The sequence below is a fragment of the Anomaloglossus baeobatrachus genome, chromosome 2 (assembly GCF_048569485.1).
Source record: "Anomaloglossus baeobatrachus isolate aAnoBae1 chromosome 2, aAnoBae1.hap1, whole genome shotgun sequence".
Classification (NCBI taxonomy): domain Eukaryota; kingdom Metazoa; phylum Chordata; class Amphibia; order Anura; family Aromobatidae; genus Anomaloglossus; species Anomaloglossus baeobatrachus.
Genome location: NC_134354.1, coordinates 452932992 through 453171106, shown reverse-complemented (window position 1 = coordinate 453171106; position 238115 = coordinate 452932992). Strand labels below are relative to the sequence as shown.

Here is a 238115-nt window from a genome sequence, read left to right as displayed (position 1 = left end):
GGCTCTTCCGGCTCCTGCTCAGGACAGAGTGGCCCCCCGGATCCCGCTCAGGACAGAGTGGCCCCCTTATCTCCCGCTCAGGACAGAGTGGCCCCCTTATCTCCCGCTCAGGACAGAGTGGCCCCCCCGGCTCCCGCTCAGGACAGAGTGGCCCCCCCGGCTCCTGCTCAGGACAGAGTGTCTCCCGCTCAGGACAGAGTGGCCCCCCCAACTCCCGCTCAGGACAGAGTGGGCCCCCCCGGCTTCTGCTCAGGACAGAGTGGCCCCCCGACTCCCGCTCAGGACAGAGTGGCCCCCTTATCTCCCGCTAAGGACAGAGTGGCCCCCCCGGCTCCCGCTCAGGACAGAGTGGCCCCCCTGATTCCTGCTCAGGACAGAGTGGCCCCCAGGCATCCGCTCAGGACAGAGTGGCTCCTGCTCAGGAGAGAGTGGTCCCCCCGACTCCCGCTCAGGACAGAGTGGCCCCCCGGCTCCCGCTCAGGACAGAGTGGCATCCCCCGGCTCCCGCTCAGGACAGAGTGGCCCCCCCGACTCCCGCTCAGGACCGAGTGGCCCCCCCGGCTCCCGCTCAGGACAGAGTGACTCCCGCTCAAGACAGAGTGGCCCCCCGGCTCCCGCTCAGGACAGAGTCGCCCCCCTGACTCCCGCTCAGGCAGAGTGGCCCCCCCGGCTCCCGCTCCGGACAGAGTTGCCCCCCTGGCTCCCGCTCAGGACCGAGTGGGCCCCCGGGCTCCTCGCTCAGGACAGAGTTGCTCCCGCTCAGGACAGAGTGGCCCCCCCGGCTCCCCGCTCAGGACAGAGTGGCCCCCCGACTCCCGCTCAGGACAGAGTGGCCTCCCTCGGCTCCCGCTCAGGACAGAGTGGCCTCCCCCGGCTCCCGCTCAGGACAGAGTGGCCTCCCCCCAGCTCCCGCTCAGGACAGAGTGGCCTCCCTGGCTCCCGCTCAGGACAGAGTGGCCCCCCCGGGTCCGCTCAGGACAAAGTGGCCCCCCGCCTACCGCTCAGGACAGAGTGGCCCCCCCGGCTCCTGCTCATGACTTAGTGGCCCCCGGCTCCTGCTTAGGACAGAGTGGCCCACCGGCTCCCGCTCAGGACAGAGTGGCTCCCGCTCAGGACAGAATGGCCCCCCCGCCTCCCGCTCAGGACAGAGTGGCCCCCGGCTCCGCTCAGGACAGAGTGGCCCTCCGGCTCCCGCTCAGGGACAGAGTGGCCCCCCGGCTCCCGCTCAGGACAGAGTGGCCCTCCCGGATCCCGATCAGGACAGAATGGCCTTCCCCGGCTCCCGCTCAGGACAGAGTTGCCCCCCCGGCTCCCGCTCAGGACAGAGTGGCTCTTCCGGCTCCTGCTCAGGACAGAGTGGTCCCCCCGGATCCTGCTCAGGACAAGAGTGGCCCCCCCGGCTCCCGCTCAGGACAGAGTGGCCCCCTTATCTCCCCGCTCAGGACAGAGTGGCCCCCTTATCTCCCACTCAGGACAGAGTGGCCCCCCCCCGGCTCCCGCTCAGGACAGAGTGGCCTCCCCCGACTCCTGCTCAGGACAGAGAGGCCTCCCCGGCTCCCGCTCAGGACAGAGTGCCCCCCCCGGCTCCCGCTCAGGACAGAGTGGTCCCCCTGGCACACGCTCAGAACAAAGTGGTTCCCCCGACTCCCGCTCAGGACAGAGTGGCCACCCCGACTCCCGCTCAGGACAGAGTGGCTCCCTCTCAGGACAGAGTGGCCCCCCCCGGCTCCCGCTCAGGACAGAGTGGCCCCCCCGGCTCCCACTCAGGACAGAGTGGCCCCTCTGCCTCCCGCTCAGGACAGAGGGGCCCCCCCGGCTCCTGCTCAGGACAGAGTTGCCCCCCCGGCTCCCGCTCAGGACAGAGTGGAGCCCCCCCGGCTCCCGCTCAGGACAGAGTGGCCCCGCCCGACTCCCGCTCAGGACAGAGTGGCCTCACCGACTCCCGCTCAGGACAGAGTGGCCCTCCCGCCTCCCGCTCAGGACCGAAAGGCCCCCCCCGGCTCCTGCTCAGGACAGAATGCCTCCGGCTCAGGACAGAGTGGCCCCCCCAACTCCCGCTCAGGACAGAGTGCCCCCCCCGGCTTCTGCTCAGGACAGAGTGGCCCCTCCTGACTCCCGCTCAGGACAGAGTGGCCCCCTTATCTCCCCGCTCAGGATAGAGTGGCCCCCTTATCTCCCGCTCAGGACAGAGTGGCCCCCCCGGCTCCCGCTCAGGACAGAGTGGCCCCCCCGATTCCTGCTCAGGACAGAATGGCCCCCAGGCATCCGCTCAGGACAGAGTGGCTCCAGCTCAGGGCAGAGTGGTCCCCCCGGCTCCCACTCAGGACAGAGTGGCCCCCCTCGGCTCCCGCTCAGTACAGAGTGGCTCCCCCGGCTCCCGCTCAGGACAGAGTGGCCCCCCCCGACTCCTGCTCAGGACCGAGTGGCCCCCCCCGGCTCCCGCTCAGGACAGAGTGACTCCCGCTCAAGACAGAGTGGCCCCCCCCCAGCTCCCGCTCAGGACAGAGTGGCCCCCCCGGCTCACGCTCAGGACAGAGTGGCCCCCCCAGCTCCCGCTCAGGACAGAGTGGCCGTCCCCAGACTTCCGCTCAGGGACAGAGTGGCCTCCCCCGGCTCCCGCTCAGGACAGAGTGGCCTCCCCCGCCTCCTGCTCAGGACAGAGTGGCCTTCCCCGGCTCCCCGCTCAGGAAAGGGTGCCCCCCCCCGGCTCCCGCTCAGGACAGATTGGCCCCCCCCAGCACCCGCTCAGGACAGAGTGGCCCCCTTATCTCCCGCTCAGGATAGAGTGGCCCCCTTATCTCCCCGCTCAGGACAGAGTGGCCCCCTTATCTCCCGCTCAGGACAGAGTGGCCCCCTTATCTCCCCGCTCAGGACAGAGTGGCCCCCCCCGGCTCCCGCTCAGGACAGAGTGGCCACCCCGACTCCCGCTCAGGACAGAGTTGCTCCCGCTCAGGACAGAGTGGCCCCCCCGGCTCCCGCTCAGGACAGAGTGGCCCCCTCGGCTCCCGCTCAGGACAGAGTGGCCCCCCCGACTCCCGCTCAGGACAGAGTGGCCTCACCGGCTCCCGCTCAGGACAGAGTGGCCTCACCGGCTCCCACTCAGGACAGAGTGGCCCTCCCGGCTCCCGCTCAGGACCGAGTGGCCCCCCCGGCTCCTGCTCAGGACAGAGTGGCTCCCGCTCAGGACAGAGTGGCTCCCCAAACTCCTGCTCAGGACAGAGTGGCCTTCCCGGCTTCTGCTCAGGACAGAGTGGCCCCCCCGACTCCCGCTCAGGACAGAGTCGCTCCCCCGACTCCCGCTCAGGACAGAGTGGCCCCCCCGACTCCCGCTTAGGAAAGAGTGGCCCCCTCGGCTCCCGCTCAAGACAGAGTGGCCCCCCGGCTCCTGCTCAAGACAGAGTGGCCCCTCCGACTCCCGCTCAGGACAGAGTGGTTCCCCCGACTCCTGCTCAGGACAGAGTGGCTCCCGCTCAGGACAGAGTGGCCCCCCCAGCTCCCGCTCAGGACAGAGTGGTCCCCCCGGCACCCGCTCAGAACAAAGTGGCCCCCCCGGCTCCCGATCAGGACAGAGTGGCTCCCTCTCAGGACAGAATGGCCCCCCCGGCTCCCGCTCAGGACAGAGTGGCCCCCCCGGCTCCCACTCAGGACAGAGTGGCCCCTCTGCCTCCCGCTCAGGACAGAGGGGCCCCCCCGGCTCCTGCTCAGGACAGAGTGGCCCCCCCTGCTCCCGCTCAGGACAGAGTGGCCCCCCCGGCTCCCGCTCAGGACAGAGTGGCCCCCCCGACTCCCGCTCAGGACAGAGTGGCCTCACCGACTCCCGCTCAGGACAGAGTGGCCCTCCCGCCTCCCGCTCAGGACAGAGTGGCCCCCCCGGCTTCTGCTCAGGACAGAGTGGCCCCCCCCGACTCCTGCTCAGGACAGAGTGGCTCCCGCTCAGGACAGAGTGGCCCCCCCAACTCCCGCTCAGGACAGAGTGGCCCCACCCGGCTTCTGCTCAGGACAGAGTGGCCCCCCCGACTCCCGCTCAGGACAGAGTGGCCTCCCCTTGCTCCCGCTCAGGACAGAGTGGCCTCCCCGGCTCCCACTTAGGACAAAATGACCCCCCGCCTACCGCTCAGGACAGAGTGGCCCCCCCGGCTCCCGATCATGACTTAGTGGCCCCTGGCTCCTGCTTAGGACAGCGTGGCCCACCGGCTCCCGCTCAGGACAGAGTGGCTTCCGCTCAGGACAGAATGGTCCCCCCGCCTCCCGCTCAGGACAGAGTGGCCCCCCAGCTCCCGCTCAGGACAGAGTGGCCCTCCGGCTCCCGCTCAGGACAGAGTGGCCCTCCGGCTCCCGCTCAGGACAGAGTGGCCCTCCCGGATCCAGCTCAGGACTGAGTGGCCCGTCCGTCTCCCACTCAGAACAGACTGGCCCCCCCGACTCCTGCTCAGGGCAGAGTGGCCCCCCCGGCTTCTGCTCAGGGCAGAGTGGCCCCCCCGACTCCCGCTCAGTACAGAGTGGCACCCCCGAATCCCGCTCAGGACAGAGTGGCTCCTGCTCAGGACAGAGTGTCTCCCCCGGCTCCCGCTCAGGACAGAGTGGCCCCCCCGGCTCCCGCTCAGGACAAAGTGCCCTCCCCGGCTCCCGCTCAGGACAGAATGGCCCCCCCGACTCCCGCTCAGGACAGAGTGGACCCCCCGGCTCCCCCTCAGGACACAGTGGCCCCCCGAATCCCGCTCAGGACAGAGTGGCCCCCCCGACTCCCGCTCAGGACAGAGTGGCCCCCCTGACTCCCACTCAGGACAGTGTGGCCCCCCCGACTCCCGCTCAGGGCAGAGTGGCCCCCCCGACTCCCGGTCAGGACAGAGTGGCCCCCCCCCGACTCCCGGTCAGGACAGAGTGGCCCCCCCGACTCCCACTCAGGACAGAGTGGCTCCCGCTCAGGACAGAGTGGCCCCCCGACTCCCGCTCAGGACAGAGTGGCCCCCCCGGCTCCCGCTCAGGACAGAGTGGCCCCCCCGGATCCCGCTCAGGACAGAGTGGCCCCCCCCACCTCCCGCTCAGGACAGAGTGGCCCCCCCCCGGCTCCCCCTCAGAACACAGTGGCCCCCCACCTCACGCTCAGGACAGAGTGGCCCCCCCGCCTCCCACTCAGGACAGAGTGGCCCCCCCGACTCCCGCTCAGGACAGAATGGCCCCCCCGACTCCCGCTCAGGACAGAGTGGCCCGCCCGACTCCCGCTCAGGACAGAGTGGCCCCCCCGACTCCCGCTCAGGACAGAGTCGCCCCCCTGACTCCCGCTCAGGACAGAGTGGCCCCCCCCCGGCTCCCGCTCCGGACAGAGTGGCCCCCCTGGCTCCCGCTCAGGACCGAGTGGACCCCCGGCTCCCGCTCAGGACAGAGTTGCTCCCGCTCAGGACAGAGTGGCCCCCCCGGCTCCCGCTCAGCACAGAATGGCCCCCCCGACTCCCGCTCAGGACAGAGTGTCCTCCCTCGGCTCCCGCTCAGGACAGAGTGGCCTCCCCCGGCTCCCGCTCAAGACAGAGTGGCCTCCCCCAGCTCCCGCTCAGGACAGAGTGGCCTCCCCTGGCTCCCGCTCAGGACAGAGTGGCCCCCCCGTCTCCCACTCAGGACAAAATGACCCCCCGCCTACCGCTCAGGACAGAGTGGCCCTCCCGGCTCCCGCTCATGACTTAGTGGCCCCCGGCTCCCGCTTAGGACAGAGTGGCCCACCGGCTCCCGCTCAGGACAGAGTGGCTCCCGCTCAGGACAGAATGGCCCCCCCGCCTCCCGCTCAGGACAGAGTGGCCCCCCAGCTCCCGCTCAGGACAGAGTGGCCCTCCGGCTCTCGCTCAGGACAGAGTGGCCCCCCGGCTCCCGCTCAGGACAGAGTGACCCTCCTGGATCCAGCTCAGGACAGAGTGGCCTTCTTGGCTCCCGCTCAGGACAGAGTTGCACCCCCGGCTCCCGCTCAGGACAGAGTGGCTCTTCCGGCTCCTGCTCAGGACAGAGTGGCCCCCCCCGGATCCCGCTCAGGACAGAGTGGCCCCCCCGGCTCCCGCTCAGGACAGAGTGGCCCCCTTATCTCCCGCTCAGGACCGAGTGGACCCCCGGCTCCCGCTCAGGACAGAGTCGCCCCCCTGACTCCCGCTCAGGACAGAGTGGCCCCCCCCGGCTCCCGCTCCGGACAGAGTGGCCCCCCTGGCTCCCGCTCAGGACCGAGTGGACCCCCGGCTCCCGCTCAGGACAGAGTTGCTCCCGCTCAGGACAGAGTGGCCCCCCCCAGCTCCCGCTCAGGAAAGAATGGCCCCCCGACTCCCGCTCAGGACAGAGTGGCCTCCCTCGGCTTCCGCTCAGGACAGAGTGGCCTCCCCCGGCTCCCGCTCAGGACAGAGTGGCCTGCCCCAGCTCCCGCTCAGGACAGAGTGGCCTCCCCTGGCTCCCGCTCAGGACAGAGTGGCCCCCCCGGCTCCCACTTAGGACAAAATGACCCCCCCGCCTACCGCTCAGGACAGAGTGGCCCCCCCGGCTCCCGATCATGACTTAGTGGCCCCTGGCTCCTGCTTAGGACAGCGTGGCCCACCGGCTCCCGCTCAGGACAGAGTGGCTCCAGCTCAGGACAGAATGGTCCCCCCGCCTCCCGCTCAGGACAGAGTGGCCCCCCAGCTCCCGCTCAGGACAGAGTGGCCCTCCGGCTCCCGCTCAGGACAGAGTGGCCCTCCGGCTCCCGCTCAGGACAGAGTGGCCCTCCCGGATCCAGCTCAGGACAGAGTGGCCCGTCCGTCTCCCACTCAGAACAGAGTGGCCCCCCCGACTCCTGCTCAGGGCAGAGTGGCCCCCCCGGCTTCTGCTCAGGGCAGAGTGGCCCCGCCCGACTCCCGCTCAGGACAGAGTGGCACCCCCGAATCCCGCTCAGGACAGAGTGGCTCCCGCTCAGGACAGAGTGTCTCCCCCGGCTCCCGCTCAGGACAGAGTGGCCCCCCCGGCTCCCGCTCAGGACAAAGTGCCCTCCCCGGCTCCCGCTCAGGACAGAATGGCCCCCCCGACTCCCGCTCAGGACAGAGTGGACCCCCCGGCTCCCCCTCAGGACACAGTGGCCCCCCGAATCCCGCTCAGGACAGAGTGGCCCTCCGACTCCCGCTCAGGACAGAGTGGCCCCCCTGACTCCCACTCAGGACATTGTGGCCCCCCGACTCCCGCTCAGGGCAGAGTGGCCCCCCCCGACTCCCGGTCAGGACAGAGTGGCCCCCCCCGACTCCCGGTCAGGACAGAGTGGCCCCCCCGACTCCCACTCAGGACAGAGTGGCTCCCGCTCAGGACAGAGTGGCCCCCCGACTCCCGCTCAGGACAGAGTGGCCCCCCCGGCTCCCGCTCAGGACAGAGTGGCCCCCCCGGATCCCGCTCAGGACAGAGTGGCCCCCCCCCACCTCCCGCTCAGGACAGAGTGGCCCCCCCCGGCTCCCCCTCAGAACACAGTGGCCCCCCACCTCACGCTCAGGACAGAGTGGCCCCCCCGCCTCCCACTCAGGACAGAGTGGCCCCCCCGACTCCCGCTCAGGACAGAATGGCCCCCCCGACTCCCGCTCAGGACAGAGTGGCCCGCCCGACTCCCGCTCAGGACAGAGTGGCCCCCCCGACTCCCGCTCAGGACAGAGTCGCCCCCCTGACTCCCGCTCAGGACAGAGTGGCCCCCCCGGCTCCCGCTCCGGACAGAGTGGCCCCCCTGGCTCCCGCTCAGGACCGAGTGGACCCCCGGCTCCCGCTCAGGACAGAGTTGCTCCCGCTCAGGACAGAGTGGCCCCCCCCGGCTCCCGCTCAGCACAGAATGGCCCCCCCGACTCCCGCTCAGGACAGAGTGTCCTCCCTCGGCTCCCGCTCAGGACAGAGTGGCCTCCCCCGGCTCCCGCTCAAGACAGAGTGGCCTCCCCCAGCTCCCGCTCAGGACAGAGTGGCCTCCCCTGGCTCCCGCTCAGGACAGAGTGGCCCCCCCCGTCTCCCACTCAGGACGAAATGACCCCCCGCCTACCGCTCAGGACAGAGTGGCCCTCCCGGCTCCCGCTCATGACTTAGTGGCCCCCGGCTCCCGCTTAGGACAGAGTGGCCCACCGGCTCCCGCTCAGGACAGAGTGGCTCCCGCTCAGGACAGAATGGCCCCCCCCGCCTCCCGCTCAGGACAGAGTGGCCCCCCAGCTCCCGCTCAGGACAGAGTGGCCCTCCGGCTCTCGCTCAGGACAGAGTGGCCCCCCGGCTCCCGCTCAGGACAGAGTGACCCTCCTGGATCCAGCTCAGGACAGAGTGGCCTTCTTGGCTCCCGCTCAGGACAGAGTTGAACCCCTGGCTCCCGCTCAGGACAGAGTGGCTCTTCCGGCTCCTGCTCAGGACAGAGTGGCCCCCCCGGATCCCGCTCAGGACAGAGTGGCCCCCCCCGGCTCCCGCTCAGGACAGAGTGGCCCCCTTATCTCCCGCTCAGGACAGAGTGGCCCCCTTATCTCCCGCTCAGGACAGAGTGGCCCCCCCGGCTCCCGCTCAGGATAGAGTGGCCCACCCGGCTCCTGCTCAGGACAGAGTGGCTCCCGCTCAGGACAGAGTGGCCCCCCCAACTCCCGCTCAGGACAGAGTGGCCCCCCCCGGCTTCTGCTCAGGACAGAGTGGCCCCCCCGACTCCCGCTCAGGACAGAGTGGCCCCCTTATCTCCCGCTAAGGAAAGAATGGCCCCCCCGGCTCCCGCTCAGGACCGAGTGGCCCCCCCGACTCCCGCTCAGGACAGAGTGGCTCCCGCTCAGGACAGAGTGTCCCCCCCGGCTCCCGCTCAGGACCGAGTGGCCCCCCCGGCTCCCGCTCAGGACCGAGTGGCCCCCCCGGCTCCCGCTCAGGACAGAGTGGCCCCCCCGGCTCCTGTTCATGACAAAGTGCCCTCCCCGGCTCCCGCTCAGGACAGAGTGGCCCCCCCGGCTTCCGCTCAGGACAGAGTGGACCCCCCGGCTCCCCCTCAGGACCGATTGGCCCCCCCGACTCATGCTTAGGACAGAGTGGCCCCCCTGACTCCCGCTCAGGACAGTGTGGCCCCCCGACTCCCGCTCAGGGCAGAGTGGCCCCCCCGACTCCCGGTCAGGACAGAGTGGCCCCCCCCGGCTCCCGGTCAGGACAGAGTGGCCCCCCCTGACTCCCGCTCAGGACAGAGTGGCCCCCCCGACTCCCGCTCAGGACAGAGTGGCTCCCGCTCAGGACAGAGTGGCCCCCCGACTCCCGCTCAGGACAGAGTGGCCCCCCCGGCTCCCGCTCCGGACAGAGTGGCTCCCCTGGCTCCCGCTCAGGACCGAGTGGACCCCCGGCTCCCGCTCAGGACAGAGTTGCTCCCGCTCAGGACAGAGTGGCCCTCCCGGCTCCCGCTCAGGACAGAATGGCCCCCCCGACTCCCGCTCAGGACAGAGTGGCCTCCCTCGGCTCCCGCTCAGGACAGAGTGGCCTCCCCCGGCTCCCGCTCAGGACAGAGTGGCCTCCCCCAGCTCCCGCTCAGGACAGAGTGGCCTCCCCTGGCTCCCGCTCAGGACAGAGTGGCCCCCCCGGCTCCCGCTCAGGACAAAATGACCCCCCGCCTACCGCTCAGGACAGAGTGGCCCTCCCGGCTCCCGCTCATGACTTAGTGGCCCCCGGCTCCCGCTTAGGACAGAGTGGCCCACCGGCTCCCGCTCAGGACAGAGTGGCTCCCGCTCAGGACAGAATGGCCCCCCCGCCTCCCGCTCAGGACAGAGTGGCCCCCCAGCTCCCGCTCAGGACAGAGTGGCCCTCCGGCTCCCGCTCAGGACAGAGTGGCCCCCCGGCTCCCGCTCAGGACAGAGTGGCCCTCCTGGATCCAGCTCAGGACAGAGTGGCCTTCCCGGCTCCCGCTCAGGACAGAGTTGCACCCCCCTGCTCCCGCTCAGGACAGAGTGGCTCTTCCGGCTCCTGCTCAGGACAGAGTGGCCCCCCCGGATCCCGCTCAGGACAGAGTGGCCCCCTTATCTCCCGCTCAGGACAGAGTGGCCCCCCCGGCTCCCGTTCAGGACAGAGTGGCCCCCCCGGCTCCTGCTCAGGACAGAGTGTCTCCCGCTCAGGACAGAGTGGCCCCCCAACTCCCGCTCAGGACAGAGTGGCCCCCCCGGCTTCTGCTCAGGACAGAGTGGCCCCCCCGACTCCCGCTCAGGACAGAGTGGCCCCCCTTATCTCCCGCTAAGGACAGAGTGGCCCCCCCGACTCCCGCTCAGGACAGAGTGGCCCCCTTGATTCCTGCTCAGGACAGAGTGGCCCCCAGGCATCCGCTCAGGACAGAGTGGCTCCTGCTCAGGAGAGAGTGGTCCCCCCGGCTCCCGCTCAGGACAGAGTGGCCCCCCCGGCTCCCGCTCAGGACAGAGTGGCTCCCCCGGCTCCCGCTCAGGACCGAGTGGACCCCCGGCTCCCGCTCAGGACAGAGTTGCTCCCGCTCAGGACAGAGTGGCCCTCCCGGCTCCCGCTCAGGACAGAATGGCCCCCCCGACTCCCGCTCAGGACAGAGTGGCCTCCCTCGGCTCCCGCTCAGGACAGAGTGGCCTCCCCCGGCTCCCGCTCAGGACAGAGTGGCCTCCCCCAGCTCCCGCTCAGGACAGAGTGGCCTCCCCTGGCTCCCGCTCAGGACAGAGTGGCCCCCCCCGGCTCCCGCTGAGGACAAAATGACCCCCCGCCTACCGCTCAGGACAGAGTGGCCCTCCCGGCTCCCGCTCATGACTTAGTGGCCCCCGGCTCCCGCTTAGGACAGAGTGGCCCACCGGCTCCCGCTCAGGACAGAGTGGCTCCCGCTCAGGACAGAATGGCCCCCCCGCCTCCCGCTCAGGACAGAGTGGCCCCCCAGCTCCCGCTCAGGACAGAGTGGCCCTCCGGCTCCCGCTCAGGACAGAGTGGCCCCCCGGCTCCCGCTCAGGACAGAGTGGCCCTCCTGGATCCAGCTCAGGACAGAGTGGCCTTCCCGGCTCCCGCTCAGGACAGAGTTGCACCCCCCTGCTCCCGCTCAGGACAGAGTGGCTCTTCCGGCTCCTGCTCAGGACAGAGTGGCCCCCCCCGGATCCCGCTCAGGACAGAGTGGCCCCCTTATCTCCCGCTCAGGACAGAGTGGCCCCCTTATCTCCCGCTCAGGACAGAGTGGCCCCCCCGGCTCCCGTTCAGGACAGAGTGGCCCCCCCGGCTCCTGCTCAGGACAGAGTGTCTCCCGCTCAGGACAGAGTGGCCCCCCCAACTCCCGCTCAGGACAGAGTGGCCCCCCCGGCTTCTGCTCAGGACAGAGTGGCCCCCCCGACTCCCGCTCAGGACAGAGTGGCCCCCTTATCTCCCGCTAAGGACAGAGTGGCCCCCCCGGCTCCCGCTCAGGACAGAGTGGCCCCCCTGATTCCTGCTCAGGACAGAGTGGCCCCCAGGCATCCGCTCAGGACAGAGTGGCTCCTGCTCAGGAGAGAGTGGTCCCCCCGGCTCCCGCTCAGGACAGAGTGGCCCCCCCGGCTCCCGCTCAGGACAGAGTGGCTCCCCCGGCTCCCGCTCAGGACCGAGTGGACCCCCGGCTCCCGCTCAGGACAGAGTTGCTCCCGCTCAGGACAGAGTGGCCCTCCCGGCTCCCGCTCAGGACAGAATGGCCCCCCCGACTCCCGCTCAGGACAGAGTGGCCTCCCTCGGCTCCCGCTCAGGACAGAGTGGCCTCCCCCGGCTCCCGCTCAGGACAGAGTGGCCTCCCCCAGCTCCCGCTCAGGACAGAATGGCCTCCCCTGGCTCCCGCTCAGGACAGAGTGGCCCCCCCGGCTCCCGCTCAGGACAAAATGACCCCCCGCCTACCGCTCAGGACAGAGTGGCCCTCCCGGCTCCCGCTCATGACTTAGTGGCCCCCGGCTCCCGCTTAGGACAGAGTGGCCCACCGGCTCCCGCTCAGGACAGAGTGGCTCCCGCTCAGGACAGAATGGCCCCCCCGCCTCCCGCTCAGGACAGAGTTGCACCCCCTGCTCCCGCTCAGGACAGAGTGGCTCTTCCGGCTCCTGCTCAGGACAGAGTGGCCCCCCCGGATCCCGCTCAGGACAGAGTGGCCCCCTTATCTCCCGCTCAGGACAGAGTGGCCCCCTTATCTCCCGCTCAGGACAGAGTGGCCCCCCCGGCTCCCGCTCAGGACAGAGTGGCCCCCCCGGCTCCTGCTCAGGACAGAGTGTCTCCCGCTCAGGACAGAGTGGCCCCCCCAACTCCCGCTCAGGACAGAGTGGCCCCCCCGGCTTCTGCTCAGGACAGAGTGGCCCCCCCGACTCCCGCTCAGGACAGAGTGGCCCCCTTATCTCCCGCTAAGGACAGAGTGGCCCCCCCCGGCTCCCGCTCAGGACAGAGTGGCCCCCCTGATTCCTGCTCAGGACAGAGTGGCCCCCAGGCATCCGCTCAGGACAGAGTGGCTCCTGCTCAGGAGAGAGTGGTCCCCCCGACTCCCGCTCAGGACAGAGTGGCCCCCCCGGCTCCCGCTCAGGACAGAGTGGCTCCCCCGGCTCCCGCTCAGGACAGAGTGGCCCCCCCGACTCCCGCTCAGGACCGAGTGGCCCCCCCGGCTCCCGCTCAGGACAGAGTGACTCCCGCTCAAGACAGAGTGGCCCCCCGGCTCCCGCTCAGGACAGAGTCGCCCCCCTGACTCCCGCTCAGGCAGAGTGGCCCCCCCGGCTCCCGCTCCGGACAGAGTTGCCCCCCTGGCTCCCGCTCAGGACCGAGTGGGCCCCCGGCTCCCGCTCAGGACAGAGTTGCTCCCGCTCAGGACAGAGTGGCCCCCCCGGCTCCCGCTCAGGACAGAGTGGCCCCCCGACTCCCGCTCAGGACAGAGTGGCCTCCCTCGGCTCCCGCTCAGGACAGAGTGGCCTCCCCCGGCTCCCGCTCAGGACAGAGTGGCCTCCCCCAGCTCCCGCTCAGGACAGAGTGGCCTCCCCTGGCTCCCGCTCAGGACAGAGTGGCCCCCCCCGGGTCCCGCTCAGGACAAAGTGGCCCCCCGCCTACCGCTCAGGACAGAGTGGCCCCCCCGGCTCCTGCTCATGACTTAGTGGCCCCCGGCTCCTGCTTAGGACAGAGTGGCCCACCGGCTCCCGCTCAGGACAGAGTGGCTCCCGCTCAGGACAGAATGGCCCCCCCGCCTCCCGCTCAGGACAGAGTGGCCCCCCCGGCTCCCGCTCAGGACAGAGTGGCCCTCCGGCTCCCGCTCAGGACAGAGTGGCCCCCCGGCTCCCGCTCAGGACAGAGTGGCCCTCCCGGATCCCGATCAGGACAGAATGGCCTTCCCGGCTCCCGCTCAGGACAGAGTTGCCCCCCCCGGCTCCCGCTCAGGACAGAGTGGCTCTTCCGGCTCCTGCTCAGGACAGAGTGGTCCCCCCGGATCCTGCTCAGGACAGAGTGGCCCCCCCGGCTCCCGCTCAGGACAGAGTGGCCCCCTTATCTCCCGCTCAGGACAGAGTGGCCCCCTTATCTCCCACTCAGGACAGAGTGGCCCCCCCCGGCTCCCGCTCAGGACAGAGTGGCCTCCCCCGACTCCTGCTCAGGACAGAGAGGCCTTCCCCGGCTCCCGCTCAGGACAGAGTGCCCCCCCCGGCTCCCGCTCAGGACAGAGTGGTCCCCCTGGCACACGCTCAGAACAAAGTGGTTCCCCCGACTCCCGCTCAGGACAGAGTGGCCACCCCGACTCCCGCTCAGGACAGAGTGGCTCCCTCTCAGGACAGAGTGGCCCCCCCGGCTCCCGCTCAGGACAGAGTGGCCCCCCCGGCTCCCACTCAGGACAGAGTGGCCCCTCTGCCTCCCGCTCAGGACAGAGGGGCCCCCCGGCTCCTGCTCAGGACAGAGTTGCCCCCCCGGCTCCCGCTCAGGACAGAGTGGCCCCCCCCGGCTCCCGCTCAGGACAGAGTGGCCCCGCCCGACTCCCGCTCAGGACAGAGTGGCCTCACCGGCTCCCGCTCAGGACAGAGTGGCCCTCCCGCCTCCTGCTCAGGACCGAAAGGCCCCCCCGGCTCCTGCTCAGGACAGAATGCCTCCCGCTCAGGACAGAGTGGCCCCCCCAACTCCCGCTCAGGACAGAGTGCCCCCCCCGGCTTCTGCTCAGGACAGAGTGGCCCCTCCTGACTCCCGCTCAGGACAGAGTGGCCCCCTTATCTCCCGCTCAGGATAGAGTGGCCCCCTTATCTCCCGCTCAGGACAGAGTGGCCCCCCCGGCTCCCGCTCAGGACAGAGTGGCCCCCCCGATTCCTGCTCAGGACAGAATGGCCCCCAGGCATCCGCTCAGGACAGAGTGGCTCCAGCTCAGGGCAGAGTGGTCCCCCCGGCTCCCACTCAGGACAGAGTGGCCCCCTCGGCTCCCGCTCAGTACAGAGTGGCTCCCCCGGCTCCCGCTCAGGACAGAGTGGCCCCCCCCGACTCCTGCTCAGGACCGAGTGGCCCCCCCGGCTCCCGCTCAGGACAGAGTGACTCCCGCTCAAGACAGAGTGGCCCCCCCCAGCTCCCGCTCAGGACAGAGTGGCCCCCCCGGCTCACGCTCAGGACAGAGTGGCCCCCCCAGCTCCCGCTCAGGACAGAGTGGCCTCCCCAGACTTCCGCTCAGGACAGAGTGGCCTCCCCCGGCTCCCGCTCAGGACAGAGTGGCCTCCCCCGCCTCCTGCTCAGGACAGAGTGGCCTTCCCCGGCTCCCGCTCAGGAAAGGGTGCCCCCCCCGGCTCCCGCTCAGGACAGATTGGCCCCCCCCAGCACCCGCTCAGGACAGAGTGGCCCCCTTATCTCCCGCTCAGGATAGAGTGGCCCCCTTATCTCCCGCTCAGGACAGAGTGGCCCCCTTATCTCCCGCTCAGGACAGAGTGGCCCCCTTATCTCCCGCTCAGGACAGAGTGGCCCCCCCCGGCTCCCGCTCAGGACAGAGTGGCCACCCCGACTCCCGCTCAGGACAGAGTTGCTCCCGCTCAGGACAGAGTGGCCCCCCCGGCTCCCGCTCAGGACAGAGTGGCCCCCTCGGCTCCCGCTCAGGACAGAGTGGCCCCCCCGACTCCCGCTCAGGACAGAGTGGCCTCACCGGCTCCCGCTCAGGACAGAGTGGCCTCACCGGCTCCCACTCAGGACAGAGTGGCCCTCCCGGCTCCCGCTCAGGACCGAGTGGCCCCCCCGGCTCCTGCTCAGGACAGAGTGGCTCCCGCTCAGGACAGAGTGGCTCCCCAAACTCCTGCTCAGGACAGAGTGGCCTTCCCGGCTTCTGCTCAGGACAGAGTGGCCCCCCCGACTCCCGCTCAGGACAGAGTCGCTCCCCCGACTCCCGCTCAGGACAGAGTGGCCCCCCCGACTCCCGCTTAGGAAAGAGTGACCCCTCGGCTCCCGCTCAAGACAGAGTGGCCCCCCGGCTCCTGCTCAAGACAGAGTGGCCCCTCCGACTCCCGCTCAGGACAGAGTGGTTCCCCCGACTCCTGCTCAGGACAGAGTGGCTCCCGCTCAGGACAGAGTGGCCCCCCCAGCTCCCGCTCAGGACAGAGTGGTCCCCCCGGCACCCGCTCAGAACAAAGTGGCCCCCCCGGCTCCCGATCAGGACAGAGTGGCTCCCTCTCAGGACAGAATGGCCCCCCCGGCTCCCGCTCAGGACAGAGTGGCCCCCCCGGCTCCCACTCAGGACAGAGTGGCCCCTCTGCCTCCCGCTCAGGACAGAGGGGCCCCCCCGGCTCCTGCTCAGGACAGAGTGGCCCCCCCCTGCTCCCGCTCAGGACAGAGTGGCCCCCCCGGCTCCCGCTCAGGACAGAGTGGCCCCCCCGACTCCCGCTCAGGACAGAGTGGCCTCACCGACTCCCGCTCAGGACAGAGTGGCCCTCCCGCCTCCCGCTCAGGACAGAGTGGCCCCCCCGGCTTCTGCTCAGGACAGAGTGGCCCCCCCGACTCCTGCTCAGGACAGAGTGGCTCCCGCTCAGGACAGAGTGGCCCCCCCAACTCCCGCTCAGGACAGAGTGGCCCCCCCGGCTTCTGCTCAGGACAGAGTGGCCCCCCCGACTCCCGCTCAGGACAGAGTGGCCCCCTTATCTCCTGCTCAGGACAGAGTGGCCCCCTTATCTCCCGCTCAGGACAGAGTGGCCCACCCGGCTCCCGCTCAGGACAGAGTGGCCCCCCTGATTCCTGCTCAGGACAGAATGGCCCCCAGGCATTCGCTCAGGACAGAGTGGCTCCTCCTCAGGACAGAGTGGTCCCCCTGGCTCCCGCTCAGTACAGAGTGGCCCCCCCGGCTCCCGCTCAGTACAGAGTGGCTCCCCCGGCTCCCGCTCAGGACAGAGTGGCCCCCCCGACTCCCGCTAAGGACCGAGTGGCCCCCCCCGGCTCCAGCTCAGGACAGAGTGACTCCCGCTCAAGACAGAGTGGCCCCCCCCGGCTCCAGCTCAGGACAGAGTGACTCCCGCTCAAGACAGAGTGGCCCCCCCGGCTCCCGCTCAGGACAGAGTGGCCCCCCCGGCTCCCGCTCAGAACAGGGTGGCCTCCCCCGACTCCCGCTCAGGACAGAGTGGCCTTTCCCGGCTCCCGCTCAGGACAGAGTGGCCTCCCCCGGCTCCTGCTCAGGACAGAGTGGCCTTCCCCGGCTCCCGCTCAGGACAGAGTGCCCCCCTGGCTCCCGCTCAGGACAGATTGGCCCCCCCAGCACCCGCTCAGGACAGAGTGGCCCCCTTATCTCCCGCTCAGGACAGAGTGGCCCCCTTATCTCCCGCTCAGGACAGAGTGGCCCCCTTATCTCCCGCTGAGGACAGAGTGGCCCCCTTATTTCCCGCTCAGGACAGAGTGGCCCCCCCGGCTCCCGCTCAGGAGAGAGTGGCCACCCCGACTCCCGCTCAGGACAGAGTGGCTCCCGCTCAGGACAGAGTGGCCCCCCCGGCTCCCGCTCAGGACAGAGTGGCCCCCCCGGCTCCCACTCAGGACAGAGTGGCCCCTCTGCCTCCTGCTCAGGACAGAGTGGCCCCCCCGGCTCCTGCTCAGGACAGAGTGGCCCCCCCCGGCTCCCGCTCAGGACAGAGTTGCCCCCCCGGCTCCCGCTCAGGACAGAGTGCCCCCCCGACTCCCGCTCAGGACAGAGTGGCCTCACCTGCTCCCGCTCAGGACAGAGTGGCCCTCCCGGCTCCCGGTCAGGACCGAGTGGCCCCCCCGGCTCCTTCTCAGGACAGAGTGGCTCCCGCTCAGGACAGAGTGGCTCCCCAAACTCCCGCTCAGGACAGAGTGGCCCCCCCGGCTTCTGCTCAGGACAGAGTGGCCCCCCCGACTCCCGCTCAGGACAGAGTGTCCCCCCCGACTCCCGCTTAGGAAAGAGTGGCCCCCTCGGCTCCCGCTCAAGACAGAGTGGCCCCCCGGCTCCCGCTCAAGACAGAGTGGCCCCTCCGACTCCCGCTCAGGACAGAGTGGTTCCCCCGACTCCTGCTCAGGACAGAGTGGCTCCCGCTCAGGACAGAGTAGCCCCCCCAGCTCCTGCTCAGGACAGAGTGGCCCCCCCGGCTCCCGATCAGGACAGAGTGGCCCCCGGAATCCCGCTCAGGACAGAGTGGCCCCCCCGGCTCCCGCTCAGGACAGAGTGGCTCCCCCGGCTCCCGCTCAGGACAGATTGGAACCCCGGCTCCTGCTCAGGGCAGAGTGGCCCCCCCGACTCCCGCTCAGGACAGAGTGGCACCCCCGACTCCCGCTCAGGACAGAGTGGCTCCCGCTCAGGACAGAGTGTCCCCCCCGACTCCCGCTCAGGACCGAGTGGCCCCCCCGGCTCCCGCTCAGGACAGAGTGGCCCCCCCGGCTTCCGCTCAGGACAGAGTGGACCCCCCGGCTCCCCCTCAGGACAGAGTGGCCCCCCCGACTCCCGCTCAGGACAGAGTGGCCCCCCTGACTCCCGCTCAGGACAGTGTGGCCCCCCGACTCCCGCTCAGGGCAGAGTGGCCCCCCCGACTCCCGGTCAGGACAGAGTGGCCCCCCCCGGCTCCTTCTCAGGACAGAGTGGCTCCCGCTCAGGACAGAGTGGCTCCCCAAACTCCCGCTCAGGACAGAGTGGCCCCCCCGGCTTCTGCTCAGGACAGAGTGGCCCCCCCGACTCCCGCTCAGGACAGAGTGTCCCCCCCGACTCCCGCTTAGGTAAGAGTGGCCCCCTCGGCTCCCGCTCAAGACAGAGTGGCCCCCCGGCTCCCGCTCAAGACAGAGTGGCCCCTCCGACTCCCGCTCAGGACAGAGTGGTTCCCCCGACTCCTGCTCAGGACAGAGTGGCTCCCGCTCAGGACAGAGTAGCCCCCCCAGCTCCTGCTCAGGACAGAGTGGCCCCCCCGGCTCCCGATCAGGACAGAGTGGCCCCCGGAATCCCGCTCAGGACAGAGTGGCCCCCCCGGCTCCCGCTCAGGACAGAGTGGCTCCCCCGGCTCCCGCTCAGGACAGATTGGAACCCCGGCTCCTGCTCAGGGCAGAGTGGCCCCCCCGACTCCCGCTCAGGACAGAGTGGCACCCCCGACTCCCGCTCAGGACAGAGTGGCTCCCGCTCAGGACAGAGTGTCCCCCCCGACTCCCGCTCAGGACCGAGTGGCCCCCCCGGCTCCCGCTCAGGACAGAGTGGCCCCCCCGGCTTCCGCTCAGGACAGAGTGGACCCCCCGGCTCCCCCTCAGGACAGAGTGGCCCCCCCGACTCCCGCTCAGGACAGAGTGGCCCCCCTGACTCCCGCTCAGGACAGTGTGGCCCCCCGACTCCCGCTCAGGGCAGAGTGGCCCCCCCGACTCCCGGTCAGGACAGAGTGGCCCCCCCCCGACTCCCGGTCAGGACAGAGTGGCCCCCCCTGACTCCCGCTCAGGACAGAGTGGCCCCCCCCGACTCCTGCTCAGGACAGAGTGGCTCCCGCTCGGGACAGAGTGGCCCCCCGACTCCTGCTCAGGACAGAGTGGCCCCCCGGCTCCCGCTCAGGACAGAGTGGCCCCCCCGGATCCCGCTCAGGACAGAGTGGCCCCCCCACCTCCCGCTCAGGACAGAGTGGCCCCCCCGGCTCCCACTCAGGACAGAGTGGCCCCCCGACTCCCGCTCAGGATAGAGTGGCCCCCCCGACTCCCGCTCAGAACAGAGTGGCCCCCCCGGCTCCCGCTCAGGACAGAGTGGCCCCCTCGGCTCCCGCTCAGGACAGAGTGGCCCCCCCCGACTCCCGCTCAGGACAGAGTGGCCTCACCGGCTCCCACTCAGGACAGAGTGGCCCTCCCGGCTCCCGCTCAGGACCGAGTGGCCCCCCCCGGCTCCTGCTCAGGACAGAGTGTCTCCCGCTCAGGACAGAGTGGCTCCCCAAACTCCTGCTCAGGACAGAGTGGCCTTCCCGGCTTCTGCTCAGGACAGAGTGGCCCCCCCGACTCCCGCTCAGGACAGAGTGGCCCCCCCGACTCCCGCTTAGGAAAGAGTGGCCCCCTCGGCTCCCGCTCAAGACAGAGTGGCCCCCCGGCTCCTGCTCAAGACAGAGTGGCCCCTCCGACTCCCGCTCAGGACAGAGTGGTTCCCCCGACTCCTGCTCAGGACAGAGTGGCTCCCGCTCAGGACAGAGTGGCCCCCCCAGCTCCCGCTCAGGACAGAGTGGTCCCCCCGGCACCCGCTCAGAACAAAGTGGCCCCCCCGGCTCCCGCTCAGGACAGAGTGGCCACCCCGACTCCCGCTCAGGACAGAGTGGCTCCCTCTCAGGACAGAGTGGCCCCCCCGGCTCCCGCTCAGGACAGAGTGGCCCCCCCGGCTCCCACTCAGGACAGAGTGGCCCCTCTGCCTCCCGCTCAGGACAGAGGGGCCCCCCCGGCTCCTGCTCAGGACAGAGTGCCCCCCCGACTCCCGCTCAGGACAGAGTGGCCCCCCGGCTCCCGCTCAGGACAGAGTGGCCCCCCCCGACTCCCGCTCAGGACAGAGTGGCCTCACCGACTCCCGCTCAGGACAGAGTGGCCCTCCCGCCTCCCGCTCAGGACCGAAAGGCCCCCCCCGACTCCTGCTCAGGACAGAGTGGCTCCCGCTCAGGACAGAGTGGCCCCCCCAACTCCCGCTCAGGACAGAGTGGCCCCCTCGGCTTTTGCTCAGGACAGAGTGGCCCCCCCGACTCCCGCTCAGGACAGAGTGGCCCCCTTATCTCCCGCTCAGGACAGAGTGGCCCCCTTATCTCCCGCTCAGAACAGAGTGGCCCACCCGGCTCCCGCTCAGGACAGAGTGGCCCCCCTGATTCCTGCTCAGGACAGAATGGCCCCCAGGCATTCGCTCAGGACAGAGTTGCTCCTGCTCAGGACAGAGTGGTCCCCCTGGCTCCCGCTCAGGACAGAGTGGCCCCCCCGGCTCCCGCTCAGTACAGAGTGGCTCCCCCGGCTCCCGCTCAGGACAGAGTGGCCCCCCCGACTCCTGCTCAGGACCGAGTGGCCCCCCCCGGCTCCAGCTCAGGACAGAGTGACTCCCGCTCAAGACAGAGTGGCCCCCCCCGGCTCCCGCTCAGGACAGAGTGGACCCCCCCGACTCCCGCTCAGGACAGAGTGGCCCCCCCGGCTCCCGCTCAGGACAGGGTGGCCTCCCCCGACTCCCGCTCAGGACAGAGTGGCCTCCCCCGGCTCCCGCTCAGGACAGAGTGGCCTCCCCCGGCTTCTGCTCAAGACAGAGTGGCCTTCCCCGGCTCCCGCTCAGGACAGAGTGCCCCCCCGACTCCCGCTCAGGACAGATTGGCCCCCCCAGCACCCGCTCAGGACAGAGTGGCCCCCTTATCTCCCGCTCAGGACAGAGTGGCCCCCTTATCTCCCGCTCAGGACAGAGTGGCCCCCTTATCTCCCGCTGAGGACAGAGTGGCCCCCTTATCTCCTGCTCAGGACAGAGTGGCCCCCCCGGCTCCCGCTCAGGAGAGAGTGGCCACCCCGACTCTCGCTCAGGACAGAGTGGCTCCCGCTCAGGACAGAGTGGCCCCCCGGCTCCCGCTCAGGACAGAGTGGCCCCCCCGGCTCCCACTCAGGACAGAGTGGCCCCTCTGCCTCCCGCTCAGGACAGAGTGGCCCCCCCCGGCTCCTGCTAAGGACAGAGTGGCCCCCCCGGCTCCCGTTTAGGACAGAGTGACCCCCCCGGCTCCCGCTCAGGACAGAGTGCCCCCCCGACTCCCGCTCAGGACAGAGTGGCCTCACCGGCTCACGCTCAGGACAGAGTGGCCCTCCCGGCTCCCGGTCAGGACCGAGTGGCCCCCCCGGCTCCTGCTCAGGACAGAGTGGCTCCCGCTCAGGACAGAGTGGCTCCCCAAACTCCCGCTCAGGACAGAGTGGCCCCCCCGGCTTCTGCTCAGGACAGAGTGGCCCCCCCGACTCCCGCTCAGGACAGAGTCGCTCCCCCGACTCCCGCTCAGGACAGAGTGTCCCCCCCGACTCCCGCTTAGGAAAGAGTGGCCCCCTCGGCTCCCGCTCAAGACAGAGTGGCCCCCCGGCTCCCGCTCAAGACAGAGTGGCCCCTCCGACTCCCGCTCAGGACAGAGTGGTTCCCCCGACTCCTGCTCAGGACAGAGTGGCTCCCGCTCATGACAGAGTAGCCCCCCCAGCTCCTGCTCAGGACAGAGTGGCCCCCCCGGCTCCCGATCAGGACAGAGTGGCCCCCGGAATCCCGCTCAGGACAGAGTGGCCCCCCCGGCTCCCGCTCAGGACAGAGTGGCTCCCGCTCAGGACAGAGTGTCCCCCCCGGCTCCCGCTCAGGACCGAGTGGCCCCCCCGGCTCCCGCTCAGGACAGAGTGGCCTCCCCGGCTCCCGCTCAGGACAAAGTGCCCTCCCCGGCTCCCGCTCAGGACAGAGTGGCCCCCCCGGCTTCCGCTCAGGACAGAGTGGCCCCCCCGGCTTCTGCTCAGGACAGAGTGGACCCCATCGGCTCCCCCTCAGGACAGAGTGGCCCCCCCGACTCCCGCTCAGGACAGAGTGGCCCCCCTTACTCCCGCTCAGGACAGTGTGGCCCCCCTACTCCCGCTCAGGGCAGAGTGGCCCCCCCGACTCCCGGTCAGGACAGAGTGGCCCCCCCTGAGTCCCGCTCAGGACAGAGTGGCCCCCCCGACTCTTGCTCAGGACAGAGTGGCTCCCGCTCAGGACAGAGTGGCCCCCCGACTCCCGCTCAGGACAGAGTGGCCCCCCCGGCTCCCGCTCAGGACAGAGTGGCCCCCCCGGATCCCGCTCAGGACAGAGTGGCCCCCCCACCTCACGCTCAGGACAGAGTGGCCCCCCCGGCTCCCCCTCAGAACACAGTTGCCCCCCACCTCATGCTCAGGACAGAGTGGCCCCCCCGACTCCCACTCAGGACAGAGTGGCCCCCCGACACCCGCTCAGGACAGAGTGGCCCCCCCGACTCCCGCTCAGGACAGAGTGGCCCGCCCGACTCCCGCTCAGGACAGAGTGGCCCCCCCGACTCCCGCTCAGGACAGAGTCGCCCCCCTGACTCCCGCTCAGGACAGAGTGGCCCCCCCTCGGCTCCCACTCCGGACAGAGTGGCTCCCCTGGCTCCCGCTCAGGACCGAGTGGACCCCCCGGCTCCCGCTCAGGACAGAGTTGCTCCCACTCAGGACATAGTGGCCCCCCCGGCTCCCGCTCAGGACAGAATGGCCCCCCCGACTCCCGCTCAGGACAGAGTGGCCTCCCTCGGCTCCCGCTCAGGACAGAGTGGCCTCCCCCGGCTCCCGCTCAGGACAGAGTGGCCTCCCCCAGCTCCCGCTCAGGACAGAGTGGCCTCCCCTGGCTCCCGCTCAGGACAGAGTGGCCCCCCCGGCTCCCGCTCAGGACAAAATGACCCCCCGCCTACCGCTCAGGACAGAGTGGCCCTCCCGGCTCCCGCTCATGACTTAGTGGCCCCCGGCTCCCGCTTAGGACAGAGTGGCCCACCGGCTCCCGCTCAGGACAGAGTGGCTCCCGCTCAGGACAGAATGGCCCCCCCCCGCCTCCCGCTCAGGACAGAGTGGCCCCCCAGCTCCCGCTCAGGACAGAGTGGCCCTACGGCTCCCACTCAGGACAGAGTGGCCCCCCGGCTCCCGCTCAGGACAGAGTGGCCCTCCTAGATCCAGCTCAGGACAGAGTGGCCTTCCCGGCTCCCGCTCAGGACAGAGTTGCACCCCCGGCTCCCGCTCAGGACAGAGTGGCTCTTCCGGCTCCTGCTCAGGACAGAGTGGCCCCCCCGGATCCCGCTCAGGACAGAGTGGCCCCCCCGGCTCCCGCTCAGGACAGAGTGGCCCCCTTATCTCCCGCTCAGGACAGAGTGGCCCCCTTATCTCCCGCTCAGGACAGAGTGGCCCCCCCGGCTCCCGCTCAGGACAGAGTGGCCCCCCCGGCTCCTGCTCAGGACAGAGTGGCTCCCGCTCAGGACAGAGTGGCCCCCCCAACTCCCGCTCAGGACAGAGTGGCCCCCCGGCTTCTGCTCAGGACAGAGTGGCCCCCCGACTCCCGCTCAGGACAGAGTGGCCCCCTTATCTCCGGCTAAGGACAGAGTGGCCCCCCCGGCTCCCGCTCAGGACAGAGTGGCCCCCCTTATTCCTGCTCAGGACAGAGTGGCCCCCAGGCATCCGCTCAGGACAGAGTGGCTCCTGCTCAGGACAGAGTGGTCCCCCCGGCTCCCGCTCAGGACAGAGTGGCCCCCCCGGCTCCCGCTTAGGACAGAGTGGCTCACCCGGCTCCCGCTCAGGACAGAGTGGCCCCCCCGACTCCCGCTCAGGACCGAGTGGCCCCCCCGGCTCCCGCTCAGGACAGAGTGACTCCCGCTAAAGACAGAGTGGCCCCCCGGCTCCCGCTCAGGACAGAGTCGCCCCCCCTGACTCCCGCTCAGGACAGAGTGGCCCCCCCGGCTCCCGCTCCGGACAGAGTGGCCCCCCTGGCTCCCGCTCAGGACCGAGTGGGCCCCCGGCTCCCGCTCAGGACAGAGTTGCTCCCGCTCAGGACAGAGTGGCCCCCCCGGCTCCCGCTCAGGACAGAGTGGCCCCCCCGACTCCCGCTCAGGACAGAGTGGCCTCCCTCGGCTCCCGCTCAGGACAGAGTGGCCTCCCCCGGCTCCCGCTCAGGACAGAGTGGCCTCCCCCAGCTCCCGCTCAGGACAGAGTGGCCTCCCCTGGCTCCCGCTCAGGACAGAGTGGCCCCCCCGGCTCCCGCTCAGGACAAAGTGGTCCCCCGCCTACCGCTCAGGACAGAGTGGCCCCCCCGGCTCCCGCTCAGGACAGAGTGGCCCCCTTATCTCCCGCTCAGGACAGAGTGGCCCCCCCGGCTCCCGCTCAGGACAGAGTGGCCACCCCGACTCCCGCTCAGGACACAGTGGCTCCCGCTCAGGACAGAGTGGCCCCCCCGGCTCCTGCTCAGGACAGAGTGGCCCCCCCCCCGGCTCCCGCTCAGGACAGAGTGGCCCCCTCGGCTCCCGCTCAGGACAGAGTGGCCCCCCCCGACTCCCGCTCAGGACAGAGTGGCCTCACCGGCTCCCACTCAGGACAGAGTGGCCCTCCCGGCTCCCGCTCAGGACCGAGTGGCCCCCCCGGCTCCTGCTCAGGACAGAGTGGCTCCCGCTCAGGACAGTGTGGCTCCCCAAACTCCTGCTCAGGACAGAGTGGCCTTCCCGGCTTCTGCTCAGGACAGAGTGGCCCCCCCGACTCCCGCTCAGGACAGAGTCGCTCCCCCGACTCCCGCTTAGGACAGAGTGGCCCCCCCGACTCCCGCTTAGGAAAGAGTGGCCCCCTCGGCTCCCGCTCAAGACAGAGTGGCCCCCCGGCTCCTGCTCAAGACAGAGTGGCCCCTCCGACTCCTGCTCAGGACAGAGTGGCTCCCGCTCAGGACAGAGTGGCTCACCCAGCTCCCGCTCAGGACAGAGTGGTCCCCCCGGCACCCGCTCAGAACAAAGTGGCCCCCCCGGCTCCCGCTCAGGACAGAGTGGCCACCCCGACTCCCGCTCAGGACAGAGTGGCTCCCTCTCAGGACAGAGTGGCCCCCCCCGGCTCCCGCTCAGGACAGAGTGGCCCCCCCGGCTCCCACTCAGGACAGAGTGGCCCCTCTGCCTCCCGCTCAGGATAGAGGGGCCCCCCGGCTCCTGCTCAGGACAGAGTGGCCCCCCCGGCTCCCGCTCAGGACAGAGTGGCCCCCCCGGCTCCCGCTCAGGACAGAGTGGCCCCCCCGACTCCCGGTCAGGACAGAGTGGCCTCACCGACTCCCGCTCAGGACAGAGTGGCCCTCCCGCCTCCCGCTCAGGACCGAAAGGCCCCCCCCGGCTCCTGCTCAGGACAGAGTGGCTCCCGCTCAGGACAGAGTGGCCCCCCAACTCCCGCTCAGGACAGAGTGGCCCCCCCGACTCCCGCTCAGGACAGAGTGGCCCCCTTATCTCCCGCTCAGGACAGATTGGCCCCCTTATCTCCCGCTCAGGACAGAGTGGCCCACCCGGCTCCCGCTCAGGACAGAGTGGCCCCCCTGATTCCTGCTCAGGACAGAATGGCCCCCAGGCATTCGCTCAGGACAGAGTGGCTCCTGCTCAGGACAGAGTGGTCCCCCTGGCTCCCGCTCAGGACATAGTGGCCCCCCCGGCTCCCGCTCAGTACAGAGTGGCTCCCCCGGCTCCCGCTCAGGACAGAGTGGCCCCCCCGACTCCCGCTCAGGACCGAGTGGCCCCCCCGGCTCCAGCTCAGGACAGAGTGACTCCCGCTCAAGACAGAGTGGCCCCCCCGGCTCCCGCTCAGGACAGAGTGGCCCCCCCGGCTCCCGCTCAGGACAGGGTGGCCTCCCCCGACTTCCGCTCAGGACAGAGTGGCCTCCCCCAGCTCCCGCTCAGGACAGAGTGGCCTTCCCCGGCTCCCGCTCAGGACAGAGTGCCCCCCCCGGCTCCCGCTCAGGAAAGATTGGCCCCCCCAGCACCCGCTCAGGACAGAGTGGCCCCCTTATCTCCCGCTCAGGACAGAGTGGCCCCCTTATCTCCCGCTCAGGACAGAGTGGCCCCCTTATCTCCCGCTGAGGACAGAGTGGCCCCCTTATCTCCCGCTCAGGACAGAGTGGCCCCCCCGGCTCCCGCTCAGGAGAGAGTGGCCACCCCGACTCCCGCTCAGCACAGAGTGGCTCCCGCTCAGGACAGAGTGGCCCCCCCGGCTCCCACTCAGGACAGAGTGGCCCCTCTGCCTCCCGCTCAGGACAGAGTGGCCCCCTCCCGGCTCCTGCTCAGGACAGAGTGGCCCTCCCGGCTCCCGCTCAGGACAGAGTGGCCCCCCCGGCTCCCGCTCAGGACAGAGTGCCCCCCCGACTCTCGCTCAGGACAGAGTGGCCTCACCGGCTCCCGCTCAGGGCAGAGTGGCCCTCCCGGCTCCCGGTCAGGACCGAGTGGCCCCCCTGGCTCCTGCTCAGGACAGAGTGGCTCCCGCTCAGGACAGAGTGGCTCCCCAAACTCCCGCTCAGGACAGAGAGGCCCCCCGGCTTCTGCTCAGGACAGAGTGGCCCCCCCGACTCCCGCTCAGGACAGAGTCGCTCCCCCGACTCCCGCTCAGGACAGAGTGGCCTCCCCCGGCTCCCGCTCAGGACAGAGTGGCCTCCCCCGCCTCCTGCTCAGGACAGAGTGGCTTTCCCCGGCTCCCGCTCAGGACAGAGTGGCTTTCCCCGGCTCCCGCTCAGGACAGATTGGCCCCCCCAGCACCCGCTCAGGACAGAGTGGCCCCCTTATCTCCCGCTCAGGATAGAGTGGCCCCCTTATCTCCCACTCAGGACAGAGTGGCCCCCTTATCTCCCGCTCAGGACAGAGTGGCCCCCTTATCTCCCGCTCAGGACAGAGTGGCCCCCCCGGCTCCCGCTCAGGACAGAGTGGCCACCCCGACTCCCGCTCAGGACAGAGTGGCTCCCGCTCAGGACAGAGTGGCCCCCCGGCTCCTGCTCAGGACAGAGTGGCCCCCCCCGGCTCCCGCTCAGGACAGAGTGGCCCCCTCGGCTCCCGCTCAGGACAGAGTGCCCCCCCCCCGACTCCCGCTCAGGACAGAGTGGCCTCACCGGCTCCCACTCAGGACACAGTGGCCCTCCCAGCTCCCGCTCAGGACCGATTGGCCCCCCCGGCTCCTGCTCAGGACAGAGTGGCTCCCGCTCAGGACAGAGTGGCTCCCCAAACTCCTGCTCAGGACAGAGTGGCCTTCCCGGCTTCTGCTCAGGACAGAGTGGCCCCCCCGACTCCCGCTCAGGACAGAGTCGCTCCCCCGACTCCCGCTTAGGACAGAGTGGCCCCCCCGACTCCCGCTTAGGAAAGAGTGGCCCCCTCGGCTCCCGCTCAAGACAGAGTGGCCCCCCGGCTCCTACTCAAGACAAAGTGGCCCCTCCGACTCCCGCTCAGGACAGAGTGGTTCCCCCGACTCCTGCTCAGGACAGAGTGGCTCCCGCTCAGGACAGAGTGGCTCACCCAGCTCCCGCTCAGGACAGAGTGGTCCCCCGGCACCCGCTCAGAACAAAGTGGCCCCCCGGCTCCCGCTCAGGACAGAGTGGCCACCCCGACTCCCGCTCAGGACAGAGTGGCTCCCGCTCAGGACAGAGTGGCCCCCCCGGCTCCCACTCAGGACAGAGTGGCCCCTCTGCCTCCCGCTCAGGACAGAGGGGCCCCCCGGCTCCTGCTCAGGACAGAGTGGCCCCCCCGGCTCCCGCTCAGGACAGAGTGGCCCCCCCGGCTCCCGCTCAGGACAGAGTGGCCCCCCCGACTCCCGCTCAGGACAGAGTGGCCTCACCGACTCCCGCTCAGGACAGAGTGGCCCTCCCGCCTCCCGCTCAGGACCGAAAGGCCCCCCCCCGGCTCCTGCTCAGGACAGAGTGGCTCCCGCTCAGGACAGAGTGGCCCCCCAACTCCCGCTCAGGACAGAGTGGCTCCCCCGGCTTCTGCTCAGGACAGAGTGGCCCCCCCCGACTCCCGCTCAGGACAGAGTGGCCCCCTTATCTCCCGCTCAGGACAGATTGGCCCCCTTATCTCCCGCTCAGGACAGAGTGGCCCACCCGGCTCCCGCTCAGGACAGAGTGGCCCCCCTGATTCCTGCTCAGGACAGAATGGCCCCCAGGCATTCGCTCAGGACAGAGTGGCTCCTGCTCAGGACAGAGTGGTCCCCCTGGCTCCCGCTCAGGACAGAGTGGCCCCCCCGGCTCCCGCTCAGTACAGAGTGGCTCCCCCGGCTCCCGCTCAGGACAGAGTGGCCCCCCCGACTCCCGCTCAGGACCGAGTGGCCCCCCACCGGCTCCAGCTCAGGACAGAGTGACTCCCGCTCAAGACAGAGTGGCCCCCCCCCGGCACCCGCTCAGGACAGAGTGGCCCCCCCGGCTCCCGCTCAGGACAGAGTGGCCCCCCCGACTCCCGCTCAGGACAGAGTGGCCTCCCTCGGCTCCCGCTCAGGACAGAGTGGCCTCCCCCGGCTCCCGCTCAGGACAGAGTGGCCTCCCCCAGCTCCCGCTCAGGACAGAGTGGCCTCCCCTGGCTCCCGCTCAGGACAGAGTGGCCCCCCCGGCTCCCGCTCAGGACAAAGTGGTCCCCCGCCTACCGCTCAGGACAGAGTGGCCCCCCCGGCTCCCGCTCAGGACAGAGTGGCCCCCTTATCTCCCGCTCAGGACAGAGTGGCCCCCCCGGCTCCCGCTCAGGACAGAGTGGCCACCCCGACTCCCGCTCAGGACACAGTGGCTCCCGCTCAGGACAGAGTGGCCCCCCCGGCTCCTGCTCAGGACAGAGTGGCCCCCCCCGGCTCCCGCTCAGGACAGAGTGGCCCCCTCGGCTCCCGCTCAGGACAGAGTGGCCCCCCCCGACTCCCGCTCAGGACAGAGTGGCCTCACCGGCTCCCACTCAGGACAGAGTGGCCCTCCCGGCTCCCGCTCAGGACCGAGTGGCCCCCCCGGCTCCTGCTCAGGACAGAGTGGCTCCCGCTCAGGACAGTGTGGCTCCCCAAACTCCTGCTCAGGACAGAGTGGCCTTCCCGGCTTCTGCTCAGGACAGAGTGGCCCCCCCGACTCCCGCTCAGGACAGAGTCGCTCCCCCGACTCCCGCTTAGGACAGAGTGGCCCCCCCGACTCCCGCTTAGGAAAGAGTGGCCCCCTCGGCTCCCGCTCAAGACAGAGTGGCCCCCCGGCTCCTGCTCAAGACAGAGTGGCCCCTCCGACTCCTGCTCAGGACAGAGTGGCTCCCGCTCAGGACAGAGTGGCTCACCCAGCTCCCGCTCAGGACAGAGTGGTCCCCCCGGCACCCGCTCAGAACAAAGTGGCCCCCCCGGCTCCCGCTCAGGACAGAGTGGCCACCCCGACTCCCGCTCAGGACAGAGTGGCTCCCTCTCAGGACAGAGTGGCCCCCCCGGCTCCCGCTCAGGACAGAGTGGCCCCCCCGGCTCCCACTCAGGACAGAGTGGCCCCTCTGCCTCCCGCTCAGGATAGAGGGGCCCCCCGGCTCCTGCTCAGGACAGAGTGGCCCCCCCGGCTCCCGCTCAGGACAGAGTGGCCCCCCCGGCTCCCGCTCAGGACAGAGTGGCCCCCCCGACTCCCGGTCAGGACAGAGTGGCCTCACCGACTCCCGCTCAGGACAGAGTGGCCCTCCCGCCTCCCGCTCAGGACCGAAAGGCCCCCCCCGGCTCCTGCTCAGGACAGAGTGGCTCCCGCTCAGGACAGAGTGGCCCCCCAACTCCCGCTCAGGACAGAGTGGCCCCCCCGACTCCCGCTCAGGACAGAGTGGCCCCCTTATCTCCCGCTCAGGACAGATTGGCCCCCTTATCTCCCGCTCAGGACAGAGTGGCCCACCCGGCTCCCGCTCAGGACAGAGTGGCCCCCCTGATTCCTGCTCAGGACAGAATGGCCCCCAGGCATTCGCTCAGGACAGAGTGGCTCCTGCTCAGGACAGAGTGGTCCCCCTGGCTCCCGCTCAGGACATAGTGGCCCCCCCGGCTCCCGCTCAGTACAGAGTGGCTCCCCCGGCTCCCGCTCAGGACAGAGTGGCCCCCCCGACTCCCGCTCAGGACCGAGTGGCCCCCCCGGCTCCAGCTCAGGACAGAGTGACTCCCGCTCAAGACAGAGTGGCCCCCCCGGCTCCCGCTCAGGACAGAGTGGCCCCCCCGGCTCCCGCTCAGGACAGGGTGGCCTCCCCCGACTTCCGCTCAGGACAGAGTGGCCTCCCCCAGCTCCCGCTCAGGACAGAGTGGCCTTCCCCGGCTCCCGCTCAGGACAGAGTGCCCCCCCCGGCTCCCGCTCAGGAAAGATTGGCCCCCCCAGCACCCGCTCAGGACAGAGTGGCCCCCTTATCTCCCGCTCAGGACAGAGTGGCCCCCTTATCTCCCGCTCAGGACAGAGTGGCCCTCTTATCTCCCGCTGAGGACAGAGTGGCCCCCTTATCTCCCGCTCAGGACAGAGTGGCCCCCCCGGCTCCCGCTCAGGAGAGAGTGGCCACCCCGACTCCCGCTCAGCACAGAGTGGCTCCCGCTCAGGACAGAGTGGCCCCCCCGGCTCCCACTCAGGACAGAGTGGCCCCTCTGCCTCCCGCTCAGGACAGAGTGGCCCCCTCCCGGCTCCTGCTCAGGACAGAGTGGCCCTCCCGGCTCCCGCTCAGGACAGAGTGGCCCCCCCGGCTCCCGCTCAGGACAGAGTGCCCCCCCGACTCTCGCTCAGGACAGAGTGGCCTCACCGGCTCCCGCTCAGGGCAGAGTGGCCCTCCCGGCTCCCGGTCAGGACCGAGTGGCCCCCCTGGCTCCTGCTCAGGACAGAGTGGCTCCCGCTCAGGACAGAGTGGCTCCCCAAACTCCCGCTCAGGACAGAGAGGCCCCCCCGGCTTCTGCTCAGGACAGAGTGGCCCCCCCGACTCCCGCTCAGGACAGAGTCGCTCCCCCGACTCCCGCTCAGGACAGAGTGGCCTCCCCCGGCTCCCGCTCAGGACAGAGTGGCCTCCCCCGCCTCCTGCTCAGGACAGAGTGGCTTTCCCCGGCTCCCGCTCAGGACAGAGTGGCTTTCCCCGGCTCCCGCTCAGGACAGATTGGCCCCCCCAGCACCCGCTCAGGACAGAGTGGCCCCCTTATCTCCCGCTCAGGATAGAGTGGCCCCCTTATCTCCCACTCAGGACAGAGTGGCCCCCTTATCTCCCGCTCAGGACAGAGTGGCCCCCTTATCTCCCGCTCAGGACAGAGTGGCCCCCCCGGCTCCCGCTCAGGACAGAGTGGCCACCCCGACTCCCGCTCAGGACAGAGTGGCTCCCGCTCAGGACAGAGTGGCCCCCCGGCTCCTGCTCAGGACAGAGTGGCCCCCCCCGGCTCCCGCTCAGGACAGAGTGGCCCCCTCGGCTCCCGCTCAGGACAGAGTGCCCCCCCCCCGACTCCCGCTCAGGACAGAGTGGCCTCACCGGCTCCCACTCAGGACACAGTGGCCCTCCCAGCTCCCGCTCAGGACCGATTGGCCCCCCCGGCTCCTGCTCAGGACAGAGTGGCTCCCGCTCAGGACAGAGTGGCTCCCCAAACTCCTGCTCAGGACAGAGTGGCCTTCCCGGCTTCTGCTCAGGACAGAGTGGCCCCCCCGACTCCCGCTCAGGACAGAGTCGCTCCCCCGACTCCCGCTTAGGACAGAGTGGCCCCCCCGACTCCCGCTTAGGAAAGAGTGGCCCCCTCGGCTCCCGCTCAAGACAGAGTGGCCCCCCGGCTCCTACTCAAGACAAAGTGGCCCCTCCGACTCCCGCTCAGGACAGAGTGGTTCCCCCGACTCCTGCTCAGGACAGAGTGGCTCCCGCTCAGGACAGAGTGGCTCACCCAGCTCCCGCTCAGGACAGAGTGGTCCCCCGGCACCCGCTCAGAACAAAGTGGCCCCCCGGCTCCCGCTCAGGACAGAGTGGCCACCCCGACTCCCGCTCAGGACAGAGTGGCTCCCGCTCAGGACAGAGTGGCCCCCCCGGCTCCCACTCAGGACAGAGTGGCCCCTCTGCCTCCCGCTCAGGACAGAGGGGCCCCCCGGCTCCTGCTCAGGACAGAGTGGCCCCCCCGGCTCCCGCTCAGGACAGAGTGGCCCCCCCGGCTCCCGCTCAGGACAGAGTGGCCCCCCCGACTCCCGCTCAGGACAGAGTGGCCTCACCGACTCCCGCTCAGGACAGAGTGGCCCTCCCGCCTCCCGCTCAGGACCGAAAGGCCCCCCCCGGCTCCTGCTCAGGACAGAGTGGCTCCCGCTCAGGACAGAGTGGCCCCCCAACTCCCGCTCAGGACAGAGTGGCTCCCCCGGCTTCTGCTCAGGACAGAGTGGCCCCCCCCGACTCCCGCTCAGGACAGAGTGGCCCCCTTATCTCCCGCTCAGGACAGATTGGCCCCCTTATCTCCCGCTCAGGACAGAGTGGCCCACCCGGCTCCCGCTCAGGACAGAGTGGCCCCCCTGATTCCTGCTCAGGACAGAATGGCCCCCAGGCATTCGCTCAGGACAGAGTGGCTCCTGCTCAGGACAGAGTGGTCCCCCTGGCTCCCGCTCAGGACAGAGTGGCCCCCCCGGCTCCCGCTCAGTACAGAGTGGCTCCCCCGGCTCCCGCTCAGGACAGAGTGGCCCCCCCGACTCCCGCTCAGGACCGAGTGGCCCCCCCCCCGGCTCCAGCTCAGGACAGAGTGACTCCCGCTCAAGACAGAGTGGCCCCCCCCCCGGCACCCGCTCAGGACAGAGTGGCCCCCCCGGCTCCCGCTCAGGACAGAGTGGCCCCCCCGGCTCCCGCTCAGGACAGGGTGGCCTCCCCCCGACTTCCGCTCAGGACAGAGTGGCCTCCCCCGGCTCCCGCTCAGGACAGAGTGGCCTCCCCCGGCTCTTGCTCAGGACAGAGTGGCCTTCCCCGGCTCCCGCTCAGGACAGAGTGCCCCCCCCGGCTCCCGCTCAGGAAAGATTGGCCCCCCCAGCACCCGCTCAGGACAGAGTGGCCCCCTTATCTCCCGCTCAGGACAGAGTGGCCCCCTTATCTCCCGCTCAGGACAGAGTGGCCCCCTTATCTCCCGCTGAGGACAGAGTGGCCCCCTTATCTCCCGCTCAGGACAGAGTGGCCCCCCCGGCTCCCGCTCAGGAGAGAGTGGCCCCCCGACTCCCGCTCAGGACAGAGTCGCTCCCCCGACTCCCGCTTAGGACAGAGTGGCCTCCCCGACTCCCGCTTAGGAAAGAGTGGCCCCCTCGGCTCCCGCTCAAGACAGAGTGCCCCACCGGCTCCTGCTCAAGACAGAGTGGCCCCTCCGACTCCCGCTCAGGACAGAGTGGTTCCCCCGACTCCTGCTCAGGACAGAGTGGCTCCCGCTCAGGACAGAGTGGCTCACCCAGCTCCCGCTCAGGACAGAGTGGTCCCCCCGGCACCCGCTCAGAACAAAGTGGCCCCCCCGGCTCCCGCTCAGGACAGAGTGGCCACCCCGACTCCCGTTCAGGACAGAGTGGCTCCCGCTCAGGACAGAGTGGCCCCCCCGGCTCCCACTCAGGACAGAGTGGCCCCTCTGCCTCCCGCTCAGGACAGAGGGGCCCCCCGGCTCCTGCTCAGGACAGAGTGGCCCCCCCGGCTCCCGCTCAGGACAGAGTTGCCCCCCCGGCTCCCGCTCGGGACAGAGTGGCCCCCCCCCGACTCCCGCTCAGGACAGAGTGGCCTCACCGACTCCCGCTCAGGACAGAGTGGCCCTCCCGCCTCCCGCTCAGGACCGAAAGGCCCCCCCGGCTCCTGCTCAGGACAGAGTGGCTCCCGCTCAGGACAGAGTGGCCCCCCAACTCCCGCTCAGGACAGAGTGGCCCCCCCGGCTTCTGCTCAGGACAGAGTGGCCCCCCCCGACTCCCGCTCAGGACAGAGTGGCCCCCTTATCTCCCGCTCAGGACAGATTGGCCCCCTTATCTCCCGCTCAGGACAGAGTGGCCCACCCGGCTCCCGCTCAGGACAGAGTGGCCCCCCTGATTCCTGCTCAGGACAGAATGGCCCCCAGGCATTCGCTCAGGACAGAGTGGCTCCTGCTCAGGACAGAGTGGTCCCCCTGGCTCCCGCTCAGGACAGAGTGGCCCCCCCGGCTCCCGCTCAGTACAGAGTGGCTCCCCCGGCTCCCGCTCAGGACAGAGTGGCCCCCCCGACTCCCGCTCAGGACCGAGTGGCCCCCCCCGGCTCCAGCTCAGGACAGAGTGACTCCCGCTCAAGACAGAGTGGCCCCCCCCGGCACCCGCTCAGGACAGAGTGGCCCCCCGGCTCCCGCTCAGGACAGAGTGGCCCCCCCGGCTCCCGCTCATGACAGGGTGGCCTCCCCCCGACTTCTGCTCAGGACAGAGTGGCCTCCCCCGGCTCCCGCTCAGGACAGAGTGGCCTCCCCCGGCTCCTGCTCAGGACAGAGTGGCCTTCTTGGCTCCCCGCTCAGGACAGAGTGCCCCCCCCGGCTCCCGCTCAGGAAAGATTGGCCCCCCCAGCACCCGCTCAGGACAGAGTGGCCCCCTTATCTCCCGCTCAGGACAGAGTGGCCCCCTTATCTCCCGCTTAGGACAGAGTGGCCCCCTTATCTCCCGCTGAGGACAGAGTGGCCCCCTTATCTCCCGCTCAGGACAGAGTGGCCCCCCTGGCTCCCGCTCAGGAGAGAGTGGCCACCCCGACTCCCGCTCAGGACAGAGTGGCTCCCGCTCAGGACAGAGTGGCCCCCCCGGCTCCCACTCAGGACAGAGTGGCCCCTCTGCCTCCCGCTCAGGACAAAGTGGCCCCCCCGGCTCCTGCTCAGGACAGAGTGGCCCTCCCGGCTCCCGCTCAGGACAGAGTGGCCCCCCCGGCTCCCGCTCAGGACAGAGTGCCCCCACGACTCCCGCTCAGGACAGAGTGGCCTCACCGGCTCCCGCTCAGGACAGAGTGGCCCTCCCGGCTCCCGGTCAGGACCGAGTGGCCCCCCTGGCTCCTGCTCAGGACAGAGTGGCTCCCGCTCAGGACAGAGTGGCTCCCCAAACTCCCGCTCAGGACAGAGAGGCCCCCCCGGCTTCTGCTCAGGACAGAGTGGCCCCCCCGACTCCCGCTCAGGACAGAGTCGCTCCCCCGACTCCTGCTCAGGACAGAGTGTCCCCCCCGACTCCCGCTTAGGAAAGAGTGGCCCCCTCGGCTCCCGCTCAAGACAGAGTGGCCCCCCGGCTCCCGCTCAAGACAGAGTGGCCCCTCCGACTCCCGCTCAGGACAGAGTGGTTCCCCCGACTCCTGCTCAGGACAGAGTGGCTCCCGCTCAGGACAGAGTAGCCCCCCCAGCTCCTGCTCAGGACAGAGTGGCCCCCCCGGCTCCCGATCAGGACAGAGTGTCCCCCGGAATCCCGCTCAGGACAGAGTGGCCCTCCCTGGCTCCCGCTCAGGACAGAGTGGCCCCCCCGGCTCCCGCTCAGGACAGAGTGGCCCCCCCCCCCCGACTCTTGCTCAGGACAGAGTGGCCCCCCGACTCTTACTCAGGACAGAGCGGCCCCCCCGACTCCCGCTCAGGACAGAGTGGCCCCCCCAACTCCCGCTCAGGACAGAGTGGCCCCCCCAGCTCCCGCTCAGGACAGAGTGGCCCCCACGGCTCCCGCTCAGGACAGAGAGGCCCCCCCGACTCCCGCTCAGGACAGAGTGGCCCCCCCAAATCCCACTCAGGACAGAGTGGCCCCTCCGACTCCCGCTCAGGACAGAGTGGCCCCTCAGGCTCTCGCTCAGGACAGAGTTGCCCTCCCGACTCCCGCTCAGGATCGAGTGGCCCCCCCGGCTCCCGCTCAAGACAGAGTGGCTCCCGCTCAGGACAAAGTGGCCCCCCGCCTCCCGCTCAGGACAGAGTGGCCCCTCCGGCTCCCGCTCAGGACAGAGTGGCCACACCGACTCCCGCTCAGGACAGAGTAACTCCCGCTCAGGACAGAGTGGCCCCCCCGGCTCCCGCTCAGGATAGAGTGGCCCCCCCAGCTCCCGCTCAGGACAGAGTGGCCCCCGGGCTCCCACTCAGGACAGAGTGGCCCCCTGCCTCCCGCTCAGGACAGAGTGGCCCCCCCCGGCTCCCGCTCAGGACAGAGTGGCCCCACCAGCTCCCGTTCAGGACAGAGTGGCCCCCCTGACTCCCGCTCAGGACAGAGAGGCCCCCCCGACTCCCACTCAGCACAGAGTGGCCCCCCAGACTCCCGCTCAGGACAGAGTGGCCCCCCAACTCCCACTCAGGACAGAGTCGCCCCCCGACTCCCGCTCAGGACAGAGTGGCCCCCCCCTGCTCCTGCTCAGGACAGAGTGGCCCCCCCGCTCCCGACAGAGTGGCCACCTCGCTCCCGCTCAAGACACTCTGTCGGGAGCAGGGGGGCCACTCTGTCCTCAGCGGGAGCGGGGGGAGCCACTCTGTCCTGAGCGGGAGCGGGGCGGCCACTCTGTCCTGAACGGGAGCGGGAGGGGCCACTCTGTCCTGAGCGGGAGCGGGGGGGGCCACTCTGTCCTGCTGACCGGGAGCGGGGGGGCCACTCTGTCCTGAGCGGGAGCAGTGGGGGCCATTCTTTCCTGCTGACCAGGAGCGGGGGGGGGCCACTCTGTCCTGAGCGTGAGAGTGAGGAAGCCACTCTGTCCTGAGCGGGAGGCGGGGGGGCACTCTGTCCTGAGGGGGGCACTCTGTCATGAGCGGGATCCACTCTGTCCTGAGCGGGAGCCGGGGGGCCACTCTGTCCTGAGCGGGAGCCGGGGGGGCACTCTGTCCTGAGCAGGAGCCGGGGGGGCCACTCTGTCCTGAGAGGGAGCCGGCGGGGCAACTCTGTCCTGAGCGGGAGCTGTGGGGACCACTCTGTCCTGAGCAGGAGCCGGGGGGGGGCACTCTGTCCTGAGCGGGAGCGGGGGGGCCACTCTGTCCTGAGCGGGAGCGAGGGGGGCCACTCTGTCCTGCTGACTGGTGGGAGCGGAGGGGGGGCACTCTGTCCTGAGCGGGAGCCGGGAAGGCTTCTCTGTCCTGAGCGGGAGCCGGGGGGGCCACTCTGTCCTGAGCTGGAGCCGAATGTGGGCCATTCTGTCCTGAGCGGGAGCGGAAGGGGCCACTCTGTCCTGAGCGGGAGCGGAAGGGGCCACTCTGTCCTGAGCGGTAGCAGGGGGGCCACTCTGTCCTGAGCGGGAGCGGGGTGGGAACTCTGTCCTGAGCAGGAGGCGGGGGGGCCACTCTGTTCTGAGCGGGAGGCGGGGGGGCCCACTCTGTTCTGAGCGGGAGTGGGGGGCGCCACTCTGTCCTGACCGGGAGCGGGGGGGCACTCTGTCCTGATCGGGAGCGGGGGGGGCCCACTCTGTTCTGAGGGGTAGCGGGGGGGCCACTCTGTCCTGAGGGGGGGGGGGCACCCTGTCCCGTTTAGGACAGAGTGGCCCCCCCCGCCTCCCGCTCAGGACAGTGTGCCCCCCCTCCAGGACAGAGTGCCCCCCCTCAGGACAGAGTGGCTCCCCCGCTCCCGCTCAGGACAGAGTGGCCCCCCCCACACCCGCTCAGGACAGAGTGGCCCCCCGCTCAGGACAGAGTGGCCCCCCCGGTCAGGACAGAGTGGCTTCCCCACACCCGCTCAGGACAGAGTCCCCCTTCCCCCCCCGCTCAGGACAGAGTGGCCCCCCTTCACAGGACAGAGTGGCCCCCCGCTCAAGACAGAGTGCCCCCCCGCTCAGGACAGAGTTGCCCCCCCCGCTGCCACTCAGGACAGAGTGGCTCCCCCCCGCTGCCGCTCAGGACAGAGTGGCCCCCCCGGCTCCCGCTCAGGACAGAGTGGCCCCCCCGACTCTCGCTCAGGGCAGAGTGGCCCCCCCGACTCCCGCTCAGGACAGTGTGGCCCCCCCGTCTCCCGCTCAGGACAGAGTGGCCCCCCCGGCTCCCGCTCAGGACAGAGAAGCCCCCCCGCTCCCCGCTCAGGACAGAGTGGCCCCCCCGACTCCCGCTCAGGACAGAGTGGCCCCCCCCGCTACCGCTCAGGACAGAATGGCCCCCCCCCGGCTCCCGCACAGGACAGAGTGCCCCCCTCCGCTCCCGCCTCAGGACAGAGTAACCCCCCCGCTCCCGCTCAGGACAGAGTGGCCCCTTCCACTCCCGCTCAGGACAGAATGGCCCCCCCCGCTCAGGATAGAGTGTCCCCCCCCGACTCCCGCTCAGGACTTAGTGGTTCCCCCGGAGTGGCCCCCCCGGCTCCCGCTCAGGACAGAGTGGCCCCCCCGGCTCCCGTTCAGGACAGAGTGGTCCCCCCGGCTCCCGCTCAGGACAGAGTGGCCCTCCAGACTATCGCTCAGGACAGAGTGGCCCCCCGGCTCCCGCTCAGGACAGAGTGGGCCCCCCGGCTCCCGTTTAGGACAGAGTGGCTCCCGCTTAGGACCGAGTGGCCCCCCCCGAACCCCGTTTAGGACAGAGTGGCCCCCCCGACTCCCGCTCAGGACAGAGTGGACTCCCGCCTCCCGCTCAGGAAAGAGTGCCCCCCCCCGACTCCCCCTCAGGACCGAGTGCCCCCCCTTGGCTCCCGCTCAGGACAGAGTGGCTCCCGCTCAGGACAGAGTGGCCCCCCTGGCTCCCCGCTCAGGACAGAGTGGCCCTCCTGTTCCCGCTCACGACAGAGTGACCCCCCCCGGCTCCCGCTCAGGACAGAGTTGCCCCCCCCGGTTCCCGCTCAGGACATAGTGCCCCCTCCCGGCTCCCGCTCAGGACAGAGTTGCCTCCCCCGCCTCCCGCTCCGGACAGAGATGCCTCCCCCGCCTCCCGCTCAGGACAGAGTGGGCCCCCCGACTCCCGCTCAGGACAGAGTGGCCCCCCCCGGCACCCGCTCAGGGACAGAGTGGCCCCCCCGGCTCCCGCTCAGGACAGAGTGCCCCCCCGGCTCCCGCTCAGGTCAGAGTGGCCCCCCGGCTCCCGCTCAGGACAGAGTGGCCCCCCCGACTCCCACTCAGGACAGAGTGGCCCCCCTGGCTCCCGCTCAGGACAGAGTGGCCCCCCCGGCTCCCGCTCAGGACAGAGTGGCCCCCCCGGCTCCCGCTCAGGACAGAGTGGCCCCCCGGCTCCCGCTCAGGACAAAGTGGCCCCCCGACTCACGCTCAGGACAGAGTGGCCCCCCCCGGCTCCTGCTCAGGACAGAGTGGCTCCCGCTCAGGACAGAGTGGCCCCCCTCGGCTCCCGCTCAGGACAGAGTGGCTCCCCTCGGCTCCCGCTCAGGAGAGAGTGGCCCCCCTCGGCTCCCGCTCAGGACAGAGTGGCCCCCCTCGGCTCCCGCTCAGGACAGAGTGGCCCCCCGGCTCCCCGCTCAGGACAGAATGGCCCCCCCGACGCCCAGTCAGGACAGAGTGGCCCGCCCGGCGCCCACTCAGGACAGAGTGGCCCCCCCCGGCGCCCGATCAGTACAGAGTGGCCCCCCCGGCTCCCGCTCAGGACAGAGTGGCCCCCCCGGCTCCCGCTCAGGACAGAGTGGCCCCCCCCGGCTCCCGCTCAGGATAGAGTGGCCCCCCCGGCTCCCGCTCAGGACAGTGTGGCCCCCCTGGCTCCCGCTCAGGACAGAGTGTCCCCCCCTAGCTCCCGCTCAGGACAGAGTGGCCCCACCCGACTCCCGCACAGAACAGAGTGGCCCCCCCGACTCCCCACTCAGGACAGAGTGGCGCCCCCGGCTCCCGCTCAGGACAGAGTGGCCCCCCCGCCTCCCGCTCAGTACAGAGTGGCCCCCCGCCTCCCGATCAGGACAGAGTGGCCCCCCCGGCTCCCGCTCAGGACAGAGTGGCCCCCCCGGCTCCCGCTCAGGATAGAGTGGCCCCCCCCGGCTCCCGCTCAGGACAGTGTGGCCCCCCTGGCTCCCGCTCAGGACAGAGTGTCCCCCCCTAGCTCCCGCTCAGGACAGAGTGGCCCCACCCGACTCCCGCACAGAACAGAGTGGCCCCCCCGACTCCCACTCAGGACAGAGTGGCGCCCCCGGCTCCCGCTCAGGACAGAGTGCCCCCCCGCCTCCCGCTCAGTACAGAGTGGCCCCCCGCCTCCCGATCAGGACAGAGTGGCCACCCCCGGCTCCCGCTCAGGACAGAGTGGCCCAGCCGGCTCCCCGCTCAGGAAAGAGTGGCCCCCCCAGCTCCCGCTCAGGACAGAGTGGCCCCCCCAGATCCTGCTCAGGACAGAGTGGCCCCCCTGGCTCCCGCTCAGGATGAAGTGGCCCACCCGGCTCCCTCTCAGGACAGAGTGGCCCTCTCGCCCTCTCGGCTCCCGCTCAGGACAGAGTGGCCCCCCCGGCTCCCGCTGAGGACAGAGTGGCCCCCCTGGCTCACGCTCAGGACAGAGTGCCCCCCCGGCTCCCGCTCAGGACAGCGTGGGTTCCCCGGGAGTGGCCCCCCTGCTCCCTCAAAGCTCCAGCTCAGGACAGAGTGGCCCCTCCGGCTCCCGCTCAGGACAGAGTGGCCCCCCGGATCCCGCTCAGGACAGAGTGGCCCCCCCGCCTCCCGCTCAGTACAGAGTGGCCCCCCGCCTCCCGATCAGGACAGAGTGGCCCCCCCGGCTCCCGCTCAGGACAGAGTGGCCCAGCCGGCTCCCGCTCAGGAAAGAGTGGCCCCCCCAGCTCCCGCTCAGGACAGAGTGGCCCCCCCAGATCCTGCTCAGGACAGAGTGGCCCCCCTGGCTCCCGCTCAGGACAGAGTGGCCCCCCCGGCTCCCGCTCAGGACAGAGTGGCCCTCCTGGCTCCCGCTCAGGACAGAGTGGCCCCCTCCGGCTCCCGCTCAGGACAGAGTGGCCCCCGCCCGGCTGCCGCTCAGGACGGAGTGGCCCCCCCAGCACCCGCTCAGGATAGAGTGGCCCTCCCGGCTCCCGCTCAGGATGGAGTGGCCCACCCGGCTCCCTCTCAGGACAGAGTGGCCCTCTCGCCCTCTCGGCTCCCGCTCAGGACAGAGTGGCCCCCCTGGCTCCCGCTTAGGACAGAGTGGCCCCCCTGGCTCACGCTCAGGACAGAGTGCCCCCCCGGCTCCCGCTCAGGACAGCGTGGGTTCCCCGGGAGTGGCCCCCCTGCTCCCGTTTAGGACAGTGTGGCCCCCCCGGCTCCCGCTCAGGACAGAGTTGCCCCCCCGGCTCCCGCTCAGGACAGAGTGGCCCTCCCGGCTCCCGCTCAGGACAGAGTGGTTCCCCCGGCTCCCGCTCAGGGCAGAGTGGCCCCCCCCGGCTCCCGCTCAGGACAGCGTGGGTTCCCCGGGAGTGGCCCCCCTGCTCCCGTTTAGGACAGTGTGGCCCCCCGGCTCCCGCTCAGGACAGAGTTGCCCCCCCCGGCTCCCGCTCAGGACAGAGTGGCCCTCCCGGCTCCCGCTCAGGACAGAGTGGTTCCCCCGGCTCCCGCTCAGGACAGAGTGGCCCCCCTGACTCCCGCTCAGGACAGAGTGGTTCCCCCGGGAGTGGCCCCCCCGTCTCCTGTTCGAGACATAGTGGCCCCCCGGCTCCCGTTCAGGACGGAGTGGCCCACCCGGCTCCCTCTCAGGACAGAGTGGCCCTCTCGCCCTCTCGGCTCCCGCTCAGGACAGAGTGGCTCCCCCGGCTCCCGCTCAGGACAGAGTGGCCCCCCCGGCTCCCGCTTAGGACAGAGTTCCCCCCCCGGCTCCCGCTCAGGTCAGCGTGGCCCCCCGGCTCCCGCTCAGGACAGAGTTGCCCCCCGACTCCCGCTCAGGACAGAGTGGCCCCCCTGGCTCCCGCTCAGGACAGAGTGGCCCCCCCGGCTCCCGCTCAGGACAGAGTGGCCCCCCTGGTTCCCGCTTAGGACAGAGTGTCCCCCCCAGCTTCCGCTCAAGACAGAGTGGCCCCCCCGGCATCCACTCAGGAGAAAGTGGCCCCCACTGCTCTCGCTCAGGACAGAGTGGCCCTCCCGGCTCCCGCTCAGGACAGTGACCCCCCCGACTCCCGCTCAGGACAGAGTGGCCCCCCGGCTCCCGCTCAGGACAGAGTGGCCCCCCGGCTCACGCTCAGGACAGAGTGGCCCCCCCGGCTCACGCTCAGGACAGAGTGGCCCCCCCGGCTCCCTCTCAGGACAGAGTAGCTCCTGCTCAGGACATTGTGGCCCCATCGGCTCCCGCTCAGGACAGAGTGGCCCCCCCGGCTCCCGCTCAGGACAGAGTGGCCCCCCCCGGGTCCCGCTAAGGAAAGAGTGGCCCCCCCAGGTCCCACTCCGGACAGAGTGGCTCCCGCTCAGGACAGAGTGGCCCCCCCGGCTCCCGCTCAGGATAGAGTGGCCCCTCCGGCTCCCGCTCAGGACAGAGTGGTTCCCCCGGCTCCCGTTCAGGACAGAGTGGTTCCCCCGGCTCCCGTTCAGGACAGAGGGCCCCCCCCGGCTCCCGCTCAGGACAGAGTGGCCCCCCGGCTCCCGCAAAGGTCAGAGTGGCCCCACCGGCTCCCGCTCAGGACAGAGTGGCCCCCCTGGCTCCCGCTCAGGACAGAGTGGCCCCCCCCGGCTCCCGCTCAGGACAGAGTGGCCCCCCTGGTTCCCGATTAGGACAGAGTGTCCCCCCCAGCTCCCGCTCAAGACAGAGTGGCCCCCCCGGCATCCGCTCAGGAGAAAGTGGCCCCCCACTGCTCTCGCTCAGGACAGAGTGGCCCTCCCGGCTCCCGCTCAGGACAGTGACCCCCCCGACTCCCGCTCAGGACAGAGTGGCCCCCCGGCTCCCGCTCAGGACAGAGTGGCCCCCCGGCTCACGATCAGGACAGAGTGGCCCCCCCCGGCTCCCGCTCAGGACAGAGTGGCCCCCCCCGGCTCCCTCTCAGGACAGAGTGGCTCCCGCTCAGAACATTTTTGCCCTATCGGCTCCCGCTCAGGACAGAGTGGCCCCCCCGGCTCCCGCTCAGGACAGCGTGGCCCCCCCCCGGGTCCCGCTAAGGAAAGAGTGGCCCCCCCGGGTCCCGCTCCGGACAGAGTGGCTCCCGCTCAGGACAGAGTGGCCCCCCCGGCTCCCGCTCAGGATAGAGTGGCCCCTCCGGCTCCCGCTCAGGACAGAGTGGTTCCCCCGGCTCCCGTTCAGGACAGAGTGGTTCCCCCGGCTCCCGTTCAGGACAGAGGGGCCCCCCCGGCTCCCGCTCAGGACAGAGTGGCCCCCCGGCTCCCGCAAAGGTCAGAGTGGCCCCACCGGCTCCCGCTCAGGACAGAGTGGCCCACCCGACTCCCGCTCAGTACAGAGTGGCTGCCCGGGCTCCCGCTCAGGACAGAGTGGCCCCCCCGGCTCCCGCGCAGGATAGAGTGGCCCCCCCGGCTCCCGCTCAGGACAGAGTGGCCCCCCCGGCTCCCGCTCAGGACAGAGTGCCCCCCCCCGGCTCCCACTCAAAACAGAGTAGTCCCCCCGGCTCCCGTTAAGGACAGAGTGGCCCCCCCCGCCTACCGTTTAGGGTAGAGTGGCTCCCCGGCTCCCGCTCAGGACAGAGTTGCCCCCCCGGCTCCAGCTCAAGACAGAGTGCCCCCCCGGCTCTCGCTCAGGACAGAGTGGCCCCCCCCGGCTCCCGCTCAGGACAGAGTGGCCCCCCCGGAGCCCGCTCAGGACAAAGTGGCCCCCCGCCTTTCGCTCAGGACAGAGTGGCCCCCCCGGGTCCCGCTCAGGACAGAGTGGCCCCCCTGGCTCCCGCTAAGGACAGAGTGACCTTCCCAGCTCCTGCTCAGAACAGAGTGGCCCCCCCGGCTCCCGCTCAGGACAGAGTGGTTCCCCTGGGAGTGGCCCCCCCATCTCCCGCTCAGGACAGAGTGGCCCCCGCCGGCTCCCACTCAGGACAGAATGGCCCCCCCGTCTCCCGCTCAGGACAGAGTGGCCCCCCCCATTCTCCCGCTCATGACAGAGTGGCCCCCCTGGCTCCCGCTCAGGACAGAGTGGCCCCCCCAGCTCCCGCTCAGGACAGAGTGGCCCCCCCGGCTCGCGCTCAGGACAGAGTGGCCCCCCAGCTCCCGCTCAGGATAGAGTGGCCCTCTTAGCTCCCGCTCAGGATAGAGTGGCCCTCCCGGCTCCTGCTCAGGACAGAGTGGCCCCCCCGGCTCCCGCTTAGGACAGAGTGGCCCCCCTGGCTCACGCTCAGGACAGAGTGCCCCCCCGGCTCCCGCTCAGGACAGCGTGGGTTCCCCGGGAGTGGCCCCCCTGCTCCCGTTTAGGACAGTGTGGCCCCCCCGGCTCCCGCTCAGGACAGAGTTGCCCCCCTGGCTCCCGCTCAGGACAGAGTGGCCCTCCCGGCTCCCGCTCAGGACAGAGTGGTTCCCCCGGCTCCCGCTCAGGGCAGAGTGGCCCCCCCGCCTCCCGCTCAGGACAGCGTGGGTTCCCCGGGAGTGGCCCCCCTGCTCCCGTTTAGGACAGTGTGGCCCCCCCGGCTCCCGCTCAGGACAGAGTTGCCCCCCCGGCTCCCGCTCAGGACAGAGTGGCCCTCCCGGCTCCCGCTCAGGACAGAGTGGTTCCCCCGGCTCCCGCTCAGGACAGAGTGGCCCCCCTGACTCCCGCTCAGGACAGAGTGGTTCCCCCGGGAGTGGCCCCCCCGTCTCCTGTTCGAGACATAGTGGCCCCCCGGCTCCCGTTCAGGACGGAGTGGCCCACCCGGCTCCCTCTCAGGACAGAGTGGCCCTCTCGCCCTCTCGGCTCCCGCTCAGGACAGAGTGGCTCCCCCGGCTCCCGCTTAGGACAGAGTGCCCCCCCCGGCTCCCGCTCAGGTCAGCGTGGCCCCCCGGCTCCCGCTCAGGACAGAGTGGCCCCCCGACTCCCGCTCAGGACAGAGTGGCCCCCCTGGCTCCCGCTCAGGACAGAGTGGCCCCCCCCGGCTCCCGCTCATGACAGAGTGGCCCCCCTGGTTCCCGCTTAGGACAGAGTGTCCCCCCCAGCTTCCGCTCAAGACAGAGTGGCCCCCCCGGCATCCACTCAGGAGAAAGTGGCCCCCACTGCTCTCGCTCAGGACAGAGTGGCCCTCCCGGCTCCCGCTCAGGACAGTGACCCCCCCGACTCCCGCTCAGGACAGAGTGGCCCCCCGGCTCCCGCTCAGGACAGAGTGGCCCCCCGGCTCACGCTCAGGACAGAGTGGCCCCCCCGGCTCTCGCTCAGGACAGAGTGGCCCCCCCGGCTCCCTCTCAGGACAGAGTGGCTCCTGCTCAGGACATTGTGGCCCCATCGGCTCCCGCTCAGGACAGAGTGGCCCCCCCGGCTCCCGCTCAGGACAGAGTGGCCCCCCCCGGGTCCCGCTAAGGAAAGAGTGGCCCCCCCCGGGTCCCACTCCGGACAGAGTGGCTCCCGCTCAGGACAGAGTGGCCCCCCCGGCTCCCGCTCAGGATAGAGTGGCCCCTCCGGCTCCCGCTCAGGACAGAGTGGTTCCCCCGGCTCCCGTTCAGGACAGAGTGGTTCCCCCGGCTCCCGTTCAGGACAGAGGGGCCCCCCCGGCTCCCGCTCAGGACAGAGTGGCCCCCCGGCTCCCGCAAAGGTCAGAGTGGCCCCACCGGCTCCCGCTCAGGACAGAGTGGCCCACCCGGCTCCCGCTCAGGACAGAGTGGCCCCCCTGGCTCCCGCTCAGGACAGAGTGGCCCCCCCGGCTCCTGCTCAGGACAGAGTGGCCCCCCTGGTTCCCGATTAGGACAGTGTCCCCCCCAGCTCCCGCTCAAGACAGAGTGGCCCCCCCGGCATCCGCTCAGGAGAAAGTGGCCCCCACTGCTCTCGCTCAGGACAGAGTGGCCCTCCCGGCTCCCGCTCAGGACAGTGACCCCCCCGACTCCCGCTCAGGACAGAGTGGCCCCCCGGCTCCCGCTCAGGACAGAGTGGCCCCCCGGCTCACGCTCAGGACAGAGTGGCCCCCCCGGCTCCCGCTCAGGACAGAGTGGCCCCCCCGGCTCCCTCTCAGGACAGAGTGGCTCCCGCTCAGGACATTTTTGCCCCATCGGCTCCCGCTCAGGACAGAGTGGCCCCCCCGGCTCCCGCTCAGGACAGCGTGGCCCCCCCCCCGGGTCCCGCTAAGGAAAGAGTGGCCCCCCCGGGTCCCGCTCCGGACAGAGTGGCTCCCGCTCAGGACAGAGTGGCCCCCCCGGCTCCCGCTCAGGATAGAGTGGCCCCTCCGGCTCCTGCTCAGGACAGAGTGGTTCCCCCGGCTCCCGTTCAGGACAGAGTGGTTCCCCCGGCTCCCGTTCAGGACAGAGGGGCCCCCCCGGCTCCCGCTCAGGACAGAGTGGCCCCCCGGCTCCCGCAAAGGTCAGAGTGGCCCCACCGGCTCCCGCTCAGGACAGAGTGGCCCACCCGACTCCCGCTCAGTACAGAGTGGCCGCCCGGGCTCCCGCTCAGGACAGAGTGGCCCCCCCGGCTCCCGCGCAGGATAGAGTGGCCCCCCCGGCTCCCGCTCAGGACAGAGTGGCCCCCCCGGCTCCCGCTCAGGACAGAGTGCCCCCACCCGGCTCCCGCTCAAAACAGAGTAGTCACCCCGGCTCCCGTTCAGGACAGAGTGGCCCCCCCGCCTACCGTTTAGGGTAGAGTGGCTCCCCGGCTCCCGCTCAGGACAGAGTTGCCCCCCCGGCTCCAGCTCAAGACAGAGTGCCCCCCCGGCTCTCGCTCAGGACAGAGTGGCCCCCCCGGCTCCCGCTCAGGACAGAGTGGCCCCCCCGGAGCCCGCTCAGGACAAAGTGGCCCCCCGCCTTTCGCTCAGGACAGAGTGGCCCCCCCGGGTCCCGCTCAGGACAGAGTGGCCCCCCTGGCTCCCGCTAAGGACAGATTGACCTTCCCAGCTCCTGCTCAGAACAGATTGGCCCCCCCGGCTCCCGCTCAGGACAGAGGGGTTCCCCTGGGAGTGGCCCCCCCATCTCCCGCTCAGGACAGAGTGGCCCCCGCCGGCTCCCACTCAGGACAGAATGGCCCCCCCGTCTCCCGCTCAGGACAGAGTGGCCCCCCCCATTCTCCCGCTCATGACAGAGTGGCCCCCCTGGCTCCCGCTCAGGACAGAGTGGCCCCCCCAGCTCCCGCTCAGGACAGAGTGGCCCCCCCGGCTCGCGCTCAGGACAGAGTGGCCCCCCAGCTCCCGCTCAGGATAGAGTGGCCCTCTTAGCTCCCGCTCAGGATAGAGTGGCCCTCCCGGCTCCTGCTCAGGACAGAGTGGCTCCCTCTGGCTCCCGTTCAGGACAGAGTGGCCCCCCCGCCTCCCTCTCAGGACATAGTGGCCCCCCCGGCTCCCACTCAGGACAGAGTGGCCCCCCCCCCCGGCTCCCGCTCAGGACAAAGTGGCCCCCCCGGCTCCCGCTCAGGACAGAGTGGCCCCCCGGCTCCCGCTCAGGACAGAGTGGTTCCCCCGGCTCCCGCTCAGGACAGAGTGCCCCCCCCCGGCTCCCGCTCTGGATAGAGTGGCTCCCCCGGCCCCCATTCAGGACAGAGTGGCCCCCCGACTCCCGCTCAGGACAGAGTGGCCCCCCCATCTCCCGCTCAGGACAGAGTGGCCCCCCCGTCTCCCGCTCAGGACAGAGTGGCCCCCCGTCTCCCACTCAGGACAGAGTGGCTCCCCCGGCTCCCGCTCAGGACAGAGTGGCCCCCCCGTCTCCCGCTCAGGATAGAGTGGCTCCCCCGGCTCCCGCTCAGGACAGAGTGGCCCCCCCCCGGCTCCCGCTCAGGACAGAGTGGCCCCCCCGGCTCCCGCTCAGGACAGAGTGCCCCCCCCGACTCCCCCTCAGGACCGAGTGCCCCCCCTTGGCTCCCGCTCAGGACAGAGTGGCTCCCGCTCAGGACAGAGTGGCCCCCCTGGCTCCCGCTCAGGACAGAGTGGCCCTCCTGTTCCCGCTCACGACAGAGTGACCCCCCCGGCTCCCGCTCAGGACAGAGTTGCCCCCCCCCGGTTCCCGCTCAGGACATAGTGCCCCCTCCCGGCTCCCGCTCAGGACAGAGTTGCCTCCCCCGCCTCCCGCTCCGGACAGAGATGCCTCCCCCGCCTCCCGCTCAGGACAGAGTGGGCCCCCCGGCTCCCGCTCAGGACAGAGTGGCCCCCCCGGCACCCGCTCAGGACAGAGTGGCCCCCCCGGCTCCCGCTCAGGACAGAGTGCCCCCCCGGCTCCCGCTCAGGTCAGAGTGGCCCCCCGGCTCCCGCTCAGGACAGAGTGGCCCCCCCGACTCCCACTCAGGACAGAGTGGCCCCCCTGGCTCCCGCTCAGGACAGAGTGGCCCCCCCGGCTCCCGCTCAGGACAGAGTGGCCCCCCCGGCTCCCGCTCAGGACAGAGTGGCCCCCCGGCTCCCGCTCAGGACAAAGTGGCCCCCCGACTCACGCTCAGGACAGAGTGGCCCCCCCCGGCTCCTGCTCAGGACAGAGTGGCTCCCGCTCAGGACAGAGTGGCCCCCCTCGGCTCCCGCTCAGGACAGAGTGGCTCCCCTCGGCTCCCGCTCAGGAGAGAGTGGCCCCCCTCGGCTCCCGCTCAGGACAGAGTGGCCCCCCTCGGCTCCCGCTCAGGACAGAGTGGCCCCCCGGCTCCCGCTCAGGACAGAATGGCCCCCCCGACGCCCAGTCAGGACAGAGTGGCCCGCCCGGCGCCCACTCAGGACAGAGTGGCCCCCCCCGGCGCCCGATCAGTACAGAGTGGCCCCCCCGGCTCCCGCTCAGGACAGAGTGGCCCCCCCGGCTCCCGCTCAGGACAGAGTGGCCCCCCCCGGCTCCCGCTCAGGATAGAGTGGCCCCCCCGGCTCCCGCTCAGGACAGTGTGGCCCCCCTGGCTCCCGCTCAGGACAGAGTGTCCCCCCCTAGCTCCCGCTCAGGACAGAGTGGCCCCACCCGACTCCCGCACAGAACAGAGTGGCCCCCCCGACTCCCACTCAGGACAGAGTGGCGCCCCCGGCTCCCGCTCAGGACAGAGTGGCCCCCCCGCCTCCCGCTCAGTACAGAGTGGCCCCCCGCCTCCCGATCAGGACAGAGTGGCCCCCCCGGCTCCCGCTCAGGACAGAGTGGCCCCCCCGGCTCCCGCTCAGGATAGAGTGGCCCCCCCGGCTCCCGCTCAGGACAGTGTGGCCCCCCTGGCTCCCGCTCAGGACAGAGTGTCCCCCCCTAGCTCCCGCTCAGGACAGAGTGGCCCCACCCGACTCCCGCACAGAACAGAGTGGCCCCCCCGACTCCCACTCAGGACAGAGTGGCGCCCCCGGCTCCCGCTCAGGACAGAGTGGCCCCCCCGCCTCCCGCTCAGTACAGAGTGGCCCCCCGCCTCCCGATCAGGACAGAGTGGCCCCCCCGGCTCCCGCTCAGGACAGAGTGGCCCAGCCGGCTCCCGCTCAGGAAAGAGTGGCCCCCCCAGCTCCCGCTCAGGACAGAGTGGCCCCCCCAGATCCTGCTCAGGACAGAGTGGCCCCCCTGGCTCCCGCTCAGGATGAAGTGGCCCACCCGGCTCCCTCTCAGGACAGAGTGGCCCTCTCGCCCTCTCGGCTCCCGCTCAGGACAGAGTGGCCCCCCCGGCTCCCGCTGAGGACAGAGTGGCCCCCCTGGCTCACGCTCAGGACAGAGTGCCCCCCCGGCTCCCGCTCAGGACAGCGTGGGTTCCCCGGGAGTGGCCCCCCTGCTCCCTCAAAGCTCCAGCTCAGGACAGAGTGGCCCCTCCGGCTCCCGCTCAGGACAGAGTGGCCCCCCGGATCCCGCTCAGGACAGAGTGGCCCCCCCGCCTCCCGCTCAGTACAGAGTGGCCCCCCGCCTCCCGATCAGGACAGAGTGGCCCCCCCGGCTCCCGCTCAGGACAGAGTGGCCCAGCCGGCTCCCGCTCAGGAAAGAGTGGCCCCCCCAGCTCCCGCTCAGGACAGAGTGGCCCCCCCAGATCCTGCTCAGGACAGAGTGGCCCCCCTGGCTCCCGCTCAGGACAGAGTGGCCCCCCCGGCTCCCGCTCAGGACAGAGTGGCCCTCCTGGCTCCCGCTCAGGACAGAGTGGCCCCCTCCGGCTCCCGCTCAGGACAGAGTGGCCCCCGCCCGGCTGCCGCTCAGGACGGAGTGGCCCCCCCAGCACCCGCTCAGGATAGAGTGGCCCTCCCGGCTCCCGCTCAGGATGGAGTGGCCCACCCGGCTCCCTCTCAGGACAGAGTGGCCCTCTCGCCCTCTCGGCTCCCGCTCAGGACAGAGTGGCCCCCCTGGCTCCCGCTTAGGACAGAGTGGCCCCCCTGGCTCACGCTCAGGACAGAGTGCCCCCCCGGCTCCCGCTCAGGACAGCGTGGGTTCCCCGGGAGTGGCCCCCCTGCTCCCGTTTAGGACAGTGTGGCCCCCCCGGCTCCCGCTCAGGACAGAGTTGCCCCCCCGGCTCCCGCTCAGGACAGAGTGGCCCTCCCGGCTCCCGCTCAGGACAGAGTGGTTCCCCCGGCTCCCGCTCAGGGCAGAGTGGCCCCCCCGGCTCCCGCTCAGGACAGCGTGGGTTCCCCGGGAGTGGCCCCCCTGCTCCCGTTTAGGACAGTGTGGCCCCCCGGCTCCCGCTCAGGACAGAGTTGCCCCCCCGGCTCCCGCTCAGGACAGAGTGGCCCTCCCGGCTCCCGCTCAGGACAGAGTGGTTCCCCCGGCTCCCGCTCAGGACAGAGTGGCCCCCCTGACTCCCGCTCAGGACAGAGTGGTTCCCCCGGGAGTGGCCCCCCCGTCTCCTGTTCGAGACATAGTGGCCCCCCGGCTCCCGTTCAGGACGGAGTGGCCCACCCGGCTCCCTCTCAGGACAGAGTGGCCCTCTCGCCCTCTCGGCTCCCGCTCAGGACAGAGTGGCTCCCCCGGCTCCCGCTCAGGACAGAGTGGCCCCCCCGGCTCCCGCTTAGGACAGAGTGCCCCCCCCGGCTCCCGCTCAGGTCAGCGTGGCCCCCCGGCTCCCGCTCAGGACAGAGTTGCCCCCCGACTCCCGCTCAGGACAGAGTGGCCCCCCTGGCTCCCGCTCAGGACAGAGTGGCCCCCCCGGCTCCCGCTCAGGACAGAGTGGCCCCCCTGGTTCCCGCTTAGGACAGAGTGTCCCCCCCAGCTTCCGCTCAAGACAGAGTGGCCCCCCGGCATCCACTCAGGAGAAAGTGGCCCCCACTGCTCTCGCTCAGGACAGAGTGGCCCTCCCGCCTCCCGCTCAGGACAGTGACCCCCCCGACTCCCGCTCAGGACAGAGTGGCCCCCCGGCTCCCGCTCAGGACAGAGTGGCCCCCCGGCTCACGCTCAGGACAGAGTGGCCCCCCCGGCTCACGCTCAGGACAGAGTGGCCCCCCCGGCTCCCTCTCAGGACAGAGTAGCTCCTGCTCAGGACATTGTGGCCCCATCGGCTCCCGCTCAGGACAGAGTGGCCCCCCCGGCTCCCGCTCAGGACAGAGTGGCCCCCCCCGGGTCCCGCTAAGGAAAGAGTGGCCCCCCCAGGTCCCACTCCGGACAGAGTGGCTCCCGCTCAGGACAGAGTGGCCCCCCCGGCTCCCGCTCAGGATAGAGTGGCCCCTCCGGCTCCCGCTCAGGACAGAGTGGTTCCCCCGGCTCCCGTTCAGGACAGAGTGGTTCCCCCGGCTCCCGTTCAGGACAGAGGGCCCCCCCCCGGCTCCCGCTCAGGACAGAGTGGCCCCCCGGCTCCCGCAAAGGTCAGAGTGGCCCCACCGGCTCCCGCTCAGGACAGAGTGGCCCCCCTGGCTCCCGCTCAGGACAGAGTGGCCCCCCCCGGCTCCCGCTCAGGACAGAGTGGCCCCCCTGGTTCCCGATTAGGACAGAGTGTCCCCCCCAGCTCCCGCTCAAGACAGAGTGGCCCCCCCGGCATCCGCTCAGGAGAAAGTGGCCCCCACTGCTCTCGCTCAGGACAGAGTGGCCCTCCCGGCTCCCGCTCAGGACAGTGACCCCCCCGACTCCCGCTCAGGACAGAGTGGCCCCCCGGCTCCCGCTCAGGACAGAGTGGCCCCCCGGCTCACGATCAGGACAGAGTGGCCCCCCCGGCTCCCGCTCAGGACAGAGTGGCCCCCCCGGCTCCCTCTCAGGACAGAGTGGCTCCCGCTCAGAACATTTTTGCCCTATCGGCTCCCGCTCAGGACAGAGTGGCCCCCCCGGCTCCCGCTCAGGACAGCGTGGCCCCCCCCCGGGTCCCGCTAAGGAAAGAGTGGCCCCCCCGGGTCCCGCTCCGGACAGAGTGGCTCCCGCTCAGGACAGAGTGGCCCCCCCGGCTCCCGCTCAGGATAGAGTGGCCCCTCCGGCTCCCGCTCAGGACAGAGTGGTTCCCCCGGCTCCCGTTCAGGACAGAGTGGTTCCCCCGGCTCCCGTTCAGGACAGAGGGGCCCCCCCGGCTCCCGCTCAGGACAGAGTGGCCCCCCGGCTCCCGCAAAGGTCAGAGTGGCCCCACCGGCTCCCGCTCAGGACAGAGTGGCCCACCCGACTCCCGCTCAGTACAGAGTGGCTGCCCGGGCTCCCGCTCAGGACAGAGTGGCCCCCCCGGCTCCCGCGCAGGATAGAGTGGCCCCCCCGGCTCCCGCTCAGGACAGAGTGGCCCCCCCGGCTCCCGCTCAGGACAGAGTGCCCCCCCCCGGCTCCCACTCAAAACAGAGTAGTCCCCCCGGCTCCCGTTAAGGACAGAGTGGCCCCCCCCCGCCTACCGTTTAGGGTAGAGTGGCTCCCCGGCTCCCGCTCAGGACAGAGTTGCCCCCCCGGCTCCAGCTCAAGACAGAGTGCCCCCCCGGCTCTCGCTCAGGACAGAGTGGCCCCCCCCGGCTCCCGCTCAGGACAGAGTGGCCCCCCCGGAGCCCGCTCAGGACAAAGTGGCCCCCCGCCTTTCGCTCAGGACAGAGTGGCCCCCCCCGGGTCCCGCTCAGGACAGAGTGGCCCCCCTGGCTCCCGCTAAGGACAGAGTGACCTTCCCAGCTCCTGCTCAGAACAGAGTGGCCCCCCCGGCTCCCGCTCAGGACAGAGTGGTTCCCCTGGGAGTGGCCCCCCCATCTCCCGCTCAGGACAGAGTGGCCCCCGCCGGCTCCCACTCAGGACAGAATGGCCCCCCCGTCTCCCGCTCAGGACAGAGTGGCCCCCCCCATTCTCCCGCTCATGACAGAGTGGCCCCCCTGGCTCCCGCTCAGGACAGAGTGGCCCCCCCAGCTCCCGCTCAGGACAGAGTGGCCCCCCCGGCTCGCGCTCAGGACAGAGTGGCCCCCCAGCTCCCGCTCAGGATAGAGTGGCCCTCTTAGCTCCCGCTCAGGATAGAGTGGCCCTCCCGGCTCCTGCTCAGGACAGAGTGGCCCCCCCGGCTCCCGCTTAGGACAGAGTGGCCCCCCTGGCTCACGCTCAGGACAGAGTGCCCCCCCGGCTCCCGCTCAGGACAGCGTGGGTTCCCCGGGAGTGGCCCCCCTGCTCCCGTTTAGGACAGTGTGGCCCCCCCGGCTCCCGCTCAGGACAGAGTTGCCCCCCCGGCTCCCGCTCAGGACAGAGTGGCCCTCCCGGCTCCCGCTCAGGACAGAGTGGTTCCCCCGGCTCCCGCTCAGGGCAGAGTGGCCCCCCCGCCTCCCGCTCAGGACAGCGTGGGTTCCCCGGGAGTGGCCCCCCTGCTCCCGTTTAGGACAGTGTGGCCCCCCCGGCTCCCGCTCAGGACAGAGTTGCCCCCCCGGCTCCCGCTCAGGACAGAGTGGCCCTCCCGGCTCCCGCTCAGGACAGAGTGGTTCCCCCGGCTCCCGCTCAGGACAGAGTGGCCCCCCTGACTCCCGCTCAGGACAGAGTGGTTCCCCCGGGAGTGGCCCCCCCGTCTCCTGTTCGAGACATAGTGGCCCCCCGGCTCCCGTTCAGGACGGAGTGGCCCACCCGGCTCCCTCTCAGGACAGAGTGGCCCTCTCGCCCTCTCGGCTCCCGCTCAGGACAGAGTGGCTCCCCCGGCTCCCGCTTAGGACAGAGTGCCCCCCCCGGCTCCCGCTCAGGTCAGCGTGGCCCCCCGGCTCCCGCTCAGGACAGAGTGGCCCCCCGACTCCCGCTCAGGACAGAGTGGCCCCCCTGGCTCCCGCTCAGGACAGAGTGGCCCCCCCCGGCTCCCGCTCATGACAGAGTGGCCCCCCTGGTTCCCGCTTAGGACAGAGTGTCCCCCCCAGCTTCCGCTCAAGACAGAGTGGCCCCCCCGGCATCCACTCAGGAGAAAGTGGCCCCCACTGCTCTCGCTCAGGACAGAGTGGCCCTCCCGGCTCCCGCTCAGGACAGTGACCCCCCCGACTCCCGCTCAGGACAGAGTGGCCCCCCGGCTCCCGCTCAGGACAGAGTGGCCCCCCGGCTCACGCTCAGGACAGAGTGGCCCCCCCGGCTCTCGCTCAGGACAGAGTGGCCCCCCCGGCTCCCTCTCAGGACAGAGTGGCTCCTGCTCAGGACATTGTGGCCCCATCGGCTCCCGCTCAGGACAGAGTGGCCCCCCCGGCTCCCGCTCAGGACAGAGTGGCCCCCCCCGGGTCCCGCTAAGGAAAGAGTGGCCCCCCCCGGGTCCCACTCCGGACAGAGTGGCTCCCGCTCAGGACAGAGTGGCCCCCCCGGCTCCCGCTCAGGATAGAGTGGCCCCTCCGGCTCCCGCTCAGGACAGAGTGGTTCCCCCGGCTCCCGTTCAGGACAGAGTGGTTCCCCCGGCTCCCGTTCAGGACAGAGGGGCCCCCCCGGCTCCCGCTCAGGACAGAGTGGCCCCCCGGCTCCCGCAAAGGTCAGAGTGGCCCCACCGGCTCCCGCTCAGGACAGAGTGGCCCACCCGGCTCCCGCTCAGGACAGAGTGGCCCCCCTGGCTCCCGCTCAGGACAGAGTGGCCCCCCCGGCTCCTGCTCAGGACAGAGTGGCCCCCCTGGTTCCCGATTAGGACAGAGTGTCCCCCCCAGCTCCCGCTCAAGACAGAGTGGCCCCCCCGGCATCCGCTCAGGAGAAAGTGGCCCCCACTGCTCTCGCTCAGGACAGAGTGGCCCTCCCGGCTCCCGCTCAGGACAGTGACCCCCCCGACTCCCGCTCAGGACAGAGTGGCCCCCCGGCTCCCGCTCAGGACAGAGTGGCCCCCCGGCTCACGCTCAGGACAGAGTGGCCCCCCCGGCTCCCGCTCAGGACAGAGTGGCCCCCCCGGCTCCCTCTCAGGACAGAGTGGCTCCCGCTCAGGACATTTTTGCCCCATCGGCTCCCGCTCAGGACAGAGTGGCCCCCCCGGCTCCCGCTCAGGACAGCGTGGCCCCCCCCCGGGTCCCGCTAAGGAAAGAGTGGCCCCCCCGGGTCCCGCTCCGGACAGAGTGGCTCCCGCTCAGGACAGAGTGGCCCCCCCGGCTCCCGCTCAGGATAGAGTGGCCCCTCCGGCTCCCGCTCAGGACAGAGTGGTTCCCCCGGCTCCCGTTCAGGACAGAGTGGTTCCCCCGGCTCCCGTTCAGGACAGAGGGGCCCCCCCGGCTCCCGCTCAGGACAGAGTGGCCCCCCGGCTCCCGCAAAGGTCAGAGTGGCCCCACCGGCTCCCGCTCAGGACAGAGTGGCCCACCCGACTCCCGCTCAGTACAGAGTGGCCGCCCGGGCTCCCGCTCAGGACAGAGTGGCCCCCCCGGCTCCCGCGCAGGATAGAGTGGCCCCCCCGGCTCCCGCTCAGGACAGAGTGGCCCCCCCGGCTCCCGCTCAGGACAGAGTGCCCCCACCCGGCTCCCGCTCAAAACAGAGTAGTCACCCCGGCTCCCGTTCAGGACAGAGTGGCCCCCCCGCCTACCGTTTAGGGTAGAGTGGCTCCCCGGCTCCCGCTCAGGACAGAGTTGCCCCCCCGGCTCCAGCTCAAGACAGAGTGCCCCCCCGGCTCTCGCTCAGGACAGAGTGGCCCCCCCGGCTCCCGCTCAGGACAGAGTGGCCCCCCCGGAGCCCGCTCAGGACAAAGTGGCCCCCCGCCTTTCGCTCAGGACAGAGTGGCCCCCCCGGGTCCCGCTCAGGACAGAGTGGCCCCCCTGGCTCCCGCTAAGGACAGATTGACCTTCCCAGCTCCTGCTCAGAACAGATTGGCCCCCCCGGCTCCCGCTCAGGACAGAGGGGTTCCCCTGGGAGTGGCCCCCCCATCTCCCGCTCAGGACAGAGTGGCCCCCGCCGGCTCCCACTCAGGACAGAATGGCCCCCCCATCTCCCGCTCAGGACAGAGTGGCCCCCCCCATTCTCCCGCTCATGACAGAGTGGCCCCCCTGGCTCCCGCTCAGGACAGAGTGGCCCCCCCAGCTCCCGCTCAGGACAGAGTGGCCCCCCCGGCTCGCGCTCAGGACAGAGTGGCCCCCCAGCTCCCGCTCAGGATAGAGTGGCCCTCTTAGCTCCCGCTCAGGATAGAGTGGCCCTCCCGGCTCCTGCTCAGGACAGAGTGGCTCCCTCTGGCTCCCGTTCAGGACAGAGTGGCCCCCCCGCCTCCCTCTCAGGACATAGTGGCCCCCCCGGCTCCCACTCAGGACAGAGTGGCCCCCCCCCGGCTCCCGCTCAGGACAAAGTGGCCCCCCCGGCTCCCGCTCAGGACAGAGTGGCCCCCCGGCTCCCGCTCAGGACAGAGTGGTTCCCCCGGCTCCCGCTCAGGACAGAGTGCCCCCCCCCGGCTCCCGCTCTGGATAGAGTGGCTCCCCCGGCCCCCATTCAGGACAGAGTGGCCCCCCGACTCCCGCTCAGGACAGAGTGGCCCCCCCATCTCCCGCTCAGGACAGAGTGGCCCCCCCGTCTCCCGCTCAGGACAGAGTGGCCCCCCGTCTCCCACTCAGGACAGAGTGGCTCCCCCGGCTCCCGCTCAGGACAGAGTGGCCCCCCCGTCTCCCGCTCAGGATAGAGTGGCTCCCCCGGCTCCCGCTCAGGACAGAGTGCCCCCCCCCCGGCTCCCGCTCAGGACAGAGTGGCCCCCCCGGCTCCCGCTCAGGACAGAGTGGCCCCCCCAGCTCCCGCTCAGGATAGAGTGGCCTTCCCGACTCCCGCTCAGGACAGAGTGGCCCCTCCTGCTCCCGCTCAGGACAGAGTGGCCCCCCTCGGCTCCCGCTCAGGACAGAGTGGCCCTCCCGGCTCCCGCTCAGGACAGAGTGGCCCTTCCCGGCTCCCGCTTAGGACAGAGTGGCCCCCCCGGCTCCCGCTCAGGACAGAGTGGCCCCCCCGGCTCCCGCTCAGGACAGAGTGGCCCCCCGGCTCCCGCTCAGGACAGAGTGGCCCCCCCGGCTCCTGCTCAGGACAGAGTTGCCCCCCCCGGCTCCCGCTCAGGACAGAGTGGCCCCCCCCCGCCTCCCGCTCAGGACAGAGTGGCCCCCCTGGCTCCCGCTCAGGTCCGAGTGGCCCCCCCGGCTCCCGCTCAGGACAGAGTGGCCCCCCCGGCTCCCGCTCAGAACAGAGTGGCCCCCCCGGCTCCCGCTCAGAACAGAGTGGCCCCCCCGGCTCCCGCTCAGGACAGAGTGGCCCCCCTGCCTCCCTCTCAGGACATAGTGGCCCCCCCGGCTCCCACTCAGGACAGAGTTGCCCCCCCCCGGCTCCCGCTCAGGACAAAGTGGCCCCCCCGACTCCCGCTCAGGACAGAGTGGCCCCCCCAGCTCCCACTCAGGACACAGTGGCCCCCCGCCCACTCATTACTGCAAGGGGACACTATGGGCACATGTCCCCATAATGTGGCAATTACTAAGGACCAGGATGGAAATATTATCACAAAATGTTGGCCAAAATTACTATATGGTGGTAATTGTAAAATATTATTACTTACAAGAAGTGGATAAAATGGAAAAAAATCAAAATAAATTAGTTTTTTCCCATTAAAAATACTCTTAAATATAAACTGAAATAGAAAGTGCAAATTTGTTATAATAAACAAGTGAAAAATGTTCAAAAAACGTGATCCAAAAGTTTATAGAATAAAATATGCAATCACTAAAAATGTCATTGGGTACAGCAAAGAATGTGGCCCCGCAAATATTTTTTTTTCTATATGCGACTCATATTCAGCCAAGTTTGAGACCCCTGCCCTAGCCTATTAGGCTCCTGTGCAGATGAACTGCATTAATGGTATGTGCGCCCTAGAGTGAAGCGACACAATGTGAGGCCTTCCAGACTGACGCAGCCTTTTTTGGATGTTGATTTTTTTCCGCTTAGTCTAGTGAATCTTCTCCTCATTTATCAAAGCTTTGTAACTATAAAAAAAAACCTTTCCTAGTTAGCCATAGAAACCAGTCAGGATTAATAAAAGCTGAGGCCTGACTGGTTGCTATGGGTAACAAGAACAGCTGTAATACTGTTATATAATCTCCAAAATTTCTCACCTTTCTCGCCCTCCAGGCCGATATGACGGGGTCCTGGGTCTCTGGAAGATTTGCTGTAATTGCTCGTCCTCCATTTACATCTGGTGAGTCTGGTCATTGCTCTGTGAAGGTGTGCTAAGAAGCAGTTATCCTTTATTTTTTTATTGTCTTTACCCTCTTTTCAGTGTCCATATTCTCTATTCGGTTTCTCTCACCACACTTTCTTTCTCATTCTTTGGTTTCCAAATGCTTTGTCTTCTTCGCTTTCCCCACTCTGAGCGCTCACATGCCTCTCCTCTCTCATGCAGTGAGTGAGTGCAAAGCACCTTAGCTGTGCGCCTGGGCTGCCACATTCTGGAACCTGCCATTGTGATGTCATAATGCTGCCACATTCTAGCACCCGCCATTGTGATGTAATCGCTATGTCAATATGTCTAGCTCCCAGCCATCATGGATCCTGCCGGACTGTTCTGATTTTGTTGAGGGAAATATCTTTGTAGATAAAGACATTCTGCCACCATATGATATGTATTTAATGCTGCAGATATCTTAAAAATAAAACTTTTTTCAATGTAAATGTATTAATTATGCAAGTTTCAAAAGATCCAAATAAAATGCAAAGCTTCACCATGTAAGCAATAATCTTCAGACAGAGTTCTTATAGTATGGGATTCCAGCCTAAAGCCGTGACCACCGGCTACGTGGATACAAGAAAGATAAAGTGAATCCCATTGATAAATTAAAATCCTCCAGCTTTTATAACTAAATGTATAATTTAAAAACTCCATGAAGTAAGTTGCTCAATGCATTTCTGGCATTATATGCTCTTAGTAACATGGTTTGGAAATTGCATCATGGGATATTTGTGTAACCCCTTAACAACCGCGGGCAGAAAAATTACGTACTAAGCAGTCAGTGTAATCCATGCTGGCTGCTGTTGGCAGCCGGTGGGAATCTGTGCACATGTCAGCTGATTTGAACAACTGACATGTGTACCTCGCAGGCATGAGGGGACAATATGGGTACGTTACTACAAGCGGACAATATGGGTACATGACTACGAGGGAACAATATGAGCACATGACTACAAGGGAATAATATGAGCACATTACTACAAGGGAACAATATGGGCACATTACTACAAGGGGACAATATGGGAACATTACTACAAGGGAACAATATGGGCACATTACTGCAGGGGATCAATATGGGCACATTACTACAAGGGGACAATATGGGCACATTACTACAAAGGGATAATATGGGCACATTACAAGGAAACAATATGGGTACATTATTACAAGGGGACAATATGGGAACATTTCCACAAGAGGACAATATGGGCACATTGCTACAAGAGGACAATATGGGTACATTACCACAGGATGGGGACATTACTAAAAGATGAGGACCAGGATGGAAATATTCCTACAAAATGTTGGCAAAATTACTATATCACTTTAATTTTTAAACGATATTGCTTACAAGAAGTGGGTAAAATGTAAAAAAAATCAAAATCAATTATTTCTTCTCATTAAAAATACTCTTTTATATATAAACTGAAATAAAAAAGTGGACATTTGTTATAATAAACGAGTGGAAAATGTTAAAAAAAAATTGATCCAAAGGTTTATAGAATAAAATATACAATCACTAAAATGTCACTGGGTCCAACAAAGAATGTGGCCCCGCAAATATTTTTTTTTCTATATGCAACTCTTATATTCAGCCAAGTTTGAGACCCCTGCCCTAAACTATTAGGCTCCTGTGCAGATGAACTGCATTAATGGTATGTGCGACCCTAGAGTGAAGCGACACAATGGGATGCCTTCCAGACTGACGCAACCTTTTTTGGATGTTGATTTTTTTCCGCTTAGTCTAGTGAAACTTCTCCTCATTTATCAAAGCTTTGTAACTATAAAAAAAAACCCTCTCCTAGTTAGCCATAGAAACCAGTCAGGATTAATAAAAGCTGAGGCCTGACTGGTTGCTATGGGTAACAAGAACAGTTTTAATACTGTTATATAATCTCCATAATTTCTCACCTTTCTCGCCCTCCAGGCCGATATGACGGGGTCCTGGGTCTCTGGAAGATTTGCTGTAATTGCTCGTCCTCCATTTACATCTGGTGAGTCTGGTCATTGCTCTGTGAAGGTGTGCTAAGAAGCAGTTATCCTTTATTTTTTTTCTTGTCTTTACCCTCCTTTCAGTGTCCATATTCTCCATTCGGGTTCTCTCACCACACTTTCCTTCTCATCCTTTGGTTTCCAAATGCTTTGTCTTCTCGCTTTCCCCACTCTGAGCGCTCACATGCCTCTCCTCTCTCATGCAGTGAGTGAGTGCAAAGCACCTTAGCTGTGCGCCTGGGCTGCCACATTCTGGAACCTGCCATTGTGATGTCATAATGCTGCCACATTCTACCACCCGCCATTGTGATGTAATCGCTATGTCAATATGTTTAGCTCCCAGCCATCATGGACCCTGCTGGCCTGTCCTGATTTTGAGGGAAATTTTTTGGTAAAGACATTCTGCCACCATATGATATGTATTTAATGCTGCAGATATCTTAAAATTAAAACTTTTTTCAATTTAAATGTATTAATTATGCAAGTTCCAAATAAAACGCAAAGTTCGCCATGTAAGCAATAATCTTCAGACCGAGTTCTTATAGTAAGGGATTCCAGCCTAAAGCCGTGACCACCGGCTACATGGATACAAGAAAGATAAAGTGAATCCCATGGATAAATGAAAATCCGTCAGCTTTTTTAACTAAATGCATAATATAAAAACTCCATGATGGCGGAGATAAGTCAGTCAACGCATTTCTGGCATTATACGGTCTTAAGGTGGTGTCACACACAGCGACGACGACAACGACGTCGCTGCTACGTCACCATTTTCTGTGACGTTGTAGCGACGTCCCGTCGCTGTCGCTTTGTGTGACATCCAGCAACGAGCTGGCCCCTGCTGTGAGGTCGTTGCTCGTTGCTGAATGTCCTGCTTCATTTTTTCGTCGTCGCTCTCCCGCTGTGAAGCACACATCGCTGTGTGTGACAGCGAGAGAGCGACAAAATGAAGCGAGCAGGGAGCAGGAGCCGGCGTCTGGCAGCTGCGGAAAGCTGTAACCACTGTAAACATCGGGTAACATCGCAGGGAGCCAGCGCTAAGCAGTGTGCGCGCCTCCCTGCTCTCTGCACTGTGACATGTAGCTGCAGTACACATCGGGTTAATTAACCCGATGTGTACTGTAGCTAGGAGAGCAAGGAGCCAGCGCTAAGCAGTGTGTGCGGCTCCCTGCTCTCTGCACTGTGACATGTAGCTGCAGTACACATCGGGTTAATTAACCCGATGTGTACTGTAGCTAGGAGAGCAAGGAGCCAGCGCTAAGCAGTGTGCGCGGCTCCCAGCTCTCTGCACATGTAGCGACGTTATGATCGCTGCTGCGTCGCTGTGTTTGACAGCTAAGCAGCGATCATAGCAGCGACTTACAAGGTCGCTGTTACGTCACAGAAAATGGTGACGTAACAGCGATGTCGTTGTCGCTGTCGCTATGTGTGACACCAGCTTTAGTCACAGAGTTTGGAAATTGCATCATGGGACTTTCTTTAACTCCTTAACAAGCCCGGGCAGTAAAATGACATCATCTGTAGTCATAGTGTAATCCTCACCAGCTACTGCCGGCAGTCGGCGGGGATCCGCATTCTACCCGTGCCTGTTAACCCCTAAATCTTCACTTAATCGGCTTTATCAGCGTCGCAGTGACATGATCACTGTGAGCCAATGGTTGTCATGGTAGCACAAGGTCATGTGATAACTCCTGTAGTTAGCATTAGTCACTTCCTGTTTCACTCGGCCGGCTGCTGCCAGTGACAAGAGGTGTTTCTGGCAATCACGGCAGTATAGCTGTGATCAACAGAATTAAATTAGCGATCAGACTGCTGATCCTTATAGTCCCCATAGGGGGACTATTAAATTAAAAAAAAAAAGTTTTTAAAAAAATAAAAAAAATAAACCTAAAAGTTCCAATCAACCCCCTTTCGCTCCATTAAAATATAAAGGGCTTAAAAATAAAAACAATACACATTTAGTATCACCGTGTTCAGAAATGCCCGATCGATCAAAATATAAAATCACTTAATCTGATCGGTAAACGGCGTAGCGGCAAAAAGAATCCAAATGCCAAAATTACATTTTTTTAGTCGCCACAAATTTTGCGCAAAATGCAATAACAGGCGATTAAAACATAGCATCTGTGCAAATATGGCACCATTCAAAATGTCACCTTTAGATGCAAAAAATAAGCTGTCACTGAGCCATAGATCCCGAAAAATGAGAACACTACGGGTCATGGAAAATGGCGCAAAAAATGTGCCATTTTTTTTTTGGACAAACTTCTGATTTTTTTTTTAACCCCTTAGATAAAAGTAAACATATACATGTTTGGTGTCTATGAACTCGTACCAAACTAAGGGTGGCTTTACACGCTACGATATCGCTAAAGCGATCTCGTTGGGGTCACGGAATTTGTGACGCACATCCGGCCGCTTTAGCGATGTCGTTGCGTGTATAAGCGATTTTGAATCGTCGCAAAAACATTCAAAATCGCTCATTAGTGACATGTCCCCTATTCCCAATTATCGTTGCTGCTGCCTCTACGATGTTGTTCCTCGTTCCTGCGGCAGCACACATCGCTTCGTGCGACACCGTAGAAACAAGAAACCTCACCTTACCTGCGGCCGCCGGCAATGAGCAAGGAAGGAGGTGGGCGGGATGTTACGTCCCGCTCATCTCCGCCCCTCCGCTTTGATTGGGCGGCCGCTTAGTGACGTCGCTGTGACGCCGAACGAACCGCCCCCTTAGAAAGGAGGCAGTTCGTCGGTCACAGCGACGTCGCTAGGCAGGTAAGTAGTGTGACGGGTCCGCGCGAGTTTGTGCGCCACGGGCAGCGATTTGCCCGTGTCGCACAACCGATGGGGGCGGGTACCCACGCTAGCGATATCGCTAGCGATATCACAGCGTGTAAAGCGGGCCTAAGGCATCACACTGATACATCAGTTTTACCATATAGTGAAGACGGTGAATAAAATATCTCAAACACAATCATGCAATCGCAGTTTTTTTGCAATTTTTCCGCACTTGAATTTTATGTGCTGTTTTCCAGTACACTATATGGTAAAACTTATGGTTTAATTTAAAAGTAATTCTCATACCGCAAAAAACAAGTCCTAATATGGCAAAATGGAGGGAAAAATAAAGTTACGTCTCTCAGAAGGAGAGTAAAACAAACAAACAAAAAAAAAAAAAACAGAAAATCAGCCGGAGTGAAGGGGTTAAAAACAAATATCAGCCAATCATGGTTAATATATACGGTACAATTAATCATTACTTTATACATCATATTACAACAAGATTATACCAGAACTAAACCATTAATATATAAACCATGTACCACTCAGTTCATTCATTTTGGATATTTTGTGTCTAGTTTACCAGTCCAGTATGCTTCCCTTAGCAGCACTCTCTTCTGTCAATCTCCTCCTTATGGCAGATTTTTAACTCTTTCTATACCAAAAAATACTTAATTATCTACTTTGCCATCACGTTTCTCCACAAAACGTTTTGTTGCACCAAAGTAGGATGCATTTTTTTTAATATATTAGAACCACATTATCTACCCCACTATCTGAAATGTTTTCTGATATCTCTATCTGTTGAGACTAAAGCTGGGTTCACACTAAGCGACAGCGACAACAACGTCGCTGTTACGTCACCATTTTCTGTGACGCAACAGAGACCTTGTAAGTTGCTGTTATGATCGCTGCTTAGCTGTCAAACACAGCAGCCGAAGCAGCGATCATAACGACATGCGTCGCTTTGCTACATGTGCAGAGAGCAAGGAGCCGCGCACAATGCTTAGCGCTGGCTCCCTGCTCTCCTAGCTACAGTACACATCGAGTTAATTACCTGATGTGTACTGCAGCTACAGGTGCAGAGAGCTGGGAGCCGGCACTGGTAGCATAAGAGAGCGGCGGAGGCTGGTAACGAAGGTAAATATCGGGTAACCACCTTGGTTACCCGATGTTTACCTTGGTTACAGCTTACCGCAGCCGCCAGATGCCTGCTCCTGCTCCTTGCTCGCTTCATTTCATCGCTCTCCCGCTGTCATACACAGCAAGGTGCGCGTCACAGCGGGAGAGCGACGACCAAAAAATGAAGCAGGACATTCAGCAACGAGCGGCGACCTCACAGCAGGGGCCAGCTCGTTGCTGGATGTCACACACAGCGACAGCGACGGGACGTCGCTGGTACGTCACAGAAAATGGTGACGTAGCAGCGGCGTCGTTGTCGCTGTGTGTGACACCACCTTAAGTCTCTATTAGAGATTACAGATAGTGTAATCTATATACTAAACCAGGGGCGGACAGTGAGAGCAAAGGGCTTCTGTGTATGGGCCCACACTCCTCCTCAAGGCAAAAAGTCACCTCTGGGAGAGTCTGTAGTGCAGCAATGTCACTGAGAAGAGACCGGCGCTGGACACCAGAGAGAGCAGCGGTAGGTGAGTATAATATCACACATCCCTTGTGTGGCACCCTGGACAAGCCAGGTCGTCACAGAACTACACCAACACACCCCACACCCCGGTTAGGCACACCGAAGCCAAACACAAAATCCTTGTTGCCTTCCTCCAGGGGCTGATGTCCACACCAGGGTATGGGCCAGGCGGTTGGTCCCACCCACCGAGGAGTTCACAGTCCTGGAGGCGGGAAAAGGAGGGAGATCAGATTAGAGTTTTGAAAGTGAGAGGAAGTAAAGTGGTAGAGGAGCAGTCTGAAGGCGTCCGGGTGTGTGGCCCGGACGGTACAGCAAGGTTGGCAGACGGTGGTGACCGTCTGCAGGAGAGGCTAATTGGAGCAAACCGTATGGACCATGGACGGGCGGTGGCCCGGCGGTACCGGAATCTGAGAGTGAAGAGAAGCCAGCACCATCCGGCAGGGCTTACAGACCCTGACAAGGCTAGGAGTCGCCGTTAAATTTGTCAAATCCGTTAGCGAAGGGAACCTCCGGGGTTTCCCAGCAGTCAAGACCCGATTGAAGGCAACCGCTCAAACCGTAGAGGAAAACAGTCACCGCCAAGGCTACAGTTCCCAGGGCCAGAGCCTGCGGGCAAAAAGGGGCTCCCTCAGCCTCCATCCAAAGCTGGGGAGCGGGTTACCGGTGGGAAGCCATTGGAACCGTAACACAACACAGGTGCAGGGAAAGGCAGTCACCATCAACCTGCTGGGAGGAGAAACACCGCAGCTGTCTGTGGGACCCGTCCATCCAGCCGTTTGTTTTACCGGAGACTTTGCATTCGTCATTGGCTGAGTGAGTACCACCGTGCCGTGCGGCACAGCGTTGCCCCCGCGACCCTGCACCTCACCAGGCCCCATAACCCGCCTGTCATACATCCCTACCTCCCTCACCGGGCCCCGGGACAATCAACCCCCTACCCACAGAGGGGAGAACCAACATCCAAGCTGCTCCCCGTCATCGCTCCCGGGATCCCTGTCCAGAGCAGCGGTGGTGTCACCAATCTCACCACAACCGTGGGGCGTCACGGACAATATCCCTAAACCCAAACCACCCCCTCTCACTCACGGGCGAGGAACGCCGCTCGAGTCCCCGGGATCTGGCCCACCGCTCGAGCCACCACCGAGCAGCAGCAGCAGCCGGACCCGAGCAGTGGGTGAGCGCAGCGTCCCCTCCTCCGCCCGCGACAACTTGGCGTCATGAACAGGATCTTACTGCTCTGCCGTCTGGTAGAGGTGCGTCTTGTGACCGCCAGAGGTGTCTGGCCGAAAATTTGGAGAAGCCGCCATTTTGGGCGTGAAAAGTCCCCACTCGAGCGTCTTCCCGAGTAGTGGAGGCGCGAAAATAAAAACCCCGCCCCTGTAGAGGAGGAGCCGGAAAAAGACTAAGGGGGACGGAAACAAGATGTCTGCGCCCGATGAAGCCGCTGGAGGAGCGGTGGTCACAGCCACATGTAACTAGTGCTGCAGCGTGCAGGGACGCCAGGACTCTGCTGAAACACGTTCCTGGGTCCAGAAGCAAGATGTGTCAGGAGCTCCCGGCCCAAGTCCACTTCATGCTGGCGAAGTGGACGTCGGAGAGGAAGGGCCTGGCCGCAACCGTTTGGGCATCCGAAGTGGAGGTGGTCTCAGAGGAGCGGGTAAGCGACCCACGCCCCTATGTCCCCGAAGGATCGGTTGATACGGCTGAGGGGCCCGGCCTGCTGCCGTCCACCACGCTACCTCCCTCACTGCCCATGCCCGCGGCCGACGCCCCGACCGACCCGTTACCCCTGCCACCGGTAGCAGAGCTCGCAGCGTCTGTGGGAGAGGGCCCAGACCTGCGGCCCCTGGGCCCTACCTTTACCACCGCCTTGGCACCCATCCCGGCTTCCATCCCAGCCACGACGGAAAGGACGACGGCCCTGGCAGCCTGCCCGGCCGCAACGGAGGCGACCCTCGCCCAGAAGCCAGCACCGCTGACCGCTCCCAGACACCCAGCTTCGGCTGAGGCACGGCGGGGATGCAGCTGCCAGGAGGCAGAGCAGGCCAAGTCACAGCGGGGTCCCTCATTACCGAAGGTACCGGACGTAGCCGGCATGGGGGGACTCCGGCTGGGCCTATCCCCCACCCCGCATGAACCGGAGCAAGCAGAAAGTGCTCCGCACCGGGAGCGCCAGCAAAGGCAGCTGCACCGCGGGATTGCTGATTAAGAAAGAAAAGTTAGAGCATGGTAGCGGTTCCCGGTTACCTTGCTGTCGGTCCCCATTGGGACTCTGCTGACGTTCCAGACGGCCCTCAAGGCTAGGAGTCCGGTTGAAGGAGCAGTCGTACCTGCATCATCGGCAGCTGAAAATGGAGTCCTGTGGGACAGTGTCACCCCTATGTGAGGGTGGCGTAGGGGGCTCGTGCTGTTCAATGGTGGACTGTGGGAAAGCTGCAGGAGGAAGCTGTACCAGAGCCAGGTGTTGTGGATGGCCCCTGGGACCCAGCTGACAGTCCCCGTTGGGACCCTACGGCAAGTCTCCGTTGGGACCCCACAGTTTTGTTTGTGGTAGCTCGTTGGCTACGAAGCACTGTTGTCCCCATAGGGACTGTTTTTGATCCTTGCGTAAGGAACTGCTTACGGACAAGCCCGAGAACTTGCAGGGCAACCACGAACTTGTGGAATGTAAATAAAAATGTTGGCTTGAAACCATAACCGTCTCCGGAGAGGCTGATTTGGAGGATGGGCCTGGAGGAAAGACATGGCCCAGGCCCGCCACCACCGTAACCGGTGGCGATCCTCCGGGGGGTTCAGGGGTCCCCATGGACGTGGGTCCCCTGAAAGGGACAGAACCCGCTCGGGCAACTTGGTGCTGGACTAGGGTCAAGGGGTGCTGCCCATTTGCTTAGGGGCAGCATCAGGGCCAGGTTGCTTGGGTGGGAGAAGAGCGGAAGCCGTACCGTTAATAAAGACAACCGTTTAGTAACGTTTAAGAAATGTGCCTCCCGATGTGGGAAGATTGAAAAAAAATGCTTGTTTACATGTTTACCGTTTTTTATCTTTTTACAATTAAAATAAAACCGGTGATGGACGGGCAGCCCGCGGACGGTCTGCATTTTACTAAGGGGGAATGTGGCGCCCTGGACAAGCCAGGTCGTCACAGAAGTACACCAACACACCCCACACCCCAGTTAGGCACAGCGAAGCCAAACACAAAATCCTTGTTGCCTTCCTCCAGGGGCTGATGTCCACACCAGGGGGTGGGCCAGGCAGTTGGTCCCGCCCACCGAGGAGTTCACAGTCCTGGAGGCGGGAAAAGGAGGGAGATAAGATTAGAGTTTTGAAAGTGAGAGGAAGTAAAGTGGTAGAGGAGCAGTCTGACGGCGTCCGGGTGTGTGGCCCGGACGGTACAGCAAGGTTGGACGGTGGTGACCGTCTGCAGGAGAGGCTAATTGGAGCAAACCGTATGGACCGTGGACGGGCGGTGGCCCGGCGGTACCGGAACGGAGAGTAAAGAGAAGCCAGCACCATCCGGCAGGGCTTACGGACCCCGACAAGGCTAGGAGTCGCCATTAAATTTCTCAAATCCGTTAGCGAAGGGAACCTCCGGGGTTTCCCAGCAGTCAAGACCCGATTGAAGGCAACCGCTCAAACCGTAGAGGGAAACACAGTCACCGCCAAGGCTACAGTTCCCAGGGCCAGAGCCTGCGGGCAAAAGGAGCTCCCTCAGCCTCCATCCAAGCTGGGGAGCGGGTTACCGGTGGGAAGCCATTGGAACCGTAACACAACACAGGTGCAGGGAAAGGCAGTCACCATCAACCTTCCGGGAGGAGAAACACCGCAGCCGTCTGTGGGACCCGTCCATCCAGCCGTTTGTTTTACCGGAGACTTTGCATTCGTCATTGGCTGAGTGAGTACCACCATGCCGTGCGGCACAGCGCTGCCCCCGCGATCCTGCACCTCACTAGGCCCCGTAACCCGCCTGCCATACATCCCTACCTCTCTCACCGGGCCCCAGGACAATCAACCCCCTACCCACAGAGGGGAGAACCAACATCCAAGCTGCTCCCCGTCATCGCTCCCGGGATCCCCGTCCAGAGCAGCGGTGGTGTCACCAATCTCACCACAACCGTGGGTGGCGTCACGGACAATATCCCTAAACCCAAACCACCCCCTTTCACTCACGGGCGAGGAATGCTGCTCGAGTCACCGGGATCCGGCCCACCGCTCGAGCCACCACCGAGCAGCAGCAGCCGGACCCGAGCAGTGGGTGAGCGCAGCGTCCCCTCCTCCGCCCGCGACACTTGCACATACACTCATTTTGTGAATGCAAAATTTAATGGGATGCTTCTTTAACAATGGTGAGGTTTTTACCAGAAAACAGATCTACCTCTCCATACAGCCCCCCCATGCTCCCACTTCAACATATAGTTTCCCTACGTCTCTATACTATTATTATTATTATTATTATTCTTATTTATTATTATAGCTCCATCAATTCCATGGCGCTTTACATGTGAAAGGGGTATACATAATAGGGACAAGTACAATATTCATAAACAAGACAAGACAGGTACAGGATAGAGGTCCCTTCCCGCGTAGGCTCACAGTCTACAAGGGATAGGTGAGGATACAGTAGGTTAGGGTACTATCCCCCTATCCTCCCACTTATCCACACTGTTCCCTCTATGCGCCCACTTATCCCTACAATCCCAATGCTCCAACCTATCCATATTGTCTTCCTATACTTCCACTTCTCTATACGATCCTCCTATGCTCCTACTTATCTATACTGATCCCCCCTTTACTCCCACTTATCCATACTGACCCCCCTATGCTCCCACTTATCCATACTGATCCTCCCTATGCTCCCACTTATCCATACTGATTCCCCCTATGCCCCCACCTATCCATACTGATCCCCCCCCCCTATGCTCCCACTTATCTATATTGATCCCCCTATGTTCTCACTTATCCATACTGATTCCCCTACTCCCACTTATCTATACTGATCCCCCCCTATGTTCCCACTCATCCATACTGATCCCCCCCTATGCTCCCACTTATCTATACTGATCACCCCCATGTTCTCACTTATCCATACTGATCCCCCTATGCTCCCACTTATCTATACTGATCCCCCTATGTTCTCACTTATCCCTACTGATCCCCCTATGCTCCCACTTATCCATACTGATCCCCCCTATGCTCCCACTTATCCATACTGTGCCCCCAAGTTCGTTTTACATCCTGCCCTATTTATATACTGCCCCCTCCTTTTACTTAACCCCTTACTTCCTAGAGGTGTCAGGAAATGAGAAACTGGCTTACCTTGCCACCTAGTGGCTATTTACCAAATTACACAGTACAGACTAATGTATTTAATAAACCTTCACGCTTGCAGGGGTAGTGTAGCCTTGACCACCATTACAGTTGCACGATGATCCCTCATTTGCATACAAAATAAAAGTTATTTCTTAATTTAATATTAAGCCGTACTTGTCTAGTATGATATAAATAGGGGCTAGGTGCTCTATATAAATGTTTAGGCATCTTTATTGCTATTTTGGTGGTGAAAGACTCCATTTAAAGGGAATCTAGTACCAGAAAATTTGCTAGAGCATGATGTAGGGTCAAAGACCCTGATTTCATTGATGTATCCCATACTGGGCTGCTTTTTGCAGGTTTGATAAAATCACAGTTTTATCTGCTGCAAATCTAACAGTTCTCTGAATGCTGAGCTCTGTATAACCCAGGGCACACCACTGATTGGCAGCTTTCTGCCTATGCACAGTGCATACAGTAAGCTGCTAATCAGTGGTGGAGGCAGGATTATACAGAGATCATGAATATGGAGGACTACATGGCAGTAGCGCACATTTCCGCAAGTCATCTCCCTCTTTTGCTAGCCTGGCAGTGCTGCAGCAGCGCTTACACTTGCCTCGTAACAGACTAATATGTGACCTCTCTACGAGATGGAATTCAACCTATCATATGTTGGCCAGGATCCATGAGCAGCAGAGTGCAGTATCCCAATTCCAGCTGGAACATGTCCGTCAGATGCAGCTGCCAGACATAAGTACTGCCGAGTGGGTGTGGATTGCAGACATTTGTCAGGTCTTGGAGAATTTTGATTACTGTACCAACATTGTGAGCAGTGATGATGCTGTTATCAGCATTACCATTCCACTGATTTCTTTATTGAAACGCTCTCTGGATGGTCTGACTGACCAAAGTGTTCATGCACCTGAGTTGTCTGTGGATCCAGACTTCACAATGGTTGCTAGTAATCCGCATAACCTCGGCCAACAAGCTCAGACCACCTTTGCTCAGCATCATGAGGATGAGGAGGATGATGAAGAACAGGAATGCTTTGAAGTTGGTAACCAAGGGATTGACAGCCCAAGCTTCAGGGCTGTCCAGCATGGATGGCCTGAGGAGGAGAGAGAGACTGAGAAGGAGAGGAGGTTTAGGGAGATAGAAAGTAATCTTAGCAACGACACACAAAGGTTTCCAGTTCGGAGTCTGGGACACAAGGCACAGTTCATGTCACACTTCCTTTCTCATGACTGTCGGCTAGTCCACATTTTGGCAGACAACAAATACTGGTTATGTACCTTCCTTGAGCTACGCTACAAAGACAAATTCACTTCGCTACTTGTGGAGGCAAATAAGGATTTTACTACGGAAACATTCAAGAGGGCTGTAGTGGAGCAGTTGATGAAACGATTACCCTCAGATCATGCTGGCGTCAGAGGTAGCATGTCATCTCACGCAACAGGATTACAAAAGAGGGCTACGCATAGTAGGAGCAACACAGGCGGGGGAATAATGGGCCAAAACTGGTCCATTTTCCACAAACCGTCAACTGCGAATCAGATAACGGTTGGGGGAACGATGACAAGGAGGGAACAGTTAAGTAAGATGGTAAGGGACTATGTTGGTGACCGTATCAGCGTGCTTTCAGAGTCTACTCTTCCCTTTAACTATTGGGTTTCCAAGCTGAACACTTGGCCAGACCTTGCGTTATACACTTTGGAAGTGCTAGCTTGCCCTGCTGCGAGTGTGTTGTCTGTGCGTGTTTTCAGCCCAGTGGGGTCAATAATAACAGATAGTCGCACATGACTATCCATGGAAAGTGCAGACAGTTTGACGATGATCAAAATGAACCATAGATGGATTGACCCAGAGTATCTCAGGCTGCCTGTTAACAATACCCAATAATAAGTGTAGCCCCAAAATTTAGATTTCTTAAGTTCAAATAAGTTCCATTGTTTCTCATTCAAGACTATTTTGTCTTCTATCATCTGATGAGACCACATGACTAATCTAACTAGTTATGCTGCTGCGATGTAATTGTTTTAACCACAAACGTAGGGCAAAAATGGGACCTCATTCTTTAATCATCAGGTCACTCCCACATAAGACACTGAAAACCATAACTCAAACCTTCTGGGAGTTTTCAGACCCATAAATAATTATCACCATTGTATTCCAGTAAATTCAGAAACTGTTTTATATTTAATTAATTTTTATTATCAAAAAAGGTACGAAAAAGAGTTTATTACATTAAAATTTGATATTTATGACGATTATACAGTAAATCCAAAACATATCAAGCACATAATTCCAAAAAGGAGGGGCAGGATAGAGTGGGGACACCAGTAAAAAGCCCAAAAGAGGGAGGGAAAACAGACATCAGAGCCTACACCTGACCCAATCAATTTATGGGCAATAATGCACGTAAGATATCGTGTCTGGAGTAAATGCACAATGATTTGAAAATCTAGATAGAAATATCCCTGCTGTTCCACAAACGGACACTAGATGGCAATCAAACAGTGAAAAACAGTCAAAATGTGCCCGTTCGTTACAGCGATGGATTAAATGCAGCAGACTCCAGACTTACCCATGTTAGTGAATTGTGAGGCTCGGATGTCAGGTCCCAACCCACGCCCGACGCACGTTTCAAGGTAATCTTCTTCGGGGGCCATGAGGGGAATGGAAAGATGTGTGTTTAAATAGGGTGGGTGCTAATACAGTGAGCGCATGTGGGGGGCGGTACTATGCACACATGACAAACGCTCTCCGGCCATTCCCGGGGAAGTATGGGTGGGAGGGAATCTCCCTGACATCATTTACCCATGATTCCCCTATCCGGAAGCATCTTTGAGCGGTGTCAGCATGCACACGCCCACCACATGCGCTCAGAAGCACCATGTTGGTTGTGGGCAGGTAGAAGGGCAAACGTAGATGGGGAAGAGGATTAAATGTGGGGCCAGATCAGATAGGCGTCACAAAAGGACGAAATATGTATAAAAACCTGCATAGAGTGACAATATATACCACTCCCAAATTCTACTATACAAGTATATCGATCTAAAATCCCACATGAAGCACATCGGGTAAATAAGCGACATATCAAATCCCCATGTACCCAAGATACACCTCAAAATATCCTCCCATAGATATACTACATCAATAGAGGATATAATCAATTACATATTTATTCTCTAATCCCATCACAGTATTAGGCGAGCACCACGGATGGCAATCCAACAAAATACCCTAGAGATAAGGGAAAAAAGAAAAGAATGGGAAAAAAAATGGGAAAACAGTAATTAAAAACAAGATAAAAAACACACACATAAAAGTCAATTGACGGATTAACGGAGGATCTGTCAAGATCACAGAAAAGGAGAGAAAGATAATTTTTCGTTCAGGCCATGTGGGGACATTGTCCCCAAACGTACGATCCAGCGACACTCCAGCTGCGCCAAGATGCGTTTTTTATTTCCTCCTCTTGACCCCAGTTGAACCTGGTCGATCCCTCTAATTTTGAGGTTGGTAGAATCACAATTATGGCACAGCTTTAAGTGGCGCGGGATCGTCCTGAGGGATTCTAGATCCTTCACCTCCCGTGCCGCAATTATGTTTCTGACGTGCTCCCTAGTGCGGACGCGGAGTTCTCGCGAGGTCAGCCCTATATATATCAAATTGCAGTCACACACGGCATAATAAATGACGTATGTCGTACTACATGATATAAAACTCCTGATTTTATACTCCCTCGAACCGTCCGCAGTAGAGAACACACCTGCACGTACCAAATTACGGCACGCTAAACAGGATCCGCATGGGAAACATCCCACCCTGGGGCTACCACTGCCAAAAAGGGGAGGAATACTTGGCACATAATGGCTCTTTACCAAGTGATCTTTTAAATTCCTTCCTCTTCTGGCAGTCAACATCGGTCGATCAGACAGGGCATCTCTCAGGGACTGGTCGGTCTGTAAGACCGGCCAGTGCTTGTTGAGAATTTGTCTAATCGCACCCCACTGATTATTGTATGTCGAGATGAACCGTATCTGAGGTGGTCCCGATTCATCCCTCCGTACCCTAGGTAGCAATTCCGCGCGTGGGGTGTTCCTAGCTCTCTGGTAACCCGCCTTAACACACCTACGGCTGTATCCCCTATCAAGAAATCTATCACGCAGACTACCAGCCTGATTTTCAAAAAAATCATCACTAGAGCAGATCCTCTTTAGTCTTAAAAATTGACCTGCTAGGATGGCTCTAATGGTTGAGTCTGCGTGAGAGGATGAAGCGTGAAGCAGGGCATTCACTGCAGTCTTTTTTCTGTAGAGGTCAGTTTGTATAAACCCCCCACCAGCATTTAGCACCCTGATGTCCAGAAAATCGACCACGTCCCTATCTGTCCTATAAGTAAGCTTGATGTTATATGGGTTGTCATTCAGGTCCGCCATGAAGCTGTGCAGCTCAGAATCGGTACCCCTCCAGATCATAAAGATGTCGTCTATATATCTATACCAGCATTGCGCATGGGCTGCGGCCGGCACGCCGTCGCCGAAAACCCCCCTCTCCCAAAAGCGGAGAAAGAGGTTTGTGTACGACGGCGCACAAGCCACGCCCATCGCAGTACCCCGTTCCTGGAGGAAGTACCGGTCCTTAAATAAAAAGAAATTGTGTGTCAATATGAACCGCAGCAGCTCCAGGACCAGACCCTGAATAGATTTATCCCAATTGCTCATGGACAGATAGAACTCAGTCGCCACCAGACCATCAGAGTGCCTTATGCAGGTGTAGAGGGTCTCAACATCCGCCGTTACCAATAAAGTTCCTTCATCCACAGGGAGACAATCCAGTCTCCGTAGGATGTCCGAGGTGTCCCTGACATAGGAGGGCAGAGTTTCCACAAGTGGATGGAGATAATATTCAATAAATTTACAAATAGGATCACTCAGCCCTCCAATGCCAGAGACAATCGGACGCCCCGGTGGACATTCCAGATTTTTATGGACTTTCCGTAGTAAATAAAAAGTTGGCACGACCGGATGTTGAGAAAAAAGCCCCTCAAAGACTTTTTTAGTTATAATGCCCTGTGTCACAGCCCCATCTAAAATCTTGAAGAGTTCAGCCGAGTATTTCTCCAGTGGGCTACCAGAGAGCCTAGAATAGGAGTCTTTATCCCTTAGTTGCCTGAACGCTTCGCGCTCATACATAGATACTGGCCAAATTACAACGTTTCCCCCTTTGTCAGCGGGTTTGAAAACTACCCCCTCCATGTTTTTCAGTTCCTCCATGGCTTTCCTCTGTTTAAATGTGAGGTTATGTTTAGCCCCATGTTTATTAAGGGACATAAGATCTTTTGTCACCAACTTATTAAAAATTTCCACCTGGGGGGAGGCTGAGAACGGGGGAAACGTGGTAGATTTGGGATAGACAGATTTAGGGAACCTATCTCTCTCCGTACCTGCAGATTCAGCTTGTAGTTCTTCCAGAATTCTAATGGCCTCAATCTCTTCCCTCGAGAAGGAGTTTGTGTCCAAATTTCTCCCAGCATGTAATTTATGCAGAATCAGCTTGCAGGAGAACAAATTCAGGTCCTTGACGACTGTAAAAAAGTCAAAGTTAGAATCTGGGGCAAAAGTTAAGCCTAATTTAAGGACCTCCATCTGTGCCCCCGACACGGTATAATCAGATAAATTAATTACCTCCATATTACTGGAGGTGATATCAATTTTCTTTTGGACCAATTTGGTCCTCCAGCCTTATACTTATTTTTGGTCTGTCTCGGACCACCCAGTCTTTCACCAAGTTTTTCATCTTAGCAACGACACACAAAGGTTTCCAGTTCGGAGTCTGGGACACAAGGCACAGTTCATGTCACACTGTCTTTCTCATGACTGTCGGCTAGTCCACATTTTGGCAGACAACAAATACTGGTTATGTACCTTCCTTGAGCTACGCTATAAAGACAAATTCACTTCGCTACTTGTGGAGGCAAATAAGGATTGTACTACGGAAACATTCAAGAGGGCTGTAGTGGAGCAGTTGATGAAACGATTACCCTCAGATCATGCTGGCGTCAGAGGTAGCATGTCATCTCACGCAACAGGATTACAAAAGAGGGCTACGCATAGTAGGAGCAACACAGGCGGGGGAATAATGGGCCAAAACTGGTCCATTTTCCACAAACCGTCAACTGCGAATCAGATAACGGTTGGGGGAACGATGACAAGGAGGGAACAGTTAAGTAAGATGGTAAGGGACTATGTTGGTGACCGTATCAGCGTGCTTTTAGAGTCTACTCTTCCCTATTGGGTTTCCAAGCTCAACACTTGGCCAGACCTTGCGTTATACACTTTGGAAGTGCTAGCTTGCCCTGCTGCGAGTGTGTTGTCTGAGCGTGTTTTCAGCCCAGTGGGGTCAATAATAACAGATAGTCGCACATGACTATCCATGGAAAGTGCAGACAGTTTGACGATGATCAAAATGAACCATAGATGGATTGGCCCAGAGTATCTCAGGCCGCCTGTTAACAATACCCAATAATAAGTGTAGCCCCAAACTTTGGATTTCTTAAGTTCAAATAAGTTCCATTGTTTCTCATTCAAGACTATTTTGTCTTCTATCATCTAATGAGACCGCATGACTAATCTAACTAGTTATGCTGCTGCGATGTAATTGTTTTGCCCAATCACCCATGGTAATATTTTTCAAGCGTTTGTACATTATGCACTGGCACAAGCACTGTCAAGGCTACACTGTCTAGAACAATTGGTCAGGCAGTCTCTATTTGTGTTCTTTATTGATGCTCTGCTCCACGGTGTGTTACACATGGCCCCCTGCAAAATCAGAATTTATTTTTAGCTCCTTGGCATGTTATGCCCTATTGCTTATCCTACCAATTTTTTTAAAAACAGCTGTAGGGCGTACCTTATGATGTTTTGCTACATGGTGTCTGAACCATTACACCCTAGGGGAACTGAATTTATTAAACTTCTTGGCATGTTATGCCCTGTTGCAAATTCTACCAATTAAAAAAAAAAAAAAAAAAAGCTGTTGGGAGTACCTACTGATACAGTGCTCCATAGTGTCTGAACCATTATCCCCTGGGGAAACTGAATTTTTTTTAATCCTCGGTGTTAGCTAGTGGAATAAAGCCTGAGTTCCAGAGTGAAACAACAGCCACTTCCACGGTGATGATGCCTCCTGCTCCCAACCTGCTTTTAGTCAGATGCAATCATCATCAACGACATCAGCTTCGATGTCCCAGCATACTGTTCAGTTGTCTATACCACAGACCTTCGAAAAGAAGCGAAAATAACCCGTTACGCACCCAAGGGCAGGAACCATAACTTCACACATTGCATGATTGATAGCCCTTGAGATTTTGCCATATCAGCTTGTGGGAACAGAGGCTTACCACGACCTTTTGGCGGTGTTAGAAACTGAATTTATTAAACTCCTTGGCATGTTATGCCCTGTTGCTTATCCTACCAATTGTTTTAAAATAAACTGTTGGGAGTACCTTGTGATGCTGTGCTCCTTGGTGTCTGAACCATCATCCCCTGGGGGAACTGAATTTATTAAACTCCCTGGCATGTTATGCCCTGTTGCTTATCCTACCAATTTTTTTTTAAAAAAAAAGCTCTAGGGAGTACATTCTGATGCTTTGCTACATGGTGTCTGAACCATTGCATCCTAGGGGAACTGAATGTATTAAACTCCTTGGCATGTTATGCCCTGTTGCAAATCCTACCAATTTTTTCAAAAAAGCTGTTGGGAGTACCTTCTGATGCTGTACTACATGGTGTTTGAACCATTTCCCCCTGAGGAAACTGATTTTTTTTTTTTTAAATCCTCGGTGTTAGCTAGTGGAATAAAGCCTGAGTTCCAGAGTGAAACAACTGCCACTTCAACGGTGCTGCATGCTTCACAAACTGCGGTCTAGGAAGCAGGCGATGATGCCTCCTGCTCCCAACCTGCTTTTGGTCAGATGCAATCATCATCAACGACATCAGCTTCGATGTCCCAGCGTGGTGTTCATTTGTCCATAAAACACACATTTCTGAATCATTTTTATAGAATTTGAATAGAGGGCCACTGGAGCCGGTGGTGGTGGAGGAGGAGGAGGGTAAGGCCAACACCCAAATGGCCACTTTGGCAATAGCACTGTAAAGTGTTATGGAGTACATATTCCAACTTTCACACTAATGATACAGGGGACACAGAAAACTACAAATTGCCATCCCCCCCCCCCCCAATGTATGTTACAGGGCCCACCTGAGAGCCCTAAGAAATCTGAGATTTGAGGACAGCTAGTGGCCCTTCCTACATTTGAATAAAGGGCCACTGAAGCCAGTGGTGCTGGTGGAGGAGGAGGGCAAGGTTAACATCCTAACGGTACATTGTAGTTGACCTTTTAAAGTGCTGTCAAAAATGTCCCAAAAATCGAGGTCTGAGACAGACACCAATATAATGTATTAGTTACAGCCCTTTCTAATCGAAAAAGAAGGAAAAATATAAAAAACCAAACGTGTGAACATAGGCTAAAGTTTTTTTTGGGAGGTCGGGGCTTGATTTGACGTTTTATTACAGTGATTAGGCACTAGAAACTGTTTCTTAGCAATTTCCCCTCTTTTACTTTGGTTTGAGAGCTGTTCTGGCGACTACGTAAACGCCGCATGCTGCTCTGACCACGTTATTCAGACACCAGAAATGCAGTCAGGCACCTTCTACAGGCTGTGCCCACACTGTTTAAGCCTTTTCCCTTCCATTTCAGCCCTTTCCTCAGTCACCACAGGTCACCGACAGGTCCGACGTAAAATTATTCTGGTTTCTCATAGACTTACATTGGGGGTTGAAAATTCGCGAATACTCGAATAGCGGCGAGGTATTCGCCGGATATCCGTCAAAGTGAATAATAGGGTAGTCGATCATCCCTAATATTCAACAGTGTTCGTAATGTTGACCACAACTGTACATACATATATGTATTTCCACATCAGCACAGTTACTGTACATACATGATGCACATTGAAATCCGCATTGAAAATTTGCACCATTATGGATTTCATTACAAATTTGCCCAAAGATTTCACCTTTTCCAATGTCAATTGTGAAACCTGCCAACTTTCTGCAGAAGAATAGGGCACATATGATTTTTACACAACTCTGCCTGGATCATGGAGTGGGGAAGGAATAGAACTAAACCTGTAAAAGGAATGGAGGAGGGTCAAAGGGAATAGAAACTCTGAGCAGTCGCTGGAGACCCCATAGCAGTAGATCCTACAATGGCACTGCCTCCATTGAGGTACATCAGTGGTAAAAAAAGCTCTGTTAGAGCATATAAGAGTGTAAAAAATTAAATCCTCTATGTGCGTGGAGAAGTGGGTCAAGTAGTAGATAAAAGGTTATTAAAATACGTCTTTTAATAGATGAAAGATTTTTGTTAATGAGTGCATGTACAGTTTCCTAGTGAAGAAATAAGTGAACTCTTTACTTTGGTTGGCTATAGACAACAGATGGAGCATGATAATGTCATGAAGGATCAACTAAATGGAGTAACTTCAAGATTATCTCTATTACAGAAACATTCCAGTGCTCTTCTGCAAAGAATACACCAGGCTATCCCGAGTAATCCGACAACTGAAATTAAGCAGCTATGTGCATTAGCAGGTCCTTTGGTAAGTCATTGCTGACATTTTATTTCTCTGGTAAGGCTTGTAGATTTTGGAACCTTTTTTGGACATTTATGAAATTAAAATTGGTTTAAACTAAGGTCGGAATCAGACAAATTGGTCTGTGTGCCGTCAGTTTGCTACCCATTTTGCATATGGACAGCACACAGCTCTCATCTAAATGAGCCTTAAAGGTAAGGTGGCGAGGATTTATATAATCCAAACAATGATTACTTGTAAGATAGCATGCAGTTATAATGTTATCTTGCTTTAAATAAAAATGTCGTTCAGTTTTTATAATCCTGGAAAGCTGGCAATGGGGGCTGCCATTTTACATTTCAAGTTTTAGCACGACAGTGCAGGCTCAATTTACAGCACCTCATGGACATAAGCGATAGTAGTCGGATTCCGACCCCATTAGTTCTATTACAACTGAAATGGTAACGCCTATGTGGGCTGCACAATTCACAGCCATGGGTGTGTTCAGCCGCCATTTTTCCATAGACCACGCTTTGGTTGTAAAATTTCTCCTGAGTACAGGGATACTACATATGCCGTGGAAAACTTCTGTTTGGGTGCACACCAGGGCTCAGAAGGGTAGGAGCACAATTTGACTTTTGGATTGCAAAATTGGAGTAGATAGTAGATGCATGTCACGTTTTCTGAACCCCTGAGAAGTTAAAACAACAGAAACCCCCACAAGGAACCCCATTTTAGAAGCTACACCTTTTGTGGAATTCATCCTGGGGTGTAGTGAACATTTTTTTTTGTGGTATTAAACTGGCCTGAATCAATGACAATTTTTTAAAAAATTCCAATAAAATGTTGTTTTGGCCTCATGTTTTTAATTTTCAAAAGAGCTAATAGGAGTAAACAAACAATTTGTTATGCAATCTCTCCTGGGTAAACCAATACCCGATATGTGGTCTAAAACTACTTTTGAGGCACAGTGCAAAGCTCAGAAGGAAAGGAGTGCCCCAGTGTGGTTCATATTTTGCTTTAATTGTATGCAAGTGCCATGTCACATTGACATAACCCCAAAGGTGCCAGAACAGCAGAGCACTCCATAAGTCACTTCTAGTCACATGGGTGTGACCTCCGCACAGGTTCTGCTAGTCAAAAAGTTAATTGATTCTAAAATAGAATTAGCATAAATAACAGATGGAGGGGATAACTATGAATACCCACCCCAGATATTATCTGATCCGCAGCTGCTGTCACTCAACAAGCTGCTAATTTTACAAACTTTACTTGCTTGGATTTTAAAACCTATACGCCTTAGCTGACACCTAAAGGTATGTATAGAATCAGCACGGTAGTGCCAGTATAGCACTGGCTTTAGGTAATATAGGAAAATCCTAGTGATTGGTGCACTTTAAACTGCCAGGGGTAGTGGAGTAGTCATAGGCCCTGGCTGTGACAACTGGAGCTTGGCCATCACTTAAGCTGAGTTCCCAGCGGCGATCAAGCATGCACAGCTCCTGTAGTCACGTAATCACCTGGACGTGCTGGTATGTCCATTTGTGGAAATAGGACAGATACGCTCAATATTGAAAGCGGGTTATCGTTTGATGGAAATTTTGGCTTTTTCTGTGCATGTAATTTTTATCCCTTTTTCTAAGTGTACGATTTTGTTGGACTTATTTATTGTTTGGTTAAATAAACACAGATTTGAGAAAAAGAAAGTGTAGTTCAGTCATTGATTGGAGTATATTTCTAGTGGTGGCACATGGTTGCTGTAATATGTACCAAAATTCATTGAGAGGCTCACGATTAGCGATGGGCCAATCCAAACTGTGAAGTTCGGGGTCCGTACCGAACACATAGTGTTCGTGCACAGGATCCCGAACACGAGCTTTCCTGGGAAGCTCGTGTTACAGTTTGGGTCCAGTTCGGGACCAGGGTCTGTAAAAACAAGCACATTATTAAAAAACATTATGATTATACTTACAGGTCCCGCGACACGTCCTGCAGACGCACTCAGCTGCTGTCTCCTGGCCGCTTCTGCTTCCGGGTCCGGTCACTAACTTCCAGGGAAACTCACTGCACTGCTCATCACTCAGCAGTCTTCGGCTGTTTTCGCCTGTGTTTGCGCTGTCGTCAGAGCTCACCCGAGTCAATGGCTCATGGACTCGATTGAACTTTGACTGTCACTATGCAAGTCTCGCATCGGTATCACCCAGCACACCGCACAGGAGCAGGTCGGCTGCATGTATTTCCATGCAGCTGAGGCCCTCCTGTCAGGAGAGTGTGCGCCGTGCGCGGTGATGCAATGCGAGACTCGCAGGAGTGATACGCAAGTGGAATCAAACCCTCAATGTCAGCCTGCTTCTCGTTCTGTAGAGACACTTGTCTGTACAGTGATGAAGCAGAGCTGACATTGCTCTCCTTGCTTCTTGCTGTGTAGAGACACTTGTCTGTACTGAGGGATGAAGCAGAGCTCGCATTGCTCTCCCTGCTTCTCGCTCTGTAGAGACACTTCTCTGTACAGAGTGATGAAGCAGAACTGACATTGCTCTCTCTGCTTCTTGCTCTGTATAGACACTTGTCTGCACAGGAGCGATGAAGCAGAGCTGACATGGCTCTCCAATGGACTACATTGGACTAAGGAGTTTTTTATAATAAATATGGAGTCTCTATTTTTTTTTCTGTTTTATTTCTAATAAAAAAAATTCTATGTATTATTTTTTTTTACTGTTTACTAGAAATTCATGGTGGCCATGTGTTATGATTCAGTGACCGAGGAGGATCAAAAAGGGACAAAAACTAGGAAACCCAGAGAATCACCAGAGGAAACTCAGCTGACTGCAGACCTGTAACTGACAACACAACTAGAAGTAGCTGTGGGATGTGCCTACGATGACCTAGTCGCCTCGACACAGTCGGAGAGCTAATTATTCCTAAAGAGAGAAAAACAAGGAAAGCTATTCTGCCTCGGAGCAGTCCCCCAAAGATATAGATAGCCCTTAAACATGTAAAGTCGGTGAGACAAGATGAAACACAGTACAGAGGTAGAAAACAGATTCAACAAAGATGAGGCCCAAACTATCTATATAGGAACGGACCGAAAAGAGCACTGTCTGCAGGCGCGCAATACCCTAAAAAAACCAACACACCTGATATGAAAAAAGCTGAGACCACACTGCCTCTCCCCCACTATATCAGTACTTTGGTGTTACTGGAATCCAAGTGAAACACTTATATAGAGGAAAGACTGACATTATTATCAAGCATGACAAAACAAAAATACATTGCAAAATATGGAGCAAGGTACACAGACATTCCCAGCAAGGAATGATCCAACTCCACTCAGAACTCCACACAAGCAAAACCAGGAGACAAGCCTTAGTACCACAAAAATAAAACAACAAGAACATGGAAACAAACCAGCAAGAGATACAAAGACAAAACTTATCTGCAAGGAGTTCAGGTAGAAACAAGCTAGGGCAGGCTCCAGAATGTCCACAGCACCACAGGAGACAACATTGATCACTGGCCCAGACCGAGAGAACACTACACAGTTATATAAGCCCAGTCTAAGCAGCCTGATTTCCAATCATCATCAGTAGTGTTGAGCCACCCCCTAGTGTTCAAGTTCGGTTCGTCAAACGGTGGGTTAGTTTGGCGAACATTCGACGAACACCTTCGAACCCCACTGAAAACAAAGGCAGGCAAACACAAACAAACACATTATACATATACACATACAGTTAATAAACATTGCCATTATACTTACAGGTCCCCGCGACGCGTCCTGCACTCTGTCTCCCGGCGCTTTTCCTTACGATCATCGCTGCGCCATCCCGGTAACCAGCACTGATGATAGGACCTTCCGTGATGTCGTCATAGCATGTGACCAGTCACGTGTCTATTATCTCATTGGCTACAGACTGGTCACATGGCTAGACGTCATGCTAGATCCTGTCAGTGCATCTCTCCGGTACGCGGTGCTCGTTTGAGCATCTCTGTGTACCGGCGAGATGCTTGGGCACATGCTTGGCTCCTCGTTCCTGCATGTCGGCGCTCTTTACAGAGTCAGCCCACATGCAAGGACTGGATGCCACAGCCGGTGAATAGCGGCACCAGTAATCAGGTGATCGGAGATCACCGTTACTATAGTAACCCGCCTGTCAGATTACTATAGCAACGGTGGCAGCGGTGACGTCACCGCTTACAGCCTGCAGCCTCTCCTCACTCACTGTGTCATTAGACTGCACGGGAGCAGCAGCGTCTTCCTCCCATGCAGTGCTGTCTGATGTAGCAGAGCTGCATGGGTTGAAGGAGAAAGAAGATAGAAGACCAGGATCGTGGAGGGGTGAGAGGGAGTAATAAACATGGAGTTTCTAAGTGTGTCTGTGTATTTATTTCTATTAAAGTATTTTTTCTCTGTGTGGTGTCTTTTTTTTAACCCTTTATTGGAGGTTCTTAACCCCTTCACGACCGCGGGCCGTAAAATTACGTCCTATTTTAACGTGACTTAACGACCAGGGACGTAATTTTACGGCCTAAACTTCATTTGATTGCCGTGGCCATAGCAACGGCTTTCAAATGATGTCCCCTGCTGTTTCTTACAGCAGGGGACCTTTGCTTGACCCCAGGGGGGGTGGCATCGCCACCCCCTATCGACGATCGATGTGATTGGCTGTTCAAATCTGAACCGCCAACCACATCGATCGCACTAATTTCGGCAAAAATAATGCCCGAATTAGTGCGATCCTGTGAGATCCAGCTATGAGATGCCGCAGCTGCTGCAGCATATCATAGGTGGACCTCAAACATGCCGCCCCCAGCCCCTGCAGCACTGATTGGAGCGATCGTGCTATGACGCGCAATCGCTCCAATCAGTGTGCAGTGGGGCGGTCTGATCTGCCGGTGGCCGCCCTCCCCAGGCCTGTGCTGCTCTGGGGACCCTCCCCCAGCATGGCTGCAGCGTGGAGTGGCTGGTACTTTTGGTACCACGCCACCGCTGCTGCCGCCGCAGACGCCGCCTCAGCTGCTCGTCTCCGCGCCAGCTCCAAAGGTAAGTATTGCGCTCCGGCGATGGCCCCTGCGCGCTCCCGTGAAGGCCCCTGCGCGCTCCCGTGAAGGCCCCTGCCCGTGCCCCCCCCCCCCGATCTGCCCCCCTACGCCCCGATCTGCCCCCCTACGCCCCGATCTGCCCCCCCCCCGGCATCCCGATCTGCTACCACCGCTGCTGCTGCAAAGTGAGTACTGTGCTCACTTTGCAGCCCGTGCGCGCTCCCGTGGTGCCCCTGCGCGCTGCCTGTGATAGCCCCTGCCGTGCCCCCCCCCGCGATCTGCTCCCCCCAACCACCCCACCCCCCCCCCGACATCCCGATCCGCTCCCCCTGCGATCTGACTGCCTCCCCCATTATTTCTATTCTGCTTCTGCAGCTCCCTCTCCGGTCTCCCCCTCTGCTCTCCCCCCCTCTCCCTCTGCTCTCCCCCCCCTCCCCCTCTGCTCTCCCCCTCTGCTCTCCCCCCTCCCCCTCTGCTCTCACCCCCCCCTCTCCCCCTCTGCTCTCACCCCCCCCTCTCCCCCTCTGCTCTCCCCCGACGTCCTCTTACCTGTCTTCACCGGCCTGATCACATCTGCGTCCATCGCTGGGTCCTTCCTGGGCATTCTGCTGATCTGCCTGCTGCTCCTGTAAAGCTGTCCATCTCTCTGCCATCTGTTCCTCTGCAGCTCTTCTGGTCAGTGATCCTCCTGCTAGTCCTCTGGGTACTGTGAGTATAACTTTTTTTTTTTTTTCCGTATCCCCTGTCCATTTTTACACCTCATCCGTCCGTGCGTCCCGCCAAGCGCTGATCAGGGATGCAGATAACGGATCGGCATCCCTGCTCAATTTTTGGCGTGACTTTTTTTTCCGTATCCCCGACGCTTTTTGTATCGCATCCGTCCGTGCGTCCCGCCGAGCGCTGATCAGGGATGCAGATAACGGATCGGCATCCCTGCTCAATTTTTGGCGTGACTTTTTTCCGTATTCGCGACGCTTTTTGTATCGCATCCGTCCGTGCGTCCCGCCGAGCGCTGATTAGGGATGCAGATAACGGATCGGCATCCCTGCTCAATTTTTGGCGTGACTTTTTTCCGTATTCGCGACGCTTTTTGTATCGCATCCGTCCGTGCGTCCCGCCGAGCGCAGATCAGGGATGCAGATAACGGATCGGCATCCCTGCTCAATTTTTGGCGTGACTTTTTTTTCCGTATCCCCGACGCTTTTTGTATCGCATCCGTCCGTGCGTCCCGCCGAGCGCTGATTAGGGATGCAGATAACGGATCGGCATCCCTGCTCAATTTTTGGCGTGACTTTTTTCCGTATCCCCGACGCTTTTTGTATCGCGTCCGTCCGTGCGTCCCGCCGAGCGCTGATCAGGGATGCAGATAACGGATCGGCATCCCTGCTCAATTTTTGGCGTGACTTTTTTCCGTATTCGCGACGCTTTTTGTATCGCATCCGTCCGTGCGTCCCGCCGAGCGCTGATCAGGGATGCAGATAACGGATCGGCATCCCTGCTCAATTTTTGGCGTGACTTTTTTCCGTATTCGCGACGCTTTTTGTATCGCATCCGTCCGTGCGTCCCGCCAAGCGCTGATCAGGGATGCACATAACGTATCTGCATCCATGGTCAATTTTTGGCGTGACTTTTTTTTTTTACGTATCCCCGACGCTTTTTTTTATCGCATCCGACCGTGCGTCCTGCAGCGGCCGATCAGTGCACTGCGTTTGAAAAGTCAAATGGCGCTCCTTCTCTTCTGAGCCCCGCCATGCGCTCAAACAATTACTTTCCACCACATATGAGGTATCTGCGTACTCAGGAGAAAATGCACAATACATTTTATGGTGCATTTTTTCCTGTTACCCTTGTGAAAAAAAAAGCTACCTAGTTGAAGCAACCATTTTGTGGTAAAAAAAAAAAAAAATTCTTTTCACGGCTCAACGCTATAAACTTCTGTGAAGCCCCCAGGTGTTCAAAGTGCTCACCAAACATCTAGAAAAAATATTTGAGGGCTCTAGTTTCCAAAATGGTGTCACTTGTGGGGGAGCTCCACTGTTTAGGCACCATAGGGGGTCTCCAAACGTGACATGGCGTCCGCTAATGATTCCAACCAATTTTGCTGTCAAATGGCGCTCCTTCTCTTCTTAGCCCCGCCATGCGCCCAAACAATTACTTTCCACCACATATGAGGTATCTGCGTACTCAGGAGAAAATGCACAATACATTTTATGGTGCATTTTTTCCTGATAGCCTTGTGAAAAAAAAAGCTACCTAGTTGAAGCAACCGTTTTGTGGTAAAAAATTTTTTTTTTCTTTTCACGGCTCAACGCTATAAACTTCTGTGAAGCCCCCAGGTGTTCAAAGTGCTCACCAAACATCTAGAAAAATTATTTGAGGGCTCTAGTTTCCAAAATGGTGTCACTTGTGGGGGAGCTCCACTGTTTAGGCACCATAGGGGGTCTCCAAACGTGACATGGTGTCCGCTAATGATTCCAACCAATTTTGCTGTCAAATGGCGCTCCTTCTCTTCTGAGCCCCGCCATGCGCCGAAACAATTACTTTCCACCACATATGAGGTATCTGCGTACTCAGGAGAAAATGCACAATACATTTTATGGTGCATTTTTTCCTGTTACCCTTGTGAAAAAAAAAGCTACCTAGTTGAAGCAACCGTTTTGTGGTAAAAAAAATTTTTTTTCTTTTCACGGCTCAACGCTATAAACTTTTGTGAAGCCCCCAGGGGTTCAAAGTGCTCACCAAACATCTAGAAAAATTATTTGAGGCCTCTAGTTTCCAAAATGGGGTCACTTGTGGGGGAGCTCCATTGTTTAGGCACCTCAGGGGGTCTTCAAACCCGACATGGCGTCCGCTAACAGGTGCAGCTAATTTTGCACTCAAAAATTCAAATGGCGCTCCTTGCCTTCCGAGCACTGCTGTGTGTCCAAACATTTGATTTCCACCACATATGAGGTATCTGCGTACTCAGGAGAAAATGCACAATACATTTTATGGTGCATTTTTTCCTGTTACCCTTGTGAAAAAAAAAGCTACCTAGTTGAAGCAACCGTTTTGTGGTAAAAAATTTTTTTTTTCTTTTCACGGCTCAACGCTATAAACTTTTGTGAAGCCCCCAGGGGTTCAAAGTGCTCACCAAACATCTAGAAAAATTATTTGAGGCCTCTAGTTTCCAAAATGGGGTCACTTATGGGGGAGCTCCATTGTTTAGGCACCTCAGGGGGTCTTCAAACCCGACATGGCGTCCGCTAATGAGTGCAGCTAATTTTGCGTTCAAAAATTCAAATGGCGCTCCTTCCCTTCCGAGCTCTGCCGTGCGCCCAAACAATTGATTTTTACCACATATGGAGTATCTGCGTACTCAGGAGAACATGCACAATAAATTGTATTGTGTACTTTCTCTTTTCTCCCTTGTAAAAATGAAAATTTTATGGCTAAAGTAACATTTTTGTGTTAAAAAGTAAAATTTTCATTTTTTCCTTCCACATTGCTTTGGTTCCTGTGAAGCACCTAAAGGGTTAATAATCTTATTGGATGTGGTTTTGAGCAGTGTGAGGGGTGTAGTTTTTAGAATGGGGTCACTTTTGGGTATTTTCTGTCACCTCGGCCTCTCAAAGTCACTTCAAATGTGATGTGGTCCCTAAAAAAATTATTTTGTAAATTTTGTTGGAAAAATGAGAATTTGCTGATGACCTTTGACCCCTTCTAACTTCCTAACGGAAAAAAAATTTGTTTCGAAAATTGCGCTGATGTAAAGTAGACAAGTGGGAAATGTTATTTAGTAACTATTTTGTGTGACATATCTCTCAGATTTATGGGCATAAATTTTCAAAGTTTGAAATTTGCGAAATTTTCAAAATTTTCGCCAAATTTCCTAAATTTTCACAAATAAACGCAAAAAATATCGGCCTAAATTTACCACTGACATGAAGTACAATATGTCACGAAAAAACAATGTCAGAATCGCCAGGATCCGTTGAAGCGTTCCAGAGTTATAACCTGTCAAAGTGACACTGGTCAGAATTGCAAAAAATGGCCCGGTCATTAGGGTGTTTTAGTGGCCGGGGGTGAAGGGGTTAATGGCCGCGTCAAACTTTCCTGACATTAAGAATCTCTGGCTAAATACTAGCTAGTAAAACAAAGCTAGTATTAACCCATTATTACCCAGCGAGCCACCCGTGACCAGGGCTGCTGGAAGAGTTGGATACAGCACCAGATGATGGCGCTTCTATGAAAGCGCCATTTTCTGGGGCGGCTGTGGACTGCAATTCGCAGCAGAGGGGCCAACCTGTGCTGCGGATTCCAATCCCCAGCTGCCTAGTTGTAGCTGGCTGGACACAAAAATGGGGCGAAGCCCATGTCGTTTGTTTTTTTTTTTAAATTATTTCATGAAATTCATGAAATAATTAAAAAAATGACTTCCCTATATTTTTAGTTCCCAGCTGGGTACAAATAGGCAGCTGGGGGTTGGGGGCAGCCATACCTGCCTGCTGTACCTGGCTAGCATACAAAAATATGGCGAAGCCCACATCATTTTTTTGGTGGGCAAAAAACTCTTGAATACAGTCCTGAATGGAGTATGTTGAGCCTTGTAGTTCTGCTCCCCCTGTCTCTCTCTCCAGCATACAGTCCTGGATGCAACATGCTGAGCCTTGTAGTTCTGCAGCTGCTATCTGCTCTCCTGCATACACTAGTGAATGGAGCATGCTGAGCCTTGTAGTTCTGCTCCCCCTGTCTCTCTCTCCAGCATACAGTCCTGGATACAACATGCTGAGCCTTGTAGTTCTGCAGCTGCTGTCTGCTCTCCTGCATACAGTAGTGGATGAAGTATGCTGAGCCTTGCAGTTCTGCTCCCTCTGCCTCTCCCTCCAGCATACAGTCCTGGATGGAGGATGCTGAGCCTTGTAGTTCTGCAGCTGCTGTCTGCTCTCCTCAATACAGACAGACAGCAGACAGCAGCTGCAGAACTACAAGGCTCAGCATACTCCATCCAGGACTGTATGCAGGAGTTTTTTGCCCCCCAAAAATTTACACGGGCTTCGCCATGTTTTTGTATGCTAGCCAGGTACAGCAGGCAGCTACGGGCTGCCCCAAACGCCAGCTGCCTATTTGTACCCGGCTGGGAACCAAGAATATAGGGAAGCCCTTTATTTTTTTAATTATTTCAAGAATTTCATGAAATAATTAAAAAAATAATGACGTGGGCTTCGCCCAATTTTTGTGTCCAGCCAGGTACAACTAGGCAGCTGGGGATTGGAATCTGCAGCGCAGGGTGCCCAAGCTTTCTGGGCACCCCTGCTGTGAATTGCAGTCCGCAGCTGCCCCAGAAAATGATGCTTTCATAGAAGCGCCATCTTCTGGCGCTGTATCCAACTCTTCAGCTGCCCTAGTGATGGGTGGCTCGCTGGGTAATAATGGGGTTAGGGCTAGTTGTATATTATCAACTGGCCCTAAGCCCGAAATTCATGGTGTTATGCTAATATTAGACATGGCCACCATGAATTTCTGGTAGGGTAGGGTAGGGTCATTCCATGTCAAGTGGACCAGTGGTCCCCACTCGACGTTCTCCGATTTTGCTGAAAATTTATAAGGATGTCCATGTATGTTTGAAAAGAGGTTCTGTAAATTTTTAGGGCCAGATCTCAAATATTTTGGGCACTGTTGACCTTTCACTGGAGGCCCCCCCCCAAGGCTGCGGCTTCAGCTAAGAGGATTTTGCAAACTTTGGCACATAGCCATTAGAGTTCTATACTGGCTATGATGCTGAAATTTGGCATACTAGCTCAACTTTTGCTGCTAAACGCGATAAAAGTATTACCGGCTATGGCAAAACAATATTTCGGCCGCAATTTTGTGTCAAAGTAGCTTGCAAAACGCCTCGCATAAAATTTATGCCAAACTTTGCCCATATATAACTCAAGACCAAAAACCAATAGGAACTGGTGCTTTACCCTGTACAACAAACATCTTCATGACTTTGCGTTGCTGCAATATCACGGTCAAAGCATATGTATTTGTGGAAATATTCACACCCACATATGATGAAAAACTTAAAAAAAACGAATTTTACCTATTTTTAGGTCAAATTTCCCCAAAAGGGTACCCCTAAAATATATTAATTCTGTTATCATTTGAAAGAGCACATTTTTCTCTACAAGGATCATTGGGGTTTTTTTTGGAGTCTCTCCATTTAAGAAAAGAAAAATGCCACTGAACATGGTGTTATGTATGCACGTAATGCATTGATTTTGTGTTTGATTTTCAGATTCTTATCACATGTTACAGAGTTGTATTGTTGCTAGCAATGTCTATTATAATCAAAAACCTATAAACCTATTGACTATTGTTACATTTTAATGCATATATTATTTATTTTTTAGTGATGGAGAATGAAATTGATGACAAAAAGATTCGCATTTCAAGGGTGTCAAATGACCCTTCATCTTTCATTGCCCATGTAGATGGATCTGTCAGATCAGAAATGCCTTTTGTGCCAATTGCAAACCTCCAGGCAGGGCAATACATTGCCTGCATTTACGATAGGAACTGGTGGATTGGAAATATTTCTGAAATTTCAGTCGACGACCATGATGCATTAATACATTTTATGCATCCTCATGGACCAGCTAGCTTCTTTCACTGGCCTGTGAGAAATGATACATGCTGGATTCCCGAGCAGTCGATCATTGCAATAATTCCAGCACCAGCTGCAACAGCAATGGGCCGACAATACAGCTTCTCTGAACCCATTATGTTGCAAATTCAGCAACAATTCCAGACCACTTACTTAGACTGAACATTATGGCTTGGGAACCAACAAAAGATACCCAATATTAGGCTTGGATCCTAGGCAAAGACACCCACCCTCAGGCTTTGGAACCTGCGATAAAGAGACCACCCGCGACTTGCCTTGCACGGCTATCGGCCATGGCTCCTAGACGATGGGGCTGCCAATTCTCGAAAGACAGCATTATTACAATTCTTAATAGGATTATAATACCAATTCTTAGGGAATTGGTTGTGGTATAACCACCATGGACCAACGCAAGGGTTTGAATAGTGCAGTTAGCATTCATTGCGTATTAATAAATAACACCATGTTCAGTGGCATTTTTCTTTTCTTAAATGGAGAGACTCCAAAAAAAACCCCAATGATCCTTGTAGAGAAAAATGTGCTCTTTCAAATGATAACAGAATTAATATATTTTAGAGGTACCCTTTTTGGGAAATTTGACCTAAAAATAGGTAAAATTCGGGTTTTTTTAAGTTTTTCATCATATGTGGGTGTGAATATTTCCACAAATACATATGCTTTGACCGTGATATTGCAGCAATGCAAAGTCATGAAGATGTTTGTTGTACAGGGTAAAGCACCAGTTCCTATTGGTTTTTGGTCTTGAGTTATATATGGGCAAAGTTTGGCATAAATTTTATGCGAGGCGTTTTGCAAGCTACTTTGACACAAAATTGCGGCCGAAATATTGTTTTGTCATAGCCGGTAATAATTTTATCGCGTTTAGCAGCAAAAGTTGAGCTAGTATGCCAAATTTCAGCATCATAGCCAGTATAGAACTCTAATGGCTATGTGCCAAAGTCTGCAAAATCCTCTTAGCTGAAGCTGCAGGCTTGGGGGGGGCCTCCAGTGAAAGGTCAACAGTGCCCAATATATTTGAGATCTGGCCCTAAAAATTTACAGAACCTCTTTTCAAACATACATGTACATCCTTATAAATTTTCAGCAAAATCGGAGAACGTCGAGTGGGGACGATTTTTAAAACTGGTCCACTTGACACGGAATGACCCAGTACAGATAAAAAAAAACACAACACACAGAAAAATATTATTATTAGAAATAAAACACAACACAATTAGTGACTCCATCTTTATTGAAATAAAGAACCCCCCTCCGCAGTAATCCTGGGTCAAGTGTCCCGCGCCGTCCAATCCGGATCCAATATCATCTGATCAGTTTGCTGGAAGGCAAAGCGATCAAATGATGTGTCAGGTTCAAGGGCCTGAATCACATGACACAGCAGCTGATTGTATAAACTGCTTTTATACTATCAGCTGATGCATCAGTGCAAAAAATAAACAAACAAACTACACACTTCTGTGCAGACTCCTGTTCGACAGCAGCACCTGATAGTTTAGCCGGCCGGGCGGTAAAAAGCCGGCCTCACCGCTCACCTTATAGTGTCAGCTGATTCCGTCAGGTGACCGCATCAGCTGTTCATCGCCAGGTCTGAGAGAGAGAAAAGAGAGAGAAAAGAGAGAGAAGAGAGAGGGAGATAGAGAGATAAGAGAGGAGAGAGAAGAGGAGAGAAGAGAAAAAGGGAGAAGAGAGAGAGAAGAGGAGAGAAGAGAGAGGGAAGAGAGAGGGAAGAGAGAGAGAAGAGAGAGAGGAGAGAGAGGAGAGAAGAGAAAGAGGAGAGAGAGGAGGGAGCAATGCAGCCTCATTCCGGCTCACAGCTCATTTATGGATCCTCCCCTCAGTGCATAATTAAATTAAATTATAATTATAAATAAATAATAATTATAACTTAAAATTAAATTCTTTACCGGGATGGCCGGGACTTGAACTCGTGAACTAATTCTCCTAAGGCAGGAGCTCTACCCATTGAGCCACTGCTTGTAATGAAAAGCATAGGAAGATTTGGCCTCTCTATTGCAGTAGAGAAACCAGAAGTAGATTTTTCAGCTACAAAGATGAGAGAGAAAGAGATGAGACAGAGTGAGAGAGGTGAGTGAGAGCGCTACAAAGAGGAGAGAGGGAAAAAGAGAGAGAGAGAAAGAGAGAAAAAGAGAGAGAGAGAAAAAGATAGAGAGAGAAAGAGAGAGGGGGAGAGAGAGAAAAAGAGAGGGAGAGAGAGAGAAAAAGAGAGAACAAGAGAGAAAAGGGGAGAGAAAGAAAAAGAAAAAGAGAGAGAGAGAGAGAGGAGAGAGAGAGAGACGAGAGAGGAGAGAGCAATGCAGTCTCATTCCGTGAACTGCTCCGATTTTAGAGGTGTGTCCCGCGGCTCACAGCTGATGTCTGGCTCCTCCCCTCAGTGCATAATTAAGTTAAATTATAATTATAAATAAATAATAATTTAAAATTAAATTCTTAAACCGGAACAGCCAGGACTCCAACTCGTAAACCGATTCTCCTTAGGCAGTAGCTCAACCCATTAAGCCACTGCCTGTAATGAAAAGCATAGGAAGATTTGGTAATCTTGACCTCTGTATTGCAGTAGAGATATATCACACGCAGGCACTACCTGAGTGAAGTCTCCGGTGACAGCGCGGCTCATTTCAGTTGCTAGGTGGAGCTGACACAGAGCGCTCGTGTTCTACGGTGCTTCATGTAGCAGAGCTGAAAGCATCGTGTGGATTACGTGGAGCTGACACAGAGCACTCGTGTTCTATTGCGCTCCCTGTCAGCTTCATGTAGCAGAGCTGAAAGCGTCGTGTGGATTACTTCGGACCTGGATTGTTGTTTGGGGATTATTAAAGAGGTAAATGAGTGTTTTTTTGTCTTTTGTTCCAAATAAAGGATTTTTCGTTGTGTGTGTTTACTTGCTTTCACTTACATGTTAATCATGGAAGGTATCTCGGGAGACACCTGTCATGATTAAGCTAACCTTATGACCCCGATTGCCACCGCACCAGGGCAATTCGGGATGAGCCGAGTAGAGTCCCTTGACTGTCGCATCTAATGGATGCGGCAATTCCGGGCGGCTGCTGGTTGATATTGTTAGGGTGGTGGGCTCCCCATAACGTGGCGCTCCCCATCCTGACAATACCAGCCTCCAGCCGTGTGGCTTTATCTTGGATGGTATCAAAATTGGGGGGAACCGCAGGTTTGTTTTTTTTTAAATTATTTATTTATTTATTTTACTGCACGATATAGACCCGCCCGCTGGTGGATGTGATTGGTTGCAGTGAGACAGCTGTCACTCAGCATGGGAGCGTGTCTGACTGCAACCAATCATGGGCGCCGGTGGGCGGGGAAAACAGAGAATACCAGATTGAATAATGATCAGAACAGAGAACAAAGAGTAGAAATGCTTCAGATTCATAATTTATTTGTACAAAAATTCATACACATAGAAAATACAAGGTCAAAAGACCAGGATAAATAAGGCACAAGGGGTGACAAGAGATGAGATAGGCAAAAAAACCCGGAAATCTGCACTTCCATGAAGCTCTGACACAATCAAATACCCAGTAGGCCACATGGGAGTAAGACAGTGAGGTGTATCAGCTGGACATTGGGCTATTTATAGTAGCCCTGCTGTGCTTTCTAATCACTCCCTGATGAAGCGAACATAACATCCACGTGAAACGTACGTTGGAGTTTTATCTTGGGGGTTTACCCCTCTCGTCACCTCCGGACTTATCTGCATATCCATGTGCAGTACTTCATTTGTATAGAGCTGCAGGTTGGTGTTTTGTTAAGTACGCATGCATTGGCTTCCTATCCTTTAAATTGTTTAATCTATTGAACATTTGGTTCAGGTCGTACCCATATTATACAGGAACATGATGCATGTGTCTTGACATTACTGCCTGTTTATTCTGTTACTCTTTCTGGCATGATCCACATGGTTCTGATAAATTTTATATGCTGATTTCAGATACGCTATTGTATTGTCTTACTCCCATGTGGCCTACTGGGTATTTGATTGTGTCAGAGCTTCATGGAAGTGCAGATTTCCGGGTTTTTTTGCCTATCTCATCTCTTGTCACCCCTTGTGCCTTATTTATCCTGGTCTTTTGACCTTGTATTTTCTATGTGTATGAATTTTTGTACAAATAAATTATGAATCTGAAGCATTTCTACTCTTTGTTCTCTGTTCTGATCATGCTATTGGAGTAGCTCTACAGTGGTGTGGCGATTTATATATGACCCACCTCACTGTATTTCTATGTACATGGACATTTTGAATTTAATCTTGTTTTCTGTGGTTTCCACAGCTTTTGTCTTGTTTAATATGGATTTTAGGGCCCGTGACGATGCCTGGCTCTCCCAACTTAACACGGCACTGGAGGCGGCTGGCAATCTCGGTGACGAGACTCCTGGTGACATTGATACGAAAGAGGCAGTGTCCCGTTACAGGGACTTATTGAGACGCCGAACCAAGACGTGGTGGAACAGGGCGTTTCTGGACAAGTATATAGCTAAACACCTAATCCCAAGGGGTCTCCGTATACAGGTGTTCCCCTCTTTTCCTGTTGAGAGTGATTCCTTTAGGGCTAAGTGGGAGGAGTTGTCGAATGCCTGCTCTAGGGGTTACCTGCAGCTCCTAAGTGAACATAATAGTTCCTCTATTGGAGAGATGGAAAGGGAAATGGAGGATCTCCTCCAACTGATTAAGTCAAAATTGACTGTTGAGGCTTTAGCCAAATTTAATAATGACATTGATGTCGAGCTCAGCAAAATGGAGAAAGAACTGCAAACATTTAAATTAAAAAAATTTCAAAGAGATTTACGAGACCAGCAATCTAATCTGGTGTATAGATGGCAACAGCCCTCTTATAGATCACGATCAAGATATCGATCCAAGTCTGGATCTCGCTCTCGGTCTACCTCCATAGTGTCCGGCCTCTCCGCTGATGAATTTGGGCCCTCTGGACGTTCTAACTCCAATTCAAAATCTGACCCTATACCACCTGGGATGACAACAAGATTGAAGTCTACCATGCAGGCTCCACAAAAGACATCTAAAAAGGTTAGCAGAGCACTGCAGATAATTAATCTATCTGCACATACATTGTCGGAGGCTCAGGTTGAGGTTCTTTCTATGGGTCTCTCTTTCTCCCCGACTAATCCTTTTGATTTTTTTACAGCCATGAAGGACTTGTTTTTGTTTTCTCGCAAGTTGGTGCTTAAAAAACTCCACACTCGTGAGGCGCCAACGTTTGGCTTGGACAGTCGTGCAGAGAGAGAGGCCTTAGCAATCCTGGAGGAACTCCAATCTGAGCAACAACAAATTCCCGATAGTGCTGGTATGTTTCCATCTTGTATCATGCCCAGATCAACTAGGTTTCCCCCCTTGTCGTTATGTCCGTCTGTAGACATTTTTACTAAGTTGGTTGTTGACGACTTTACACAACTGTCGTCAAGAAAACATAATGACAACCTCTCGTTTAGACAGAGGACTGCCCTCAAACAACTAGAGGGTTGGAAGGATGTGATTTTTAAACCTGCCGACAAGGGGGGAAACATTGTAATTTGGCCCATTGTGAAATATGAAAAAGAGGTTTTCCGTCAGCTGAGGGACAAGAACACCTATAAAAAGCTCGATTTCAATCCCATTAATTCCTTTTCCAGAGAGCTTCGGCTGATCCTCGAGCAGGCATTCGATAACGGTCTCATTACAAAGAAGGTCCTGGAGGGACTTTTAGTCACTTGCCCGAAGGTACCCACGCTTTACCTGCTTCCTAAGATCCATAAAGATGCCACTGATCCGCCGGGCCGTCCGATTGTGTCTGGGTTGGAGGGAATGTGTGACCCGATATGTAAATTCATTGATTTCTACCTAAAACCGTTGGTTGAAACACTTCCCTCCTACCTAAAAGACACAACAGACGTGCTCAATAGGATCGATGGCATCTATATGGAAGCGGACATGATAATCGTCACGGCGGATATTGAGTCACTCTATACTTGTATCCGCCACGAAGACGGTTTGGCAGCGGTCCAATTCTTCCTTGGGACCTCCGGCCGGGACAGCGCGACGTGTGATCTAATACTCCAGCTGCTCCGCTTTATTCTAACCCACAATTTTTTTACTTTCAAAAACTCATTTTACCTGCAGCAGCGTGGCACTGCGATGGGTGCGGCCTGTGCGCCCTCGTACGCTAATCTCTTCCTAGGTTTTTGGGAGAGATTCATTTTTGGCGACGAGGGCGACCAGGCCGTATCCCATGTGCAGTGCTGGCTCAGGTACATTGACGACCTTTTGATTTTGTGGAGGGGTACGGCGGAGCAGCTGGACCTATTTATGGGTAGACTTGGCGTGAATTCCTTCAACATCAAGTTGACTTACAAGTATAACACCAAATGCATCGATTTTTTAGATGTCCTTATTGAGGTTGATGAGAACAATTTGATTCAAACGGATGTGTTTCGTAAGTCCACATCCGTGAATTCACTTATTCACGCCTCGTCTGCCCATCACATATCTACCATTCGCGCTGTCCCTACCGGACAGTTCCTGAGGATGAGGAGGATCTGCTCCTCGGATGCCAAATTCGAGGAGCAAGCTGCCGACCTCATGTCGCGCTTCCGGGAAAGAGGTTACAGCAACCGCAGTATAAAGCGTGGGTACCTGAGGGCAAAACATACTTCTCGATCCCAGCTCCTTCTTTCTAGACAGAAAAATTCCTCTGATGAGCATAGTGTCAGATTCATTACCACCTACAATAGTGAATGGCACAATATGAGAGCCATTCTTAATCAACACTGGCCCATTCTTAAGACCGACCCATCCCTTAGGGAATCACTCTCTGATCATCCATTGATGACTGCAAGAAGATCATCAAATTTGAGGGATAAACTTGTCCGGAGCCATTATGTTCCTCCTACGTCTGGTTTTCTGGGCTCTACGTTACCTCGTGTTGGTTTCTTCCCATGTGGCCACTGCCTGGCCTGCCGCAATATGTCACGTAGCTTTGTGTTCTCATCTGCTAATGGGAAACGTGAATTCCAAATTAGAGACTACATTTCTTGTGGTACGTCCAACGTTGTATATTACGCGGTTTGCGGATGCTCACTTATTTACATCGGCCTAACATCTCGTGAGCTACGCATCCGCGTGAGAGAGCACGTGCGTGACATTGCGGCGGCCCGGACGGTGGATGATGTTGCCACCTTAAAAACATTGCCACGCCATTTTAAAATACATCAAGGATGCGACCCTAAATCCTTAATGGTTCGGGGTATTGAAGTCGTCCACAGTGGCATTAGAGGTGGCAACATCAAGAAGAAATTAGCCCAACGTGAGACCAGATGGATGGTGACTCTTGGCACAGTCGCCCCATCCGGTCTCAACGAGGCTTTGAGTTTTGCCTCTTTTCTTTGAGGTCATCAGCTTAATGGGGGTCCCCCCCTCTTGTTTTTAGGGGTTTGATGTATCTATTTTATATACAATTTTTTAACTTTTGTTTTGATTCTTATTTCTATTATCTTTTTTTCCCCTATATCTTATGTGGCTCAGCTATGATTCCAGCTGTCATCCCCATTCCTTGGTCCAGAAATCTGATCGTTTTCTACACATCTCTACTTTCAAGCCACACACAGAACTCAGGATCCGGCGTTATGCTCCACGATTGTCCTCTATATATATATATGTTTTTACTGTGGTATATGACTGATATACATTGTTCATGAACACTTCGCAGTATATGAGGCTGTTGTGCTTGTCACTTCCGGATCCTGGGCGCTTACTGATGTGCGCGTGCCTGCATCTTACCGCCGCCTCTGCTCTCCCCGGCTGTCTCTGGTCTGACCTTTGCGCATGCGCGGGAGCTATGGAGACGCGTCCCTGCTCCCGCGCATGCGCTGGGTCATGACGGCCGGTGGGAGGTGCCGGGTTGTGTGGTGCGATGTGCGCACGCGCCGTGATCGATCAGTGAGGTGTATCAGCTGGACATTGGGCTATTTATAGTAGCCCTGCTGTGCTTTCTAATCACTCCCTGATGAAGCGAACATAACATCCACGTGAAACGTACGTTGGAGTTTTATCTTGGGGGTTTACCCCTCTCGTCACCTCCGGACTTATCTGCATATCCATGTGCAGTACTTCATTTGTATAGAGCTGCAGGTTGGTGTTTTGTTAAGTACGCATGCATTGGCTTCCTATCCTTTAAATTGTTTAATCTATTGAACATTTGGTTCAGGTCGTACCCATATTATACAGGAACATGATGCATGTGTCTTGACATTACTGCCTGTTTATTCTGTTACTCTTTCTGGCATGATCCACATGGTTCTGATAAATTTTATATGCTGATTTCAGATACGCTATTGTATTGTCTTACTCCCATGTGGCCTACTGGGTATTTGATTGTGTCAGAGCTTCATGGAAGTGCAGATTTCCGGGTTTTTTTGCCTATCTCATCTCTTGTCACCCCTTGTGCCTTATTTATCCTGGTCTTTTGACCTTGTATTTTCTATGTGTATGAATTTTTGTACAAATAAATTATGAATCTGAAGCATTTCTACTCTTTGTTCTCTGTTCTGATCATGCTATTGGAGTAGCTCTACAGTGGTGTGGCGATTTATATATGACCCACCTCACTGTATTTCTATGTACATGGACATTTTGAATTTATTCAGATTGAATAATGAGCAGCAGACATTTTCAAAAGAGGAAAAGCCGCCGGAGCTTTGTGACAGTCGTGCAGTGCCGCGCTCGTGATCGGTGAGTAGGAAAGAGAGAGGGTTTGTGCTGGAGATGCAGGACGCATGCAAATACACAATATGCGCACATAGCCTTACTGTGAAAAGCCACGCTTTTGGTGATCGAACCATTATCGAACGGTAACTCGAACTGCCGAACTATAAGCAAATCGTTCGAGTTCGTCGAACGACTCGAACATCGCCCAAAATCACTCGAATTGGAAATTGGCGAACGGTTCGAATCAAACATCGCTCATCTCTAATCATCAGCTGTCTGGCTTCTGTTAAGCAGACCAACTCTACTACCAGCATTGGCCACAAGAGGGAGCCCCAAACCGGAACCCAGTCCAAATGTGTTCACAACAGCCATGTCTAATTTGGCATGACACCATTTCTGGCTTTGTACCAGCTGAGAATACAAATCTGATATTAACCCCTTTATTACCAGTGTGCCATCGCCATCAAGGCCGCTGGATGAGCTGGGTAAAGCGCCTGGAAATGGCGCTAAGAAACAATGCGCCATTTTCAGGAGGGGCTGCGGGCTGCGGTTTTTAGCATTGGGGGGCCCAGAACGCTTGGGCCTTACCACTCTGAGAATCCCAGCCCCTAACTGCCTGGTTTTACTTGACTGGCAATCAAAATATGGCAGGAGCCACCACATTTTTTTTTAATTATTTGTTTAAATAATTAAAAAAATGAATGGGCTATCTGTATTTTGATTGACAGCCAAGGTAAAGAAAAGCAAATAGGGGTGGCAGCCTGTAGCTATCCGCTTAATCTGCGCGGAGAATCAAAAATACTGCGAAGCGCTGCGTCATTTTTTAAAATTATTTAGTTTTATACTACTATATATACATTTTCTCTTTTTCCCTGAAGAAGGAGACGGCTTATGTCTCTGAAACGCGTTGGAATACTGTAATAAAAGAGATCTTTAATTAATAACAGTGGTTTTTAGCGCGGCTAAAACCCGTTTCTCATATATGTATACGCATATATACAGTTTTTTCAATACTACTATATGTGTGAGGGACCCAACAGCCAATCACAGATGCTGTAACGCAGAATGGGTGTCTGTGATTGGCTGTTGAAGTGACCTTGAATCTTCCCATATATTCCAGATGCTAGAATGTATGGGCTGGTTTCCTGTTACTCCAGCATTCAATCACAGTCGCTCATTCTGTGACAGCGTCTGTGATTGTCTGTTATTTTAACAGTAAAATAATACAGCAATACAAAGAAAAAAATATTTTATTAGAAGTAAAACAGAAGACATTTAGAACTTCATCTTTATTACCCCCAAAAAACCCCTCTCACATAGTCCAAAGATGGGCCAGCAACTTCAGTTCTGCTACATCTGTGTGAGAAGACAAACACAAATCTGCTCACACAGACTCAGATGAAAGCTGTCAGAGACTTCACCCGAGTGCACACACTCTCACATTTTACATTGTAAACAAAGCCCTTTTCCACAAAGTCACGCAAAATAATAAATGTAGTGCAAGGCATGTACTTAATTTTTGTAGCCCGAATTTGGGACAGGGTTTGTCCGGTCTTAAAATGTAACTATCGTTTTAATATTTTAATTGTTATTGATGAGATTCTATGTTGCTGAGATGAAGGAAGAGCTAGAGGCAGTGGGAGGAGTTAGAGGCAAAGGGAGGAGCTAGAGGCAAAGGGAGGAGCTAGAGACAGAGGGAGAAGCTACATGTATAGCTCCGTCCGCTCCTCTCTCTTCTATCTACATAGAATCTCATCGGTAGTAACTGCCTTCTTCTCAGTAATAGGAAAGTCTTCATGGAATACAGATTTTACACCAGAATTGAGAATTTTAATAATGACTGATCAATTCTGGCAGAGAAGGAAGCAGAATTGTCTGATAAGGTATATTACACAGTTGCTTATTTGTATGTGTACTATTGATTCATGTAATAAAAATTAAATTGTCGCTTATACTTTTAGCTATAAGTCTGCTATCACTCTTACTCTGACTGAAGACTTCTGAGTACTCACATCGTGCTCATTGAGTGCTGAGAGGGCCCTCCAGCCGGCACTGGGAGCAGTGGGCCTGTGACCGCAAGTATGTGATTTGTATACATGCGCTCACGTGTCAACTTGAATGTATCTGGCCTTCCTCAGTGCATGCATATTGAGCGAGGCTGGATATAGTCTAGTCGGAAGTATGCACTTTGTATACTTGCGGTCACACACCTACCTCTCCTGTTGCTGGTATCAGAATACCTGCAGGCTTGCTTAAAGGGAATCTGTCAGCGGGTTTTGCTATGTAATTTTAAAACAGCATGATGTACGGGTTAACATACTGATTTCAGTGATTTTTCTGTTTTCACTGTGTATCCTGTTGTTTACCTGCAATGTTTGTTCTAGTCCAGCACGCACCCTGCTGTGTTTAGCAGTTCACTGTTTATCAAAATGTAATGTACATACAGAGCCTGGTGTGGCTTTCTGAGCTCTGCTGCATACTAAAAACTCTGATTTTGTCAGAACCGCTGCACTAAGTGATATATTGCTCAATTCAGAGTCTCTTTGCCTACATCATGCTGCTCTAAGATGAAGTAGCAAAAACCTGCTGACAGATTCCCTTCAAGACCGAACAACACCTTTAACCTCTTTCAGACCAAGGATGTACTGCTTCGTCCTATTTTAATATGTGTTAAAAAATACGGTTGACGTGACATATGCTAAGCCAGTATATTAATGATTGGAGCAAAATAGGTGCAAAAACATATGTGGATTTATTCAGTAGAAGTTAGAGTCATTACAGAAAAGTAACTGTCTTGGCTTGAGTTAATGAAAAGAAATATATAAGTAGAGAAAAAGAGTTCATTTATCTTACATAGCTGGGATGTTGTGATAAGCCGTCCCTCTCTGGATCGTCTGGTTGAATGGTCCCATTCTACCTCTGAGTGAGTTCGTCCGTCTTCTTTGAAGTGTGGTCTGCTTATATAATTCAAACCCCACCCCCTGATTCTCCTCATCTCTTTACATGGTCTTACAATCATTTTTAGATATAGCTTATGTCATATCACGTGATTCATAATTTTGCAGAATAAGTGTCCTGCGCAGTGGAGACTTGTAAAACTAAACCACTTTGACATAGAATGTAAAATATATAGAACTCTTTGAAGCTCGCTGACCTTTGACCTTAGTGTAACAGTAAGAAGATTCTCAATGCTAATTTCAGATCTTTGCACAAATTCCAGTTAGAATATAGCACTACATTGTCAGCTACTTGATGAACAATGGCAGATGGCTTTGGTTCTACAATGTCAAACCTTGGCTAGTAATTTCAACTCACAGGCTCTCTTAAAGGCATGGGCGAAATACACACATTATATGAATGTATGTATTCAAGTTTATGAATCAAATCTCCATAAACTCACTATTTTACAGTCCCCCCTTTTTTGAAGATTTGATGAATCCCCGGGAAACCCTAACTCATTCATCATCATTCGTATCACATACATTCTAGTTGAAAATTCTAGACCAATATCTGACTTGATAAACCAATCTGAAACTTTCTGTCAAAAAGTCATCTTACGATTTAACATTCCTCTAAGAATGTTATCTTCCTTTTTCATTTCTATTTTTATATTCTTATATATCTTCTGAATTCTACACATCACAAAAACTTGATAAATAATACACATCAAAACTAATAAAAATATGATTATGATGGGATTAAATAAAACATTTCCAACCGCTGACTGAAAAGATGACTGAGACCAGGAATGTACCGATTTCCCAAAACTTTTCCACAAAGTTTTACCTGACATTCCATTCCATTCGTGTTCAATATCATTTAATTCACCTTGTTCATGCCTGAATATAATTTCTGCTTCCTTTAACTGTTTCGTTAATAAATCTAACAAACCCTTATCTTTCTTTATTTCACTTGTCCACATATCCCAAGGAAAATCATTTATTTGTGATAAATTGAATTGTATGGAAAATGCCGTTAGGTTTCTCTTTCCTATAGAAGTGATATTAAAACTTCCTTCCTTCTTTGAAAGAGATCTCACATTTCCTTCTATACAATACAAACCCATAGGTAGGTTTTCCTTATGTACACAAGTAGAATAGAAAACAGAAATCATCTCTGTCTCAGACATGACCTGGAAACAAATCTTATTTGGACTTACTGGAGTCACCAGATCATGTAGTGTCTGTACAGTCTCTATTCTCGCATGACAAGAGGAATGATTATGAAAACATGAATGATAGATCACCTTATCCTGTCCAGGTAAACACATCACCTTAGAAACAAAATGTAAACATGAAGAAATGTCTAATTGTTCAGTGTTCACTCCATCAAATGCAAAATCTGTGTACTGCAGTTGATAGAACACTTCTTGTGTGTTACTCACAGGTATACCCAAAACTGTCACAGAAACAATAGTTCCTTCTCTTCCGATCACCGGGATTAGCGATGTGCCAACACAAATGTTTCGTTCACATCCTAACCACTTATTTACCCACAAATCCGTATGATTCAATGCAAAATCATACTCTACAGGTAAATTTCGCAGTATTCCCAGTGGAGTAATTCCACTCTGTAAAGCTTGAGCAATCAACTTCAGATTAGAGGAATACTCTACCTGTATCTCCAGGCACGCTTTAGCTACTTGTGTTTCGTGTGTGCTTTCCACGAGAGCTAATGTAGCATCCTGTAGATGTGATACGGAAGACCCTAGTACAGCAGCTGTATTCATTACCATCTTTTCAAGAAGTTGATTCAAACTCTTCTGAATCTTTACACCTTTTCCTCCAATAAAACCAAAATTATCCAAATCTGACTTAAGTGTCTGTATATTCATGATACAAGTAAAATATATCTTTGTACCGTGTTAGCCAGTAGAGATAAAAATGTATATTCATGGCATTAGTCAGACTTCCCACTGTCCCAATTCCTCCCAGAATTCCTTCTAACACTCCTCTCTTACTCCTAGTCTGAGTTGTTCTTCTCCCAAACCATTGTTCTATCCCCATCTCCATGTTTATGAGATGTGATTGACACTGAGGAAACCTGGTAGAGATCTTCCAATGAGACATATTGAAAGTCCATACCATTGTCATAAATTCTCCATCCCTTAATAAGGACTTAGACTGAAATTGATTAATTTGGAAAGGAGTAGATGGCATGAATCTTGTGTTTGTGCATGCACTATCTGCTGCTGACCAAATATTCACACTAACGTCTTTACAATGTCTGTAATGTGTCTTTGTTTCAACGCAACACTGGTAAATTCCAGAGTCCCTGGAAGATGGATTTTCTATGGAAAAAATGAAATTATCATCCATCCATCTGATATTACCAATCTGACCTCTGTGAATGACATTAGTTGGACTGTTTAAAAAACTTCCCAAAAATGATGAATTCTTGGTTCATGTCATCAGAGACTCAGAAGGCAATTTCAATCTTGTGTTACATTTTAACATTATGGGAAATGTATTTTCTTTATTATGTACTGTCTGTGGTGAAACCCTTATTTCCGGAACTATAGTGTTAGTAACGGTAAACACTACACATACCTGAACTTGTACAGGTTCCCGTGTTATCTGGAAATTCCATGTTTTGACCCAATCTTTATCTCCTTCTATAATGGAGAGTAAAGAAGGATCCAGAATTTTCCCAAAAACCTGAGTTTTTAAGAAAATTTCTGTTTTGGATCTTCCAAACTTTCCCCTAGCAATCATGTCATTTGTAATATCACCGGACTATACAGCAGGTTCATCACCTCTGATCTCTATGTTCCAGTATAGTACATCTGTAGGAGAACATTCCCATGTACCCGTTTTATTATTGTGTACATATTCTCCTTGTAATTGTGTGAATCTAGTTTTAGGTCCTGCAATCGCATGTAATATTATGTCTGTGTCGTGTACGAAATGTAATTCAATGCAACATTTTGTTCCATATCCCATGCAGATATTCCCTGTTATCTCCACAGAATCATCCGTGATGTTCTCTGTCAGTAAGTTCAGTGTCTCTGATCCTCTTGGTCTTCGTGAATGTTGAATCTCTCTAGTCCGCTCATTCACATCATTGGTGATTGTTCCTTGATGTAACTTGTAAACAATGACGGAAATAAAGCAAAGCAGCAGGAAAGTAGTTCCCATCACATAGAAGCTTGTCTTGAGCTTGGGAAAATGTTCTTTTTCCAGAAGGCTTGATGTCATCTTTCCTTCAAAGTCTTTCGGTTTCTTATTCCAGTTCTTATAGGAATCCATTTCTTCCTGGAAAAAAATGCAGTATCATTATTTTGCCACAAATATTTTGCACTGGTCAACGTGAACCCACACTTTTTGTGTTTTCCGGGTCTTTTTTACCACATTTGATGCTCGGTGCACGAGAATCATGACTTGTCCCATAGTCTCAAGGACTTCAAATGGACCTTCCCAATTACACTCCCATGGACCACTCTTGCGAAAGGTTTTGATCATCACTAGAGCACCTTTCTTGAATTTGGACTCATAGGGTAGCTCCATTTTCTGCATTCTCGATGCCGCATATGGCAGAATCGCTTTCAGGTTCTCCTGTAGCGATCTCAACCATTGGGACCTTGAGATAGCATCTTTTTGTGGAGTGGATAAAAATGGCTCATGTGGAAACCACAATGGCATTTTCCTTCCCGTCATCAACTCAAACGGAGTGAATTGAGTTGTAGAAGAGATTGAACCTCTTATACTCATGAGTATGAAGGGTACCTTGTCAACCCAAGTGTTACCTTTGTCCAAAAGCATCTTTGCAATTCTGGATTTGATTGTTCTATTCATTCTTTCCACAATTCCCGCAGATTGTGGATGATAGGGGACATGAAATTGCTGTCGTGCCCCTAGAATAGCACAAGCAGTTTGCATGATTTTACCTGTGAAATGGCTACCTCGATCGGAGGTAATCATCCTTGGGATCCCCCAAGTGCAAAAGACATGTTGTACCAATTCCCTTGCTGTGGGCAAAGCATCATCTTTCCTAACAGGTAATATTTCTACCCATTTTGAGAACACATCTACCACAATCAATGCATACCTGAGACCATGTTTACCTGAGGGTAAAGGACCAATATAGTCTATTTGCAGTGTAGACCATGGACCATCTGCAGGTGCGATTCATAGAAGCGGTGGCTTCTGTCCTTTAGGTCTTGGATTTATTTGGGCACAAATGAGACATGATAGTACAACACTTTGAACTGTTTCGTCCATTTTTTCCCAATACAATTTCTCCTTGAGAATGACTAACAATTTCTGTTGACCCAAGTGACCTAAACTCTCATGGTTGTATCGAGTGAATTCTACCTGTAGATGTTTTGGTACAACGGGACGCAATTCTCCATTTGAATTGTGACACAAAACCCCATTTTCACAGATAAAAGGAGGCTTTGGATCATCCTGAGAAGTAACAAGAGAAGGATCTTTTCTCTGTTCTTCTGCAAATGAAGGTATGTACGTGTCTGCTCTTTGAACCGCTGAAATCTCAGAAGGTTCAGAGTCAAACACTTCCTCTCCTGTCAGGGCAGCTTCTTTGGCTAGAGCATCTGCGGTTGCATTTCCTACAGATAACTCATCATCAGATCTTTTATGTGCAGCGACTTTTACTATAGCAAATCTATTTGGGGCCCTAGATGCCATCTCAAAAATTGATTTTAGAGTTTCGCGGTGCACCAAGGCTTTGTTGGAGGAATCTACATAGCCTCTCCTTTCCCAAACAGGCAGATAATCGGTTAGGGATCTGACAACATAAGAGCTATCACTGTAGATTACCATTGGAGTTTGATCATCAGCTTCATTCAGCTGTAGGACCATTCTTACCGCTTCTATCTCTGCCCTTTGAGCTGAGAAATGACTCGGTAACTTGTGTTTTACCACTTGTCCTCGCTTGGAATAGAAAATTCCATATCCTGTGTGATAGTGTCCTTCCAGAAAAAATCTAGAACCGTCTACACACACAGGTTCATCTGCGTCTTCCGACTGTCGTCTGAAGAGAGATGGACTTGGTTCTTGGAACGTTTGCAGACAATCATGGGTTTGTCCTTCATACTGCATCAATTGAGGAAGAACATATTTGGCCTTATAATCTACCTCAATTTGATTTGGAGACAATGAGAGCAACCAATGGGCAAATCTCTGATGTGACACCCCTGGGATGTTTTTCTCAAAGAGAAGTTTCAGTGTGGAATGTGGCGTTTGGAGAATAACCTTTTGGAACCCGATGATGTGTTGAGTGATTTTTATCGCAAAATACACTCCCACCAGGTGTCTTGCGCACACCTCAAACCCCCTCTCAACAGGTGAGAGAAGCTTAGAGAAGTAACCCAAGATTCTCCATTCCCCCCCTTGCAGCTGCAGCAAAACCACAGAGATACTTGTCTCTGAAGTGTGTGCTTGAAGCGCAAAAGGTGCGTTCTTTTCCACAATAATTAACGCAGGTGCGTGTTGTAGATCATGTTTCAATTGTGTGAAGGCTTTTTCCTGTTCGACACCCCAGCGACCAAAATAATCATCATTATCACCTTTTAAAAGATCATACAAAGGTCTGGCTTTGTCAGCAAAATTTTCAATGAAATCCCTTGAGTAATTTACAAGTCCTAAAAAATGTCTTAGTGCCTTGTGTGATGTTGGAATTGGAAGGGATGCGATTGCCTCAATTTTGTCCTGTAGGGGTCGCCGTGTACCTGGACTTAGCAGAACTCCTAAAAACCTGACCTCAGTCTGCATCAGCTTGACCTTTTTGGTATTCAGTTTCAAACCTGCATCATGCAGCAGCTCAAACAATTCTGCAAGTAGAGTGACGTGCAACTCCTTGTCCTCTGTACTCAGCAATATATCGTCCACATATTGCAATAAACATTCTGGACGAGAACATTTCGACAAAACGTTAGCTAGCGCCTGATGAAAAATGCTTGGCGACATACTAGCCCCTTGAGGAAGACGACAACATACGAATTGTTGATCCAGGTGGTTGAATGCAAGCCTATATTGACAACTTTTCTCAATCGGTATACTGAAGAAACCATTACTGATATCCAATACTGAGAAATACTTTGCCTTTGCATCCAATCTCGACATCATGTCATGTGTATCAGCTACAATCGGTGCAACATTGGGAGTAAACTTATTGAACATCCTCAAGTCCAATAACATCCGATAGCTACCATCGTTTTTCAGAACACACCACAATGGATTGTTACAAACAGAATTTGCCTTACGTATCAAACCTTGAGCCAACAATTCCTGAATAATTTTAGACATCGGAGCAACTGACTCTGGAGGCAACTTATACTGACACTGTGGAGGCGGATCTCGGCCTTCAATTTTAACAACATCCTTCATCGCTCCAACCTCATTTCTGTACTGAGCCTATAAAGAAGGAAACCGCTGTACTATCTCAGTCAATACTTCATCACCACCAGTTTCAGGCCACAAATGATCTGCTGACACTACATCGGTCAAACAAATGGTCCCAACATGACTATATTCATTTGGATCAATAACTACCGCCTTACAACCGTTAGAGTCTTTCCAAACTGTTTTGTTACAAAATCAGTGCCAATTATATTCTCAGTATCCTGACAACACCAGATATCCATTTTCGTTTTCAAAAAACCAGGTTTTTCCAAAGAAACATCCTGCGCTAATGTCACCTTTGTTCCATTTTTACCACTGAAACCAACAATTGTACATACAGGGGAATCTGGCTTTAAATGTAAATCAACATTTGTGACACTCAATTGCGCACCTGTATCAAGGAGAAATGGTACTTCCTGACCTTCAAGATTTACCTTTAAAAATGGTCGACCGCAGCTATCCATTGAAACTCGAGTAACAAATTCCAGTGGATGAAGCCTGGGCACCGACTTTGCTAGTCAGGAGGATGGAGAAGGGAGAAGAGCAGCAGGTGTCTTGCTCCTTCCATCCAATCCCTGTATGGTCATTTCCCTAATTTGTCTGGTCAGAGGTGCATATGGTGATTGGTTATTTCTGTTGTCAGTATGAGTGGGCGTGTATGAAGGTGGAGGTGCTGAAGATGGGGGAGGTGCACTGGATGTGTTTGGCATCAGTCCATTTTCTTTACCCAGCCTTTCCTCAGCTCCCGCCCTCAGGAATTTCTTGCATTCCCACTTCAGATGTCCGGGTAGGCCACAGAAAAAGCAGTGTATATTGCTCTTTCTGTTCCCCCCCCCTGAATTCTTGTTTTTAGAATTCAACACCAGTCTTTTGTGTTTGGTCTGTTTTTCCTGGGATACTAATGTGTCAGTGGTCCCCTCTATCATGGCTATTTTTGACTTTACCTGATTTTGCTTCATTCGTCTACGTATTCTATCAATAAATGACGTGGCCTCTTGTAGATTTTCCATCCTAGAAGCAATTTCGAATGAAGCAGGGTCCAAATATTTAAACTTTTTAACAAAGGCCTTGACCATGGAAGTCGGTTCTTGATCAGGTCCGATTTCCATTATCAAACGATATCCTTGTTCGAATTTCACTAAGAATATGTATGGATCCTCCTGTATGTGTGTCTTAAGGTTTTCTAACAATTCGACTGTTGGGGTAGACTCTCCTGTGGTAAAAAGAATTAACTGTCTCAGCCTATCTTCCTTTGTGTCATGAATCAGGTCATCGTGTTCGTTTGGCCTAGGTGTTGCTTGTAACCTTTTTGCCATGTGGGAGGGAAGCCATACCCTGAATATCTTGTTTCTCTGATCATTCGTCAGATTATATTTATTCGAATGTGACTCAAAAATGTCCGCATTATGGAAGGCGTCCATTTTATCATCATATTTGGGGTATGTCTTTAATGATTTTCATTAATTGGTCATGGATTTTAATGTTAAGACGGGCTGCCTTATCATGTAACTTCTTTTTCCGCAGTTCCTCCTCATTTAGACTCTCGTCCTCAGCTGTATCCAGCCGGTCCGGGATGTCGGAACCTGAGGCAGGTGCTGCTGAGGCATCTTTCGTGTTCTGTCTTGTAATAACAGATACATATTTAATATCTTTCCGTAATTTTGATATTAAATCTGCTCTTGTTTCCAACTGATCTTCCAGATGTTCGATATGTTCTGCTAATATCGAACAATTTGGACAATCTGTTGTTTCTGCATCTGTGATGTGTGTATCTGTTGTATTGGGTGTATCTGTTGTATTGGGTGTATCTGTCACCATGCAGATGGTGTGTGCATATGGCTGTGCCCCACCCACCATGGAGTTGTAAGTGTATACCATACCCAATACATTCTGTATCTTTTTCTGTAACCGTTTCACAGTAAAAAACTTCTTATCTAACTTAGCATTCTCAAGTTCACATTGCCGGTACAGATTTGACCATAACTGTGTGTCACTATGTGTATGGTCAAATAAATACTCCACATGACTTTGTCTAGAATAATCATGAATAAAATCCATATCTCACCAATATGTGATGCGTTGTCCTGGAATGGCTCCAATCGTCTATGGGTCGATCGTCCTGGAATGGCTCCAATCGTCTATGGGTCGATCGTCCTGGAATGGAAGTCCTCAGATGTCCGTCAAGGCTTGACACATACGACCTCCGTGCAGCTTGTCACGTTAAACCTCTCCAAAGTTCCGTGATGTAGACACAGTGTATCGTCTTTGCCTGCAGTCTTTGGACAGAGATGTTACTCCACTGACCCCCCTTCTCGGACAAAAGGCAGGGAATGACGTAAGAAAAAAAAGTTCCCGCAGCAAAAGGCAGTGTGAAAAAAATCACCCCGCACAGAAAACAGCTGTGCCTCTTAATCATTCAGGCTGATACTCGCCAAATATGTTAAAAAATACGGTTGACGTGACATATGCTAAGCCAGTATATTAATGATTGGAGCAAAATAGGTGCAAAAACATATGTGGATTTATTCAGTAGAAGTTAGAGTCATTACAGAACAGTAACTGTCTTGGCTTGAGTTAATGAAAAGAAATATATAAGTAGAGAAAAAGAGTTCATTTATCTTACATAGCTGTGATGTTGTGATAAGCCGTCCCTCTCTGGATCGTCTGGTTGAATAGTCCCATTCTACCTCTGAGTGAGTTCGTCCGTCTTCTTTGAAGTGTGGTCCGCTTATATAATTCAAACCCCACCCCCTGATTCTCCTCATCTCTTTACATGGTCTTACAATCATTTTTAGATATAGCTTATGTCATATCACGTGATTCATAATTTTGCAGAATAAGTGTCCTGCGCAGCGGAGACTTGTAAAACTAAACCACTTTGACATAGAATGTAAAATATATAGAACTCTTTGAAGCTCGCTGACCTTTGACCTTAGTGTAACAGTAAGAAGATTCTCAATGCTAATTTCAGATCTTTGCACAAATTCCAGTTAGAATATAGCACTACGTTGTCAGCTACTTGATGAACAATGGCAGATGGCTTTGGTTCTACAATGTCAAACCTTGGCTAGTAATTTCAACTCACAGGCTCTCTTAAAGGCATGGGCGAAATACACACATTATATGAATGTATGTATTCAAGTTTCTGAATCAAATCTCCATAAACTCACTATTTTACAATATGATTTAACAACCAAGGACATACCAATATGTCCTAGTAATCACGGAGGCACAGGGGGCTGTGCACTCGCGATCGCTGCCGGGGACTCAGCTTACCCGACAGCCATGGCCAGCCCTCACAGCCAGGGACTGTGTCCATGCCATCTCTGACTGTTTAACCCCTTAAATGCTATGATCTATTCCAATCGCAGCACTTAGGGGATTGGGACAGTGATAACGCTCCCTCTCCACCCTGATCAGGATTCTCGTGATTAGCAAGAGCTCACTCGTTGCCATGGTGACTCAAGGTAGTCATGACTACCTCCGAGTCACCTGAATACGGAAAGCCTGTGTGATCATGCCTGCAGCATGATCACACAAGCTTTCACAGTGCATCTCTGACATCTGCAATGTTCTGCAGTGATTGAGCACTGCAGATGATCAGAGTATTGTGGGCTGATGTCCTATATAGGGACTAAGTGAAAAAGTAAGAAAAAAAAGTAGCAAAAACTGTCTTCTCATCATAAGCTGACAAAAAAAGTGGGATAAAACGCGATCAAAAAGTCATAAGTAAAAATGGTACTGCTGAAAACGTCATCTTGTTCAGCAAAAACAAGCTGCCACACAGCTCCAACAGCCAAAATGTAAAAATGTTATAGCTCTCAGAATACTATAACAGACTAAATCATTAAATATTAGCGCCCTAAATAATTAAATTTCAATTACAAGGAAAGCTACAAAAAGCTCAGAGACACACCCGTCCAATTGTGTCAGTGAATAGCAGAGTTTGAAATTAAACAAATGGTTCTTGTGCTAATCCCATTCACGAAAAAATAAAAAATAAAACCAGAACTAAACATCAATAAACAAAGTGAGGTTGATGGTGGTTATATCTCAATGTTAACAGCTGTACCGCAGGTCAGTAGAAGGAAGATGGTAATGCTTATATCTCAATGCTGACACCTGCAGATAGCTGGAATCTACACCACAAACTATTAGCTATTAATTATCCATAATACAATTTCCACAGGTTTTTTTTTTATAAAAATAGTAACCCATAAGATTATGGCAGATATTTAAAAACAATCTGCACCAAGTCAGCTGGTGCACCAAAATGTAGGGGAGATCATAACCAATAATGTTATAACATGGAACTAACCATACATGAAGTGAGCAAATAATTATAAACACTTCTAATGGGAAAACATGTAAGTGAACATACAATATGTATTAGACGGGCTTTGCACGCTGCGACATCAGTAACAATGTGTTACCGATGCTGCAGCGATAGTCCCGCCCCCATCGCACGTTCGATATATAGTGAAAGCTGCCGTAGCGATTATTATCGCTACGGCAGCTTTACACGCACATACCTGCCGTGCGACGTCCCTCTGGCCGGCGACCCGTCTCCTTCCTTAGGGGGCGGGTCGTGCGGCGTCACAGTGACGTCACACGGCAGGCGGCCAATTGAAGCGGAGGGGAGGAGATGAGCAGGATGTAAACATCCCGCCCACCTCCGTCCTTCTCATTGCAGCCGGCGGCAGGTAAGGAGATGTTCCTCGCAACTGCGGCTTCACACACAGCGATGTGTGCTGCCGCAGGAGCGAGGAACAACATCGCACCTGTCGCTGCACCGGCATTATGGAAATGTCGGAGGCTGCAGCGATGATACGATAACGACGCTTTTGCACTCATTCATCGTATCAAAAAGGATTTGCACGTTGCGATATCGACTGCGACGCCGGATGTGCGTCACTTTCGATTTGACCCCACCGACATCGCACGTGTAATGTCGCAACGTGCAAAGCCGCCCTTAGATACCACTGCGATTTCCAATTGAATATGCTAAACCTTAAAGGGGTTGTCCGACATAACAAAAAGTTTTCAGTTTAAGCTAATCTGTGCTATATTGTCATATAAAACACCCCTACATTGTTATTTTTTGTTTTCTAACTTTTGTTTCTCTTGAATTATCCCTTTATTCTCTGCAGCTCCTTGTTTACATTCAGCACAAGCAAACTGACCACTTCCTGTGCTAAACCTTAGTCAGAGCTGGCACCGCCCAGCCTCACTGTCCAGCCCCTCCCCAGTGTCCAGCCCCGCCCTCTGCCCGCCCCCTGCACACACATTCCCTGTCAGTATATTCTGCCCCAGCACTGACCTCTCATCACTACAGCATTGCAAATAACAGCCCCAGATCGGGCTCTGCACCGCATACACACACACACACACACATCAGGCTGTGCACCGCATACACACACACACACACACACACAGATCAGGCTGTGCACCGCATAAACACACACACACACATCGGGCTGTGCACCGCATATATACACACACACACACACACATCGGGCTGTGCACCGACCCCCCCATAGTGAGTACATATTCACCCGCCCTCGGTCCCCGCCGCTCCTGCACGTTCGCACGCTGTCTGTGCTCTGGCCATATCAGCACAGTAGTGACGTCACCGCTGTGCTGAAGAGAGCACAGACAGCCGGGCAGTGATGAGAAGCTGCGCTCCTTCTCATCAGCGTTTTCAAATATATCGGAATCTGTGATGCCGGTATATTTGAATGTGCGATCCTGAGCAGGGGGCCCGGTGCTGGCGCTGACACCACGGCAGGTCACGGGTCCCACAGAAGTGCAGGGGGAGGTTGTGGGCAGAGTACGGGGTGCGGGGGAATGTGTGGGAGGGTGCAGGGAAGGGGGCGGGGCTCATCACACTGTACCCGCCCAGCAGGGAGGCGACATGCTGTTTCCAGATTTGCATGTCAACATGGCCCTGCCCATGTTGACATGAAATGACCGGAAGCAGCAAAATCGCGGCAGGAGCGGTCACATGACCACTCTGAGCCGGGGGAGAGGGGCTGACAGCAGGGCAGGTAAGTGGTCACTATCTACTTACCTGCCCCAATGTAGGCCAATAGGGTAATAATGAAAAAAACTCAAAATAAGCCGGATAAATCCTTTAATAAAAACAAATGTGACCTGAGCTACAGCTGTTAACATTGGGATATAACCACCATCATCCTCAATTTGTTTATCAATTTTGACTTCTGGTTCTATTTTTTTGTGAATGGGATTAGTGCAGGAACCCTTTGTTTAATTTCAAACTCAGCTCTCAGAATACAGCAATGGAAAAACTGTTTTTTTCCTGTAAAATACTTTTTATGGTGTAAAAGAGGCAAAAAAACTACATAAATATGCTATCACTTTAATTGTACTGACCTGAACAATTAAACTGTGTTATCAATTTTATTCCTGAGTTGCAGGTTTTTTTTATTCTTCCTCACAAAAAGTGCAATAGAAAGCGATCAAAAATTATTATGTGGCCAAAAAAGTTACCAACAAAAACTTTAACACGTCCCACAAAAAACAAGCCCTCACATGAGTCTGTCAGCCGAAAAATAAAAACTATGATGCAATATCAATGATGCAAAAAAACCATATAAACCTGGTATCGCTGTAATCATACTGACTCGGGGATTAAAACTGCGCAATCACTTATATAGCAAGGTGAACGGTGTAAAAAATAAATAAAGCCAATTTTTCTACTGCTATTGATTTGTTTATTCTGCCTCTAAAAGATCGGCGTATGGCGGAGCCCCAATTTATCCTGCGCTTTACACTGAGCGCTTGCACCGGGATTACGTGTAAGGGCCCGTGCTCACAATCGTGAATAGTAGTGTTTTAGACACAGCATGTTTTCACTTCATCCAACTCGCTGCTTTGTGCAGTTTAAATTCAGTGGATAGATTTATAGAAATCCCATGCCCTCTGTGCTTTTTTTCTCAGCAGTGTAAACTGACATATGGGGTGGCTTCCCAATCCGCAGCATGTCAATTTATACTGCGGAGACGCTAGAGTTTTCAGGTGAGAAAACAGAACAAAAGTCCACAGCGCCACAAACCCTAATAGTGGGCATGGGCAGCTGCGGTATTCTGCGGAGAATATTTGCGTCTCCACAGGGGAAAACACGCTGCAACCAGGACACAGTATGTGTGGATTGTGAGCACGTTCCCTAAATCTCTGAAAACCATGATTCAGACAAGATTCCCAATGTAAAATTCATGTAATGAAGCTGATAGAGTCACTTTGACCTCATATCTGGCCTGTTGTCTGGCGGTGTCCATCTTTTTATGCGAGCACACAAGTGCCGTCATCAACAGTTTTGTTCACCTTTGAAAAGACAGACTCCGCTGAACAGAATTTCGGAAATGTAGATGGAAACCCTGATGTGAGTGCTCACTGAGCACTGCTCAGGATTGACCACAGAATAAATGTGAACTGATCCAAAATATTCTGTACCAAAATTGGCACAAAATAGCATTCAACTCAACCCACAAAAACACAGGTCCGTCATCAGTTAATGGAAATATAGGGGGTTTCTACATTAGTGGTAGCAAAAAGACTCTGGAAAAACACTATGGCTATATACAATATACTGGGCACACCAAGGGCTTATTTGCAATTTTTTATTTTGCAAGATTCACTGTGTTTGACACCATGGATGTTTTCTAGAGACTAAATTGTCACTACACACATAGATGAATTCCCAGAGGGGGTAATTTCCTAAATGTGGTGACTTGAGGGTGATCTATTCTGTTCTTGCCCTTATGGGCTCTGCAAATCGAGTCTGCAAACTATTCTACAAAAATCTGTGCTCTAAAAATCAAATGGCGCTCCTTCTCTCCCGAGCCCTGTAATGCATAAAACAGTACTGTACAGTCACATGTGGAGTATTGCCATGTTCAGGCGAAATTGTGTAATACATTAGAGGGCCTTTTTTAACTATTCCCTTTGTGAAAGTTGGAAATCTGGAGTTAAAACAACATTTTAGTGGTAAAAATATAATTATTTTTTGTTCACCACCCAATAGTATAAAGCCTGTAGTGTCAATATGCTCACTGCACCCCTGGATGAATTCATTGAAAGATTCATTTTGTAAAATGGGGTCACTTGTTGGGGTTTCTGCTGTTCTGGCACCTCAGGGGCTCTGCCAATGTGACGTGGACCTGCAAACCATTCCAACTAAATCTGTCTTCAATATGGTGCTTCTTCCCTTCTTCACTTTGTACTTTGCCTCAAAAGTAGTTTTCTACCACACATAGGGTATTGGTGTACTCAAAAGAAATCGGACAACAAATGGCATGATTCATTATCTACTGTTACCCTAGTAAATTTGAAAAATTTGGCATTAACGCAACATTTTTGAGGTTAAAAATGTATTTTTTTTAATTTTCACGGCTCAATGTTATAAAATTCTGTGAAGCCCCCGGGGTTCCAAGTGCTCACCAACCATCTAAATAAATTTATTGAGGGGTCTAGTTTCCAAAATGGGGTCACTGGTTGGGGAGCTCCACTATTTAGGCACCTCACGGGATCTCCATACGCGACATGGCATCCACTAATAATTCCATACAATTTTGTAATCAAATGGCGCTCCTTCCATTTCGAGCCTAGCCATGCACCCAAACAGTTGATTTCCACCACATATAAGGTATGAGTGTACTCAGGAGAAATTGCTAAATAAATTGTATGGTGGATTTTTCTTGATACCCTTGTGAAAAAAAGCTATCTGGTTGAAGTAACAATTTTGTGGTAAAAATCTATTTTTTTATTTTCACGCACAACGTTATAATAAACTTCTGTGAAGCCCCCATGGGTTCGAGGTGCTCACCAAACATCCAGATAAATTCTTTGAGGGGTCTAGTTTGCAACATGGTGTCACTTGTGGGAGAGCTCAACTGTTTAGGCACCTCAGGGGGTCTCCAAACACGACATGGCGTCCGCTGATGATTCCAACTAATTTTGCTTTCATAAACTGAAATGGCGATGCTTCCCTTCCCGAGTGCTGCCGTGCGTCCAAACAGTTGATTTCCATCACATATGAGGTATCAGCATACTCATAAGAAATTGCACAATACATTTTATGGTGCACTTTTTCCTGATACCCTTGTGAACATGCAAAATTTTATGGCTAAAGTAACATTTTTGTGGAAAAAAGTAACATTTTCATTTTTTCCTTCCACATTGCTTTGGTTCTTGTGAGGCACCTAAAAGGTTAATAATCTTCTTGAATGTGGTTTTGAGCACTTTGAGGGGTGCAGTTTTTAGAATGCTGTCACTTTTGGGTATTTTTCATCATCTATGCCACTCAAAGTCACCTCCAGTGTGATGTGGTTCCTAGCAAAATGGTTTAATACATTTTGTTGGAAAAATGAGAAATTACTGGTTAACTTTAAACTCTTCTAACTTCCTAACAAAAAAAAAATGTTTAAAAAATTGTGCTGATGTAAAGTAGACGTTGGAAATGTTGTTTAGTTAGTATTTTCTATGACATAACTCTTGGTTTTATGGGCATAAAATGTAAAAGTTTGAAAATTGCAAAATTTTCAAAATTATCTTCAAATTTCCGATATTTTTACAAATAAATGCAAAACATATCATCCTAAATATACAACTATCATTAAGTACAACATATTGTTCACAAAAAAACAATGTCAGAATCACCAGGCTCCGTTAAAGTATTCCAGAGTTATAACCTGTCAAAGTGACACTGGTCAGAATTGCAAAAAAATGGCCTGATCATTAAGGTAAAAACGGGCTCTGTGATGAAGGGGTTAATAAATCTTCCCTAATGTATTTATTACTCGGAATAGTAAGTCAAGCAAATACCATGGGGTCTAATTCTTGCGCCTCAGAACAGTCAAATAGTGGTTAACTTATACAATGTTGCTAAAACATTTTTCCGGCTATTTAAATGGGCTTTCATCACACCATTAAATAAGTCTTTAGGCTACATAAAGATTGCCTAAAATGTATTGTGTAAAGGTTGCAGTCATGCATTATTCGTTATCCCTTTTCAAAAAATTGGCAGAACTGGCAGAACCTGGCATAAAAACGCCAAAAGTCACCACATTTTTGCAACATTTTAAACAGTTTTCCAATAAAAACAGCTTATTAAGCTTTTGCTTATGATTAAGAAGTGTTTTTAACCCCCCCTTTGTCCGAAATGCGTCAAGCTGCATGGCGTCTAATCCGGAGCTTTCTGCATAATGATTTTTTAAAAGGATGAAATAAAGTTTCTACATTTTACTCTGTGGCATTGGTGCTGAGTCCCCCCTTCTCCTTTCGATTTTTGCCTTGGATTACGGACCTGCCTGTCCGGTGGACTACGAGCATCCATTTGAACCCTGGAGAGCACAATACGGGTGAGCCGAAAATTCCTTTTTTTCACATCAAGAGAGCAGCACTTTCTCTTTCTGGTTGCTCTATCAATGGGTTGTGATTGAAGATGTCATGCTGACTGATAGCCATCTCCCTGCAACTAAACATCGGGGACTTAGCTGTCAATTAGCATGACATCGGCAGTCATGCCCCATCAACAGAGCAGAGCAGAAGAGAAGCAGCTGTCAACATAACATCAGCAGAAACCATAGATCCTCCGCCAGGAGCTGCCTGTGACCGCTCTGTGCCAGCAGAAATCTGAGCCAAGCAGAAAAGGCAGGTAGTTAGCAACTACCTGCCTGTTAGTTGATAGGTCCATCATAAAAAAAAATGAAAAATTCCCGGACAAGCCCTTCATTCAATATATGAATTCATGTTTCAATTTAGCATTAATTTAGTTTATTTTTTTCTTTAAACAGATTGTCTCCCAGGTTCTGTGTTTTATGATCAATATTGTCAGCTCTATATTCTGCGGTCATCTGGGCAAAGAAGAGCTCGATGCAGTGACACTTGCCAATGCAGTAAGTTAAAACTATAAAATCCCAGTAGTAAATCTGTTGCAATCCTCCTAACATAGAACCCTTTTTTTCCCCTTTTAATGGAGGTTGTCTTTCAGATATCTGTTTACGCTGTACAATTATTGTGCTGGTTAGACAGATTTTTAACCATGATGCATCAATATTCTGACAGATGAGATATTTCCATCAGGATTAAAAAGGCTTTTTGCTGACACCATTTGAAGCTCATTGGACAGAAATTGAAGGGGTTGTCCACTAATTGGACAACCGGTACTCATTCCCCTTGTTCGCCCCCATAAAAATAAATAAGTCTATTCTCCTCTCCAATGCGGCCGTTGTCCAAGCGATGTCTAAAACTGCATTCCCGGGGTCCATGTGGCATTGTTAAGTAGCACCCGGCGTCTGTCTCCCTGTTTTCGGAAATTTGAGCAGGATGTGAGCGCTGTGCGGATTTGTTACTCAAATGTCCGAATGCAGGAAGAAGGAAGATGGCGCTGATTGGTCGCGGGGCCCGAGTTTCATAAAAATGTCATTTGGGCCCCAGGAACATGGCTTTAGATATTGTTGGAAGTACGTCCTCATTGGAGTAGAGTATAGGCTTATTTATTTTTATTGGGCAAACGGGGAATGAGAAGGGGTTGGCCAAGTACTGGACAACCCTTTTAACCAGTTATCTGTATGTGTATGCTTCCTAATAGCCTGCTTATTCAAGCAGACCGCAGTTAAGGATACGCACTGAATTATTTTTGCATACTCTTTTTGTTATTTTTTTTTAAACCCATTTTAGGCTATAAAGAAGTGAGAAAAGATTCCTTCAAGACATCTTTGTTGTTGGGCTTGAGGGCTTTAAGGGAATATGTCACCTGGATTTTGCAATGTAAGCTTAGGACAGCATGTTGTGAGAGTTAAAAAAAGTAAAAGCATCTGTGCTTTTCTTATCTGTATCTGAGCTATTGTTTACTCATCCTAAAGGGTTTATTGCTCTGTGATTAACATTGGTAGTAGTACAAGTCTGCCACGCCCCCTTGCTGTGATTGACGCCTAAAGCCCGCTTTACACGCTGCAATATATCTTACAATGTGTCGGCGGGGTCACGTCGTAAGTGACGCACATCCGGCATTGTAAGTTACATTGCAGTGTGTGACAGGTACGTGCGATTGCGATTGAATGTTAAAATGTTCATCGCATGCACATCGTTCATTTCTCTAGAATTGAACGTCAGATTATTCAATGTTCCAGGGGTAGCGCACATCGCAGTGTGTGACACCCCGGGAACAATGAACAGATCTTACCTGCGTCCTGCGGCTCCCAGCCCACAATGCGGAAGGAAGGAGGTGGGCGGGATGTTTACGTCCCGCTCAGCTCCGCCCCTCCGCTTTTATTGGCCGGCTGCCGCGTGACGTCGATGTGACGCCGAACGTCCCTCCCACTCCAGGAAGTGGACGTTCGCCGCCCACATTGAGGTCGTATGGAAGGTAAGTACGTGTGACGGGGTTAATCATTTGTGCGGCACATTCAACAAATTGAACGTGCTGCACATACGATGGGGGCGTTGCAAATCGCATACGATATCGTATGCAAAATTGCAACGTGTAAAGCAGGCTTTAGAGTCAATGCACAATCTCTATAGTCTGGTGTGGGCTGGGAAGCTCATTCAGCTCTGCTACACTTACCAAATTTTTCGGATTATAAGACGCACTTTTTCCCCCCAAATATTGGGGGAAAATGGAGGGTGCGTCTTATAGTCTGAATGTGGCTGTGGGGAATGAGGGTGCTGAGGTGGACTGGTCATCTGTGGCATGAGCAGGCTGTAGCAGCCTGCCGTGTCCACGTGGGCCCACTCATTTCATATGCACGCCCATCCTCCCGCCCATCATCCCTCAGCGTTGAAGGCGGCACTGACAGGTGGTCGGGATGATGGGCGGGGGGAGCGCGCATACTAAACAGCCGGCCCACTTGATCACCCCTGGCATCTACAGCCCGGAGTGATCATGTGTGGCTGTATTCACTGCTCCCCGCACATCATCATCAGCGCGGGGGGCAGTGAATAAGTATACTCACCCGTCACCATTCCCCTGCAGCATCGCAATTTCCTCCTGTCTGCGAGCCAGCTGATCTTTGTAGAAGCGGTGAGCACAGCGATGACATCATCCCTGTGTGCACCGCTAGTCTCCACACAGGTCAGCTGACAGGCAGAAAGGAGGAGATCGCGATGCTGCAGGGGAATGGGGATGGCTCCACTCTCCAGCGGCGCTGCTGCCGGTACTGACAGGAGGAGGAGCGATGCTGCATGGAGCAAGGAAAGGTGAGCATGAATGATTATTTTTTTTGTGTGCCACATGTAGCGGATCATATAGCAGGATGAGGGTATATAGCAGGATGGATGGGGGTATATAGCAGGATGGATGGGGGTATATAGAAGGATGGATGTGGTATATAGCAGGATGGATTGGGGTATATAGCAGGATGAATGGGGGTATATAGTAGGATGGATGGGAGTATATAGCAGGATGGGGGTATATAGCAGGATGGATGGGGTATATAGCAGGATGGATGGGGGTATATAGCAGGATGGGGGTATATAGCAGGATGGCAGTATATAGACGGATAAGAGCATATATCAGAATGGCGCTATGTAGCAGAATGGGGGCTATACCATGATGGCAGTATATAGCAGAATGGGAATATATACCAGGTTGAGGGACATATATACAAGGATGGGTATCATATACAAGGCAGGAGGATCATTACCAGGATGGGGTACCTTAGTAGAGAATTTGGGGACATTACCCCCATAACAGTGTCAGCAGCAGATCCTCGCCCCATAAGTGTGTCATGACCAAATTTTTTGCTTAAAATTTTATTTTCCTATTTTCCTCCTCTAAAAACAGGGTGCGTCTTATGGTCCGGTGCGTCTTATAGTCCGAAAAATATGATATTTCTGAGATAAAGTCAGAATGCTGCACAGCATGATCTAAGATAAACGTGGTTACTTTCAGAATCTCTTTTCCTACTACATGCTGTTCTCAGATGAAATTAGATTACAAAAATCCATGCAAACAAAGAAATGGGGTGGGTCATGCAAAATCACCACCTCACTTCAGAGCTACTCTTAGAGTTCATCAAAACCAGGAGAACAGAGTAAATATGCTTCAAAAGGTATCAAAAATGTATTAACAAGTTATTGAACAAATAGTATCAAATATAAAACAGGCACAAGAGGAGACAATGATGTAAAAGGCAATAGCACCTGGGGGGCTGCACGGCTAAAAAGGAGAAATCAAATCTCTATCACTCAGGCCATATGTGTCCAACAGAGCAAGAAAAGAAGCCCCAGTGGGCTCATTTATCAAAGGCACAGCCAGATTTATTAAGTGATCACACAGACCTGAGTAGAGGATGGACAACAGGCACGCAGTGAATATACTGAAGGAGCACATGCATCGGGCAATCCCCAGTATATGAAGAAGCCCATACAGGTTCAATGTGCAGAGTGAGGCTGGAAAAGCCAAATGCACGTGAACCAAATCCAACAGCACTGCTAACCTGTGATAGCCAAAAAATTGTGCAGCCGACCAGGGGTGACATGAAGGGGTTTGAACCCCTAATACCAACTCCAACGTACGTTTCACGAATGGTGAGGTGTTCGCTTCGTCAGGGAGTGAAGCATATTTACTCTGTTCTCCTGGTTTTGATGCTGTTCTCAGATGAAGTAGCAAAAACCTAGTAATAGATTCCCTTTAAGGAAGTCTGTCCCCCTCCCCAAAACTCAATTTCATCATCATGTAACAGGGGCTATGTCATATAGGGGGCATAGCCCATGTAAAATTCATACATACAGTATAGACTTCCCTTCTTTAATTGTACAGAATTACGGTTTTGTTGTATAAGCAAACAAGCTGCAGAAAAAAAAGAGGGAGCACTTTCTACCTCTCCTCTGCTGCTTGTCTCTGCGTACATCGCACTGCGGTCAGATGATACCGAGTGCGGTACGATGTTTCACATGCACCCATAGACTTGTATGGGTGTGTGTGAGCTGAGAGCTACTGCTAAACGCATCATGCTGCAATTAATTTCTCATGCCAATGTGGCATGAAAAAAGAATTGAAGATGGACACTGCCCAATAGTTTTGCACTGGTGTGAATTCAGTCTGATTGCACTTGTGGCGCCCCTGACCTGGTTAGGTACCACTGAGTACTGCACCCATGCTGGGTCAGTACAAACAGGTAATCCCAAGGCTGACTAGGGTGTGTACGCACAGACACAAAGTACCCAGGACACACACGCAGCTTAGAGGGGACCCCTGGGCAGACCCAGGAAGGGGGCGTAGTCCTCGCATCCCAGCTAGTGGTGGATTAGTGGGACTGGAGACAGGAGTGTGTAGTGGCAGTCAAAGGAGTAGGAGTGGGGCAGCCGAGTCTGAGGTGCAGACACAAGTGAGCGGACACTAGTCAGACCCTGCACCTGTAGTGGCTGCTGGCAGGGGGAGTTCAGTCACCAGAAGCTGGAAGGAAAGACGCTGGGGAAATCAGCTAGTCTGGAGGACACTGAGGGAACCAGCTGTTCGTATACAGAGACTTCTGGAGGACTAGGCATGCAGGGGAAACAGGTTCCTGAAGTAGGCTCAAGTTTAACTACCTACTAAACCTGCCAGTGGGGTGGACAATAAGTCCCACACCAACCATCACAGAACCCGCAGCATCAACAGCAACGAGGGGGCCCATAAGGAGGATCAAGCCTGGAGCTATCTTATCCTTGGTCCATGCTGTCAGCAAACGAGTCAGAAAGGGAGAAAGGCAGTCGAGACTTCCCTGGGTGAATCCCACAATACTTCAAGTTAGGGGTTATCCGAAACAAGAAGTGCTAGGAAGGCAAGTCAGCAGTCACCCCTATATGAGCCTGAGGGATACCTGGTTCATCATAGCATCGCCCGGGTTGTCTCACTCTACCAGCAAAAAATTAGTAAAAACCCTGAAAGACATTTCTGGACTGTGTGTGAGTTCTTCTGCAACCTGTGGTTCTACACGCACCTACACCCGAGTCCCTGGGGCCACCCTCACTCTCGGGAGGCCATAACACCAGACTGCAAACACCATCAGCCCCAGACGCTTGCTAAACTGCAGTGGCGATCACCCCCTGACCGTAAAACCGAGAATGGCGTCACGATTCCTATTGAAGTTAACCTGACATACCTGTTGCCAGAAGATTCCCAGCACGTGAAGACCCTGAGGCGACCTGCAGGTGAGGCGCTTCACACACTCGTCTGTGCAAAACGCAAGTGGAACCAAACCCTATTTGTGATACAATCCTCCCATCCTGATGTGGCCAATACCCAGGCTACCTAGAGCCTGCAAATGTTAGAGAAGTTTTCAGGTTATTAGGTAGGGTTTTGTCCTCATCATCAAATGGATTGTATAATTTCACCCCCTCAGTAAGAACCATTCAGAAACTGTAAGTGGCTCTCACTGTAGTGCTAGCTATCTTGGTTCACATAAAGGCAGGGCTGGTTTTAGAAAAAGTGGGACCCTGGACAAAAGTTTAAAGCGGGGCCCTAAATTCTGACATTTTGTACCATCACATTCAAACATTTAGGTTGCATTTATATGCACTGAGTTAAGACTGGTAAATGAGCGCAATCGGTAACATTCAAGTCCTTTGCTCAACCCTGACTCTACCAAAATGTTAGTGCATGCCCTTATCATCTCCCGCCTCGACTTTTACAACATCCTTCTCTGTAATCTCCCTGCTAACAACCTCGCACCTCTCTAATCAGCCCTTAACTTTGCTGCCCAACTAATCCATCTCTCTCCTTGATACTCCTCCACTTCTCCCCTATGCAAATCTCTTCATTGGCTCCCAAATCCCCAACATATCCAATTCAGGCTACTAACATTAAACTACAAAGCTGTCCATAATCTGTCTCCCCCAAATTTCTCTGAACTAATCTTACAATATCTTCCAACTCATGATCTTCTATCTTCCAAAGGTCTCCTTCTCTCCTCCACACTTTTATGTTCCTCATCATCACCCAATCGCTTGTAAGACTTGTCCCAAGCATCCCCCATCCTCTGGAATTCTGTGCCCCAACTTGTCCGATTGTCCACCACATTTGCAACCCTCAGACGCTACTTGATAACCCTTCTCTTTAGAAAAGGTTACAGCCTGCAATGACCCTGCTGCCACCTTATCACCACCATAGCTGCAGAATCCCACCTTCCCAAACCTACTATCTCCTTCCCCTTTATCCTATAGAATGTAAACCTGCAAGGTCAGAGCTCTTTCCCCTCTGTACCAGTTTGTCACTGTTAATTTGCTCATCATACTTTATACTTGTGTTTTGTATGTATGTAATCTCTTCTCATGTACAGCAAGAGCCATAGAATTAATGGTGCTCTAAAAAGAAATAATAATAATAACAATAATAATAATACTGTCCTGCTTGTATTCCTTGCCTCTTTACGCAGGATGACGAAATGATGTGGACAGAACAATTACTAATAGATCAATCTGTCCCCATACAATATCATGTTATCAGCAGCACTTCTGCAGTTTGCACCAGGGGATATGCTGCTGAGGACAATGATTTTTTTATTTTTCCATAAATAATCCAATCACTCAGTGAATGAGTAGCATTTTGCTCATTCACTGGGCAATTGCCAACATATTTATACCTGTGAATTCTAGTCTGCACTACCGGAATTAATAAATGTGGATGCTATATACACACAGTATGTGACCCAAAAACTGTATGTCACACACATATACTGTATGTACGGTATATACACACATAGCTCAAATGTATAAACTGAGCACATCCACACAGAAACACACAAATATGTATACATACTGTACATATGTGGTGTGATATATGTTGTATATGTTGACACAAGTGGTGTGATATATGTTGTAACTTGCACACAGTGCCATATTCAGTATGTGGGATCCACAACACATGCACTAAGAAGACGCATATGCGAGCATGATTATGATGTCAGTCACGCTACTACCTGCACTTTATCGGCGGTATCTAGACATTTTCAGACCCAGCATGCGGGCAACCTGGATTCTTTAAAAGTTGTTGCAGCTGAAAAAATTGTTTTACCAAAGAGAGGTGGTGACATGGTGGAAACTTTATTGCGTAGAGAGGCAAAATGGATGTTCTTACTTAAAACAAGAATGCCGCATGGCATGAATGTGAAAAATGAGATTGCTAATGCCCTCTAAATTATTTCACTCTCCCTTTTTTTTTTTTCCCTCCTCTTGTGGTAAATCTGTGAAACATGTGTATCTCACTTGACTTGATTGTTCCACCACTTCCTGTTCTTATCCTTATAGTAACATGTCATTTTGCATAGTGTTATCTAGACTAAGGACACATACGTCCGAAACGCGTATCCATTTTTACACCTGCTATGATGCGCTTTTAATGCAACTATGGAGCATGGAATTTTAACTTTTTTCTGAATAAAATTGATGTTTTAAATTTCTGGAACTGGATGCTGGATTATCTTCCTCTCCCTGAACCTCGTGGTAACAAGGTCTAACTACCAAAAGTCCGTGCACCGTTCTGACTGATACTCTAATCTCCTGAAAGGGTGAGCTGGTTTTTTCTTCTTCTTGTCTTAATACATACTGTACATATGTATACCGTATTTTTCGTTTTATAAGACGCACCAGATTATAAGACGCACCCCAAATTTGGAGGGAAAAAAAGGTAAAAAAAATTATGGGGTCTGTTTATAATCTGGTGGTGTCTTACCAGGGAGGGGGTCCTGCAGAGGAGCGAGGGTCACAGAAGGCAGGGGCGGTACTGGAGTACTGCAAGTAGTATAGAGGGGGACCCAGATACTCACTGCGGGTGCTGCTCTGTGCGGGGCCGGCGACGCCGCTCTGCTCTGTGCGGAGCTGGTGATGGAGCAGCCGAGCAGAACAGAACAGCCAAGTGCCGAGCAGAATGGAGGAGTCGAGTACAGAGCAGAACGGAGCAGCCATGCACAGAGCAGCCGAGCAGAACGGAGCAGCCGTATACAGAGCAGCCGAGCAGGACAGAGCAGCCGTGCACAGAACAGCCGAGCAACATGGAGCATCTGTGCACAGAGCAGCCGAGCAGGACGGAGCAGCCGTGCACAGAGCAGCTGAGCAGGATGGAGCAGCCGTGCACAGAGCAGCCGAGCAGTACGGAGCAGCCGTGCACAGAGCAGCCGAGCAGGACAGAGCAGCCATGAACGGAGCAGCCGAGCAGGACGGAGCAGCCGTGCATGGAGCAGCCGAGCAGTACGGAGCAGCCGTGCAGGACGGAGCAGCTGTGCACAGAGCAGTCAAGCAGGACGGAGCAGCTGTGCAGGACGGAACAGCCGTGCACAGAGCAGCCGAGCAGGACGGAGTTGCCGTGCAGGACGGGGCAGCCGTGCACAGAGCAGCCGAGCAGGACGGAGCAGCCGTGCACAGAGCAGCCAAGCAGGACGGAGCAGCCGTGCACAGAGTAGCCGAGCAGGACGGAGCTGCCGTGCAGGACGGGGCAGTCGTGCACAGAGCAACCGAGCAGGACGGAGCAGCCGTGCACAGAGCAGCCAAGCAGGACGGAGCAGATGTGCACAGAGCAGCCGAGCAGGACGGAGCAGCCATGCACAGAGCAGCCGAGCAGGACGGAGCAGCCGTGCACAGAGCAGCCGAGCAGGACGGAGCAGCCTTGCACAGAGCAGCCGAGCAGGACGGAGCAGCCTTGCACAGAGCAGCCGAGCAGGACGGAGCAGCCGAGCAGGACGGAGGAGCCGTGCACGGAGCAGCCGAGCAGGACGGAGGAGCCGTGCACGGAGCAGCCGAGCAGGACGGAGGAGCCGTGCACGGAGCAGCCGAGCAGGACGGAGGAGCCGTGCACGGAGCAGCCGAGCAGGACGGAGGAGCCGTGCACGGAGCAGCCGAGCAGGACAGAGCAGCCGTGCACGAAGCAGCCGAGCAGGACGGAGCAGCCGTGCACGGAGAAGCTGAGCAGGACGGAGCAACCGTGCACAGAGCAGAACGGAGCGCTCCAAACAGAACAGAGTGGCGCTGCCCGATGCACAGAACAGCGTCGCACAGACCAGCAGCGCCGACAGCACAGTGCATTGCTCAGAGCATCTCCCTGTCCCCTTTGACCCCTCTGCACAACCCCCCGGTAACCTACATTCGGAATTTAAGACGCACCCTTCATTTTCCTCCCAAAGTTTTGGGAGGAAAAGTGCATCCGAAAAATACGGTACATATCTAGCACATACACATATGTATACAAACACATAGTACACACATGTATTCACCAAGCAAACACACATATGTATACACACATATAGCGCACACACACATGTACAGTGATGAGCAAAAGGGCAGCAATCTTTTGAATTTTTGACTTTCAGGCTCCATATCTCACCGATCACTACAGCTTTGAATGTGAGACTACCTTCATTTTATAGATAATCATCGTGGCTGATACATAAATTTGACTTGCAACTATTTAGTGTACCACCCCGCGGCCTCGGCTGCGACCGCCAAGCTCGTACTGCGGGTGGTGGCTCGAGCCTCTCACGGACCTGGGGTCACTTCGCTCTGCAAGGGGTAATGGCGGTGCACGCAGGGGTTTTGGGTGCTTGTTTGGTGGATTTAGCAAAGTTCGTGACGCCACCCACGGTTTGTGGTGATTGTATGGTGGACACCACCGCTGCCGTTGACTAGGCCTCCCGGGGACGGTGTTATGCAGCTGGGTGTTAACCCCTCCGTGGGCAGGGGCAATGGTCCCGGGGGCCCACGGAAAGGTGAGGGCCGGGGTGCAGGGCGCAGGGTCGCGGTGCAGCGCAGTGTGGTGCCTGACGGCACTGGTGTACTCACTCTGACACAAGATAGCGGAGTCTCTAGTAAACCAAACGGTAGAATGGACGGGGCCCACAGCTGGCTGCGGTGTTCTCCCTGGACAGGCTGGTGATGGCTGTCGTTTCCCTGCACCTGTGTTATGTAGTTTTTGACTGCCGTGCCTGGACACTGGTAGTCCGCTCCCCGGCTTGTAAGTGCCGTAGGAGCCCGTTTGCCCGCAGGCGCTGGCCCGTTGGATCTCTGGCCTCTGGCGGTGGAACTTATCCAGGATGGTTGGGCTGTTGCCGTCAATCGGGACTTGGGTGGGAATGAACCCCTGAGGTCCAGACCGCAATAAGTAAATTCGATTATCAGGGCGGCTTCCTGCCTAGTGGGGGTCTGAGTACCCAGCCTGGTGCTTGGCTCCAATCGGCTCCCCGGTTCGGCACCGGCGGGCCACCGCCCGACCCCAGTCCTACGGTTCCACCGACCGTTCACAAACTCCTGCAGATGGCCACCACCGTCTGCCGACCTTGCTGGAGGTGCCTGGGCTCCGACCCAGACACCTAGACAGTCCGCGGCAGGCCTGGTCCCAGGTCTGCCCTTGACTTCTCCTCCTCACTCCTCCACTCTCTGAACTCAACTGTCAATTGTCAACTGTCTGTATTTTTTCCGCCTCCAGGCCTGTGAACTCCTCGGTGGGCGGGGCCAACCACCTGGCTCTGCCCCACCTGGTGTGGACATCAGACCCTGGAGGGTGGCAACAAGGGTTTCTGTTTGACTGTTGTCACCTGTCCGGGGAAGGGGTGTGTGTGGTGTTATGTCTGTGACTACCTGGCTAGTCCAGGGCGTCACATTAGCATATGATTAGTTATGTAGATTCTTGTCATGTCACTGCATTGCTACTGTTTTGCTCCTGGTGTTTGTAAAAAAAAAAAAAATAAAAATCTTTCTGTATACTACAAATTACAACCTGTTCTCACATATTAATACCTCAGTGCTTTATTAGGTTGATTCTCAAGCGACAAGTCACTGGTTTGAATTGATGCATAGCCATGATGAAGATTTCCCAAGATAAGAGTAACAGCATCATCCAGCTCATTAATAACTGTCTTTCGGCAAAGATAATAGCCAAACTGCATTATGTGAGTGCCATGACTATTCGAAAAATACAAAATGAAGTCCTTCCCTGCATTCAAAAGCCAAGAGGTGGATATCCAGGCAATATATGAGTCAACAAGTAGGATCATCACAAATTCTATCAATTCTGGTGCGTCAAACACGACATTCGAGGTGGCTCGTATGTTTCATAATAGTGAGATCACAGATGTCCGTACAAGCACCATGCAACGCACATTATACAAGTTGGAATGGTGGCCTGAAAAAGGTGAAGAAGCCTTGAAATCATTATCATGATAAGAAGTTTTGACTCAAGTTTGCAAAGAAGTATGAAAAGTGGACAGTAGAAGATTGGAAATGGGTGATTTGAGGCGATGAGACAAAGTCAATACACAAAGCTCTAATGGGTGCAAATGGGTCTGGAAGAAACAAGTGAAAAAAGGGCTAACAGATCGAATAACTGAAGGAACTGTTTTCACAGTCAAAGGCTTTGGATACTTGACCGGGATCAATGGTGGTCTCAATGCTGAGCTATATGTGAGTATCGTACAAGACAAGTTACTCTGTACACTCGAGTACTATGGACATGAAAGGATGACATCGGGTTCCAGCAGGACAACGATCCAAAGCATACGTTGAGATTGGTGAAGAAATGGTTCAATGACAATGACAAAGGTGCTGGATTCACCCCCACAGTCCCTGGACCTCCACTCAATTGAATACTTGTGGTCAGAGTGAAAGAAAAAGCTGTATATATATCCAAGTGTGTCGACCAGTGTGTACCAATATTGGGAACATGTAGAAGAGACTTTTATTCACATCTCGGTCAAGACATGCTTGAATCTGATCAAGAGCATGCCCACAAGGGTTCAGGCAGTGTTAAAAGCCAAAGGTGGATATACAAAATACAGTGGAACCTTGGATTATGAGCATAATTGTTTCCGGGAGTGTGCTCTTAAACCAAGTTACTCTTTTATCAAAACGAATTTTCCCATAGGAAATAATTGAAACGCAGACAATTCGTTCCACAACCCAAAAATATTTAGTGTATTTATACAAACATATTACAGTAATACATAATAATGTACTATATTCATATAAAATTAATACAGTACACTAATACAAAATACTGTACAGTACAATAAAAAACATGTAAAACAAATTAAAATGCACATTAGCTTTCAATAGAATAGTTGGTATGCGAGAGGTACAGTACAAGCAATGTGCTGTACTGGTTAGCCAAAAGAGAATACAGTACTGTATCCACAAATGCAAATTGATAGAAATGCTATATAGTATATACTGTACTGTGCAATTGTATACTGTATACAGTATACAGTACATATGGACAGAAAGTTACCTCCAGAGCGGGTCAGAGCTCAGTGAAAGGATGGAACCGGAAGTGTACATGGTGAGTATTTGCTCTTATTGCAAAGCATTGCTCTTAAACCAAGTTACAAATTTTTAAAAAGCTTTGTTTGTCTTGCAAAATGCTCTCAAACCAAGTTACTCTTAAACCAAGGTTCCACTGTACTAAGAAAAAATATTAAACATTCAAATTTTTATTTTTAGGAGCAAAACAGTATCAATGCAGTGACATGACAAAATTCTGCATAACTAATCATATGCTAAACAGTTGCAAGTCAAATTCATGTATAAGATAGCCAAGAGGATTGTCTGTAAAATAAAGGTAGCCTCATTCTCAAAGCTGTAGTGGATGATGAGATATAGAGCCTGAAAGTCAAAAGTTCCAAACATTTTTACCCTTTTACTTATCACTATAAAGTATACAGAGCACATACTGTATATGTCTTCACATATACTGTATTTTTCGGACTATAAGACACTCTTTTTACCCCCAAATATTGCGTCTGATAGTCTGAATGTAGGGCATGGCTGCGGGGAATGAGGGTGCTGTGGTGGAGCAGGTCATCGGCGGCATGCGCAGGCTGTAGCAGCGCCTGCCGTGACCACGTGGACCCGCTCATTTCCTATGCACGCCCATCCTCCCAGGATGGGTGGGCGGGATGATGGGCGCGGGATGTGCGCATAATTAACAGCCGGCCTGCAGGATCACCCCTGGCAACTACATCCTGGAGTGATCATGTGCGGCTGTATTCACTGCTCCCCGCGCATCATCATCAGCCCGGGGCGCAGTGAATAAGTATACTCACCTATCACCGTTGAATGCAGCATCGCAATGTCCTCCTGTCTGCCGGCCACTGCTGTGTGTGGAGACTAGCGGTGCGCATAGCGATAACGTCATCCCTGTGCACACCGCTAGTCTCCACACACATCAGTGGGCAGCAGACAGGAGGACATCGTGATGCTGCAGGGGAACGGTGACGGCTCCACACAGGTCAGCGGCGCTGCTGCTGACACAGACAGGAAGATGAGCGATGCTGCTGGAGTGAGGAAAGGTGAGTATAAACGTTTATTTTTTTTGTGTGCCACAGGATGCAGGCCATATACCAGGATGGGGGTATATAGCAGGATGGGGGTATATAGGAGGATGGGGGTATATAGCAGGATGAGGTTCTATAGCAGGATGAGGGTATATAGCAGGATGAGGGTATACAGTTGGATTGGGTATATAGCAGGATGAGGGCATATACCAGGATGGCAGTATTTACCAGGATGGGGGTATATAGCAGGATGAGGGCATATACCAGGATGGTGCTATGCAGCAGGATTGGGCTATATACCAGGATGGCGAGTATATGGCAGGATAAGGGCATAAACAAGGATGGTAGTATATAGCAGGATGGGTGTATATAGCAGGATGGCAGTATATAGCAGGATAAGGGAATATAGCAGGATGAGGGCATATACCAGGATGGCAGTATATAGCAGGATGGGAGAATATAGCAGGATGAGGGCATATACCAGGATGGCAGTATATAGCAGGATGGGGGGTATAAAGCAGGATGAGGGCATATACCAGGATGGCGGTATATAACAGGATGGGGGCTATGTCAGGATGGGAGACATATATACAAGGATGGGGATTATATACAAGGCAGGAGGATCATTACCAAGATGGGGTACCTTAGTAAAGAATTTGGGGATATTACCCCCATAACAGTGTCAGCAGAAGATCCTCGCCCCATAACAGTGTGTCATGACCACATTTTTTGCTTAAAGTTTTATTTTCCTATTTTCCTCCTCTAAAACCAGGGTGCGTCTTATGGTCCTGTGCGTCTTATAGTCCGAACAATACGGTAGTTATACCACCAAGACTCCACACATTCTAGGCTCAACCACACACAAAGACACACACACAGACACACACACACACACAGACACACACACACACACACACACACACATCCATTCACATCATTGGGCTTCTGTGTTGTACAGGCCAGGTCTTTCAGGGAGAGACACTGTTTGTAATCACTTTTACTGTGTCCAAGAGACGGGGATTCTGAACACAGTACTCTTTTTATTAATTAAGAATTACCTAAAAATGTTTAATAAAATAGGTTTTACAAACTGAAGAGTCAGAAAGAAGAACATTTTCATAGGCTCATTTACTTAGAATTATTTACTTTGGTGTTCCAAATTCTCACTGAAAACACTTCTTTTGTGTTGTCACTATACCCTATTACTAGTGGACATTTTGGACTTAATACCTTGTAAGTTCTGCCTGCCTGATACCTGTTTACAAATTTAGGAATTAAGGAGGTACCATAACTCTAATTACATTGTATAAAGCCTGCTTTACACGTTGCAATTTTGCATACGATATCGTATGCGATTTGCAACGCCCCCATCGTATGTGCGGCACGTTCAAATTGTTGAACGTGCCGCACAAACGATTAACCCCCGTTACACGTACTTACCTTCCATACGACCTCGATGTGGACGGCGAACGTCCACTTCCTGGAGTGGAAGGGACGTTCGGCGTCACAGCGACATCATGCGGCAGCCGGCCAATAGAAGCGGAGGGGCGGAGCAGAGCGGGACGTAAACATCCCGACCACCTCCTTCCTTCCACATTGTGGGCCGGGAGCCACAGGACGCAGGTAAGATCTGTTCATCGTTCCCGGGGTGTTACACACTGCGATCTGTGCTACCCCGGGTACGATGAACAACCTGACGTTCAATCCTAGAGAAATGAACGATGTGCATGCGATGAACGTTTTAACGTTCAATCGCAATCGCACGTACCTGTCACACACTGCAATGTACCTTACAATGCCGGATGTGCGTCACTTACGACGTGACCACGCCAACACATTGTAAGATATATTGCAGCGTGTAAAGCAGGCTTAAGTCTGCAGGGAGCTCTTGTGCTGCTATTATATGGCTGTGGCACCTGCTTTTGGAGCTAGCTATAAAGTTCTACCCACAATCACCTCTATGGATGCTGTTTCTTTGGTTGAACTGCAGAAAACTAGAATTTCAAGGTGCATTGCAAATCTGGGGGAGGAAGGACAGCCAAAAAGACTAAGATGGATTGGTGGAACATGGGGAAGAAGAGGAAAGGGAGGGTTTGTACTGTGGGGTGTGAGGCGCTTCAGCCATCTTGCAGGGGTGAAGCTCCCACTCTGTGTGATGAGAGACTGAGTTCTGAAGCTACAGGATATACTATTGATTAACTTTTATAACCCATGATATCAACTACTGGTTGAAGAAAGTGACACAAGGGCCAAATATATGAATTAAATTTATTCAATTTCAAAGAATATCAAAAATAGATACAACAAAGGTGCTTCATAGGATGGTAATTATAACACTAAGGGACAAATGGACGCGTTACAGGGCCAGTAATATCTAATTATTATTACAGAAAGATAAAAATATGCAATAATAGCGAAACAACATATATTTATATGAATTTCAAATATATACTGTATACGTATATGAAAGCTTTAATAATAGTACACCAAGTATGAAAAAGCAGAATAAGCCAAATGGTAACAGCACTGGATTGTAAACACCAACAGTGGGGTAAATAAAGACAACCTTAATACAGACCAGGTAAGTGGAGTGTAATCACCAACACTTGGGTAACTAAGGGTACCGTCACACTTTAGCGACCCTCCAGCGATCCCACCAGCGATCTGACCTGGTCAGGATCGCTGGTGCGTTGCTACTAGAGTTGAGCGCGGTTCGTGGTTCGTGGTTCTCCAGTTCGCGGCTCGAGTGATTTTGGGGCATGTTCTAGATCGAACTAGAACTCGAGCTTTTTGCAAAAGCTCGGTAGTTCTAGAAACGTTCGAGAACGGTTCTAGCAGCCAAAAAACAGCTAAATCATAGCTTGGTTTCTGCTGTAATAGTGTAAGTCACTCTGTGAATCAAACTATTATCACATTTCAGTGTATAGTGTGCGTGAACAGCGCCTTCAGATCACTGCTGTTTCTATAATGGCGATCGCCATTTTTTTTTTTTTTTTTTCTTGTCTTCCTTCCCTAAGCGCGCGCGTCTTGTGGGGCGGGCCAGCATGTCAGCCAATCCCAGACACACACACAGCTAAGTGGACTTTGAGCCAGAGAAGCAACGGCATGTGTGATAGGATCTGCATGTCACATGTCCCTGCATTATAAAACCGGACATTTTCTTCACGGACGCCATTATCTGCCTTCTGCGTCTTTGGTGTCAGACATCACTGTCGCAGCTCCGTCTTCCTGAGTCCTATAGCCGATACAGCTGTATGCGCTGCATACACAGCGTTAGACAGCTTAGGGAGAGCACTTTATAGCAGTCCTTTTAAGGGCTCCAACCGGCAGGGTCAGAGAGCCATAGGTGACAGGTCCTGCAAACAGCAACAGCGTCTGTGTAGCCCAGGTCAGGGATTTCCTACCTGCATTTCACCATTAGGAGGGAATAGAAAGGCAGTCTTCCATTCCTCTACCCAGAGCACCACAATCCTGCCACTGTACCCTCTTGTCCTCTGCACACTCCAACTGATAACTAAGCCATTATACTAGCAAACACTCAGTGTACCTAGTGGCATCCTATACGTGGCTATTGGACTTTGCTATAGTCCCACTAGTGCAAAGACATTTGCAGAGCGCGTCTGCCTGCATTGCACACTACAACTCATTCTAACCAAGCCATTATACTAGCAAACACTCAGTGTACCTAGTGGCATCCTATACGTGGCTATTGGACTTTGCTATAGTCCCACTAGTGCAAAGACATTTGCAGAGCGCGTCTGCCTGCGTTGCACACTACAACTCATTCTAACCAAGCCATTATACTAGCAAACACTCAGTGTACCTAGTGGCATCCTATACGTGGCTATTGGACTTTGCTATAGTCCCACTAGTGCAAAGACATTTGCAGAGCGCGTCTGCCTGCGTTGCACACTACAACTCATTCTAACCAAGCCATTATACTAGCAAACACTCAGTGTACCTAGTGGCATCCTATACGTGGCTATTGGACTTTGCTATAGTCCCACTAGTGCAAAGACATTTGCAGAGCGCGTCTGCCTGCGTTGCACACTACAACTCATTCTAACCAAGCCATTATACTAGCAAACACTCAGTGTACCTAGTGGCATCCTATACGTGGCTATTGGACTTTGCTATAGTCCCACTAGTGCAAAGACATTTGCAGAGCGCGTCTGCCTGCGTTGCACACTACAACTCATTCTAACCAAGCCATTATACTAGCAAACACTCAGTGTACCTAGTGGCATCCTATACGTGGCTATTGGACTTTGCTATAGTCCCACTAGTGCAAAGACATTTGCAGAGCGCGTCTGCCTGCGTTGCACACTACAACTCATTCTAACCAAGCCATTATACTAGCAAACACTCAGTGTACCTAGTGGCATCCTATACGTGGCTATTGGACTTTGCTATAGTCCCACTAGTGCAAAGACATTTGCAGAGCGCGTCTGCCTGCGTTGCACACTACAACTCATTCTAACCAAGCCATTATACTAGCAAACACTCAGTGTACCTAGTGGCATCCTATACGTGGCTATTGGACTTTGCTATAGTCCCACTAGTGCAAAGACATTTGCAGAGCGCGTCTGCCTGCGTTGCACACTACAACTCATTCTAACCAAGCCATTATACTAGCAAACACTCAGTGTACCTAGTGGCATCCTATACGTGGCTATTGGACTTTGCTATAGTCCCACTACTGCAAAGACATTTGCAGAGCGCGTCTGCCTGCGTTGCACACTACAACTCATTCTAACCAAGCCATTATACTAGCAAACACTCAGTGTACCTAGTGGCATCCTATACGTGGCTATTGGACTTTGCTATAGTCCCACTAGTGCAAAGACATTTGCAGAGCGCGTCTGCCTGCGTTGCACACTACAACTCATTCTAACCAAGCCATTATACTAGCAAACACTCAGTGTACCTAGTGGCATCCTATACGTGGCTATTGGACTTTGCTATAGTCCCACTAGTGCAAAGACATTTGCAGAGCGCGTCTGCCTGCGTTGCACACTACAACTCATTCTAACCAAGCCATTATACTAGCAAACACTCAGTGTACCTAGTGGCATCCTATACGTGGCTATTGGACTTTGCTATAGTCCCACTAGTGCAAAGACATTTGCAGAGCGCGTCTGCCTGCGTTGCACACTACAACTCATTCTAACCAAGCCATTATACTAGCAAACACTCAGTGTACCTAGTGGCATCCTATACGTGGCTATTGGACTTTGCTATAGTCCCACTAGTGCAAAGACATTTGCAGAGCGCGTCTGCCTGCGTTGCACACTACAACTCATTCTAACCAAGCCATTATACTAGCAAACACTCAGTGTACCTAGTGGCATCCTATACGTGGCTATTGGACTTTGCTATAGTCCCACTAGTGCAAAGAAATTTGCAGAGCGCGTCTGCCTGCGTTGCACACTACAACTCATTCTAACCAAGCCATTATACTAGCAAACACTCAGTGTACCTAGTGGCATCCTATACGTGGCTATTGGACTTTGCTATAGTCCCACTAGTGCAAAGACATTTGCAGAGCGCGTCTGCCTGCGTTGCACACTACAACTCATTCTAACCAAGCCATTATACTAGCAAACACTCAGTGTACCTAGTGGCATCCTATACGTGGCTATTGGACTTTGCTATAGTCCCACTAGTGCAAAGACATTTGCAGAGCGCGTCTGCCTGCGTTGCACACTACAACTCATTCTAACCAAGCCATTATACTAGCAAACACTCAGTGTACCTAGTGGCATCCTATACGTGGCTATTGGACTTTGCTATAGTCCCACTAGTGCAAAGACATTTGCAGAGCGCGTCTGCCTGCGTTGCACACTACAACTCGTTCTAACCAAGCCATTATACTAGCAAACACTCAGTGTACCTAGTGGCATCCTATACGTGGCTATTGGACTTTGCTATAGTCCCACTAGTGCAAAGACATTTGCAGAGCGCGTCTGCCTGCGTTGCACACTACAACTCATTCTAACCAAGCCATTATACTAGCAAACACTCAGTGTACCTAGTGGCATCCTATACGTGGCTATTGGACTTTGCTATAGTCCCACTAGTGCAAAGACATTTGCAGAGCGCGTCTGCCTGCGTTGCACACTACAACTCATTCTAACCAAGCCATTATACTAGCAAACACTCAGTGTACCTAGTGGCATCCTATACGTGGCTATTGGACTTTGCTATAGTCCCACTAGTGCAAAGACATTTGCAGAGCGCGTCTGCCTGCGTTGCACACTACAACTCATTCTAACCAAGCCATTATACTAGCAAACACTCAGTGTACCTAGTGGCATCCTATACGTGGCTATTGGACTTTGCTATAGTCCCACTAGTGCAAAGACATTTGCAGAGCGCGTCTGCCTGCGTTGCACACTACAACTCATTCTAACCAAGCCATTATACTAGCAAACACTCAGTGTACCTAGTGGCATCCTATACGTGGCTATTGGACTTTGCTATAGTCCCACTAGTGCAAAGACATTTGCAGAGCGCGTCTGCCTGCGTTGCACACTACAACTCATTCTAACCAAGCCATTATACTAGCAAACACTCAGTGTACCTAGTGGCATCCTATACGTGGCTATTGGACTTTGCTATAGTCCCACTAGTGCAAAGACATTTGCAGAGCGCGTCTGCCTGCGTTGCACACTACAACTCATTCTAACCAAGCCATTATACTAGCAAACACTCAGTGTACCTAGTGGCATCCTATACGTGGCTATTGGACTTTGCTATAGTCCCACTAGTGCAAAGACATTTGCAGAGCGCGTCTGCCTGCGTTGCACACTACAACTCATTCTAACCAAGCCATTATACTAGCAAACACTCAGTGTACCTAGTGGCATCCTATACGTGGCTATTGGACTTTGCTATAGTCCCACTAGTGCAAAGACATTTGCAGAGCGCGTCTGCCTGCGTTGCACACTACAACTCATTCTAACCAAGCCATTATACTAGCAAACACTCAGTGTACCTAGTGGCATCCTATACGTGGCTATTGGACTTTGCTATAGTCCCACTAGTGCAAAGACATTTGCAGAGCGCGTCTGCCTGCGTTGCACACTACAACTCATTCTAACCAAGCCATTATACTAGCAAACACTCAGTGTACCTAGTGGCATCCTATACGTGGCTATTGGACTTTGCTATAGTCCCACTAGTGCAAAGACATTTGCAGAGCGCGTCTGCCTGCGTTGCACACTACAACTCATTCTAACCAAGCCATTATACTAGCAAACACTCAGTGTACCTAGTGGCATCCTATACGTGGCTATTGGACTTTGCTATAGTCCCACTAGTGCAAAGACATTTGCAGAGCGCGTCTGCCTGCGTTGCACACTACAACTCATTCTAACCAAGCCATTATACTAGCAAACACTCAGTGTACCTAGTGGCATCCTATACGTGGCTATTGGACTTTGCTATAGTCCCACTAGTGCAAAGACATTTGCAGCACGTCTGCCTGCGTTGCACACTCCAACTAATTATAACTAAGTTGCATTGTCAGGGATATTTATTCTTTATTATTCTGCTGTTAATAAAGCTAGACCACCACTGCAATCTTCACCACCTCTCAATTTTTACTACCACATTTTCAGTCCACAATCTTGTCGCAATCAACATGAGTGGCAAAATGACAGATGCTGGTGGAAAGGGGAAGAGGCGTGGTGGAAAAGGCAAAAAAGGTTTTGTCCGTGGGGAAGGTGGCAAAGCTCCATTATCATCTGCTGAAGATAGACCATCTACCAGCAAAAGTAAGATGTCTACTACTTACCGTGGACAATCCGATGTGCTCCCTTTTTTACGGACACGAACAACAGGAAGAAAGGTAGATGATGGGCAAAAAAGGAAAATGCTTGAATGGATCTCAAGTGGTCCAACAAGTGCCCTCTCAGCCACTTCAAGTACCGCATCCAAAAAACACCAGTCCTCTGAGTTGTCATCCCAATCACACTTGATTTCTCCCAGCTCTGAAGTCTCCATCAGCCCTGCACAGTATGGTGGAACTGAGATGGCTGAGTCTGCAGAGCTGTTCAGTCACACTATAGCCTGGGAATCAGAGGTCTGCTCCCAAGCTACAGTGAGTACAGAACAGGAAATGGTCTGCAGTGATGCCCAGAACCTTTGTGACTCAGATTCAGGCCGTGAGGACCAAGTTTCTGAGCATAATGTTGACCCTTTGTCACAAACTGTAACACCTGTGGTTATAGACAATGAGGAACATACTGATGAAGATGAGACGCAGATACCCGATTGGGATGACAACTTAAATATTCCGTCAGGGCAAGAAGAGGCTCGGTCTGAGGGGGAGGGGAGTGCAAACACAACAATTGATGATGACGTTCTAGATCCCACCTACTGTCAACCCCCAGTCAGGCACTCGAGGAGGTCAACAGAGGCGGTGGAGGAGGATGCAACCGACGACGAAGTTACCTTGCGCCTTCCTGGACAGAGTCGGAGCACTGGTAGCACGTCTACAACTGCATCCTCAGCCACCACTCTGCCTATGAGCATTATTCGGGGTGGATCAACAGGTCGCATGGCCTCTAAGCCTTGCCTAGCCTGGTCCTTTTTTCACATCGAAAAAGATCGCCCAACTCATGTGATATGTAACATTTGTCATGATTCTCTTAGTAGAGGTCAAAAGCTCAGCAGTTTGACAACTTCTTCCATGAATCGTCACATGAATAAATATCATAAGTCCCGGTGGGAAGCTCACCGTGCTGCAATGCGGCCTAGCGGAGCGAACCATCCACCGCCCGCCCCTTCCACTGCATCCGCGCGCTCTTCATCTTCTAGGACTGTGGGGACAGCTGCCACACCTGTTTTTCCACGCAAAACTTCCACCACTGTAACCGCAACAGGCAGTTTGCTTGTAAGGTCGTCAGTTGGTTTGGAAGGGGAAACAAGTGAGTGTGTACAGCTCTCTCAGACATCGATAGCACCAACGTTGGATGAAGGCAACATCATGTCTCCGCCTGCACTTTCCTCACAAACCTGCATTTTTCCAGGGACACCCTACTCAACACCGTCTACACACAGCAGCCAGATCTCTGTCCCTCAGATGTGGTCAAATAAAAGGCCACTTCCTCCGACCCATGACAAAGCTAAGAGGTTGACTCTATCCCTCTGTAAGCTGTTGGCTACCGAAATGCTGCCTTTCCGCCTAGTGGACACACAGGATTTTAGAGACCTTATGTCTGTCGCTGTGCCCCAGTACCAGATGCCTAGTCGCCACTACTTCTCTAAGAAAGGTGTGCCCGCGCTACACCAGCATGTCGCACACAACATCACCGCTTCCTTGAGAAACTCTGTGTGTGAACGGGTGCATTTCACCACCGATACTTGGACCAGTAAGCATGGACAGGGACGTTACATGTCGCTGACTGGGCACTGGGTAACTATGGTGATAGATGGTGAAGGGTCTGCTGCACAAGTCTTGCCGTCCCCACGACTTGTGTGTCAATCCTCTGTCTGTCCAAGTTCCGCCACTGCTTCTGCATCCTCCACCTCATCTGGGTCCTCCACCTCCGCCCCAAGCCTGCCTGGTCAGGCCACCAGCGTTCTCACTGCGCAGAAGGAATCACGCACCCCTCATTACTATGCTGGCAGCAGAGCGCAACGGCATCAGGCGGTCTTTAGCTTGACATGTCTTGGTAATAAGAGTCACACAGCTGAGGAGTTGTGGTCAGCTTTGCGGTCCGAGTTTAATAAATGGTTGTCTCCACTCAAACTGCAGCCTGGTAAGGCCGTGTGCGACAATGCTGCAAACCTGGGTGCGGCACTTCGCCTGGGCAAGGTGACACACGTACCTTGTATGGCTCACGTGTTGAACCTTGTCGTGCAGCAATTTTTAACACACTATCCCGGCCTAGATGGCCTTCTGAACAGGGCACGAAAACTGTCAGCTCACTTCCGCCGTTCAAGCGCCGCAGCAGAGCGACTTGCATCGCTCCAGAAGTCTTTCGGCCTGCCGGTTCATCGCCTGAAATGCGATGTGGCGACACGCTGGAATTCAACTCTCCACATGTTACAGCGACTGTGGCAGCACCGCAGAGCCCTGGTGCAATACGTCATGACGTATAGCCTGGGCCAACGAGATGCAGAGGTGGGGCAGATCACCCTGATGGAGTGGTCTCAGATCAAGGACCTATGCACCCTTCTGCACAGTTTCGACATGGCGACGAATATGTTTAGCTCTGACAATGCCATTATCAGCATGACGATTCCAGTCATTTACATGCTGGAGCACACGCTAAACACTATTCGGAGTCAGGGGGTGGGACAACATGAAGGGGAGGAACTACAGGAGGATTCATATGCGCAAGGGACAACAACATCACGAAGGTCCAGACGTTCATCATCACCAACGCAGCAGGCATGGGACCATGGGGGACAGGGATCGACAAGGGCGCATAGTAGCAGGCGAAATGTTGAGCAAGGTGCAGGAGAACATGAAGAAATGGAGGACGAACTGTCCATGGACATGGAAGACTCAGCGGATGAGGGAGACCTTGGTCAAATTTCAGTTGAAAGAGGTTGGGGTCAGATGTCAGAGGAAGAAAGAACGGGTAGCACCTCTATGCCACAAACACAGCATGGACTTGGTCCGCATGGCTGCGCAAGACACATGAGTGCCTTTTTGTTGCACTACCTCCAACATGACAGTCGTATTGTCAAAATTAGAAGTGATGATGACTACTGGATTGCCACACTATTAGATCCCCGGTACAAGTCCAAATTTTGTGACATAATTCCAGCCATAGAAAGGGACGCACGTATGCAGGAGTATCAGCAGAAGCTGTTACTAGATCTTAGCTCGGCTTTTCCACCAAACAACCGTGCAGGTGCAGGGAGTGAATCTCCCAGTTGTAACTTGACAAACATGGGACGGTCTCGTCATCTTCAACAGTCTACCCGTACCAGTAGGACCTTTTCTGGTGCCGGTAACAGCAATTTTATGGAATCTTTTCATAATTTTTTTAGACCCTCTTTTGCAAGGCCACCAGAGACAACAAGTCTGACACATAGTCAACGGCTGGAGAGGATGATACAGGAGTATCTCCAAATGAACATCGATGTCATGACTGTGCAACTGGAGCCTTGCTCCTTTTGGGCTTCAAACCTACAAAAATGGCCAGAGCTCGCAACTTACGCCTTGGAGATTTTGTCGTGTCCAGCTGCCAGCGTTGTCTCTGAACGTGTATTCAGTGCTGCTGGGTGTGTGCTGACAGATAAGCGCACGCGTCTGTCCAGTGACAATGTGGACAGACTGACGTTCATCAAAATGAACAAGTCATGGATCCAGAAGGAATTTACTACCCCTGTGTCATCCTGGGGAGAGTAAATGCTTGTGGATTTGGAATGTGCTTGATGCAAATCAAAACATCCTGTTTGCAACTAGGGCCCAAGTGCTGCCACTGATGGGGTGGGTGTCTGTGTGGCCCAATTTTTGGAAAAAAGGGAGACTCCGCTTGGAGTAACCCTTGCTTGCTGTGTTTTTAAAAGAAGCCAAGATGAACAGAGCTGGGATCAGGAAAGACTTTGCTACCTACCCCGGTGTCATCCTGGGGACGGCTAAGAATAGCGTATTTTTGAATGTGCTTGATGCAAATCAAAACATCCTGTTTGCAACTAGGGCCCAAGTGCTGCCACTGATGGGGTGGGTGTCTGTGTGGCCCAATTTTTGGAAAAAAGGGAGACTCCGCTTGGAGTAACCCTTGCTTACATTGTTTTTAAAAGAAGCCAAGATGAACAAGTCATGGGTCAGCAAAGACTTTGCTACCTACCCCGGTGTCATCCTGGGGACGGCTAAGAATAGCGTATTTTTGAATGTGCTTGATGCAAATCAAAACATCCTGTTTGCAACTAGGGCCCAAGTGCTGCCACTGATGTGGTGGGTGTCTGTGTGGCCCAATTTTTGGAAAAAAGGGAGACTCCGCTTGGAGTAACCCTTGCTTGCTGTGTTTTTAAAAGAAGCCAAGATGAACAGAGCTGGGATCAGGAAAGACTTTGCTACCTACCCCGGTGTCATCCTGGGGACGGATAAGAATGGCGTATTTTTGAATGTGCTTGATGCAAATCTAGCTGTGAAGTGTACAACTGGGGCACAACTGCTGCCACTGAATGGGTGGGTGTGTGTGGGGCCCAATTTTTGGAAAAAAGGGAGACTCCGCTTGGAGTAACCCTTGCTTGCTGTGTTTTTAAAAGAAGCCAAGATGAACAGAGCTGGGATCAGGAAAGACTTTGCTACCTACCCCGGTGTCATCCTGGGGACGGATAAGAATGGCGTATTTTTGAATGTGCTTGATGCAAATCTAGCTGTGAAGTGTACAACTGGGGCACAACTGCTGCCACTGAATGGGTGGGTGTGTGTGGGGCCCAATTTTTGGAAAAAAGGGGAGACTCCGCTTGGAGTAACCCTTGCTTACATTGTTTTTAAAAGAAGCCAAGATGAACAAGTCATGGGTCAGCAAAGACTTTGCTACCTACCCCAGTGTCATCCTGGGGACGGCTAAGAATAGCGTATTTTTGAATGTGCTTGATGCAAATCAAAACATCCTGTTTGCAACTAGGGCCCAAGTGCTGCCACTGATGGGGTGGGTGTCTGTGTGGCCCAATTTTTGGAAAAAAGGGAGACTCCGCTTGGAGTAACCCTTGCTTGCTGTGTTTTTAAAAGAAGCCAAGATGAACAGAGCTGGGATCAGGAAAGACTTTGCTACCTACCCCGGTGTCATCCTGGGGACGGCTAAGAATAGCGTATTTTTGAATGTGCTTGATGCAAATCAAAACATCCTGTTTGCAACTAGGGCCCAAGTGCTGCCACTGATGGGGTGGGTGTCTGTGTGGCCCAATTTTTGGAAAAAAGGGAGACTCCGCTTGGAGTAACCCTTGCTTGCTGTGTTTTTAAAAGAAGCCAAGATGAACAGAGCTGGGATCAGGAAAGACTTTGCTACCTACCCCGGTGTCATCCTGGGGACGGCTAAGAATAGCGTATTTTTGAATGTGCTTGATGCAAATCAAAACATCCTGTTTGCAACTAGGGCCCAAGTGCTGCCACTGATGGGGTGGGTGTCTGTGTGGCCCAATTTTTGGAAAAAAGGGAGACTCCGCTTGGAGTAACCCTTGCTTGCTGTGTTTTTAAAAGAAGCCAAGATGAACAGAGCTGGGATCAGGAAAGACTTTGCTACCTACCCCGGTGTCATCCTGTGGACGGCTAAGAATAGCGTATTTTTGAATGTGCTTGATGCAAATCAAAACATCCTGTTTGCAACTAGGGCCCAAGTGCTGCCACTGATGGGGTGGGTGTCTGTGTGGCCCAATTTTTGGAAAAAAGGGAGACTACGCTTGGAGTAACCCTTGCTTGCTGTGTTTTTAAAAGAAGCCAAGATGAACAGAGCTGGGATCAGGAAAGACTTTGCTACCTACCCCGGTGTCATCCTGGGGACGGATAAGAATGGCGTATTTTTGAATGTGCTTGATGCAAATCTAGCTGTGAAGTGTACAACTGGGGCACAACTGCTGCCACTGAATGGGTGGGTGTGTGTGGGGCCCAATTTTTGGAAAAAAGGGGAGACTCCGCTTGGAGTAACCCTTGCTTACATTGTTTTTAAAAGAAGCCAAGATGAACAAGTCATGGGTCAGCAAAGACTTTGCTACCTACCCCAGTGTCATCCTGGGGACGGCTAAGAATAGCGTATTTTTGAATGTGCTTGATGCAAATCAAAACATCCTGTTTGCAACTAGGGCCCAAGTGCTGCCACTGATGGGGTGGGTGTCTGTGTGGCCCAATTTTTGGAAAAAAGGGAGACTCCGCTTGGAGTAACCCTTGCTTGCTGTGTTTTTAAAAGAAGCCAAGATGAACAGAGCTGGGATCAGGAAAGACTTTGCTACCTACCCCGGTGTCATCCTGGGGACGGCTAAGAATAGCGTATTTTTGAATGTGCTTGATGCAAATCAAAACATCCTGTTTGCAACTAGGGCCCAAGTGCTGCCACTGATGGGGTGGGTGTCTGTGTGGCCCAATTTTTGGAAAAAAGGGAGACTCCGCTTGGAGTAACCCTTGCTTGCTGTGTTTTTAAAAGAAGCCAAGATGAACAGAGCTGGGATCAGGAAAGACTTTGCTACCTACCCCGGTGTCATCCTGGGGACGGCTAAGAATAGCGTATTTTTGAATGTGCTTGATGCAAATCAAAACATCCTGTTTGCAACTAGGGCCCAAGTGCTGCCACTGATGGGGTGGGTGTCTGTGTGGCCCAATTTTTGGAAAAAAGGGAGACTCCGCTTGGAGTAACCCTTGCTTGCTGTGTTTTTAAAAGAAGCCAAGATGAACAGAGCTGGGATCAGGAAAGACTTTGCTACCTACCCCGGTGTCATCCTGGGGACGGCTAAGAATAGCGTATTTTTGAATGTGCTTGATGCAAATCAAAACATCCTGTTTGCAACTAGGGCCCAAGTGCTGCCACTGATGGGGTGGGTGTCTGTGTGGCCCAATTTTTGGAAAAAAGGGAGACTCCGCTTGGAGTAACCCTTGCTTGCTGTGTTTTTAAAAGAAGCCAAGATGAACAGAGCTGGGATCAGGAAAGACTTTGCTACCTACCCCGGTGTCATCCTGTGGACGGCTAAGAATAGCGTATTTTTGAATGTGCTTGATGCAAATCAAAACATCCTGTTTGCAACTAGGGCCCAAGTGCTGCCACTGATGGGGTGGGTGTCTGTGTGGCCCAATTTTTGGAAAAAAGGGAGACTCCGCTTGGAGTAACCCTTGCTTGCTGTGTTTTTAAAAGAAGCCAAGATGAACAGAGCTGGGATCAGGAAAGACTTTGCTACCTACCCCGGTGTCATCCTGGGGACGGATAAGAATGGCGTATTTTTGAATGTGCTTGATGCAAATCTAGCTGTGAAGTGTACAACTGGGGCACAACTGCTGCCACTGAATGGGTGGGTGTGTGTGGGGCCCAATTTTTGGAAAAAAGGGGAGACTCCGCTTGGAGTAACCCTTGCTTACATTGTTTTTAAAAGAAGCCAAGATGAACAAGTCATGGGTCAGCAAAGACTTTGCTACCTACCCCAGTGTCATCCTGGGGACGGCTAAGAATAGCGTATTTTTGAATGTGCTTGATGCAAATCAAAACATCCTGTTTGCAACTAGGGCCCAAGTGCTGCCACTGATGGGGTGGGTGTCTGTGTGGCCCAATTTTTGGAAAAAAGGGAGACTCCGCTTGGAGTAACCCTTGCTTGCTGTGTTTTTAAAAGAAGCCAAGATGAACAGAGCTGGGATCAGGAAAGACTTTGCTACCTACCCCGGTGTCATCCTGGGGACGGCTAAGAATAGCGTATTTTTGAATGTGCTTGATGCAAATCAAAACATCCTGTTTGCAACTAGGGCCCAAGTGCTGCCACTGATGGGGTGGGTGTCTGTGTGGCCCAATTTTTGGAAAAAAGGGAGACTCCGCTTGGAGTAACCCTTGCTTGCTGTGTTTTTAAAAGAAGCCAAGATGAACAGAGCTGGGATCAGGAAAGACTTTGCTACCTACCCCGGTGTCATCCTGGGGACGGCTAAGAATAGCGTATTTTTGAATGTGCTTGATGCAAATCAAAACATCCTGTTTGCAACTAGGGCCCAAGTGCTGCCACTGATGGGGTGGGTGTCTGTGTGGCCCAATTTTTGGAAAAAAGGGAGACTCCGCTTGGAGTAACCCTTGCTTGCTGTGTTTTTAAAAGAAGCCAAGATGAACAGAGCTGGGATCAGGAAAGACTTTGCTACCTACCCCGGTGTCATCCTGTGGACGGCTAAGAATAGCGTATTTTTGAATGTGCTTGATGCAAATCAAAACATCCTGTTTGCAACTAGGGCCCAAGTGCTGCCACTGATGGGGTGGGTGTCTGTGTGGCCCAATTTTTGGAAAAAAGGGAGACTCCGCTTGGAGTAACCCTTGCTTGCTGTGTTTTTAAAAGAAGCCAAGATGAACAGAGCTGGGATCAGGAAAGACTTTGCTACCTACCCCGGTGTCATCCTGGGGACGGCTAAGAATAGCGTATTTTTGAATGTGCTTGATGCAAATCAAAACATCCTGTTTGCAACTAGGGCCCAAGTGCTGCCACTGATGGGGTGGGTGTCTGTGTGGCCCAATTTTTGGAAAAAAGGGAGACTCCGCTTGGAGTAACCCTTGCTTGCTGTGTTTTTAAAAGAAGCCAAGATGAACAGAGCTGGGATCAGGAAAGACTTTGCTACCTACCCCGGTGTCATCCTGGGGACGGCTAAGAATAGCGTATTTTTGAATGTGCTTGATGCAAATCAAAACATCCTGTTTGCAACTAGGGCCCAAGTGCTGCCACTGATGGGGTGGGTGTCTGTGTGGCCCAATTTTTGGAAAAAAGGGAGACTCCGCTTGGAGTAACCCTTGCTTGCTGTGTTTTTAAAAGAAGCCAAGATGAACAGAGCTGGGATCAGGAAAGACTTTGCTACCTACCCCGGTGTCATCCTGGGGACGGCTAAGAATAGCGTATTTTTGAATGTGCTTGATGCAAATCAAAACATCCTGTTTGCAACTAGGGCCCAAGTGCTGCCACTGATGGGGTGGGTGTCTGTGTGGCCCAATTTTTGGAAAAAAGGGAGACTCCGCTTGGAGTAACCCTTGCTTGCTGTGTTTTTAAAAGAAGCCAAGATGAACAGAGCTGGGATCAGGAAAGACTTTGCTACCTACCCCGGTGTCATCCTGGGGACGGCTAAGAATAGCGTATTTTTGAATGTGCTTGATGCAAATCAAAACATCCTGTTTGCAACTAGGGCCCAAGTGCTGCCACTGATGGGGTGGGTGTCTGTGTGGCCCAATTTTTGGAAAAAAGGGAGACTCCGCTTGGAGTAACCCTTGCTTACATTGTTTTTAAAAGAAGCCAAGATGAACAAGTCATGGGTCAGCAAAGACTTTGCTACCTACCCCGGTGTCATCCTGGGGACGGCTAAGAATAGCGTATTTTTGAATGTGCTTGATGCAAATCAAAACATCCTGTTTGCAACTAGGGCCCAAGTGCTGCCACTGATGTGGTGGGTGTCTGTGTGGCCCAATTTTTGGAAAAAAGGGAGACTCCGCTTGGAGTAACCCTTGCTTGCTGTGTTTTTAAAAGAAGCCAAGATGAACAGAGCTGGGATCAGGAAAGACTTTGCTACCTACCCCGGTGTCATCCTGGGGACGGATAAGAATGGCGTATTTTTGAATGTGCTTGATGCAAATCTAGCTGTGAAGTGTACAACTGGGGCACAACTGCTGCCACTGAATGGGTGGGTGTGTGTGGGGCCCAATTTTTGGAAAAAAGGGGAGACTCCGCTTGGAGTAACCCTTGCTTACATTGTTTTTAAAAGAAGCCAAGATGAACAAGTCATGGGTCAGCAAAGACTTTGCTACCTACCCCAGTGTCATCCTGGGGACGGCTAAGAATAGCGTATTTTTGAATGTGCTTGATGCAAATCAAAACATCCTGTTTGCAACTAGGGCCCAAGTGCTGCCACTGATGGGGTGGGTGTCTGTGTGGCCCAATTTTTGGAAAAAAGGGAGACTCCGCTTGGAGTAACCCTTGCTTGCTGTGTTTTTAAAAGAAGCCAAGATGAACAGAGCTGGGATCAGGAAAGACTTTGCTACCTACCCCGGTGTCATCCTGTGGACGGCTAAGAATAGCGTATTTTTGAATGTGCTTGATGCAAATCAAAACATCCTGTTTGCAACTAGGGCCCAAGTGCTGCCACTGATGGGGTGGGTGTCTGTGTGGCCCAATTTTTGGAAAAAAGGGAGACTCCGCTTGGAGTAACCCTTGCTTGCTGTGTTTTTAAAAGAAGCCAAGATGAACAGAGCTGGGATCAGGAAAGACTTTGCTACCTACCCCGGTGTCATCCTGGGGACGGTTAAGAATAGCGTATTTTTGAATGTGCTTGATGCAAATCTAGCTGTGAAGTGTACAACTGGGGCACAACTGCTGCCACTGAAGGGGTGGGTGTGTGTGGGGCCCAATTTTTGGAAAAAAGGGAGACTCCGCTTGGAGTAACCCTTGCTTGCTGTGTTTTTAAAAGAAGCCAAGATGAACAGAGCTGGGATCAGGAAAGACTTTGCTACCTACCCCGGTGTCATCCTGGGGACGGATAAGAATGGCGTATTTTTGAATGTGCTTGATGCAAATCTAGCTGTGAAGTGTACAACTGGGGCACAACTGCTGCCACTGAAGGGGTGGGTGTGTGGGGCCCAATTTTTGGAAAAAAGGGAGACTCCGCTTGGAGTCACCTTGCGGTGTTTTACATGACTTTAGAAGGGCGTGCCATGCCTATATCTGTGTGTCCTCCTCTTTTTCCTTGTCCAGCTGTTTTGTTTTCGCATGAGTACATGTCCTTGTCACTTTCCCATGTGTTTGTGTTGTGTTGTGAGTTGTTTGTCACCTTTTGGACACCTTTGAGGGTGTTTTCTAGGTGTTTTACTGTGTTTGTGATTGCCTGCCATTGTTTCCTATGGGCTCGAGTTCGGTTCGTCGAACGTTCGACGAGCCGAACTCGAGCCAGACCCCCCGTTCGGCGAACCGCCTCGAGCCGAACCGGGACCGGTTCGCTCATCTCTAGTTGCTACATGGTCGCTGGTGAGCTGTCAGTCAGGCAGATCTCACCAGCGACCAGTGACCCGCCCCCAGCCAGCAGCGACGCAAGGACGCGATGCTGCGCTTGGTAACTAAGGTAAATATAGGGTAACCAAGCGCTTGGTTACCCGATATTTACATTGGTTACCAGCGCACACCGCTTAGCGCTGGCTCCCTGCACTCCTAGCCAGAGTACACATCGGGTTAATAAGCAAACCGCTTTGCTTATGTACCCGATGTGTACTCCGGCTACGTGTGCAGGGAGCCAGCACTGACAGCGTGAGAGCGGCGGACGCTAGTAACCAAGGTAAATATCGGGTGACCAAGCAAACGGCTTCGCTTGGTTACCCGATATTTACCTTGGTTACAGCTTACCGGAGGCTGCTAGACGCCGGCTCCCTGCTCCCTGCACATTCAGATCGTTGCTCTCTCGCTGTCAAACATAGCGATGTGTGCTTCGTAGCGGGAGAGCAACATCCAAAAAACGAACCAGCACTGTGTGTAACGAGCAGCGATTTCACAGCAGGAGCCAGATCGCTGCTCAGTGTCACACACAGTGAGATCGCTAATGAGGTCACTGGTGCATCACAAAAAACGTGACTCAGCAGCGATCTCACTGGCGATCTCGCTATGTGAGAAGTACCCCTAAGAACTGCCTAGATGCAGACCAGGTAAGTAGATTATAGTCACCAACAATAAGGTAACGAAGGAATGCCGAAATACAGACTTGGTACCGTATGTGACACCCTGGCAAAACTAGGTTGTCACAGAGCCTGCATAAATCCACCAAAATGCAGGCCATTCTCCTCTTTGGCACCAACACAGTCCCCACACAGGTATACACCAGCCAATCAGGCCCTAGTCACCACTCCCCCATGACAATGGGAGGAAACAAGACAGGACAGTGAAGTGGAGGAGGAGAGCAGAGAGAGGACAGAAGCTGACAGGAGAGCTGACAGGAGGGAGTTGGAGCTCCCTGGAGAGGGTGGTAGTCTTGTTTGGAGCCCCCTACGACTGGACTAGCAACGCTGACTAGGTGGCAGTGAGGGCCACAGTCGACGTAGATCCAGTCGTGGGGAACCTGAGGTAGACCAGGGCAGGGTTGTAGCTCGCCGGTGCCGAGAGAGGGGATCCGGTCTGAGGCCATTACAAGCGGAAAAGTCCAGACAAGAGAGACAGACAGAAAGTCCAGGAGAAAAGGCCCCTGGCTGTATATCTGTGTGCGGGACCAGCACACCCCTCCAGAGGCTCCTGGCATCCGGCCTTGGTTTACAATACGGACTCTGTGTGTTTACTGACCCTCCAAATCACCAGCAGCTCATCCAGCACCACGACAACCAAACTGTGAGTTTCCTGCTCCCTGCAATCCCTCACTGTGCCCTGGGCCCCAGGACTACATCTCCCCTACCCGTGGAGAGGATCCCACCTTGCTGCCCCGCTCCATCAGCCCTGGGCGCCGACCTACAAGGCAGCGGCGGTGTCACCATCCCTCACCGCAACCCAAGGGTGGCATCACTGACAAAGACTCTATCCCCTGTAAATAACCCCTTTTCACTCGTGGGCAATGGACGGCTGCGCGAGCCCCGGATCCGGCTACCACTCGAGCCACAGCCACCGCCCGGATCCGAGTGTCTCAAGCGGCCCCCCCGGTTGTGGTCTGTTCACCGCCTGCAACAAATACACATCATGCAAGGTGTATGGTAAATAAATTGTAATCACCAACAATGGGATAACTATAGACTGCTTTGGTATAAAGCAGAAAAATAGATACACATTGCATGATGTTTATAGCAAGGATTGTCAGAGACAAATGCTGTTACTGGTGTGCACTAAATGGCAAGAAACAACAGTGAAACAAACACTAGCTGAAAAAACATATATATATACCTATAAGAGTATATGGGCCTGGTGCCATGTCCACGTCCCGACCCCAAGATGTGTTTTGCCCAAAGCGTCCTCAGGGGGCGTACTGTGGGGTGTGAGGAGCTTCATCCATCTTGCAGAGGAACTGCTGTCCTCCAGGTTTCCCACTCAGAAGAAGGATTTTGCCTGACGTACCAACACTCTCCAAGCCATTGAATCCGGAAACTCCAGTGTGGGATAGTGAGAACAGACCTGCTGCAGACAGAAGTGAGTAGGACATTGCTGTGACTTGTAGTTCTACATTCAGAAGTGTGCTGAAGCAAATTACAAGGCTGTGCTAAAGAGGACTTTTGATTGCACTAACTGGGAGTTTGTATAGGACCAGCCCTGGGGGAATGCTGCCTTCATTACCTTAAGTGCACCAACGTACAGCAAGCGCGCCAACATCCGCAGCCACTGGGGCCCCAATTTGGGACTGTGTCATTTGCGAGGCTGCAGCTGTTAGTAGGTAAATTATAATTAGTCAGCAGAGTGTGTTGTAGGTTAAAGAGGAAGCATTACCTCTAACCTTCAGGTCTATTGCAAAGCACCCCTGTAGCATACTGTATAACATTACCTGTTGTTTACTGTTACTTGCTATTTTCCCTTTGCAATTTCTGGTTCTTATCCTTCTGCAAATAAACCTGTTAAGATTTCTAACCTCAGTTATTGTGAGTGTGTACGGAGCGTGGGCAGGGGTAACCCGAGTCGACCCCTAGCAGAAGACAAAGACCCTTTTACATTCCCCTAGAGCTCCTAGGAAGATTCGGGTGGAGGCACTGCATCATATCAAGGTGAGAACTACCAAATACCTTGCTCTGGCAGCTGGGAAAAGGGGTGTTACATAGCGATTACAAGAATGTTAACCCTTTCACCCCCCAACGATTTTCCATGTTTTTTTAGTTTTTGTTTTTTTACAGGCTTCTGTGGTGCCCCTGAAGCTTCAGTCGCCACAGAGGTGCTGCACCTCAGCCAGAGGTGTGGTATTCCATCCTGGTTACGGAAGAGGTCATCCACCGGTATGCACTCAAAACACACAACATCTCAGTTAGCAGCTTTCCACCGGGTCAAGGTTAGGGCTTGGTTCCATTAATGCTATGTATAGCCACCACTGGTGATGATTCCTCCCTCCTCCTAATCCAATAGGGCCTGGGGATGGAGTCTAGCGAGTTGGGGACAGTGTAGTGGACAGTTAGAAGGAGCAGTGGAGGGTTGAAGACCTGTGGTCTGGAGCTGGTGCATCTCGACCCAGGCACAAGATAGAAGTGGTCCTAGAGACCACAGGAAGTGCGCCATACTCCCGTGGCCTCGTTCCACATACAGCAACGGAGTGGAAGGACTTGGCCGCAGATCGGGGACTGGTCCCTAGACTAGAGAAGAAGAGCCAACGTGCACCCTTAGTAAAACCAGAGGCTGAGGACCATTTAGTACCAAAGCCAACTCGCGACGCGAATCCGCTGGAAGGTGACCGCATAGGACCAAAGGGAGTAGGCCGATAGGGCCCCCCCTTTTGAAGGATCTGCGGACACCGGCACAGGGCACTGTGTGTGTAGGCACGGGACAGGTGGGAGAGAAGTTAGCACTGGAAGACGACCAGGGAAGGAACACTAGAAGAGCGCACTTGAACTCCGAACTATCTGGGATTGGCTGGAGCCCATCACAGTGAAACCCAAGCACTCCAAAGCGGTCACTGACGTCGTCTTACCTTGGAACCTGCTACAGTGAGTAAAAACCTTGAGACTGCATCCCTGTGTAGCTCCATTATTCACCTGCTCCTCCAGGCTGCACCCTCGCCATCACCTACTACTACCCCCATTCAGCCCTGGGGCCCAGCTCTGCCTGTGGAGGGCTGCACCATCTAAGCTGCGTCACCATCTGCCCCAGAGGTCCCCATCCCACAGTGGCGACATCTAACTTTCTGCATACCACAGGTAGCGTCATGAATATTCATATTTATATTATATTATATATATTCATGTTTATATTTAAACAGCACCGCCATATTTATATTTAAACAACACCGCCGGGGTCACGGCACCGGGCCTCGCTACCGCAACGTCCCAGAAACAGAACCGCAGCCCAGTAACGAGTGCCCCATGGCCCCGATGCGGGCATGTCACTTCCAAGAGTCATAATTTTTTTTTTCCTTCCACAGCCATATGAAGGGTTTTTTTTTGTGGCATGAGTTGTACTTTTGAATTATAGCATTAATTCAACCATATAGAAAGCCATGGACCCCATAGGGGGGGGGGCGACATGACCAGAGGGACGGGAGGGAGTGAGGGGTTAATAAAGTGATAATGAGGGGCATTATGGGAAGGTATAGGGGATTGGTGGAGAGAGGATCCCTGTAGTGGAGGGGGGGGGAGTATAAAAGCGATGAGGGAGGGTCTACCTCCCCTTTTGGACTCCGGACGGCGACAGATTAGACCACGACTGATGGCGGATCTCCAGGAGCTGGATCGGATGATCCGAGCGGCGATGGCGGTGCACGGGGCCCAGGCAGTGCAGTCTCACTTCAGGGCTGCCTGGGTTTCTCCGTCGGCACCTGCCCCTTGTTCCCCCCCTCGCCGTGGGCGGCGTTCCAGGCCCCCTGTCAGGTACTCTCCGGGTGCGGGGGGAGCAAGGAGGCCAAGTGAGAGCCCCCCTCGGGACCCTCCGCGGCGGGGCGGGCAGCGGCAGCTCCCTGCGTCCGCTCCGGCCGCCGGGAGGAATCTCCGACGCGGCCGCGACGGCCGAGAAGGGGGCGTGGCCAGCCCGGGGCCTTCTTCCTGTCTCAGGCCTCGGGCTGGAGTGCAGAGCCCAGCGGCGTCTCCCGGCCGGGAGCGAGCCCGGCGATGGAATGAGGCCAGCGGTGGCCTGGATGGAGGCGGGCCCGGCCTGGGGCCTACTTCCGGTCCCAGGCCGCGGGCTCGAGTTAACAGGCCGGCGGCAGCCCGGGGACTGGGCCGTGCCCAGCATGAACCGGAGGCACGGAGAGGGGGCGTGTCCAGCCTGGGGCCTGCTCTGGACGCCGGGCCCCCGGCGGTGGGGCACGTCCCGGCGGCTGCTTCTGACCAGGAGCGGGCCCGGCTTGTGATGGAGGCCAGCCATACCCCCCGGGGACGTTGGGGGGGCCGGGCGCAGGCAGCCAGCAGGGGGACCGGTGTGGGCAGGCGCCACCCGGATACCTGCACGGCTGCGGAGGAGAGGAGGGACGGTGGGACCCCCGCAGGGCGCGCCAGGTCCCTCAGGTCATCAGCTCTGCACCCGGCGGACGCGGTCTCCCTCGGGGGGGGAGGACCCAGCGGGAGGTCTCGGTCGGAGGCCCGGGAGGGCGGGAACCGGCGGTGGGGAGCCCCCTGGGCTTGGGGAGAGGCTCCTCCAGGAAGAGGACTCGGTCGGCGGCGGCCCAGGGGACAGGACGGTCTTGTGGGCTGTCGCCGCAAAGAAAGCAGCGGACGCCCACCGCCAGTGCCCACGCGGCTGCCCAGGAGGGTGGCTGTGGTGGAGGGGACGCATCGGCTGCGTCCTCTGGAGCTGGGACGGTGGAGGACGGCTACAGCGAAGAGGAAGAAGGAGCCCTCAGGTCGGGGGATGAATTAGAGGAGCCGCTGGCGGACGACATCGCAGTATCGAATTCCGTCTCCGCGTCACGGTCGGGTGAGCTAGCCGTGGATTCGGCATTGCTTGCGGCGCGGGGTGCGGGTGCTGGGGAGGTGGCTGCGGGCACGGCAGCGCCAGAGGGGTCAGTTTTGCTTAGCCAGTTGCTGGGGCTTTTGCAGGGTTTAGCGCGAGCGCCGGCGGCGGCGACGGCCTGGACAGGGTCGGCGGTGGATGGCGCGGCGGCGACTAGCGGCGAGAAGGTGCCGGTGGGGGCGGGTGTAGGTAGCGGAGTAGTGGAGCCTGCAGGCGATAAAGCGGGAGAAAAGGAGAAGGAGAAGGAAGATGAGGTGGTGAGGCTGGATGATAGGGCTAAGAGCGAGGTGTATGTGTGCTTTAAGGGACCGCTAGGGGCGCACCTCAAAAAAGAGGTGAGGGAAAAAATTTGGAAAGGGGAGTATGTGGAGATATTTTCCCTGCTACCCCTGGAAAAAATTAACCTAGACAAGGTGAAGCCGAGCGATTCCAAGAAGGAAAAGGAGGAGGAAGAAAAACGCCGTTATAGGCTCATTCCTCGTTCCTTTTCCAATTGGTTGCAGGCGTTCGCAATTTTGGCTAGCGTGGTAGGGGAAAAGGAGCCGGAGCACTGCTCGGCTCTATTCGGCTATATGGATGCAATCGGGGAGGCGTATCGCACGTACGGGGGTTTGGCACGGCTGCGGTATGATGAGCAGTTTAGGCAGCGGAAGGCGTTGCGGCCCGGCATGCGGTGGGACCATAAGGACATTTCCTTATGGATGCGCTTAATGGCGGCCCTGAGCCAGCCCTTTCGTGGCGGTGCCGGGGGACCGGGAGCCGGGCCCTCGGGGATTCAGAAAAAGGGATTGTGCTGGCAATTTAACGAAGGCCAGTGCAAATTTGGCGCAGCGTGTAGGTTCAAGCATGAGTGCTCCGGCTGCGGGGGGGGGACATAGTTTGTCCAAATGCTTTAAGAAAGGGAGAGGCAAGGCTGGGGACGGGTCTGGAAAAAGGGAGGACGCCGGTGAAAATAGAGGCGATGGCGCCGTTTTTAAGTAGGTACCCGGACGGGGCAGCGGCGTCGCTTTTGCGGTTTGGTTTTTTGTACGGTTTTCGGATTCCGTCGGCGGTTGAGGCATTGCCTCCGGTTTGTCGCAATTTACGGTCGGCAAGGGACCACCCTATGGTTGTGGGTGAGAAGTTGGGTAAAGAGGTTGAGCTGGGCAGGATGGGGGGCCCATTTGAGAGCCCTCCGTGCAGTAATTTGGTGGTGTCCCCGCTGGGGGTGGTGCCAAAGAAGGAGCCGAATAAATTTCGGCTCATTCATCATCTTTCATTTCCGGAGGGGTCGTCTGTGAATGACGGCATTGCGCCGGAATTGTCGGCGGTGTACTACGTCTCGTTCGACAAAGCGCTGGACTTGGTACGGGCGGCAGGACGCGGTGCGTTGATGGCAAAGGCGGATGTAGAATCGGCGTTTCGTTTGTTGCCGGTGCATCCGGAGAGTCAGCACCTTCTGGGTTGCTGGTGGAACGGGAAGTTTTATGTTGATCGTTGTTTGCCCATGGGCTGTTCGATTTCTTGTTCATATTTTGAGGCTTTTAGCTCCTTTGTTGAGTGGGTGGTGCGGGACGTGTCCGGCTTGTCGTCCATTATTCATTATTTGGATGATTTTCTGTGTGTTGGTCCGGCGGGTTCCATGGTTTGCGCTGGTTTGTTGTTCGCCTTGCAGAGAGTGGCGGATCGGTTCGGGATCCCTTTGGCGCAGGAAAAAACGGAGGGGCCGGCGCCGGTTATGCGGTTCCTGGGGATTGAAATCGACTCGCTGGCCATGGAATGTAGGTTGCCAGAGGATAAGATTGTGGATTTGCGGAGTGCGGTTGCAGCAATGCTGGCAGCAAAAAGAGTGCGGCTTAAGGTGGTACAGTCTTTGCTTGGAAAGCTGAATTTTGCATGCAGGATTATGCCGATGGGGCGTGTTTTCGCCAGGAGGTTGGCGGCAGCTACGGCAGGAGTACGGTCATCGGCGCATTTCGTGCGGGTCACGCGGGAGATCAAGGCAGACTTGTTGGTTTGGGACGTCTTCTTGCGACATTTTAACGGCCGCACTTTGTGGTTGAAGAAGGTGGTGCCCAATGATGCTCTGGAACTATATACGGATGCGGCCGGGTCGGCGGGTTTCGGCGCCATTTTCCAGGGTCATTGGTGTGTGGGAAGGTGGCCCGAGGATTGGCGACAGGGTGGCCTTGTCAAAAATCTGGCCCTGCTCGAGTTGTTTCCAATCGTGGTGGCGGTGGAGTTGTGGGGGTCGCAATTTTCGGGACGTAAGGTGTGCTTCCATTGCGATAATCAGGCAGTTGTACATGCAATAAACAGCTTGTCAGCGAAATCTGGACCTGTAGTGGCATATTTGCGGCATTTGGTGCTCAAGTGTTTGCTGTGGAATATTCATGTGGTTGCAAAACATGTGCCGGGGGTGGATAACGGGGTGGCTGACGCTTTATCTCGTTTTCAGTTCCACAGGTTTCGGGAGTTACTGCCGGGGGCGGACGAGGTCGGAGCGGTGTGCCCAGAGGAATTGTGGAGCCTGGTGAGGCAGTGATTGCGGGTTTGATTAGGAATTCGGTGACCGAGGTGACTTGGTGCCGTTATGCTAAGGTGTGGGTTGAGTGGCAGGCAGTGCTGGGTGAGATGTTTGGTAACGGGCGAGTGGATTATTTACTGGCGCTCTTGGCATTGGTGAGTGAGGATTTTAGGGCTGGGAGGTCAGCGTCGGCGGTGGCGATTAGGGTGGCGGCCGTGGCCTTCTGGTTAAAGGTTAGGGGTGAGCAGGACGTTTCACGGGACTTTCGGGTGCGGCAAGCATTGAAAGGTTTTCGGAAAGGGGTGAAGGTGCGGGACACTAGGCGGCCCATTTCGTTGGACTTGTTACGGCGTTTGGTGGATGGTTTGCAGGGCATTTGTGTCTCAGCGTATGAGACGGTGTTGTTTAAAACTGCTTTCGTGTTGGCTTTTTTCGGGGCTTTTCGGATAGGAGAATTGGTGAGCCCGTCAAGGGTGATTGGGGGTGGTTTGCTATTCGAGGATGTGTCGGTAGTGGGACAGAGAGTGGAGTGTCGGCTTCGGCGGTCCAAGACGGACCAGATGGGTCGGGGCAGGTTGGTAGTGTTGTATGCGGTGCAAGGGGATGGCTTGTGCCCGGTGCAGGTGGTGAGTCAGTTTTGTGGTCTGCGGGGCGGTCTTCCGGGCCCGCTTCTACGTCACGAGGACGGGGCTTGGTTGTCTCGTTATCAGTTTGTGGCAGTGCTGAGGAGTTGTTTGCGCTGGGCGGGTGAGCGCCCAGAGGATTACGGGTCCCATTCGTTCAGGATTGGGGCGGCTACCGAGGCTTCTCGTTGGGGTCTTGGAGATGACATGGTGAGACGAATTGGTCGGTGGGAGTCCTCTCGTTTTCGCGGTTATGTGCGCCCGCAGTTATTATCTCGTTGAGGGCTCTGGTGGGGAGTTTGTTTGTTCTGCCGTTAGGTTTTTGTTGTTCTTTGTTGCAATCTGGAGTGCTGGTGTTGTTGTTAAAATTGTTTCCTTTATTGTAGGAGTGTGTCTGATCTGGATCCTGGGGCACTCGTTCGTTTTTTGGGGGGCCCGTCGGGCCGACGCTCGCCCGAATGGTCGGCAGTTGGGTGTGGACAGATCGCTGGCATCGGTCAAGTGGATTGGAGTGCGGGGCATGGAATGGAGCAGGGTCGTGCCGGAATTTGAGTACTATTGCAGGATGGACAGACCCCCGAACGTGTTGGTTTTGCACGTGGGGGGGAATGACCTGGGTTCGAGGGCATCCCGCTATCTGATTCGGGACATTAAGATCGACCTACTGCGGTTATGGGCAAGGTATCCGGGCCTGATAGTGGTGTGGTCGGATATTGTGGCCAGATTATGGTGGAGGGGGGCCCGGTCGGTTGAGAAGATTAATCGCGCCCGGGCACAAGTGAACAGGGTGGTTGCGCGTTTCGTGCGGAGAAACGGCGGCGTGGTGGTGAGGCATGTGGACCTGGAATCGGCGAAGTGGCAGTTTCGGAGAGGTGATGGGGTTCATCTTAATGACATTGGTTCTGATTTATGGGCCCTGGGTTTGCGGGATGGTGTGGAGCAAGCCTTGGGCGTGTGGCGGGTCCAGGCCACATAAGGTGTCACGTGTCCTGTCCTGTGGCGGGGGTAGGTCTGGTCCAGAAGCGGTTGGAAGGGATTTGTAGCTGGACCGAGAGGCACTGTCTTGGTATGGTGTCTCTGGGTTCCGGGAAATTGCAGGCACGGGGTTCTGCAAAGTTTGGGGGGTATTAATCCGTGGGGTGATTAATACCTCATCTCTGGGTCGGAGTGTTGCGGCCAGGGATATTGGTGTAGGAAAGGGTTTCTGGACCGGGCCTACATAGGGTTTCATGTACCGTTTATTATTATGTGTTACCTATTATTGTGTGTTTGGGGTCGCCCGTTGGACGGCGCCCCCTTTGTGGTAGTATGTTAATAATAGGTAATAAAGGCTGCTGTGGCCAATTTGTTTAACCAAGTCGCATGCAGTCGGTGTATTATTTTTAGGTTAAGTTTTAAGGGGTATAGTAACCATCACGACCGGAAAATCCTTCCTCAGTGGTCAAGTGTACTGTAAAATTGGGAAAAAACCCAAATGTGTTGAAATTGCAAAAAACGTGCAATGTTTTTTAGTTTTTTGTTTACCATGTTAACTATATGGTAAAAAATGATCTCGCGGGATGATATCCAGATCTGTACGAGTATGCAGATACCAAACATGTACAGTGGAACCTTGGATTAAGAGTAACTTGGTTTGAAAGCGTTTTGCAAGACAAGCAAAGCTTTTTAAAAATGTGTAACTTGGTTTAAGAGCAATGATTTGCAAGACAAGCAAATCCTCACCGTGCACACGTCCGGTTCTATTCTTTCATCGCACTCTGACCCGCTCTGGAGGTAATTTTCTGTCCATATGTACTGTATACCATTGCATAGTACAGTATATATTTGTGGATACAGTATTGTACTTTCTTTCGGCTCACCAGTGCAGCGCATTGCTTATACTGTACCTCCTGCACACCAACAACTCTATTGGAAGCTAATGCGCACTTTAATTTGTTTTTTACTGTACAGTATTTGTATTAGTGTACTGTAATAAGTTATATGAATACAGGACATTATGTATTAGTGTACTGTAATAATTTATATGAATACAGGACATTATGTATTAGTGCACTGTAATAATTTATATGAATACAGGACATTATTTTGTATTACTGTAATAAGTGTATAAATACTGTAAATATTGTTGGGTTGTAGAATTACCGTAATTGTCTGCATTTCAATTATTTCCTATGGAAAATTCGCTTTGATATAAGAGTAACTTGGTTTAAGAGCAGACTCCCGGAACCAATTAAACTCGTAATCCAAGGTTCCGCTGTATATATTTTTCTTTAAGTAGCTTGTGAAAAAAAATTCTAAAATTTGTCAAAAAAAAAAATCTAGCTTTTGGCGCCATTTTCTCAGACCAGCACCGTTTTCATTTTTGTGCATGGGACTATGTGAGTGTTAATTTTTTGCTGGCTTTTTATACTGAAACCATTTTGGGGCAGATACAATGTTTGGTCGCCTGTTATTCCATTTTATTTTTATTATTATATTATATTATTATATATATTATATTATTATTTTATTGAAATGTTGCGGTGGCCTAAAAAAATGTAATTCTGGCATGCTGATTTTTTTTTCCCCATTTTCCGATAGGATTAATTTACTTTAGATTTTGATAGATCAGACTTTTACGAACTCAGCAATGTCAAATATGAGTAATTTTTATTTTTTAAATTGTTCTGATGCTATTGTCAGTGTATCTCCTGCTGTAGACCCTGGGAGAGCCCAAGGGAGTGAAGCCCTGGGGAATTGCCAGTTTGCCCCTCTAATGGCCGCCCTGCATAAAGGAGCTGGTCCATCAATATCACAAATTGTCACCAGTGTTTCCTGTGTTGTCAGCTGTGTATAGAGGTGTTACCTGTCATTGTAATCCTGTCTCTGCTGATAACAACAAAATCTGAAATGCTACCAATATACACTGTAATGAACAAATTATAGAGTACCTAAGTAGCAATACCTCATAATCCGAAGTAATTCAAATTAGCCAGCACCCAAGTGAAGCTGTATGCTAAAATGAAATCTAATAAGAGTGTTATATAATATCAGTATCACTATATTAATAGTATTAGCATGTTATCATCACACAAGTTTCTGGCCAGGTCATCTAAGGTACCACCTGCACCAGAAGCAACTGTCAGATGAAGTGATTTCTCATTATTGTGTAACATCATTAATATAAATCATTACATAGAATAGCTAATCTATGATTCTTCCAAGCTGTTCTAGTGTTTTTAAATGTTTTAGGTCAGAGTGTATGGACACCTTCCACTCCTCATTCCATACAAATATAAATGCCTCTGTTCTTTGATTTTAGGTTATTTCAGTCACTGGTCTTTCAGTAGGCCTTGGCTTATCTTCAGCATGTGATACGCTCATATCGCAGGTATGTTGTTTAAAGGTTACTTCAGTGGACTACAGACATGGTGGACATAGAATGTCTGTAGTATTTCATCAAGATCTACTTAATATACACAACACATAATGGTTTTGAGGGTATTTGGGGGGGGGGGGGGTGACTGGTTACCGTTGAGTCTGTAAGTCCCACAAGGGTTCCCAAGCCTGCCATAAATATATGCCAATTGAGCTGTACCACAGCTTAATAGGATTAAAAAATAATTAAAGGGGTTTCAGAAAATCTTGATCCTTGTGTGTATTTTGTTATACAGTTAGATCCTGAAATATTTGGACAGCGACACAAGTTTTGGCATTTTAGCTGTTTACCACAACATATTCAAGATTATTATATAACCTACTGTATATATGCGCTTAGAGTGCAGACTAAGATTTATTTTGAGGGTATTCACATCCTAATTGTAGCAAGTGGTCAAAAATTACAACTCTTTAGTATGGAGCTGCCTCTTTTTTTAAGGGACTAAAGGTAATTAGACAATTATCTCAAATGGGCTGTTTCCTTCTTGATCCATAATCAATTAAGCAGTTAAAGTCTGGAGCTGATTCCAGGTGTGGTATTTGGATTTGGAAGCTGTTACTGTGAACCTAAAACATACGGTCAAAGGAACTCTCCATGGAAGAGAAATAGACCATCTTTAGGTTAAAAAAAGAAATCCATTAGAGATAGCAGAAATGTTAGGAGTGGCCAAATCAACAGTTTTTTAAATTATGCCAATAAAAAGAACTTACTGGTGAACTTGGGAACTCAAAAAGGCTTGGATGTCTATGGAAGACAACAGTGGTGGATGATTGCAGAATCCTTTCCAGAGAGAAGAAAAACCCTTTCACAATATATACCTGTGGCGCCCCTGTGTCTCCAGTCGCCACAGAGTACTGCACCTTATTTAAGGTGCGGTATTTGCCTCAGGTAAGGAGGGGTTTAATTACCAGTGTTCCACATTTTCACTTTACATACAGTCAGGTGCCTTCCCGCTGAGGGGATGGCCCAGGGTAGATAGGGGGGTGGCCATCACAAAGCATGGGACTTTCCCAGTCACTGAAGCCAGCCATCTCAGGGGTGGGTTCCACTTGGGATAGAAGTAAGAGCAACTCACGCAATCTTGAGTCAGTCTACCCGGGACTTCAGTTCTGGTGACAAGACACCACCACTACCTTCTTCCTTTTTCTTTTTCACGGGGCCCGTGGCTTGGAGCGGAATGCTCAGCCTGGGCTCCTCACTATTGGAGGGCCAACTCTTAGAAAGGACACTTTCCAAACACTGGTGGCTTCTTTCAACTTATCCGAGGTTGATGGGGCTCATCACAGCGAGTGACCAGTACTCCCCGGGCGAGCGGCATAGACTGTAAATAAAAGACCTGGAACCTGCAGAAACTGTGTCCGCCTGTCATTACCGGTGCCACCGCCCTGCGCTTTGGCGCCCGCCATCACTACTCCCCTAATCATCCTCCCCAGGGCCCGCTCCACCTGTGGAGGTGCAGGAACACCTCGGCTGCTACTACTATCTGCCTCAGAGGACAGCAACAGCAGCGGCAGCTAATTCCCTCGCTGCATACCGCAGGTGGCGTCACGACAACAACCTCCACCAAGACCCTTTGTAACACCTGCCTGGAACCATAGACTCAAATGGGCTGTAATGGACAGGATAGAAGCCACTCACCAAGCAGGACCCCCAGAACACTGAAACCCTTTAACCCCTATACAGGGATTTGGAATTACACAGGGCCCAAGGTGATCAATGAGAGTAGTCGTCAGGCAGGGTCAAACCAGGAATTGCAGAACAGGGACAGAATCGGCAGGCAAGGACGTAAACAGAACACAAAGCAGAGGTCAAATCCGGATCGGGCAGCGAGGTACATAATCAGCAGGCAGAAGGGTAGTCATGAACCAAGCAGAAGTCAGAACACCAGAATCACTAAACAGAACAGGGTGGGACAGGAGCCAGGAAATCAGAACTTTCTCTGGCAGTGGTCAGCAGACAGGAGAGGAAATAAAAAGGGTGTGGTGTCTTCCCATTGGTTGTAGCAATGATGGTACTTCAGCTGGAAGACACACGCCACCTACAGTCAGCCAGTGGTACTGCTGATCCTAAGGAAACCCAGCACAGTGGATGAGCGGAGCCTGCGCCCACCAGCGCCACTGGCATTGACTCCTCTCCCATCACCAGCACTATCCAAGGCAGGGACATGGAGATGCCTGGTCATCTAAGTAGAAGTTGATGGAGCAGACTCCGGTGGGGATGTAACACCCTTATTCCATCCATCTTCCTCCGTGTACACGTCGGGGTCACAAAGCCGGGCAGGGCCACTCGTGACATCCCCTGATCCTCACCGGCACGGTGATGAGTACTTTTCCCCTACCCCCTGGGGTGCTATACACCCAACTGATTAACACTCTTCAGGAAATAGTTGTTTCAGTATCTAAGTCTATCATAAAGAGAAGACTTCATGAGAGCAAATACAGAGGGTTCACCACAAGATGCAATCCATTAATCTGCCTTAAAAATAGAAAGATCAGATTAGACTTTGGAAAACGTTCTGGAAAAGCAGACAGGACAGATAAAACTAATCACGATCTATGACCGGTATTCACCACTCCAGAGTTTGACACCCGGTCTGGTCATGTCAGGGGTTAACTCCCATTAGCCTCATTCTGGTTTCAGGAGACACTGTATATGGTCTCTCCTTGTTGTCGTGCCTTGACCTGTACCCTCCCCCATTCGTCCATCTTTCCCAGTCCCTGACTTCCCGCTCCTGTCTGTTGTTTGTGTTTCCCTCTGCATTCTTGATCTCCTGGCTAATGACTCGATTGTGTTTTCTGACTTGATTTTGATCCTCCCTCTGCACTGACTTGACTTCCCGGCTAGACCCTGACTGTTTGACTACTCTATTGCCCCTGATGGTTTGCCTGTTAGCTGCCTACTGGAGTTACTCTGCTGTACTTCAGCTGCCTTTCTGTTACAGAGTAACTTTGACTCTCCTTCACTACTCTGCTGCCACCTAGTGGGGAATACACTGTACTACATCTTACTAGCCCTTTGTACAGCGTGACAAGATCATCCTGTACCAGAATGATGGAAAAAAGAAAGTATGGAGAAGGCTTGGAACAGCTCATGAGAAAAATACATACCACATCCTCCGTAAAACATGGTGGAGGCAGTGTTTAGCTATGGGCATGCTTTCCACACAGATTGAACAAAATGCAGCAAGGTTGATTGGACAGCGCTTCTCAGTATAGATGGACAATGACCCAAAACATACTACAAAAGCAACGCAAGAGTTTCTTTTAGGGCAAAGTAGTGGAAAATTCTGCAATAGCTGCATCAATCATCAGATCTCAACCACATCGATCTGCATTTCACATGCTTAGGATCAAACTTAAGGCTGAAAGACCAACAAACAAGTAACAACTGAACTCCGCTACAGTAAAGCTTTGGCAAAGGAGGAAACTCAGCGTTTGGTGACGTCCATGGCTTCCAGACTTCAGTCATTGCTGGCAAAGGAGTCTCTACAAAATATTAAATATGAACATTATATTTACAGTAAACTAAAATTTTCCAAATACTTTTGAGCCCCTGTGATGAGGAAGCTTTGTAGAAAAGTAATTGCATTTCCAAAACGTTTCACACGATATTTTTTATCAACCCCTTAATTAAATCTGAACGTGTACACTTCAACTTGAATCTCAGTTGTTTCATCTTAAATAAAAAATAGTGCCATGCAGAGCCTAACTCACAAAGGTTTGGTCACAGTCCAAATATTCCTGGACCTAACTGTATAAAATCATACTGTGTTTTACTCATCGTCGCTGGGTCTTCTGTTGCGTCTCCGCCGCTTCTCCTGTTATCTGGTATTGGATGTGACCCTAACCTCACGTTAGCAATATTTAAAACTGAATATATAATAAAAATGTATCAATTGTACTTTGGTTATGACAACATTTGTATTTTCTTCAGATATTTGGGGGTACAAATCTAAAATTAATTGGCATTGTACTGCAACGAGGGATCCTCATCCTACTGCTGGCCTGCTTTCCTTGTTGGGCACTTTTTATAAATACTGAAAATATTCTACTACTCTTCAGACAAGACCCGAAGGTGGCCCGGTATAATATCAAATTGTGACTATAAGATTTGTAAAACGTTTTTTTAAAGGGAATCTGACCTTTGGATTCATGCTGTCCAAACCCTGGGTGGCGTGAATCAAAGTCTGGCTGCACGTTTGCAGCCAAGTACATTTCTCTTCGAAACGCTATGGCATCTCAGATAAAATACAGTTAGAAGATGATCCCAAGCCAACTTCTACCCTCACCACTCCAGGTGATTCACAGGTCTCTTCCAACGTGAAAGCAATCGTGCAGCCAGGTGCTGGTTCATGCTGCCGGAGGTTTGGGAGCATGAATCAGCGCCAGATTCCGTTTAAATTTATTATCAGCTATAAATGCATAAGCCAAGCATAAGGTGGTTACCAAGATTTGTGGTCATTAATGATACATAATGGGCATATGTGTACAGCAAAGATCCAGAGCAAACAATGTTTGAAGAATATGGAAAACATAATTGGCACATTACTGCAATGTGATCACTAGTGGGAGGGCACAGATGATGAACTGCTTCTATTGCTCAGTGTGACTTTTCCATGGAGCTGCCACTAGTGACAGTGACCACAAGCAGATTTATACAGCTCCCCACTAATGGACACAGACAGAAAAGGGTCCCTGTGCAAGAACAATACATGGGCCCTTTGCCGTGCAAGCGCTCATCATAATGCACAATTTCACCTGCTTTGGAGGTAGAAATTGGCCCCTTTACCTCTTGGGCCCCTGTACGGCCGCACAGGTTGCACCAATAATATGTCCGCCCCTGCAGCTCTCACTAAAGGGATTGTCCAGTCTAAATCCATAAGTCTGCAGTAACACTATGTGACTGCAGACTCATGAATCCTCATATTGCATGCACTGTGCAATGTGAGGATTTATCGGTTTCTAAGCCGACAACGGCGGTCACGTAGTTGCGTGTATACGATATCCTTATTTCAGGTCAGAATCTGACTAGAGAGTCACAGATTCGCTCAATATTTCCATTGAGTGAGGGCGAATCCATCTAATTGTGGGATTGTGATTGTGGCAGGGAGTATTCATATCAAATCCTCGCGGTCACGTGACCGTCGTTACTGGCTGTGAAACCGGCGAATTCTCACAGCGCACAGTGCATGCAATGTGAGGATTCATAAGTCTGCAGTCACATAGAGGGAATGCAGAGTTAAGGAACTAGACCAGATAACCGCTTTAGGATAGGTCATCAATGTCTGATCGGCCGAAGTTCAACACCCGGTACTCCCATGGATCAGCTGTTGGATGTGCTGGCGGCGGCAGCAGGTGGCTGAAAATGCTCAGGTGCAGAGCTGCCCCGATTTATAGCGGGGACTGCCGAGTACTGCATATCTGTGACGCCCTGGCAAAATCAGGTAGTCACAAAAGTAGTACATCCTCCTTGTTACCACCAGAAACCCACACTTAGGTGTGATGCCCTGGACCCCCACACTAACATCAAAGCAAGAAGGCCTGCGGAGACACCATCACGTGTTTCTCAACGCTGGCAGGAAACTAGCCAGGTCTTTCACCGGGAAGGAACAACCACGGGAAGGGCAGTCTCCAGTCAAGGAGACCACCTATGCCAAACATGGTATCCATCCACAGACAGCTGTTTCGGGGTATTTGCCCCTCATCAGTGTGGAGTAGGAATCTGGCTAGTGGGACATTGCCTAGTAAAAGACTATGTGAGCAAGGATGGTTGACCTTAGGGAGATCAACATCCACCACTGCGGAGACACCATCACGTGTTTCTCAACGCAGTGATTCTAGAGCAATGCCCCCTTAGAAATATTCAAAGCAAGAAGGCCTGCGGAGACACCATCACGTGTTTCTCAACGCTGGCAGGAAACTAGCCAGGTCTTTCACCGGGAAGGAACAACCACGGGAAGGGCAGTCTCCAGTCAAGGAGACCACCTATGCCAAACATGGTATCCATCAACAGACAGCTGTTTTGGGGTATTTGCCCCTCATCAGTGTGGAGTAGGAATCTGGCTAGTGGGACATTGCCTAGTAAAAGACTATGTGAGCAAGGATGGTTGACCTTAGGGAGATCAACATCCACCACTGCGGAGACACCATCACGTGTTTCTCAACGCAGTGATTCTAGAGCAATGCCCCCTTAGAAATATTCAAAGCAAGAAGGCCTGCGGAGACACCATCATGTGTTTCTCAACGCTGGCAGGAAACTAGCCAGGTCTTTCACCGGGAAGGAACAACCACGGGAAGGGCAGTCTCCAGTCAAGGAGACCACCTATGACCTATGCCAAACATGGTATCCATCCACAGACAGCTGTTTCGGGGTATTTGCCCCTCATCAGTGTGGAGTAGGTGTGATGCCCTGGACCCCCACACTAACATCACACACACACCCCCTCCCCTGGGTAGGTGACACAGTCAATCAAATCCTTGTTGCCACCCTCCAGGCTTGATGTCCACACCAGGTGGGGCGGAGCGAGGCGGTTGACCCCATGCACCGAGGAGTTCACAGGCCTGGAGGTGGGAAAAGACAGTAGATTGTGGTAGGCAGTGAAAGTGAGAGGAGTGAAAACTGTTGGTGTCTGGGTTGGAGCCTAGGCACGTTCTGCAAGGTCGGCAGACGGTGGTGGCCGTCTGCAGGAGTTTGTGTAGGTCAGCGGAACCGTAGGACCGGGGTCGGGCGGTGGCCCGCCCATACTGAACTGGGGAGCAGATTGAAGCCAAGCACCAAGGCAGGGTACTCAGACCCCGACTAGGCTAGGAGCCGCCGTAAAGGTCAAATTATCTGATTGCGGTCTGGACCTCAGGGGTTCATTCCCACCTAAGTCCCGTCAGAAGGCAACAGCCCAACCCATCCGGATAATTGCCACCGCCAAGGGCCAGAGATCCAAGGGCCAGCACCTGCGGGCAAACGGGCTCTCCCGACACGTACACGCCGGGGAACGGACTACCCGTGGGAAGCCATAGGAGTCAAATACACTTACACAGGTGCAGGAAAACGACAGCCACCATGAACCCATCCGGGGAGAGTGAGAACACCGCAGCCGGATGTGGGCCCCATCCATCCAGCCGTTTGGTTTACCAGAGACTCTGTCCTTCTGTGTCTGAGTGAGTACAACAGTGCCATCCGGCACTGCACCGCGCTGCACCGCAAAGTTGCACCCGCGCCCACGCTGCCTCCCCGCCTCGGCACCTGCACCTATACCTCCTCCCTACTCCCCAACCGGGGCCCCGGGACCAACAGCCCCTACCCACGGAGGGGTCAACACCTCAGCTGCTTTCCGCCATTGCTCCCGGGATCCCCCGTCACCAGCAGCGGTGATGCCCAACATCACCACAACCCGTGGGTGGCGTCACAACTGACATCCCAAATACCCACCAAAAACCTCCCCTTTTCACTCGTGGGTGAGGAGGCGCTGCTCGAGCCCCGGGTCCGGCCCCGTGCTCGAGCCACCAAGGAGCAGAAGCACCGGACCCGAGCGCCAGCGATTGCAGACGAGCAGCGTTCCCACCCCTCCGCCCGTGACATAGGCATAACACACAGCCATAGCCACCCCCTCATGATAATAAGGACACACCAGTGGGCGGGATCAGGTGGATGAGAACGCCCACCTAGGGGTCTTGAGGTGTCAGGGGCGGGAACCAGACAGTTTGAGTTCAAGTTGAGAACAGGAGAGTTGAGTTTTGGAAGTTGAAGTGAGAGGAGTGAAGTGTGCAGTGTAGTCAGGAGTAGTAGCCCTTGGACTACCCAGCTAGGTGGCAGACAGTGAACAGGGCCATAGGCGACGGTGATCCGGTCGTGGGAGACCTAAAGAGGACCAGGGCAGGGTTTTAGCCCACCAGTGCCGACAGCGGGAATCCGGTCCGGAGGCCGTGCACAGTCGGGGTGCCTGGAGCCTAGGGTGAGGAAGGTTGCAAGCTCCTCTCCAATTAACCAGCCGGGGACAAGGTTCCAGACTTTGTCCCATTAACTGCCCAGATAGAGCGAAACGGAAGCCCAACGCGGGGGATAGGGTGTCCGTCAGAAACCACTGAGATCTCAAGGGTCAGCTTTCGCGGGCCATAACTCCCAACACACACAGAACCGGGAGTGGACTTCTCCGTTCCATGTGAAGTCGTCCAGAAGGAAAGACAAACACAAAGTGCAGGAGGAAGGGATACCTGTTCATTAACCTGGGTGCAGGACCCGAATGCACCCGGCCACTGGCAACTTGGTTTACTACTGGATTTGTGTGAAATTACTGAACTGTGAGTACACCATTTTCCCCCGGTCCAGCCCAGCGCGCCACCTCCAGCAGCCATCACTCCCGTGTTCCGACCGCGGGCCCCAGGATTACACCTCCCCTACCCGTGGAGGGAATCCCATCTTGCTGCCCCACTCCATCAGTCCCGGGTGCCCCATCACCAGGCAGCGGCGGTGCCACCATCCCTCACCGCAACCCACAGGTGGCGTCACAGACACAACAACTCCCCTGTAAATATCCCCTTTCCGACGGTTGTGAGGACGGGCCGCTGTGCAAGCCTGCATCCGGTCACCACTCGAGCGGCAGCAGTGAACCCGGATCCGAGCAGGCCCCCAAGAGAAGCGGCAGCAGCCCCCATCCGCAACATATCCACCTCATATTGATTTGAATGGGAGGTGGATGTGCAGTACCCGGCCGCAGCCACTTTTAGACGATCAGACATTGATGACCTATCCTAAGGATAGGCCACTAATGTTAAAGTAGTGGACAACCTCTAACTCCCTCTTCTGGAAACTGCAAGCAGCAGAAAAACTGAGTTCCCATTTACCAATAGGTTAAAAAGATTGGGAGTTTTTCTCTGGGTCTCTATAAATTCTTTTTACACACGCTATTGGTAGGAAACAGATTCATAGATGTGATTTCAGGCCACCAGGTTCTGCTGTTAACTTGCAGGGGTAAGTGCCCTTGTGCTTTTCTGGGATGCCCCTTGTTCTCCCTCTTATTCCAAATATTTTGATTTGACAATTGTCATCTCATTTCTTTGGATTTGATTATGACATATGCACGTGTCACTTTATAACCTTACCCCATCATTTTTTGTATCTTTTGCACTGTATAAGCGTTTGTGTGGTGCTTACTTAGCCAGGAGGATTAGGGTGAAGTCTATGTTTTAGGCTCCCCCCCTGTGATTATTGGATTTACTATTTTTGGATGCGATTGCCACTTTTTAGTGCGTCTATTTAATTTTTGTGAGAACTTTGGTTGACACTGGTCATGTAATGTTGATAATACTGAAGATAGTTGCACTGTGGCACTTTAATCCCTGCTCCAATAGTTGTTTACCCACTCTTACCCTTCACTATAAGATGATTTTCGTGTGGTGAGCTTCTTGGGACCAGTGTGTTAAGGCCCCGTTACACGCAACGATGTATCTAACGATATATCGCCGGGCTCACGTATTCCTTGACGCACATCCAGCATTGTTAGCGACGTCTTTGCGTGTGACAGCACGGAGCGACTGTTAACGATGGAAAATACTCACCTTATCGTCCATCGTTGACACATCGTTCCTTTTCAAAAAATCGTTGATTGTTGAGCTTGCAGGTTGTTCGTCGTTCCCGAGGCAGCACACATCGCTATGTGTGACACCTCGGGAACAACGAATTACAGCTTACTTGCAGCCGCCGGCAATGCGGAAGGAAGAAGGTGGGCGGGATGTTATGTCCCGCTCATCTCCGCCCCTCCGCTTCCATTGGGCGGCCGCTTAGTGACGCCGTTGTGACACCGAACCAACCACCCCCTTAGAAAGGAGGCAGTTCGCCGGCCACAGCGACGTTACTAGGCAGGTAAGTCCGTGTGACGGCGCCGAACGATTTTGTGCGCCACAGGCAGCAATATGCTCGTGACGCACAAACGACAGGGGCAGATGCTTTCACCAGCGATATCGCTAGCGATATCGCTGCGTGTAACACCCCCTTAAGCCTTTCATCCCATGCTAGTTTTTCGTCGTTATCAAATATATTTATAATGCTGTATTAAATTAAAATAAAAAAAACGTTTTATATGCACTTTAAACTCCTGTCTCCCCCCCCCAATTTTTTGTGTAGATTCATAGATGTGTAGGAAAGGCGATAAGTAAATGATAAAGCCAACACAATGCAATGATAGAAGTTATATAACAGATTGCAGGAATTAGTGGGACTTTACAAACTAATATTCATCTGAGATTATTAAGAGATTTCATGTTCATGTTCTGTTACAGTCTGGCAGAAGAATACGTTCTGGTTTTTGTTCCTGCTCTTCCAGTAAGTGTTTTTACTTGTACATTAAAAGGAATATCATCTAAGGCTTGGTTACGTCAGAGCCTCCGTTTGGTCACGTTTTCCAGGAAAAAGACAGTATAATGTGCTCTTTCCTGGTAAATGAAGGACACCTGAATGTAAACCAAATGGACCCCATTACAGATAATGAGGTATGCCTGGCGCTGATTATCAAAAATGGAGCAGTTTCTTGCCAGAGCTGTTATCTGTTCCTATAAAAGAACTCCAAACGCCTGTGCGATCCTCGCCCTACATGTATCTTCCAGTTTTATGAAATCGCTGTTTGTTACTAACATGAATAACAGAAGTTAATGAAGTTCAGCATTTTATTGTAGTATATGAACAACGACAGTAATGTGATTCATATTTAACCCTCAAGTGGTTTACAGCACACTTTCAGTTCAGGGCCCCACTGCTGACCATGGATAGAGTGAAAAATCCTGGATGGTGACGCTCTCTAGTGGGCAGTGGCTGCAACTTCTTCTGTGCGTTCAGCTCAGGCTCATACAGGCCGCACACTCTTCTATATCTGCTAATCTGCTTACTTACCTTAGTACTCTGCCCCAGTTAGGGTTGTAAAGAGGATGAGGGAGGACAGGTGCCGGTCTACTGGACACAGAGCAAAACAGAATCATTTCTATTAGAATTTTAATGTATTTTCAACTGTAGGAAATCCTATAAAGTGGTTCCCTAGTGAAACCAAAACATAATTTATCAGTTGGATAGATGATAACTTTTAGGTCATGGGGGTCTGACCACTGGGACCCACACTGATCAGCAGAATGATGAACTTCCATCCCCCGTTACAATGGAACGGCAGCGAGCATTCTCGACCGCAGCCTCATTATATCTCAAAAAGCACAACACAGTGTTCAGTAACCCCAGAAAAGTGTGCATCAGGGATAAAGTACCTTATTCTGTCTACAGGGGTGTGTCCCAGCAGATGAACACATAAGTGACAACGTAGCCCATAGATAAAGTGATGACTCATCTTCAATGGACAACTCCTATAAGAGAAAATTACCAACTTTGCAAATTATCATCCATACACAGAATAAATGATACAGCGCCTTGCGAAAGTATTCGGCCACCTTGATTTTTTCAACCTTTTCCCACATATCAGGCTTCAAACATTAAGAGAAAAATTTTATTGTGATGGTGAAGAATCAACAACAAGTGGGGAACAATTGTGAAGTTGAACGAAATGTATTGCTTATTTTATTATTTTAAACTTTTATAAAAAATAAATAACTGAAAATTGGGGCATGCAATATTATTCGTCCCCTTTAAGTTAATGCTTTGTAGCGCCACCTTTTGCTGCGATTACAGCTACAAGTCGCTTGGGGTATGTGTCTATCAGTTTTGTACATCGAGAGACTGAAATTCTTGCCCATTCTTCCTTTGCAAACAGCTCGAGCTGAGTGAGGTTGGATGGAGAGCGTTTGTGAACAGCAGTTTTCAGCTCTCTCCACAGATTCTCGATTGGATTCAGGTCTGGACTTTGACTTGGCCATTCTAACACCTGGATACGTTTATTTGTGAACTATTCCATTGTAGATTTTGCTTTATGTTTGGCATCATTGTCTTGTTGGAAGACAAATCTCCATCCCAGTCTCAGGTCATTTGCAGACTCCAACAGGTTTTCTTCAAGAATGGTCCTGTCTTTGGCACCATCCATCTTCCCATCAATTTTAACCATCTTCCCTGTCTCTGCTGAAGAAAAGCAGGCCCAAACCATGATGCTGCACCATGTTTGACAGTGGGGATGATGTGTTCAGGGTGATGAGCTGTGTTGCTATTACGCCAAACATATCGTTTGGCATTGTGCCCAAATAGTTCGATTTTGGTTTCATCTGACCAGAGCACCTTCTTCCATATGTTTGGTGTGTCTCCCAGGTGGATTGTGGCAAACTTTAAACAACACTTTTTATGGATATCTTTGAGAAATGGCTTTCTCCTTGCCACTGGTCAATAAAGGCCAAATTTGTGCAGTGTACGACTGATTGTTGTCCTATGGACAGACTCTCCCACCTCAGCTGTAGATCACTGCAGTTCATCCAGTAATCATGGGCCTCTTGGCTGCATCTCTGATCAGTCTTCTCCTTGTTTGAGATGAAAGTTTTGAGGGACGTCCAGGTCTTGGTAGATTTTCAGTGGTATGATACTCCTTCCATTTCAATATGATCACTTGCACAGTGCTCCTTGTGATGTTTAAAGTTTTGGAAATCTTTTTGTAACCAAATCCGGCTTTAAACGTCTTCACAACAGTATCACGGACATGCTTGTTGTGTTCCTTGGTCTTCATGATGCTCTCTGCTGTTTAAACAGAACACTGAGACTATCACAGAGCAGGTGCATTTATATGGAGACTTGAATACATACAGGTGGATTATATTTATCATCATCAGTCATTTAGGACAACAATGGATCATTCAGAGATTCTCAATGAACTTCTGGAGTGAATTTGCTGCAATGAAAGTAAAGGGGCCGAATAATATTGCATGCCCCACTTTTCAGTAATAAGCAATACATTTCGTTCAACTTCACAATTGTGTCCCACTTGTTGTTGATTCTTCATCATACAATTTAAATTTTTATCTTTATGTTTGAAGCCTGAAATGTGGGAAAAGGCTGAAAAATTAAAGGGGGCCGAATACTTTTGCAGGGCACTATAACTTACTGATCACTGGGGTCAGGGACATACATAGAAATCATGGGGCCCCATAGCAGTGGCGTGGCCTGCCTCTATTAACGGTACACCTCTGACTGGGGTCCATCCTTGGGTCCTCCATTGATCTCAGCAAGAGATTGTTAATAGTAAGCTGAATATCGTTATTTCTGTATACAAAAATGAACATCCTAACAATATTTATGTGTTATTCACTTATAGGCTGCATTTCTATACCAACTGGAGGCGCGATACTTACAAAATCAAGTATGTATTGCAAAGAAATCTAAAATGAGGACACTAAATAAGAGGTCAAAGTGTAAAGAAGGATAAAGGCTCCCATATTTCTTGAGGAACAGGCTCCTGAGTGCCACTCAGCTCTCTTCCTTTTTTTATACACTTTAAACTTATGGTACACTAGGCAGCCATTGCCCATGTTATTGAATTATGTACATGACCTACTCCCCATTCCAGCTCTGATTGTATGTGGTAACGTATGTAGTAAATATGTAACATGTAAAATTAATACCAATGAATTTTTTATTTTTTTTTCCAGGGAATTGTTAAAACGCAGATCATAACCACCATTATATCAAATGCCATAAACGCATTAGTGAATTATATATTTCTCTTTAAACTTGAACTCGGAGTCATGTAAGTTTTTTTAATGTCCCTTTAAATGATATATTTATTTGACTTATATAGTGCTATCAAAATACATAACGCTTTACAGAAACTAATAAATTATAGCTTAATACGTACACATTAATGGGTCAGCATGATTTTCTGTCTACAAACACACCAATTTTGCTTAGCTTTTCTTGGTACTGAAAGCCCCCAAAGAGACCATTTGATTATTCCAGACAATTACTGCTTGGCACTTCTTTTTTATGACTTACAAATATTTTTTGTTTTAGTTCCCTGCTTTTTCAAGATTAAGTTCTGAACAGTTAAAGTATACAGTAATGCTATCATTTGGATATTTTGGCACATTTGTTTTTAGTATTTACATAAATGTGTTCATCTAGCCATTATGGGTATTTTGGCAGATTGATACTGTTTATGGCTTTTGAAGTCCACATACCATGTTTTATAAGAGGGACTGGAGAAAAGTGAAAGTTTAGTCACGTTTAGGGTTATATGTCAAATTACTACAAGGCATTAAGGGTTTCACAGGTGTGTCGTGGGTGACAGACAATCATGTGGTTTTTGGCCATAGAAGGTCACAGCGTTTGGCTGCACAGAATGCCCCCTGACTTTCCATTGTTCCTGCTGTCAGTATTCACTAGTATAGGTAGCTTTCCTGCTGAATTCATCTGTCCCCCTTTTGGACCCAACAGGAGCTCTCCTTCCACCCTGCTGATCATCTGTATTATCTTGGTGCTTATATACCCCTTCCTTCCTTGGACTGGTGCTGGTGATATTTTCAGTTAATTTAAAACCTTGGTTGCAAGCAGGTGGCTTGTACTCCTCTGTGGTATTGTTGCTGAAACCTTTGTTGAACTTCTACCTCTGCCATCTGTAGATGAGTAGTTCATGCATTTTCCCCCGTGTGTCCTCCTTGTGTCATGTATAGTGTTTAATGGGGTTGAAGAAGAGCTCTTCCTATCCGTTCCCTATTTAGGGCCCAGCACTAGGGATACCTATGGTCAGGTATCTGGCTCGGTGCATAGATGTGGAACCTATCTAGAGTTGTGAGGGACCCCGGGGACCAGCAGTATGATCAGGAGTCACCATCTCCCCTTTCCCTAGACACGGTTTCACTTCCCTTTCGCCATTCGCTTGGTACTTCACCATACCTAGCATGACAAAAGGGCCAATTTATTAAAGGGCATCTGTCGGCAAATATTTGCTATGTAATCTAAAAGCACCATCATATAGGGCCATAGAGCCTAATTCTAACAATGTGTCACTTACTGGACTGCTAAGTGTAGGTTGGATGAAAACCCTGTTTTCTATGCGGTAGATGTAGCAGTGGTCTCAATGCTGAGCGCTGTATAACCCATGCCACACCCCTGTTTTGCAGTTTTCAGTGTATACTGTTCATGTTCAACATGCTGTCTATCAGTGGTGGGAGATGGGTTACACAGATTAGCCTGACTACATGCTTGGGTCACTTAGTCAGGCAGTGAAAATCTGCTATTATAAAACTGATAGTATTGAGACTAAATCACACAGCCAAATTCACTAAGAGGTGCACGCCACTTAATGAATTTGGCACATCTTCTCTGTGTGGCGTGTGCCTTGCCAGAAATGTCAAGAAATGCCGCCCCGACTCCTCCCCATCTCAGCCCATTTTGTCACAGCTTCTTAAACATTTGTGCAGCTTATCATTGCTAGAAAATTTTGCAAATATTGGAAGTGTTTTACAAAAGTATACTTTGATGAATCGGCCCCTAAGAAACAAAACCCATGAGATCAACGTAAAAAGAACACTAATTTAAAAGTACATATTCATTTTAAGATATAGGTGTGCCAACCAATGAAGCTGTATCATTTTGTGGATTATGCGGGATGTAGCATATAACATGGATACTAGGGTGGCACCAACACCCCACTTGTCCAGGCTATTTAATAACATGACTAAGGCAGTAAACTCCATATTTTGATAGAGTAATATTTGATTCTTTTTAGGAAGATAATCTATTTATTTATTTTTACAGAGGATCGGCATGGGCTAACACTATTGCTCAGTATTCTCAAGCTATGATTTTATTTCTGTATATTCGTGTCAAGAAACTACATGTAAACACTTGGGGAGGTACTATGGCTTTTTAAAGATTCCTGCTCAAATACTACATTTAGTAAATATTAAATAAACTCAATTATTCCAAAATATTTGCATTGAAATAAACATCAAAGTGAATATTATATGAATGAATGCTATTATTACAGTTTAAAGATATATGATGTAATAATGTATAGAATATTTTAGAAACCTTATTTTAAATATTTTGATAATTTTAAAGGAAATCTGTCAACAGGTTTTTGCTATGTAATCTGAAGACAGCATTCTGTAGAGGTTAAAGCACAGATTTTAGCGATGTGTCTCTTACCAAGCTCTGTGCTGTTGTTTACTTACCAAAATTGTTTAAGTACCAGGAGGTTATCATTGGTCAGACTATGTTGCCTGGTGTCTGGTAGTCTGACATGCTGTCTCCTGTGATAAGCAACTCACTGTCTGTAGACATTATATATAGATAGCCTGGTGTGGGTGGGGTTAGCTTTTTCAGCTTAGCTGCAATGCTAAATATAAAAACTTTTATTGTGTCAGAATCACTGCACCCAGTGAATTAAGTGATACACCTTTGGATTCAAGGTCTATTTGTCTACATCATGCTATTCTCAGATGAGGTAGCAAAAACCTGCTTCCAGATTCCCTTTAATAAACCTCCTTCAAGGCTCTGTAGCTTATACCTATATGGGGACTTATTAGTTGATTAGAAACAGAACTGTTTAATATTTTGGTAACATGCCAATGGAAATCCTACTGACTCTTTAATCTTTTTAAATGATGACATTTTTCTCCTGAAGTTCCTTCAGAGTTGGTCACATAATTACTGTAATCCCATATGGTGGCTAAACTTGGTTTAAAGTGGGTGCAATAGCTTACTTTAAAGGGAATCTGTCATCAGGTTTTTTCTATTAAATCTAAGGGCAACATGATATATAGGACAGGAAGACTGATTCAAGAGATGTATCACTTGCTCACCATCTTGCTGTAGTTTAAATGCAATGAGTGTTTTATCATCAGGAGATTACCACTGCAGGACTAGATCTCATGTGCAAGCCAGACCAGCTACTCTGTGTAACCATACCCCCACCACTGATTGGCAACTTGCTAACAATATATATTATACACAGAAAGCTGCCAATTAAAGGTATGGGCGGGGTTATACAGAGCTCAGCATTGTAACCACTGCTACAGCTAGGACACCAGGGATTCTATGAAAACTATACCAATCAATCCAATATGTGACACATCTCTGAAATCAGGATCTCTACCGCCAAGTTCAGATTCCATAGCAAAAACCTGTTGACAAATACCCTTTAACAGTATAGTCTCATGGTGAGGTGGCCGCAAATAGTACCCATATGTATGGAAGAATGAGTTAACGTGTTTGCAAATAACACCAAGTTATTACCTACAAGCATGCCTATTCAATCTCACCATCACAAGGGCCTGGTCGCAGCTGAAAGCGATTGCAACATCACGGGACCTACCCTCATTTTATAGCTTTATCTCAATGTGGCCTCTGTTATGTGGCAGAAACTTGCGCCAACAAGCAGTTTTACCACACAGCAGTGTCCCTTAACCCTAATCTCAGCCACACAACCCATGTTATTACATTTGTACCCTCACAAGGGTAGAATAGAGAAGTCTTGTAGAGGCATCCATCTAGTCTAGTACAGAAGCAGATGATGTCATTTTCACTTGATTATGTGAAAATGGCAGTGATCTTCCAATATGTGATTATCAGTACTACATGCAGCTTTTATATGACGTCAGTAAATTTTATGCATGGTACATAATGGCATGAGTTATCAAGTTACATAAAGTTATTGGTGACAAGTAAGATTTCAGATATCAACCGAATAATCATGTCTTACATTTGAAGGTTGGTCAAAAGAATGTCTACAAGACTGGAATTCCTTCGTAACACTGGCTGTGCCCAGTATGCTCATGGTATGCATAGAATGGTGGACGTATGAAATTGGCAGCTTCCTTGTAGGTTAGTAGATATTAAACTAGAACATACTGTAAAGTGAATGCTAACAACACAAAATACTAATTAATATGTTTATATAATGGAATTAAATGTAAATTATTAACAGGGTACAAAGAAGTCATGAGTTTCCAACATTACATACAAGTAAAATATATCTTTGTACCGTGTTAGCCAGTAGAGAAAAAAAAAAATTGTTTAAAAGAACAGAGAGTCCTCAGTGGTTGATACCTTTTAATGGCTAACTGAAAAGATGGTAATAATTGCAAGCTTTCGAGACTACTCAGGTCTCTTCATCAGGCATGGTATAACACAAAATCTGAAGAGTCACGTATTTATACACAACAGGACTTAGAATAGTGCAGATTTTGTGTTATACCATGCCTGATGAAGAGACCTGAGTAGTCTCGAAAGCTTGCAATTATTACCATCTTTTCAGTTAGCCATTAAAAGGTATCAACCACTGAGGACTCTCTGTTCTTTTAAACAATTTTTTTTTTTCAACATTACATAATATTCCTACTTCTTAGGCCATGTGCACACTAGAAATGGACTTTTTCTCAAGGAAAATCCGGACCCTCTTAAAGAATCCCGCACCTGCGCTAAAAAAACGCACGAAAACCGCAACGAAATCCGCATGTGGTTTTGCCGCGGTTTGGTGCGGATTTGACATGGTCTTTCCGCAGGTTGGTCCCTGCGGATTTTTACCATTATCTATGGCAAAAACTGTAGGTACCTGCGGAAAAGAAGTGACATGCTCATTAATGCCGCAGCGGAAAATCCGCGGGTAAATCCGCAGGTATCAAAGAACGCAGTGTGCGCACAGCATTTTTTTTATACCCATAGGATTTGCTGGGGAATGACTGCAGAAATATTAGATACATTTTCTGTAGCAAATCCGCGGCAAATCAGCAGTAAATTCTGCGGTAAATCCGCAGCGTGTGCACATAGCCTTACACAGTTTCTCTATTTTCTTATTTACAGGTTTGATAAGTGTGGTGGAGCTTGGAGCGCAGTCTGTCATATACCAAGTGGTGACCATAGCATACATGGTATGAGTAACAGCTGTAATACAAAGTTTCTTGACACCATAATGTTGACCCCATAATGGAAATGAATTATAATAAATTAGTACCTGTGGCCCAATAATACTTTATACCCAAATCAGAAGTCAGAAGGGTTTTTCAGGGCTCAAAACACCCTTGTAAAAATGCCAGATTTCTGTCATGTAAAAAAATCATACCAAGAAGAATCATTACAGAATTTTTTTTCCACCTTTAATGACACTCAAAATCTGTACAAATCCATTGAGAAACAAACTGAAATCATTCAGAGGGGACAAAAAAACTAAAAAAAACTAAAATAATGTCACTGTATAAGTGTGAACCCAGTCTTATAATTGCAGATATGGTTGCATTCAGAATTAGCAAATCCCATTTAAACTCATGTTAAATAATAGTCAGCACACAGCTGCCATCATTTACAGTGCTTTTAGCTGTTCTACTGGAATTTTCCTGACATTTTCTTAGTTGCATTTTACAGCAAAAGCCATGGTCTGTAAACAGCTTACAACACAGTAAAGGGATCTCATTGTTAAAAGTTATGTCAGGAAAAGGGTATAAAAAAACTTCCAAAGCATTATCAGATAAAACACTGGGAATACGGTCATCACGAAATAGCTTACATGTGGCACAACAGTGACATTACCTAGAGCTGGACGTATCTCAAAAATGTATGAAAAGACAAGAAAATTAGTATCGGAGGCTGACAAAAGGCCTATAGCAACATTGAAGTAGCTGCAGGAATTTCTGGCAAGTACTGGTTGTATACTGCATGTGACAACAAATCTCTAGTTTTTTTGATATGTCAGGCCTGAAGAATAGGGTGGCAAGAAGTAAGCCTTTTCTTACAAAGAAAAATATTCAAGCCTTGGTATGTTTTGATAAAACCTACATCAAGTTTTTCAAAAGAATGTAGAAAAATTTGTTATGGACTGATGAAATCAGTGTACAACTTTTTGGTCATAATTCCAAAAAGTACGTTTGGCATCAAGTCAACACTGTGTATCACCAAAAAAAACACCCTATCCACAGTGAAGCATGGTGGAAGCATTATGCTTTAGCACGGCTTTTAATGGCTGGAAATTGGGATTTAATTATGTCGAAGGGAATTCTGAACACTTCCAAATATCAGTAAATTTTGCATCAAAATGTTTGTGAATGTCACCTTTCAGCTTGACAGTAACCCCAAGCATACCTCTAAATCAATAAAACAATCAAAGTTTTGGAATGGCCCAGCCAGAGCCCAGACCTGAATCCAATTGAAAGCATGTGGGTGACCTGAAGAGGCTGCTTGCAAAGGAGATGACATCACAATATGACAGATTTGGAGCTTTACTGTAAGTAAGAGTGGGCAAAAATTGCCAATTTTGAATTTGCCATGCTGATAAAAAATTGAAAGCCACCATAAATTCAGAGTATTTTAAGGCGTCTTTTACACGTCCGTGAAAATTAGGCACGTTTTTCACGGACGTGTCAAAGGTGCATATTGTCCTCGGTGTGCTTTATGTATGGCACACGTGTGTTCTCCATGTGTTATCCGTGATAACACACGGAGAACGGGAACTTTCTGCTCACCTGTCCCTGGCATCTCTGTCCGTGGTGCTGATCTTCGGTCTCCGGTCCTGCCGACTCCCCGCTGCTGCAGCTTCCGGCCGCAGTGAAGTGAATATTCAATTAACATAATGAGCGGCGCTCGGAAGCAAGTGACAGCAGCGGCAGAGACTGCAGGGCTGGAGAAGGTGAGTAAAGGTTGTTTTTTTTTTCTCGCAGATACATGTGTTTTCTCCGGCGCGTGTCACACGGAACACATCCGTGTGGTCCGTTTGTGTTACGTGTGACCCATTTACGTTCCGTATGACACCCGTGATTCCGGAGAAAACGTGAACATATCTACCTGTGGAGCACACGGGCACACGTATGCTCCACACGTACACATGATCCATGGCAGAATACGCACGTGAATGCAGACCCATTGATTTTAATGGGTCTATGTGTGCCCGTGTCTCCGGTACGTGAGAAAACTGACCATACACGTACCGGAGGCACAGACGTGTGAAAGAGGCCTAACAAAGTATTAGTTAAACGGTGTGTTATACAACCACATTATTTTAGTTATTTTTTTTTTCTTTTTCCACCAGAAAAGATGTCAGTTTATTTTTCAATTGAATTGTGCAGATTGTGGGTGACATTAAAGGTGGACACAGTTTTTAAATGATTCTTCTTGATATGGCTTTTTAAACAGGACAGCACAACTTGTATCAGTAACTCCTGACCAGAGCTGTGTGTGAAGCGGTCCGACTGACTTCTCATTTCAATAGCTAAGCCAACCCTCTCTTCTGACTATGCATTGGAGGTGACAGAGAAGACGGCTCTCTTAGCTTATAATATCCCTTTGGTTATAAGACAATTTTAGGTAAAGGAATTACCTATAGTAATAATAATTTTATTTCTATAGCTCCAACATTTTCTGCAGTAGCTTACAATTCAGAAGGGACATTATATATGTTCTAGACATTCTGAAAATTAGATAGAATGGTCCTCATTTTCCAATCAGTCTGTTTTACGACATGATCTTATCCCTGGCAGCCTGAGATGCGACAAATGTATCACAGTGGCACACACTACGTGATATAATTGGTGCATCTTGCTAAAAGTTAGACACTTTCTCAAACTTAGTATTACTTATGATTGAAAACTGTTTGACTTTTGAAATAACGCTGTCGCCTTTAACTCGCCTTTTGAAAATTGTCTAGTGAGTCATACAACATCTCATTGGTGTAAATCAATAATACCTTTGTCGGAATTGAATTCCACCAAAATATGTGCAACTTTCACCAGACCAACAATAGTATATGTGAGCCATTGTCTATATTACTGAAGGGTAAATTCAGCTAATCTATTATAACATTGATTTTTGGGGGTGGAAGGGAGCCGAGTGCATTATTTTTTCTGAAAGTAGCCTTATGAGGGATGGAAATATAAAAAAATAGATGAGGTGTCTATTTGTGCATGTATTTGGGGTGCAATGTAGGTCTTATATGTAGTTGAAGTATTCACCTTCCTTTTTCAGCAGCATTTAGGGATTATTTTTGCCCATTGCTCATACATACAAGAACAACTCACTAAGACTTCACACCCCAAACTATTTATATGCACACATAGATAGCTTTTTCAAAGACACATCCGGGAAATCTGTACATGGTCAGTTCATTTCTCTGTTACTGAGAAATTCTCTTCAAGCAGACAATATATTTTTAAGCCCTTATGACAACCCTTTGTCGGTGAAGTTCTTTATATACTCTTGTAATATATTTTCAGCCTTAGTAAAAGATTTAGAATCTGTTTTAGAACTATGTTTCTCTTTGTACATGACATTTATAAAAGTAGTCCACAATGTTATAACATTTGTATAGATTCCATTTGGGATTGGTATGGCTACCAGTGTTCGAGTAGGAAATGCTCTTGGTGCTGGAAATAGTGAACAGGCAAAGAAGTCCATGAAGCTCGCTTTTCTTCTCACAGGTAATTTACCAATAAAATAAACTCTCATAACATTCAATGTCATGTTACCAGACTATTTGTTATACCACCAGTGTAAGGGTAAGCACATGGCAAGTAATACAAAGCGAGTTGAATGCGATAAAAAAAAATCGCATTTCACTCGGACCAATATTACTCTATGGGGCAGCTCCTATGAGCGATTTTTTTTTTCTCAGCCCTAATCAGACCGAGAAACCAATCACAGCATGCTGCGGGTGGAATGCGATCCTGTTTAACTCGCACCCAATCAAGTCTATGGCAGCGAGAGAAACATCGTACTGCACTCGCATTACAGCGGAGTGCAGTGCGATTCTCACATCAGAAGTCAATGGAGGAGATAGTGAGATAAATCCCTCCCTCTCTTCTTCCCCTCTGCAGCTCTGGTCTGATCGCAGGATGAGACCACAGTTGCATGACACTCGCATGACACTTGGCTCCTGCTGTGCTGCGAGCATGAGTCGAGTGACATGCGAGGACTAGCACTAATCCCTGTGTGGCCTCAGTCTAAGTGATAGATTGGGTCACTACATGGGAAGAAACGTACTGGAAAAGCCTAAGGTTCACTTACCAGTTGTTCATATTATGGTCTCGACAACCACCAAGCAAGTATGTTTGAACACCAAAACAAAGGTACTCAAAGCTACTGCTTGGTGGAGCCTTAAAATCTAATATGGTTAGTCATCTTACTCTTAGTATACTTATTTTTAGTAGCAACAAAAGCGCATAATGCCACACTTCTGAAAGAAGAAAAATGGATTCCCAGCTTAAACCTCTTATCAGGACTTTTGAATGGGGTCTTCAAATGTTCTCACTCAACATATACTGAGGTCATGATGTGAACAGCCCATAACATTGATTATCAGGCTATTTCTGACAAATCCCCAAGTATGGATCCAATTTTTTTTCCATGGTTCTAAGAGAATGATTCTCAAGATGTATTCCACATGGTTCATAGTGGTGGTGTAATCATGCTGCTTATAAAGAAGAAATAAACAAATATGAACTAGTGGGAGAAGTTGCCTATCTGATCAAAGTTCCATATTAATGACCACATATTAAACCATACTTTAATCTATTTGTATTCATACAATAGTTGTCCATCCACATCTCAGACAAAGGAAGGTACATATGAGACAGGGGTCGAGGGACTTAAAACACCACTCCAGCGGTAAAATTATAAAAAAGCACTGGAGTGGTGATTTAAAGAAATTGTCTACTCCTGCCTCTTACTAATTGGCCCAGGAAGGTAAAATATAAAACAAAACATACTCACTTCCAGGACTGGCACCAGTCTTCCATATACAGTACTGCATCCCAACTGGTCTCTGTTGTCAACATCCAGTGGGTTGTAATGGGAACACAATGCAGCCTGTAAGTGTTTACTCCACTCGTATGAAATATTAACACTGGCGCTCTTGCATGAAATCCCCACCTATAATTGATGCCATGGGTGGACCAGTGGAGATGCAGCACTGAGGGCAGAGGAGTTGTGCCGGTCTGGGCTTTGAGTAGTTTTTTGGTGTTTATTTTTCACCTCCCTGAGCCCGTTAATGAGAGGTTGGTAGTGGACAACTTCTTTAAACATGTGGCCAGTGATTTACTTATATAATATTATTTAGTCTTTTCAGGTGTAAACACAGCAGAGTATGAAAAGTAAGTTTCACATCTATTCTTCATTATGGAAAAATATATATGGAGATAATACAGAAAGAAAGCAAATAAAAAGCCCACAGATAAATACATAAACATGAATGTAAATATGTTTCAACAACTGGAAATATAGAACATTGCCCATTTTGCATTGTGTCTCCTGTCATACTTGGATAGAGCACTAAGCTCACAGGACTGTTAATGCCATATACATTTGCCTTCTACTGGGACCGCAGTCATATAAGAACCGCATGCATCCTCTGGGCCTACATTTGGGGATCAATTCATTTGTAAGCAGAAAGAAGCATTCTTAAGCCCGCTTTACACGCTACAATATATCTTACGATGTGTCGGCAGGATCACGTCGTAAGTGACGCACATCCGGCATCGTAAGGTACATTGCAGTGTGTGATAGGTACGTGCGATTGTGATTGAACATTAAAACGTTCATCGCATGCACGTTGTTCAATTCCTAAAAATTGAACGTCAGGTTGTTCATCGTACCCGGGGTAGCACACATCGCAGTGTGTGACACCCCAGGAACGATGAACAGATCTTACCTGCGTCCAGCGGCTCCCGGCCCACAATGCGGAAGGAAGGAGGTGGGCGGGATGTTTACGTCCCGCTCATCTCCGCCCCTCCACTTCTATTGGCCGGCTGCCGCGTGACGTCGATGTGACGCCGAACGTCCGTCCCACTCCAGGAAGTGGACGTTCACCGCCCACATCGAGGTCATATGGACGGGTAAGTACGTGTGATGAGGGTTAATCGTTTGTGTGGCACATTCAAAAAATTGAACGTGCCGCACATACGATGGGGGCGGTTACGATCGCATGCGATATCGTATGCAAAATCGTAACGTGTAAAGCAGGCTTTACACAAGAGCAATAAAGAGTTTTCTAGAAATGATTCTCAGACAGCAAATTTTAGCTGGTAAGATAATCTGTATCACCATGCTGTGCTGGCTTATACATGACGTCAATATCTTTGTTCTTCACAGCTCTTTTCATCATTATAGACATAATTCTTCTTGCTTCCCTGAAGAATGTATTTTCATATGTTTTCACTAGTGATGGGTAAGTAAAGTTTTCTTGCAATGCCGTTTTATATAAAATTTAAGAGAAATATGGCCTTGGAACGAAAGAATTGATTAACAAGCAGGAGACATGTAGGAGAGAAAGCGAGAAGCGGTAAGTGGTGTTTTTGGTTGTGTGGTAACTGGACCCTGTGCAGATTGTAAGAATCGTAGCGTCTGTGTAATTTGGAAACAGCCCGGCGAGCAGTGAATATGTCATATAGGACCACTGCAAATCAAAATAGGAACACTAACAGAGGAATCTTTTCTTTATTTTTTCTAGTGAAATAGCTGCTCTTGTATCTGATGTTATACCTGTATATCTCATATTCCATGTGTTTGAATGTGTGGCAGTAAGTAAAAGATACATTATTTCCCTAATTTTAACCTGTTTATTTTGGAAAAAAAAAATGAATTATTGTACAGCAAATTGTGACAAATGCAATTTTTTTCCCATGTATTATTATTTTGTTAGCAATAAGCATTCATCCTTTTCTCATACAAAAATCATCTTAAGTGACCATTGGTTGTGACGGAATATATTAGGACCTTACTGACTCAGGAAATACGGTCTGCAATATGTGACATGGTGTGGATGCCCCCGATTGGGCATATGATAACGATTAATCAGATGACAAAGTAGGAAGCTGGTTTCAACAGAGATACGCATGGTCATCTTAATTCTCCCTATTGGTCTCCTAAAATATTTTCTGGAGCTGGATATATTTTTCCAAATAACTTAATTCTCACTATTTTCTTAATGCTGCTGTTATTTTGCCTTATTTAACGCCTGTTTGCTTTTATACATAATTTAGTGTCATATATTATTTCTAGGGATGAGCGAGCACTACCACATTCGGGTGCTCAGTACTTGTAACGAGCAGCTAATGCTCGGATGGGCACCACTTGAGTACCCAAGTATAATGGAAGGCAATGGGGAACTTGAGCAGTTTTCTGGGAAATCTTCTGGAAAAATGCGTGAGTTCCCCATTGACTTCCAGTATACCTGGGTACTCAAGTCGCCTCCATCCCAACATCCAATTTCTTATTACGAGTACTGAGCATGGTAGTGCTCGGTTATCACTAATTATTTCCTCTAAATTCCTTTTGTTTGGACATTGGACTATCTCATATTTTTTCTTGTTGTTGCTTTAATAATTATTTATCACACTTATACTTTTGAGTCCTGGTTTTCATCCTGGATATATATTTTATTTGCTTTTGGTGTACCCTTTTTCTCTTTGAATCTATTGTTAACATTGGCACTAGGTCTTGTGTGATCCATTTTACCATGATATATCTGAAGAATTTTAAAGTACTATTGTAGCCATACAAATTATATACATATACATATATATATTATATATATATATATATATATATATATATATATATATATATATAAAATGCCTTGTGAAAGTATTCGGCCCCCTTGAATTTTTCAACAATTTTCCCACATTTCAGGTTTCAAACATAAAGATAAAAATTTTAAATTTTATGGTGAAGAATCAACAACAAGTGGGACACAATTGTGAAGGTGAACGATAATTATTGCTTATTTTAAATTTTTGTAAAAAACTGAAAATTGGGGCATGCAATATTAGTCGGCCCCTTTACTTTCAGTGCTGCAAACTCACTCCAGAAGTTCATTGAGGATCTCTGAATGATCCAATGTTGTCCTAAATGACTGATGATGATAAATATAAGCCACCTGTGTGTAATCTAGTCTCCGTATAAATGCACCTGCTCTGTGATAGTCTCAGTGTCCTGTTTAAAGCACAGATAGCATCATGAAGACCAAGGAACACAACAGGCAGGTACATGATACTGTTGTGGAGAAGTTTAAAGCCGGATTTGGTTGCAAAAAGATTTCCAAAATTTTAAACATTTCAAGAAGCACTGTGCAAGTGATCATATTGAAATGGAAGGAGTATCATACCACTGCAAATCTACCAAGACCCGGCCGTCCCTCAAAAATTTCATCTCAAACAAGAGAAGACTGATCAGAGATGCAGCCAAGAGACCCATGATCACTCTGCATGAACTGCAGAGATCTACAGCTGAGGTGGGAGAGACTGTCCATAGGACAACAATCAGTCGTACACTGCACAAATCTGGCCTTTATGGAAGAGTGGCAAAGAGAAAGCCATTTCTCAAAGATATCCATAAAATGTGCTGTTTAAAGTTTGCCACAAGCCACCTGGGAGACACACAAAACATGTGGAAGAAATCACTAAAGTCAGGAGGAAAAACTGAGCACAGCTCCCAGCTAGTAATCAATGTACTTCTCCACCTGTCATGGTGAACAGACACAAAACTCCTTAGTATGGATCTGTCATCTGTGTGTGGTCCGTGTCTCTCTCCCCCCCTCCCTGTTATGCCTTTTTGCCTGAAGATTAAATGAGACTTTTCTACTAAAAACTGGTGAGTGCCTTCTACTCTTCTTTACTTTGATTGTTCTAAACATGTGGAAGAAGGTGCTCTAGTCAGATGAAGCCAAAATGGAACTTTTGGGCCACAATGCCAAACGATATATTTGGCGTAAAGGCAACACAGCTCATCACCCTGAACACACCATCCCCACTGTCAAACATGGTAGTGGCAGCATCATTGTTTGGGCCTGCATTGCTTCAGCAGTGACAGGGAAGATGGTTAAAATTGATGGAAAGATGGATGGAGCCAAATACAGGACCATGCTTGAAGAAAACCTGTTGGAGTCTGCAAAAGACCTGAGACTGGGACGGAGATTTGTCTTTCAACAAGACAATGATCCAAAACATAAAGCAAAATCTACAATGGAATGGTTCACAAATAAACGTATCCAGGTGTTAGAATGGCCAAGTCAAAGTCAAGGCCTGAATCCAATCAAGAATCTGTGGAAAGAGCTGAAAACTGCTATTCACAAATGCTCTCCATCCAACCTCACTCAGCTCCACCTATTTGCAAAGGAAAAAAAAGAAGAAAGCCAGCTAAACTCAAAATGGCATGTATTATAAGTTATGCACTGCACTAAAAATTCCAAACTGTACTATTATAAATTTGCGATTTTTGGCAAAAAATTGCAATTTCTTGAGCTACCCTGCCATGTCATGGCAAATCTTTTTGGGGCAGTCCTACTCGAAAATATTTTCTATTTAATATTAGCAATACAGCCTCACATATGAAAAAGTAGAACTGTTTATAGCAGCACTTACCTGGTGCTTTTCAATCCCGTACGCATGACTTTGCAATTATTTGCCAAAAATCTCAAATTTATAATAGTACAGTTTGGAATTTTTAGTGCAGTGCATATCTTATAATACATGCCGATTTGAGTTTACCTGGCTTTCTTGTTTTTATTTGTTGAATTGGTAGGTGGCTGACCCCCACCTTGCCGTTCACCTCAATTTGGTTTGTTTTTCCACCTGTTCTGATTTTGACAATTGGTGGCTGTTCACATTGAGCCATCAAGCCCTGTCCACAGGCTATTTATTTCATTGCAGCATTTGCTTGAGCCTGTTCCGCCCACAGCGATGATTCAGTCATGGGTACGGGATTGAAAAGCACCTGGTAAGTGCTGCTATAAACAGTTCTACTTTTTCATTTGTGAGGCCGTATGGCTCATTTTAAATACAAAATATTTTAAAGTAGGACTGCGTCATGGCAAAAGAGATTTGCCATGATGTGGCGGGGTAGCTCAAGAAATTGCATTTTTTTTGCCAAAAGACTCAAACGTATAATAGTACAGTTTGGAATTTTTAGTGCAGTGCACATCTTATAATACATGCCATTTTGAGTTTAGCTGGCTTTCTGATATACACATACCCCAAGTGACTTGCAGTTGTAATCACAGCAAAAGGTGTCACTACAAAGTATTAACTTAAAGGGGCCAAATAATACTGCACGCCCCACTTTTCAGTTTTTTTATTTTTTACAAAAATTTAAAATAAGCAATAAATATCGTTCACCTTCATAATTGTGTCCCACTTGTTGTTGATTCTTCACCATAACATTAAAATTTTTATCTTTATGTTTGAGACCTGAAATGTGGGAAAAGATTGAAAAATTCAAGGGGGCCGAATACTTTTGCAAGGCATTGTATATATAATTACATATTTGCTCAATAGATATCTATTTCAAAGTATCAGCAGAGCAGCACTGTGGCAAGTATATACTACTAGAGTATGCAATGCTGGTTAAAGAGAATGTCAGGTGTGGTGGTACTCAACGGTACGGCAATATAATCTTCAAAAATTCAGAGAATAATTTTGTGCTTTATTATTCAAATTTTTATATATTTTTATTTTAAAGGAAGGAATAGAGGTGTGATTTCAGGGCCAGATGAAGCATAATTAGTTGTGAAGCACCTGTAGCCCAGTCTGTATTTTCATATGACCTTAGAATAACAAAGCACAAAATAATCCGACATTGGTTAGTGACACTCATTTTCCATCTATTCTACTATTTTCAGAATGTTTGACCAATAGAACATAGTCATAACATTGAAATCCACCTATTCCACTTAACAAAAGAGTAACAGAGATTTTTGTAGTTAGTGTAGCTTCATTATACATGACGTGTATTATTGTGTTGTCGGAATAGTTTGGTATTCGTAAGGAATGGACCTGTGGTCAACCGATTTTTAAATAATATTGGCTGCAATATTTCTGGAAGGTGAGCGGTCATGAATCTCATTTATAAACATGTTTTAAAGATGATATAATGTCGCTGAAATTGGTCAATACATTAAAAAAGTCTTTTTTTTGCAGTGTGTTTCTAGTGGAGTGTTGAGAGGGATAGGAAGACAGAAGATTGGTGCCATTATCTTTGCAATTGGTTATTACATGCTTGGGCTACCAGTTGCTGCTGCTGTTATGTTTGCAGCCAAGCAAGGCATTAAAGGTATCAATTTTATGTGAACTGAACTTAAATGGGTATTCTCAAGTTGTCTCTTTAGCAGCTCAGAGCTGTGCAGTCTCCTTGCTCCTTGCTGCCTATTTTCCAGAAGAATGGGCACTCATATTAGAGTAATAGTTTTGGCGAGTAATGTAACTGAACTATAAGTAGAACTATAAAGCTCAGCACAAGATCTGCTATAAAACATTCAGTTATTAGTGGTTTGTTTTAGAGTTCTACACTATCACTATACTTACACATAGAGATGACAGGGCATTTCAAGAAGCATGACTCAGGACAGGAGAGCAGAAAGCCAAGAACTGCTGTAAAAGCTGCAGACTGGTGATTTATAACTGCATCTCTTCAGAAAATGAGAGGGGAGGAGGGAGCAGCTAGCTACAATATAAAAATCAATTGGCTGCAGAGAGCTGACTAAGATGTTAAGAGTTAACCCACTCTCCTTGAATGTAACTACTCTGCAGTCTTAGCCAATGTCTGATGGCCAAGCTCTATGGAAAACGGCTGTACACTATAAAAGCTAAAAACTGTCATTGAGGGATAATGGCAGCAAACGTCCTTATTTTCATACTAAGTAAGTACAGCAATTTAAAGGTAATCTGTCAGCAGGTTTTTGCTATGTAATCTTAAGACAGCAGGAGAGAGGGGCTGAAACACAGATTTCAGTTATGTGTCACTTATTAGGCTATATTAGGGAACCTGTGACTGGATGTTCATAATACTTACCTAATGATCGGTGCAGAGCAGACTGATCGGATGGATCCGTTCTCCAGGTCCCGCGCCTCCTCTTTCAGACATCTTTGTCTTCCTTCTGATTCTAGTGTGGATGACACGTTCTACGTCATCTACATTAGCCAACATTTAGGTCCTGGGCAGGCGCACTTTAATCTGCCCTGAGTAGGGCAGATCAAAGTATTGTAGAGGGCCTGCGCGGAACCTCACTGTTGGCTAGTATAGATGACGTAGAATGCGTCATCCACCTTAGCTTCAGAAGGAGGACAAAGATGGCCGAAAGAAGAGGCGCGGGTCCCAGAGAACGGAGACGCCCATCTGACCAGTCTGCTCTGCACACCGACCGTTAAGTAGGTATTATAAACATCCAGTGACAGGTTCCCTTTAAAAGTACCAATTGTCATTTCCTATTAATGTGAAAAATAGTCTTCACTGAATTAAAATGTTATCCATGAATTGAGAGTGAAACAAAATTCCGGAAGGAGAAAGAACCTCCCTAAAATACCTAATCAGATCTCATAAGAGTGTGCAGAGCCTGTATAAAAATGACATTAACCCCTTAAGGCTCCATGATACATATACATCCTGTAGAGGATGAGGATGTGTGGAACAGGCTCAGGAGTTGAGCCAACTCCATGAAGGGCAAATGCTAGCCGTTAAATAGCCGTCATCTACCTCTAACAGCAGTGCTTTGTCCTAGAGCAAATTGCTGCTATTACCCACTAAATCACTGACAACAGGATGTAAGCATTGTGATCCAGTCCAGGCATTTATTTGGGTGCCAATCAACCCCCTTCATCATGGTCACTGTGTACCAATGGTTTGCCCATTTCTAAGAAGGAGGCCACAGTCAAGTTTTGGTAAATAACAAAACCCACAAAGAAAAATCAATGCACAATTACAAGTCTGTCTAAAGAATGTCTGATGTTTGGTAACCATTAGGACCCCCTGTCTTAAATTCACCACAAGGTTAAAGGAGTTGTCCACCACTGCTGGAATTTTCCTCAAAAAATGAAGCTTGCCAAATCCTAACAGTGTGTAATATTCATACTGTTAGGATTTGGCTCTGCTGCTGTTTTCAGGGTGTTCGTCACATGACCATAAGTATGTGACTTACATACCAGCTAGATTATCATCTGCTTCTCTCAGAGACGCCGTGCTTGCCAAAAATTCCACCAGAATTGGAAAACCCCTTTTAAACCTCTTATAAGATCAATAGTATGAATCAGCTCACCGTGGAAAAAGCTCAGTCTTGATTTCGTCCCGGAGCACGGACAGGCACTGCCACAGCCCAAAATAATGCAAAAGATGAGGATGTCCAGCTCTTCAGGCAAAAAAATCACGTCTTTATTTTATCATGCAGACACAAAGAATGACATGACCAGCACAACGCGTTTCAGGTGAAAGCACTCACCCTTAATCATGATACTGGATAGATGGTGCTGCAAAGCTTATATGCAAATGCTAATCAATGTAACAGATGTTTAAATTACTTCAGCACCTTACATGCACGAAATAGGTTTTACCATGAAAAACATTACATACATATACAATTAAAAAACAATGATACAATACAATACAATAAAGTACACATTTTTCAATGGTTTTCTGGATTTGAAGATATATACGTTTATAACCAAACCAGTTACAGTGCGCCATTCAGTGTGTGCAGATATAACACCTTCAAGTTTAATGCACATACATATATGCCAATATATCACATTTAAATACATAAATCTGCACTCAACAAATGGCGCACACCGGAATTTTTTTTTTTTTTTTCTTTCCTTCTTTTTTTTTTTTTTTTTTTTATAAACATATTTACTCATGTATATCCCCATGTATATGCACACATATTGCCCTTCTATATATGTGCTCAGTTGTCATACTATGTAAAAGCTTTTAAGTTCCGACATGGAAGTTTAATATCTATATTATGTGGATTTTCCTGCACTTCGGAGTACCTCAATGCTTATATATGAACTCAAATAGATTTATATACTTTGAAGGAAGCCTCATTTTTTATTGTCAAATGTTTGTTTTAATTACAAAAAAAAATAAAAAAATTTCAAAAACTTTTTTTATTTTTTTGATTAAATCATTATTTAAACTATGCTTCAATGCAAAAAAACACATGGTTGTTCTATATTATGGTAGAACACAAAGCGCCATGTTGAATGTAACGCAATATAACCGCACAAGTCGCAGATGGTGTAAATTTGGTGTGAATTAAAAACGCAAGTAGGAGTTTTGGCTATGTATGCATGCACACTGCTTCTATATTTGTACTCGATTTATATTGTGTAGGGGCTGTTAAGTTTGAACTAGAAGATTTAATATCTGTGTTATATAAGTTTCATCCTACTCAGGAAAAAATTCCTTTTTTTTCCCTTTTTTTTTTTTTTTTTTTTTTTTCTTTTTTCTCCCTTTTTATCAATTGATGTCTATGAAACATGCTTTAATAAATTTATATGCTTGAAAAGAAAAATACCACAGCCAAATATATAATGAGCTGACCTTCAGCTTTAACATTAGGGGTTAAACTGCAACAATTGTTCCAAGGGGCTAAAACACACCCTATAGTTAGCATTTGTGAAAAAAAGAAAAATTTTTTTTGGAAAAACTTTTTTTATTTTTTTTGTTAAATTGTTATTTAAACTATGCTTCGGTGAAAGAAACACATTGTTATTCTATATTATGGTAGAACACAAAGCGCCATATTGAGTGCAACACAATATAACCGCCCAAGTCGCAGATGGTATAAATTTGGTGTGAATTAAAAGCACAAGTAAGAGTTTTGGCTATGTATATATGCACACTGCCCTTCTATATTAGTGCTCGATTTATATTGTGTGGGGGCTGTTAGGTTTAAACTAGAAGGTTTGATATCTGTTATATAAGTTTCATCCTACTCAGGAAAAATTTATGAATTGATGTATGTGAAACATACTTTAGTAAATTTGTATGCTTGCAAAGAAATACCACAGCCAAAAATGTAATGAGCTGACTCTCAGCTTTAACATTAGGGGTTAAACTACAACAATTATTCCAGAGAGGCTAAAACACACCCTGTAGTTAGCATTTGTTGCAACCACACAGAGGGAGCCAAGTATCTCCAACAATGAGGGGAAAAAAAAAAATATATATTTTTCCCCCACAACAACTAAATAAGTGTGACACCTATAGCCACATAAATCACAAGTGGTGTAAATTAAAAACGCACGTTACAACTTTGGCTGAGGGTTCTTGAATTATAACATAATCATTGATGTATATTTGTTTCCCCCTTTATTTTTTGAAGCCAATATACCAATGTTATAACAATATGGCAATGGATTTATTGGGCACAAGATTGTTTTTCCCACCCACCAAAAGCAGTGCAAAACAAGGCTTTAGTTTCTATCACCTAATAGAAAATCATGAGATCCCTGCGGAGATTCAAACCACAGGGAAGGGTGGTTTTTAATTTGAATATCCACCAGGCCTCTCTCTTACACAAAAGTTTTTCCATGTTACCCCCTCTATGCGACTTTTGTATTTTTTCTATTCCATACACCCGCAAAGTATCCAATGTGCCTTGATGTTTGTTAATAAAATGTTTTGATAACTGAGATGTGCCCCCAGAGGTTTTTTTATGTATTACATCATATATATGTTCTTTTATGCGTATGTGCAGTTCTCGTTTTGTACTTCCAATATATTTTAGTTTGCAAGTTATGCATTCTGCCAAATACACTATATATGAACTTCTACAATTTATAAAAGTTTTTATCGCATAGCTACTGCTAGCATCACTGTTTTCAAAAGATGTGATCTTTTTAGGAGTTAATGGGCACATTTTACACTGTTTTCTCGCACAATGGTAAAAACCCTTTAAAGACAGCCAGTTGGTGCCTAGAAGATTCGATTGTTTATTTTTATTTTTGATGTCACTTGGAGATAACTTATCCCCCAGTGACATTGCTTTTTTGGCAACTACTCTACAATTATTATTGAGAATTTTTTTCAAGGTTGTGTCTGTTTTTAATATAGTTAGATTGCGGAAAAAAATCTTTCGTATGTCCGCAAACTGATTACTGTATCGTAAGGCTAAAGTGATGGCTGAATTAGCAATTGGTTGTTTTTTAGTCGTGGTCTGAGTGGTGGTTTTTGTAGAATTAATTTTTGATTTTACAACCTTTTGTGCTCTATTTAACATCCATTCTTTGTAACCTCTTTTTTTGAGTCTTATACTAATGGTATCTACTTCAGTTTGGAGGTTTTTCTGAGAGTTGCAATTTCCATGCGCTCGTTGCATTTCTCCTACTGGTATGGCCTTGATGGTATGTGAGGGATGGTGACTTGCTGCATGCAAAATTGTATTTCCTGATACTTGTTTTCTATGGGTGCATGTTTCTATTAACCTAGTGTTAAGACCCGTCATTCGTAAGTCCAAAAAATTCACAGTGTGTTGTTGAAAATCCACCTTAAATTTTAGATTGAAAGGATTATTATTTATGTACATAGTGAGGTCAGATACGAGAGACCCACCGCCCGCCCATACCATGATGACATCATCGATGAATCTCCCGTACCAGACCACACATTCCACAAATGGATTACTGTCACAATAGATATATACCTCTTCCCACCAGCTCATAACTAAATTAGCGACTGACGGGGAATACTTAGCACCCATAGAAACTCCAGTTTTTTTAATAAAAAATTGGGAATCAAACAAAAAGTAATTGTTCGCCATAAGAAACCTGATAGCTTCTACTATAAAGGAAATTTTTTCGTTATCAAAATTTGAATATTTTGCCAAGTGATGTTGGACTGCCATTATTGCTATTTGTTGGGGTATTGAAGTATAAAGAGAAATGACATCTGCTGTTATCCAGCCATAGGTATTTTGCCACTTTAAATCATTAACTTCATTTAAAACACTAATAGTGTCCCTGAGGTAACCTGGAACACGGCGGGCCAGGGGCTGCAAAACAGAGTCAATCCACTGCCCCAGCCTCTCGCCCGCCGAGCCAATGCCCGATACTATGGGCCGCATGGGGGGTGGATTCTCCCCTTTATGTGTTTTAGGTAACCCATAGAGGATGGGTGTTCTGGGATTATTCATTTTAAGCCGCTCAGCGTATTTTTTGTCATAACAACCAAGGGAAGCCCCCTCATTGATTAGCTTGTGAATTTTCTTATTGATGGTGATGGTGGGGTCAGTGGCGACAGGGACATAAGTGTTGGTATCAGACACCAAAAGGCGCATCCAATCAATATAATCAGCTTTGTCCATTATTACCACCGATCCCCCTTTGTCAGATTTTTTGATTATAATATCTGAATTTTTCTCAAGTTGACAAAGTGCCTCTCTCTGTTGGACATTTAAGTTACTGAGATTGTTGTTTTTGCCAGATTCATGTAGCAGTCTCAGATCCCTCTCCATATTTTTTTGGAAGTTTACTATGGCTTCACATCTTTCATTTAACGGATAAAAATCCGGATTGGAAATACTAGGGGCAGAATCTCTACCATTGGGGGACTCTAGTTTGTATTGATCTCCCAACTCTTCCAATGTTAGCAATGCCATTTGTTTGTACAAAAAATGTGTACTTTATTGTATTGTATTGTATCATTGTTTTTTAATTGTATATGTATGTAATGTTTTTCATGGTAAAACCTATTTCGTGCATGTAAGGTGCTGAAGTAATTTAAACATCTGTTACATTGATTAGCATTTGCATATAAGCTTTGCAGCACCATCTATCCAGTATCATGATTAAGGGTGAGTGCTTTCACCTGAAACGCGTTGTGCTGGTCATGTCATTCTTTGTGTCTGCATGATAAAATAAAGACGTGATTTTTTTGCCTGAAGAGCTGGACATCCTCATCTTTTGCTCTTATAAGATGCTAACAGACATGTTGCTTGAGTCCTTTAACTAACCATGTTACTTCATATAAAGGGCTTTGGTATGGAATGATCCTCTGTGGAGTATTTCTGTCTGCGTTTTTTACCATCTACCTCTTCCGAGTGAATTGGAAAGATATTGCAATTGAAGTAAGTGTCCATTAAAAAAATCTATTTGTCTGAGACATGTTATTACTTTACATTTTTCAAAGAAAAATTGTTATTCTAAAAAAGAAAAAAAATGATCATATTAGGACATCATTACCCTAGCTCCAAAGATCTGGTGTCAATTTAATCTTCTGAGATGTTTAGTTCTTCTCGCATTCCCGAGGATTGTTTGTATGTTTTCTTTAACAAGAAATGTGAGAGCCAATATTAACCCCTTAAATTTAGGACAATATTTTTTGCTTTTATTAGTGAAAAAAATCAGAAATTTGACGAAAATGTTGTAATTTTCAAACTTTTAATTTTTATGCTCTTAAACCAGAGAGTTATGTCACACAAAATAGTTACTAAATAACTTTCCCACATGTCTACTTTACATCAACACATTTTTTGAAACAATATTTTTTGGGGTTAGGAAGTTAGAAGTGTTCAAAGTTTATCAGCAATTTCACATTTTTTCAACAAAATTTACAAAACCATTTTTTTAGGGAGCACATCACATTTGAAGTGACATTGAGGGGCCTTGGTGACAGAAATTACCCAAAAATGACACCATTCTAAAAACTGCACCCCTCACACTCCTCAAAACCACATCCAAGAAGTTTATTAACCCTTTAGGTGCTTCACAGGAACTAAAGCGATCTGGAATGAAAAAAAAACCAAAATTATCATTTTACCTAAAAATGTTGCTCTAGCCCCAATTTATTCACTTTTAGAATAAATACAACAAAATTGAACCCAAAATTTGTTACCCAATTTCTTTTGAGTGCACTGATACCCCACATGTGGTCAGAAACCTCTGTTTGGACAAATGGAGGACCCGGAATAGAAGGAGCCATATTTGAATTTTGGAACACAAATTTGGCTGACATTTGGCGGGCACCATGTTCCATTTGCAGGGCCCCTAAGGTACCTAAACAGCATAAACCTCCCACAAATGAACCCATTTTGGAAATTAGACCCCTCAAGAATTTTATCCAGGGGTATAGAGAGTATTTTGAACCCACAAGTATCTCACAGAATTTGATAACATTAGGCTGTCATATTGAAAATATTCATTGTTTTCACAAAAATGTTGCTTTAGCACCACATTTCTTATGAGTGCAGAGATATTCCACATGTGGCCAAAAACCACTGTTTGAACAAACAGTAGGGCTTGGAATGGAAGGACCGCAATTTGAATTTTGGAAAAGTTGAAATAAATTGCGGCTACCATGTTGCATTTGCAGGGCCCCTAGGGTACCTATAAAGCAGAAACCCCCACAAATGACCCCATTTTGGAAACTAGACCCCCTCAATGATTTTATTCAGGGGTATAGTGAGCAGTTTGAATCCACAGGTACTTCACAAAAATGTTCCTGTAGCACCAAATTTCTCACTTGGCCCTGTGCACACACTGCAGTTTTTGCTGTGGATTTGCCATGGTTTGTGCTGCAGAATTGGTGCGGTTTGTGTTCATAACTTCTCTGCAGTCCTCCCCCAGCAAAGTCTGTGAGAAATCCAAAATGCTGTGCGCACACTAGTTCTTTTTTCCCTACAGGTTTTGCTGCAGAATTTCTGCAGCAAAAAGAAGTAGCATGTCACTTCTTTTCCGAAGGTCCCTGCGGTTTTGCCATTCATAATAATTAGAAAACCGCAGAGAGAAAACCGCGGTAAAACCACACCAAAACAGCAACATACCGCGGTAAAACTGCATGCGGATTTTGGGTGTGTTTTTGGTGCTTTTTTTGCCGCAGGTGCGGAATTCTGCCAGAGGGTGCCTTTTGTGCTGAAAGAAACAAATCTACTCAGTGCACACAGGGCCTTAGGCTATGTGCCCACAATCCGGCGACATGGCGACTAGTACGCAGGGCCAGCTGTCCTGCGGAGATGTGAGTATTGTCCACAGGAGAACGGAACTCCCCGTGCCCACAATCTGGGTTCAGACTGCTGCGGACTATACATCTATTCTTCCTCATCTCGTCTCTGCAGCATAAATTAACATGCTGAGGCTCAGCAAGCCGCACCTGGTCAGTTTATGCAGCAGAGAAAAGAAGCACAGTGGGCAGGAGAGTTCTAAAAATCCTTCCACTGCGCTTGTACTGGACAATGCAGCGTTATGGATGCAGCAAAAACACTGCATCAGAAAATGCTGCAAATCCTGATTGTCGGCATATAGCCTAAAAAGCCACCTGCATATTCTAAGCTGGCACCCTTTAGTGACTTTCATGTGGCACTAAAGGGTGCTTAACCTTGTATTTAGCCAAAAATTAAATAAATTATTAAAAATAAATGATGTGGGGGTCCCTCCCATTTTTGACAGCCAGCTAGGGTAAAGCAGATGGCTGCTGGCTACAGACTACAGCTGGCAGTTTCAACTGGCTGGTAATCCAAAACGGACAGCATTGCAGCCTGTTTTTTTAAATTATTTATAAATAAATAATTAAAAAACAAAACAAAACGTGGGGTCCCCCCGAAATTGGATTACCAGCCAACGTAAAGCGGACAGCTGTGGTATTTTCAGGGTGGGAAGAGCCATGGTTATTTGGCCCTTCCCAGCCTAAAAATAGCAGACCGCAGCTGCCCCAGAAGGTGCATCCATTAGATGCATCAAGCGCTTTGCCCCAGTTCATCCTGTTGCCCTGGTGCCGTGGCAAACGGGGTAATATACGGGATTGATACCAGCTGTAATGTCACCTGGCATTAAGCCCAGCGGCTAGTGATGTTGCAGCATCTAGCAGATACCTGACATCAAAACTGTCAGTAATAAAAAAAAATAGATGATAAAAAAAATTATGTGAAAAAAGACTCCCAACACATTTTCTTTCCCCAATTTATTGAAAAGAAAAAAAATCCAGTCCACTGTAATCCATTTTGGAGGTCCCACAACAACTCTGGACCTTCTAGAATATGGAGGGAACGCTCAGGTAACGTATCCACCATTTTCTGGAAGTGCAGACCCTCCATGTGAGAAGTGTGGATGCAGTGATCTGACTGATAATACTGTAACCACACAGCCCGGGTCCAACTGAGGCCAGAGTGACCTGCATGTGTGGCGCCCTGGACAAGCCAGGGGCCACAGAGAACAACACCCACACACCCCACACTCCTGGTCAGGCACACCAAAGTCAGACACAAACCCTTGTTGCCTTCCTCCAGGGGCTGATGTTCACACCAGGGGGTGGGCCAGGTGGTTGGCCCCGCCCACCAAGGAGTTCACAGTCCTGGAGGCGGGAAAAGTAGGGCAGATCAGTTTGGGAAGTGAAAGTGAGAGGAGTGAAGTGGCAGTAGAGAAGTCTGAAGTTGGTCCGGGTGTGTGGCCTGGACGGATCAGCAAGGTTGGCAGATGGTGGTGACCGTCTGCAGGAGTGGCCTATCGGAGTTTACCGTAAGGACCGTGGACGGGCGGTGGCCCGGCGGTACCGGACCGGTACACAAAGAGAAGTCAGCACCATCTGGCAGGGGCTTACGGACCCCGGCAAGGCTAGGAGTCGCCGTGAATTTGCCAAATCCGTTAGCGAAGGGAACCTCATGGGTTTCCCAGCAGCCAAGTCCCGTCAGAAGGCAACAGTCCAACCGTGAGAGGGAAACACAGCCACCGCCAAGGCTACCGTTCCCAGGGCCAGAGCCTGCGGGCAGAAGGGGCTCCTCCGGCCCACATCCAAGCCGGGGAGCGGGTTACCGGTGGGAACCCATTGGAACCGTTACAGTACATAGGTGCAGGGAAAGGCAGTCACCATCAACCTGCCGGGAGAAACAACACCGCAGCCGTCTGTGCGACCCGTCCATCCAGCCATGTGTTTTACCCAGAACTGTGTCCTCATCATTGGCTGAGTGAGTACCACCGTGCCGTGCGGCACAGCGCTGCCCCCGCGACCCTGCACCTCACCAGGCCCCGTAACCCACCTGCCATCCATCCCTACCCCACCACCGGGCCCCGGGACAACCAACCCCCTACCCACAGAGGGGAGAACTAACATCAAAGCTGCTCCCTGTCACCGCTCCCGGGATCCCCGTCCAGAGCAGCGGTGGTGTCACCAACTTCACCACAACCGTGGGTGGCGTCACGGACAATCATCAAATCCCCAAAATCCAATCAAATCCCCTTTTCACTCACGGGCGAGGAGCGCCGCTCGAGTCCCCGGGATCCGGCCCACCGCTCGAGCCACCAGCGAGCAGCGGCAGCAGCAGCCGGACCCGAGCAGTGGGAGAGAGCAGCGTCCCCTCCTCCGCCCGCGACACATGAACCTCATTCCAGAATATGGAGGGCACGCACAGATAATGCATCCCCCATTTTCTGGAGGTGCAGACCCTCCATGTGAGGAGTGTGGGTGCAGTGGTACTGCACCCACTTTCCCCGGGTCAACAGCATGGCAGTATTAGCTGCAGGAAGCTCAGCATCACTGAATGCTGGAAGCCAGCTGACAGTCACTCTGCGCATGCGGCCGCCATCTTTTCAGAAGGAGGAGGAGGAGGGATCGCGGGGATCAACGCTGTACAAGGTATGGGGGACACCGGGGAACACCAGGGGAATTATAGGGGGTGACCTGGCTGGACCTGGGGACAAGTTTTCTGTCGCATGTCACATGACACATGAGACAGAAATGAGGATGAATGCGGCTGACATGCCACTAGTGCTGTTGCCATCTTGGCAGATTGGGAGGGGGTCGGGGGTCGGGGGGGGCACTTTGGCAACACCGGGAGACCGGAGGGGACCGGAGGAGGACATTTATCTCCCATCTGACATGTTTAATCATGCCAGGTGGGAGAGAAATCATTTTTTACCGGCGCCACCATTTACTGTAACATGACCATCTTTATACGGTGTATAACGGTGATCACGTGACCAGGGACCGGAAAAAATCATGATCTCCAGGGCCTCAGCTACCCCCGGTAGTTGAAACCTCGGTAATTTTCTGATGCTGGGGGCGCTACAGGCTTTTTCCTTACCACCATTTATAAACGGCGAAATGGAAGAAGTACCCTTTACCTTCATATGGCCGTCTTAAAGGGGTTAAAAACATATTTGCCATCTCTCTGAGAATGTCCAGGATTGGAAAAATTGGAGATGTCTTAGAGTCCCAAAAGTGTAGGCAAATATTCCTGTCACTGAAAATTATCCCCTAAAGTAAGGGTGTAAGAGGATGGGAAAAGGGCAAAATAAAGAGGGTGGAAATGGAAGTAGAAGAGGATTGTGTGGGAGTGACTTGCAAAATGGGGGAATGTTCATAAGGGTGAGGTCAAGCACAGGTGATAGGTGTAGCCACACATCCAAAACTCCACCCAGTTCGGCTTTTGTTTCCGCATCATGCAGTCATTGGCCATTGCAGAGGTTAGAGATTCAGCTGTGTGTGGCCAGCATAGGCTATGTGCCCACGGGACTCTGTATCTGCGGATTTTTCTGCATCAAAGTCCGCAGCTTTCCCCCGGAATACGCACCTTTTCATAGGTGCGGATTTGACGTGGATTTTGTTGGATTTTGTTGTTTGGATTTCCGCTGTGGAAAAATCCGCAGCGTGGGCACAGCATTTCCCAAATGCCATAGAAATGGCTGGGGAGTAGCTGTGCTGCAGATTTCTGGAAAATCCGCGGCTTTTCCGCGAGAAATCCGTGGCAAAATCCGCGCATTTTCCGCAGCGTGGGCACATAGCCTTAGGCCTCTTTCACACGTCCATGCAAAAACACACGTTTTGAACGGTCCGTGGTGTGTGTGTTTGCGTCTGTGTGTGTGTTCAGTGTGTGCTGACAGTGTGCTATCCGTGTGACATCCGCATAGCACACGGACAGCGTGAACTTCTATACTTACCTGTCCACAGTGCTGATGTCTCCGACACTGCTGCTGCTTCCGCTCCTCTGTGCAGTGCATATACAAGGAGTATAATGAGCGCGGGTAAGAAGCAAGTGACAGCAGTCCATCTTTCACACATTAAAAAGCATTAATTTCAGTACCAGTCACACGGATGTCACACGTATGCAAACACGGACGTCACACGGATGACCAGTACGTGTGGCTTGCACCAGTTTAAAAATGGACGCCTGAACGAGGCCTAAGGAAATATTTCTGAACATACACAACAGCCACTGCAAACACTCTTCATGTGGACACCGATACAAGCTGGAAAATATGTTTAACGGTGTCTTCTCTAGCATGTGTTTATTTGATAATTTCGGGTACCCAACTGCTAGGATGCCCACAGAAACCAGAAGAAAAGTGGTCACAGCATTGAAACAGCAGAATGGAATTTTTGTGTTTTTTTATATATATATATATATAATTATATATATTTATATATAATTATATAACTGTACTCCTTGCCTACTGCTGACTTGTGCCCAAACTGCAAAACGGGACAGTTCTCTGGAGCTATCAAGCTCCAATTTGGGAAAAAAAAGTGAAATAAATCACTACTCTTTACCTAGCTGTGTGGCTTAGGGCTCGTGCGCACGTTGCGTAATTGCATGCATTTACGCTGCGCATAGCACTGCAGCATAAATGCATGCGTCCTGCGTCCCCTGCACAATTTATGTAGATTGTGCATGATACGTGCATGCAATGCTTTTTTGAACGCAGCAATTTGGGTGCTAAAATTTTGACCCAAATCCGTGCGTTCATAAAATGAGCATGTCAATTAATTTGTGTGCTATGGATGCAGCTCCCACTCTGTCTATGGTGGGGGCAGCAGCCAGAGCGCATGAAATCGTATTTTTTTTTGTACAAAAAAACTGCATCCATTATGCAGTGTTTCTGTAGCGATTTGACGCGCACATGTGCTGTCAAATCGCTGCAGAATATTCAGCAGTTACGTGCGCATGAGCCCTTAATCCTCCTAGTAATTAATGGAGGTCCCATTGGATCAGGTCTCCACTGATCAGGCAATGATTGTATCAGATGGTGATATTGCACTGTGCCGCCATATGGTACTCTCTGATTTACTAGATTTGAAAAAATGAACAAAATGCTCAGCAATATAAAAATGACATTGCTGTTCAAATGTTTTGTATTTTGTTACTTCTTTTAACTGCGTAGGTATTTGGAAACTGTGAAGAAGTTAAAAGAAGTAGCAAGTTTATTAGTGGATAAAACCGCCTGTTAATTATAGTTTGAATTACAGGAGAGAGAAAAAGCAGCAGTGATACATGATGGCAAAGTTTGCTTTGTTTTTTCATGAAGAAGTTTAATTTAGGAAAACCTTGGTGCGTGTGACGGCATGTAAAAGACGCTGTGTGCACATAGTCTTAGGAGCAATGCTGAGAGGGTCCTAAAATCACATTTTAGCAATATCGTGCCATTGTTTTGGGTAGGAGACTCTTTATTCCATGTGCACACATTGACTATTTGGTGAAGTTTTTACCTCAGTATCTGTAGCCAAAACCAGGAATGGAACAACCAGAGGAAAAGTCTAATGCAGGCTTTGCACGAGACAGCTGATCGTACGATGCATCGTCGAGGTCACGGTTTTCATGACGCACATCCGGCATCGTACACGACGTCGTCTCGTGTAACACCTCCTAACGACACAGTATCGCTCACAAATCGTGAGTCGTGTACTCGTCGCTAGGTTTCATAAAATTGTTTAATTAAAATGGCGGCGGTTGATCATCGTTTCCGTGGCATGACACGTTGCTCCGTGTGACACCACGGGAACGATGAACAGCAGCTTACCTGCCTCCCGCGGCACCCGACGGCTTAATGGAAGGAAGGAGGTGGGCGGGATGTTTACATCCCGCTCATTTCCGCCCCTCCGCTTCTATTGGCCGGCTGCCGTGTGACGTCGCTGTGACGCTGAACGTTCCTCCCACTCCAGGCAGTGGACGTTCGTCGCCCACAGCGAGGTCGTCCGGAAGGTAAGTACGTGTGATGGGGGTTAAACGAGTTTGTGCGCCATGGGCAACTAATTGCCCGTGACGCAAAAACGACGGGGGCGGGTACGATCGATCGTGCTATCGCACAATCAGTCGTCCCATGTAAAGCAGGCTTAAGGGTGAGAACGCACTTTGCGTTCACCTACTTTCAGTTCTAAACGCACGTTTTGGGCTTAATTGATTTGACCAAAGTTGCCTTTTTCTGAACTTTAGCGCTGAAAACGCATGCGTATTTACCGCGTTTTCCGCGCTTTTTACATGCGTTTTCATCTGCGTTTTTACAGATGCGTTTTTAACATCAAGACACTGCTAAATAAAGTTTAAACAGTCAAACAGAATGAAAAAAGAGAAAAAAAGGATCAAATCTATATTAATGGGAAAAATAATGAAAATAGATATATTTAATAAAATTATAGCGGTAATATTCATTATATCGCTAAAATAGCAATAAATGCATATTTATCTTAAATTTAATTGTCGGATTTTGTGTGTGTGTAAAGGGACATATCAAATCATTATTTTGATGTCCAAAAAGCATGCGTTTTGTTAGTCCAAAACGCATGTTTTCTGCACTGAAAAAGCAGATAAAATGCAGGAATTTGAAGGACTCTTGGTTTTTGCCATTTCTAATTGACTTCAATGTTAGTAAAATGCACCCAAAATGGCAAAAACAATTGACATGCTCCTTCTTTGAACACATGGTTTTTGCCACAAAATATACAAATTAAACGCAGCGTTTAGAAACGCAAAGTGCGGTCAGAAAATCACCATTTTCCATTGACTTTGCTGTGAAATCAAAACACATGCCCTTTGGCATGAAAACGCTGCAGCTCAATACGCTGCGGAAACGCAGGTAAAAATGCAAAGTGCGTTCTTAGCCTAATAGAAACACATGCACCACGCCTGCTTTTATTACCCACCCCTGGTTTTGGCTTATAAATACTGAGGTAAAAACTCACCAAATATGCAATGTGTGCACATGGCCTTCATACTTATTAAACCACTAGAGGGTGGCCCGATTCTAACGCATCGGGTATTCTAGAATTTACGTATTATGTAGTTAATGTATGATTTTTGTTTTATATATATATATATATATATATAATATATATATAGATGTTGTTGTGTGTAGTTGCCAGTGTTTGTGTAGGGCGCTGTAAATGTTCTGGGTGTTGTCTGGGTGGGGGGGGGGGGTGAGAGCGGTGTTGTATGTGTGTTGCGTTGTTTGTGGAGCGCTGTGTGTCTGCAGCGTTCTGTGTGTGTGGTGCTGTGTGTGTTGCGCAGTTTGTGTGGGTGTGGAGTGCGTGTGTGTGTTTTGGGGGGAGGTATGTTTTGTGCAGTGTGTGTGTTGCGCGGTATGTGCGTATATTTATGTATGCCGCGGTGTTTGTGTGTTGGGTGTTGTGTATATACATTGTTATATTTTTTAGTATCTATGTAATGGTTAGAAAAATAAATCCACATTTGTAATTAGCGAAGAAATCACATAAATTAAAATCATGTACAGTTATTTAGAGAATATTTATTTTAATTTCCTCATAGTATTTAATGGTATTTCTCCAGGCCCAGGAACGAGCAGGAATGACTGGTAAAGAACCTATTCCTTCAGGTACTTCTCCAATTACAACACTATGTTGTGTATACTGCCATGTATATTACTGCCACGCATGCCCCCATGGAAATACACTATATGGCTAAAAGTATGTCGGCATTCCTCTGCATACATCCCCTTCATTATTTGTGATATGATTATTTGATTTTATGTTTGCAGTGGCAAAAATTGAATCAGACATAAAATTATCAGAGCTTTCTATTCAGAAGACCGAAATACCGCAGCTTTGTGAAGAACCAGGAGCCTCCAAGAAGCATTTACCAATGAAGGAAGCAATTGTCTTACGTGGACTCACTCTGGCACTGGCCATCGCTCTGCTTTTAACAGGAGTTTTGGTTAAAGTGTGGACATCGTACTAGAGGAAACTAGTGATACAGTTCAGTTTTACTACCACAATGGGTTTTTTTGAAGACTGAGACTTTGTCTCGATTATCTTTGTAACATTATTAATTGGAAAAGACACCTATTTCAAGATCTACGGGAGAGATATATCATGAGAGGTATTAAAGTCAGTTTTGCTTAATGCTGCATTACCATTATTTGTACCAAATTTATCAATGTTGCCCAATGTTTGAAAATATATCTCTTAAACGGGTTATAGAGGACATTTGTATTTTTTTCTTATGGGACTAAGATCTTACAGACAGATAGTTGCTAACTACATGACCGCTCTGCCTGGCACTGATCTCGATCACGGACTCCTCGTGCCAGCATTTCTATGGCTTCTGTTAAAGTCATGTCAACAGAGCGGCTTTTTCTTCTTAACTATCAAACTTCTGTCTGGAAATGTTTCCTTTGTTGGACTGAGAATTGCGAATTTTTAATTTACAAATCTCACACCATTGGTGCTCCAAGCCCAGGGGCACCGACGCTCATGCCTGCTCCCTCCGCTGCTCCCACATCCTTCATCCAGTCCTGGACAGGTTTCCACTGTTGTTCCGTCAGCGCCTCCCATCCCGGTGTGTCAGGGGCACCGATGTTCTACTTCTGCTGCTCCCTCCTGCTCCACGCTGCTTGTCCCACCCTCTGGCTCTCGAGGCCCCGCTAGGTCTTATTTTCAGGAGAGGGCTTATTCTCAGGGAAACACGGTAGGGGTAAGTTTACCCCCCCCCCAAGAAATGCAGATCCCCCTTCCCAGGATCGTCATACTTACCAGATCCCGGGCATCTGCGTGACTCCCAGGTCTTCCTCCGATCTACCCCATGTGCTCCCAGAAGGTAAGCTACATGCAGTCCTCCCCTTCTTCTGGCCGACACTAACACATCAGATCTCACACATCAGATCTCACACATCAGCTCTCACACATCAGCTCTCACACATCAGATCTCATACACACGATATCGCACATACAATCGCGCAGCGCACACGCACCACATCTGGTTATACCATTTGCTTTCAGCCAGCAGGGGATTCTCTGTCTCTAGGATGCGTTCCACCGCTGGGTCCTCCATGTGTTCCACCCGCAGGTCCTGGAGCTCCACTGTACAGCGACAGTGTCACAGGTCATTATGCAGCCCAGAAGCAATCGATATCGCTGGATGTGGTGAGTGTGAGTGTGCGTGTATACAATCTCATGTGTTTGTGATCTGATGTGTATGGGTGTGCGTTCCACCGCAGGTCCATGATGCTTTCCACTACTCACGGTCGGTGTCTGGTGAGTATGATTGCGGGGTCTTCTCTCACGCCAATGGCGTGCCTTCAGTCTGCACTTCTAGCACTAGAAGTGCCAGAGAGGGGTCATTTAACATTTCTACCTTTGGAACCCAGAGACGGGTTGAATGACCTGAAGGATTTTAGCTAACACCCTGTAATCACCATCTTTTGTTCTGTAATTAAGCCATTACTGTTGCACCACAGGAGGTTGCTGTTTTCCATTGAGTTTAGCCATTTAGTTTCTAGTTAGTTCTATTCAGTTTATCATCAGTCATTTGACACTCTTTCAGGACTTCAGGGGGGAGCTCGAAATTTCTGGGACTTCTAGTGCTAAAGGGGATTGACTCCGCCTACATCTGGATGTAATCTGCTCTACTATTGGTTGGTAGGTGGAGAGTTTGCAAATTTTCCTGAGCGCAGTTAATACGTTCATATACGTATAGTTATATAGTGGAAAGGACTCTATGTTGAGTCTTCATGTTATAAGTTTGGAATGTCTTTAATTTCCTGTAATGATTATGAATTTCATATAATATTAGAATTCTCCACAATATAAAAGGGGACCCCGTACAGCCTGTACGGCCATGGCAGCAATGAATAGGTTAAGACTATACTTTCAGGGATCATTTCTATAGTGTGTAACTTGAGAAATGTGCTCTAAAGTGTCCAAACTCCCCAACCACGAGGAGGAGCTGCAGTGATCTCTCCTGAGCGTGAAGTGAGCTCTCAGTTCTGCTTCATTGCAGCTTCATTGCAGGGGCTGATTGCTGGTGATGAGCGCTCTCATTCTCTGCTCTCTTGTCTCTAGGATGCGTTCCACCGCTGGGTCCTCCATGTGTTCCACCCGCAGGTCCTGGAGCTCCACTGTACAGCGACAGCGTCACAGGTCATTATGCAGCCCAGAAGCAATCGATATCGCTGGATGTGGTGAGTGTGAGTGTGCGTGTATACAATCTCATGTGTTTGTGATCTGATGTGTATGGGTGTGCGTTCCACCGCAGGTCCATGATGCTTTCCACTACTCACGGTCGGTGTCTGGTGAGTATGATTGCGGGGTCTTCTCTCTTCTGTCTTCTTCCTTTTGGGCATGTCCACTGTCTGTAATGAAGTGTCCTGCAGTATTCTTTAACTTTTTTAGCTGCATGGACACTTCATTATTGAACCGGGACTAGGTCTTATTTTCAGGGAAAGTCTTATATTTAAGCCTTGCTGAAAACTCCTGCTAGGTCTTATTTTTGAGGGAGGTCTTATTTTCGGGGAAATACGGTAGTTGTTGGGGCGGTATTATCCAGTGACTTTGTTCTGTTTCTGCCTAGTACTATCAGTGAACCTGACTGATTCCATCTTGTGTCATTTAGACCCTGCAAGCATCTTCCTACCTGCCTGTGTTCTCCGGAACCAGTCTGCACTATCTTCTGCCTCATCCGCTTCAGCTCCTGGACTTTGTCCTGTGGGGCCAGCTGCTGAGGTACCAGGGTCCCACGGAGTCGCCTCCTTTTGGCTACCTATCCGCATGTGTACCCATTTCCACCTCTTGTGGTTGTAGTGAAGACTCGATGGCCACTCAGGTCCGCTCCTCTGGGTCAGTGAACGGTATCTTGGACCAGTGGACCCACTTCCTTCTCGCCCGGTTTACCTAGTGTGACAATAAATCTGGCTTAGGCTTTGTCCACATCACATTTGTGGACGCTCAGAAGGTATGCGTCCTATAGTGATCACAGTCAGGATGGATGTAAATGGTACAAGTTTCTTGTCAGTGGCCCACTGTATAGGATAGTGTAGTCTGTAGCATTTTTTCATACAGTTAAACAGACGGCATGCAGGCGCATAGTGGTCAGACGAAGCCAAGAGAACACATATTTGGCCTCCATCTGGTCGCTGCTTACACAAAAGGGATGGTGTCGTCCAAAACAAAAATGTTAATAACTGAAAAAATGTAACGTATTAATGTTTTAATGTTTTGTTTAAATATTATTATTTGTTTTTAATTGAGCAACATATAAAAAAAATTTAAAAGTTTGTTATTTTCTACTCTTAAATACTAGGGGGATCAGCTGCTGAAATCCTACAGAAATCCTACTGTAGAACTAGATGAACATAGAAACCAGCTCTGACTGCTTGCAGTGTGTTCAGGACAATTTCCACTTGATCCAGTACGGAAAATCCTAGGTCAGGATATGACATTATGACATATTTATGTGTCGAAACGCGTTGGATGTAATCTAATGTAAAACCTTTATCTGCTGGATACTTTCTTGAAGTTTTAATGCACAAAATAAAGGAAACATTTTAAGAAAAAATGCCTGGATCTGCTGGATATTGTTGCCTTTTCTTGGACTGTAGAACTAGCTCACATTACAGCTGCCGTAAAGTGGGCAGAATCTGCTCTCCTGTGTGCGATGTCACAGCTCCCCCTCCCAATCTGGGTGTTTCCAAAATGATAAGGGAAGATGAAATTCAGGATCACAGTGCGGAGCCATTTTGTTGGTGACCACAAATGTCTAAAGTGTCACAAAGGACAGCTGTGTAGTGCTCCCCACATAGAGCTTCGCACGCTTCGGTCTAGCAATGCTCCGCCGCATGCACGCATGCCCGCAATGTTCTGCCATATGCACATCTGCAATGCTCTGCCACACGCACGCACACATAATTCTCTGCCACATGCACACACAGAATGCTGTGCCACACGCACGCCCACACACAATGCTTTGCCACACGCACCCAGCATGATGGCGGCGGAGCCAGCATGTGTATATACTATATACTGTGTGTACTGTGTGTATATACTGTGTGTGTGACCAAACAGCATGAGGGCAGCGGAACCAATGTGTGTATATACTATATACCGTGTGTACAGTGTGTATATACTGTGTGTGTGACCGGCAGCATGAGGGAGGTGGAGCCACTGTGTGTATATACTATATGCCGTGTGTATATACTATATACCGTGTATACAGTATGTATATACTGTGTGTGACCGAGCAGCATGAGGGCAACAATGCTCTGCCACATGCATGCACGTCTGCACGCAATGCTCTGCATGAACGCACGCAATGCTCTGCCCGGATGCAATGCTCTGCATGCACGCACGCCTGCACACAATGCTCTGCCAGGCTCCCTTTAATGACACCGATATAGGTACAAGTACATGAAAACAAGCAAACATGGATACCCACACACATGGACACATACACAAGCAGACATGAATACACATACACATAGACACACACAGACACTGATACACACATGGATACACCAACACACATGTACACACACAGACACGGATACTCACGGACAAGGATGCACACACAGTATCCATGTCTATCCATGTGTATCTGTCATACACATGGACAGACATGGATACTCACACGGACAAGGATACACATGGACACACACAGACATAGATTTATACACATGGACACAGGCACACACGGACACTTTCACACGGACACAAACAGACACGGATATACACAAACACATAAACAAGCAGACACGGATACACACATGGACACATACTGAAGCAGACACGGATACACACACAGGCACATGGACACATACACACACTGGTACACACATGGATACACACACACAGACAAGGATACATACACGGACAAGGATACACATACAGGGACAGATACACATGGACACAAGTAGATACAGATACACACACGAACACATACATAAGGAGACACATAAAAACACACACAGGCACATGGACACACAGACACGGTTGCACACACATGGACACATACACATGGACACAAGCAGACACAGATTCACACACACACACGAACACATACACATACAGACACGTAAAACACACACATGGACACACATGGACACGTACAGAAACAGACGTATGCACGGATACGCACAGACAGACTTGGACACAAGCAGACACGGATGCATACACACACGCACACACACACTGTAGCCAATGGCGTGCCTTCAGTCTGCACTTCTAGCACTAGAAGTGCCAGAGAGGGGTCATTTAACATTTCTACCTTTGGAACCCAGAGACGGGTTGAATGACCTGAAGGATTTTAGCTAACACCCTGTAATCACCCTCTTTTGTTCTGTAATTAAGCCATTACTGTTGCACCACAGGAGGTTGCTGTTTTCCATTGAGTTTAGCCATTTAGTTTCTAGTTAGTTCTATTCAGTTTATCATCAGTCATTTGACACTCTTTCAGGACTTCAGGGGGGAGCTCGAAATTTCTGGGACTTCTAGTGCTAAAGGGGATTGACTCCGCCTACATCTGGATGTAATCTGCTCTACTATTGGTTGGTAGGTGGAGAGTTTGCAAATTTTCCTGAGAGCAGTTAATACGTTCATATACGTATAGTTATATAGTGGAAAGGACTCTATGTTGAGTCTTCATGTTATAAGTTTGGAATGTCTTTAATTTCCTGTAATGATTATGAATTTCATATAATATTAGAATTCTCCACAATATAAAAGGGGACCCCGTACAGCCTGTACGGCCATGGCAGCAATGAATAGGTTAAGACTATACTTTCAGGGATCATTTCTATAGTGTGTAACTTGAGAAATGTGCTCTAAAGTGTCCAAACTCCCCAACCACGAGGAGGAGCTGCAGTGATCTCTCCTGAGCGTGAAGTGAGCTCTCAGTGCTGCTTCATTGCAGGGGCTGATTGCTGGTGATGAGCGCTCTCCTTCTCTGTTACAGAGGGGGGAGGGGAGGTCACAAGCTGAGTGGTTGGATATTTTTAAACTAGGTGAATGTGAGAACTTATTTTTGATAGTGGAATAGATTTTGATTAATACTGATGAGATCAGTAGATCTTATCCAATAGTTTGTCATGTTTTTATGTACTGTAGTAGATAGAGCTTGGTGGATTAGTAGGCACTACAGCTTTAATTAGTTATGAATTAATCTAACCAATGGATGGTGCAGGTGTTAGAACCTGCAGGTGGTGTTCTCCTATTCCACATCCAACACCAATAGATGGCGTCAGTAATAAGCTATAGCTGGTGTTCTGCTATTTCAGTCCAACACCAATAGATGGCGTCAGTAATAAGCTATAGCTGGTGTTCTACTATTCCAGTCCAACACCATTAGATGGTGCTAGTGTAAGGGGTGGGCAGACCCCTTACAAAGGAGCCCGGAATGTTGATGCTGTTTAATAAAAAAATGTTTTTATTGTATGTATATTGGGTTAGGGTACCCCTAGTGGCCGGGTGGGACGGCTGTCACCACAGTGGAGAGGAGGAGCCGGCAGAAGCAAGGGGAGGGAGGAGAAGTGTTGTTGAGGAAAGTGTGAGATCCAGAAGGCAGTTGGTTGTGGGACGGGAGAGAAGAAGCAGAGCAGGGGCAGAGTGTGGGAGCTGGATAAAGGAGAAGCCGGAGAGTAAAGGAGCGGGCGGAATCTCAAGCGCGAAGCAGACCGGTGTGGATCCGGTTTGTGGGTAGCCATAGTGGGAGCCGGGTGAAGCAGAGTAGCCGGGCACATCCCCACTGGAGAGGACGTCAAGGGCAGGTTTCCCCCAGCTAAAGCAGTGTACAGCCATCTATATCTGCATGTCTGCCGGTTGTGTGAAGAAGCTGTGAACAATAAAGATGCTTTCTGATTTCACTGAAACACGTCTGAAGAGTGTTTCTACGTCGGACGACCGGTGCACCACCACACTCTGCCCCACCATGACATCTCCTGTCCCCAAAGTAACGGCGGAACCAGGGGTAAGCCTGAGAGCAAGGGCCACGACTACAACCCCGGAGGCACCCCTGGCACCCCGTTACATGTGGCGTAGTCGGCAGGATCCGGATTATATGCAAGGGGTCCCGATCCAAGAAGACGGAGATCAACTGGTGCTTAGGGCACAGGATCCGGATTATTGGAGAAGATTCCCGATCCCATGGTGGGAAGAAGAAGCAGTGCCTGCAGCGTTGGACCGGGCACAAGATGGCGGCAAGATGGCCGTCGTCTTCAAGGACATGGAAAGCGCGCGAAAAGTTGGCGCCAAAAGAAGAGCCTGGGGCTGGCCGGTGCCGAAAAAGAAGTTCGGAGTACTCCGCCCAAAGAGGGGAGGTGCCGGTTCCAGGGCACGAATGAAGATATGTGAAGTGGGCGGTGTTCCAGAGAAAAAGAAGAACCGCCGCGGAGGGGTCGACCTGATGTGTGAGACTGGGGGTGGAGTATACCCAAGAGCGGGAAAAGTAGGCCCGCCTCCACTTCCTCCAGCTTCTCCACTGACCCCACCGCCATTACCAGAGACGCTGACTGCAAACAAGATGGAGACCGCAGGAAAGCAGCAAGATGTGGTGGCCGCGCTAGCAGCAACTAACCTGGGCAGAGGACGCCCTAAGCAGACTGCGGCTGCAGCTGCGGAAGGACTTCCTCACAACCTACCGGCTGTACCCGGAGGACCGGAGCGGCCCACGAAAGTTACCTGGGTTACGACCTGGGACGCCGCGACCGGAGAGACCACGACCGAGGTCCGAGCGACTTACACCGCACAGCTGCCGTCGGGAAACAGGCTCCTGGGAACCCCATACCCGTGCCCGGAGATACCCCCGCCAGTCGCGGTGGGATCTTCAACCCACGTACCAGTTCCGGCCCCGGAAGAACCATACGCCCGGGAGCTAGAAAAGGACGAGTGGGGTTTCTTTTGGGATCCAGTACAGCCATCGTCCCAGACCCGGCGGAAGTCCCCATCACCAGAACCCAACCCGGTACAGGAGAGACTACTGGCCGAGACCGTCGCCCGTGAAATGATGGCCGGTCCCCGGAGTGAGGAATTCGAACGCCAGTGTACCGTCGGGACTGTGGTGAAGTTTAACCAGAAAGAAGGCTACGGTTTCATCGAGGATGAAGAGACCGGCGATCACTACTTTTACAATCAGGTGAACCTTAACACCGAGGGCCTACCACAGCGCCTCCACACTTTATACCCGGGAGAGAAGGTGCGGTTCATGAGAGAGGTGGGATGCCGAGGCCTCTTTGCGGTCGGAGTGACCCGGATGCCCACTACCCAAGAGGCTGCCCAATGGCAGCAAGAAATTGAGTGGGAGGAATGCCAATACCGGCGGCGTGCACAGCAAAGACCGGTACTAGCGGAGATCTCCCACCCGAGAAGTACACTGGCTGTAGCCCCGGAAGTCATGCCCGGACCGAGCACTGACCCAGAGAAGGGGACCCCGGCGGTGCTGGCTATACAACAGAGCCTGGTTACTCACCCGGTAATCGTCATGGGCAGCCCCCAGCAATCCCATGCAGCCACCCCGTCACCCCCGTCAGGAGTTGAGGAGACAAGACCGGAGACTGAGACACCGGAGCCAACCGTCAATTATGAGCCCTTCCGGAGGCTGCGCCGGTTGCCTGGACAGTCCTTGTCAGACTATGTGAGGGCTCAACGAGCTGAATGGAAACGAGCTTTGCACCCGGAGTGAAGTGTCCTGATCGGCTTGTTTGAAGACCGGCGTTGTTTTGAACCGGAAGAAGTTTTATTGTTTATCACCGTTTAAGCTGCTGAGCCCGGGGAGAGCCTGCTGCCGGACTGAGCCAGGGGCTCCCTCCGCGTCGTTAAGAAGAAGTTTGTGCTGAAGTTGTGTTCCTGCCGTTTATCATCTAAGACCGGGAGTGCTGCAAAAGCCTCCGGGCGGAAACTCCACTAAGACCGGGAGTGCCTGCCGACGGCCTCCGGGCACGACTAAGACCGGGAGCTTCCAGGAGGAACTCCGGGCGCCGGACTGGTGCGCCCCTTGCGGTTGCCCAAAGGTGAACTTGTTTGTAATTTTATGGAAATGATGTTGTTTCCTTTTTATGTGTAGTTTTGGATGCATGCCTTGCCGGGAGGCTCGGGCTTTAAGAGGGGAGGTATGTAAGGGGTGGGCAGACCCCTTACAAAGGAGCCCGGAATGTTGATGCTGTTTAATAAAAAAATGTTTTTATTGTATGTATATTGGGTTAGGGTACCCCTAGTGGCCGGGTGGGACGGCTGTCACCACAGTGGAGAGGAGGAGCCGGCAGAAGCAAGGGGAGGGAGGAGAAGTGTTGTTGAGGAAAGTGTGAGATCCAGAAGGCAGTTGGTTGTGGGAAGGGAGAGAAGAAGCAGAGCAGGGGCAGAGTGTGGGAGCTGGATAAAGGAGAAGCCAGAGAGTAAAGGAGCGGGCGGAATCTCAAGCGCGAAGCAGACCGGTGTGGATCCGGTTTGTGGGTAGCCATAGTGGGAGCCGGGTGAAGCAGAGTAGCCGGGCACATCCCCACTGGAGAGGACGTCAAGGGCAGGTTTCCCCCAGCTAAAGCAGTGTACAGCCATCTATATCTGCATGTCTGCCGGTTGTGTGAAGAAGCTGTGAACAATAAAGATGCTTTCTGATTTCACTGAAACACGTCTGAAGAGTGTTTGTACGTCGGACGACCGGTGCACCACCACACTCTGCCCCACCATGACATCTCCTGTCCCCAAAGTAACGGCGGAACCAGGGGTAAGCCTGAGAGCAAGGGCCACGACTACAACCCCGGAGGCACCCCTGGCACCCCGTTACACTAGTAATAAGCTATAGCTGGTGTTCTCCTACTCTAGTCCACCACCAATAGATGACGCTAGTAATAAGCTGTAGCTGGTGTTCTGCTATTCCAGTCCAACACCAATAGATGGCATGTTATGAGAAAAATGCTCAAAAAATGAGCCATTAAGGTGGACATGGTGTCAGTGTGAATACAGCTGAATCCGTGTCTGCACAACTCAAGAATTAATCAAAGACCAGGAGAAATTCAAGTAATTGTGCAAAATACAAAATGTATTATTCATGATCACACACAACAAAAGACAATATCACAGAATAAAATCTACCAAGAGATATAGGGGGAGTACAAGATGTATGACAGACCATTAAATGACAGGTGGTAAAAAATCCCATTAACCCCTCATCAATCCACAAGGTCCTAATGGGTTAGATATAATATAAGACCCAGGATAAGGGTTGAATAAAGGGGTAGAGAGGGGAGGGAACAAAACTGAAAGGTTCTCATAATAGTCCACTGAAAATTTTAAATTGCATGTGCACAAGGCTGGACAGGGTCCCCAATGTAGCCATGATTCAAATGCAAAGTTAAAAAAAATAATAGTAATATAGAAGGATCATAATTACCTAAAGTGCAGGTGTAGAACAGGGGAACCCCAATCCAGTCAAACATCAGTAAAGAATACCCATAGAAAAATGCAGGATCACCACCAACACGCGTTTCGCAAAGGTACTGTTGCTTTCTCAAGGAGGAAGATCCTAATGGTGAATCTATCCCTGTAGGTTTAAATAGCCTCTCCATTAACTGTGATCCCCGTCCGGTGTGATATACTACCGTCGAGACGGAAGACATCATGCTCAGAAAAAGTGCCGCCCATTCCCCTGATGATAGGGTGCATAAAGTGTAAGGGGCGGGTGGAATCAGAATAATCCCAGAGGTACTGCCTAGGGGCAGGCTAGAGCAGGATCAAGTGTTACAGGGGACGCGTCGCTCCAGCAAAGACAGAGCACGTGTCAACAGTCATATCAGGTGGAAAGTATACGTCAGGACCGGGATCGGAAAATACCCACCCAATAGCCTGTGAGGAGGTCAGTGTGCCAAATGACAATGCACCGCCCATTACCCTGATAGGGAAATACAGGTAGGAAAGGGGGAGGCATAAAACTAGGGTGAGGATCAGGACAAATGGTGTTCTGGTATTCCAGGAAGTCCCGCCCCGTGGCCAGGCCAGAAAACGGCGTGGCGTCAGAGACGCGTCACCTCGGCAACCACATGGCCCATCACAACAGCGCAGCGAGAGCGCGCCGTGGCCGAAGCCTAAGCAGACCCGCCCTGCCTACAACAGACCGTGCCACCGAATATGCGCGCTCCCAGGGACGCGTCATCCAGGGAACCGCACATGCGCATCCGCAGCACGGCTGTCGACAGGGAGAGGATATTAGGGAAATAGAAATTCCTATTCCACGTCCAATACCAATAGATGGCGTCAGCAATAGCCTGTAGCTAATGTCCAACACCAATAGATGGCGTATTATGAGAAAAATTCTCAAAAAATAAGCCATTAAGGTAGACATGGTGTCAGTGTGAATACAGCCGAATCCGTGTCTGCACTACTCAAGAATGAATCAAAAACCAGGAGAAATTCAAGTAATTGTGCAAAATACAAAATGTATTATTCATGATCACACACAACAAAAGACAATATCACAGAATAAAATCTAGCAGGAAATATAGGGGGACTACAAGATGTATGACAGACCATTAAATGAAAAAATCCAATTAACCCCTCATGTATCCACAAGGTTCTAATGGGTTAGATATAGTACAACACCCAGGATAAGGGTTGAAGGGACCTTATCCTGGGTGAGGTATTATATCTAACTTATTATGACCTTCTAATTAGATGTCTTCTATCCAAAGAAGAAAACTATACACCCTATATAATGATAGTCAAGTTTATTTATTTACAAAAGTTAAAAACACAAAAAAAACAATGAAAGAGGGGTATATTGTCATGAACAGGACAAAAAAAGCCTATCTGCAGCATACACTGCAATAATGATATAGATAACACGGGTTGCTCTTTGGTTTAAATAGGGGGTTCTAATGTATCTGAGACTTCAAATAGATCTGAGGTTTGATATAAAAATCCATTAAATGAATGTCATTTGTCATATAAGTATATCCATAAAGCAGTATATACCACAAAGTGGAAATATGTGCTAATTGCAAAGTATAAAGTGCAATGTGAAAGAAAAGTAGAGTACAATCATCCAAAATTGGTATAAAGGGCTAGCACGTAATATGATGAACATTTTTGAGTAGTACTATGGCATTTCACAAAGAATCACAGAATTCTGAGTATGATTTCTTTAGCCTGGAAAGGACCATCTGGTTGCATCCATAAAATTGCATAATACAAAAAGGAGCAACCTCCTCATCCCAATTATAGTGAGATTACATAACACAATGTGAAAAAGGAGGTCAAAACAATGGAGGTCAAAACAGGTAAAGTTCTTACTGCAGAGGCATACTACAAACTTACAGCATTAACTAGTTAGTACCTGGATTAAGCAATACATAGGAACAAATACCATTGCTTCAAATATATAAGTTTATATTTACAATCAAAAGGTAAGGAAAACCTCAGCTCTCCCAATCCATATACCACCTGGGCTTCTAATTGAGGATGGTGCAAGACAGTTGGCTCTTTGTCCGAGGGCACATAGAATCCAGCTGCAAAAAAAGGTTTTCCAGCATCACGTCCCGAGTGAATAAAAACAGTCTTTATTTCTTCACATTAAAACAGCATATTGGTGGGATATCCAGTGCAATAAAATGTGTTTTGCGCGTTTTGAACCGAAGGACTTTGGAAGCCGAAACACGTGTAGGGAGTTTGACCATGGTGATCATCTGTTATATGCTGCAAGTATATGGTGCGCTATATAACCAAGACGAATATATTGTATGCCCTTATGTAATCCTTATGGGTTCCCTGTGGAATCTAAAATGGGCGGACTAGATGGGTTATTTACCAATATGGGACTTGATGTACAACCTTTCCCCTGCAGAAACATGATTTTAGTGACCCCTAGTGGTATGTTAACTTTATGCAGCATGAACATATGTCAAAATGTTCTTTTGTTTAAAATGTGATCCCAGTCTTTTTGGTATTTTGTACAATTTTTGCATTTGATACATGTATATATTCTTCCATTAATGAACTTCTAATACTATACACACTTTTAATATTGCATATTTAATAATAAAAAAAATTTCAGACATGCAAATATTGGCCATTTTATCGTTTTTCCTGTTTTTGAACCACTTTGTTGTCCACGATTTTGCCCTATAAATTAGTCCCTACATGCCATCATATATGATGACAACTCCTATGTTTTGATTATATCACAGTAATTGAGTTGTTAGAGCAATGCATGTTGTTGTACTGTAAACACTTATTTATAGTCATATACATGTAGACAAGTAAATGTTGAAAACTAAATATACCTGTGATGCTACCACTAGGGAGGCACAGAAACTCAGGGAGGATGGAATGCTCCTGAGTATAGTCTAGCGCAAGCCCACTAGAGGTCACTAGCACCAATGCGGAGATGCAACAGAGTGGTCAGTAAGCCTAAGGTCGGTGTCGGGAAGTCATGTCTGTACAGAGGAGCAAGCAAAGCCGGACTCGGGTGAGAGCAGAGGGTTACAAGGCCTGGAGGTAACATCAAGGGTTAGAGGGAAGCAGAGATGAAGTCAGAGTACACACCAAGGTCAAAAGCCAAGCAGACAAGTAAGTATGGAGGAGGGAGCTGAGCGGGGATTACAAGCGGAAAGCGGGTACAGAAACAGGAGAAGTAAGACAAGACTGAATGGAACGGAGGTCTGGGGGAAAGCGGTACAGAGACAGGGAAATCAGACAAGAAGGGATGGAACGGAGGTGAGATTAAGGAGTACTTGGAAGCGGGACAAGATCAGAAACTCATAGGAACCAGGAAGCGCACTCTGCAAAACAGGAACTATTACTGGCAGTGTTCAGAGAGAAACAAGTCCAATAAAAACCAACGTGACCCCCGGAAGGAGACCAGACAGAATAGGCTCCTCCCACATGACCTAACCCCTGGGGCAAACCGACAGAAGGAAAATAAACACATACAGTGGTTCTGGACAAGCAAAGCCATGAGAGAGTCATGAAATACTCTCCTACAAAAATAGGCTTAATGACGACAATTCCATTTGTTTAACAGACATTAACCAGCAGCTGGGCGATAGTTATGAAAAACAAGTAGCACATAATACAAAATTAATAAATATACATGTGAACAATTCTTACATTCATCCCTTTTGGAATGCTAGTTTCATATAACAATATCCACTTTGCTTCCCCATTGCGTAGATCCCGCAACCTATCTCCTCCCTTTCTCGACTTAGGAACCCATTCTATTATATTCATACGAAAAGCATTGACATTGCCTGCATGCTCCTGCAAAAAATGTTGAGAAGCTCCAAATAAACTCTTGTAGTTGGATTCTGTGCATAATATACATGTTCAGCTATATGTTTTCTGAAAATACAGATAGTGCAGCCTATATACAGTGAGGAAAATAAGTATTCGATACACTGCCGATTTTGCACGTTTTCTCCACCTTCAAAGAATGGAGAGGTCTGTAATTTTTATCGTAGGTACACTTCAACTGTGATAGGTAGAATCCCACCACAAATACAGAGAATCATATGGTATGATTTTTAAATAATGAATTTGCATTTTATTGCATGAAATATGTATTTGATCTATCAACCAGCAAGAATTCTTTCTCTCACAGACCTGTTATTTTTTCTTTAAGAAGTCCTGCTACTCTGGGCTCATTACCTGAATTAAATGCTCCTGTTTAAACTTGTTACCTGTGTAAAAGACACCTGTTTACACATTCAATCAATCACTTTCCAAGCTCTCCTCCATGGCTAAGACCAAAAAGCTGTCTAAGGACACCAGGGACAAAATTGTAGACCTGCACAAGGCTGGTAGGGACTACAGGAGAATAGGCAAGCAGCTTTGTGAGAAGGCAACAACTGATTGCGCAATTATTATTTATTATTATTGTGTCACATGACCTGATGACGTGTCGCCACCTGATTGGCCGCGAGTGACGTCATCGGATGACGCAGCCGCAAGTGTTGGGGACGTGGCTTAAACTTTAAATAGCGCGACCAGGAGAATGGCGGCGCGCTCGGATCATTCTGAACTTGCTGGTGAATGTGTGTGGACACCCGCCATCTTGGCTCCACCTGTAACACCCGCCATTAGCTTCCCGCAATTCCGTGACCTGTGTTCAGCGAGAGGGTTACTCCGCAGTTAGGACAGGTCACTTAGGTAGGTGCTGTGCTTACTGCTACCTGTTGTCCGTCAAGAGGGTTACTCCGCAACTAGAACAGGTAGCTTAGGCAGGTGCTCTGCAGGAATACAGTCTGGTTACAGAGAGAGAGTTATTACGCAGCTAGAGCAGACTGCTAGGCTGGTACCGCACACACCGCGGCCCGGATAATGAGAGGGTTACCACACTTCCCGGTAGGCCACCTAAGGGTGCTTTCACACATCCGTTTTTTGCCGTCAGGCACAATTCAGCAAATATCGGGTAAAACGGATCCGGCGCCGGATGCATTTTTTTCCTCGTTGAATTCTATTAGCACCAGATTGTGCCTGATGCCCTAGCGTTGCATCCGGCGAAATTTCTGTGTCCGGCTGCTGGAAAGGACGCACAAAGGAATGTTTTTGTCACTGGCAAAAAAAATGCACCACGCCGGATCCGGCACCGTGCGGCGTATTGTAAAATTAAAGCCTATGGGTGCCGGATCCGTCGTAATGCGGAAAAAAACGCATTCCACCGACGGATTTGTTTTTTTTATAACTGAGCATACTCAGATGAGATGTCAATTCCTTTCTGGTTAGAAAATATCTCTCTCTTTGTCTGTCGATTTCTCTCTGTTAGTCGGTCGGTCTCTCTCTCTTTCTGTCGGTCGGTCTCTCCCTCTCACCCCCTCTCTCATACTCAGCGATCACCGATCACCAGCGCGGCACTGCATAGCTGTCACAAAGCTCCCGCGGCTTCTCCTGCTTTGAAAATGCCGGCTGCTCATTATTCCATCTCGTATTTACTGCGTTTCCTGCCCACCGGCACCTATGATTGGTTGCAGTCAGATGCGCCCCCACGCTGAGTGACAGCTGTCTCACAGCAACCAATCACAGCCGGCGGTGGGCAGGTCTAAATCTTGCAGTAAAATAAATAGTTTAAAAAAAACGACATGCAGTCCCCCCAATTTTGATACCAGCCAAGGTAAAGCCACTCGGCTGAGGGCTGGTATTCTCAGGATGGGGAGCCCCACATTATGGGGAGCCCCCCAGCCTAAAAATATCAGCCAGCAGCCACCCGGAAATGCTGCATCCATTAGATGTGACAGTCCCGGGACTCTACCCGGCTTATCCTGATTGCCCTGATGCGGTGGCAATCGGGGTAACAAGGAGTTAATGGCAGCCCATAGCTGCCACTAAGTCCTAGCTTAGTGATGGCAGGCATCTATGAGACACCCCCCATCACTTAACTGTAGTAAAAGTAAATAAACAGCTCTGGTACATCAGAAGCTGACAGGAGCGGCCGTAGAACTCCACCGCTCACTCTGAGCTCCACGGAGCAACTGAAGTAAGTTGCACTGTCAGCGGTGACGTCACTTAGGTTACCTGCGGCCACAGCTGGATTCTTGGTACAAACTGCTACAACGGATCATTTTTTTTACCCGATCTGTCGCATCAGTTTTACCACAATCTGCACATGACTGCAAAAACCAGATGTGTGAAAGTGACTCGCCCACCCCAGGGCTATGGGACACCCGGTGCCGGGCCGGACTAGTCCGGGGGGTCGTCAGTGGTGGCTGGGGCCGACTCCGTACCCTGGTGGGGTCAATTAATATGGCTTCAGTGTTGGGGGTGATTAAAGTTTATAATATTCGTGACGCCACCTGTGGTTTGCGGCTATTAATCCGCCGCTGCTGTATGGGGCCTCCGGGGCTGATGGAATGGCAGATTGGATGGTCCTGCTCCCCACAGGTGGAGCGGTACCCCGGGGCAACAGTTGGTGCTTGTAAGTGTCTATGCAGTGATGGAAGTCTATGCAGGCGAAATAACTGAGGCAACTCCAGAGGGTGCAATTTCAAGGTGTTTACTCACAGTTCCTGGTAGGTGCACACTGGTGCCTCTGGACTGCTGAGACCCACTGTCAGGGACATCCGACGATCCTGGGTAGATCTGAAGGTAAAAGCCGGTACACCCCCCTATTGTGTCTCTTTTCTTCAGCTGACTTCTGAGCCTCACCCTTGTTGGCTGAACCTGGCTTGGCCTCCACTACAGCCTCCGGGCCAGGGGCTTGCCTGTCGGTAGTTTTACCCCCTTTCCAGAGGTTCTGCTGTGGGCTGTGGCCCGGGGAGTTTGCAACTTACCTGGGCCTCGGTTTTTACTTTTGGAGTTGACTTCTCCTCCTCCGGTTTCTAGGGACCGTCCCCTGTGTGCAGCTTGATCCCTCCACCGATGTTCCTGTGGAACAGGCCACGAGCCTGAAAGCTATCTGTGGCCCTGGAATCCCTTCTTTTCTCTACTTGGTGTCACCTGGACCTTCTGGGTCCCAGGGTCTTCACCAGCAAGCGTCACTTTCTTCTCTTGCTCCTGACTGACTAGAGCTCTTCTCCTTTCAGCTCTCTCTGCAGACTCACACTTCTCACTTCTCTGCCTCCCTGAGGTAAACTGAAACTCTCTCTCACTTGACCTTCCTTACTACTCTGCTCTCGGGTTGCTCCTCCCACCCCCCAGTTGCTAAGCTACCACCCTATGGGAGCAGGGATGGGTCTTACGGCCCCTCCCAGCATGCAGCATGGGAGGGTTGCTGCCACTGTCCCTGGTCCCTGTGTGTACCTAACAATGGTGTAGTGCAAATTTGCCTATGGACCGGCGTTCACCCCTTTCCTTACCCAGGATGGGACATCACACCGCTGGATGGGGTGCAATGTTCTTGTTGCGACGGAAGCCTCAGGGGCGCCACAAAAGCACCCTAAGGGAGAATGCTTTTAGCACAGTGTGCATTCACCACTTAGTTGTTTTTCTTTTTGCTTAGTCTCTGTGGAAGCTAACAGAGGTTACGACGACTTTTGCATAATCCCTGTGACATTAACAGGGGTTATCGCCATTTTTCCTACACTCCTGTGTGGCGTAACACAGGTAGTGATGGTGCACCTCAGAAACTGAGTTTAAGTCGCTGAGTTCTGCCTTGCCCTTTGGGTTATTTAGCAGTAGAATATCTCACTGCACCGTGGACCCCGGGCTACGTTTGCAAATTCCGTTATATATTATTTGCAAACAGTCAGCCCTCATAACAGGTAGCTAGAGAAATGTGTGGGTCTGGCTACCTACATACCCCCCGCCTATGGATTTGTCACTTGATATGTGTTTATTGGAGTCTGTGCTCGACATGTGGAGAGACTGCAGCCAGCAGGGGAAGTGCTGGGCTGTGAGAAAGAGCCTTTGCGAGAGGTCCTGTGTGTTCACTGGCAGGACTAAAGTGGGCTTTACACGCTACGATATCGTTAATGAATTATCGTTGGGGGTCACGTTGTTTGTGATGTACATCTGGCGTCATTAACGATATCGCAGTGTGTGACACTTATGTGCGACCCAAAACGATCGCAAAAGTGGCAAAAATCGTTTGCCGTGGAGAGGTCGTCCTGATTCAAAATATCGTTTTCTTCTCATTAGCGATGTTGTTCCTCGTTCCTGCGGCACCACACATCGCTATGTGTGATACCGCAGGAGTGAGGAATATCTCCTTACCTGCCTCCACCGGCTATTCGGAAGGAGGTGGGCGGGTTGTTTACTTCCCGCTCATCTCCGCCCCTTCGCTTCTATTGGACGGCTGCCGTGTGACGTCGCTTTGACACCACACGACCCGCCCCCTTAGAAAGGAGGCGGATCGCTGGCCACAGCGATGTCGCAGGACAGGTAAGTCCATGTGACGGCGGTAAGCGGGGTTGTGCGCGACGGGCATCGATTTGCCCGGGTCGCACAACCGACGGGGGGTACGATCGCTTGCGATCTCGCAAGCGAGATCGCAGCGTGTAAAGCCCGCTTTAGTGTGTGGAGGCTGCCATACCTCAACTGCGGGTGTACCGCAAGCAAGACAGACCAGAAATCTGAGTTGGTGAGAAGCAGCCTCTGAGAAAGTGGGGAGAGGCTGCTAAACTATCAGAGGTATTGAAGCATCTGGAAGGAACACCAGCTGAGGAAGATGAGGGTTCACTTCAACTTACTAGAAGGGAGTGGAGGCTGAGTGAGCTACATTAGGATACTGGAGGTGTATCCAAACCTTCCAAACCTGTGTGGGCGAACTGAGAAGGTAACGGTTTACAAATCTGTGTTATGTATATGTGAAGCCGGAAGAGGCTTCATGTTGTTTCTTGAGAAGAAGTCTGAGTCTACAGGTAGCTTTACACGCTGCGAGATCGCTCAAGCGATCTCGTTGGGGTCACGGAATTTGTGACACACATCCGGCCGCTTTAGCGATGTCGTTGTGTGTGACACCTGTGAGCGATTTTGAATAGTCGCAAAAACGTTCAAAATCGTTCATCGGTGACATCACCCCCTCTTCCCAGTTATCGTTGCTGCTGCAGTAACGATGTTGTTTGTCGTTCCTGTGGCAGCACACATCGCTATGTGTGACGCCGCTGGAACGACAAACATCTTCTTACCTCCATCCACCGGAAAAGGAGGAAGGAAGGAGGTAGGCGGGATGTTCCGGCCGCTCATCTCCTCCCCTCCTTTTCTATTGGGCAGCGGTTCAGTGACGCTGCTATGACGTCGCTGTGACGCTGAATGAACCGCTCCCTCAGAAAGGAGGCGGTTCGCTGGTCACAGCGACGTCGCTGCACAGGTATGTGTGTGTGACGCTGCCGTAGCGATAATTGCTCGCTACGGCAACGATCACCACATATCGTTACAACGACGGGGGCAGGTGCTATTGCACGCGACATCGCTAGCAATTGCTAGCGATGTCGCAGCGTGTAAAACGGCCTTACCTCACATCACAACAAAGTGAGTAATCCCCATCAAATTCAGTGAGTGCAATGTCACAATCTGGAGAAACTTTGTTGTTGCAGTTTCTTCTCCCCAAGTCATCTAGGATGTTATTCGTTCACTTTCCTCATTTGTTGTCCATGTGTCTTCTTTAGAGCTTACTGTAGAGGGGTTCATTAAAGGGAACCTGTCACCATTTTTTTGGGCTATAAGCTGTTGGCACCACCACTGGGCTCTTATATACAGCATTCTAACATGCTGTATATAAGGACCCAGGCCACTGGGTACAACATAAAAAATACTTTATTTGGGCTCATGCGCATGTTGCGTTATTGCATGCATTTACGCTGCGTATTGCACTGCAGCGTAAATGCATGCGTCCTACGTCTCTTGCACAATCTATGAAGATTGTGCATGGTACGTGCGCACGTTGCTTTTATGAACGCGACGATTTAGGTGCTCAAATTTTGCCCCAAATCCGTGCGTTCATAAAATAAGCATGTCAATTATTCCATGCGCTATGGATGCAGCTCCCACTCTGTCTATGGTGGGGGCAGCAGCCAAAGCGCATGAAATCGGCTTTTTTCTACAAAAAAACTGGAGGTGTGCCGACCCCGTGCCAGCAGCCGGGCCGCTGCTCGGATCCGGATCCGCGGTGGCTCAAGGGGTCTCCGGACCCAGGGGGTTGCGCGGCCACTCGATGAAAAGGAGGGCTGCTATGTACAGTGGGATTAGAAGTTTGTGACGCCACCCACAGTGCGTGGTACGATAAGGTACCACCACTGCTGTTAGGGACACCCGGTTGCAATGGTGAGGCAGCAAGATGTTTAACCCACGGAGGGGTTTTTTGCCCCGGGAGCCCGGTGATGGTGGTGAAGGGGTACCGTTGGGGAGGAAAGGGTTTCTGCGTACTCACTCAGTCCAAGAATACTGACACCAACAACTTGTAAACAAGAATTCTGAACTCCGCTGCAGCAAGGAGGGAGCACGCTGGGATCCGTGCCCTTGGTGTTGCTTGCTAGCCTGTGACCTTTTCCGTGGCACCTTCTTCACTAGTTGGACCCTGTAGTGTGGAACTAGTCGGGTCCCGCTCACCCGTATGGCTAACGGAGTGAGCTTGCTCTCAGGGTTCACGCTTGGAATTTTCTGGACTGTGTTTGGGAAAGTCCAATCCCATCGGTGCGCTAGTACCCCTATTTTGGAGCGTGTGAGGGATGAATCCTGAAGACTTCACCCCCGTCGGGTAAATTACCGGGCTGCGTGAAGCTACTTCCCGGCCTATGGTCCACGTATCCCGTCGTGCCTTGGCCCCTGCCTGGAGATTGCTCAAGGCCACCGGCTGCCCTCCTCAGCAGATCCGTGCCCTTTGACACGATCCCCTGCGACCGGGGTTCTAGTTCCTACCAGGCCCAGACCAACGTCTGCCACCTAGTATTCTACAAGGAGCCCAGCTCCTGACCTCCTCTCTCCTCTCCTCACACTTCACTTCCCTTTCTTCTTCTTCTTCTGACACTTCTCACTTCCCCTTACCAACCCCCCAAGTGGGTTGCCCTATTCCCTTCAGTTCCCCCAATGGCGTGTCTGGTGGGTGTGGTGCAAAGTGTTCCTAGGATTTTGACTGGCTTGGCTCTTAGCAACACCAACAGACAGGGATCCGTAACCAAGGAGGATGCCGATACCGTGCAGAAGGGCAGATAACCCTATCACAATAACCTGTGACGACCTGATAGGCCAGGGCGTCACAAATCCATTATGCAGTGTTTCTACAGCAATTTGAAGCACACAAGTGCTGTCAAATTGCTGCAGAATATTCAGCAGTTACGTGTGCATGAGCTCTAATACTCACCTAGAAGGTCGCTTTGGTGCACAACGGTCGGATGGGTGGCGTCGTTCTCCGGGACCGGTGCCTGCGCACTACAATACTTTGATCTGCCCTGAGCAAGGCAGATCAAAGTGCGCCTGCGCAGGACCTCAATGCCAGTGAGTGTGTATGATGTAGACGTGTCATGCACAGCGGCTTCAGAATAAGGAAGACCAAGATGGCTGAAAGGGGAAACGCCTGTCCCGGAGAACGGCGCCAGCCATCCGACCGTTATGCACCGAAGCGACCTTCTAGGTGAGTATTATAAAGTGTTTTTTATGTTATACCCAGTGGCCTGAGCTCTTATATACATAAGAAAAAATACTAATTGAAAAAATACTGATTGAAAAAGATACAAATACTGAAAATATGTTTCTGATCTAATTTTCATGCCTACCGAAAATGTATCTTCTATGGCGCTCCAAGTATGTGTGTTTCTAATTTCAATATTGCGGTTTTATATATATATATATATATATATATATATATATATATATATATATATATAATTTTTATTATTTTTTTTATTATTACTTATGTTAAACTCATCACGTGTTTTGAATAATACACTATTCTTCAGTTCTTACCTTTTTTCTGTAAACCTCTCTATAAAAGGTACTCCCTTGGTTTCTGTAAAGTTCCTTTCCCTGAAGAAGGAGACAGTTGAGGTCTCCGAAACGCGTAGGCATGAAATAAAAGAATTGTTTATCTGATACTGATGTTTATGGTCTTCAGCACGGCAAAGAAACCTGTTTTTCTCCAGTTTCCCTTTTGACGGACAAGGATACACAGAGACACACACAAATCAAAAAGGTCCGTAGAGCCTCTGTTAGGAATCTCAACACAGAAACCAGCCAGATATCCCTCTGGGAACGGCCCAGCCAAGGGGTGACTTTTTTTAGGAGACCACCATAACCACCATATTAAGTGGCCCTTTTAGTCCATATCCAACTTTTTGACAAGTTTAAAGATATGACAAGGGAAATACCAAGGCCAGGTATACATCCACAGACAGCTGTTTAGGAGAATTGCCCCTCATCAGTGTGAAGTACAATTCTGGCTGGGTGGGAGCAATGCCTAGTAGACCAACAAAACAAAACAATCACTGATCTCGGGGAGACCAGCCAGAGAAAACACTGCAGGCAGCCAGCAAGGGGAGACCAGCACATAAAAACACACACAGGCACATGGACACACACAGACACAGATACACACACATGGACACATACACATGAACACAAGCAGACACAGATTCACACACACACACGAACACATACACATGCAGACACGTAAAAACACACACATGGATACAAATGTACACATACAGAAACAGACGTATGCACGGATACACATAGACAGACTTGGACACAAGCAGACACGGATATATATATACACACACACATACACACTCACCTCCGGGTCCGTAGGTTTCCAGTAGTGATGTGTCAGTCGTGAACGATCCGACACAAAGATCCGGCTCCCAGCTGTGACTGACAGGAGTCGGATCACCAATGAGAGCCACTAGAATATCTAAATGGCTCTTTTTGCCGCTGAAACCCCGCCCACCCGTGGCAAAACTCCGCCTACTCAACAACCTAATTAGTCACTTGTAAGTGGGTGGGGTTTAGCCATGGGTGGGCTGGGTTTTTGCGGCGTTACTATAATCTTAAATATGTGTTCACCTGGGGTGAACACATATTTAATAAGGAGCCGAGAACAATCTGAAAGATCCGGCTCTTTTTGGTGAGCTGAGCCATGGGAACCAGATCACCAAAAAGAGCCGGACTGCCCATCACTAGTTTCCAGCCTTAGATCGCAGGGGAAGCATATCGTGGTTACAGCCACTTGGCCATAGTCATGAATGCCAAACTGTACCCAATGACGTGCCTTCAGTCTGCACTTCTAGAGGGGCTTGACTCCGCCCACATCCGGATGTAATCTGCTCTACTATTGGTTGGTAGGTGGAGAGTTTGCAAATTTTCCTGAGAGCAGTTAATACGTTCATATACGTATAGTTATATAGTGGAAAGGACTCTATGTTGAGTCTTCATGTTATAAGTTTGAAATGTCTTTAATTTCCTGTAATGACTATGAATTTCATATAATATTAGAATTCTCCACAATATGAAAGGGGACCCCGTACAGCCTGTACGGCCATGGTGGCAAAGAATAGGTTAGGACTATACTTTCAGGGATCATTTCTATAGTGTGTAACTTGAGAAATGTGCTCTAAAGTGTCCAAACTCCCCAACCACGAGGAGGAGCTGCAGTGACCTCTCCTGAGCGTGAAGTGAGCTCTCAGTTCTGCTTCATTGCAGGGGCTGATTGCTAGTGATGATCGTTCTCCTTCTCTGTTACAGAGGGGGGAGGGGAGATCACAAGCTGAGTGGTTGCTTCTTTTTACAGTTGGTGTAAAAAAGAACTTGGAATAGAGTTTGGTCAATAATGATGAGATCAATAGATTATATTATATCTGATAGTATGAATCATACATTTTTATGTACTGTAATATAAAGAGCTTGGTGGATTAGTAGGCATTACAGCTTTAATTGGTTATGAATTAAGCTAAACAATGGATGGTGCAGGTGTTAGATCCTGCAGGTGGTGTTCTCCTATTCCACATCCAACACCAATAGATGGAGTCAGTAATAAGTTATAGCTGGTGTCCTGCTATTCCAGTCCAACACCACTAGATGGCGCTAGTAATAAGCTATGGCTGGTGTTCTATTCCACATCTAACACCAATAGATGGAGTCAATAATAAGCTATAGCTGATGTTCTCCTATTCCACGTCCAAAACACCAATAGATGGCGTCAGTAATAAGCTGTAGCTGATGTCCTGCTATTTCAGTCCAACACCAATAGATGGAGTCAGTAATAAGCTATAGCTGGTGATCTCCTATTACACGTCCAACACCAATAGATGGCGCTAGTAATAAGCTATGGCTGGTGTTCTGCTATTCTAGTACAACACCAATAGATGGCGTATTATGAGAAAAATTCTCAAAAAATAAGCCATTAAGGTGGACACGTTGTCAGTGTGAATACAGCTGAATCCGTGTCTGCACTACTCAAGAATTAATCAAAAACCAGGAGAAATGCGAGTAATTGTGTAAAATACAAAATGTATTATTCTTGATCACACACAACAAAAGACAATATCACAGAATAAAATCTACCAGGAGATATAGGGGGACTACAAGATGTATGACAGACCATTAAATGACAGGTGGGTTAGATATAATACAACACCCAGGATAAGGGTTGAAGGAACCTTATCCTGGGTGTTTTATTATATCTAACCCAGTAGGACCTTGTGGATTGATGAGGGGTTAATGGGATTTTTTACCACCTGTCATTTAATGGTCTGCCATACATCTTGTACTCCCTCTATATCTCCTGGTAAATTTTATTCTGTGATATTGTTTTTTGTTGTTGTGTGTGATCAGGAATAATACATTTTGTATTTTGATTACTTCTTGAGTAGTGCAGACACGGATTTACCTGTATTCACACTGACACCGTGTCCCTTAATGGCTCATTTTTTGAGAAATGTTCTCATAATATCTCTTTCTGTGTTTTTCACACTGTATTCTCAATTGAGTATGGATTTCAGCGCTCGTGATCAGGTGTGGCACGCACGTTTTGATGACGTCCTGAACGATCACCGCAACAGCACGAATAGTGATGTTGACCCACTTAATTATGAAGCAACTATTTTAAAATATAAGGAACTTCTTAAAAAAAGGTTCAAAATATGCTGGAACCGCGCTTTATTAGCTCGGTATTTGGACAAAGACATGATCCCCCGTGGGCTACGTGTCCAGATATTCCCTCCCTTCCCGGTGGAGGACACCTCTTTCCGTGAAAAGTGGGAGTCTCTAGCTCATGTTTGCTCTAGGGGTTTGTTGTCTTTGCTAAAGGACCATAATAGTGCATCCCCGACCACCATGGAGGCAGAACTGGAGGAATTGGAGAGGTCCATCAAAAATTGTTCGGCTGAATGTATTGTCAAGATGGAAGCGGAGATTGAGCAAGATCTTTCCAAATTGGAGAAGGAAATTAGTGGCCAAAAACTAAAAAAGTTCAATAGAGATCTTTTGGATTATACCAATGCAACAGTATATAAATGGCACTCAAAATCACATACGGGCTGTCGTACCAGGACCCTTTCTCGTGGGCAATCCGTTTCCATGTCTTCATTGACCATTGATCCAGGGGTCTAACGTTTTCCCCAACCAATCATTTTGACTTTTTTTCAGCATTAAAAGACATTCATTTATTCGCACGCAAGATAATTCTGAAGAAACTTCATCACAGATGAGATAACATGGGGATGGATAGTCCTGCTGAAAGGGAGGCCTTACAGGTCTTGGAGGATCTGCTGCTTGAATAGTCCAGTGTCTCTACAGGTGTGTTCCCCAAGTTACTACTACCCAAGTCTACTAAATTCCCCCCTTTGTCCATATACCCTGCAGTTGAGGTTTTCACCCGACTGGTGATTGATGAGCTTAAACAAATTCCAGCCAAGAGGCAGGGCGATAACTTAACTCATAGACAAAGATTGGCTCTTAATGAGCTGAGCAATTATAATGAAAACGTCATTAAACCAAAATGTACCAAAAGTACCTATACTAAATTATCGTACAATCCTTTGAAGCTGTTCTCACGCAAATTATTGAGGATCTTGGAGGCGCATGTGAGAGTGGCATAATTAATAAAAAAATGGTGGAAGTGCTCTCCACTAAATATCGAAAGGTACCCATCTTTTACTTGTTACCCAAGATCCATAAAGATGCTCTCAGTCCTCCAGGGCGTCCTATCGTGTCAAGCATGGAGGGCTTGTGTGACCCAATTTGTAAATTATAGACTACCATCTTAATTTCTTTTGGCAGGACACAGTGGAGCAGCTTGATGCATTTATGGGTCAACTAAACATCAACGACTTTAACATCAAGTTAACCTATAAGCATAGCAGCAGGTGAATTGACTTTTTAGATATCAACATCGAAGTGGACCCTTTATCGTTTATACAGACTAGCGTACATCGAAAGTCCACTTCAGTAAATGCCCTGCTGCATGCATCATCAGCCCATGCTCCAGCTACCATACATGCCATCCCGACCGGCCAATTCTTAAGGATTAGGTGGATTTGTTCCTCCGACCAGTCATTTAAAAAACAAGCCGCTGATCTCAAGTGCCACTCCCAAGATCCAGGATACAGCAACCGGTTTGGTGGTGGGATGTCGGTTGTGACGCCACCCACGGGGTTGTGGTGATGGTGGGCACCACCGCTGCTGGTGATGGGGGTTCCCGGGAGCGATGGCGGAGAGCAGCTGATCTGTTGGCCCCTCCATAGGTAGGGGCTGTTGGTCCCAGGGCCCCGGTTGGGGATTAGTGAGTAGGGGATAGGTGCAGGTGCCGATGTGGGGAGGCAGCGCGGATGCAGGGCAGCGTTACGGTGCAGAGCTGTGCCGGATGGCACTGGTGTACTCACTCAGGTAGTCAATGACAGAGTCTCTGGTAAACCAAACGGCTGGATGGACGGGGCCCGCAGTCGGCTGCGGCATC

The 238115-nt window shown here is 51.5% G+C and overlaps 1 protein-coding gene and 3 non-coding genes across 5 annotated transcripts; all 4 read left to right on the top strand.

Moving 5' to 3' along the window:
* Positions 1–79299: 79299 nt before the first annotated feature.
* LOC142290257 (multidrug and toxin extrusion protein 2-like) lies at positions 79300–214279 on the top strand. 2 transcript variants are annotated; one of them, XR_012750253.1, is made up of 18 exons: positions 79300–79464; positions 120034–120135; positions 164126–164194; positions 168176–168324; positions 174514–174556; positions 177462–177506; positions 177796–177893; positions 179903–180000; positions 181859–181972; positions 182951–183018; positions 186441–186549; positions 189218–189293; positions 189576–189645; positions 194041–194173; positions 200866–200960; positions 210381–210426; positions 210589–210929; positions 214128–214279. XR_012750253.1 is itself a non-coding variant. In XM_075334211.1 (17 exons), the coding sequence occupies exons 1-17, from the start codon at positions 79303–79305 to the stop codon at positions 210786–210788; spliced, it is 1677 nt and encodes a 558-aa protein (XP_075190326.1). In that variant the 5' UTR covers positions 79300–79302; the 3' UTR covers positions 210789–211018. The 2 variants fall into 2 exon arrangements, 1 of the variants encoding a protein (XP_075190326.1); XM_075334211.1 differs by lacking the exon at positions 214128–214279 and having other exon boundaries at positions 210589–211018.
* On the top strand, positions 212687–212910 carry LOC142292787 (small nucleolar RNA U3). The gene has a single exon (XR_012750820.1). It is a non-coding gene; the product is annotated as a small nucleolar RNA U3 (small nucleolar RNA).
* Positions 214280–216589: 2310 nt separating the features above from the next.
* Positions 216590–216804, top strand: LOC142292784 (small nucleolar RNA U3). Its single transcript, XR_012750817.1, has one exon. It is a non-coding gene; the product is annotated as a small nucleolar RNA U3 (small nucleolar RNA).
* Positions 216805–234720: 17916 nt separating this feature from the next.
* On the top strand, positions 234721–234935 carry LOC142292780 (small nucleolar RNA U3). Its single transcript, XR_012750813.1, has one exon. It is a non-coding gene; the product is annotated as a small nucleolar RNA U3 (small nucleolar RNA).
* The last annotated feature ends 3180 nt before the right edge of the window (positions 234936–238115 follow it).

Bases quoted from the DNA above. Each gene is read 5' to 3' on its own strand.
- LOC142290257 (XM_075334211.1), top strand. From the start codon at position 79,303: ATGGAGCATGATAATGTCATGAAGGATCAACTAAATGGAGTAACTTCA. The intron at 120,136-164,125 runs GTAAGTTAAAAC...CTTTGATTTTAG, and splicing joins CAGTGACACTTGCCAATGCA to GTTATTTCAGTCACTGGTCT. The intron at 189,646-194,040 runs GTAAGTAAAAGA...TTTTTTTTGCAG, and splicing joins ATGTGTTTGAATGTGTGGCA to TGTGTTTCTAGTGGAGTGTT.